Source organism: Puma concolor, chromosome B4, assembly GCF_028749965.1.
Source record: "Puma concolor isolate L17-30 chromosome B4, mPumCon1.1.hap2, whole genome shotgun sequence".
NCBI classification, from domain to species: domain Eukaryota; kingdom Metazoa; phylum Chordata; class Mammalia; order Carnivora; family Felidae; genus Puma; species Puma concolor.
Window position 1 is genome coordinate 62,841,636 of NC_141673.1, and position 269,822 is coordinate 63,111,457.

The 269,822-nt window shown below is 43.7% G+C and overlaps 7 protein-coding genes and 1 long non-coding RNA gene across 41 annotated transcripts; 3 read left to right on the forward strand and 5 right to left on the reverse strand.

Annotated features, from left to right (window-relative positions):
- Positions 1-27,961: 27,961 nt before the first annotated feature.
- On the forward strand, positions 27,962-119,400 carry LOC112867452 (cyclic AMP-dependent transcription factor ATF-7). 6 transcript variants are annotated; one of them, XM_086713227.1, is made up of 15 exons: positions 28,490-28,506; positions 29,651-29,738; positions 47,726-47,794; positions 87,120-87,216; positions 91,761-91,879; positions 94,995-95,132; positions 97,451-97,608; positions 98,645-98,744; positions 99,267-99,380; positions 99,993-100,145; positions 103,100-103,297; positions 104,554-104,662; positions 113,798-113,859; positions 118,934-119,055; positions 119,169-119,400. In XM_086713227.1, the coding sequence occupies exons 3-15, from the start codon at positions 47,747-47,749 to the stop codon at positions 119,284-119,286; spliced, it is 1,536 nt and encodes a 511-aa protein (XP_086569353.1). In that variant the 5' UTR covers positions 28,490-28,506; positions 29,651-29,738; positions 47,726-47,746; the 3' UTR covers positions 119,287-119,400. The 6 variants fall into 6 exon arrangements, with proteins under 6 accessions (XP_086569352.1, XP_086569356.1, XP_086569354.1 ...); XM_086713226.1 differs by lacking the exons at positions 28,490-28,506; positions 29,651-29,738 and adding an exon at positions 27,962-28,105; XM_086713228.1 differs by lacking the exons at positions 28,490-28,506; positions 29,651-29,738 and adding an exon at positions 28,192-28,436.
- A 264-nt stretch (positions 119,401-119,664) lies between these two features.
- On the reverse strand, positions 119,665-124,806 carry TARBP2 (TARBP2 subunit of RISC loading complex). Of its 4 annotated transcripts, none has more exons than XM_086713233.1 (9): positions 124,611-124,804; positions 123,887-124,056; positions 122,973-123,075; positions 122,298-122,393; positions 121,637-121,709; positions 121,307-121,424; positions 120,874-121,001; positions 120,259-120,460; positions 119,665-120,099 (listed from the first exon to the last, which is right to left on the reverse strand). In XM_086713233.1, the coding sequence occupies exons 1-9, from the start codon at positions 124,661-124,663 to the stop codon at positions 119,942-119,944; spliced, it is 1,101 nt and encodes a 366-aa protein (XP_086569359.1). In that variant the 5' UTR covers positions 124,664-124,804; the 3' UTR covers positions 119,665-119,941. The 4 variants fall into 4 exon arrangements, with proteins under 4 accessions (XP_086569359.1, XP_086569362.1, XP_086569360.1 ...); XM_086713236.1 differs by lacking the exon at positions 124,611-124,804 and adding an exon at positions 124,362-124,497; XM_086713234.1 differs by lacking the exon at positions 122,973-123,075 and having other exon boundaries at positions 122,298-122,376; positions 124,611-124,806.
- Positions 124,807-126,444: 1,638 nt separating this feature from the next.
- Positions 126,445-141,234, forward strand: MAP3K12 (mitogen-activated protein kinase kinase kinase 12). The gene is made up of 14 exons (XM_086713225.1): positions 126,445-126,628; positions 135,264-135,745; positions 136,068-136,251; positions 136,431-136,622; positions 136,896-137,054; positions 137,205-137,363; positions 138,040-138,148; positions 138,374-138,483; positions 138,618-138,734; positions 138,859-138,996; positions 139,190-139,811; positions 140,001-140,071; positions 140,163-140,436; positions 140,861-141,234. The coding sequence occupies exons 2-14, from the start codon at positions 135,301-135,303 to the stop codon at positions 140,957-140,959; spliced, it is 2,679 nt and encodes an 892-aa protein (XP_086569351.1). The 5' UTR covers positions 126,445-126,628; positions 135,264-135,300; the 3' UTR covers positions 140,960-141,234.
- Positions 141,235-142,353: 1,119 nt separating this feature from the next.
- PCBP2 (poly(rC) binding protein 2) lies at positions 142,354-161,300 on the reverse strand. Of its 24 annotated transcripts, none has more exons than XM_086713257.1 (14): positions 161,161-161,300; positions 160,580-160,603; positions 160,456-160,488; positions 159,966-160,082; positions 158,328-158,459; positions 157,190-157,318; positions 156,096-156,170; positions 154,156-154,248; positions 152,991-153,032; positions 151,660-151,732; positions 151,119-151,157; positions 150,120-150,172; positions 149,045-149,214; positions 142,354-142,785 (listed from the first exon to the last, which is right to left on the reverse strand). In XM_086713257.1, exons 1-14 carry the CDS (start codon positions 161,227-161,229, stop codon positions 142,749-142,751), a joined length of 1,086 nt encoding a protein of 361 aa, XP_086569383.1. In that variant the 5' UTR covers positions 161,230-161,300; the 3' UTR covers positions 142,354-142,748. The 24 variants fall into 24 exon arrangements, with proteins under 24 accessions (XP_086569383.1, XP_086569382.1, XP_086569381.1 ...); XM_086713256.1 differs by having other exon boundaries at positions 150,120-150,175; XM_086713255.1 differs by having other exon boundaries at positions 156,096-156,182.
- On the forward strand, positions 144,693-145,965 carry LOC147579143 (uncharacterized). Its single transcript, XR_015253605.1, has 2 exons — positions 144,693-145,381; positions 145,780-145,965. It is a non-coding gene; the product is annotated as an uncharacterized LOC147579143 (long non-coding RNA).
- On the reverse strand, positions 161,168-175,969 carry PRR13 (proline rich 13). Of its 2 annotated transcripts, none has more exons than XM_086713262.1 (4): positions 175,870-175,969; positions 175,237-175,275; positions 174,511-174,875; positions 161,168-161,302 (listed from the first exon to the last, which is right to left on the reverse strand). In XM_086713262.1, the coding sequence occupies exons 2-4, from the start codon at positions 175,253-175,255 to the stop codon at positions 161,210-161,212; spliced, it is 477 nt and encodes a 158-aa protein (XP_086569388.1). In that variant the 5' UTR covers positions 175,256-175,275; positions 175,870-175,969; the 3' UTR covers positions 161,168-161,209. The 2 variants fall into 2 exon arrangements, with proteins under 2 accessions (XP_086569388.1, XP_025786021.2); XM_025930236.2 differs by lacking the exon at positions 161,168-161,302 and adding an exon at positions 172,630-173,279 and having other exon boundaries at positions 175,870-175,968.
- An 11,580-nt stretch (positions 175,970-187,549) lies between these two features.
- On the reverse strand, positions 187,550-193,492 carry AMHR2 (anti-Mullerian hormone receptor type 2). 2 transcript variants are annotated; one of them, XM_025930603.2, is made up of 11 exons: positions 193,426-193,492; positions 192,942-193,124; positions 192,498-192,689; positions 192,154-192,231; positions 191,834-191,967; positions 191,489-191,719; positions 189,787-189,901; positions 189,470-189,642; positions 189,119-189,266; positions 188,811-188,947; positions 187,550-187,924 (listed from the first exon to the last, which is right to left on the reverse strand). In XM_025930603.2, the coding sequence occupies exons 1-11, from the start codon at positions 193,475-193,477 to the stop codon at positions 187,709-187,711; spliced, it is 1,659 nt and encodes a 552-aa protein (XP_025786388.2). In that variant the 5' UTR covers positions 193,478-193,492; the 3' UTR covers positions 187,550-187,708. The 2 variants fall into 2 exon arrangements, with proteins under 2 accessions (XP_025786388.2, XP_086569363.1); XM_086713237.1 differs by lacking the exon at positions 193,426-193,492 and having other exon boundaries at positions 192,942-193,325.
- A 7,678-nt stretch (positions 193,493-201,170) lies between these two features.
- On the reverse strand, positions 201,171-240,705 carry SP1 (Sp1 transcription factor). The gene is made up of 6 exons (XM_025930247.2): positions 240,590-240,705; positions 239,395-239,549; positions 237,562-239,077; positions 208,150-208,318; positions 205,365-205,564; positions 201,171-204,966 (listed from the first exon to the last, which is right to left on the reverse strand). The coding sequence occupies exons 1-6, from the start codon at positions 240,594-240,596 to the stop codon at positions 204,653-204,655; spliced, it is 2,361 nt and encodes a 786-aa protein (XP_025786032.2). The 5' UTR covers positions 240,597-240,705; the 3' UTR covers positions 201,171-204,652.
- Between the last annotated feature and the right edge of the window lie 29,117 nt (positions 240,706-269,822).

Sequence of the window (269,822 nt, forward strand, 5' to 3'; positions counted from 1 at the left end):
AAGGACCTCAGAATAATGACTCCCCCTAGCACTGATCACATCTGGTATTGGTTTCTAGTACCATTCTCCACTAAAAAGGACCATTGCTTCTTGGAGAAAGGGCTGACCCAAGGCCTGGGGAGGGAAAGTTCAAGACAAACCTGAGACATCTGATTGTGCCAAAAAAGTGTGGAATGACCCAATAATCACAGGGACGTTTTAGAAGGATGCAAGAGCAAGCTTGAAGGGGTTCCCACTTGTCAAATCTGGGGCAATTTGAATATCAACTAAATAATAACGGTAAAAGATTAGAATCCACTGAATAAAACAGGAATCTATGAGCCATTCTGATAGTAATTAATTAAGAAATAGGAAGAAGAAAAAGCTTTTCCCAGTAAAATGACTAATAAACATAGAAGGAATGATGGAATTAGAACGTGTCACTTAGTAACCATCATAATAACCACAAAACATCAATGACTACTAAACCCAGTGGGTGAAAACTGGACAAGGAATACGATACTTCTACAGTCTCAAAGTACTTTCCCACAAAATAAAAGTATAAAAAAAAGTATAAAAAAAAAGTATAAAAATAATTTTACAGTGGAGAAACCTGGCAGACATCACCACAACTAAGAGATTAATGTTACCATTAATGGGACAAATCAAAATAATGTATAGGCTGATGGGATGCAATTAGAACATCACTTCTGTTGTAATCCCTGACAAAAATGCATAACCTGAATCTAATCACAAGAAAATATCAGACATACCAAACTGAGGAATATTCTATAACATAGCCGGCCGGGGGGCGCCTGGGTGGCTCGGTCGGTTAAGCGTCCGACTTCGGCTCAGGTCATGATCTCATGGTCCGTGAGTTCGAGCCCTGTGTCGGGCTCTGTGCTGACCGCTCAGAACCTGGAGCCTGTTTCAGATTCTGTGTCTTCCTCTCTCTCTGCCCCTCCCCTGTTCATGCTCTGTCTCTCTCTGTCTCAAAAATAAATAAACGTTAAAAAAAAAATTAAAAAAAAAAATAGCCGGCCAGTAGTCTTTAAAAGCATCAAGGTCATGGGGCGCCTGAGTGACTCAGTCAGTTAAGCCTCTGACTTTGGCTCAGGTCACAATCTCACTGTTCTTGGGTTCGAGCCCCGCGTTGGGCTCTGTGCTGACAGCTCAGAGGCTGGAGCCTGCTTCGGATTCTGTGTCTCCTCTCTGCTGCTCCTGCGCTCTCGCTCTGTCTCTCTCTCTCAAAAAAAAAAAAAAAAAAAAATTAAATATTTACAAAAAATAAAAGCGTCAAGGTCATGAAAGTTAAGGGAAGACCAAGAAACTGTTCCATATTGAAGGAGAGTAAAGCAACATGACAACTAAATACAACATGTGACTGAGCTGGATCCTTTGGCTTTAGAGGATATTTTGGGGAAAATTGGCAAAACTTGAACAAAGTCTATGGATTATATGGTAGTAATGTATCAAATATTAATTTCCTGATTCTGATGGCTTTATTATGGTTATCTAGGAGAATTCCTACTTGGTAGGAATCATACTAAAGAAATAAAAAGCGTACATTTTAAAAAGGAAGAATCAAAACTGTCTTTTTTCATAGGTATCATGAATGTTTATACAGAAAATCCTATGGAATCTACAAGAAAACCACTAGAACTAATAAGGAAGTTTGACAAGGTTACTGGATAGAATATCAATATGCAAAAGCCATACACACACACACACACACACACACACACACACACACACGCAGGTATTGTCAGCCACTGGACTCTGAGTCTGCAAAAGACCATTCCACTGTTCTATCAAACCAGCTGCTTCAGGACCGTGGGAAATATGGTAAGACCGGTGAATTCAAAGACCATAAATAGACTCATTGTTGCACTTCTTTGGATGAGAAATGAGTTCCTTGATCAAATCAATGGTGTATGGACTACCATGACGGTAGATAAGGCATTCTGTAAGTCCATGGATGGTAATTTTGGCTAAAATATCTCCGGTAAGGAAAATCTATATCCAGAGTAAGTATCTATTCTGGTAAGAACAAAATGCTGCCCCTTCCACGAAAGAAGTGGTCCATTGTAACCAACCTGCCATCAGCAAGCAGATCGCCCCAGGGAATGGTGCCATATCGGACACTCAGCAATGGTTGTACCCAGATTGGCTTTGGTGAATGGAAGTCCATATTGCTGAGCCCATGCATAACTTCCATCTCTGCCACCATGTCCAGTTTGTTCATGAGCCCATTGGGTGATGACAGGAGTGGCTGGTGAAAGAGGCCGACTGGTATCCATAGAACGGATCATCCTATCCACTTGATTATTAAAATCTTTCTCTGCTGAGAGCACAAAGTACACAAATATTTTCACGTTTTTTGCCCATTCAGAGAGTCTATATACATACTTCTTCCCTAAATTTCCTTGTCATCAATTTTCCACTCATATCCCTTCCAAGTCCCTGACCATCCAGCCAAACCATTAACCACAGCCCATGAATTGGCATATCATCACATGTCTGGTTGTTTCTCCTTCCAAGCAAAGTAAACAATCAGGTGCAGAACAACCAGTTCTCCCTGGGATGATTTCCCATCAGGAATGTCCCAGAAAAAGGCTGCAGTACAGCAACTGTCTACTTCAGCACGGTACCTGCACATCATGCAGAACTATCTGTAAACCAGGCCTACGTCTCCTCTTTATCTCCTAATCATAGAGACCTGTGTGAGGCCATCAGTGCAGGCCAGGAGAGGATACCAGTGTGACAGGAGTGGGGACCACGGGCATCTGGGCCACCTCTTCATGTAACTTACTTATGCCTTCAGGACTTGCTCAGGCCTGATCACCTAGGTACCACTTCCATGTGATGATGGAGTGCTGCTGTGCATACCCAACCTTACGGCTTAGTGGGTGAAATAACACCCAGTTCATGATGGGTAGCTGAGGTTGCCTGGTAACTTGGTGGCTCGTGATTAGGAATTCAGTCTCTACTATGGCCAACTAGTAGGCCAAGAACAGTTTCTCGAAAGGAGAGTAGTATCTACAGAGGATGGCAGGGCTCTGCTCTAGAATCCAAAAGTCCTATGTTGCAATTCACTGACAGGGACCTACCTGCCAGAAGCTCCAAACAGCATCCCTGTCTGCCACTATCGCTTCAAGCACCAGTGGATCTGGTGGATCACGTGGCCCAAGTAGCAGAGCAACTCGCACGAGCCCTGTTGTGAGGCCTGCTGTTCTGGCACACTCAAAACTAGCAGCTTTTTGGGTCACTTGGTAAATAAGCTGTAGTAACACTCAAAGGAGGAATATGTTGCTTGGGAAGTTCAAAGCAGCCCACTGGGGGGCGCCAGCGTGGCTCAGTGGGGTCAGCGTCCGCGGGGTCTGTGAGCTCAAGCCTCAAGTCAGGCTCTGTGCTGACAGCGTGTCCCTCTGTCCTTCCCCCGCTTGCGCTGTCTCTCTCAAAAATAAATAATACACATTTTTAAAATAATAAATAAGTAAATAAGCAAAGCAGCCCACTGGGCATTGTGACTTTATCGTTTGTGGGAGGGGCCAGATGCAACAACTTATCGATAACTTCATCTTGGAAGGGGATAGCTCCACATGCCCCACACTCCTGGGCCCCTAGAACTTTCACTGAGCTAGAAGACCCCTGAATTATTGGATTTATGTTCCACCCTCCAGCATGCAACTATCTTACAAATCAGTCTGGAGCAGTTACCACTTCTTGTTCATGAGGTCTAATCCGCATCATGTTCTTGATGTAATGGACCAGTGCAATGTCTTGTGGAAAGGAATGACAATTAAAACTATCGTGAACTGGGGCGCCTGGGTGGGGCTCAGTTGGTTAAGCATCTGACTTTGGCTCAGGTCATGATCCCACTGTTCGTGAGTTCGAGCCCCACGTTGGGCTCTGGGCTGACAGCTCAGAGCCTGGAGCTGCATTGGATTCTGTGTCTCCCTCTCTCTCTGTCCCTCCCTGCTTGCACTCTGTCTCTCTGTCTCTCTCAAAAATAAATAAAAAATTAAAAAAAAAAAACTATTGTGAATTAAATTGTGATTATAGGGCTCAAGAGTTGATATACCCTTGAGGTAAGAGAGTGTATTGCTGACCTTGCCAATATAATGTTTATTTACTCATTTACTTTTTAAAAAAATGTTTATTTTTGAGAACGCACGTTCACACACACACACAAGCAGGGGAGGGGAGAGAGAAACGGAGACAGGATCCCAAGCCGGCTGTGCGCTGACAGCAGAGGGCCCCATGCAGGGCTTCAACTCACATGCTGTGAGATCATGACCTGAGCTGAAGTCAGACACTCAACCGACTGAGCCACCCAAGCACCCCTGACCATGCCAGTTTATATATTTTTTTTTTCAACGTTTATTTATTTTTGGGACAGAGAGAGACAGAGCATGAAGGGGGGAGGGGCAGAGAGAGAGGGAGACACAGAATCGGAAGCAGGCTCCAGGCTCTGAGCCATCAGCCCAGAGCCTGACGCGGGGCTCGATCTCATGGACCGCGAGATCGTGACCTGGCTGAAGTCGGACGCTTAACCAACTGTGCCACCCAGGCGCCCCATGACCTTGCCAGTTTAAAGCAAACAGCTTCTGGTGGGCCTTATTGACAGGGATGGAGAAAAGGGCATTTACCAGATTGATAGCTGCACACCAGGTAACCAGGGCATGTGTTAATTTCCTCAGGCAATGAAACCACATCTACAGCAGCTACAACTGGAGTCACCATCTGATTAAGCTTACAATAGTCCACTGTCATTCTCCAAGGACCACCTATCTCCTGCACAGACCAAATAGGCAAGTTGGATGGATTATGTGTTCTGCAACTGGGAAAATAACCACAGGATGGGTTCAGGGACCAGTGGACCCACTGTGAGGACCTGAGCTAAAATTCCCCAAGCCCCTACTCTGACTGGTGGGCCACAGTGACATTTTGGGTCTCCTAGAATTAGTGTCAGTTCAGAATCAGTGCCCAGTAGCCCCTGGAAATTCGGATTCTTTCTTTAACCCTAATGCAGTTACACTGGCGAAAGACTATAGGTTCCTTTGTGGAAGGCTTGGAGAAAGATTAGCAGTATAAATTTCAGTACCTGGGTCCTTCATCAAGGGGACCCAGCCTCCCCTTCATTAAAGCGGTTCTGAGTCTGTAAACTGGCTAAAGTGTGAGAATTGATTGAGGGGCCATGACTCTGTGATTCAGGTTAAACTCTTGTCCATCTGACCTAGAACTTTTTTCCTTATACCAATCAAGTAAGAAACTTAGTAGGCTTCTTATCTATTACACTTCTAGAAACACCATGACCAACTAGTCAATGCCACAGTTCTGTGAGCATCAGACTATTCTGATTGCCTCTACTATCTGTTATGGTAATCATGCCTACCTTGCCTTTGGTGGCTGACTGCTGCCATTTGGCCCTTGCCCCTCAGGATCCAATTACTCTCACTGCATTTAGGTGTCGCAATTCAGTGACTGCATTGCTCACTGTAAGGTCTGGTCTATAGAGAAGAATGATCACAGAGTTCTCCAAGGATTCTTGGGTTCCCCTCATGAAATTTTTTTTTTAAGTTGATTTGTATGTTTTGAGAGAGAGAGAGAGAGAGAGAGAGAGAGACAGAAAACACAGGAGGGGGAGAGAGAGAGAGGATCCCAACCAGTCTCCATGCTGTCAGTGTGGAGCCCAATGCAGGGCTCAAACTCAAAACCATGAGATTATGACCTGAGCTGAAATCAATAGTTGGCCGCTTAACCGACTGAGCCACCTAGGTGCCCCTAAATAAAAAAAAAAAAAAAAAAAAAAAAATTTAAGAGTTTTATTATAAGATTTATTATAACAAATTAGTTTATTGGGGTGCCTGGGTGGCTCAGTCAGTTAAGTGTCTGACTCTTGGTTTTGGCTCAGGTCATGATCTCACAGTTCGTGGGTTCAAGCCCCATGTCAAGCTGTGCACTGACAGAGAAGAGCCTGCTTGGGATTCTCTCTCTCGCTCTTTCTCCGCCCCTACCCTGCTCACATGGTCTCTATCTCTCTCAAAAATAAATAAATAAGCTTTAAAAAATGACGAATTACTTTATAACAAATAAATACATTTACCATTAATTCGCTTATGCAGTTATGGAGGCTGAGAAGTACCACAACTGGAGACCCAGGATAGCCAGTGGTTTCGTTTGTGTCTGAGTTCAAGAGCCTGAGAACAAAGAGAACCAGTGGTGTGAGTTCCAATCCAGATCTGAAGGCCTGAGAACCGGGACTGATGGTGTGAGTTCCAATGTAACTGGAAGAGACAATTCTATGTCCCAGCTGGAAAGTATTTGGACAGAGAGCAAATTCTCCCTCACCCCAAGCTTTGTTCTAGTCAGGCCTACAATGGATTGGATGAGGCCTACCCACATTGGGGAGGGCAATCCATTTTGTTCAATCCACTGATTCAAATGTGTTTTGGGGGGGCTTTTTCTCATGACCCTGAGATCAAGACCCGAGCTGAGATCAAGAGTCTGACACTTAAAAAAAAAAAAACAAAACAGAGTCTGAAGCTTAACCATCTGAGCCACCCAGGTACCCCCACTGATCTGATTCAAATGTTTTTTTTTTTAATTTTTTTTTTCAACGTTTATTTATTTTTGGGACAGAGAGAGACAGAGCATGAACGGGGGAGGGGCAGAGAGAGAGGGAGACACAGAATCGGAAACAGGCTCCAGGCTCCGAGCCATCAGCCCAGAGCCTGACGCGGGGCTCGAACTCACGGACCGCGAGATCGTGACCTGGCTGAAGTCGGACGCTTAACCGACTGCGCCACCCAGGCGCCCCTCAAATGTTAATCTTATCCAGAAACACTGAGAGACACATTGGGAATAATATTTAACCAAAAACAAACAAACAAACCACAATGAGAAGCCATCACACATGTATTAGAGGCAGTTGAACTCTCATAGCTTCATTGTGGGAATGCAAAATGATATATTCACTGGAAAACAGTTTGGCAGTTTCTTAAAAAAATTACACATTTGGGGTGCCTGGCTGGCTCAGTTGGTGGAGCATGTGACTTGATCCTGGGGTTGTGAGTTCAAGCCCCACGTTTGGCATAGAGATTACTTAAAAAAATACATACACACATACATACATACACACATTTAGCTATGATTGAGCAATTTTACTCCTAGGTATTTCCAAAGAAAATGAAAGCATATGTTCATAAAAGACTTATGCACAGACTGTGGTATATCCAAACAAAGGAATACCACCCAACAATGAAAAGGAATGAACTGCCAGAGTGCGTGGCTGACTTATTGAAGTGTGCGACTCTCGATTTTGGGGTCGTGTGTCCCAGCCCTACGTCGAGTGTGGAGCTTACTTACATTTAAAAAAAAAAAAAGGAGGGGCGCCTGGGTGGCGCAGTCGGTTAAGCGTCCGACTTCAGCCAGGTCACGATCTCGCGGTCCGTGAGTTCGAGCCCCGCGTCAGGCTCTGGGCTGATGGCTCGGAGCCTGGAGCCTGTTTCCGATTCTGTGTCTCCCTCTCTCTGCCCCTCCCCCGTTCATGCTCTGTCTCTCTCTGTCCCCAAATAAATAAAAAACGTTGAAAAAAAAATTAAAAAAAAAAAAAGGAATAAACTCTTGGTACATGCACCAGTATGGATGAATCTCAAAATAAGTATGCTGAGTGAAAGAAGACAAATTTTTAAAAGTATATACTATATCATTTCACTTATATAAAATTTTAGGAAATGAAAGATAATCCATAGTAAAAGAAATGTCAATAGTGTCTTGGGGACAGCTAGGGGAAGGGGATGGGTCGGAGGGACAGATAACAAAGGGATGGGAAGAAACCTTTGGGGGTGATGTGTGTATGTTTATTATCTTGATTGTGATGATGGCTTCGTGGATGTATACATATTTATTTTAAACTTATCAAATTGCATGGGCCACCTGACTGGCATAGTCGATAGAGCGTGTGACTCTTGGTCTCAGGGTTCTGAGTTCAAGCCTCATTTTGGGCACAGACCTTAGTTAAATAAAACAAAACAAAAACAAACTATCAAATTGTACATGTTAAACATGTGTAGTTTATCTTATGTCAATTATACTTCAATAGGACTGTAAAAAAAACTTCAATAAGAATGTGAACTGAGGGGCTCCTGGGTGGCTCAGTCGGTTAAATCTCTGACTTCGGCTCAGGTCATGATCTCGCGGTCCGTGAGTTCGAGCCCTGCATTGGGCTCTGTGCTGACAGCTCAGAGCCTAGAGCCTGCTTCGGATTCTGTGTCTCCGTCCTCTCTGCCCCTTCCCTGCTCTCGCTCTCTCTCTCTCTCTCAAAAATTAATAAATGTCAGGGGCGCCTGGGTGGCTCAGTCAGTTGGGCTTAGGTTCATGGTCTCACAGTCTCTGAGTTCAAGCCCTGCGTCAGACTCTGTGCTGACAGCTCAGAGTCTGGAGCCTGTTGCAGATTCTGTGTCTCCCTCTCTTTCTGCCCCTCCCCTGCTCACTCTGTCTCTCTGTCTCTCTTAAAAATAAACATTAAAATAAATAAAATAAATAAATAAAAATTAATAAATGTTTAAACATTTTTTAGAAATGTGAATTGATATAAAGTAAAAATATTAATAATAAAATATTTCAGTTACAGACACAGCTTTACCTACCGGTCCCTCCCCTCCTTCTTACACAGACATAACCTACATTCCTGAAAAGTTGCTGTGTATCATTCTGTGTGTCTTTATACTCGTCTAATATGTATAAACATCCATAAATTATATATACTATAAATTATACATAATATTTCTTAACATATTTTATAGTTACAAATGGCACCATATTGTATGTATTCTTTTCCAACTTGCTTTCTATTATGTTTTTGAGACTTACCCATGTTGATAAATGTAAACGTAAATGTAATTCATTCATTTTAACTGTTGTATGGTGGCCCATTTTTGCAAGGAGGAGCCGTTTCCAACTGTGTGGCAATGAACATTGTACACATGTCTCCTTGTATACAAGTGTAAATATATCTCCAGGGAAGACTCCTCCACGGGAAATTACTAGGGAATACAGCATATGTATCTTCAGTTTTATGAGGTGGTGTCAGATTGCTCCAAAGTAGTTGCTCCAAGCATTTGCAATAACTATAGCCTCGCCAGCAGTTTCTGCACGTATTAGTTTTCATTTGCCAAATGGTGTGAAATGGAATCTTATTATTTTAATTTCCATTTCCCTAATTACTAAAGAGATTGAGCATCTTTTCATATGCTTATTATTCATTTGGGTTTCTTCCTCTATGAATTCTCCTTATTATCCTTTGTCTAGCCCATTTTCTATTACATTGTTTGTGTTTTTCTTATTGGTTTCTGGGAGTTCTTTATATATTCCATATACTTATCCTTTATGTGGATTGCAGATATCTTCTAGTCTGTGACTTGTCTTTTCACTTTGTTTATGATATCTTTTGATATAGAGAATTTCAGTCTTCTCAGTCTTTCCTTTCATGGGTATGCTTTTTTAGGGTTGCTCAGGAATACTTCCCTATCATGTTGTCATAAGAACATTCTCCCACAATTATTTCTAAATTCTGGCTTTGTTACTAACTAGCTTTGTAATCTTGGGCAAGTTTCTTAATCTTTCTGGGCCTCAAAGTTCACATCTGTAAAATGGGAATGGTAATGTCTACCTCATAGAGTTGTTCTTAGCATTGCTCATCTGTATCGGGCAGGGACCCAAAGGAAATAAATGTTACTCTTAAATTAGAATGATAAGAGATGCGGGGCACCTGGGTGGCTCAGTCGGTTAAGCGTCCGACTTAAGCTCAGGTCACGATCTCTCGGTCCGTGAGTTCAAGCCCCGCGTCGGGCTCTGGGCTGATGGCTCAGAGCCTGGAGCCTGCTTCCGATTCTGTCTCTCTCTCTCTCTCTCTCTCTCTCTCTGCCCCTCCCCCGTTCATGCTCTGTCTCTCTCTGTCTCAAAAATAAATAAACGTTTAAAAAAAATAAAAAAAAAAGTGATAAGAGATGGGTTTATTCACAAAAGTACGGTTGGGTGCAGGGAAATCACAAGGAATAGTACAATATCCTGAGGGTAGTAACAACAAAGAAACTATCATAACACTGAGGCCAAAAGGGAGGAGGAAGGTAGGCAATGGTTATTGAAGGCAGACTCCATGTACAAAGGGTCACCTTAGGAGAGATAGTGATCTTAGATCCAGGGACAGGATAAACCTGAAGCAATTGGGCAGGGAGTAGCCTGGGGAATAAGCACTCTTGAGTTCACTGTTTTCTTTTCCAAACTCCTACTGGGGTTCTGCATTGGCCGAGGCCAGAGGGCAAAGAAGTCCACTGATGATGTTGATATGCACGCTGGAAAGAAGGGAAAGAGTGAATCTGGAGGAGCAAATGGAAGATATTTGGTAGTACATTCAACTGGAATTTATTGACTCCCCACATGATTCAGGTACAGTCCTAGGCACTGAAGGTACAACAATGAACACAGTGGACAAAGTCCCTGACTAATGGGAGGAGACAGATGATAAATATAAGTGAACACACTACGTCATGTAGTGATAAGTTTTAGGAAAACAATGGGGTGAGATGAGGATAGACTGATGTGGTATGAGGTATAGAGTGGTCAGGGGAGCATCTCTGAAGAAGTATCATTTGGACCGTGATTTGAAGAAAGTAAGGGAAGGAGCTATGTGTATATCTTGTAGGAAGATGCAAAGGTTTTGAAACAGGACCATGCTTGGCAGTCTGAGGAAAGGTCAAGAGGTGGTGGTGTTGGAAAATAATGAGAGGAGAGAGGTGGCTTACTTAGATCAGGGTGGTAGCAATGAAAGTGGAAATAAGAGGTGTGATCCTGAATATATTTTGAAGGTAGAGGATCTGTTATCTCTACAGTATTTGTTGATGTGGGGAGGTTTGAGAAAGACAGATACCAAGGATGGCTCTATAGGATTTGGTTGGAGGTGCTTGGCTGGCTCAGTCAGTACAGCATGAAACTCTTGATGTTGGGGTTGTAAGTTCAAGCCTCACGTTGGGCATAAAGATTACCTAAATAAATATATTTTTAAAAAATAGGCTAAGCAGGGGTGGCTGGGCAGTTCAGTCAGTGAAGTGTCCGACTCTTGGTTTCAGCTCAGGTCATGGTCTCATGGTTCATGAGTTCCAGCCCCGCATTAGGCTCCACGCTGACAGTGTGGAGCCTGCTTGGGATTCTCTCTCTCCCTCTCTCTCTGCCCCTCCCCTGCCTCTCCATGTCTGTCTTAAAATAAATAAATAAACATTAAAAAAAAAAAGAAAAAGAAAAATAGGCTAACCAAAAAATTTTAAAGGGAAATCTGGGGATTGTAATGTCCATAAGGGGTTTTGGAGTATGTTCTGATATATTCCTGGGGAGATTCCTGGGACCATGCACCCATTCATAAAGCTGTGTACATGGTCAGAAAAGACCTGAGAAGCTCTTAAACTCTCACCATTGACTAACATTGAGGCTCTGCACAATCAAGAAGTGAAGCTTCAGGCAAAGAACTGCCTGCCTGAGTGTTGAAGGCATGCCCCAATATGCATTAAGAGTCCCTTGGCAAAGATATATTGGATCTGGGCATTTAAAGAAATTTCTGACCAATAATTAGCTCACTACTAGGCTAATTGAGCAGATACTTCAGTGGACACACACACAAGAAACAAAGAAAACAGAATCTACAGAATTTTTTAAAGTTTATTTATTTATTTGGGGGATGGGGTGGAGAGGCAGAGAGAGAGGGAGATAGAGAGAATCCCAAGCAGGCTCCACATTGTTGGTGCAGTGCCTGATGCGAGGCTCGAACCCACAAACCACAAGATTATGACCTGAGCTGAAATCAAGAGTTGGACGCCTAACCAACTGAGCCACCCAGGCACCCCCAGAATCTACAGAATTATTTCAGAAAAACCACTAAACAAAAAAAAAGAAAAGCCACACACACACACACACACACACACACACACAATGACAACTAACAACAAACAGCATCAAAACAGACCTTGGAGAGGGGGGAGAATCTGATTTTCATTGTTGTCACATTAATATATTTATTTATTTTTTAAATGTTTATTTATTTTTGAGAGAGAGACAGAGCGTGAGCAGGGGAGGGGCAGAGAGAGAGGGAGACACAGAATCTGAAACAGGCTCCAGGCTCTGAGCTGTCAGCACATAGCCGGGTGCAGGGCTTGAACTCATGAACTGCAAGATCATGACCTGAGCCGAAGTCAGATGTTTAACCAACTGAGCCACCCAGGCGCCCCCCACATTAATATATTTTAACATCCGGTTTCAATAAAAAATGATGTGATATTCAAGGGAATAAGAAAATATGGATTATACACAAGAAAAAAAGTAGTCAGTAGAAACTGTCCCTGAGGGGCGCCTGGGTGGCTCAGTCGGTTAAGTGTCCGACTTCAGCTTGGGTCATGATCTCGTGGTCTGTGAGTTTGAACCCCACGTCAGGTTCTGTGCTGACAGCTCAGAGCCTGGAGCCTGCTTCAGATTCTGTGCCTCCCTCTCTCTCTGCCCCCTCCCCTACTCATGCTCTGTCTCTCTCTGTCTCTCAAAAATCAATAAATGTTGAAAGAAAGAAAGAAAGAAAGAAAGAAAGAAAGAAAGAAAAAGAAAGAAAGAAAGAAACTGTCCCTGAGAAAGGCCATAGACTTACTAGATGAAGACTTTTGATTAATCACATTTAAAATATACTCAGGAGCACCTGGCCCACTCAGTCAGTAGAACATGCCACTCTTGATCTTGGGATCATGATTTCAAGCCCCACCTTGGGTGTAGAGATTACTTTAAAAAATAGAAATTTAAGGGGTGCCTGGATGGGTCAGTCGTCAAGCATCTGACTTTGGCTCAGGTCATGATCTCATAGTTCATGAGCTTGAGCCCTGCTTCATGAGCCGAGGGTGAGCCCTGCTTCTCTCTCTCTTCCTCTGCACCTCGCTCACTTGTGCTCTCTCTCTCTTTCAAAAAAAAATAAATTAAATAAAATTATATATATAGGGGCGCCTGGGTGGCTCAGTCGGTTGAGCATCCGACTTTGGCTCAGGTCATGATCTCATGGCTTGGGGTTTCGAGCCCCATGTTGGGCTCTGTGCTGACAGCTCAGAGCCTGGAGCCTGCTTGGGATTCTGTGTCTCCTTCTTTCTCTGCCCCTAACCCACTCGCATTCTGTCTCTGTCTCTCTCAAAAATAAATAAACATTAAAAAAAGTAAAAAAAAAAAAAATATATATATATATATATATATATATATACATTAAAAGAACTAAAAGAAATCATGTATGAAGAACGAAATGAAAGAGAATGACTAATCAAACAGAATATCAATAAAAATATAGAAACTATTTTTAAAAGAATCAAATAGAAATTCTGATGTTGAAAAATATAATAACTAAAATGAAAAATTCATAGAAGGGCTCAACAGTAGATTTGAACAGACAAAAGAGAGAAATAGGGTATTTAAAGGCAGGCCAATTGAGGGGCGCCTGGGTGGCGCAGTCGGTTAAGCGTCCGACTTCAGCCAGGTCACGATCTCGCGGTCCGTGAGTTCGAGCCCCGCGTCAGGCTCTGGGCTGATGGCTCGGAGCCTGGAGCCTGTTTCCGAGTCTGTGTCTCCCTCTCTCTCTGACCCTCCCCCGTTCATGCTCTGTCTCTCTCTGTCCCAAAAATAAATAAACGTTGAAAAAAAATTTAGAAAAAAAAAAGGCAGGCCAATTGCAATTATCCAGTCTGAGGAACAAGAAAGAAGAATGAAGAAAAATGGACAGAGCCTCAGAGACCTGTAATACTCCATCAAGTATACATGGAAGGAGAGCAGAGGAAAAAAACACAGAAAGAATATTTGACAAAATAACAGCCAAAAGCTTCCCAAATTTCATGAAAAACATCAACTACACATCCAAGTTCAACAAACTCCACGTAGGAAAAATTCAAGCAGATTCATACCTACACACATCATAACCACACAATCAAAAAACAAATACAAAGAGTGAATCTTGTTTTTTTAATTTTTAAAACATTTTAATTTAACTTAATTTTTCATTCAGTTATAATTTACATATCAGCATATCCAACTGGATGAGTTTTGACAAATGCATACACTCCTATGTCTCTGCTACCATCAAATTTAAGTGTTTATTTTTGAGAGAGAGAGAGAGCACAAGCACACGAGGGCCAGAGAGAGAGGGGAACAGAGGATCTGAAGTGGGCTCCATGCTGACAGCAGATAGCCCAATGTGGGGCTTGAACTCATGAACCATGAGATCATGGCCTGAGCCAAAGTTAGAGGTTTAACCAACTGAGCCACTGAGGCACGCCAATTTTTTTTTTTTTTTAATTTTAGAGAGAGAGAGAGAAAAAGAAAGATCGAGTAGGGGAGAGAGGCAGAAGGAGAGAATCTTTAGCAGGCTCCCCTCTCAGCATGGAGCCTAATGTGGGGCTCAATCCCATGACCCTGGAATCAACCTGAGCTGAAATTAAGAGTCAGTCGCTCAAGCAACTGAACCACCCAGGCACCCCTAAAAAGTGAATCTTGAAAGCAGCAGGAGAGAAGTGATTCACCACGTACAGGGGATCCTCAATGTGATTTCACAACAGAAACACCAGAGACAGTAGGGTGACATATTCCAAGTACTGGAAGAAAAAGATTGTCAACCAAAACTTCTATATTCAGCAAGTCTATTCTTCAAAAATAAAGGAGGGTGCCTGGCTGACTCAGTTGGTAGAGCATGTAACTCTTGATCTCACAGTCATGAGTTTGAGTCATGTAGAGATTACTTAAATAAATAAAACTTTAAAAATGATAAAAGGATTAATTTATCAAGAAGATAGAGCAATTACAAACATAAATGTATCTAACAACAGAGCCCCCAAATACATGAAGCAACAATTGATGGAACTGAGAGATAAATAGACAGTTCAATTATAATATTTGAAGACTTCAGTACTACACTTTCTTTTTTCTAGAATTAAGGTGTTTTATTTCTTTGTATCAAGAGTACAGAAAATGCTTATTGTCATATTTCTATACAAGTGAGAATCTTTTCTATGCCTTGGTAAATTGTTAGCCTCCTTTCTAAATTTGTATTATCTTCCAACATTTTATCCTTTGCACTTTCTATGCCATGAACAATCTGAGAGTTCCTTCAATGTGAATTTTTTTGCCAGCATCACTTGCTGTGGGACATCTCATCCTTTTTGTCACTTTCCTCATTTATGGCAATAAGTTCACCTTCACTGTGTTCCTTTGCTTGCTTATCCTGAGTCTCTAGAATGGCACCCACCAGTGTCAATATTCCCTTGATCAGCTATATTTTTGAATTTCCAGTTGTATTCAATTTGAATTTCACTTCCTGCATTACCCTTTTCATGTCTTCCTTCTCTATCACATTTGTTGGCCAGTAACCTCCATTAATTATCCATTTTTATAGATGTCACATGGGCTATCCCTGGAAGACAAGAAGGCAATGCAACTACACCCTGTGCTGTTTGTGTGTAAACTGAATAACAGATGCACAGTGACCAATCACTGACAGACTTTGAAAGAAGTGACATGACTGCTACCCATCGTGATGCACATAGTTACAAAGTACTTTGTGTACTGATGAGCTAACAGTGAAGTTTGTACTTCATGCAAGTACTCACAGTTCATATACCATGGTAACTGAAATCGGAACCATGTTGTTGACAGGAAATACCCTACTTTCAGTAATTGATAGAACAACAGAAGATCAACAAAGATAGAGAAGATTTGAACAAAACTATAAACGAACTACACTCAACAAGTATCTATAGAACATCTCATCCAACAATCACAGAATACACATTCTTCTAAAGTGCACCTGAACCCTTTTCCGGAGTAGACCATACATTAGGCCATGAAATAAGTCTTTATAATTTTTAAAACATTGTAACTGTGCAAAGTATCATAGTAAAATAGTTCTTTGGGGGTGCCTGGCTGGCTCAGTCAGTAGAGCATGAAACTCTTGATCTTGGGGTTGTGAGTTCAAATCTCACATTGAGTATGGAGCCTACTTTAAAAAAAAAAAAAAAGGTTCTCAGGGCACCTGGGTGGCTCAGTCAGTTAAGCAAACGACTTCTGTGCAGGTCATGATCTAACCATTTGTTTTTTAAATTTTTTTTAATGTTTATTTATTTTTGAGACAGAGAGAGACAGAGCATGAACAGGGGAGGGTCAGAGAGAGAGGGAGACACAGAATCTGAAACAGGCTCTGGGCTCCGAGCTGTCAGCACAGAGCCCGATGCAGGGCTCGAACCCACGGACCGCGAGATCATGACCTGGGCTGAAGTTGGACGCTCAACCGACTGAGCCACCCAGGTGCCCCATGATCTAACCATTTGTGAGTTCACGCCCCACCTTGGGATCTGTGCAGACAGCCTGGAGGCTGCTTCAGATTTTATGTCTCCCTCTTTCTCTGCCCCTCCCCCCTTGCACTCTGTCTCTCTCTCTCTCTCTCAAAAATAAATAAACATTAAAAAATAAACAAAATAGAATAACATAACAAAATAAAATAAAATAAATAAGGTTCTCAAGAAGACTGGGTGACTCAGTCAGTTGAGTGTCCAACTCTTGAATTTTGGCTCGGGTCATGATCCCAGATTGTGGGATCAAACCCCATGTCAGGCTCTATGCTGAGTGTAGAGCCTGCTTAAGATTCTCTCTCTCTCTCTCTCTCTCTTTCTCTCTCTCTCTCTCTCTCTCTCTCTCACTGTCTCTCTCTCTCTCTCTCTCCCTCTGCCCCTCTCCTCCACTCTCTCTCTCTCTCCCTCTGCCCCTCTACTCCACTCTCTCTCTCTAAAACAAAATTTAAAAAAAAAGTTCTCTGATCACAGTGAAATGAAATTAGAAATGAATAACAGAAGGAAACGGGGAACTCACAAACATGTGGAAATTAAACAACTCAATCCTGTATAATCAATAGGTCAAAGAAAAAATTGCAAGTTAAATTAGGAAATACTTTGAGGGGCACCTAGTTGGTTCAGTCAGTAGAGCACGTGACTTGATCTTGAGGTTGTAAGTTCAAGCCCCATGTTGGGTGTAGGGCATACTTAAAAATAAAATCTGAAAAAAAAATACTTCGAGATGAATGAAAATGAAAACACAACCTATCAAATCTTATGGAATGTAGTGAAAGTAATACAGGAAATTTTATAGCTACAAGTGAGTGTAGTAAATAGAAAAAAAATCTCAAATCAATTACCTAAGCTAAAGAAAAAGAAGAGCAAAGGGGCATCTTGCTAGCTTAGTCGGTGGAGTGTACAACTCTTGATCTCAGGGTTGTGAGTTTGAGCCCCATGCTGGGTATAGAGATTTTTTTTTTTAATTTATTTTAAATGTTTGTAAAATTCATTTTGAGAGACAGAAAGAGATAGGAATGCAAACTGGTGCAGCCACTCTGGAAAACAGTATGGAGGTTCCCCAAAAAACTAAAAATAGAACTACCCTATGACCCAGCAATTGCACTACTAGGCATTTATCCACGGGATACAGGTGTGCTGTTTCAAAGGGACACATGCACCCCCATGTTTATAGCAGCACTATCACCAATAGCCAAAGTACAGAAAGAGCCCAAATGTCCATCGATGGATGAGTGGATAAAGAACATGTGGTATAGGGGCGCCTGGGTGGCGCAGTCGGTTAAGCGTCCGACTTCAGCCAGGTCACCATCTCGCGGTCCGTGAGTTCGAGCCCCGCATCAGGCTCTGGGCTGATGGCTCAGAGCCTGGAGCCTGTTTCCGATTCTGTGTCTCCCTCTCTCTCTGCTCCTCCCCCGTTCATGCTCTGTCTCTCTCTGTCCCAAAAATAAATAAACGTTGAAAAAAAAAATTAAAAAAAAAAAGAACATGTGGTATAGATATACAATGGAGTATTACTCGGCAATCAAAAAGAATGAAATCTTGCCATTTGCAACTATGTCGATGGAACTGGAGGGAATTATGCTAAGTGAAATTAGTTCGTCAGAGAAAGACGAAAATCATATGACTTCACTCATATGAGGACTTTAAGAGACAAAACAGATGAATGTAAGGGAAGGGAAACAAAAATAATATAAAAACAGGGAGGGGGACAAAACAGAAGACACTCCTAAATATGGGGAACAAACTGAGGGTTACTGGAGGGGTTGTGGGAGGGGGGATGGGATAAATGAGTAAGGGGCACTAAGGAATCTACTCCTGAAGTCATTGTTGCACTATATGCTAACTAATTTGGATGTAAACTTAAAAAAATTAAAAATAAAATTAAAAATAAATAAATAAAAATAAAATAAATAAAAAAAGAAAGAAAGAGAGAGAGAGAGAGAGACAGAACATGAGTCGGGGAGGGGCAGAGGGAGGGCGAGAGGATCCCAAGCAGGCTGGGTGCTATCAGCACAGAGCCTGAAGTGGGGCCCAGTCCCACAAACCATGAGATCATAACCAAAATCAAGAGTAGAACCCTTAATCAACTGAGCCACCCAGGTGCCCCTGGGTGTAGAAATTACTTTTTTAAAAAATCTTAAAAGGGGCACCTGGGTGGCTCAGTTGGTTAAGTGTCTGACTCTTGGTTTCAGCACAGGTCATGATCTTGTGGTTTTGTGAGTTCGAGCCCCACATCCAGCTCCACATCAGGAGTGTGTTTCTGTCGCACTACCTCTGTCTCAAAAGAAATAAGTAAGCTTTAAAAAAATTAAAAAATAAATAATCTCAAAAAAAAAAAAAAGAAAAGAAAAAGAGGACCAAGAAGGAGAAGGAAGGAAATAATAGAGATTAGAGAATGTAATAGAGAATATAGAAATAATAGGGAGGATCGGTGAGGCCAAAAGTTGGTTTCTTTTGAAATGATCAACAAAATTGACAAAACTTTAACAAGACTGACAAAAATAAAAAGAGAGAGGATTCAAAAAAAGAAAAGAAAAGATTCAACTTACTAAAAACGGGAATAAAAGAAAGTACATTACTTCAGCCTCACAGAAATAAAAAGGAGTATAAAGGAATATTATGAAGCATATGCCAAAAACTTAGCCTAAAAGAAATGGAAAAATTCCTAAAAAGATACAAACTACAGAAGCCAACTCAAGAAATACAAATAGACCTATAACCAGTAAAGAGATTGAACCAGTAATAACAAAACAAAACAAAACAAAACAAAACCCACAAAACTTCCCACAAAGAAAATCTTAGGATCATAGAAGAGGAAGCGACATTTCTCAATTCATTTTATGAGGCTAGTATTATCCTGATATCAAAACTAGATAAAGACACCACAAGAAAACAAAACTACAGATTAGTATCTCTTAAATACACAAAAATATTCAACAAAATGCTTGTAAACAAAATACAGCAACATGCAAAAAGGATTATACACCATGACCAGCTGGGATTTATTCCCCAAATGCAAGCTTGGTTTAATATATGAAAATCAATCAATGTAATACACCATGCTAATAGGATAAGGAGAAAAATTACACTAGTATCTCAATGGGTATATTTTCTAAATGCATTTAATACCCTTTCATGATAAAAACACAGCAATCTAAGAATAGAAACAAACATCTTTAATGTGATAAAGGGCATCTACAACAAACCTACTGTTAATATTTTCTTTTTAATTTAATTTAAATTCTATTTTATTTTAGAGAGAGAGTGTGCGAGCAGGGGAGAGGGGCAGAGGGAGAGAGAAAGAGAGAGAATCTTAAGCAGGCTCTATGCTCAGCACAGAGGCTGATGCAGGGCTCGATCCCACAATCCTGAGATCACGATCTGAGCCGAAATCAAGCATCAGATGCTTCACCAACTCAGCCAACCAGGTACCCACTACTGTTAATCTTCAATGAGATAAACGGCATCTACAACAAGCTTACAGTTATCAGCATACTTAATGGTGACAGACTAAAATCTTTCCCCCTAAAATCAGGAACAAGACAAGGATACTCACACTCACCACTTCCATTCAAATTTTATTGAAGGTTTTAGCTACAGGAATTAAGCAAAAAACAAGAAATAAAAAGCATCTAGATTGAAAATGAAGAAGTAAAAAAACTATCTCTATTTGCAAGCGATCCTCAGGAATCCACAAGAAATCTACTAAAGCTCATAAATAATGCAGCGAGATTGCAAGGTACAAGTTCAGTGTATAAAAACTAATTGTGGGGTGCCTGGCTCAGTCCACAAAGCATGTGACTCCTGATCTTGGGGTTGTGAGTTTGAACCATATGTTGGGTGTAGAGATTACTTTAAAAAATTTATTGTATTTTTATATAGTAGCAATAAACAATCTGAAAATGAAATTAAGGAAACAATTTCACTTACAATACCATCAAAAGGAAAAATACTTATGGATAAATTTAACAAAATAAGAGAAAGATTTGTACACTGAAAACTACAAAACATATTTCAAAGAAATTAAGAAGACCAAAATAGGGGCGCCTGGGTGGCTCAGTCGGTTGGGCGTCCGACTTCGTCTCAGGTCATAATCTCACGGTTCATGAGTTTGAGCCCCACGTCGGGCCCTGTGCTGACAGCTTGGAGCCTGGAGCCTGCTTTGGATTCTGTGTCTCCCTCTCTCTCTGCCCCTCCCCTGCTTGCACTCTGTCTCTCTCTCTCTCTCTCTCAAAAATAAAAATAAGTATTAAAAAAAAAAAAAAGAAGGCCAAAATAAATGGAAAGACATCCTATGTTCGTGAATTGGAAGACTTAACATTATTAAGATGGCAATACTCCCCAAATGGATACAGATTCAATACAATCTCCATCAAAAAAAATTTTTTTAATTAAATTTTTAAAAAGAATTTCAAGTTAGTTAACATACAGTGTAGTCTTAGCTTCAGGAGAACCCAGTGATTCATTTCTTACATATGACACCTAGTCCTCATCCCGAAAAGTGACCTCCTTAATGCCTGTCACCCATTTACCTCCCCCCCCACACACACACTCCCCTCCAGCAACCCTCAGTTTGTTCTGTGTATTTAAGTCTCTTGTGGTTTGCCTCCCTGTCTGTTTTTATCTTATTTCCCCCCTCCCCTATGTTCATCTGTTGAGTTTCTCAAATTCCACATATGAGTGAAAGCATGTGATATCTGTCTTTGTCTGACTTATTTCACTTAGCATAATATATACCCTCCAGTTCCATCCATGCTGTTGCAATTGGCAAGATTTCATTCTTTTTCATCACTGAGTAGTATTCCATTGTAAATATGTACCACATCTTGTAAATATATACCGTTTGGGCTCTTTCCATAATTTGGCTATTGTTGATAACACTACTATAAACATTAGGGTGCATGTGCCCCTTCGAATCAGCATTTTTGTATCCTTTGGATAAATTCCCAGTAGTACAATTGCTGGGTCATAGGATAGTTCTATTTTTAATTTTTTGAGGAACCTCCATACTGTTTTCCAGAGTGGCTGCATTAGTTTGCATTCCCACCAACAGTGCAAAAGAGTTCCCCTTTCTCCACATCCTCACCAACATCTGTTGTTTCCTGAGTTATTCATTTTAGCCATTCTGACCAGCATGAGGTGATATCTCATTGTGGTTTTGATTTGCATTTCCCTGATGATGAGTGATGTTGAACATCTTTTCATATGTCTGTTTGCCATCTGGATGTCTTCTTTGGAAAAGCGTCTATTCATGTCTCTTGCCCATTTCTTCATTAGGTTATTTGTTTTTTTTCCATCAAAATCTTAACTGGCTCTTTTGCAGAAACTGACAAACTGATTCTAAAATTCATATGGAAATGCAAGGAACCCAGAATATCCAAATCAATCTTGAAAAAGAAGAACCAAGTTGGAGGACTCACACTTCCCAATTTCCAAACTTACTATAAAACTAGAGTTATTGAGCTATTTTTATATGGCATAAAAATAGACCTAAGGAACAATAGAACAGAATTGAGACTCCAAAAATAAGCCCAAATATTTAAGGTCAACTGATTTTGATGAGTGCCAAGGTAATTCAATGAGGACAGAATAATCTTTTCAACAAATGGTATTGGGACAACTGAGTATCTATTTGCAAAAGAATGAAATTGGATCCCTACCTTATACCATATAGAAAGAGTTATCTTAAAATGGCTCAAAGATCTAAATACAGAAGCTAAAACTATAAAAATCTTAGAATAAAATACAAGCGTAAATCTCTGTGTTCTTAGATTACTGTTGTATACCAACAGTACAAACAAGCAAAAATAAATTGGACCTTACCAAAATTAAAAACTTTTGTGTTTCAGAGCAGCTGGCTGCCTCAGTCAGTAGAACGTTGGATTCTTGATCTTGGAGTCATGAGTTCAAGTCCCCATTGGGTGGAGAGATTACTTAAAAAAAAAAAAAAAATTAAAAAATTAAAGACTAAAACTTTTTTTTAAAATTTTTTTTTAACGTTCATTTATTTTTGAGACAGAGAGAGACAGAGCATGAACGGGGGAGGGTCAGAGAGAGGGAGACACAGAATCTGAAAGAGGCTCCAGGCTCTGAGCTGTCTGCACAGAGCCCGATGCGGGGCTCAAACTCACGGACCGCGAGATCATGACCTGAGCTGAAGTTGGCTGCTTAACCGACTGAGCCACCCAGGCGCCCCTAAAACTGTTTTTTAAAAAACTTGTGGGGTGCCTGAGTGGCTCAGTGGTTAAGCATCCAATTCTTGATTTCAACTCAGGTCATGATCTCACCATTTGTGAGTTGGAGCCTCTGCACTGACAGCATGGAGCCTGCTTGGGATTCTCTCTTTCCCTCTCCCTCCACCCCTCCCCAACTCGCACTCAAAATAAAAATAAATAAAACTTAAAAAAAAATTTCTGCTTCAAAATAAACACCATCACCATCAGAAAGTGAAGAGACAACTCATAGAATGGGAGGAAGTATTTGAAAATCATATATCTGATAAGAGTCTAGTATCTAGAATATATAAAGTGCTTGTATAACTTAATAATAGAAAGACAACGCAATTACAAAAGGGGCAAAGGATCTGAATAGACATTTCTCCAAAGAAGATATATAAGTGGCCAATAGGCACATGAAGTGACATTCAACATTGTAAGTCATTAGGGAAACGTAAATAAAAACTACAGTGAGATACTATTTCACACTCACTGGGATGGTGAGAATCAAGAAGATGGACAATATAATTGTTGGTGTGTAGATGCGGAGGGATTAGAACCTTCATACATTGTTGGTGGGAATGTAAAATGATGCAGCTGCTTTTGAAAAATCTGGCATTTCTCAAAAACTTAAATACTTACCACATGACTCAACAATTCCATTCCTCAGTATTTATCATGAGAATTGAAAACAATACTCGCCTAAAAGCTTGTATATGATGCTCAAAGCAAAATTATTTTACAATACCAAAAAAATGGGTACAACCCCAAAGTCCATCAACTGATGAATAAACAAGATTTGGTATATCCATTCAATGGGATGTTATTCTGCCATGAAACGAATGAAGTGTTGATGCACACTGACATGAATGAACCTCAAAAACATTATATTAAATGAAAGAAGCCAGACATGTTTTCAGATATTATAAAGATCAGATATTATATTATTCCATATACTTAAAATGTCCATAACAGGCAAATTCACAGACAGAAAGTAGGCTGATGGTTGCCAGCGGCTGGTGAGGGGGCAAATGGGGAGTGACTATTAGTGAGTATGGGCTTTCTTTTTTGAGGTGATGAAAATTTTCCAGAATTAGAAACTGATGATGGTTGCATAACTTTGTAAGTATACTAAAAATCACTAAGTTGTACACTTTAAAAGGTGAATTTTGTGGTATATGCATTACATTTCAATAAAAAAATACGACTGGGACAATCGCGGAATTTTACCAAGATAGAGAAAACTAGGGACACATGTGGGAGAGAAAAGCAGAATTTGTTTTGGACATGGCGAAGTTTGAAATAGCCATTAGATCGCACTCTATGTTAACTAATTAATATTTAAATCAATCAAACAAACAAATAAAAACAAACAAAAAAGAAATACCCATCGGAGGGGCCCCTGGGTGCCTCAGGAGCATCTGACTCTTGGTTTCAGCTCAGGTCATGATCTTACGGTTTGTGGGGTTGACCCATGTCTGGCTCCACACTGACAGCAGGGAGCTTGCTTGGGATTCTCTCTCTCCCTCTTTCTCTGCCCCTCCTCCCCTCCCACCCAAACCAAATAAATAAACTAGCGCACGCGCGCGCGCGCGCACACACACACACACACACACACACACACACACACACCCAAAACAAAAAAGAAATACCCATTAGATATCCAAGTGGATTTCTGAAGTATGTAATTGGAAATATTAGTCTTCAGTTCAGGGGAGAGATAGGAGTTGGAGATATAAACTTGGAGGAAAATGAATTAATACATGTAAAACACTTCAAATGGTTCCTGGAGGCTCAGTCTGTTAAATGTCTGACTTTGGCTCAGGTCATAATCTCATGGTTTGTGAGTTCGAGCCCTGCATCTGGTTCTGTGCTGACAGCTCAGAGCCTGAAGCCTGCTTCAGAATCTGTGTCTCCCTCTCTCTGCTGCTCTCCTGCTCACACTCTGTCTCTCTCTCTCTCAAAAATAAATAAACATTAAAAATTTAAAAAAAATTTTTTTTAATGTTTATTTTTGAGACAGAGAGAGACACAGAATGAGCAGGGAAGGGGCAGAGAGAGAGGGAGACACAGAATGTGAAGCAGGCTCCAGGCTCTGAGCTGTCAGCACAGAGCCTGACGTGGGGCTCGAACTCACGAACTGTGAGATCATGACCTGAGCTGAAGTCGGACGCTTAACCCACTGAGCCACCCAGGCACCCCAAAAATTTTTTTAAAAAATAAAATAAAATGGTTCCTGGAACACAGCAAGATCTATAAATGTTAGCTACTATATTTATTATTTTGTATGTATAGAGTAATAGTCAATTGTCCAAACACAATTTGTAGAATCCTTTACTCCCTTTTTTTTTTTTTTTAAGATTTTATTTTTAGGTAATCTCTACACCTGTTATGGGGCTCAAACTCACAATCCTGAGATCAAGAATCGCAGGCTCCACTGACTGAGCCAGCCAGGCACCCCTACCCTCTACATTTTTTTTTTTTTTTGAGAGAGAGAGAGAGAGAAAGAGAGAGAACTGGGGAGGGGCAGAGAGAGAGGGAGAAAGAGAATCCGAAGTAGGCTCCACACTGTCAGCACAGAGCCTGATGCAGAGCTCCATCTCAGAAACCATGAGATTATGACTTAACTGAAACCAAGAATCAGACGCTTAAACCACTGGGCCACCCAGGTGCCCCTTTACTCCCTGATTTTTAATGCCACTTCTGTTATATACAAATCTCCCATTTCACTGAGGATTTGTTTCTATTGTTGCATTCTTTTAACTAGGAATTGTTTCAGGGGAGAGTAGATTGGAAGCCAAGACTTTTCTCAACTTTTCTCAATTCACTTCACAAGAACATAAGTGGTTCTATGCTTCTGTTTCACCTTTGTTACCTAGGGAGAAATCACCTGGATTCTTTCTACTTTTTAGAGGGTGCTATGAGGATGGACGATATCCCAGGAAGGAAGTTCAGAAAGCCAACTAATATAACGCTGTAGAGGCAAGTTACCTGAGAGAAAATAGATTCCATTGGTAGTACTTTGTGTCAATTCTACTTAAAATTATGGTAACTTTTTAAAGTTGATTTTTGTTTGGTTGGTCTTTTCATTGTGGCAAAACGCCATGTAACATAAAATGTGCCATCTTGGGGGTCCCTGGCTGGCTCAGTTGGAAGAGCATGTGCCTCTTGATCTCAGGGTTGTGAGTTCCAGCCCCAAGCTGAGTGTAGAGATTACTTAAAAATAAAATCTTTGGTGGGGAGCCTGGGTGGCTCAGTCAGTTGAGTGTCCGACTTCAGCTCAGGTCACGATCTCGCGCTCCGTGAGTTCGAGCCCCGTGTAAGGCTCTGGGCTGATGGCTCAGAGCCTGGAGCCTGTTTCCGATTCTGTGTCTCCCTCTCTCTCTGCCCCTCCCCGTTCATGCTCTGTCTCTCTCTGTCTCAAAAATAAATAAACGTCAAAAAAAATTAAAAAAATAAATAAATAAAATCTTTGGGACAACTGGGTGGCTCATTTGGTTGAGTGTCAGTCTCTTGAATTCGGCTCAGGTCATGATCCCAACCTCAGGCTCTGTTCTGAGCACAGTGCCTGCTTGAGATTCTTTCCCCCTCTCTCTCTTTGTTCCTCCCTCCACTCCTCCCTACTCATGTGTGCTCTCTCTCTCTTTCTAAAAAATATATATATATATAATAAAAATCTTTAAAAAATAGTAATAATTGAAAGCTTATTTATTTATTTTGAGAGAGAGAGCATACACGGGAGGGACAGAGAGAAGTGGAGGGAGAGAATCCTAAGCAGGCTCTGCAATGTCAGTGCACAGCCTGATGCAGGACTCGATCTCAGGAACAGTGAAATCATGACCTGAGCTAAAATCAAGAGTTGGGACACTTAACCCACTGAGCCACCCAAGCACCCCTAATTTTTTTTTTTTAAAGTACCATCTTGGTTACCACATGAGAACAAATTTTAATATAGTCTTTCCATTTGATGCTTTACCTAAAATCGTCCCAAGGCTGTCTTCTCGTAATTCAACTGCTGGTGCAAACATGTTCCTTCTTCAAAGAGGCCTTCTCGACACCAGGACTAAAAGTTGCTTCCCCACCTCCCCACTTTCTGTCTCATTACCCTGAAAGCACTCTTCACTACTGAAATATTTGTGTTTATTGGGTTATTAACTGTCTCCCCTTCCCCACAAAGATATAACTTCTACCAGAGCCAGGACTTGGTCTGTCTGCTCGTCTCCCCATGCCTAGAACAGTGCCTTGCACATACTATGTCCTGTTAAGTATTTGTTGAAATACTTACTGAATAATAAATAGTGTTCTTTAATTCCCAGTGCTATATATTTAATCTCATTTGATCATTACAACTCTTTGAGTAAAATGGGATTACTAGCCCCAGAGTAAAGAGATTCAGAGAATCATCTCGCTGGAAGTCACAGGCTAACTAAATAACAGGGTTGGGACTGCTTAGGTAGGTGGCTTGTTTTTTCCAATACATTCACTCCAGTTCTAGGACTAAGGGCATTTCACACTACTTTCCAATTAAGGAAGTGATAACTCTGGAGGAGAGTAGAAACAACCTGCACATTTATTTGTAAGTCGCCAGTTCCCTTACCATCCCCACCCCTTATGCAGTCACACACATAGCAGAGTTATGGCCACACTGATATTATTCTAAGTGCAAAGAAGAAAATGCAATTACTCAACTGTTTGGCAACCTGAATCTCCTTGTGTATCCGCCTCAAGTCCCTCCCCGCCCCCTTTTTCTTTTAAAACAGCTTCATTTAGGTATAATCTTTCTTTTTTTTTTTTTTTCCACGTTTATTTATTTAGAGAGAGAGAGAGAGAGAATCCCAATCAGGCTCCGTCTCTCGGGTGGAGCTCATAGCCCAAATCAAGAGTCTGATGCTGAATCAACTGAGCCACCCAGGTACCCCAAAACTCTTGTTATTCAAGTGTGCTCCTTTAGCGGCCAAGGGAGGGGAAACCAAAGTGCGCTCCTTTTAAATAATCTCATTCCCTAGAATGTTTACTTGAATATACACTTTTGAGTTTATTTATTTAAGGGATTGCTATACCCCAGGTGGGGCTTGAACTCATGACCTTAAGATCAAGAATCGCATCCTCTTCTACCAGGCGCCCCTTCACGCTACCTTTTGGATCTCCACCACTACAGGCATCTGGAAGGATTCCCTTTCCCTTTCGTTTTACCCCTATATTCCACAGCCAAACACGTGTAACCTGTGTGTACCGAATTCGCTCAGCCTCTCTCCCCAGTCGAGCCCGACCCACCGAAAGCCCGGCCCCTTCTTTTTTCCGGAGCCCCGCCTTTCGGCCCCTTTCCAACTTAGGTCCTACAGATCTCGCCCTTCCTCCCCCAGCACCCCCCACATCTCGCGAGAGGTGAGAGCCCCTGGCCGGACGAGAAGAAAGTATCTGCTCCGCTGAGGGGGGAAAGAAGGAGCTGGAGACAGATTGTGGGACCGAACGCGGGCGGGCGGGAGGCGACGGAGCTACCAGCGGGTGAGTTCTTTTAACATTAACTAGTCCATGATCTGGCAGAGTCTCCCTTTCAACTCTGGCCAGTCCCAGTGTCCCAGGCCGGGGTCTCCCCTCCCAGTCTGTGTTGGACGGGGGCGCTGAGGCGGTGGCCGGGCCCAGTCTGAGGAAGTGGGTGGGGCATGGGCTAACGCCGGCCAATAAAAGAGAAGGAAGCTACGATTGGCGGCGATGAACACTAATGAGAGATCGTCCTTACCTTGCGGAGTGCCGCCCCTCTTCTCTCCCTCCTACCGCCTCCTTCCTTTGGGGGGGAAGGCGGGGCCAGAGGCCTGAAGTGTGGGGAGAACTTGGGGTAAGTAGCCCCGGGGGGCACAGGGCGTGGCAAGGAGAGGGGAGTTGAATCCTGAGGGAATGGAAGTCTGGTAGAGCCTAATGGGAGGATCAGGGGATGGAGTGGAACGGGAGGAAGGGGAAGGGTACTAAATTGGTTGAAGACCCAGGCTTATCAAAGAGTGGTGTTAGGAGCTTGGCATTGGAAGAGCCAGGAGTAATAGGCAGGAGGTAGGGAGAGTAGGTGAAAACATGGCACTGGGTTTGGTTGGAAAGATAGGTAGGAGTAAATCATTGGAAATGGGAGTCCTGGCATTTCGACAGCATTATGAAAAAGCATAGGGACAGGATTTCAGAGAGAAAGTCTGAATTTGGAGAAGATTCAGTGAATGAGTTTAGGAAGTTAATAGGGGTGGACTTAGTAGTCAAAAAGCATCGGTTTGGAGAAGGGTGTAGGAATTCAGAGCGGGTAAAGGAGGTGGTGTTTGGAAACGAGACAGCTGATAGATACGTTTTTAGCCTAGGTATCAGAAGCAGCCTAGGATATTGATTCGGGGCTTTTGGTGTATAGGGCACCTAGTCTGGTGACCAGCTTGCAAGAATGGTGGGATAGGGGTACAGGAGGAGAAAAATAGAACAATTTCATCACTTCTATTGTGATTTCCTTTCTCTCTCTCTTCCTTTTCCTACACTCCTATCTTCCTAAACTCAGGGATGGGGGCTTGGGACTTAAGCAGCCCAAGTTGGAGCCCCATTGGGAGTCATATGTTGCTCTGAATTGCTTGTTATGTTCTCTGACTGGGGTGTTTACTACCCAGGGCACCTCCTACCCAGATTGCCGCGTTGCTACTTTCCTAACTTTAAAAGTTTGTTTTCCACTTAATAGAGGAGTATTTTAGTATCTTCGAAGGTTGTGTCCTAGTAAGTGTAGGGTTGTGGGGGTCTGCAGAGCTTTCTGGGCAAGCTCGCTTGATTCTTATGTTTAAAAACTTTGCAGTAGTATAAGTAAAGTAATTCTTATAAAGACATCGGTCTTTACAGTTCTTGTAAGCACAGAAAAATATACTAAATTGAAGTTTGTTTTGTTAAACGTCGTATCCACTTATATTCTTGAAGAGTTGTTAAATGGATGGCTGTAGTTAGTTTTCATTAGCTTATATATTTTAAATGGTGTAAATAAGATGGACATGTATTTCAGGAAAGTGAAAAAAATTCAGTTTCTTCCTTTGTGTCTAGACTCAGAAGCTAAAGATATGTCATAATATCTTAGGGCAAGTGTTGAGGAAATCAAACACAATTTGTACTTAAACATGGAGGATGTAAGGTAAGTGGAGACTATTGCGAAATGTAACATGTCTGTAAGAAGCTAAAGAAAAGTTTGGCAGCTATACTAAGTAGTCTTACCAGTTCTTAATTCTGTACAGCAAAGGGACAAGCCTTTGCCCTTTGTTTGATAGTTGTGTATTTAATAATGGATTGAACCAATGCAGCCAATTAATTAATAACTTCTTTTCTATTGCATAGATTTGCCTTTTCCATCCTTCTCTTCTCCTTTTACTTTTGAGAAGCAAAATAATGTCTGAAATGCCGGTAAAGCTGTTACATAAAGAGAAGCTGGAGTGTGTTGCTTTGTATTAACCTTCGGTTTTCAGGGACCATTTGGAGCTTTTTCTCCTGGCCAGAAAGTTGCCCCTACAACACATTAAGACTAATTAATTACTGACACTTTGGCATTAATTACTGAATTGGGTTCCAGTATTTCACATTTACAGCAGTTCTGTTGGGCATTCAGACATTTTTGCGGTTTGCCTGACAGCAGCACAAAAAAATATACAGTGAAGAAGCAAAGTCCCTTGTTTTATTCTCCCATCCTAGAATTTGTGATGGCTTTAACTTGGGCACTATTAAATGCAAGATTCTTTTTTCCTTCATTAGTGTTAACACCTAGCAGAAAGCTAGAGAGTGCTAATATTCCTCATCTTTAAGCTTGTGGATCAAAGGTTACATCCTGTGAGAGTTTCAGTGTTGTAATTTTTAAGCATTTTGGTTTACCATTGCTTTTAAATGTTCACGGATACTGCTCTTGTACCTCCCTTCTCTTTCCTCTCCCACTTCCAAAATGAAAATTGTTTTTTTCAACCAACTCTTAAGCTATACTGCTTTGCCTCAAGTAAAGTCCCTGGCTCTGCCTGAACACAGCTGCTCTGAAGTTCTCACAAGTTACTGTTTTGTACATGTCAAGACGGAGTTTTTCCTAGGCTTCAGTAGGAGGGAGTCAGTGTTCAAGCAGCCTCATCCACGCCTGATAAGGAGGAGTCTTCTCCTTGCAAGGAAGTTTTAGGTGGAGCAAATAGCGTTGCCTTGTACATGCATAACAAAGACAGCTCTCTTCTTGAGACTAGTTGGCAGGCTGGCATATAATTGTCCCTTATCCCTTGATAAAGGTACTAAAGTTAAGATGCAGATGTTGTTTCTTTGAGAAAAACAAATGCAGCATTCATTAAGAAAGAAGAAGCATTAATTTCTTTTGTTGTTGGTTTCTCTGAAAATGGTATTATGATTTTAGAGTTCATGAAAAAGTCTTCCATCGGGGTACCTGGCTGGCTCAGTCGGTGTAGCTTGCAACTTTTGATCTTGGGGTCATGAGTTCGAGCCCCATGTTGGATGTAGAGAGAGAATACTAAAAAAAAATAAATAAACTTTAAAAAAGAGAAAAGGTCTTCCACCTATTTAGAAACATGTCAAGGAAAACAATTTTTAAGCATCTGGTTTTTGAATGTTGTCTTCCTGCAGCAGGCTTCTTTGGGGATCAATATATTCATGAAATATGAAAATACATTATATTTGGAATCCCTGGTAGTTGGGTCTTTTCACTTCCTAATGTTATAAGGAAGAGGTCCCCACTTCACAGATACCCTATCCCATTATTGGAGGTCTACTTTTAGAACATTCTTTACATTGTGCTGAAGCTCTGTAGTTCTGCCATTTGCAGCTACAATAAATAAACCTAATTATTTGTCAACATGGTAGCCCTTCAAATATTGGAGGACGGTTATGTCCCATGAAGAGAGGCTTCTCTTACTGGGGTAGATATCCCAAGTTATTTCAGCCATTCCTCAAATGACCATTTTTAATAAAGTTCACGTTCTTCATCAACTTGGTTTCCTGAATCTTTAGGGTTTCTTATCGAGAACTGAAATAATGACATCTCAGGTATAATCTGATCAATACATAGTACAAGGGAGAGTATGGCCTCTTTTCTGCTGCACTTGGTACCTCTGTTCTTAAAGTCTAAGATTGCATTAATTTGCGTAATTTTTTACATGTAATTGATGACCTTACATTTATCCTTGTTATTGTCGTCTTGTTAGTTTGTGTTTATTGTTTTAGCTTAATAATGTTATTTAGCCTCTTGGCCATTCCTCATGTCATATTCTCATATTTGTATCATTGATAGATAAATTTGATAAACAAGACATAAACATGACCCCTATGTGTTTGTTTTAGGTCACTGGTAAAAATAAGTAAGAGTGGAGTGATGCTCTGTAAATCAGCACTCCATTAATCAACCTTTTGGGTAAAACTCAATTGTGAATCCACCTACTGTTTTATGTTCTTAACCTACATTTCCTGTGAAATATGAAGAGGTATCTTGTTGAAATCTAAATATATTGTCTCTGACCTATCCCTGAGCTCCTAGGCTAGTGACCTGTTAAAAAATGAAATGAAGTTAGGGGCTCCTGGGCTCAATTAAGCGTCCGACTTCAGCTCAGGTCATGATCTCAGGGTTTAGTTCTTGATTTTGAGCCCCACATTGGGCTCTGTGCTGACAGCTCAGAGCCGGGAGCCTGCTTTGGATTCTATGTCTCCCTCTCTCTGCCCCCTCCCTGCTCACGTTCTCTCCCTCTCTCATCTCTCAAAAATAAACATTAAAAAAAAAGAAATGAAGTTAGACATTAGTTGCTACCTAGCTATGTTACGCTAGTGTTTATATATCACTACATTACTTGCCGGTTGTTCATAAGCCATCTATTTAATAATTCCCCTATTTTGGGGGCGCCTGGGTGGCTGAGTCGGTTGAACGTCCGACTTCGGCTTGGGTCATGATCTCACCATTCGTGGGTTCGAGCCCCACATCAGGCTCTGTGCTGGCAACTCAGAGCCTGGAGCCTTCTTCGAATTCTATGTCTCCCTCTCTCTCTTCCCCTCCCCTGCTCATGCTCTGTCTCTCTCTCTCAAAAATAAATAAACATTAAAAAAATAATAATTCCCCTATTTTTTAGCTGTAATTTTCCTCCCATTTCCAACATTGCTGGTCCTGCTTTATTTATTTTTTTTTTTTACTTTTTCTTTATTTTTTAAACAATTCTAGAATGATTAACAGTGTTTCTTCATAGTTGGATGTTTTTTGTCATCAGGTGAAATTCTGTTTTAGAAACTTTTAGGAAGGAAAAAAAAGAAACCTTTAAGAAGAAATGTCATTCCCTCAACATTTTATTCATTTATTCATTTATTTATTTTTAAGTATTTATTTTTGAGAGAGAAAAAGAAAGAGAGAGAAAATCCCAAGCAGGCTTCACACTCCGCGCTGAGTCCAACGTAGGGCTTGGTCCCAGGACTGTGAGATCATGACCTGAACCGAAATCAAGAGTCAGTTGGACGCTTAACCAACTGAGCCACCCAGGCACCCCATTCCCTCCACATTTTAAGTTACGTATTAAAAAATTAAACTTTTGCCCATGTAACAGTTATATTGTAGCTGCCCCATAATATTGATACCTCCAAATTAGACCTAAGTTTTCATTTTCTGTTTGGAATAAAAACCTATACCACCTGTAAGAAAACACACACACACACACACACACACACACACACACACAAAATTGACATTTATAATTACAGTTTATTGATGTGGTGGGCTAAGTTTGCCATGTTCTGTGCTGTAGGTAAAATTGTGCTAGCAATAAGCCAGAAATCAGAAGACATCTCTCTAGGGACTAAAGACGATGTTGGCAGCCAACAACTTTCCTGTGTGTTAATTTTAGACCTGATAGTTGAATTTATGTTTGAGCAGTTTTAGCTGATAAATGCATTTTTTAAAGCACCTTCCTCTTTTGGGGTTTTAATTTTTACTTTCACTTTTAGAAAATTGCAAATTGTGAATGGAAATGTCTGTGCAGAATAAAGTAGCATGCCATTAGGGACAGGATGCATCTTCTTTTGATAGCTTCTCATCCATCTGAGATTGTTTAGTTACGAATTCTCCTGGAAAGCAGAACGATGGACTTGACGACCCCTCAAGGTCCTTTCCAGTCCACACATTCATAAATAGAAACTCAGATCAAAGAACTTACTGTTGAAGAATCAGGAAGAAAAATAGAGTGTAAAGAAAATGAAATTGAAATGGTTCTACTGACCCAGTGGGAATGGCTAAACAAAAAGTAAGGAACATAAATGAGAAGAAATAACTCCTTTGAGCAAAAACACCAGAAAACAAAACAAAACAAAAAACAAAAGTCAACAACAACAAATATTTTGCATTGGGGTCATTTCATGTCTTTAAATATTTCATCATGATACTTTCTTTCCAAAATTTCCCTGGTGGATACTTTGTATTGAAAGAATTTTTTTTTTTTCTTTCCTTAAGTCATAGTATTTTGTTTCCTTTCCTTCTCTTGTTTATCCTTTTGTTTAGAAACTTTTTTTGGTGGGGGAAGGATTTGAATAATATACCCACTGCCTGTATACAATGAAGAAGATTCAGTTTAGTTTTGAAAGTAAATGTATACTGCTTGGCTTCCTTAGAGAGGAAGGATGAGTGTTATATTTCAGGAAAAATTTTATGAAAAGACCAGTTTGTTATGTAGTTTTTAAAGCTTTGTAAGCAGACACCTAGGAAAGATTCCCAACTAAGGCAACTGTGAGTTACTACATTAGTATTGTGAAGGGTATAAGAACACTTAGTAGGAGAACAAAACTCATTAGAGACTCACAACTTCACTTTGTTAGCTTTTTCTCATTTTTTGGTGATTTTAATTCTAAATGTTCTCATATATTTGAAACCCGAGCATGTATAGAATTTCTCTTCTGGGGGTACCTGGCTGGTTCAGTTGTAGAGCATGAGACTCTTGGTCTTGGGGTTATGAGTTCGAGCTCCACGTTGGAGGTAGAGTTTAGTTAATAAAAAAAGGTTTCCCTTTTCTATTCAGTACTGCATTTATCCTTAATAAATGTCAATTTATGAAGGTCTAACAAGAGCCATGATTTAGCTTAAAAAGTCACTTTTTGTGAGCTTGTGGCTTGGGCCTCTGTGGGACATTGTTTTGACATAGCCCCACCTTCTCACAAAATCCAACTTGTTTTGAGTAGAATTACCTATTAATATCTTCTTATCTGGTATAGTGCTTTTTGCTGACATAATGGACAAAGGAGATTTATATGCTAAATTGGTCATACTGTATTTGGGGCTTAAAATTTACAATGTGGTAGAAAAATTACATTTTTTTCACATTAAAAAATAGAGTGTAATCATTCTTTTTGAATAGGAATATGCCTGACTATATTATAAAAACAGGATGACTTATTGGATAGAACATATGACTGCTATAAATGATTTGTGTTGGCACCAAGTTTCTTGCCAGTAATGTTTGTTTAAGCTTTATCAAACTTGAGTGACACCATGTTGGTTTTATTTAACATGGTTTTTCTGGTGTTTCTGATACTAACTTGTCTCCTGTAGCACCATTTTCTTTATTGTTTTAAGTTTTGGGCAAGCAGTAGTTTGCTGATATTTTATACATCTGTGTTTGGGACTGTTGAAAGCCAATCAATGAGCATTAGAATACCCCAAACAGATCACTGTGTTGCCAGTCTGTGGACAGTCTTAGAAAATAGATACCGGCCCCCCCCCCCCCCCCCCACCCCGGACAGTTTCTAACCATTGCCATGATTGTCATCATGAGATAACTGTAGCAATTTCTTATCTAGGACCAACCTCATACTGGAGTTTAATGTTAAAGTCTATCAGGTTTGTTGTTGTTTGCAGTCTGTTTAAATTAAGTCCATAAAAAAAATAGTAAGTTCATGAAGATGTTAAATTTATCCTTAAAGATTAGTATTTTGGGGCGCCTGGGTGACTCAGTTAAGTGTTTGACTTTGGCTCAGGTCATGATGTTGTGGTTCCTGGGTTCCAGCCCTGCATCAGGCTCTGCACTGACAGCTCAGAGCCTGGAGCCTGCTTCAGATTCTGTGTCTCCTTCTCTCTCTGTCCCTACCCCACTTAAACTCTCTCTCTCTCTCTCTCTCTCTCCCAAAAATAAATAAACATTAAAAAAAAGTTAAAAGATTAGTGTTTTGGGGTTGACTGGTGTTGGTTTATTGTTTTAGTGATGATACTTTATCTGAAAATGAGTAGGAAAAAACACAAAACACAACATTAGATTTAAAAAAAAATTTTTTTTAATGTTTATTTATTTTTTGAGAGAGAGACAGAGTGTGAGTGGGGGAGGGGCAGAGAGAGAGAGAGAGAGGGAGACACAGAATCTGAAGCAGGCTCCAGGCTCCAAACTGTCAGCACAGAGCCTGACGCGGGGCTCAAACTCACAAGCTGTGAGATCATGACCTGAGCCGAAGTCAGATGCTTAACCAACTGAGCCACCCAGGCGCCCCCAACATTAGATTTTTGACAGCTTACCATTTTCCAGGAATTTTTCGACTCCTAAAATGCATATTGAAGCCAAACATAAATAGGTATAATGTTCTCTAGTTATTTCTAACTCTGCTTCCTGCTTAGCAGGTTGTTGCTTCTTTGTCTTTGCTTTATTAACTTTTCTGAGGATAGCTCAGAATAGTTCCTTGAATCCTCCAAAAGCCTAGAGAGACTTAAAAAAAAAAATTCTAGTCAAGTAGTTGCCTATATGAAGCTGCTTTCAGATAGGTTCCAAGCTTTGGCCATGTGTTGCCTAACTTATGATTCAGCCTAATTCTCACTCCCATCTGTTTTCAGTCATTTGCTACAAAACTATTTGGTCTATTTAAGCTGGCTCCTTTTTTTGAAACCTGTCCCTGCATGTCAGAGCTCGAAATCCAGAAATTAATTTTAACCTTCTCTTTGATCAGTCCAGGGTATTCTACTGTTTGTGTATTTCTTAAAGCAATGGATTTCAAACTGCTTTTGGTCTCAGTACCTATCCCTTTATACTCTACAATTGTTGGGGACTCCAAAGGGCTTTGGTTTGTCTTGGTTATATCTATTGATATTGAACATACTAGAAATTAAAATGGAGCAGTTGAAAAAATATTTATTTTATTTTATTTTTAAATGTGTTTTATTTGTTTATTTTTAGAGAGAGAGTGCATGAGAGAGTGGAGGGCGGGAGGGGCAGAGAGGAGGGAGAATCCCAAGCAGGCCCCATGCTCAGCACGGAGTCCTGTGCGAAGCTCCATCCCATTACCCTGGGACCATGACCTGATCCGAAATCAGGAGTTGGGCATTCAACCAACTGAGTCATCCAGGCACTGTGAAAAAATATTACTTTAAAATGATAGCATAAATAACTGTATTATAGTGTCAAAAAAAATTAGGGGAAGGGCTTCAGATCTCTTTAACATCTGGCTTAATAGAAAACAGCTGGATTCTGGGGCGCCTGGGTGGCTCGGTCGGTTAAGCGTCCGACTTTGGCTCAGGTCATGATCTCACGGTCCGTGAGTTCGAGCCCCGCGTCGGGCTCTGTGCTGATGGCTCAAAGCCTGGAGCCTGTTTCCGATTCTGTGTCTCCCTCTCTCTCTGCCCCTCCCCCGTTCATGCTCTGTCTCTCTCTGTCTCAAAAATAAATAAACATTAAAAAAAAAAAAAAAAAACAGCTGGATTCTTATACCTGCTTCTGCATCCAGTCTGTTACACTATGTTGTTTTGGTTGAAGTATATGAGGATAACCTGGGCTCACACTGATACTTGATAGGAAAAGGAAAGATTCTTTTCAGATAGTTGTAGATAGCCTTTCCTTGATACTATACCAGAATCCAAAATGTGGTAGTTTCTTAAAGGTTAGCTGTTGTGTAGAATCTAAAACCACATCTGTGAACTTTTAATACCTTATTACGGTAAAATGAATTAGCCTATCTTGCCCTTTAAACAGATGGTTTACCCATCTATGACTTGAACGGCCCTCTGAAAGGGTCTCAGGGATCTATGGGCATCCCTGCACCCCACTTTGAGAACTGCTGTCTGATAGTACCAAACTGGAAAAATACACGCGTTTACTATGTGGAAGAACTAAACTTTCCAACCACTTTAGTGCCTCTCAAATGCTGGGTTACTGACCATTTGCATTGGAATTACCCAGGGTGTTTTTTTAAGTGTAGATTCTTGGGTCCCAAAGCCAAGAGAATCCAGGAGGCATAGGAATCAGCATTTTTCAAGGTGCCCAGGTGAATATGCTAAAGATTGAGAACTATAGAGCTAGGTTAATTAATCTTATTTTAAGAAAACCTAATTTCTGGGGTGCCTGGCTGGCTCAAGCAGAAGAGCATAGGACTCTTGATCTTGGAGTTGTGAATCTGAGCCCCATGTTGGGTGTAGAAATTACTTAAAAAAAAAAAAAAAAAAGAAAACCTAATTTCTAAAATTTGTAGTCAAATAAAAAGGAATTGGTTGAATAGTCACATTATAAAAGTTCTTATTAATTAACACATATACTCTGACATTTCTTATAATTGGGATCTCCTAATTAAGCATGTACTTTAATTAATAATAGTTATTTATGAATATCAAGAGTTTGCAAACTAAGACCAGAGAGTAAATATGTTAGGCTCTGCAGGCGTGAGGTCTGTGTTGTAAGTACTCAACTCTGCCATTGTAGCACGAAAGTAGCCATAGACAACATGCAAAGGATAAGCTTGGTTGTTTGCCCTTCAAACTTTTTTTTATGGACACTAAAATTTGAACGTCATGTATCGTTTAATTATGATGATTATTTTAATGTTTATTTTTTTATTTTTTTCAAAAAATTTTTTTTAACGTTTATTTATTTTTGGGACAGAGAGAGACAGAGCATGAACGGGGGAGGGGCAGAGAGAGAGGGAGACACAGAATCGGAAACAGGCTCCAGGCTCTGAGCCATCAGCCCAGAGCCCGACGCGGGGCTCGAACTCACGGACCGCGAGATCGTGACCTGAGCTGAAGTCGGACGCCCAACTGACTGAGCCACCCAGGCACCCCTTTAATGTTTGTTTTTAAGAGAGAAAGAGAGACAGAGCACAAGCAGGGGAGGGGCAGAGAGAGGGAGACACACAACCTGAAGCAGGCTCCCAGGTTCTGAGCTGTCAGCACAGAGCCCAATGTGGGGCTCGAACCCACAAACCATGAGATCATGACCTAAGCCAAAGTCAAGCGTTTAACCAACTGAGCCACCCTGGTACCCCAAACTTCATATAATTTTTATGTGTTCTGAAATACTTTTTTTATGGTTTTTTTCAACCATTTAAAAATGTAAAAACCATTCTTAGCTTGTGGGCCATACAAAAACAGGTGGCAGGCTGGCTTTGGCCCACAGACTGAAGTTTGCCAATCCTTGACATATACTAGAACTGGATTGTAAATTGAAAAAATTTATAATAAAATATACTTAATGTTAAAACTATAACATTATTTAATTTCCCTAGACAAAAACAATGCTCCAAGAACTTATAATCCCTCAAATTCATATTTCTGGACATTCATTTATATAATAAACATGTAAGAAACACCTACTGTGTGTAAACTTTTGGAAAGACACAATTCAGTTGGAAGTAGTTATATAATATACAAGTTGTCATATAACTTTCAGGAGTCCTAAAAAGATGTGCTGTCAATTTTTATATCTTCTTTCAGGTGTGTGAGAATAGGTAACTAGGATTCAGGCCAACCTCAACCTCTCGACTCATCTTTTGCCCATTTTTTTTATAACTCTGTACCTCTGTTTTCCAGTCTGTTAGTTAGTTAGCAAAGTGCTTTACGCTTTGTGTTTTTACCCAGATATAAAACAGTAAGGCAAGTTAGTTTAAGATTGTAATGATGTATGTGCTTTCTATATTGTCCTTTTGGAGCAGTTAGTTTATGTACTAGTGAAATAATATATGCTAAACTGTTTTTATGCTAAATAACACAGTGGAAAACAAACTCAGAATTTATGAACAGAAATTTCAATTCCTAAATAATCTACTGCCTAGTAAAACTTGAGTCTTTGTTTTCTGAGGTTCACATAACATGTATTATAGTCTCACAGTTCATATGTTTATTGGCATTTTTTCCTTAAATCATTTTTCTAGATGTAATGCAAATCACAGTAGCACCGAGTATCCTATGGAGAATCAAATGTTGAGACTGCTGTGGTAGAGATCTTTGGTGTTTGTACTCTTTGCTTGGCGGCAGTTAAATTATCTTAGAGTCAGAAACTTAGTATCCAAAGTTATGTTCTTGGAGGAGAACTGTTTGTATATAATTTATTTCTTTTTAATATCATAAGGAAATGGAGTCCATAGAGCTCTGTTTGGGTGCCTGTCTAAACTTTTTAGCTTGTTTATAGCTGAGCTGAAAGGCATTCAGTACCTGCTAAGCTTGATTTCAGCTCTTTATTCTCTTTATGATGAATGGATGGGGCCATTTCTGAATGTTTAATGTAAGTAATACTAGTTGTTAGGGAGCATTCATAGGATTCTGAAAATGAGTCCTTGAAGGTAACAAAGGAGGAACTATCTTGAACTGCTTGATTACCCTGTGTATCGTTATGTTTAAATTTCCACTGTGTCTATTTCTATATGAGCTGTTAGTTTATAATTTTAGAAAGATTTTTTGGTAGTCCATTTTGAACTTGTTAATTTGTCAGTTGGTTCTGTTGCTTTGTAGTAGAGAACGAACAACCTTGTATGATTTGTAAGTATGCTGTTTAGTGCTTTGGAATAGTCTAGCAGATGTGGGCCTTTTTGAAACTCATTAGACATGTTTTGTTTTTTTTTCAGTCATGCAGATCAGCATTTTTTTTTTATTAGATTACATCATATTCTGTATTTTTATTAAAAGCAATCTGTGATCATTGTAGACTTTGGAAAATTCTGAAGGTACAAAGAAGAAAACAAAATCACCTGGAATACCATTACCCAGAGATAATCATTATTAACATTTGATGCTAATTCCCTTATCTTTTTTATGCTTATTATTATTATTATTTGCTTTTTTTTTTTTTTCAGTAGGCTCTACACCCAATGTAGGGCTTGAACTCATGACCCCAAGATTAAGAGTCTCAGAGTCACTTGTTCTATTGACTGAGCCAGCCAGGCATCGTCCCTATTTTGTTTTCTTTTTTTGTAGATTTGGAATTATGGTGCATATGCAATTTTATTTATTTTTATTAAAAAATTTTAAAAAAAATTAAATTAAAATGTTTATTTTATTTTTGAGAGAGAGAGAGGGAGCGAGCATAAGCGGGGCAGGGGTACAGAGGAGCAGAAGAAGGCTCCTTGCTGACAGCAGAGAGCCCGATGCAGCATGCCCTGAGCATGAGTCGGGCCCCCGACTGACTGAGCCACCCAGGTGCCCCACATATGCAATTTGATAGCCTGCTTTTTCCCCCCACAGAATGTATAGCATTTTCTCATGTCATTAGATAGCTTTCAGAAACGTTATTCTTAACAACTTAAATATAGTCTATTGTAAGGCAATATCTTAATTTATATTTATCCATTCTTCTTAAATGTTTAATTTCCGTTCCTTTTTTGTTGTTATAAATAGAACTATGATGAACATTTTAATACATAAGTGATCCATGTTTTGGGCTTTAACCTCAGAATAAAGTCCTGAAAGAATGATTTGTTCAAAGAATATAAAACATTTTAAGACACTTAATATAAATATTGCCAGATGGCTTTCCAGAACGATTGTTCAAGTATGTACTCCCAAAAGTCTTATATGAAGATGCCCTTTCTACTGCATTCTTTTATACTTGAAAATGTATCTTAACAGCTCTGGCCTAGGTTTTGTTTTCAAGGGCCAGTGAAGGGTTAATTTGACAAATAGCTTCCTTCTCCCAATTTCTTAAACCTCTAACCAAAAACTATGGAGCCTCCTCTATGTTATTTGGATGATAAGGAAAGCATAGAGTTAGTTCGTTGTACTAAGTCACATCAAGTACCTTAGGCACAAAGTAGCTGTAAAGTATATACTTAAAATATGTCGTTAGACTTTAGTCTTTATTTTTTTTTTTTTTTTTTTTTTTTTTTTAATTTTTTTTTTTCAACGTTTATTTATTTTTGGGACAGAGAGAGACAGAGCATGAACGGGGGAGGGGCAGAGAGAGAGGGAGACACAGAATCGGAAACAGGCTCCAGGCTCCGAGCCATCAGCCCAGAGCCCGACGCGGAGCTCGAACTCACGGACCGCGAGATCGTGACCTGGCTGAAGTCGGACGCTTAACCGACTGCGCCACCCAGGCGCCCCAGTCTTTATTTTTTTTTAATGTTTATTTAGAGAGAGAGTGCACACGCAAGTGGGAGAAGGGCAGAGAGAGAGGAAGAAACAGAATCCCACGAAGGCTCTGAGCTGTCAGCACAGAGCCCAACACGGGGCTCAGTCTCACAGACCATGAGATCATGACTTGAGCCGACCTGAGCTGAAATCAAGAGTTGGACGGTTAACCGACTGGGCCACCCAGGTGCCCCTTTTACCAAGAGTTTTAATCCCTCTTTTGTGTGCTCTTGTCTATACTCTGGAATTGGCTAGCAAAGGAACTTGACAAATGACCACAAAGAATAAGAGAAATAGCAAGGGATTTAATATATATACTGATCAATCTGACTAATTGAACTTGTAAATTAAGCCATCATTCTTACCACTTATGTGGCAGCTCTCATGCCAGTTGACAAAGATTCTTTGACCAAACTTTAGTCAGGTTCGAGAACCTTCTTGTAGGCCTACCTGTGTACTTTCTTGTAAGATCCAGTTTTAGCAAGAACCACCCCCCCCCCACCTTCGATATCTGATTACCCTCACATCTGATCAGGTTCTCCATCTTTCTCAATCCCCCAGGTTATATGTGATCATTCTGGCCCATCTTTAGCAAGAATTTGGGGGTGCCTAGGTGATTCAGTTGGTTAAGCATCCGACTTCGGCTCAGGTCATGATCTCACTGGTTCATGAGTTTGAGCCCCACATCGGGCTCTTTGCTGTCATCACAAAGCCCACTTCATATCCCCTGGCCCCCTCTCTTTCTGCCCCTCCCCCACTCTCTCAAAAATAAGTTAACATTAAAAAAAAATCTTATTAGGTCGGTTTAGCCAGAATCCCCCTTTGTCCTGATATTTCCTTTTAGTAATTTTCTATCCATTAACCCCTACTGTGGTCGTTGGCTGTAAATTTCCACTTGTCCATGATGTATTTAGAACAGAGCCCAGTTCTGCACTGAAGTCTCTTTCCCCCTATTACAATAGTTCTGAATAAAATCTGTTTTTTACTGCTTTAACTACTGTTCGGCTTTAGTTTTTCTTTGCCACAGATGAGTGAAAGATTCTTTTCTTTCTTCTTCTTCTTCTTTTTTTTTTTTTTTGCAAAGGATTATTGTCTTTTTCAAAAAAAATGTGTATTTATTTTTGAGAGACAGAGAGAGAGAGAGAGAGAGAGAGAGTGCAAACAGAGGAGGGGCAGAGAGAGGGGCATAGAGGATCCGAAGTGGGCTCTGTGCTGACAGCAGTCAGCCCAATGTGGGGTGTGAACACACCATCTGCGAGATCAGGACCAGGGCCAAAGTTGGGTGCTCAACTGACTGACCCACCCAGGTGCCTCTGTCTTTTTATGTCCACTTTGCCTGGCACTTAGTAGTTCCTAAGTAATACATTTTGGTTTTTTTTTTTTAATTTTTTTTTTAACGTTTTATTTATTTTTGAGACAGAGAGACAGAGCATGAACGGGGGAGGGGCAGAGAGAGAGGGAGACACAGAATCGGAAACAGGCTCCAGGCTCTGAGCCATCAGCCCAGAGCCCGACGCGGGGCTCGAACTCACGGACCGCGAGATCGTGACCTGGCTGAAGTCGGACGCTTAACCGACTGCGCCACCCAGGCGCCCCCCTAAGTAATACATTTTGAATGAATGAATGATAGCTAGTCTGAACCCTTTCTAGATTTTCATGAATCTTTAATATTAATGTTCTTTGATATTAATATGTTCTTCTCATTTTATATACTTAGTAGTATCTGCTTTTTGTTATTAGGAACCTAAGAACAGGGCCTTGGGTGTGTTCGTATATGGCTTTTATTCCTTACAAAAATTGGGCCATTTTATGAACAGCAATTGGTTACTAAAGAAATAATCATATTACACCTGGGTCCAGAGAACTGACTTCGTAGTCCTCGCTGACAGATTCCATCCTCATTCTATTAAAAAAGAAGAAAAAAGGATAGATATACCTGTGTGTGTGTGTGTGTGTGTGTGTGTACACATAGAGAATCAGTTTTCTTATTTGCACATTGACCATTTTAGGATATACTTCTGGTTCTGTCAAAACTATGTAACAGATTTTATGAAATTATCCCAGTTAATAAAAATCAGTGTCTGAACCTTGGATTTTCTTCACTTCTCTCCTAGCATTCAGATAACTTTCTGTCTTTTGAATAAATAGTAATTTTTATCATTTATGCATTCTGGTGAGTCTAGTACATGAGCCTTTTTCTCTGCAGACTTGACCTCTAGGATAGCCTTTTTCAGCATCTTTGTTTTCCTGTTCTACGATCTCCTCTGAAAGCATCTCACTTCCCCTTGGAAGTGTCTCTCAATATATGTATCCTTTGCCTTTCATTTGTTGGCTAGTTCTATAAAATGCTTGAGTTTCATCCTGAGGAATAGATCATGGAGAAGACCGCAGACTTGAGTGTCGTGCCCAGACATGTGATCTACTTGTCAAGTTGTACAGTTACAAATGGGCCGTGAGTTACATTCTAGTAAATGGCAGCATTATTATTCAAGACTTCACCTTTGTCTCAGTCTGTACTATAGAAATGTGTTGGTTTTGTTTTTGAGAAGGCATCAGTTTGACCTCTCTCATGTGTGAGATTTGTTTTAAGTATCAAATAGAAATAAGCAACACATTCTCTATATGTAGCAATTGATGCAGCAGATTGGGAATTAAAAAGATGTAAACGGGATTTTTTTTTTTTACTTTTTTTTTTAATGTTTATTTATTTTTGAGAGAGACAGAGACAGAATGCGAGTGGGTTGGGGCAGAGAGAGAGGGAGGCACAGAATCTGAAGCAGCCTCCAGGCTCTGAGCTGTCAGCACAGAGCTTGATGCGGGGCTCGAACTCACAAGCTGTGACATCATGACCTGAGCCAAAGTCGGACGCTCAACCGACTGAGCCACCCAGGCGCCCCGGGATTTATTTTTAATGTTTATTATTTTTGAGAGGGAGAGCACAAGTGGGGGAGGAGCAGAGAGAGAGGGGAGACACAGAATCCGAAACAGGCTCCAGGCTCTGAGCTGTCAGCACAGAGCTTTACATGGGGCTCAAACCCATGAACCATAAGATCATGACCTGAGCCAAAGTTGGATGCTCAACTGACTGAGCCACCCAGGTGCCCCTAGAATTTTAAGTGGGAGAACAGATCATTATTGTTGTTGCTAAATATTCTTTAAAGACAAATCACTTTGAAGTGAAAAAGCAAGAATGATGGAAATGAAAAAGAGCAAGAGACCAACGAATGATTTAAGAATAATTGTGGGTATTTAGGAAAGAGGGCCTTCTTCCTCCCATTGTGATCTTCCTTTTGGTGAAAATGGCAAAACAAAAGCTAGTAAAGTGGGAAGGAAGCAGGAAATCCCAGTTAGTGACTGTAAGATTTCAGTATTTAAAGAGCCATGAAAATGCTTGCTTCTGTTACATTTAATACTTTTCCCCCAACTTGGTTTTGCCTTTTGTTTTCTTTTAGAAAGTCATGATATTGCATTTCTATTCCTAGTAAGGATGCAGTTAAATAAAATTTGGAAGCCATATTTTGTGATGTGATTGTACAAAACCAAGAAAACCAAGTTAAGTTTTGAATTTTGTGGTTTGAGGGAAATTGTTCCAGAGTGTATTTAATCCCTCTCTGTGCCGGCGCTGCCCTAATCCTCAGCCAGCAAGCACCCTTTTCCTCTTCTAGGTAGAAGACAGAACATTTAGCCTCAAATAACAGAACCAAGGTAAAAGGAAGGAATCCTGCCTGGTTCCTTATGTTATGTCTGCTCTAGTCCTTGTAGTTTTAGTCCTGGTTGAAAAATCTGTTAGAGGACCTTGTTGAAATAAAATTCTCATTTTGTGATTATATCAGGAAAGCAGGTTTGGGGACTAGGAAGTGGAATTATCTCCAGCACAGCAGTTAGGAATTTTTCCAGAGACGAATTGCTTTCCAGAAATGTTCTGAATTTTCAGTCCTAGTGGCCTTGGTCTTTGTATTTATTTACTTTTATTTACTTGTATTTATTTTTTGCACTATGTCATAGTTCCAGAAAGTGCTAAAAAAACTCATCACGTATTTAAAACAAACAAACCAGAAAACCCCCTTGTCCTGGGGCTGTGTGAAAAAGAATAAAGCTCTCATTTTCCCAGTACCCAATCATCAGCTCGAGCTGGCTTCTCCTAGGAACAGAATTTATTGAAGCAATTTATCCTGGCTAAATGTGATATAAATCTGTGTACACCTATGTACATACAGGCTCCCTTCCATTACAGCAATGCTGCAGCATCAGTTTCCTTCATAGTTAGACCCTGTTCCTATCACCCTGAAAGATGACTAAGAAGCCCTTTCTATTTTATGGGGCACCCCACAATTTTGAACACTGATTAGTTGTGGAATTACTGATCAGACTACCAGAAATACTGGTTTCCAACCCCAGAGTGAGTCTTAAGAGAGTAGAAGAGATGTTACCTAGCTACCCTCTGAGTTTTAAACATGCTTTTCTGATTACCAAATTCAGTCCAGCATTTTAACATTTTATTTTAATGCAGACCTGAGTGAGGTTAACTCTGACCTTTTGATTTTGGTTACAGTTCTGAAGTTGTTTCTAGGCATATTCAAATTCTTCTTCTTCCTCTTTCATCTTCCCTTGTTAATATTCTTTTATACCCCTTTCTTTCTTGTAGAAGGATGTTCAAAAATGTCCTTTAGGAGTTTATTCTATGAAGACTATTTTTATGCCCTTCCCCCCACCCCTTCAAAACACTGTTTGTCTTTTAGGAATATTTTCCCTAGGATTTGCATTTCTCATCCTTATCTACCTCCACCTCTATTTTTATTCCTGGTTGGGAAATGAGAAATTTTCCCAACGCATTCATATTGGAATTATTGTTCTTTGACAAGGAATGTCTATCAACATTTCAAGAGTTTAGCCTCAATAATTAAAAAACAACAACAGTGTAAGCCCTGTTAAATTCTTCAGAGAAATAGAGAGGATGGATGGTGATGCCTTTTAGTGCCATTTCTTTTATCCCCTGCAGCAGCACACATCTGTTGGCTGCAACAGAGCAGCCCAAGAACTCTGGCTGAGAGCAGCACAAACAGCCGGAACATATTCACCCAGTAAACCCCCAAAGAGTCGACATTTGTTTTATTGCTGCTTTTAAAAACCTAGCCATAAATAGAATTAGAGGGGGAAGGGCACCGATATTTCTCCATTTGCCACAGACGATTGGTGGGGGGAGAAGGAGGCTCCCAGTGGGGAGAGAAGGTTTTTATTTTTATTTTTTTATTAATGAAAATCATTTCCCGTGTAGCCCAATAGGATGGGTGCTTTGTTTTCTTTGGCAATAATCTGGGATAAACGGCCCTTGCCAACAGTCTCGTAGTTTATACACCAGGGAGCCAGATTATAGCCCTGTAAAATGGAGCACCCCTCCTATAATCCCTTAATTAATTAAATGACAAATTTTGGTCTTCTCTAGTTCAGAAATATGGCTTCCGCATCGAATGTTCTGTGGATTTATTGACATAGGGAACTGCACTGGTTGTAATTCAGTAGACTAGAGGAGTGTGTTATATACTGTAGCAGAAAGAGGGAAAATCTAGCAAAAGGTCTGAAATTCCTTGACTATTGAGGTCTAAATTTTTCTAATTAAAAGTTTCAGTTGAGGCGCGGTAGATCATATGCCACCTGTCTAATGGGTCTCCCCAAAGTAGCCTGTGTTTATAGCTTTGATAGACAGCATTCTTGGAGCACCTGTTTCTAGGCTTGATATTTTTGAAGCACTTTTTTTTTTTTTTTAAACTCCAGCGTATTTAACATAACTTTTCCCCCTGCCTCCCCCTCCTCAGCTCCGCTCTGCTATATGAAATATGGGAGACGACAGACCGTTTGTGTGCAATGCCCCGGGCTGTGGACAGGTACGTTTACAATATACTTTATTGTGAATGTCTCGTTGTGAATCAAAGTGGCTGTTTTATCACTAAGGCAAAGAGTTTAAAGCCGGTATTTTACGTGATCACTGGAGGTAATCAGATCAGAGGATTTGCAGTGTGTAAATCCATGTTATGAGGAAGTGTAGGCACTCTACCGTAATGAAATCTGCCTTGCTCTCTTTCATATTGTTATTCTACTGGTGTTTGTTTCCCGACACACAGTGTTGGGGAATACATGTTGCTCTCTCCTCCTTTATAAAGCTATCCATCTAAATACAAAACAAGTTTAGAAATATCTTTTCCTCAACCTTCAATGGATATAAAAGTCTGCTTAACATTTAGAATAGGCAGCCGAGAATGTACCCGTTCACTGTGAACCACAATTTGCTGGAATCTGTTGGATTTTTTAAATAAGAAAAAAAAAAAGTTTCTTTGGACTGTTGATCCAGAAAATCATTGCTGGTAGCTAAGGCAGATATCTGTCTATGTAGGGAAGGCAAATCCAGTGTAGAACCTGAGATGTCGCAGCAAATATATAAACTACGAGATTTCTTAGCCATTTTCCCTCTCTTATGCCATGAAATGCCTTGTGCTGTTCGTCAGCTGCCATGTTATTATTTGCATATGTGTACATTTTGTGTCAGATATTTTTCATTATATGCTTTTTTAATAAAGTAATTTTGTTGAAGTTGCCTTTTTTTTTTCTTCTTCCCCATTTTGCACCTTCTTAACTCTTCTTCCTAGACCCTTCCCTACTGCCATGTTCCACAAAGGATGAAGAAAGGAATACAAAGAAAGTTTTATCTGCCTTCATGAATTGATTTTATGGAACCTGAAGGTTGAATTTCTGTTCAGTTAGGAATATGCCATGTGACTGCCCAGTGACACTTACTGGTGGTATGTGAGATTGCAGACTAGTTCTATTAAACATTGTAAATACTTAGACAAAAAGAGAGAGTTAAGTTCCAGAGATTCCTAGGAATTGGAATTTGAGAGGTGAATGAGATGGGGGTGGTGACAAGGAATGGGCAGAAGGATGATTCCACATTCCAGTAAATGCTGAAAATTTCAGAGAAGACTAAAAAAGCCATTATATTCTGAAGTATTCAGCATCATAGGGTATATTTCCTTCCTTATCAGAGTTTTCAACTTTATTGTTGGTTGGATGTTTTCCCCGTGTGATTTATGTTTTATTCTTTTACAATAGAAGCCACCTGAGAAATTAGGATAAATTTGTTTCCATTTTCAAACAGCTGTATTAGAATATATATCTGAACTTGATCCCTCCAGATTTTTGTGTGTGGATGTGTTGATAGCAGTAGTTACTGTGATTTCCATAATTGATACCTGGGATCCTTTTCACTTATCTCCCTTTAAAAATCTGCATTTTTGGTGAAAAGAGTTATTTTTCTCATACTTACATTTATTTTTCTTTGTTCATGGCTTAAGCTACTCAGTGCCCCTCTTATATGTTGTATGCTGAAAACCACCTAGACAAGGACTTAAAGAAATTAAAATGGAAAATCATCTCTTAAGCTCTCGGAGGAAGAAAGGTTTAAATAGGTTTCTTCAGACTGTCTATCAGAAAAGAGTAGTTTTCACTGAAATTTGTGAGATCCCAGATGGTTTTGTGTTTGTTTGTTTCTTTTTGTTTTGCATTTTTTGGACTAGAGGTGGTAAAAACAGTAGGACTTTTTACTTTGGTTCCTTTTGTATTGTTGGGTACTGTTTATCATAAGCCTTTTCCTTCCCCTATTCTTCCTCCCATTTCTGAACTGTCTGCTGGTATTTTGGTTGTTAGGACTCATTATAACCTCTAGTATAAGTCCCAAAGGCTTTTTTTTCCCTTTAGTGGATATGGTACTCAGGGAGATGAGTATCTTCTTTTGGATTCAAGGTACTTGTTTCATAGAAAAGCATAGAAAACTACGGCTTAAGTCTATGAAGGTAACTCCTTTGCATGTCAGAACTTTAGGTACAATTGTAGTTCTTTAGTTATATTTAGTCTTATTCCAAGTTTCTCCCAATATCTAAGTAAAATTTAACTCTAGGATCTCTGCAAGACTCACTTTACCTTGATTGCTTTCTATTATATGAAATAGTGGAAATCTGGCAGAGAAGATAAATTTGGGAAAGCAAACTACCCTTGGCCTGTCATCCAACTTCCTTATATCCCTTGAAAATGGTTTCATCCTGGAGCCCCTTTGAGGCCTTCAAGCTATGTATAATCCTCTGTCATTGATTCAAATTTTTTATTCCAGAAATGGTAGAATAACAATTTTTTTAAAAGGCTATGTAAATTCCAGGACTGGCGATAAGGATCATGATAATTTTTACAAGACATGGTTTGGAACTTACTGCCATAGAAGCCTCAAAAATCGGTGGCTCCGGTATACCACTTAGTGGAAGAAGGAATGAAAGCAAATTACAATTCAAGAGACTGATCCTTAAAAAACCAACCAACAGACGAAAACTATATGAATCTTGCATTATTTCAGTATCTGTTCTGTGCCCGGACTTTACCCAATGGGCCCTAAACTCAGAAATCATCTTACGCCTTAATATTAAGGGAAGGTGAAAGGAAAATTTACCTAAAATAGACTAGTGGATTATGCTCTCCACCATATAATCAAAACCACCGGGCTTTCAATGGATACGTAAACATGTTTTGGTTGCTAGGTCTTTAATGGCTGTTATTTTTGGATTCTGTTCATGATCCACTTCCCAACAGTAAGTCTGATGTGACACAGCTGAATTCTAAATATGCTGCATGTACTTTTTTTAAAAAAGATGGCTGCTGAAGGTTGTGTTCTCTGCATTCTTGTCTGAAAAGACAGATGAGAGGGTGTTTTGAGCCCTTTCATTTCTGTTCTCCTGTTGAGACCGTGTTTCTCTTGAGGCCTAATCACTCTCATGAAGAGGAACTTAGGGAAACCAATATTCTTGCTAATACCTCTCTATGGAATGTGGTAGCAGGAGTAGTTAATAGAGCTGCCTCCAGAGAATGGGTTAGTGTTGTTAAGGCAACAGTACCCCAGATACCCTGTGGCAAAGGGTTGGTTGAATTTGAGTGGTTTGGGTTTTTGAAATGTTTATAAGATAGCATCTAATTAAAACCATTCTGACCATAAAATGGCTTTGCTTCTGTTATTAAAATAATAAAAGTTTCGTTTGGTGCTGAATTTAGGTAGTCTTTTAAGTTTTTTTTTTCTTTTAATTTTTTTTAATGTTTATTCATTTTTGAGAGAGAGAGAGAGAGAGAGAGAGAGAGAGAGAAACAGTGTGAGTGGGGGAGGGGCAGAGAGAGAGGGAGACACAGAACTCAAACAGGCTCCAGGCTCTGAGCTGTCAGCACAGACAGAGCCCGACGTGGGGCTCTGCGTGGGGCTGGAACCCACAAACTGAGAGATCATGACCTGAGCTACTCAGGCGCCCCAGTCTTTTAAGTTTTTGATGCTTTGAGAGACATTTTTATTTAAAGATGGATTGTAAAGTTGTTTTATTTTATGTGCAAGCAGAAACAATTACAGTTGACCCTTGAACAGTGCAGGGGTTAGGAACACCCGTGGGGAGTTGAAAATCTGCATACAACTTTTGACCCCCCCAAAAACTTAACTACTAATAGCTTACTGTTGATCTAAAGCCTTACCGATAACATAAATGGTTGATTAACTCATATTTTGTATGTTATATGTACTGTATACTGTATTCTCACAATTGAGTAAGCAGAGAAAAGAAAATGTTATTAGGGAAATTGTAAGGAAGAAAAAATTTACAGTATTGTACTATGTTTATCAAATGGACCTGCCCAGTTCACACCCGTGTCATTCGAAGGTCAGCTGTACTATGTTTTTGACAGTAATCTTGGATTTGTAAATGCAGTTAGATAACTTATCTTTTAGACGTTTTTTGTCCAGTTTTTATTACTAGAAGTCAACAAATTCCATATTCCCATACCTCCCTCTCTGGAACATGACACTGTTTTGCAGTACAAATTACGCAGATTTCAGTAGTCCTTCTGGTTATCATAACAAAGCCTTTGAGCAGAAGCTGATCATATAAGCTTATTACTTAGAATGTCTATTTCCTTAAGAACAGGAACACATTTCCTCGGAGGAGATACTTCTAATGCACAGTATCATCCCATTATTAGCCACTGAGAAAGATTTCTGTCATAACCAACTCTGTATCAACTCTGTCCTTTTAAGGACAAATCTTTTGATTGTTTCTCTGTCCAGTGTGACCTGATCAGCTCTTGTTATTTTTTTTCCCCCTACGGATGTGTCCTACCAGATCTTTTCTTCTCCCAGAGGACATTTAGGTACAGGTTGAGGTTCTGTTCATATCTGAGACCTGAAATACATAACTAGCTCATAGACCTCCAGGGCCTGCTTTCCCTTTCTAAGGCCAAGAATAGCAATAGAGCCCTAGTTGTGGTGGGATTGAGGGCAGCTTCTTGTACCTCCTTATCTTGTCATATAATAGGAATAATGTTTATGGTGCTGTAGTCCTGGCTTCACTTGGCATTTAACCAACCTCCAGTGCTGTTTATTGCTTCGTATCCTCTGCCTCCATGAACATTATCCCTTAAATCTCTATTGCTTTGTAATATATGAGGCAACAAATAGCTTCTATGATTGGTTAAATGCCGGCATACTACAAAGGTATATGTTTTATTGCCTATGTAACACAAATCTATAGAGACTTTTTCTGTTATCCCAGCCCTCCCTTTAAATGGACCATACTGGTACTATGGGACTCTGGATTTTTAATTCTATCCTTTTGGCATGTTTCCCTATTACCTGGCACTGACACAAAAGAAAAGAAGGAAAATGGGTTGGTGCTGGTTACTAATTCTTTATGTTAGGGGAGCATCTTGAATTAGAGAATAACAAGGAAAGAAATGGCTGGTTAGGTAAACCCCATTTATGGTGGTACGTACCATATTTACATGCTTCGACAGGTGAGGGCAATTTCAGGCAGACAGATAAGCCTTTCTTCCTCACCCCCTGCCAAGAGTTTAAAAAAATTCAAATTTTTATTTAATAATTCATATTTCATTCAATAATTCATCCAGTTCCCATCTGGTAAGAGTGCCTGCATGCTGTCAGGCAGCTGAAAATACACTGCATTATACACAATTAGGCCAAATGCTAACCTTGTTTTTTGTAATAATATGTTGATTTTGCAATAACTTTCAGTCCACTCTGACTATGCTGCAGTTTTATGTAGCCTTGTGATGGAAGTAGACCACCATTTTGCATTGTGTAGACAAAATTGGGACTGAGGTTTTTAAAACTATAAATGTATTAAGAGCAAGGAATTCAACCTGTTTTTAACATCAGATCTGGCACTCTTGACGCTTGCCCTTAGAAACGTGTGGTTGATTATTTTAGGTTTTCGTATTACAGTTATTGTTACGTTACTAAGAACATGGTAGATTAAAAGCATCCCTGCTCCAGTTTGCCGAGGGGGTGGGGGGGGTGGGGGGGGGGGAGAGGCTGTATGAACCTAATTAGAGCTATACCCAGGAAATTAAGATGAAATTTTTCAGTTATTCACTCTTGTTTTCCTTGGGTATGACTTAATATTTGGAATGGGAGCCCAGAAGCTGTTCTCAGAGCATTCCTGGTGGAAAAAAAATAAAATCCAGTATCTTTGTATCTCCGTTCTTCCTAAATCAGGAGAGAGGCTGTTTGTTAGTCCCTTCTTTCACAAACTGCCTTCTGTCTCTGGGAGCCTGTCCTTCGTTAGTCCCTCTTTTGCCACCCCTGCAAAACCACATATAGCTAGGTTGTTAACTTGCAAGATATTGTCATCGTCGTGTAGAATTCATCATTCTTTTATCAAATACTCTTCCAGCTAATGCGGCAGATTGAAGAACAGCCAGAGTGTTCCCTCTTTCTGGTTAGTGTGTTTCTTTAATGCAGATTGACTTGCTCAGCAGTCGCATTTTGTCTGAAGCCCTTGTTAGGGCCTACTCTGTATGTGGATTCATAACACATCTGTGTGTACATCTACAGTGCTGTATAAATAATAATAAGTAATCACCAGATGGCCTATAACTGCTCCTCTGGACCCGCTGGGTCTCTTGAAGCTGTTAGTAAAGTCTTCTGGCGTTTTGCTGGGGAAAACTTGTCATAGATTTATTTCTAAAAAAATTCAAACTCACAACTGGGTGTTTAGGACTAGATATTGCTGTCTGTGTTGTAAATATTTAACAGGCTTTGTACAATGACAAGTAAAAGCGCCATTACTAACCACACACGGTGGCTGTGGAGCTCTTCTTCCCTCCCGGCCATTTAGAAAAAGGAAACGAAATGCCGATAAATTGTGCATTATGAACACGGTGCAAGAGATGCTGTCTGGAAGCTCTTTCATAGGAGAGGAAAGAGAACCTCAGTGTTCTGCTCAAAGGATGGAACCGGACAAACTTAAGCTTTTTAACCATATGCCAGTGACTTCTATTAAAACACAATGTCCTTTTTCAATGGGACTTGCAGTACAAGAAAAACCCCTTCATCTGGAGTTAGGGAAGAGCCAAGTCTTGATCTTAATTGAGTCTTTATAGCCAAATGATAAGCCCCTTTGAAAGGGTTACAGTTGCAAGTATTAGTAAACACTTAGCTAAATTTATATCTAAAAATGTAAGATACTTATTGTTTGCCAGTATTATTTATAAAGCAGAATGCCTTTATTTTTGTCCTTTTTTTCATTTGTTTTTGTCGAAAGGGTTATATATTTTGCTCTTGGGGAAAAAAGTCTTATTCTGATTTTCTGCTTATAAATTTCTGTGCTATATTTCGCAATTGCTATTACCCTTGCTCCAGTACCTATTTCAGGGTACTTGCTCAGAACAGCAATGCATATTTTAAATAAAAATAGAACTGATTGTCTCTAAATTTTAATGTTTTAAAATCTTTGTCATAAGATAAAAAAGGTTTCACACAGAAATTGCTTATCTTAACTCTCAAGCCTAGTTTTCTTTTGTCTGTTGAGGGTCGAATCTATTTAACTATAGAGGGACTGTCCTATAAATCATAGCACATGGCCGTTACTTTCAACTTAGGATACATAGAAAGCTTTTCTCTTTTAAAATCTCATCTTGAAGAAGTGACATACAAATTGTGAGGGAGGAATGCTGCTATTAATAGTTTATTGTGGATATATTTTGTTTCTTAAATCCCTCAGAAAATTTTCAGGCTAAGGATAAGATTTCACGGAGGTAAACATTGTGGAGAAAAGATGGAAGCTTTGCGGTTTATCTCTTTGTAACAGCACCTTTGTGTTTTTACTTTGAAATTTCTTTGTGCAGGGAAATATACCACCTAAGATTGTGCTTTGGTAAGAATCTGGCCTATTTGCAATTGTCATGTGAAAGTACAGAGAGAATGAGAATGAATTTTGAAATTAGCCCATTCCCAGTCTGGCACGCCATGTGCCCTGTGTGGCTGCTGATCCTGCCGGCAGATTGAAGAGCTGAACCAACTTCTGCTCTAAAGACTAAAATTGCCAGCCATCATTCCAGCTCTTAAATCTTGTTCACATCGATGATGTCAGATTTTGAGCAAACATAGTTCTGTCTTTAGATCCCAGGAGGAATCTGCAATTCCCTGGGTGTAAGGAAAGAGTTCTTCCTTTTTGCCTTTGAAAAACTTGAGTAGCTCTGCAGGGAAAGTCAGCAGAATAAATCTGCAGCCTGGCCGTGTCCTTTGAGTCATTGTAGAAAGCTGAGTGCTCTGCTCGGCATTCAGCAGATTGGCTGTCAGAGTTGCAGCTCCGCTTATCAAAGACATAGTCTCTCGAAGAGCCATTTATGTTATTCCGGAGAGAATCATCCTGTGGCAAAAGGAACGCCTCCTTTCTCCTCCCAGGGGTCATATCTTCTTTTGATACTGGGCAATTATCCCCTGATTTTCCTGAAAAAAGACCTCAATTTACCATAAAGATTGGCGCGAGCACAGGTTGCAGACTTGGTTACAATGACAGCTCTGATTTCTTAGCCACAGGGAGAGGCATCAGGGTGACACTTGTAAGTATGCCAGAGGCTTAATGCTGGTGATTTTTCTGCCGAGTATCTCAGTACCCCTTATAAACTTGGTTTCTCTTCTCTTTCTCTGAGGGAGAAAACATTTGTTTTAGTTTTTGCATACCAGTCACTAAAAGTGATGTGAGAGTTGTCTCTCTCTCTCTCCTTCACTCACTTCCTCAAGCCTCTTTCCTTGTCTTCAGTTATCATCCTGTTTATTTTGAGATCAAGCTCTGTAGTTTCATCAAGCTCCATAGTCTCATTTTTTACTTTTTGCCTTCTTCTTGTATAGCTTATCTTGGTTGTTACTAGTCATTGTACCTGGCAGGGATTATTAAGCAGTGCTTCCTCTAATTAAAAAAAAAAAAAAAAAAAAATAGACTTTATTCTTTCGATCAGTTTTACATTTACATTTACAAAAAATTGGGTGGAAAGTATTGGAGTTCTCCGCTACCATATCTTGTATTAGTGTGGTACATGTATTACAACTGATGAGCCAATGTTGATACATTAATATTAACTAAAGTCCATAGTCTACATTAGAGTTTAATCTTTGTGTTGTACATTCTGTGGGTTTTGACAAATGTATAATAATATGTACTCACCATTACAGTATCATACAGGATAGTTTAATTGGCCTAAAAAATCCCCTGTGTTCTATCTATTCATCCCTCCCCACTCACTCCTACCTCCAACCCTTGGTAACCGCTGATCTTTTTACTGTCTCCGTAGTTTTGCCTTTTCCAGAATGCCCTATAATTAGAATCATGCAGTCCTCTAATTCTTTAAAGTTGTGAACAGATAGGGGTGCCTGGCTGGCTCAGTCGGTGGAGTGTGTGACTCTTGATCTTGGGGTTATAAGTTCGAGACCCACATTGGGTGTAGAGATTACTTTTAAAAAAATCTTAAAAAAAATAGTTGTGGGTAGATAACCCTACAGTTAGGAATAGCTGGGGAAAGGAGGAGAGAAAATTAAACATTTGAGGTCACAGCTCCAAGGTCCCTCTAAAAGTCCCGAGAATCTCTCCAGGAAGATGAAAGTGGCAGCCTTTCTTCTCTACTGGGCGTTTCTCTGATGTTAAAAGATTTGGCTTGCCTAGTGACTGTTCTACTGGTTCTATGTGTTGGGAGCAAAAAAGGATAGGATGAACATTGAATGGGCTGTATGTATCTGGAGAGTCCCAGTGTTAGGTCTGAGCAAAGCAAGAGGAAGTAGAGCCCATGATCCCTTTTCCTTTGAGGTTGAGGACAATAAAGTCTCCTTTCCGTTGCTCCCATGGGCAGCCTTATATGTGACTAAAGAAAATCAGTGCAATTTAAAGGTAAATAAGAAAGACTCCCTGTCTAAAAGTAATCCTCTATACTTCTACATTAGTTAAAGATTCATAACGAATAAGTTATTAGAAAAGTAGATAGGGAGCTGTCATTGGCACTTTAGTATAAATCAGTTTAATCATAGATGTAGTACTGGCTACATAAATGAGGAGAAGGTTTTATTTGGATTAAGGGATAGTGGATGAGGACTGGCTTAGGTGGAATGGTTCTTGAGCAAAGGAGACATGGCAACTTTTGAGGATGTCAGAGATAAACAGATTTATTTCTTAGTTTTGTTTTGGGCTATCTCAGCTTCCTTCTACTGGAAGATAGTTGAGAAGTATAAATCTTAAGAAGGATACTAATGAACACTAGAAGCAACTTAATTAAATCTCTTTGGCTAGAAAGAGAGACATTTCCTCCTTTTCCTGTTCTGGAAAATTTATATTGATAAAATATGGGGGAAGGAGAGTGACCCGATTTCTCTAGTTCTAAGATTCAAGTTTCCTATCTACTTAGAATTCCAACTTCCTGGTATTGGGTAAGATCTCTTTTCATAAAAATAGTGACTCTACACCTTCTACGTTTGGCTCCACATGAGAATCTTCCAGCTTTGGCCTCAGTGCTAATTTAGTTATCCTGCTTGTTGAACTGAACTGACTCTGTGGTAAAGTGAACATTAGCCTAGGGAAGGCTCTATAATGTGATGTTGGGGATTAATATCTGAGTGCAGAGCAACAGATACATGTATACATGTACATACATACACAATTTAGAGGACATGTTGTGTCTGTATGATACGGAAAATTATATTCCACCCAAGGATCATATTGGGGGAATGGGAGAGGACAAAATACAAAGAAAATTATTTAACTTTATCAATGTAATAATAATAACAGCAATAGCAGTATACAATAGCTAACTGAGCTCTTATGTACTGTGCAAAAAGTGCTTTTATAGATATTATTTAACCCTAGAGATCCCCTGAAGGAGGATATAATATCCCTATTGTACAGATGAGAAAACTAAGGCTCAGAGAGACTGAATAACTCAGATGAGGTCACACGATATTTTGTGTGACCAGATAGATTCCAGACTGGCACTCTTTAACTACTAGGCTAAAGTGGCTTCTTATTATTCTCCTTGTACATGTAAATATACCCATCTAGCATAGGGGAAAAAAAGAGAGAGAGAGAGAGAGTGAATAAGCAGTAATTTTTTGGCAAATGGTCCCAGTGCAATCAGTTAAGTAAGTCCTGACAACAGGTTATTACTGATCTAGGCATTTGGCTGCTATGCCAGAGAGAGCTGGGTCTACAACTGTACAAAAAGATAAGAATTCTTACTCAGATGAAGAGACCTCTCTGCAGCCGCATGAGCCTTAATCTGTAATGGTTTTTTATTTTCCTGGGAATGCTGCTGAGATGTGATGAACTCTCTGTGAGGTAAACAACCACTGTTGTGTAGCAGGGACATGATTTTAAGATGAGAAAGAAAACAGATTCTTGACCAACCAGAAAGGTAGAACTAGAAAACTGGGACCTCAAAATCATAGTTTCGGCATCCTCCACTGATAGGCCCTAAAGAAGCATTGTGGTGTCGTCTTTGTGAATTCTCTGTTGGCTCACTTCCTGATTCATATTCCCTTCTTCTCAATCTTAGTTTTATGTCTGTAAAGCTCCCCAGTACACATGATGCTGTCTGGGTGTCTTGCTTTGTGTAGTGTCATGTAGTGGTGGGGCTTCGGTTATAGTGGCTGCCATACTGATTGGTGACAAGAGGAAATGTGACTAAGGTGGAACTAGGATATGGTTAGAAGTTTGTTAACGGTGCAGTGAGATGTGTATTCTGCTTGGTGATTGCCAGCTTGTTTATTCTCTGAAGTTTTTGGCATATAGCTGCATGGAGGGTCTTACCTGTTGAATAATAATAAAATTCTTCTCTACTCAGATCTTACATCCTCCTCTTTGATTTCATAGCACTTCCAGACATCTAGTCTTTGCATTTCCACTGTGGTGTATTAACGCAGGGGATATCTCATTTTTCAATGGAAGTGAAAATCTGTGGCTAAGTAGATGTATGGAAATATTTACATGAAATGATTTGTGATAAAAATGTGTGGAAGTACACATAAAGGACTGAAAGAGATTGGAGAGTCTCATGGTTGATATTTATAGTAAAAGAATTCTTTGTATGTTTTGTCTGAATGTCTTTTTATTTTACTGGAAAGTTGCTTAAAATATACATTTTCCTTCTTGATTCTGATAATGATTCATTGTATAACTGTGGACTGTGTGAAACTCTGTGTTCAACTGTAGAAAATATCTGACTGAAGTCTTGTCTTTTCTACCTCTGCCTAAGAAGTCAAATTCTTGGTTTCAGAGCTGAGAATGCCTTATTGGGCAAGTTACAGACTACTAAAGTGATCACTCTAGGGGTCAGAGATCTCATTTGTTTATTTTGCTGGATGCCTCTGACAGGCCAGTTAGTTGTATGCATGCACTTCTGTGTGTGTTTGTGTGTGTGTGTGTCTGTCTTGTCTGTGTCCCGCCTGGAGTTCCTATAAAACCATAATTGCAGAGAAAAGGTGATTCAAAGCAGCAACCTATCAGAGACTCTAAGCTTGACTCTAAGCTTGAACAGGTTATCAGACAGACAGTGGCAGCTTAATAGGATGGATGGATGAATTTTTTTTTTTAAAGGCCTGCATTTTAATACTGAGCCTCAGTTACTTTGTTTTTGTGTCTGTTCTCAAGATCACTGACTGGGAAAAAGACAAATAAATTCGTTTACCGGCATGAGTTACTTGAATCAAGTAAAAAAAGTTGTTGATGTAGTTGTAAAGATCTCGGTTGTGGTGTAGAAGGTGGAGTTTGCTCTCTAATACCAGAGTGAGCAGATAGTATTAGAGACATTTGTCACTTCAGCGAACATCATTTCTCTGTACACAGTGACAATCTGTGTGTATTAATTTTTTATACCGTATTATGTTCATGACTTCAGACATTTGCCATTTTGTTTCAGTTTGAGGTATTTCTTAGGACTAAGAAAGAGACTGTAGTCCACTTCGGCTGTATTGGGAGGGGACAGTAAAAGTAGTTACTCTAAACTTCTTAGGGGTCTGTGGGGCACCTGGGTGGCTCAGTCAGTTAAGCATCTGACTTTGCCTCAGGTCATGATCTCACAGTTCATGGGTTCAAGCCCCATGTCGGGGGCTGTGTGCTGACAGCTCAGAGCCTGGAGCCTGCTTTGGATTCTGTGTCTCCTGCTCTCTCTGCCCTTCCCCACTCATGCTGTGTGTGTGTGTGTGTGTGTGTGTGTCCCTCTCTCAAAAATAAATAAAAATCATTAAAAAATTTAAAAATAAGTAAATAAAAGTTTCAGGGGTCTAGGTGTCTAAATTTGTTTTATAAGGCACTATATTAGATTCAGTTTAGCTATTTAGCTATTCCCTCTTCAGCCTTTCCTTTTCTTTCCTTCTAATTTTTACCTAGATAATGCAAAAGTGGAGACTTTATTTGAGCATTCTTTCACTTTATATGCATTTGAAACCACAGCCAGACAGCCTCCTTATGGAGGCTTGTACTTTCAGTTCTGCACATGTGACCACTCAGAGGAGAAAGCGTAGTGTGCACATAATGCAGCAGCTCTTGGCAGAGCAGTGGTTAAAGGTTTGAACGTATTCCTTGTTGGCTCTTTTCTTAGTCCTAAGGGAGGCATTTTGCTCCTCCATAGACAGTAATCAGCTTGTCAGAGTCGAATGACTTTTTGTTTTTTCTTTATCTAGTAAAATGCAGTGGGCTAAGCCTTTCTGGGAAGCAATTTCTTCCTCCACCGCATGAACAGAAGGTCGTGGATGCTGTCTCTGAAACAAAGGGGAAGTGGTGATAGAAAAATCAGTGGCTAGGGCATAATTGGACTGGAGCTCTGTCAAAGAGACAACAGTTCTTGCTTGGAAGCTGGACTTTCTGCTATGCTGTGCTTTTCTGTTTTAACATTAGAATAATCAGCAATGAGTACTTCAGGCTTAATTTTTCAGGCTCTTTTCTGAGCCCTCTGAGAAGAAGCATGCTTCAAACTATTTTTCCTTCATCGTTTTCAACTTTTTTCAGGCTTTATTTTTATTTAATTAAAAAATGGGGTTTTTTTTTTGTTTTTGTTTTTTTGTCTGTTTTTTTTGTTTGTTTTTGAAAGAGAGAGTGTGTGCACATAGGAGGGGCAGAGAGAGAGAGGGAGAGAGAGAATCCCAAGCTGGCTCCACCCTGTCAGCTCAGAGCCCATTGTGGGGCTCAATCTCATGAACCATGAGATCATGACCTAAGCTAAAATCAAGAGTCAGACACTTAACTGACTGAGCCTCTCACGTACCCCTAAGGCTTTATTTTTTTAGAGCTGTTGTAGGTTCACAGCAAAATTGAGGGGAAGGTATAGAGATTCCCCATATATTCCCTGCCCCCACAGCATCCTCCAGCTGAGTGGTACATTTGCTACGACTGATGAACCTACCCTGACATATCATTATCATACAGAGTCCATGGTTTACTTCAGGATTCACTCTTGGTATTGTACCTTTGATAGGTTTGGACAAAGGTATAATGACATGTATCCATTATTCTGTTATCATAAAATATTTTCACTGCCCTAAAAATCCTCTGTGCTATTCTTCCCCTGTCCCCCAGCAACTACTGATCTTTTTACTATCTTTACCATTTTGCCTTTTTCAGCAAGACATTGGTTGGAATCATGCAGTAGGTACCCTTTTCAGATTGGCGTCTTTCACCTAATATGCATTAGTGATATGCACTTAAGGTTCCTCCATGTCTTTTCTTGGCTTGATACCCCATTCATTTTTGGTGCTGAATAATATTCTGTTGTCTGGACATACCACAGTTTATTTATCCATTCATCTACTGAAAGATATCGTGGTTGCTTGCAGGTTTTGGCAACTATGAGTAAAGCTGCTGTAAACATTCATGTGTAGGTTTCTGTGTGGTCATGAGTTTTCACCTGCTTTGGATAAATACCAAAGAGCATGATTAATAGATCATATGGTTAAGAGTATGTTTATTTTTGTAAGAAACAGCCAAACTGTCATCCAAAGTGGCTATACCATTTTGCATTCCTACCAGCAATGAATGAGAGAGTTCCTACTGTTTCACACCGTAATCAGCATTCAATGTTGTTAGTGATCTGGATTTTGGCCATTTGAATAGGTAGGTAGAGGTATGTCATTGTTGTTTTAATTCGTGTTTTCCTGATGACAAGTGATGTGAAACATCTTTTCATGTGCTTATTTGCCATCTGTATATCTTCTTTGGTGGACTGTCTGTCTTTGGCCCATTTTTTAATTGGGTTGTTTTTTTCATATTGAGTTTTCAGAAGGTTTTTTTTTGTATGTTTTGGATATATATTTTTCTTTATCAGATGTGTCTTTTGCAAATATTTTCTCCCATTCTGTAGCTTGCATTCTCATTCTCTTGATATTGGCTTTCACAGAGCAGAAGTTTTTAATTTTAACAAGTCCAGCTTATCAATTATTTCTTTCATGAATTGTATGCCTTTGGTATATCTAAAAAGTTTATTACCAAATCCAAGATTACCTAAATTTTCTATGTTATCTTGTAGGAGTTTTATAATTTTTTTAATGTCTATTTGTTTGTTTACTTACTTATGTTTATTTATTTTTGAGAGATAGAGAACAGGGGAAGGACAGAGAGAAGGGGAGACAGAGGATCTGAAACAGGCTCTGCACTAACAGCAGAGAGCCTGATACGTGGCTCGAACTCAAGATCTGTGAGATCATGACTTGAGCTGAAGTTGGACACTCAAGCAACTGAGCCACTTAGATGCACCAGGAGTTTTATAGTTTTGCTTTTTACATTTATGTCTGTGATGAAGACTGTAAGGTCTGTGTTTAGATTTTTTTTTTTTTTTTTTTTTTTTTTTTGGTATATGAACGTCCATTTGTCTCAGCACCATATGTTGAAAAGAGTATCTTTGCTCCATTGTATTGCCTTTGTTCCTTTGTTAAAGATCAGTTGACTGTATATTTCTATGGGTCTACTTCTGGGCTCTCTATCCTGTTTCGTTGGTCTTTTTGTCTGTTCTTTCACCAATACTACATTGTCTTGATTACCGTAGCTTTAGAGTATGTTTTGAAGTTGGGTAGTGTCAATCTGTCAACATTGTCCTCCTTCAATATTGTGTTGGCTAGTGTGGGTCTTTTGCCTCTCCACTTAAACTTTAGAATTAGTTTGTTGACATCCACAAAATAATTTGCTGACATTTTGATTGGAATTGCATTGAATCTATGGATCACATTGGGAAGAATTGACATCTTGACAATATTGAAAAAACAGTTGACTGTTGTATATTAACTTTGTATCCTGCAACTTTATTGTAACTACTTATTAATTTCAGGAATTTTTTGTTGTTGTTGTTGATTCTTTTGGATTTTCTACATAATGATTATGCCATCTACCAACAAAGACAGTTTTATTTCTTCCTTCCCAATCTGTATACCTTTTATTTCCTTTTCTTGTCTTATTGCATTAGCTAGGACTTCTGGGACAGTATTGAAAAGGAGTAGTGGGAGGAAACATCCTTGTCTTGTACCTAATCTTAGTGGGAAAGCTTCGAGTTTCTCAACATTAAGTATGATGTTCGCTGTAGGTTTTTTGTAGATGTTCTTTATCAAGTTGAGGAAGTTCTTCTATATTCTTAGTTTGCTGAGAGTTTTTATCATAGGTGTAGGATTTTGTCAAATGCTTTTTTTGCACCTATTGATATGATCATGTGATTTTTCTTTAGCCTGCCAATATGATGTATTACATTAATTATTTTTTGAATGTTGAACCATCCTTGCATACCTGGGATAAATCTCACTTGATTGTGATGTATAATTCTTTTTATACATTGTTGGATTTTACTTACTTTCTTGTTGAAGATATTTGCATCCATATTCATGAGAAACATTGGTCTGTGATTTCTTGTAATATCTTTGCCTGGTTTTGGTTTTAGGGTAATGCTGTCCTCATAGAATAAGTTAGGGAGTATTCCCTCTACCTATGTCCTCTGGAGGAGATTATAGAGAATTGGTATGATTTTTTTTTCCTTAAATGTTTGGTAGAATTCACCATTTAACCCATTTGGGCCTGGTGCTTTCTGTTTTGCAAAGTTTTAATTATTAGTTAAGTTTATTTAATAGATACAGACCTATTCAGTGTGTCTGTTTCTTCTTAATGTAAGTTTCGACAGATTGTGCCTTCTAAAAAACTGGTTCATTTCATCTAGGTTATCAGGTTTTGGGGCATAGGGTTGTACATAATATTCCTTTGCTAGCCTTTTACTGCCCATGGATAATGTTAGTAATTTGTTTTCTCTTTTTTTTTTTTTTTCTGAATTAGCATAGCTAGAGATTTATTGATTTTACTGATCTTGCAAAGAATGAGTGTTGGTTTTATTGGTTTCATTTATTGATTTCTTGTTTTTATTTTCATTGATTTCTGCTCTAATTTTTAATATTTATTTTCTCTGCTTTGGATTTAATTTGCTCTTCATTCTTTAGTTTTCTAAGTAGAAGCTTAGATTATTGATTTTGGATTGCTCTTATTTTTTAATATATCCATTCATGTTCTAAGTTTCCCTCTAAGTCCTGCTTTCATGTATTCCACAAATTTCAATAAGGTGTAGTTTTAATTCCATTTAGTTCAGAATATTTTAGAATTTCTCTAAAGATTTCTCTTCTCTAACCTGTGTGTTATTTAGGGGAGCCTCACTGGTTCAGTTGGAAGAGCATGCAACTCTTGATCTCCGGGTTCTGAGTTTGATCCCCGCATTGGGTATAGAGATTACTTACATAAATAAAACTAAAAACAAAAAAGAAAAAAAAAGAAATGTTATTTAATTCCAAATATTTGAGGACTTTTCATCTGTCTTTTTTGCTTTCCTTTTGATTTCTAGTTTAATTCCATTGTGGTCTAAGAGCAGAAATAGTACAGTTGCTGGGTTGTTGTTTTTTTTTCTTTTTCGTGTTTATTTATTTATTTTGAGAGAGCGCGGGAGCACAAGTTGGGGAGGGGCAGAGAGAGAGAATCCCAAGCAGGCTCCACACTGTCAGTGCAGAGCCCAATGTGGGGCTCAATCTCACAAACCATGAGATCAGGACCTGAGCCCAAATCAAGAGTTGGACGCTGAACCAGCTGAGCCACCCAGGTGCCCCAGTTCTTTTACATTTTTTAAGGTGTGTTGTATGACCCAGAACGTGGTCTGTCTTGGTGAATGTGCCTTCCATGTGAATTTGAGAAGAATGTGTAATCTGCTATTCTTGGATGAAGTTTTCTATAGATGTCATTTTAGTTCATTGATGGCTCTGTTGAATTCATCTGTGTCTTTACTGATTTTCTGCCTGCTGGATTTGTCCATTTCTGATAGAGCAGTGTTAAAGTCTCCAACTATAATAGTAGATTCACCTATTTCTCTTTCTCATCAGTTTTGGCCTCACATATTTTGACACTCTCTTGTTGGGCACATAGGTATTAAGGATTGCTCTGTCTTGAAGTATTGACACCTTTATTACTGTGTAAGGCCCCTCTTTATTCCTGATAATGTTCCTTGCTCTGAAGTTTTCTCTCTTTGTAATTAATGTTACAATGGTATATCTTTCTCCATCCCTTTGCTCTTTATGTGTCTTTATTTTATTTATTTATTTATTTATTTATTTATTTATTTATGTCTTTATGTTTAAAGTGAATTTCTTATAAACAACATGTAGTTGAGCCTTGTCTTTTGATTCACTTTGACACTCTACCAAAAACTACCATATTTGTTATGGTCATAGTTCAAGAGGCCAGAAGTCTGAAATCAAGCTATGAACAGAGTCACATTGCCTCTGGAGGCACTCAGAAGAATCCTTTCCTTGCCTCTTCCAGCTTTTGGTGGCTGCTGACATTTTTTGGCTTATGGCCACATCAATCTCTGCTTCTGTCTTCAAATTACCCTCTCCTCTTTGTGTCTCCCTTTGCCTTGCTCTTACAAGGATACTTGTGATAGCATTGAGGGCCCAGCTGCATCATCCAGGATAAGCTCTTCATATCAAAATCTTCAGTTCAGTCATCATCTAGGTTAACATTTGTGGGGACTAGCAATTAGGACACGGGCATATCTTTGGGAGCTGTTATGGGTTGAATTGTGTCCCCAAAAATTTACATGTTGAAGTCCTAACCCTAAGTTAGGACTCAGAATGTGTCCTTATCTCAGAATGTATCTCAGAATGTGACCTTATTTGGAAATAGGATTGTTGTAGATATGATTAGTAATATGAGATCATACTAGAGTAGGTTGGGCCCCTAATTCAGTATAACTGATGTCCTTATAAAAAGAGGAAACCGAACACAGATATGCACCCGGGGAAGACACCATGTAAAGATTAGAGTTATGTCACCGCCAACCAAGGGACACCAGAGATTGCTAGCAAACCACCAGAAACTAGGAGGTAAGCATGGAACAGATTCTCCCTCACATCTTCAGAAGGAACCAGCCCTGCTGACACCTTGATTTCAGACTTCTGACCTATGGAATTGTGAGACAATTAATTTTCTGTTGTTTCGGGTTAGCTTTAGCAAACTAATATATGAGCCATTATAAGCCTACCACACAGTGCTTTGAAATCTTTTGCTATAGTGACTTGTTACCAAGAAGTGAGGACTAGGAGTACCAGTCTTCATTCCTCCTTGACACCCATCAGTATGCTTAATGGCCTTTATTTATCCTTTCTTTCCTCTCTTCCCTTAACAGATGGGACTGTTGTAATGTTATAGGTTAATGTGAAGGTTAATAGGATCCCATTAGCACCTCCTGGTTTTGTCTACATTCTGATATAATAGGATGGGAGGTTCTATATAATTGGAACAATTTGTTATCATTTTAGCCCACAGTCAAAAATTGAATATGGATTTTCACAAATGTCTCTGGTGAGAGACTTGGTGCACACAGAGGATCTGTTGTAAGAATAAAATTAAGGCATTTCCCTTTGTGTATTTTGCCAGGTATTTCCAACCTTGAGTTAAGACTGGGGACAGGTTTCCAGAAACTAGCCCATGAATAATTTTCTCAGTTCAGTCAGACTCTAATTAGCTTTTGTGGCTTTAGTTTAATGAAAAATATATATATTTGAGGGGGGGTGTAGGAGAGGGGGAAATGGGTGATGAGCATTGAGGAGGGCGCTTGTTGGGATGAGCAGTGGGTGTTGTATGTAAGCGATGAACCACGGGAATCTACCCCTAAAACCAAGAGCACCCTGTACACCCTGTATGTTAGCCAATTTGACAATAAATTATATTTAAAAAAAAATTAAATACTTGAATACTTAAATACTGTTAGACACCATGCTAGATACTAGTGACAGAAAGATGTAAAAGACAAAGTATTCACTGTCTCATAGGGAAGTCAGACACGTAAAAATATAGTTACATTGTAATATGATAAATGTAATAAAACAAATACTTGCAAGTTCAGAGAGGGCTGGTAGACATCAGTGAAGGTTTCCTGGAGGAGATGATGTTTTAACAGTTTTGAAAGATGGGCAAAAATTTGCCAAAAAAAAAAAAAAAAATATATATATATATATATATATGTATGTATGTATATGTGTATATTTTTGCCAGACAGAGAAGGTAAAGAAGAATATTAGAGAAGAGTATTCCACACATAAGAGAAGAGCAGACACAAAAGAAGGAGACAGCATGGTACATTCAGAGAAACTGCAGGTAGCTTGGTGATGATGCAGCATGGATTGTGATAGCAGTGGGAGATGGGCTGGAAGGGTTGGCAGGGGCAGTTTCCCCAGCACTGATGTTGCTGCCATATTGGATCACTACGGATAGTCGAGAAGCGTGTGGCTAAGTGTTACTGTTAGGCAGCATAGGTTCCATTCTTTTCCCCTGCCTGCCTGTGTTCTTCTAATGCAGACCTCTGTTCAGTGGCCAGCATTCCAAAAAATACCTCTTATGGCTAAAAAACACATCCAAAATACAAGGAGTTTCCCGTTTGCTTGGTTTTATCTCAGGGCTTTCCAAGTCAGACACAAAGATAATCAGTCTGCTAAATGTATCAGTAAGAGGGTAAGAATTTCTGCATCAAATTAAGGTGGCAAGGCAGAATCAGTACATCTTACAAGCTTCTGGTTTATTCAAGGGACCTGCCAAACCATTTGAACCTTTGCCTATTTCTTTACTAGCCTGTAACCTCTACTGTAGTTGCTGAGGCTGTGGACAGTTAAGTTTTGATAGTTTGTTTAAAACAAAAACATAATGCTGCATTTGGGAGTTATTTTAGAGTGAGTGAGTGAGTGAGTGAGTGAGTGAAGTCTTATAAGCTTGTCCCAATCATTGAAACACTCAGTTTTGGAGTTTTGGAGACTGAGATATCTGTATCTTTCTATCTTTTTTCCTCTCTTCTCTTCCACCCTCGTCCTTTCCTCCCTCCCTTACCTTCTCCCTCTCTTTCTCTCTGTCTCTGTCTCTCTCCTCCAGGTTCAATTTTTTTTTTTTTTTTTTTTTTTTTTTTTTGGCTGAACTGTTATAGTAACGAATTGTATAAGTCCTTAAAGGGGCAGAATTTTAGCTATTGTGGCTCTGTAGTGTCATTCGTACATGCTCTACTCAGCTCATTGTAAGCATTCAGAATGTCCTGTATTATCAAGAAGTGTTTATTCTTTTTCCGTAATGAAATTTTCAGCAGCCCAAGAGAAAAACACAGTGTCGTAGATCAGACTAACTTTGATGGTTAGGACCCACACTGTTCACACTGTATCTTGTCTTTCCCACCCATATGTAAGATCCAGGCATGACAACACTTACTGTGTGGCAAAATAGAAGATAAAAGTGTTTGATGTCTTATTCAAGGGCTCTATACCTCATAATATCCTAGTAAGAATTTGGGAAGAGAGTGGAGATTGAAAAACATAAATGTGTAATGTCCAAAAGAACCTAATAGGAGTGTGTGATAATCGTTTTGACCCAAAAAGCTTCCCCTGTTTTGTTAAGAACTGAACTTTAATAGTACTCCAACTAAGGAGCTACATCTGGAAGGTAGAATACTGAAAGGTCTACCATTAGGCAAGAGCTGTGGAGAAAGCAGTCAGCCAGTCAGCCATGTAACGGACACAGGACCAAGCCCTGCTGAATTACTGCTGGGATTTCTCTGCTCCTAGGCACTGGTTCCTTAAAGTTTCTGAGCATTTAATCCATCTATGTAAGTAGCCACTATCTAAAGAAAGATAATGGATCTATTGTTGTTCATTCTTTTTTTTTTTTTTTTTTTTTTTTAGGAAGAGAGAGCACGTGATTGGGGGAGAGTGGTAGAGGGGGAGAGAATCTTAAGCAGGCTCCACGCCCCAGCACGGAGCCCAACACAGAGCCTAACACAGGGCTCAGTCCCACGACCCTGGGATCATGACCTGAGCTGAAATCAAGAGTCAGACTCAACCGATTGTGCCACCCAGCATCTCGTTCAGTCTTAAGTAGAATTCCCAAGAGTGCCCTGATGTTTAATACAGAGCCAGCCATTAAGTACTTGAGGGTAAAGAGCAGCCAGGAATAAGAGAAGATGTGGGTCAACCTAAAACTCCATATGTTATTGAAGAGGATCTTTAACTACCTCAGGTTTAAGAGCCTCATGACAAGGTGCTTCTCTCTTACCATTTTGTCCTTCCCTAAAGCCCAAACAGTATATTGCCAGTATTTGTAAGGAACCTTGTGGAAATAGGTGATGATGACATGAAGTAATCTATTTGGTATGCTATGTGAAAGTGAAATGGAATTCTACATTAAGGTACAACTGATAAATATTCATGAAGATGTAGAATGAGATACTGTCTTCCATATTCCATTTCCAAGTTCCTTAAATAGAAAATGAGGAAGAATCTATCCTAAAAATCATCATGTGTTTGTTAGCAATGTTTTAAGCTGCAACTATTTCCCATAGCTTAAAACTTTGTGAACACTTGTAACGCAAGAAGTCTAGAATTAGGACTATTTGAGCAGCTAAGCCTCCCTGCCCCACCATTTTTAGCATATACCTTTTAGTCTCAAGTTTGTTGCCTCACAGTCACAGGATGAGCAAAAAAAGAAAAGAAGCAGCCCCAGGAACTTTCCTCTTTTAGTTTCCTTTTTATAAGGAAACAACAGCTTTCCCAGAAGTGCAGTCTTCTATCTCAATCCCCTGTGGATTTCTGTGACCTAAACTGTGTGACCGCTTTAATCTTAGCTGTATGGGAGGCTGAGGAAGGGAGTGTCTGGCTTTTCAGCCTTTATAGTGGGAGGCAAGCAAGGGAGAAGGGTGTGGAATGGAGACTGGGTTAAAAAACCAATTGTGTCTTCCTCAAACCTATTACCTCTTCCCTGTCTCTCCTCCACTACGACGACAATCCAGTGTGCGAGGCAATAATTGACAACAGTCTCTTCAGGACCAGAGAGGCCTGATAAGCCATACAGATTTCCAGTTTTAAAGTCATTGGACCCAGAATTTAGTTTATGGCCTTACTGGAAAAAAGTCACAAGGGAATATTACACTAAAAAAGAGAGATTCTGAGAAGGTGGCAGAGTAGGAAGCACCAGAAATCTGTCTCCCCTCCTAGACAACAGTTGTACTGGCAGAATCTGTCTGATGTAACTATTTGAGAATTCTAGAGTCTATAAAAGGCTTGCAATTTACAGGGGGAAAGGATTGGAAGGTAAATTATGATTAATTTTAGTCAGTTTCAGCTCAGCACAGTAGTAGCTACTCTCCCCCACCCCCAGCCAGGAGTGAGGCAGCTGTGTATGTGTTTTTGGAGCAGCTTTGCCACAGCATATGGGAGCTAAGATGGCCAGAAAGGACCCTGTCCTCCAAATATCAGATCTGTGCTCTGATCAGATCACAGATCTGATCACAGAGGTGTGGACAGAGAGGTAGATAGCCATTTTTGTTGTACCTCACCTCATTGTTGCAAGCCCCTCCCCATCTGGCTGAAGTGATTTCAGGGAGTTTTAAAAGGTTGGCACCTCCCCCACTTTATTCTTCACTTTTCCCCTGTTTGGGAGCCAGACATTAAAGACTAGCACCCTGGGGTGCCTGGGTGGCTCAGTCGGTTAAGCGGCCGACTTCAGCTCAAGTCATGATCTCACGGTCCGTGAGTTCGAGCCCCGCGTCGGGCTCTGTGCTGACAGCTCAGAGCCTGGAGCCTGTTTCGGATTCTGTGTCTCCCTCTCTCTGACCCTCCCCCATTCATGCTCTGTCTCTGTCTCAAAAATAAATAAACGCTAAAAAAATAAATAAATAAAGACTAGCACCCTTAGAAAACAACTGCATATATAAGAAAATTAGAAAGTGACTGTGTGTGTGCAGGGAAAGGCTCAGAAAAGTTGTAAGAAGATACCAAGCTTATACCTCAGACTGATCCTCAGCACAGAAATACCCTACAACAACCAAAATCACAAAAATAATAACAAAAATCAACAAGACTTGAGGAAAGGGAAGAATCTGATTTCCAGAGTTACTACTTTATTAAATAGATTCAAATGCCCAGTGTTCGGGACACCTGGCTGGCTCAGTCAGAGCAGCATGCAGCTTTTGATCTCAGGGTTGTAAGTGTGAGCCCCATGTTGGGTAAGAGATTTAAGTAAGAGATTACTTAAAAGTAAAATCTTGGGGCGCCTGGGTGGCGCAGTCGGTTAAGCGTCCGACTTCAGCCAGGTCACGATCTCGCGGTCCGTGAGTTCGAGCCCCGCGTCGGGCTCTGGGCTGATGGCTCAGAGCCTGAAGCCTGTTTCCGATTCTGTGTCTCCCTCTCTCTCTGCCCCTCCCCCGTTCATGCTCTGTCTCTCTCTGTCCCAAAAATAAATAAACGTTGAAAAAAAATTTTTTTTAAAATAAAAAAAAAAAGTAAAATCTTAAAAAAATGCCGAGTGTTCAACAACAACAACAAAAAATCACAAGGCATACAAAGAAACAGCAAAATGTGGTGTATTCAAAGGAAAAAAAAGAACAGAAACTCCCTGAGAAAGACCTGATGGCAGATCCACTAGACAAAGACTTTAAAACAACTGTTTTAAAGATGTACAGAGAACTAAAGGAAGATGTGACAAAAGTTAAGAGTGTGTGAACCGTATGGAAATACCAATAAAGGTAGAGAAAACTTCAAAAGAAACCAAAAAGAAATTCTGAAACTGAAAAGTACAGTAACTGAAATGAAAAATTTACTAGAGGGATTTGAAGGTAGATATGAGCAGGCAGAAGAAAGAATCTACAAATTTGAATATAGGAGAATGGAAATTATCAAGTGTGAGGAACAGAAAGTAAGAAGATTGAAGAAAAGCAAACAGAGCCTAGAGGACCTGTGTGATAAACAAGTGGACCAGCATACACATTGTGGTAGTCCTGGAAGGAGAGAGAGAGACAGGAGCAGGAAGAATCTTTGAGGAAATCATGGCTGACACTTTCCAAATTTGATGAAAGACGTGACTTGTAAACATCCAAAAAGCTCAACAAACTGCAGGTAAGATGAACTTAAAGAGATCCAGACCAAGACACATTTTAAGCAAACTGTGAAAATACAAAGACAGAATCTTGAAAGCAGCAAAAAGGAAGTGAATCATCACATACCAAGGATCCTCAATTATCAGATTTCTGATCAGAAACCTTGGCGGTCAGAAGACAACAGGCTGATACATGCAGTGCTAAAAGAAAACCAGCTACCCATCAAAAATCCTGTATCCAACCAGACTGCCCTTCAGAAGTGAGGAGGGGTGTGCCTGGCAGGCTCTGCCAGTGGAGTGTATGACTCTTGATCTCAGGGTTGTGAGTTTGAGCCCCACATTGGGTATGGAGATTACTTAAAGATAAAATCTTTAAAAACAAAAAACAAAAGTGGGGGAGAAATTATGACATTCCCAGATAAACGAAAGCTGAGTGAGTTCATTTCATGACCACTAGACCTACTGTACAAGAAATTCTTAAGGGAGTCCTGCAAGATGAAATGAAAGGATTCTAGTCAGTAATCCAAATTACAAAAAAAATCATTTACAGGAGCATCAAAAAGAATAAAATACTTAGGAATTAACTTAACCAAGGAGGTGAAAGACTTGTACAATGAAAACTGCAAAACAGTGCTGAAGGAATTTAAAGAAGACATAAATAAATGGAAACACATCCCATGGATTGGAAGCCTTAATATTGTTAAAATGTCAGTATTACCCAAAGCAGTAAGATTCAATGCAATACCTATGAAAATCCAATGACATCTTTTATTAATAGAAAACCCATCCTAAAATTCATATGTAATCACAAGGGACCCTGAATAGCCCTCTCTCTCCTCTCTCTCCTCTCTCAGTAATAAATAAAAACACTTAAAAAATTTTTTTTTAAATTGTGCATTAAAAGACACTGTTGAGGGGCACCTGGGTGGCTCAGTCGGTTAAGTGTCCTACTCCTAATTTTGGCTTGGGTCATGATCTCATGGTTTGTGAGTTCAAACCCCACATCGGGCTCCACACTAATGGCACAGAAACTGCTTGGGATTCCCTCTTTCTCTGCCCCTTCCCCACTCATATTCATTCATTCTCATTCTCATTCTCTCTCTCTCTCTCTCTCTCTCTCTCTCTCTCTCTCTCTCTCTCTCTCTCAAAAATAAATCAACGTAAAAAACAATAATAATAATAAAAAAATAAAAGACACTATCAGGGGTGCCTGGCTGGCTCAGTTGGTAGAGCATGCGACTCTTAATCATGGAGTCATGAGTTTGAGCCTCATGTTGGGCATGGAGCATACTTAAAAAGAATTTTAGAAAATAAAAATTAAAAGAAAAAGACACTGTTGAAGGTAGGTTGGGGAAATGGGTTAAATAGGTGATGGGGATTAAGGAGGGCACTTGTGATGAGCACATGGTATTGTAGGGAAGTGTTGAATCACTATTGTACACCTGAAACTAATATTACGTTGTATGTTAACTAACTTGAATTTCAGTAAGAACTTTAAAAAATGCATAAATTACATACAAATAAAAAATAAATAAAATGTATCTTCAAAAAAGACACTGTCCACAGTGTAAAAATACAACCCACACAATAGGAGAAAATATTTGCAAATCATGTATCTGATAAGAGGTTAATATCCAGAATACATAGAGAATTTCTAAAACAAAACAATGACTTGATTGAATAATGGGCAAAGGACTTGAATAGACATTTTTCCTAAAAAGATATACAGATGGCTAATGAGCACATGAAAAGATGCTAAACATTACTAATCATTAGGAAAATGCAAACCAAAAGTACAGTGAAATACTACTTCACACCCATTAGGATGTCTACTTAAAACAAAAACAAAAACAAAAAAATAAGTGTTGATGAGGATGTGGAAAAATTGGAACCCTTATGCACTACTGATGGGAATATAAAATGGTATAGCCAGGGGTGCCCGGGTGGCTCAGTCAGTTAAGCGTCCGACTTTGGCTCAGGTCATGATCTCATGGCTCATGGGTTCGAACGCCACGTCAGGCTCTGTGCTGACAGCTCAGAGCCTGGAGCCTGCTTTGCATTCTGTGTCTCCCTCTCTCTCTGCCCCTCCCCTGCTTGTGTTCTGTCTCTCTCTGTCTCTCAAAAATAAACAAATGTAAAAAAAAAAAAAATTTTTTTTAAATGGTGTAGCCAATGTAGAAAACAGTATGGTGACTACTCAGAAAATTAAAAATAGAATTACCATATGATCCAGGAATTCTACTTCTGGGTATGTCCCCAAAAGAATTGAAAGCAGGGTCTTGAAGAGATATTTGTACACCCATATTTGTAGCAGCATTGTTCACAACAGCTAAAATGTGGAAGCAACCCAAGTACCCATCTTTGATTGATGAATAGATAAACAAAATGTGGTATATACATAAATGGGATATTATTCAACCTTAGAAAGGAAGGAAATTCTGCAGTATGCTACAACATGGATGAACCTGGAAGACATGCTAAGTGAAATAAGTCACAAAAGACAAATACTCCACTTATACAGTCAGAGTCATAAAGACAGAAAGTATCATGGTGGTTAACAGGGTGGGGGGAAGAGGCAATGGGAAGTTATTGTTGAGTAAGTTTAGAGTTTGGTTTTACAAGATGAAAAGAGTTCTAGGGATGGATGGTAGTGATGGTCACACAACAGTGTAAATGTAATATCATTGACTATACACTTACAAATGGTTATGATGGTAACTTTCATGTGTATTTTATAAATAAAAATTTAAAATTTTAAAAATTAAAAGAGACAAGAAAGAGATTTGTGCTTACTAGTTTACTGTGATACTAGGGAATCCCATGGAAAAAGAAGTTGAGAGGATTAGAACATTGGCTAAATCTATTGAAACCTGAAGTAAGATTATATTTCTCAACCACATTGAGCAACAAGCAGAATTTAAAAACAAAATACCTAACCTTTCCCAACTTAAACTGGTAAATTATATTTACTACCCTCTGTCCTACACTGTTCAGTCCCTGTTGGAGATGGCCTATATGACCTTGAGAGCTCAGTTTCTATTTTGCTGTGATATATTGGGTACCTGCAACTTACTTGACACAAAACATCACCTATGGGGTCATGGTATTTCACATTGTCATAAACGAAAGGAAGGAACAAGGAACCAAAATTAAAGTGAGTGATCAGGCTGAGTGTTTAAAAAATCTACTACTTACGGATGCCTGGGTGGGTTAGTCAGTTAAGTGTCTGACTCTTGGTTTTTTGTTTCGTTTTGTTTTTAACATTTATTTATTTTTGAGAGAGAGAGAGACAGAGCATGAACGGGGGAGGGGCAGAGAGAGAGGGAGACACAGAATCGGAAGCAGGCTCCAGGCTCTGAGCCATCAGCCCAGAGCCCTACGCGGGGCTCAAACTCACAGACCGCGAGATCGTGACCTGAGCTGAAGTCAGACACTCAACCGACTGAGCCACCCAGGCGCCCCAGACTCTTGGTTTCATCTCAAGTGGTAATCTCACAGTTCGTGGATTTCAGCCCCTCATCAGGCTCCATGCTGACAGCACGGAGCCTGCTTGGGATTCTCTTTCTCCCTCTCTCTCTCTCTCTGTCCTTCCCCTCCTTGCACACACACACACTCTCTCAAAATAAATAAATAACTTAAAAAAAAAAAAGAATTAAAAAAAAAAGACTTCTGCTACTTAGAGGAATAGTTGTATTATCATTAATCCAAATAATGTAGAATAAGCATTGATATTAATCCCAGATCTTAACAATGAAGATCCAGAAATTCAATGTCAATTGTGGTTTTAATATTCTTCCCCCTCCCAAGTGATTTGTTGACTAGATTGTAATATTCCTTTTCTTCTTGTCAGATACTCCACACTTTATAAAAGGAGAAATCCAGATTTCAACAGTGCTTGACTCCTGGGGGATACTGATATTGTTCCCTATAAAATTCAAGTAATTGGGATCCTAAAACAAACAGACAAAACTGCCTAAAAGGTTGTGGTTAAAATTACTACTAGTGGTTTGGGGAGTGAAGAAAGAAAAGGATGCTGTTTCTGAATTGACATTTTTTGCATAGAGCATTTTAGTTGGTAGTAAAATGAAGTTCAGCAATGGACTGTGTTACTTAAAGAAACTGAATTGACCCATAAGGCATGGTACCAGGGTCCTTTCATACAACAGCAGTATAATTCAAGCATGCTGAAATTACCATAGATGCCTTTCTGTAATGAAGGGAATTTGGTGTCTAACAAAATAGTGGAGAGGATACATGAATTTTTACTTATTTGAGCAGTGACGTATACTTTGGAAATGGAGATGGAAAGGCATCAGAACATTCTGAAAGTGTTTCCCTGTTAAAGTCTTAGGACCCAAAGGTAATAAAAGTTTTTGAACAATTATTCTCCTACCACTCAGGTCATGACCTCACGGTTCATGAGTTTGAGCCCCTTATCAGTCTCTGTGCTGACAGCTCAGGGCCTGGAGCCTGCTTCGGATTCTGTGTCTCCCTCTCTCTCTGCTCCTCCCCTGCGCACACTCTATCTCTCTCTCAAAAATAAACCAAGATTAAAAAAAAAATTTTTTTTAAATAAAAAAATAAAACTTGACCCAGCCACTCAAACAAATTTACTGAGCCCCTACTGTATGCTCACCACTGGGCCAAGCCCCGAGATGGGGCAGCTGGGAGGGTAAAGAATAAGTGTAGGATACATTTTTAACTCCTCAGTGGTTTACAGTGTACATTAAAAGGATAAAACTATGAGACCATATAGACCAAAATTCTAAATTATGTGGTACAAACTGTTGAAGTACCATACACATTTAGGAAAGATGGATTACTAAAGAATCATTAGAGAAGTTTTCAAAAAATTTCAAAAAAAATTTCAGCCGGGCCTAGGAAAAAATGGTAGGATTTGAATAAATGAATAAACAGAGGGCAGAGAGGAAGACATGGCTGAGAATAGGCAAATTGTATGGGGACATAAAACTAAAAACAAGTAGACTTTGCAGATCAGTAGAGAGAGTGACCTGGATAGAAAGCATCCGTGGAAGAGGGAAAAAATCAAGTCGTAAAAATTCAACAGGACCAGAAAACTAATGCTTTTTATGTTCCTGTAAAATCTCCTTTGAGAATGATTTCAACCCCCTTCTCAGAATCAAGAACTTCTTTTCAGTGATTTAATCCCCATTGTTGCCATTTTGACTTTTTCTTTTTGTCTTAATTTTTGCAGTTGTATTTGTTTCATATCCTAAGCTCCTCCCATTAGAAAATTTTGGTCCTGGGGCGCCTGGGTAGCTCAGATGGTTAGGTGTCCAACTTCGGCCCAGGTCATGATCTTGTGGTTCACAGGTTCAAGCCCTGCTTCCAGCTCTGTGCTAACAACTCGGAGCCTGGAGCCTGCTTCACATTCTGTCTCCGTCTCTCTCTGCCCCTTGCTGGCTTGTTCTTTCTCTCTCTCTCTCTCTCTCTCTCTCTCTCTCTCTCTCTCTCTCTCAAATAAAAATAAGCATTTAAAAAAAATATATTGGGGCGCCTGGGTGGCGCAGTCGGTTAAGCGTCCGACTTCAGCCAGGTCACGATCTCGCGGTCCGTGAGTTCGAGCCCCGCGTCAGGCTCTGGGCTGATGGCTCAGAGCCTGGAGCCTGTTTCCGATTCTGTGTCTCCCTCTCTCTCTGCCCCTCCCCCGTTCATGCTCTGTCTCTCTCTGTCCCAAAAATAAATAAACGTTGAAAAAAAAAAAATAAATAAATAAATAAATATTCTTGGTCCTGAATGGACCCAGCCTCTAGTTCCATTGGAAAGGTTGGGTATTTAAGATACCAACTCCTTTTGGATATAGGTGATGAAAATTTTGCCACCATTGTACACATGGACAAGAGTTTGTAAGTTGGGGATGCTTTGTAGCACTTTAGTGATATATGCTAATTGGCACTTATTCAGCAAATATTAAGTACCTACTGTGTGCAGATACTGTTCTAGGTGCTTGGGATGTTTCCACATACAAACAAATGAATAGGGTCCTTGCTCTTGAGCACTAGATGGCTTCATTGTGAAACTATCAAATAATGTCTCTGCTCTTAAAAACTCTTTTTATGGTGGACTAATTTAGTCAGTGGACAGAATCTTCTCTTTAAGATACTCAAATAGCCTTCTCCAAACAGAAAATTCCTCAATCTATTGGCAAAGGAATTTACCCTGGGTACAATTTGGTGTGTCGTCCCCCCCCCCCCCCCCCCCCGCCTTTAGTTTGTCCTCCTGCATTCCCCTGACAACATTTTCTCTTGGAGTATTTTGGGAAAAAGTTTCCTGTTCTTACTGTTCCTCTATAAATTACCTTGCTCACACATACTGCCTATGAGCTGCCACTGCTGTGGTTGTATTTATTTGTTAAACAATTCTGTTCTTTGAAATGATTCATTTAAGAGCCATGAAGCATTCAAAGCAGGATGTGTGACTCACTTAGTAAATAGCATCCTGAAGTAGAGAACAGGAGCCTAAGATTGACTAAGGTACAAATGAAAGTTATGTTGGCTTTGAGGTGTGTATATTTAGTCCTTTCCCTTCTTCTCCCATTCCCTGCTTTCCCAAACACAAACCAACTCTTGCGTTGGGAATAGAAGCGCTGCAGTGATGGTGAGAAGCATTATTAAGACTGTTGCAGGGGCGCCTGGGTGGCTCAGTTGGTTGAGCGTCCGACTTCAGCTCAGGTCATGATCTCGCAGTTCATGAGTTCGAGCCCCATGTCAGGCTCTGTGCTGACAGCTCGGAGCCTGGAGCCTGCTTCGCATTCTGTGTCTCCCTCTCTCTCTGCCCCTTCCCTGCTCATGTTCTGTCTCTCTCTGTCTCAAAAATGAATAAACGTTTAAAAAAAATTTTTTTTAAATAAAGACTGTTGGGGCGTCTGGGTGGCTCAGTCGGTTGAGAGTCCGATTTCGGCTCAGGTCATGATCTCACGGTCTGTGAGTTCGAGCCCCGCATCGGGCTCTGTGCTGACAGCCCAAAGCCTGGAGCCTGTTTCAGATTCTGTGTCTCCCTCTTTCTCTGACCCTCCCCCGTTCATGCTCTGTCTCTCCCTGTCTCAAAAATAAATAAACGTTAAAAAAAACATTTAAATAAAGACTTGCGGATCTCCTAGTGTCTCCTTTCAGAATATGTGATCAATTGAAGAGATTAAATAATGCTCATAAAAAGGTTGGTTATTCTTTCTACTCTGTGTAGCACTGATATCACTGTATTTTAGAGCTTGCCCCCCATAGTTATTAAGCTTTCTATGGCTTTTTCATGCTATTTTCTTTCATCAAAATATGTCCATGTGTAGATACTGTAAAAAAAGAAAGTTATTCTGTCCATGCAGCGCTGCCAAACCCAGAAACTTTGGAGAAGGAGATAGATTTGGTTTCAGCATAAATGAATTTCCAGACTATCACAAATATAAACTCAGTTCCTTGCATTGTTTCCTGATAGTTTAGCATTCAGGGCTCATATCCTAATAACTAAAGAGTTCTCATTTGTCTCCTTCCCCCAGTCTACTCTTCTAAAACAAGGAAAGGGACTTGTATTAATCATAGGTCAGGGCATAAGAGCATTTTTAAATGTGAGACAAATCTACATGGAAACTGGAGCTGTGGTGGCCAAAAACAACATTTCAGGAATGAATTTGGCTAGGGTTTGAGTGCATATTGCACAGAAATTTCATTGGTCACAATACTTTACCCAGGATTTAGCTTGAAACTATTACATTTCTAATGCCCGTATGCTTGTGCCTGGCTCAGAGTCAATAGGCAAAAATTTTGCTCTAGTTTAGCTTGAGCTCTCCTTCACCCTGAGCCTTCTCTTCAGTTCTGTTTAGTGCTGTTATTTCAGAAAGTTTCTGAGAGACTAGTTTTAACTAGATTAAGAAAAGCACTCTCTCTAAACACTGACTTGTTTAGAGTTATTCTGCAAAGAAAAACTAATTTATACTACAATACCTGTCTACCTGGAGAGTAAAATGTAGAGAACTAGCTTGAATACATGCTGTATGCCAGGTACTATATACGGTTTTATGTGATCATTTCATTTAAAAGCTTAAGAAAAGAGGGATATGAAGAAGACCTTCGGGGTGTCTGAAATGTTTCATGTCTTCATGTAGGTTGTAATCACAGTGGGCATTTATTCGTATAAAAATTCATTGAGCTATATGTACACTTAATATTTGTGGTTTTTTGTACATGATCTCTACCAATTAAAAAATTTTAAATCCTTTTTTTTAAATGTTTGTTTATTTTTGAGAGAGAGAGGGACAGAGCGTGAGTGGGGGAGGGGCAGAGAGAGAGGGACACACAGAATCCGAAAGAGGCTCCAGGCTGAGTTGTCAGCACAGAGCCCAGCAGGGGACTCGAACTCAACAAACTGTGAGATCTTGACCTGAACTGAAGTCGGACACTTATAACTGACTGAGCCACCCAGCCGTCCCTAAAAAACTTAAAATCTTAAGACTTCATTCATTGAAATGTATTTCTTTTTTTAATTTTTAAATGTTTATTTATTTTTGAGAGAGAGTGTGAGCGGGCGAGGGGCAGAGAGAGAGGGAGACACAAAATCTGAAACAGGCTCCAGGCTCCAAGCTGTCAGCACAGAGCCCAATGTGGGGCTTGAACTCTGGAACGGCAAGATCATGACTTAGACCAAAGTCAGACACTTAACCAACTGAGCCACCCAGGTGCCCCCATTGAGAGGTATTTCTGATTTACAGTACCCACCATCCATGTTTGTTCTTCAGGCCATTCCGTACTCTTTACTCTTTACTCTGTTCATTTGGTCAGTTTGCTGGTAGGTAGGATACCAGATTCTACTATCACAGAAGGATAGGAGAAGCTCAAACTTCTAGAAACAGAAAGCATTTTTTACCAAAGATTGCCTGTAGAAAATTGTTAATAAGAAACTATACTGTCCCTGCCCATTTCACAACTGATAACCAGTTTTCAGATCAATTTCCTCATACCCCTTACATTCTATTTTATGTTTCTTAACATTTCTTAAACTAAGAAAATCTCCATTGGGGAGTAAAAATCAAAAGTAGCCAAAATTGTTTTGATTTGCTTCTTCTGTATTACCTCTTTGTAACTAACAAAACAATGCGTGAGAGAGAATTCCATTTAATTTGTTCTTCTCCCAATTATAGTGCCTTCTGTCTCTGTCTTCCTAATTTCCCTATCCTAAGTATTTGCAGATCTGTAGTACATCAGCCATTTTATAAAATGAGGTTGGGAGTTTTCTGCCTGTGTTTTTTCCCTTCCAAGTTTTAGATCCAAAAACATGTGTTGGCAGTTTGGCAAGGGAAACTAAAAAACAGCCTTTTTTTTTCCCCCCTTGTTTCTTTCTCTCCTTCCCTGTTACCGTGTAGCAGAATTTCTTAACAAAGACACAGTTGATATTTTGGGTCAGATAATTCTTTGTTTTAGAGCCTTGGCTTGTGCATTTCAGCATATTTATCAGCATCCCATGGCTCTACCCTGTAGAGGCCAGTGGCATCCCTCTGGTTGTGATCAGCAGAAATGTCTCCACACATTGCTAAAATGTCCCTTGGGAGTCAGAGTTATCCCTGCTTGAGAACCACTGCCATATAGTATAAACTATATTTAGAGAAAATGGGTTCAGGGGGAAAGACTCAAGACTGGCACATGAGTAAAATTCCCATTGGATCTTTGAGGATATTATCTAGGTCAGAGCTGACCAAATGAAATATAATGCAAACCACATATGTAATTTAAAATTTTCTAGTAGCCACATTAAAAAGTAAAAGTAAATAAGTAAAATTAGTTTTAATAATACATTTAACCCAGTATATCCAAAATCTTATCATTTCAACATGTAATCAACATGAAATTAATGAGATATTTTACATTCTTTTTTTGTACTAAGTCATTGAAATTCATTGTGTGTTTTGACTTACAGTACATCTAGCCACATTTAAAGTGCTCAATAGCCTCATGCGGCTAATGGCTACCATATTGAATAGGGCAGAGCTAAATCATCTTGTTCTCTAGATAGGGTGCACATTACCACGTAATACTTCTCCTCACCTATTTATGCCAAGAAACTGCCCTGATTCATTTGCTTGAGCAAATTAGATGGTAAACCGTAAGTTACTATACAAATCCTCTCCCAAGGCATGTAAACTGCCTTTTTGATCCAGTATGACTTACATTCTTCAGTCTCCATTTTGAATGATAATCAGCCCTCTGCTGTCTTGAAGATGGTTGATATCTACATATTCCTTGAACATTATCATTATTTACCCTACAACCAGAGTGACTGTTCCCTCAGTGGTTCTTTGCCAAATCCTTAGTCATAGGTAAGACCAAAGAACAAAGGAAGACCCATTAAGGGTATTAACAAATGGGAGAGTTAGATTTTTAAATGGGCAATAATTCAAAAAGGAAATCCTTTTGGGAGCTCTTCTGCTTATTTTAATTCAATAGAATAATAAGGTCAAAATTTTTATCACTTAATGATTTTAGATATTTTGAGAAATTGCTTTCAGAGGGATGGGTTTGCTAAGCTTGCATTTCAAGACTGATCTAGGTAATTCTTAAGGATTAACTTTAATTTTTTTTTTTGAAGATTTTAATTTTATGTAATCTCTACACCCAGTGTGGGGCTCAAACCTATAACCCTGAGATCAAGAGTTGCACTATCCACCAACTAACTAAGCCAGCCAAGCACCCCCTTAAGGGTTAACTTTTATAAATGTAAGAGAATAAAAGGAACAATGAACATAATAGCCAAATTGACATTCACTTTGATAAAAAGCTTTAGCATACTTTTATCCTCCCATTCCTACTCTAGCCATATAAAAATTGTATTAAAGGGGCGCCTGCGTAACTCAGTCGGTTAAGCTTCTGACTCTTGATCTCGGCTCAGATCTTGATCTCAGGGTCATGAGTTCAAGCCCCATGTTGGGCTCCACGCTGGGGCATGAAGCCTACTTTAAAAAAAATTGTATTACAAATTACAGGGAGAGCCCAGGCCAGTGCCCTGCTTCCTAAAATTCAGCCCATTTGCCTCCTCCTCTGAAGTGCATTACCTGATTTAGTCAGGGACTTTTTTTTTTTTTTTAGAGATTCTAAATTGGGGGGTGTCATGATCCCCATTGACAATTTGGTGAAGGCTGTGAACCCCTTCTCAGAATATTGTTTTTTTTTTTTTAATTTTTTTTTCAACGTTTATTTATTTTTGGGACAGAGAGAGACAGAGCATGAACGGGGGAGGGTCAGAGAGAGAGGGAGACACAGAATCGGAAACAGGCTCCAGGCTCCAAGCCATCAGCCCAGAGCCTGATGCGGGGCTCGAACTCACGGACCGCGAGATCGTGACCTGGCTGAAGTCGGACGCTTAACCGACTGCGCCACCCAGGTGCCCCAGAATATTGTTTTTAAATTAGTAAAGTAAAATATATAGGATTATAAAGGAAACCAGTTATTTTGAAATAATAGTTCTCAAAATTATTCTTAAAATATTTAATAATGGAATACATTATTAGATAAGTTCCAGTGTGGGTCTCGTGACTACCATAGTTTCAAATAGTGATGAGTATAAAGGATATTTTGATATATGTGGTAAGAAAATATGTGTGATTTCTATTATGAGTTAGGAATGTTAAATTTCAGGGTTTAGTGAGAATAAAGATACAGCTTTTTTCCTATCAGGGTTCATAGTTATCAAACCTTCTGAGCTGCTGATGGGTGGGAAATCCCTTCAGCCATCTTCAGTTCTTTTCAGATCCCAGCTTTTGATTTGGAAAAAATAAATAGCTCAGTAGCTCAAGGGGGAACATGGTAGCATAGCATGGAAGGGGGAGGGGGCGTGCAACAGAGAAGAGCAAGGGCTAGAGGACAATAAGACAAGTCAGGACTGTGGAGCACAATTCTAACAGAAGGGGAGTTGCCTTTTAAAATACTAAGTGATCCTGACCAGCACAAAACCTGATTGAGTTTTAAAATCTTTTGGGGCGCCTGGGTGGCTCAGTCGGTTAAGCGTCCGACTTCAGCCCAGGTCACGATCTCGCGGTCCGTGAGTTCGAGCCCCGCGTCCGGCTCTGGGCTGATGGCTCAGAGCCTGGAGCCTGCTTTGGATTCTGTGTCTCCCTCTCTCTCTCTGCCTGTCTGCTCATGCTCTGTCTCTCTCTCTCTCTCTCTGTCAAAAATAAACATTAAAATTTTTTTTAAAAAAAAGGACTTTGCTTGAAAATCATTCTAGATTCTAGAACATTGTGCAAAAATTTTCAGGCTACGTCTATGAAATTTCCATGAAGAACTTATTATAAACATCTTTTTGAAAGATTGTTAGAACATTACCAATGTTATGAAATTCTATACCTTTGCCTAATCCACTACTCTTCCCTAAAATGATGGTTTTTGGGGTGCCTGAGTGGCTCAGTCGGTTAAGTGTCTGCCTCTTGGCTTTGGCTCAAATCACGATCTTATAGTTAATGGGTTCGAGCCCCGCATGCGGCTCTGCGCTAACAGTGTGAAGCCTCCTTGGGATTCTCTGTCTCTGTCTCTCTCTCTCTTTCTGTCCCTCCCCTACTCATGCTCTGTCTTCCCCCTCTCTCTCTGCCCCTCTCAGTCTCTCAAAATAAATAAATAAACATTTAAAAATAAATAAGTAAAATGATGGGTTTTGTTCATTGTAGACCAGGTCCTGCTCACTTCCTTTTACCCAATAGCTGGGAAACCCAGAACCTCAACGGTGACTTATTTAACCTACAAATATCATACCCCTGGTTAAAGACTATTCTCTCCTTTCTTCACCCCAACCTGACCATTTTTTTCCTTAGGGAAAAATCTGTTAAGGACACAATTGATGTCTAGGGTTAACCAACAACAGAGAAAACTAAGTTGTTGGCTAAATTCTCCCACGCTTTATTCACTTTTTTCCTGGATCCTTCTGAAACCACTCAGGCAGTCTTTTGAAGGTTTACATTTTGGTTCTTTATACTTTTAAGTGAAAATTCACTTTTCCCTTCAGGCCTGTAGGCCCAGCCTGGAAGGATTTTACTCCAGAAGCTAGCTTTAGTTGTGATAGGGCTCAGAGAAAATTTGGGGGAAGATACTTTCAGGTAAAATAAAGGAACTTAAATCGAAGTTCAGGGTCACTTTATTAACTGGATAGGACCTGGGATGGATGAAGCTAACTCCTATCTGGTTCGCAGTCAAGAAGCGCTGTGGAAAAAGAGCTAAAAGTGTTCGGTGGGAAGTGTGTATGTATCTAACAAGGAAAGTAAAAAGAGGGGACTAACCAGTCATTATTTTTAGAAACAAAAAGACAAATAGAACCATGTTTCAGAGCCTGGCTGGTGAGGGAGCTGTGGGAAACCACAGCATCCAAGCTGTTACTGTGTTGCAGGCATGTTTTAATGAAGGAACCGGGCCAGCCAGCCTCAAAGGGAATTTTGAGGGTATCATTCTTTTGAATTACTGCTGTTCATCTGTTCTCTTCACCTCCCCCGCTCTAAAGAAGGGGTGGAAGCATAAATTATTGTCCAGTAACCCTGTCTTGCATGTCATAAAATGAGGCAGACCTAGCCTCACCTTTTCATTGTCCTTTCACCCAAACCCCTAAATAAAGAAAGTCGCTATACCATCTCCTTTCTTTCCCCTTCCCTCGTCCTGCCGACAGGCTTCTCCCCACCCCAACAAAAAAATTTTTGCTTGCATCTTTATTCTGTCATTATATAGCCAGCAGCATTGCACTGGCCCCTTTATGGCTGACGGAGCCCAGGCGGGCTGCCCGACGAGGGGAGACAGCATTTGGCCGATGGGGCTGGTGTGTGCCATTACTGCTGGCCATTGGGCCCCTGTCCTCTACAGCCCCATCCTGGCTCATTAAAACCCTGAGCCAAATAGCTGGGCAGGCGCCTGCTGCAGCACTGTGGGGGCCAGGAAGTTAAATGGTTCTCCTAATCCTGCATAATTTATCTCCCTGTTAGCCCCCTCATAAATAGTCCAATTCAGCCCCACCATGGAGAGCTTCACTCTGAATTTCCTATTTTTGTGATGACCAACGAGTGTCCAGCTTTGCCCTTCTTCTCTCTTTATTATTATTATTTAAAATTATTTTCCCCTTGTTCGCTAAGAGCCTTGCCTAAATGTTTTTTTCATTTGGAGCCTCCTGCCTGGACCCCACTTCACCAGCAATCTGTCCACTTCTCGCGTTTTGGACCTGATATTACAGAGCAGTTGGTGCCGCGGTCTTCCTCTTCTCCTCTCCTCCCAGCTTTCTAGTGCCCCTTTTTCTCCTTCCCCGTATTCTCCTTTCGTCCAGCTCCTCTCCCTTTCCATCACTTCCAGTTCTTTCTCCTTTCCATTCCCTCTCCAGTCCCCCTGTCCAGGGACCATCCTTGTGCAGGATGTTTAGTAGGACATTGTAAAAGGGCACCGAAGCGCTTATTTTTTTTCACATCTCTGTTTCTGTTTCGTTTCAGAGATTTACAAACGAGGACCACCTGGCAGTTCATAAACACAAGCATGAGATGACATTGAAATTTGGCCCAGCCCGAACTGACTCAGTCATCATTGCAGGTATTTGCTGCCCCAGAAGCCACGTGCCTTGGTATCACCAGACAGTTAAGATTAATACCAGGGACCAGATGTACTGGGAGCTATACTCCCCTTTTCCCATTAAGAGCCCTGATGTGATCTGCATTTAATCAGGAAAAAGGAACACTAAAAGCTCCCAAGTTTCTATTGTGCCCTCCATTCTGTTTTTAATACAAGATTGGGTTCTGCGGTTTTTGAGGGTAGGTGTGTTGAGGTTTAGTCGTGGCTTTTTTCAGTCTATTCCCTCCTTGCCTTCTTTTTATTAAGACTTTGGAAGATTTACAGACAAAAGACGCCTTTGACATTTCTCCATACCCACAGCCAAGGGGTGAACAAAAGAAAGCAAGAAAGCCGACCTAGCCTGACTGCTTCTCTTCCACTGGGTGTCAGTTTCCCCCAAGCAGGCTGATTGTCAGTTCGTAAATTCAACTTGCCTCATGAACCCAGACGGTGTTGAGGGCACATTTCCAAAGCTCAGACAAGACATTTAGTCAATGGGACTCTTCTAAGCCAATTTGGGTGACCTGGAACCTCTCACTGATTGTTTTAGATACTGGCTTGCTTACATATGCCATTCTCAAGGGAGTATCCCTAGGAACTACTCTCAAATCATGGGCAGTTCTGTTGTGCCATTTTCAGCTAGACAGACATACAAACCAAAATGGGCCTTTTCTTTTGATACTATGAGGGGTTCTGGTTTAACCTGGGTTAAGCAAGTTTATTTCAGTATTTAACCAATAGGGGATTTTGTTGGTGGTTATTACATAAGTTAATAACTCAGATAAGGCACAATTTCTCTATTACTAGCCAAAATGCAACCTAAAATACAGTGAAAGAAAGAGAGAACCTCCTTCTCTATACTTCTATGTGTGAACAAAGGAACTTGCCATTACATATCTCCTATTCCTTATTAATTCAGCAAATATTTATTGAATAGCTACTTTGTCCACCAGCCACTTTGCTAGGAGCTTATAGATTGTAATTCCTGGAAAAGGACATGAGTGGGGACATTGTCATTGATGATCCTTAAGAAAGCCTGGAGGAAGGGGTGCCTGGGTGGCTCAGATGGTTGATCATCAGACTCTTGATTTTGGCTCAGGTCATGATCTCACAGTTCATGGGATCGAGCCACTCCTCGGGCTCTGTGCTGACAGTGTGGGGCCTGCTTGAGATTCTTTCTCTCCCTCTCTGTCTGCCCCTCCCACATACATGCAGGCACACAGTCTCTCAAAATAAACTTTAAAAAAATTAATAAATAAAAAAAGTGCCCTAATCTTCCTATTTTTTTTTAATGCTTATTTATTTATTTTTTTAAGTGTTTATTTTTGAGAGCTACAGAGACAGAAGGTGAACCATAGAGGGCAGAGAAAGAGGGAGACACAGAATCCGAAGCAAACTACAGGGTCTGAGCTGTTAGCACAGAGCCTGACGTGGGGCTCAAACCCACAAACTGTGAGATCATGACCTGAACTGAAGTCAGGTGCTTTACCAACTGAGCCACCCAGGTGCCCCAATGTTTATTTTTGATAGAGAGAGCGAGAGTAGGGGAGGGGCAGAGAGGGAGGGAGACACAGAATCCAAAGCAAGCTCCAGGCTCTGAGCTGTCATTACAGAGCCTGAGGATGGGTGGGCTCGAATCCAAGACCTAGGAGATCATCACCTGAGTAGAAGTCAGACGCTTAACCCCCTGAGCCACCCAGGCGCCCACCCCTCCTATTTTACTTTAAGGCTGTTTATATTTGGATTTTCAGGCTTTCTTTAACCTAGCCTGATGGTACCTACCTACCCACCTTTGGTTTTTGTTTGTTTTTAAAAAATGTGATTTGCTTTGCTTTGCTTTGCTTTGATTTTTTTAAACTAATGCTAATGGCCATCTGCCATTTCTGGTTTTTTTTTTTTTATGTTTATTTATTTATTTTGAGAGAGTGAGAGCAAATGGGGGAGAGGCAGAGAGAGGAGGAGAGAGACAATCCCAAGCACACTCCATACTGTTAGCACTGAGCCCGACACAGGGCTTAAACCCACAAACGGTGACATCATGACCTGAGCTGAAATCAAGTCAGACACTCAACTGACTGAGCCACCCAGGCGCCACTTAAAGATTTTATTTTTAAGTAATCTCTACACCCAGTGTGGAGCTCAAACTCACAATCTCAAAATCAACAGTTGCACACTCCACCAACTGAGCCAACCAGGCACCCATACCTACTCAACCTTGTATATAACTTATATACCTAACTTGATTATCTTTTTTTAATTATCATCTTATTTTAAGTAGGCTCCACACCCAGCATAGGGCTTGAACTCACAACCCTGAGATTAAGAGTCATGTGCTCTACCAACTGAGCCATCCAGGCTCCCCCTGACTTGATTATCTTTACCCTGGACGTACCTTTTCCTCCTCATCTATACCTGGTGCCCTTACCCTTCCTCTCTATGCCTTCACCTGGCTGACTCCTCTTACCCTCCACATCTTCTTTCTCTTGGTGAAAACCATTCTTTAAGGGCCAGCTCAAATCCTGCTTCTTGAAACCTCTTAACTATTCTGTCATTTATTTGTCATTCTTTAATTACTACAATAATTTTATTCTCTACTGCACGTGGCACCTAGTTTTTTATATACTATGATGCTATCTATGTATATTTATTTCCTCAACTAGAAAACATCCTCTTTGTTCTCTAGGGCAAGAGCCATGTCTTTTTTTTTTTTTTTTTTTTTAATTTTTTTTTCAACGTTTTTTATTTATTTTTGGGACAGAGAGAGACAGAGCATGAACGGGGGAGGGGCAGAGAGAGAGGGAGACACAGAATCGGAAACAGGCTCCAGGCTCCGAGCCATCAGCCCAGAGCCTGACGCGGGGCTCGAACTCACGGACCGCGAGATCGTGACCTGGCTGAAGTCGGACGCTTAACCGACTGCGCCACCCAGGCGCCCCAAGAGCCATGTCTTATATTTGGGCAGAACTCCTATACTCCTTTCCCTCTCCTCCCCCAAATTTACCCAAAAGTGTATGCATGTACCATCAAGACACATAGAAAGTATTCAGTAAACACTTGTTGATTTCTTTAGAGTCGTCAGAGCAGGCAAAGGGTTTTCTTATATGTTTTCAGGCTATTTGCTTGTTTGTTCAGGAATGGGAGAAGTTTGTATGAGTCTCAGGTCAGAGGACCAAAAGGCCCTCTTCTGCCATCACTGTGCCCTTAGCTGCCTCATCCTGTTTCACTTGAGTTGTGATTTTTTTGTGTGTGCCCTTACTGAAGTACTCTTGAACATAAAAGATGATATTACCTCCACTCACCCGGGGATGGAGGGAAAGTGGCTTCATCATTGGCCAACCAAAGCTGCCAGAGAACCTTTTAAAACTATTTTGGGAGGTAGTGGTAACTTTTCCAAACACTCTGATTCAGAAGAGGTTTTGTTTAAATTGAAAAAAAAAAAAATTATGCTCTTTCCATGGAAAATCCCAGTGGACTATTTCCAATCGATCATGCTAGGAGTGATTTTAATCCCTGGTCTCACACCTTAAAACGTCATTTAATCATTGTTCTATATCTATCATTCAGTTTAGTGGTTTGGGGTATAAAATGAATCCCCGAGGTGACTAGCATGTCAAAGAAAACCATCATAATAGAACTTTAGATTAGGGAACAGGATTCAGGTGACCTAAGAGAGAAAAATCAGAAAAGCAGAATGGGGAGAGAGAAGCACAAATCTAAAATTCAGGTTGCTTGAAAAGTTCCCATGGGTTACGGATCTCGCCTTCCTCTTCCCAAGGGCAGAGGCACTGTTGAAAGATTTGTGCAGCCCCTGAGAGGATATTTTGGCTGGCAAATCTAAATCCAAATATCCTGGTTTCCGGAATTTGCTCTGGGCTCAGGTCTCTTTGAAATGAGCTCTATTGTTTGCAGTTTCCTTTCCTAGCTCATGATCTTGCTGTCTTTGTTCAGCAGCCCCTAGATTTGCCCACAATACCTTCAGAAGGTAGCAGACCCTTAGCTCAGTGACCACTGAAAGACAAGACACCGTATCTTTCTTGGTGGCTTTAGCAAGCAAACTCTACCACCTGACCCTCAGTTTCTTCTCCTTCTCATCAGATTTTAACACGCATCTGCTTATACCTCCTCACTTCAGACATAGCAGGGAGTAACTTTAAAGAGAAGATGTCGCTTAACTGTCCTTGATTTTCAGATCTGGAGGTACCACAAACTCCACCTGGGTGGGTGGTTTGGTTTTGTTTTGGGGGTGAGGGAGGTGAAACTAGCCTCTGGGAGTAAGGGGGTTAAGTGGACAGTCACACAACAAAACATTGTTCTGTCTTCCCTCTGCTGGCCTTGAGGCGGCACAGCACAGACACCCCCTCTGGTGGCCTAGCACTGGCCTTCACCTGCTCAAGCTCCATAAAACAACACAGAGACTCTCTCCAAACAGGAGAATAAAAATGTGGTCCCTATATACTCTCAAGTTTTAATTTCAGGTCAAAACTAAAATGAAGTCTCCTGTTTTGTTTTGTTTTTCATGTCTACAGATCAAACTCCTACTCCGACTAGATTCCTGAAGAATTGTGAGGAGGTGGGGCTCTTCAATGAATTAGCTAGCTCCTTTGAACATGAATTCAAGAAAGCTGCAGATGAGGATGAAAAAAAGGCAAGAGGCGGGACATTTGCTGAAAAACTGGCAGTGTTCAGATGGAGGCTGTTTTCATTGTGTCCTGGGATAATTTGCTTAACCGGTTAAAGCACAAAATAATGGGCTTCCTTCTTTAGAACCAGATAGTACCCACTGATCCTAGTCAGCCTTCCACGACTTTAGGGGGCCCAGATGATGGGTCCTCACAAGTCTGTCTTTACCAGAAATTAGTCTTCTTTCCTGTTCAATGCAGCATCAGCCCAGTAATCTATTTTTAAAAAATTATTTCTCTTTTGAATATGTTGAAGATGTTAAAAGATTATAAATTACTCAGATCCTATGAGATGACATTTTTTGGGGTCAAATCTCTTGCTCTTCTTACCTGAACTGTTTTCAGTCAGCCAATCAACAAGCATTTATTGAATTTGGACACTTCTTTGTTTCAATGTATGTAGCTCTTACCTTCAGGTAGCTTTCTAGTAATATTCAAGACAATGAACTTAAAGAAGGATGTTATGTCACGTTAGGAACCTACAAAGAAACTGAGGAAGTTGTGCTTAGAAAAGAGAAGATCTAATGTGAACCAAATTGTAGTCTTTGAATATGTGAAGAGCTTTCATGCAAAAGAGGGGTTCAACTTCTCTGTGGCCCAGAGATAGGAATAGGACCAGCAGGTGGAAGCTATCACAAAGTATGTTCAACTATATGGAGGCCGCTTAGTATAGATACTGTAGAGAGGATTAGAATGTTGGAATCCCTTCGTATTCTGAGCTCTTTCCTTTTAAGAAGAAGAGAGCAGGTAAACCAAGAGAGCTGTGCATGACTTTTTTTTCACCCAGCTTAAATTGTATTTATAAGAATCATCACTGGAGGTTTTTCCAAGTTCCATAGCTTCCTATGAGCACTTTTTCCTGCTCTCTCTCTCAAACGGAAAGAAAGGAGGGAGATCCAATGGCATATATTTGTAGTTCTGCTTTCAAATGGCTAGACTAGCCGTAGTCTTCTCATCGTGATTTTTCTTCCGAAACTCCAGTCTGTCATCTCTCAGTTGCTTCGACCTATGTGGTATAATTTTATTTATGGCTTCCCTACTTCATCCACCCCTCCATCATTTTTCCTTCCCCCAAGACAAAGAAATCAAATTGTTTTTTCCAGGATATGAGGGATTTAAGATCAAACTCATTATAGGCAAATTCAAGAAAATTAACCTCCCTTTAAAAGCTTGAAGTTTTTTCCACTTCCATTTTAACTCAGTTGACACTTCTGAAAGACCATTCGTAGCTGGTCAGGCCTTTACTTGTTGGGCATCTCCATATTTCTTTCTGCCCATATGGGGGTGGTCCTTACCGCCCCCTTGATGAGAAGAATGGACTCAGTAAAAGACTGTGTCTGGGAATGTTGAATGAGTCTAAAACTTTACTGAACCACAGCTTTTCTAGGAGATGCCTCTAAGGGATTTTAAACCTGTGGCTGTGTTTACTCAGAGGCCTCTCCTTCCCTCCACCCTCTGACTTTTCAGGGATCCCAGAATTAGTTGAATTGGGCCTGACATCTTTGCAATGTAGAAAAAAATGAGGGCAAAAATGAAAGCATCTTTGCTATTGCTCACCCCCATCAGATTGGAGAGAAAGAACCATCACCACCTTCTCTAACGTAGTAGACACCAGATTATCTTCAGTGTGCTCAACTACCAAGAAAATTTCTAGGGATTAAGGTAGCAGGGGAAGAGTCAGAAACAAGCTCCTCTTTCACCGAGAAGCCTAAGTTATGGAAAGAATAGAACAAAGGATCTACTTTGTCATGAAACTGAACTGCAGTGCCAGCCCTCCTGTCGTGGTGCAGTGTTGGGCTGTCATCTCAGATGGTTTATGGGTCCTGCAAAGCCATTTACAGCTTCACAGTTCTGTGAAGTGATTCACCATGGCCAGAAAAGTACTCTCTTTCCTTTTTGGTTTTCTCTAGTCCTGCTTCTAGGACCAAGTTCTAATTTCTTTCACTGAGCAAATGACCAGTCTTTCCTTTCTTTTATTACCCCAAAATGCTTATCTTTCTAACTTCTAGCCTCTACTACCAGATTTTGGGATGAGATCACATCACCATCACTCATGGGAAATTCCCCAGAAAAGATCTTCCCTATCATGTTTGCAGTACTTAAAAAAAAATTTTTTTTTTAATGTTTATTTATTTTTGAGAGAGACAGAGTGCAAGCAGGGGAGGGGCAGAGAGAGAGGGAGACACAGAATCCAAAGCAGGCTCCACACTCTGAGCTGTCAGCACAGAGCCCGATGTGGGGCTCGAACTCGTGAGCAGTGAGATCATGACCTAAGCTGGAGTTCGATGCTTAACCGACTGGGCCACCCAGGCGCCCCTCATGTTTGCAGTACTTTAATAGCTATTTGTTTGCTTTTGATACTTGGATAATCTAGTCCTTGTGGTTGGCAGAAAAAGTGCTCACAGTTGTCCAGTGGCCAACAGAGCTGCTTGGAAATAGGCAAACACTCGATTCAGGAAATCATTTTACTTTTCCTGAAAAATAATATAACTATGGTATTTGCATGGATTTAAGTGTCAGCTTTCCCCCCGCCTTTCAGGGTCTTTATAAGCATTATAAGTTTGTTTGTTTGTTTGTTTGTTTGTTTTTACCTTTCAGAAACTATAAGTATTCACCCATTGTGAAACAGGTATTATTTCCATTTTACAGTTAGAAAAACAGGTTCTGAGAAGTTAAAATGATCTGCCCAGAGTTGTACATAAAACCTAGATTCCATATTTTCTTTGAGTTGCAGTTCAGTTCTTTGACCAAAAGCGAAACTTAGAAGTATATTTCCTCAGAGCACCTGGCCAGCTCAGTCCGTGGGACATGCAACTCTTGATCTCAGGGTCATGAGTTCAAGTCCCATGTTGGGTGTGGAGTCTACTTAAAAATAATAATAATAATAGGGGCACCTGGCCTCTCTCTGCCCCTCTCTCTCTGCCCCTCCCTCACTTGCACTCAGTCTCTCTCTCTCTCAAAAATAAATAAACAATAATAATAATAATAAAGTATATTTCTTCATTTTTTAACTGGAAAGATTTAGATTCAGCCTGAAGGGAATCATTGGGTTGAACTCTGCTCATTTCTCTCTTTTAACAGGCTGCTGCTGGGCCCCTTGACATGTCTTTGCCTTCCACACCAGACATCAAAATCAAAGAAGAAGAGCCAGTGGAGGTAGACTCGTCCCCAGCTGATAGCCCTGCTTCCAGTCCCTGTTCCCCGCCACTCAAGGAAAAGGTAAATTTGCTACCAAGAATTATCCCAAATGTTAGTTGGTGGGTAGATTAAGCTTTTATTCATTAGTTGTATAAATAATGGGTGATACAGGATTGATTATATTTACATAAATCTTCATTGTTTAGAAGATTTATATAAATGACACCTATCCTCGGACCAAGCAGTTCCACTTCTGAGTCTTTATGGAAGTGAAATTAGTGTGTATGTCCACTGTATAGCAGTCTTTAAGAATGCTCAGGGGGCTCCTGGGTGGCTCACCTGGTTAAGCGGCTGACTTCAGCTCAGCTAATGATCTCACAGTTCATGAGTTCGAGCCCCGCGTCGGGCTCTGTGCTGACAGCTCAGAGCCTGGAGCCTGCTTTGGATTCTATGTCTCCCTCTCTCTCTGTCCCTCCCCTGCTCATGCTCTGTCTCTGTCTCAAAAATAAATAAATAAACAAACATTAAAAAAGAATGTTCACAACAGTTGTACTATAATAATTAAAAAACAGAAGTGGTTCAAATGTCCATCAACAAGAGAATGAATAAATAAACAAATTGTGGTATATTTCTAAATACCACACGGCACTAAAAAAGAACAAACTCATGAACTAATGATATAAACAGCCATGCGGGTGAATCCCACAAATGTTATACTGAACAACAGCACCAAAATTCAGACACAGAAGTATACACATGACTCCATTTACATCAGGTTCAAGAAGAGGCAAAAACTATTTGATGATGATAGAACTCAAAATAATGTTTAGCTCTTGTGAGGGAAGGTTTGGATCGGGAAGGGACACGGGAGAACCATCTGGGGTGCTGGAAATGGACTCCGTCTTGATTTTACATATATAAAGTCACTTAGTTGTGTCCTTTAGATTAATACACTTTATATATGTTGTACTTCAGTTAAGAAGTAGAAAAGAAAAAGTGTAATTCATAAATTGGACATTAAATGATTTAGGAAAAAGTCTTCTTAGAAGGAAGTCTTCTAGTGGCACAAAGAGAAAATCTACTAGGATTCTGAGTATTATTTTTTTAAAGGGAACTTTTTATGAGGTAATATTTTTTATAAATTTATTGAAATAACACACATACAGAAAAGTGTGTAAATTGTAAGTATACAGCTCACTGAATTTTCACGAAGTTTACAGCCCGTGTAACCAGCACCTAGATACTCTCAAAACCTCAGAACCCACCCCCCCCCATGCCTCTTTCCAGTCTCCACTATTCTGCTAGTGGTTGTAATTTTAATGTCCAATGTGGTTAGAGCATCTGTATCTCATTTTACCTCCCTCCAAATTTGGTTTGATAACTTCTCCAAACTACTCCCTCCCTAAACATTACAACTCTCCCTCCTCCCTCCCCTTTTCATTAGCAACCAGGTCCTAGAAGTTGTCTGGAGACGCTTGAGGGCCAGTGTGGCCACTAGCAACTAAGACCCTAACCAGGTTAACAGTGGGAAGTAGTTTGTTTTATTACAACAAGACCATTATGCAAACTCCTGTGCCTCCCCCCCCCCTTTTTTTTTTAGTTTTATTTATTTAGTTTTAAGCAATCTCTACACCAAACGTGGAGCTCAAACTCACACCCTGAGATTAAGAGTCTCATGCTTTTCCGACTGAGCCATCCAGGCACTCCACCCCCATTCCGCCACCATAGCCCTTTTTTAAAGGGCTCTCTAGGAAATATTGGTTGCCTTATCGCCGGTCTTACACCCTGTCTGTTCTCATTAGAGATCAGAGGACTCTCAGGCATCAAATTTGGAATGAGAGTGGAGCACCTGGGGGGCTCAGTCACTTATGCATTGGGACTTCAGCTCAGGTCATGATCTCACAGTTTGTGAGTTTGAGCCCTGGCATTGGGCTCTCTGCTGTCAGCATGCAGCCCGCTTCGGATCCTCTGTCCCCTCTCTCTCTGCCCCTCCCCTGCTTGCGCTGTTTCTCTCAAAAATACATAAACAGTAAAAAAAAAAAAAAAAAAAAAAATTTTTTTGAAATGGAAATATAGAGACTGTGAGAAATTTTTACAGTCCCTGGAACTTATATGACACTCCAGTGCTTCTGCAAAGATTCCAGGTGATTTTCCAGCTGTCCTCTCATTCGCATAGCAATCATCTCTGAAAGGGAGATAGCCAAAAGGTCTTAACTCAGCATTCCTATTGCATGGGTGAGTGAGGTATGGGTCCATGATCATGATAGAGTCAGGGCATGATTTACATGAGCTGCCACAGTGCTCTTTCCAGTAGACTTGTTCCACATTTTACCAGCTACCTGTTTGCCTATAAGCAGCCCTTTATAGCATTTTGTGATCTGTTGGTCTCTTCTCCCCAGGAGGTGGCCCCAAAGCCTGTTGTGATCTCTACCCCCACACCTACCATCGTGCGCCCTGGCTCCCTGCCTCTCCATTTGGGCTATGATCCACTTCACCCAACCCTTCCCTCCCCAACTTCTGTCATCACACAGGCTCCACCATCCAACAGGCAACTGGGGTAAGTAAAGAGAGCAGGGAGAAACAGTGAAGCCTGAATCTTTTTGTACTTGATGAAAAACAGGACCGTTTTTGAATACTCAAGGAAAACAAGTCAGTGAGATTGTCTCTCAGAATAAAATTTCCCACCATAAACAGAAATCTTTACCTTGTTAGTACACAAGCAAGTATTTATTTGGAAATAATGCTTCCTTAATTTGGAGGTTTAAGACTTCTTTGATCTAAAAGAAGAATCTTTAAGAGTTTAGGAAGTTCATCAAAATGGTAGAGGCCACACAGGGAAGTATATTTTAATTCTTGGCCTCAATCTGCACAAGTTTGGGGGAGCATTACTGAATGACGGACTGAAACCCATTTAGTCATCTTTTTTGAGTCTGGTGTCCCCCTCAGTCCCAGTTAGGGTTCTTGGTCTTTGCTACCCCTAATTTTGTTTGTCTGTTTGTCTTCAATCCTGGCATGGTCTATATAGATTTCCTAATGAAATGACTTGAGCTCTTGTCCCTAGGTACCCAGGGGTTAAGAGGTTGCTGTCAGGATTTAGCCTCTTAAAGCTTATTCCCTGGACCTACTAGGAAAAATACAAAGTGACATCTTTTGGAGGCAGGGTAGAGCAATACGTACAAAAAAAAAAACAACAAGAGAAATTAAGTCATGTTTGGCTATCATATGACAGAATTCAGCTTTGCAAAATGATAGCTTTGGTCCAAGTCCTGCCTAAGGCAAGACAGAATTTATACATGCCGGTGGTGGGGATGTTTGTGTACTTGTTCTAAAATCTTTATAGGATTAGCTTCCCACCCATTTGAATTCAGTGGTGCTTGCTTAATTTGCAAAGTGTAAAGATCTTACCATTTCTCTCCATCTATAAGGTAAGTACTCCCTACTTTTTCCACCTTTCTGAGGGTGTCAGGATTTTATAACGTTGCCCTATAGCTTCCCTAACTAGAGAAGACTGGGAAATCTGCTGTAATTCTAGGAGGAAGATCCCTAGGCAAAAGGGTCTGTATTGTGAGCATTTTACTTCATGTCTCTTCTAGATCTCCCACTGGCTCCCTCCCTCTCGTCATGCATCTTGCTAATGGACAGACCATGCCTGTGCTGCCAGGGCCTCCGGTACAGATGCCTTCTGTCATATCGGTGAGCTCTATAGTTGGGGCAGCCAACCCTACCCACACACTAATCCCTCCCTTCCACCTGAATGCTCATAAACACACGTGAGCCCCAGGGAAACGTGGGCTCTGGTCTGTATTAGTTGAGCATGGCAGCCTGCCCAAACTCTTCACTAACCTCTGCCAATCCAGCACTGTGGAACACTAGACAAAGCCTCATCTGGACAATTGGCTCCTGGTCTAGGAATTGGTCTTGCCAGCCCGCTGATTGGTTGATTTTACTTGGCACTTGGCGCCTCCCAAATTGCCCACCACTTTCCTCAAGATACAGCCCCAGTTTTTCCTATAGAAATTGTCATAGCACTGAAGGATTAGATTGTAGTGCTCTATGGGGGAAGGTATTTCCCAGGCTGTCCCTGTATGCCCTGTGGGCAGGTTGCACAGAACAGGCCCTGACATGCCAATCTCAGAAGCACTTGATTTTGGGAAGCTGTTGCCCTACCACTAGTATTATGTTCCCTTCTGGTTTTTCTTCCTCCTCTTAATCCAGCTGGCCAGACCTGTGTCTATGGTGCCCAACATTCCTGGTATCCCTGGCCCACCAGTTAACAGCAGTGGTTCCATTTCTCCCTCTGGCCACCCTATGCCATCAGAAGCCAAAATGGTGAGTACATCCCAGCTTGGGGCAGTGTTGGCCCTTTCGAAAGAAGTGTTATCAGTGTAGGTTTTTCAAGTGAGCCAAGCAAAGAAACCTTATGGGGCTTGCAGAGCTAAAGATACCCTGTTGTGGGGTCTGGAGAAGAAAAGACCCTGATTCATGACTCCTATCTCCTCTCTTCCACCTTTACAGCCTGGTACATACACCATGGCAGTGAAAAGAGGCAGCACAGATTGTTTGGCGTGGAATGCTTGCTGTTTCAGTTCCAGGGTGACAGATGGAGGGTGGGTGAGTGGGCAGGAGAGCTGGCCAAGAGGTGAATAGCTGCGTAACCAGCACCTGGCCGGGTTCCAGGAGAGAGCTTTCATCTGGACTCTATTACTTCAACAACCCCCACCCTCCAACTGTGCCCAGGATGATAGCCAAGGAACAGAGTAGGCATTTTAGGGATCCAGGTGCACATTCTCCCTGTCATTTTCTTTTAATTCCTCTGTTAAGGGTAAATTGGCACGGAAATTTTAGCTATTTGTAAGGTCAGTATTAAAATTTAAGCCCACTCTCTTACCCGTGATAGAATCTTACCTTTGACTAACTATTTTTTATTATTGTCCCTCACAGAGACTAAAAGCCACCCTAACCCACCAAGTGTCCTCAATCAATGGTGGATGTGGAATGGTGGTAGGTACTGCCAGCACCATGGTGACAGCCCGTCCTGAGCAAAGCCAGATCCTCATCCAACACCCTGATGCCCCGTCCCCTGCCCAGCCACAGGTCAGTGGGTATTTGGATGGGGGAGCCTGCTGCACCACCATTACTCTTTATGTCATATCTGTTTGAATTTCAAGGAGCGGAAAAATTACAGAGGAGTGAGTTTTAGTTTTCTGGGCATCTTCCTGTACTTTGGTTCTTGTTAAGTTGGACAGCAAAGTGCGTTACCTCCTCTTGGGTTATACTTCTGTCAGGCACACTGGATAACACAACACTGTCACAGAGGAGGTCTCAGTTTTTGGTTTTTGTTTTTTGTTTGTTTTTTTTTTCTATAAACAGGTGAACAGTGTATCTTCAGAGCCCTCTAAAATGTGACAGAACCTCACTCAAACCACTTTGTGCACCAAAGGAGGCTCCCCTAGTCTCTTTCCCATTTATTAAGTCCTACAAAAACCAAACAAACCAAAAAACCAAACAAACAAACCCCACAACAACCAAAAACAAAACAAAAAAACTTCCCTGATTAGGTTTTATAGCAAAAATTGAGTAATAACAATTTATGAGTAAAATGTGATGTCAGAGGTGTCTGGTTGGCTCAGTTGGTAGAGTGTGTGACTCTTGATTCTCAAGCTTGTGAACTTGAGCTCCAAGTTGGGCATAGAGCATACTTTAAAAAATAATAAAAACATAAAATGTGATGTCACAGTACAAAGATGGCTCAGTAAACGAACAGTAAAACACCTTTTCCTTATCAATGTAATCCCTTTTTATCACAGAGAAATTAAAGTCTTAATAAGGCTAGAACAGTCCCATTTATATGCCCAGTTCTTTTCTCAAGGAAGCCTCAGTTTTAGTAAGTTTCTTCAAAAACTGAACAGGCCTTAGTTTTCATATTGTCTGTGCTGGACAGGTGACAACAACCTGAGATCGGTTTCTAGAATTACATCTTTGCCCAGCCCCTTTCTCCGATGTCCCCACCTGCTTCGTCAGTTACCACCACATGTCCTAACATTTAACGGCCATATGCCACCTTAAAGCTTGGCCAGCAACAAAAGCCTTCACTTGAGTTTTCTTGTTGGAAGCTAAGCTTGCCCACCATCCCGTAACCCCTTCCGATGCCAGTCTTTGGAGATGGTAAAGCAGCAGCCACCTTGCCCGAGTTGTGCTGCTTTCCCTCTTAAGAAAATGCCATGGGGACACCTGGGTGGCTCAGTCGGTTAAGCGTCTGACTTTGGCTTAGGTCATAATCTCACGGTCCATGGATTTGAGCCCCATGTCGGGCTCTGTGCGGACAGCTCAGAGCCTAGAGTCTGCTTCGGATTCTGTCTCCCTCTCTCTCTCTGTGCCTCCCCCACTCGCGTTCTCTCGCTCTCAAAAATAAACATTAAAACAAATTTTATTTAAAAAAAAAAATGTGATGAACTTCTTTTTAGTCACCACTGATTCCTTTCCTTCTCCTTCTTCCCTTCTTTCTCCTGGCACTCTTTCCCCTTCATTCCCTGCATGAGCTGCTGAGTTACTGTGAGAGAATAGGAGTCTGTCATTTCCTTTTCCCCATCCTCCTAGAGTGTCGGTCTTCACGTGTGCTCCACTGAGCTCAGGACAAAGAAGAAATTGAAAATCTCAAGAGAATTAGTGTAAACTTATCTTAGTACAGTGAGAAGTGATGACCCAAGGCCTGTAGCTCATTAAATTGAGTTGTAAATTTCTCCTCCATTTTTTTCTTTTGGGAGAAATAATATTAGTGTGAGTAAATAACATTATCTCTTGATTATCTATATTAATGGGGAACATGATTTAGTAAGGCCTGAAGTGGAGTATAACATTTTTGGGTTTTGGTTTTTTTTTTTTTTTTCTTTTTTTATAAGCTCATGCTTCTTCTCATGCAACTGATGTGAGTTCTGGCATTTGGGAACTACTAATATAGATATTCTCGGGGCGCCTGGGTGGCGCAGTCGGTTAAGCGTCCGACTTCAGCCAGGTCACGATCTCGCGGTCCGTGAGTTCGAGCCCCGCGTCGGGCTCTGGGCTGATGGCTCAGAGCCTGGAGCCTGTTTCCGATTCTGTGTCTCCCTCTCTCTCTGCCCCTCCCCCGTTCATGCTCTGTCTCTCTCTGTCCCAAAAATAAATAAACGTTGAAAAAAAAAAAATCTAATATAGATATTCTCTAATAGCAACAGATCCAGGAAGAATTTATTTTTGGCATTGTTTTACATTATATAGTTTCTTTTATGCAGATGGCTGACCTTTCTACATTTTAATTTTGGCTGCTATTATAAAGTTGGTCTATCTTCTCTGAACACATATCAGCTAATAGAAAAGGAAGATGATCCAAAAGTACTTTAGTGACAGAGGACATCAGCGTAAAGTTTAAAGACAAGAGGCAGTCCTGTATGACCAATCTGTAAAGGGATTAAAGAACAGTTTTTTGTTTAAAAGCAAACAGAACAAACAAGGTGGGGAGGGTGATTGCTGAGGATGATTAATAACTGATTATAAGTAAGAATACACTAATCCATTTCTCTGCATGATAACCAGTATCTCGCTGGTAGTAAAATCTTTTCTCCTTTTCTGAAAGGTATCGCATTCAGTCGTTTGTATATATTGCTTGTCCAAATCAGTGATTCTCAAACATTTTTATTGTACGGTCTCCCTAAAAGTTCCCCTGACACCCAGTCCCCATTATGATTTCCCTGCCTATAAGATTCCCTATTGTTAAGAAACAAAAAATGATGCTTGTTTCATCTTGGCTGTCTCAGAAATAATTAGTTTCCACCTGAGCTGTGGTTTGTCTAGGTATGGGGCTGAGAAGACTGGAAGGAAATGGGAGGCAGAGTGCGGAACTGCTGCAGAAGAGAAGCTCAGGGGCATGGCAGTGAGACTCAACGCTGATTGCAGAGACTAGTGCATCCCTTTACCAGATCTTTACCAGAGCTTACTAACTTCCTGACATCAGGTCTACTTTGAAAAGAGTTGACGTTCCCTTCAAGTAACTCCTCTTCCTTCCTGGGCACCAGGTCTCACCAGCCCAGCCCACTCCTAGCACCGGAGGGCGTCGGCGACGCACCGTGGATGAAGATCCTGATGAGCGGCGGCAGCGTTTTCTGGAACGCAACCGGGCTGCAGCCTCCCGCTGCCGTCAAAAACGGAAGCTCTGGGTGTCCTCCCTAGAGAAGAAGGCAGAGGAACTCACTTCTCAGAACATTCAGCTGAGTGTGAGTGGGTCCTGAATGATTATTGGGATTGATGAATCTGGGAAAGTGGGATTGAATCAGAAAAAAGTGAAACAGTATCATAAAAGATGATGATTCTTCAGATTAGGACAGATCCAGAAGATGTGCCAGGAAGTGCAGAAAGAAGCTGTTAACCGTCAAAATTAAAATACCTTCCCCAGGGACTAGAAAAGACATTTAACCATCTACTCCCAGACCTGCTGCTGGAGTCTGAATCAACCATAGACCCATTTGGATAAAGAGAATTGGATTAATTGCCCCAGGGTACTCTTTTAGGTCATCAGTAGAAACTGACTGGGGTTGTGGAACACCCAAAGGGAAATGTATTTGCCCCAGATAATGCAGCTTAATAAAAGAAAGAAAAAGCCACACAAGCACAAATAGAAAAATTATAATCCAGATATTTTCTTGAATATTACTATTTCTTCTTTTGATTACTTACTAATTAAAAGATTTCAATACAAAGGTAGTGTACGAATGTATTTATATATATATATGTGTGTGTATATATATATATATATATATATATATATATATATATATATAACATGTATATACACATGCACACACAAAGATACAGAACAAAACCAAAGTTCCTCTTCAGTATTATTTTTTCCTGTGGATAAGTATGGTGTGCCCATACCAGACATTTATGTATTTCTAAGTATTTTTTCATTTATATTTTTTGTGGGGTGGTCAGGGAGGGACTGTGTGTTTGTCTTAACTTAAATGGGATAATGGTATCTCCTGGAGAACTGGCCATGTCTACAGAGGATCTACTTCATTTTTTTAAATAGCTGTATAGTAGTGTATTCTATAGTGTGGTTATATTATAAAGTACGGATATTTATAGTATCTCTAATTTTTTTTGCCAGAACAGCAATGCTGGAGTAAACATTGCATGCTCTTGAGTAGGTAGTTCTGTTAAATAGATTCCTGGAAGTAGGCTTTCTTAGTCAAAGGACATATGCATTATTAATTTTGGTTTGATTATATCTATCCTAAATAGGAGTAATGTTTCTATTATAAATCCCTACTTTTCACTGTAAGCAGCTCCTACCGTCGAATTCATGACTGTACTGGCCCTGAGCTGTCTGAAGCCTTGCTGAATCAGGAGTCTCCCAGACTCAGGGGAGAAAATCCAGGCAGCATTCTGTCCTTACTGTGGGGACAGCTGCTGGGGGCTCAAGGGTAGAGGATGAATTTTCTTGATACCTTTATCTTCCCTCCCTCTTTAGAATGAAGTCACGTTACTACGCAATGAGGTGGCTCAGTTGAAACAGCTACTGTTAGCTCATAAAGACTGCCCAGTCACTGCACTACAGAAAAAGACCCAAGGCTATTTAGGTGAGTGACTCACAACCAAAGCAAGGTTGGTCAGTCAGTAAACTGCATGTGCTGCGTATCTGAACTGTTTATAATTTTGTAAACCCATTCTGAATGTTCTGGGGGATCCAGACTAATAAGTGAACAAACAGCCTTTCTGGAACAACCAGTCCTACAAAATAACTTTTTTCTGAACCATATAGAGTTATCATAGTTGGAGATAAAGGGTAGCACTATTGATTGGGTGCCTACTTTGTGTTGGGCACTCTGCCATCTGCCCAGTTCTCTTATGAAATGGATCTTGCCCCCATTTATACATTAGAAGACCGAACTCAGAATAGTCATGTACCTGAGGTTACACAGTTGGGGAAGTGGCAGAGGCAAGATTCACATCTAGCTCTTTCTTATGTCAAAGACACTATCTGGGCCTCAAGAGAATATAAACAGCAGATGATGCATTGGCATTTGTTAAGCATTGTGATATGGGGGTATATTTTATCTTCCTAATGATGGGCTGATGGTGGTTTGAGTTTGTAACCTATGTGCACACATAAAACAGTGCTAGAAAGAGACGGTCATAGCGTCGTGCTCAGGACAAGCACAGTCCTGAGGTTAAAATTACTGTGAATACTTTGCTCATGGACAGTGAAAGCAAATAAATCTCCTTTGCAAATTTAACAAATTCATAGAAATTTTGGCTGTCAACTTTTGATATGTTGAATTATTTTTCCACTGTCTTTATTATTTCAGAGATGTGTTCCCATAGAAAAAGAGTAACCACATCACTCATTTTAAGCGTCTCTATTTAAATTTTAATTTTAATATGTACTTCAGGATACACTCATTCATTAAGCAGATACTGATTGAGCCTCTTCTGTGCCAGGCACTGTTTTATATGCTGAGGATATAATAGGAAACCAAATATTAGATTAAAATCCCTACCCTTGAGGGGCTTATATTTTAGTAGGCGAGACAGACAACAAGCGAGATAAATAGGTACAATATATGGTATGTTAGGTAAGAGTAAATGCTTGGAAGAAAAAATACAACAGGAAGAGGAATATGAAATGTTGGCAGCAGGGTTGCAATTTTAGATGAGGTGGCTTTTGAATAAAGACACTTAAGGAAGTGAGGGAGGGGTTTCTGGGTGGCTCAGTCGGTTGAGCGTCCGACTTCGGCTGAGGTCATGATCTCGCAGTTGACGAGTTTGAGCCCCGCATCAGACTCTGTGCTGACAGCTCAGAGGCTGGAGCCTACTTTAGATTCTGTCTTCCTGTCTCTCTGCCCCTCCCCTACTCACACTCTCTCTCTCTCTCTCAAAAATAAATAAACATTTAAAAAATGTATATAAAAAAAAAGGAAGTGAGGGAGCTGGCTATGCATTTGTATAAGGGCAAAAAGTACTGCCAATAGGAGGGATCGCAGTTGCAAAGACCCAAAGTAGGAGCATCAGGAAGGCCAGTGTGGCTAGATTGGAGAGAGTGGGGGGTGGAGAGTAGTTGGAGATGAAGTAGGGGAGCTAATGGGAACAGTTCTGCATAGAGCCTCCTTGGTCGTAGTGAGGACCTCAGCCTTTACTCTCTGTTGGGGACCATCCGAGGGTTTTTAGAAGAGGCGTGACATGAACAGGATCACTCTGTTGGAGTGTGCAGGAGTGCACGGGCAGGAGCGGGCAGTCCATTTAGGAGGCTGTTGCAGTCCTATGAGCAAGAGATGACCGAGCCTTGGACCAGGACGGTGATAGCGAAAGTGGGGAGAAGAGGGTGAACTCAGGGTGTGTTCTGGAGTTAGAGCGACAGAGTTTGATAATGGGCCAGATGGAGTGGTGTATTTGTGAAAAGAATCAAAAATTGCACCAAAAGTTTTGGCCTGGGGAGCTGCCAGAATGGAGCTGCCATGAATTGGAAGTAGAGGGAAGTATAGAAAGAAATGGATTAGGAGCGTATCTGGAGCTCAGATTTGGACAAGCTGAGCTTAAGAAGCTGACTAGGCTTGGGGCGCCTGGGTGGCGCAGTCGGTTAAGCGTCCGACTTCAGCCAGGTCACGATCTCGCGGTCCGTGAGTTCGAGCCCCGCGTCGGGCTCTGGGCTGATGGCTCAGAGCCTGGAGCCTGTTTCCGATTCTGTGTCTCCCTCTCTCTCTGCCCCTCCCCCGTTCATGCTCTGTCTCTCTCTGTCCCAAAAATAAATAAACATTAAAAAAAAAAAAAAAAAAAGCTGACTAGGCTTGCGGATGGAGGTGTCAAGTGGAAGCTGGTTATGTGGTCCTGCAGTTCAGAGGAAAGGCTGAAGATATAACTTGGGGAGTCAGCAGCATGTAGTTAGCTTTTAAAGCCACAAAACCGGATGAAATGTTCCTGTTACCAAAAGAGCACAGACAGAGAGAGAAAAGTAGTTGCAGGACCGAGCCCTGGGGTACTTCCAACATTCAGAGGTCAGAGAAAGGAGAAGAAACCCACAGATGAAGCGGAATGAGCCACCAAGAAGGTGGGAGGAAAATGAGCTGAGTAGTGGGTGTGGTGTTCTGGAAACCATAGTAAGAAAATGGTTCAACAAGTTCATTGATCAACTATCTCAGATCCTCTTTGATGGGGTAAGGAAGGCAAGGACTGAGTATTCATCAGTATGAAATATATATATATACAGTAAGTTTTCTACTCAATCCTTGCAAGAACTTTTAAGAGGTAGTTGAGCCATTAAACTACTTATTTCCAGAGCTGTATTTAGTTCCTGCTGTGTGGTGTAGACACCGTGGTAGGTATTTAACAAAGGATAAATGACACACTGTCTCCGCCTCTGAGAAACTCAGAGTTATGAGGAGATAAACATGTCAACATGTGAATAAGGTAAGTGCAGCTAACCGAGTCACATGGCCCCTAGAGTGGGAGCTTCCTGAGGACAGGCCTCCTGGTTTATTCATTATATACCCCAGTGCTGGCACACAGGATGCTTGGTAAAAATGATGAATCGATGGAATAGATGAATGTGCGCTCTGAAAGCCCAAGCGATGAAATAGTTAATTTCATGAGTGCAACAAAGAAGCCTCCACAGAGGGGGTTATATTTGAATCCTGAAAGAAGACTCAGACAATGAAAAATAACAACCAACTCTTACTAGTTTGCCCATATTTATTGCATACATCTCTGTTTAAGCAGCCGTAGAGGTTATGTGACGTTTAGTAAAACTCGACTGAAGAACAACATGGAGTCACCTCTGTGTGCAGCTCAGCTCTGTGTTTATCGTCACTTTAGGTGACGTGGCATAGCTCATAATACGTGTTTGAAGTCATTAATGCCTAGCTAATTGATAGTCAGAAGGGTCCAACAGGCCTCTTTGTAGTTTGTTGTATTAACTGAACCTTGGCCCAGGACTGGTCATAACGTCATCTGAGTGCAGCTTGATATTTATCAGGCTCACCTGTGGTGCAACTGGTTACTAAAGGAACATAAAAAATAATGGAACAATTAAATTCTTGTGGGAATTAATCAGGATAGCTAAAACAAGCGATCTATTTTAAAGCACCTTTAAAGACATGGATAAAGGAAGAGTGTTCCAATAGGGGTAACCTAGAAGCCAGATGGTGTAATTAACATGTTGAGGTGTCTGCTTTACTAGGATAGGTAGATTAATGTGGGCCTAGTTCTTGCTGCCCATCTCACAACTTCCCATTTCCTAGCCCCTCCATGGCTTAGAAGCCAAGATTCTGGGAAGCTTCCTCCCGAAATGATGGGCTTCCTTTTCTTTTGGGCTCCTTTAGAACTGTGGCACAAGGTAGTCCTGCTTGTTTGTCCATGTTGTTTTCTAACCACTTGCTCTCTGCTCTTTGCCTTCCTCCCTGGCAGAAAGCCCCAAGGAAAGCTCAGAGCCCACGGGTTCTCCAGCCCCTGTGATTCAACACAGCTCAGCAACAGCCCCCAGCAATGGCCTCAGTGTTCGCTCTGCAGCTGAAGCTGTGGCCACCTCGGTTCTCACTCAGATGGCCAGCCAAAGGACAGAACTGAGCATGCCGATACAGTCGCATGTGATCATGACCCCACAGTCCCAGTCTGCGGGCAGATGATGCCTCCCCTGGTGGAGAGGTCCCTAGCCAGAGCTCGCCCACCCGAGAGCCAAGAGAGATGTCATCTTATCCCCTCCATCTGCCTTGGACGTGGCGGTATGAGGGAAAGATTGTGTGTTGTGAGTAACGGACAGATGTGGGGCTTTTCTCTTCAGCCACATGGTCGTGTACATTGACACCTGTACTAGGAGCCTCCCAGCCCCAGAGCCACATAGATCATCCCCTAAGGGGGCAGTTTCTGATGTACCTACAGCCAAAGGCCTTTCCAGATGGTCCGAACAATCACCCCAGCCTGTGCATGTGTACCTGTCTCTTAACACTAACCCTTGGCACTTCTAGGTTTTGGGTTTCTCAGTTGCCTCTCTTCCCATGAAGCCATGGCTTCCTGTTCCTTAGCAGCATGCCACCTCCTGCTAGGTAGAGGGAGGCTAGTGTTGATGGCAGGTCACCCACTGGCCCGCCTCAGCTACCCCATAGGCTCAGGACTTTGTCTCCCATTAGCTGCTTATTTTATCCCCTTTTCCCCTTCCTGAAGTCTAGTTAAAACATTCACTTATGGTGAATGTAGTTACCTTTGATACATGAATTAGCAGTATTTTCCAGCTCTTCCATAAACTTTAGTCCTTCTCCCTACCTGCCACCAAAAAAAAAAAAAAAAAACAACAAAAACAAAAAAACACTCAAAAACAAAAACAAAGCAAAAAGAAACAAACCCCAAGAATTCTAATCCTTTTTCAACAATTTCTAGAGCTATTTGGGTACCTCATTTTTTGTGTCTTGAGTTTTCCCGGTCTCCTGGTGGGGCCTTTTCCACCTCCCACTAAGCCTTGGCAAGATCATCTTGTGTGGCCTTATTAGCTCTTGCTTGTTAGTGAAAAGGGAAAGTGCCCCGAGTGTGACTAGCTGATTCCCTGCCTCCCCAGTCCACCCTCCTGCAGTTATCATTAGGGCAGGCAGGAACAGTATAGTTTAAAGTTCATTCTATCAGGTTATTACTAAATTGAGTCTTTATGTTTTACAAGAGTTTACTGGCCAAAGCACACATATTCCATTTGGTTGTCTGTCCGCTCCTGTATCTCCCTCTTTGTCCCTGTCTGTGTCCTGCCTCTGTCTCGCTTCTTCCGATGCAGCCTCCTGGAACTAGATGCCCCCTAGATGCAATGCATCCCCAAAGGCCCAGCCCCAGGACTCTGAGACATCAGAGCCAGGGTCCTGAGTGGGTTTTCTCGAGGGTCAGGTAACATGGGGAGAGGCAAGAGAGAGAAGGTGCAGTACTGATCTCAGCAGAACAGCCCTGCTTGGGGAAGGTCTGGCCTGCCCGGGGAAATTGGTGACTATTGCTCTCAGCCATTCTTACTTTGAGGCGTTAGGTTGCAGGGGGAGAAATTCATCCCTCTTGTCCCTCTTTCTTCCCCATTAAGACTTCTGATCTTCCTTTGGCTCTGAACTATGCAATTTCTACCAGGGCCACAGGAAGTGATCCAAAGCCAGAGGCCTGTGGATAGATAGGTCAGCTTTAATAGCCTGTCAGTATGAATCCCTTCCAATTGTCCCAGAGCCACCTTCTGCCATCTGCCCAAGCCAAGAATGCCCTTTTCTCCCTCTCTCCTACCTCCATCTTAAACATACGTGCAAAATAACTGCCAGCTTCCTTCCTTAGTTTGTTTCCCAGAATTGGCTGTCATGGGGGAATGAGGAAATCTAAGCTACGAGATTCCCGTCTTCCCAGAGTGCTGTACTGGTGAGCCAGTCAGGTGACTTGTTCTGCTGCGTTTGTTTTTCCTTTCCCCTCCTGCTTTTCAGAACCAGTGCTGAACACGACACACCTGGTAAAGAGAAGGAAGAGAAAACACAGTTTTCTCATCCTCTACCACCCGGGACCCAACAGGAACAGCCCCCGAGGTGACTCAGACTAGCAAATGGCCTGGCAGATGGTCGGGATACAAGTCCCCACCTCCAGGGACTGCACTTGCCTTCCACAGTTCACAGCCGTAACTTGTACTCAGGACTTTTCCTTTTGATGGCTGCTCCCTGGGACTTTCTTCTGCTTTAGTTGTGTTTCATTTTTTATCATCTTGATTTCCCACCAGCAGCCTTGCCCTAAAGCTTGACTGAGTTTATGGCTCCTAAGGAGCCTTCACAAGACCCTGGACTGTTTTTCTTCCCCCTTCATTCTAGTGTTTTTCAAGTTAAGAATCCGTTTGTCACTGCATACGTGCCCTGCTTCACTGTTTGGCTGTGGAGGAAGTTTGAGTCGTACCCGTCTGTCCCCATGTAGGACAGCTAGCTTATTTAGAGGGTCTCTTAGTCCCCATGTCTCCTTCCCTCGAGCCCTTACCTCATTGTCATTGGTGGGAAGTTCTTATTGGGGCCTAAATGAGGGGATTGCCAGAACCTTACTGGTGAAGCAGTAGGAAGGGACAGGACAGAACCCTCCAGATAGCTCTTTAGCTGGTCCTTGGCCTCACTGAGAAAGCAGGGCAGTTGGTTATCCTGAGACTCTCTCATAGTTAAGGGGAATGTCACTGATACTCACTTGTTATTGCTGCCAGCCGTGTGGCCACTCTCCCTTGGCCTTTGCTTTCCAGACTCATCTGGACCAGAACCAAGCGTCATGGAGGGCGTCACTTCTCCCTTCTTAATGACCGTGGCCTTTCTAGGGGCCCAAGGGAGGATACTTTGTGAGAGGAGCTGAGAGTGTGGATGCCTTGGGACTCTAAGCAAACACAAGATTCAGGCCTCCCACCTCATTCCGGAGACACAGCTGATAGATAACCAAGGCCATAGAGAAAGGTACCAGACCAGGTCTTCAGGTCTGCAGACTTTTGCCCTATTCCTTTAAAAGAAGGCTTGCTCAGAGTTGCAAAGCCTGAGAAAACTTCCCTCACTGCTAGAGAGGGAAAAAGTAGGCCCTCCTTTACTTGCTCTTCCCCTGTTGGTTGTACACCCCAAATCTGGCTTCCTTCAGCCTCCACTCCTCTCCATGGTCCTAAGCACTAGACCCTCTACTCTTGGTAGTGGTAAATAGGAGACGACCTAACCTCACTCACCTTGCTGCCTTCCCTACGCCTGTTCTGCCATTCTTAACTCTTTTCCTGATTCACTGCCCTCCAGCACTACCCATCCTGGTTGACGGGGTACTTAACCATAACCATGCCCTGTCTGCAGCCTGAACCACCAAGCAGACACCAAAATACTCCTCCTCTGGTTTCTAAGGCTCCCCTGCTCCACACTGAGAGGCTCCTTTAAAGGTGCTAGCCCTGCGACAGCCCCCTTCCCTTGAGAGTCCCCCCTTTCTTTCATGACTTCCTTGCCATCCCCAAATCATTATTTTTCATTAATATTGTACATTGTATACACAGGAAGGAAATGTATTCTTTTTTTTTTTTAATTTCATAACCAGTCCGTTTAGAATCCAGTCCTCCTAGTTATATCACATATGCCTTTGTTGATAATGCTCTTTCCGCTTTCTTTAGACTTTTGTTTGACAGGGGTGGAGGGGGGAATGGGACAGGTGAGGACCCAAGGCAGATTAGAGGATTCCCCATCCTGCTTCAGCCCCCCACAACTTTAATCATCCCCCTCACTGTATAAACCTGATTTCTCTCTGTGTTCGCATACATGCATGTACACACAGACATAAATCCCCACCCACTCACCTCAGAGTGGTGACCCAGCAGGAATGAGCGTTAAGTGGCTACTGGCCACTATTCCCACCCCATTACCAGTTCATCTGTCTCTCCTTGGGGTAAAGTCCTACCCCCAGAATGAGAAAAGGCTGGGGAGAATAAGGCAGGCTAAGGCAGCTGTGTCCTTTGTAGATGCAGGTTTGTATTGTAGCTGCTAGGGTTTATTTTATTTTTTTAATGGGGGGCTGGTAGCACAGAGCTATCATCAACATTAGCTACTGGTGGGTGATGTTTTAGCTGTAAGAAATGGCTATGAGCACTAGTTTCATTGACCTTCCCTTAGGGCGGTGGTTCTCAGGATGTGGTCCAGGCTCAGTAGCAGCAGCAGCACCAGTATCTGGGAGCTTGTTAGAAATGCACATTTGGGCCCCACCACAGACCTATTGAATGGGAAACTGAACTGGGCTGGGCTCTAACAAGCACTCCACGTGATTCTAACGCACACTAAAGTGTGAGAACCATTGCCTTAGGGGCAAGCTGGAAAATCCTTGTAGGGTGTCAGGGATATTTTAAGTACCATCCTCTGCCTTAGCACTAACACATTTTTCCACTTCCTCCAGTACCTCCCTCCACCCCCATTAAAACAACAACCACGTCATTCATCTCAAAATCTAGGTTTGAGTTCCTTCTACTTCTTCCTAAAACCTGTCCTGCCTTGGTCTGGACAGGAATTGTCGCATATTCCCTTGCAAACTGGTCACTCCACAGTCTTTGTTACGGGAAGGATGGGCTGGAGCTCTAGCTGTCCTGTAACACACACACACACACACACACACACACACACACACACACACACACACACCTTTCCAGCAGGGAGATGAGCCTCCAGCCCCAACAGTGGAGGCTGCAGCCTCCTGACATAGTGTCTGTTGAAAGAAAGTGGTGTGTATCTATGGTTATATCTCTGTTCATCTGTGTACCTTTGACATGTAGCAGCCCCTCTCCGTCCCGTCAAGGAGCTCGACTCTGGGTCTGGGTCTCCACAGTCCCCAGTGGCGGACTTTGACAGGTGGGAGGATGCAGTGCTACGGGCTGTTCTGTTACAAAACCGTCTTCTCCCTTTCCCTGCCACCCGACTCGGCATGATCCCTGTGAGCAGGCTCTCACGATCTCCCAGGACGGGGCTGAGACAGAGGCTTCACTCTGTTCTCCCTAACCGTGCCTTCTTCCATCCCCCGCCCCTTACCACCCAGCACTTCTCCCCCCAGCCATGCCTTCTCCTGCTCCCCCTTGCCCTGACATATATTGTGCCTTATTTATGCTGCAAATATAACATTAAACTATCAAAGAGAACCACTGTTATGTCTAATGCTTCGGTACTCTGATCTACAAGTCTCATTGGCCACTATTCTCTGGGAACTCCTTGGGCTTTCATGTCTGTGCTTTTCCTCACTCTCCCGTTTTTTAGGACAGAAGGAGCAGGGATTCTTATCCCTCCTTTTGATGCAGGGAAGACACAGCCTAGAGAAGGTAGGTGCTTTATATCAATTACATAAAGACAAAAGAAGGCGTAGAGACAGGGGCTCACATCTGTGCACTGCCACGGGCACAGGGCCTCCACATTATGGGAGCCTTCGCTGTAGAACTTGTGTGCTTTATGTGGATGGGGAATGGTCGGGTGTCTGAAGGCAAGTGGCCTCTTATCTTTCAGTGTTTTTCCCCACCTTCCTCCCAACAATAAAAAACAAAAGCAAGCCCTACTCTCAGAAAGTTTCCAGCATGACTAGGGGAGTGCACACACAAACACACACACAGGAGTTAAAGATGTGGGGAAGAGGTCGATCTGGAAGTGAGGGGTGGAGCTTATTTAAAAGCAGGTAAGAGTTCACAAGAAAAACAGATAATGGCCAGGAACTGGCAAGGGGCGGGGCAGTCACTAGTAATTGCTCATGTTTATGTATCCTTAGATAATTAGCACAAATGAGGAAGAGGGAGCCAGGCTACAGAACTTGACCAGGAGATAGCAGGTGCCTCTGAGGGCTTCCAGGTAGAAGAAAAGTGACTTACAAGCTGTTTATGGTTGGTGTTTGGTATAACTGATGCAAGTAGGAAGCCTGAGTCTCTGCAGGAGAGTGGGAAAGGCAGTGGTGGTCTTCACTGTGTTGTGCTCGGGAGCGCGTGGGTTTCCAGAGAAGGTGAGAAAATAAGTTGCTGAAATCCAAATACCAAAGCTGCCAAGATCGTGAGGCTTTGGAAGACCTGGGACTGAAGGGAGGGCACTTTCCCAAGTTGGGAGAATTAACCCATCCCAGCTGCAGGCGTATCTTGTTCTGTTGCACTTTGCAGAGGGTGGGGATTTTTTGTTTTGTTTTTTACAAATTGAAGGTACAGGATCCCAGTGGAGGAAGTACGTGCAGATGTGGGGGAGATAGTAGCAGAGAACTAGACTTAGAAGTGGAGCCTGAAGATGGGACTGCATTGGTGTAACCCCATGATCCAAGCTAAACAGAGGTGCTGCTGCTTACAGAGGAGCACAGAAAGTGGTTTCTTGAGACAGATTCTCCTGGTGAAGGCGCGGTCAAGACTAGGAATGACAAAGGATTTAGAATATTACAGGGCGGATCTCTGTAGCACAGCCTGTTAGCTCATCCGGCTGTTAACCCAAAGGTTGACGGTTTGAGCCTACCCAAGGATGTGATATTTGTGGTAGGATGTTACAGGGGTGTCTGGCTGGAGTACCGGTTGGTGGAGCAGGTGACTCTTGATCTCGGGATTATGAGTTCGAGCCCCATGTTGGGTGTAAAGATTACTTAAAATTAAAATCTTCAAAAAAAAAAGATTATGAGAATATTACGGAAACATAGTTGATAAAGCAGTGGTTGAATTTGAGAGGTTTGACTCTAATTTTTAAAATTCTGTGGGTAAAGTGCTATCAAAGAGCATCACACACTACTGAGAAATCATTCATGGAAGGAAGAGCTAATCGATGCCGCAAACTTCATTGTCTTATTTTAAGAAATTGCCATGCCACAGCCACCCGCACCCTTTAGCAGTCACCAACCTGATCAGTCAGCAGTGATCACCATCAAGGCCAGGTCCTCTACCAGCAAAAAGATTACAGCTTGCAGGGGGCCTAGCTGGCTCAGTAGGTGCAGCATTGGCTCTTGATCTCAGGGTCCCTGAGTCTCAGGACTCAGGGTCCTGAGTTCAAGCCCCACGTTGGGTGTAGAGCTTACTTAAGGAAAAAAAAAAAAATTACCATTCGCTAAAAAGCTCAGATGATTGTTAGCATTTTTTTAGCAATATCTTAACTTTGTTTTAAGTTTTACTTATTTATTTTAAGAGAGAATCCCAAGTAGGCTCCACGCTGTCAGCACAGAGCCGGCGACAGAGCTAGATCTCATGAACTCTGAGATCATGACCTGCGCCGAAATCAAGAGTCAGATGCTTGACCAACTGAGCCACACTGGTGCCCCAGGAATATTTTCAATTTAAGGTATGGACATGATTTTTTTAGACATTTGCACACTTAATAGACGATAGCATAGTGTAAACATAACTTTTACGGACACTGGGAAACAAAAATTCATTTGATTTGCCTCATTGCAATGCTTTATTGCAGTGGTCTGGATCTGAACCAGCAATATGTCTGTTCGTACCAAAGAAGATAGCTATCTCCATCCTGGACATAGGAAGTTAGCTAGACCTGACCTTTTCTGAATTGAGCCTCAGCTCAGATCCACTTGTAATTGATGATCAGAGACACTAGGAGAATCAGGGTAGCAAACACTTATTGGCTGCTCTGTGCTGGGTGTAACACTAGATGCATTGCATTCATTAAGTCATTTTCTGTTCACAACAACCCCTTGGTAATGCCTCATTTAAGATGAACTGAGGTTTAGGTTGACATTTGCTCAAGGCCCACGGTGACGTGCACGTGCTGGCATTACAATGGCTCTGTCTGACCCCAGAGCCACTCTGCAGTGGTTCACACACCCTCACAACACTGCCCCTCTGGACTTCTGTCAGGTAAGAACAGACAGAGGCCTTGATGTGGTATAGGATCCATTTCCCACAGAAAAACCACCTGCTCGTGGACTGGATACTCCTCCCTTCTAAGAAGCGGTGACATTCCAAGATGTGATGATGATGAGTGTCAGGTTCTGTGCTTGGGACCAACTGTGAGACCAAGCTTACAGAGGGAGGCCGCATTAATAGAAACCTAGTATCTCGAACATGCAGATCAAAACCTGCTCTATTCTACCTATCCAAAGTTATAGATTGGTTGCTAGATGGCTTGCTAAAAGAGGGAGGTCCCCTTAACAAAAAATAGAGTGGAAGAATCAAATACATGAAAGGCTTGCACACATGAAAGATGTGCAACAGTATGTGGCTTAGTGGGGCACACTGAGACCCCTGGTGGAGGCCACAGGAGACGGAAGCCAGCATGGCACATGGATAAGTCTGCCCCACCACTGTCTCAGGAGATGGAAAATTCACTGGGACTCTGCAAGGATCACCACTGCTAACGTTTCGAGGACACTTGCTCTGTGCCAGATCCTGTGCCAAATGGATTACAAAAAGTATCTCAAATAATGCTCACCCTGGAAAGTAGTTTCTTTTATTTCTTAAAAATTTTTAATTTTTTTTTCAATATTTATTTTGAGAGAGAGAAAGAGAAAGCACGAGCTGGGGAGGGGCAGAGAGAGAGGGAGACACAGAATCCAAAACAGGCTCCAGGCTCTGAGCTGTCAGCACAGAGCCCAATGTGGGGCTTGAACTCACAAACTGAGATCATGACCTGAGCCAAAGTCAGATGTTCAACCGACTGAGCCACCCAGGTGCCCCATTTTTTTTAATGTTTATTTATTTTTGAGAGAAAGAGTGTGAGTGGGGGAGGGGCAGAGAGAGAGAGGGAGACACAGACTCCGAAGCAGGCCCCAGGCTCCGAGCTGTCAGCACAAAGCCCGACGTGGGACTTGAACTCATGGACCATGAGATCATAACCTGAGCCAAAGTCAGACGCTTAACCAACTCAACCACCCAGGCACCCTTCAAAAGTAGTTCCTTTTAACGTTGCCATGTTTTTCGGTGAGGAGACTGTGGGTTTTGAGAGATGGCTTGCCCAAGACTGATCCACAGACTCTTTACTTCATGGCACCTCTCCAGCACAGGCTAGAGAGCCACACGGGGCGGGGACAGGGGAAGTTGAGGAAGGGATTCTAGGATCAGAAGGGAAACTCTATCAGATGACTTTGAAGGACCCCCTTCCTGAGAGCGACTGATTTTTTCCTAAGGCAGAATTCCTGTCACCTGCTCCAACAGGTCAGAGCCAGGCAGAGGCTGGGGTGACTAGTAGGAGGTGAACAGAGCCATATTCCAACCCCAGTTTCCTGCCCCTGCCTTTCTGTGACTCCTTAGAATCAGGCTTAGGAACCTCCATCTCCCCCTTTCCCCCCCCCCCCCCCCCCGCCCCCCAACCACCACCCTTCAAAGAGCAGAAAAAGGAAATGAGCAGACTTGACAGTGCGGAGCTGTGGCCACAGGGTGGCAGCAGTGCCTCACTGCAGAGGATGGCTCCAGAAGCCCAGGTGAGGTGGGTCCTAAGCAGCGCTCTCTAGTGTGAAGACAGGATCAGTCTACAGAGATTTGAAGCAATCCCCACTGTGTGGGCTCTGAAACCTTGTAGTCTCCTTCTGTATCCCACTTTTCTGTCCACAAGCAAATCTCAGAATAGTGATCCCATTTTCAACCCTCCCAAGAGCCATGTAGGCAAGGGTGTGAATGGTCTGGATGACCCCAGCTGCAGCCACAGTCACGGCAAGGATCAGGCTCCGTCATTCTGGCTAATTCTAACCCTGGCTCTTAGTTCCTCCCTCTGTCCCGGGACATAATGCCTAGCCCTTCTTTAGAAGACTTCCTCTATGCTTTTATTCTCTAAGGAAGGAAAGAGGAGGTGATCAATTGGCGCTCTCCAACCTATTGAGAAATCGGGGGTTCTTGAAGGCCCCCCAGGGCCTGGCTCTGACAACACATCTGCAATTAATGATGCTTCTTGAGCTCTGGAGACAGGATTTATGCATCTAATAAAGTCTCTAACTCCAGGCTTAGGGGTTGGGGGCCGGAGGCTGGGAGCAGGAAGTCCCGGGGGTGCCATGGGAGGGGGTCCCAGGCGGCTCCTAATGGAGCCGTGCGTTTCCATTGCCTGCTCTAGATCCCCCCTCAGGCTGCTGTGGGGTGGGGGCCGGAGCACAGCAGGTATAAGAGGCGGGTATAGCCGCAGGAGGGCAGATGGCAGGATGGATTCCAGGCGGGCAGCGGTGCTGCTGCTGGTGCTGCTGCTAACAGACTGGGGCTGTGCTGAAGGACCAGGGGGCCAAGACGAAGGACGGCAGATCTTCGTGGTAAGTTACCACCCCCTCTCCATGTCACCATTTTTCTGTCTCAGTGGGAGGCTTGAGCTCCAAGTTCAGATACTCGGGCTGCCAGTGTCTTCACTGGGTCCTCATATCTGAGGAAATGGCTCCTCAGCTTCCCTTTGCCTGGTGACCTAAACGTCCAAGGCCTTTGCCCATCTTCCTTCCCCGATGGCCCTGTACCACAGGAGGAAGACAGCAGGCCCCGCCCGCTGCAGGAGGCCCAGACCCCTGGGTCATTCCTGCACTCCCTGCTCCAGGCCATGCAGAGACCCGGCCGAAGCTCAGCCTTTCGGTTTCAGCCCCAGAGGTGAGTCTGAGAGGGACACTGGGCAAGGCAGGGGCCAGAGGGACAGGAAAGGGGCAGGGGACGATCTGGGAGGGGTTGAAAGGACCTACAGCTGAGGATGGATCTCTTCTAAGGTTTGGCAGAAACACCCGGGGCTCCTGGAGCAGCGAGCAGTTGGGTCCCCGAGCCGGGGAGGAGCTCAGCGCCCCGTTCTGGAGCCTGGCTGCCCCTCAGCGCTTTGGGAAGAAGTGACACATCATCCCTTGATATGTTTGCGTGCAAGGCTCACAACTGAAAGTGCCGCATCTCCCTTACCCCCCTCCCACTCCCCCCCCACCCCGCAAATAAAGCTGTCCAGCTTCTGAATCCATGTGTCTGCCTGTATGAGACTTCAAAGGGCTGGGGGAGAGCCCTGGGACCAGAACCACGGCCCCCTCCATCTCCACAAAACCCGAGCGCCGCAGGAGCACAGGCGGTGGGGCCCCCGGAGGTCACTGTACCTAGCTTCCTGCCACTAGAAAGGTAAGTGTGGGGACATGTGGGGAACCAGGTGGGGAGGCACAACAGGGGAGGCAATCTGGTGCTAACCTCCTTTGTCGTCAGTACCAGTCAGAGAAACCAGAGCAGACGTAAGAATCCAAGAGGCAGTGCGTTTATTCTGGGCTCTAGAGGAGAGCCCCCTGATTTCATTCCCACTCGTCACCACCAGTGACAGGAGGCCAGATCTTGAGCCAGCCAAGGCCCTGGGGTCCCTGGCTCCTGGTCCTGTGTCCTGAGCCTGCAGGCAGGCAGTCTGTGTCAGAGGTAGAGACGGCACCTCCAGGGGTACCAGAGCTGAGCAGACACATAGGCTGGGGGCAAGAAGGGCAGGGAGCAGGGGTGCACGTCCGTGAGTCCGGCTGGGGCTTTATTTGCTGCCTGCCATGATCTTGAGGTACTGCAGGGCACGGCAGGCAGCCTCACCGCGGGCTGCCTCCCTGGTCGCTGCAGAGCCGTGACACACGGTAGCCGGCTGTGTGGACAGCTCCACCAGGCACTGGCAGAGCCCACTCAGGCTCAGTTCCTCTGGAGAGCAAAAGAGAGGAGGGAGGCGTGGTTGGGTGGGAAGGCAGAGCCGGGAGGGGTACATCCACATCACCATCATGCCTTCCCCCACCCCCGTCGGCCCATCTGTACTTGCTCTGCTTCAGTCCCCACCATCCCCGGCCTCCCCACTAGCCATACCAATATCCAGATAGCTGACATGGAAGGCCTGCTCCTCAGAGAGCTCACTGAGGACACTGCAGCAGGCAGGGCCCAGAGCACCTAAGGCGCCCAGGGAGCAGCTGCGGAGGGACAGGATCTTCTCTCCCACTGAATTTCGCAGAGAATCCCAGGTGCAGCCGGGGCCCCGGTTCCGAAGTCCATCCAGGCGGGAGCCCACACCCTGACAAGATGGGGACAGTGAGAAAGATGCAACCACGAGCTGAGACCCAGGCACCGAACGTTCAATGCCAAGGAGGGAAAAGCCCACAGAATGAATGCTTCATCCAGCTTGCCTTCCCCGAGTTGGCCCCTCTAACTACTAGACTCTGGACCAGGGTTCCAGGCAGCCTTCCTCATGCCAGTAACAGCAGGCTGCAGGGCCCCTGCCCCGGGTCAGCTCCCCACAGCACTCACCAGGCAGGCCTGTAGCTGAGGCTGAGAGGGGGCCCAAGGAACTCTGGGTCTGGTAGGAAAATGGGGAGAAGCAGGCCTGGGACCTGAAGAGGCTCACTCCCGAGCGACAGGCCCATGTCCCCAGGGCCCTGCCTGGCATGGAGGATGGACCACAGTGCCTGGCCCGCACAAACCACTCACAATGGAGAAGTGATCGTCATCAGGCTCTGCCTCATTCCCATCCCGGGCATCCAGAGGCACCGTGTGCACTCGAAGCAGCATTTTGGCCGCCGCGTTACGCTTTGCCAGCTTTTTGGAAGTGCCACTGCCTGCGTGTGGGGAGAGGGTTGCTGGATTATGATCCCCAACAGACCCAGTGCTTTCCACCCAGCTCAAACTTGAAGGTTGAGGGTCCCCTCACGGGATGTCAGTTGGAAAGAGGAGCTCTGGGCCTGCCATGCACCTGAGAACCTGGTCAGCCAGAAGGGGGGCAAAGGGCAGAGTGCAAGGGAGAAGGAGGAAGGGAGCCGAGCCAGGGGCTCAGCCAGGACAGCGGGGCTTTGGCAGAGAGAGGCTAGGAGCTGCCTGCGGCCGGGGCTGGAGTAGCTGTAAGAACTCCCCTCCGCCCGGTTACCAATCTCAACGAAACGCTCCACTCGGCAGGTCATGGTAAACTCTTTGCGGTGGGCCGGCCCAGACTCTTGGGTCACCGTGTACTCAGGCAACCGCCAGCCTTTCTGCACCACCAGCTCCTTGGAAGGGAGAGACAAGGGTGTGCAAGGCTGAGTGAGAAAAGACTCGTCCTCTCCTTCCTCCCCTGGGAGCCTCAGGTTCCAGGTTAGAGGAGGAATAAAGGGTGTGGGAAAAGCCCTCAGAACAGGGGAAGAGCCCCACATGACCGTCCCTCATGGCCCCGGGTTCAAGGGAAGACAGGCATGCGTGGGAAATGAGGATGGGGGCACACCTGCAGAGCGCCAACAGGATTGCACTCGGACTGCTGAGGGGAGACGGGGGGCTGCACCTCCATGGGGGGGCTCCTGAAGGAAAAAGGGTCCAGGCCAAAGCTGCTGGGGCTGTCCCTTTTGCGGCTCCCCATGAGTCCTAAGCCCTGCTTCGGCGTCCCCATGACCATTTCCCTACACCCCACCCGGCAGGCAGCTGTCTGTCCAAACATCCAGCCTGCTTCCTCCCCCTCCCACCCAAGTGAGGTCTCTTCCAGGGCCCAGGCCCACTGAGATTTTTCTGGAACAAAAGATCATCACCTTGCCGGGACAGTGGGAGAGGGGCTGTATATCCAGTCCCTGGAAGCACCTGATGGGACGCACACACAGGACCATCATGTGACCAACTCAGAAGCAAATGGGGCCTGCAAGACCCTCAGACATGGCCAAATATCATCCACGTGGCTATTTAAAAATCATAAATTCCCTCCTGTCCCAAGAGCTTACCAGCTGGTACGAATTCTTCAAATGCTGGTCCCCAACTATTCCATCCTGTTTACTCTCAGACTTGCTCCTGCCTGACCAGCCTGAGTCCAAAGGCTGGGGGACCAAAAGCCAGGACCCCTTCCTTCCCACCCACCCCCCCCCCCCGCCCCCTTCAGGCAGTCAGGAAACACAAGATACCTGGTTGGAACAGCAGATGGAACAGGAGTCGCAGCCACTGCAGCAGTAAAAACTGGAATGTCCTCAGGCAGTGAAGAGTCTAGGGGAGAAAAAGAACTTCCCGAGGGGAAGGGGGCCTTTGATTCACACCCATGTGTTGGGCGGGGGGGCGGGGGGGAGGGTAGAGGGTGGGGACCCAGGTCCTCCTGACCTGCCCATCCCCTAAGAAAACTTCTTCCACTTCAGCCAAAGACTCAGGGAAGCTTAACCACCAGCGATCCTTTGCTGCCAAACACTGGATCAAAAAGACTGAGAGAAGGGGAAGGAGGGTCTCTTCCTACTCAAGAAACACGGAGGCTACAAACTCCAATGAATGTGTGGAGGAAGGAGGGACAACGTGCTAGACAGAGGAGGCGTGCTGGGGAGTGGCCCCTCTAGCCTCGGCCTCCGCCCCGCACCCTCCCGAGCCTGGGCCCAAACCACAGCCACAGCCCTTTGACATTCCCCCCCAAGGATCCTTCACAGCAGCAGGAGCCCTGGAAGCATCCAGCTCGTCCAGAGGACACTCTCAGGGAGAGGCCCAGGTTGAGGCGGCTAAGTGTCACCAGGCCAGCCCTACTGGGCAGAGGAGGTGGCCGCACAGGGGCCTGCGTTCCTGGCAGGGCCTCTAGGAAGCCTTGGCTGTTCCTCCCTCACCTGCTGTCCTCCAGGGCCGGCTCCAGCATGCTCCCCCCTTTGAGGTGTTTGAGGGCCACCTCAGCTGCCTTGTGCTTGGCTGCCTTCTTGCTGGGGCCCTGACCTGGGAGAGGGGCGTGGGCAATACTGGACGTCACTGGGAGGACAGAAGAAAAACCAGCATCCCACAGCCTCTCTCCTCACAACTGGAGGGAGTCAACCAAGCCCCACTCACCAGGTGCCCCTGCCCAAGACTGGAAGCGTTACACTAGCTGCTGGAAGGAAGGGCTTTTATCTTCCCAGGAGCTCCCCAAATAAAGTCATGCCGGACATAAACTGCTCCTGAGTTCACACACCTTGGGGTGCAGATTCTTTCCCTGCCTTACTTTCCCCTGGGAAGCACTTTCTTTTCTCTCAATACAGATAGACGACTGCAAAGGTAGAAAGAGGGTAGGCTCTAGAGTCAAGGCCTGGCTCTGCCACTTACGAGGCATGGGACCTTGCACGAGTCGTTGCATCTCTCCGGGTCTCACTTTCCTCATATTCAACATGAGGATACTACCATCTACGTCACTGGATTAGACTGGTTTAAGATTAACTGGGAATTTGGTCAAGCACCTGGAACAGAGACCAGTGCAGCCGACACATACTCCCCCAAATACTTCACTGAGACTTGGGTTTATCTCCCCCTTCTCCTCTAGGATGATGTCAATCTGCCAGAGCACTGTGGCTGTCCTGCTTGCTCCTCCAACTCTCCCAAGTCCTACCCACCTCCTCACAGACCCGTTTTCCCAATCCAGTCAGTGGCTTTTCCCCTGAAATCTCTCCTTCCCTCACTGGCCTCAGAGAAGACGACTGGGAAGAGACTCCAAGAAACAAAGCCAGTAGGGCCCTGTGAATGCACACCCCAGCCAGGCTGCCCAAGCCTTCCTCACCAGTGCAGCTGGTGTCGCCAACGGTGACCCGGAAGGTGAAATTAGGCTGGTGGGCTTGGCCCTCGGCTTTGAGAAGGTCGTACACGGGCGTCTTCCCTATTCTGGTCCCATACTCCTGCAGAAGGCTGATCGGGGTCTTGCCCGGGTTGGCTGCCAGCATTTGCTCTATACTGAGGGAGGCGGGAGGCACAGACCCTCATCACACCTCCAACTCTGCACCCACCTGGCCAAGCACTATCAAACCCAGGCACACCATGGGGGACATAGGGTCCAGGGGACCCCGGGCAGTACAGCAAACACTAGCTGGATTCAATGTGGAGTAGAGATGCAGGCTGGGAAAGCAGGGTCCACTGCCCCCAGAGCAAGCGGGGAATGCACTGTTCCTGTCTCGGTTAGGGAAGAGGATCCTGTACCCCAGTGCAGGTCGCAAGTGCATGTCCCCTGACACAGTGCAGGCCAGGGACCCGGTACCCACCAAATGCACTGAAGGTCGGGGGCATTAAAGCCCAGTGCCCCAAGTGCAGTCTGGGAACCGGGCCAACCCAAACTATTTAGAGCAGGAGGCAGTGGCCACTGCCGGGATGCATGCCGGGAACCACGGCCCACTACCCCAGTGCTTGCCGGGAACAACCCTCAGGCCAGGTGCATGCTGGGGCCGCGCCGCTAACTCCTCCGCACCGCGCCACGCTTTTCGCCCGGCAGGGATCGGTACGAGGCGGCTCACCTGGGCAGCCCGCAGCCCGTGGTAGTGCCGGAGCCCTGCTCCTCTTCACTCATTCCCACCTCCGTCCCCGCGGGCGCCACCGTGACTGCAGCCTCCACGCGCCCCAATACACAGCCGACGAGCTAGGGCCGGGGCCAAGCCCCGAGTCGCGGCCGGTCGGGCCCGCCGCGGGGCATGCTGGGACATGGAGTCCCCCGCCCACCTGACTCCATGAGTCTCCATCGGGAGGGGAGCTATCCGACCCACAACTCTCCGCGTGGTTTGTCCTGCCAGGCAGCACCGCCTTCTGGGAGGAGCAGAGCCCTCCACTATCGCTTCCCGAACTGAGGGTGGTTATGTGTGTGTGTGTGTGTGTGTGTGTTTTAGTAGCGTTCCGCCTTTTTTCCGCGTCTCCCCTCCCCGGGGCGGGCATGCGTACTAGTAGAGTGGAAGAGGCTAGAGGCGGGGTGGTGAGGGGTAACTCGAGCACCCGGTCCTTTGAATCCCGAGGAAACTACAAAACCCAGAAGCTCGCGCGCCATATTTGTCGCAGCTGGAGGGGCAGGGTCAGGCGTGCACGGAAAGCTTCGCGGTATAATTGGTTATTTCCGATTGCGCTGACTTGCTCCAGCAGATTGCGATTGGTTACGTTACCTAGAAGGGCGGGGACAAGGAAAGAGTCAGTTCCCCTTGGCCCCGCCTCTTTCCTGAAGAGAGGTTGTGATTGGTCCAGTGGCGAGGCGGCTGTCGGATCCTAGCTCTTTGCAGGCTCGGAGGATGGGCCTTCCTTACCTGGACGCGGGGAGGAAACTGTTCTTTGCCCCTCAAGCGGTGGAGCAGGCCAAGTCCATCTCAGGCAGTTCCCCCTCAGCGCGCGGCCTAAGCTCCTGGCCCTCGAGCCTTCGTCTCACAGCATCTGCTTCCTTTTCCTTCACCCCCCCTTTCCCTTAATTCTGGCCCGCAGCCTGTCTGGTTTCAGTTCTTTTCTAAAGCCTGTTTAGAGTGTCCCTAGTCAACCTTGTTGTAGCTGGCCAGGAGACCCCCTCTGGGTGCTGAGAATCAGGCTATGGTTGGGACAACAGGATTAGAAGGACACAGCATTCCTTCTGCTGTGGGTCTTGGGTCTCTCAGCTGAAGAGACAGCAAGAGAGGATTCTGGTCTTTTAAAACGAATCCACTAATCTAGGTGCAGAGCAGAACACATATTTTTGAGTTCCAGAGCTCCAGTCTCTCCTCCCCAAAGTCTCACGACCACGGAGTCAAAAGATGTAGGGGAAATCTTGTGACCTTGGAGAGAGATCACGAAAATGTCTGAGTCTAATGAGTGTTCTGAGAACGGGTCAGGTAGTGGAGGTCCAGAGGAATGTCGGAATGATAATGAGCAACACCGAAGGGGGACGGGGCACTGAGCTGAGTGGATTCCAATTGGGTAGAACTGGAGTGGTGACAATTAGGGGAAGGAAAGCTGGCAATAGCGCTATGACAAGGGAAGCAATGCTAGAGCTCTGAGCGGGTGTGGGTGGGGGGTCCCATGTTGAGGGGCTGCTGTCTAAGCGTGTAGGAGGGAGTTTATAAGGCTGGTCATAGAGGGCTCCTACGGAATCAGCGTAAGGCCCGAGGTGCGACTGCCACCAGACACCGCCTGCAGGGAGGTGAGGGGCCCAGAAGGGCCAGGGAAGAGCCTGGAGTGCGCCGGATGGCAGCAGCAGGCTCCTTTAAGAGGCCGGCGGCTCCAGCGCAGCATCCCCCGCTCAGGGCGTGTCCGTCCCGGGGGGCCAGGGGCGGGGGCCTTGGAAGGAGCGGGAGTTCGAGCAGAGTGGGGACGGGGCTAGGGGTCGGGGGGTGGGGGGAGAAAGCTGGGGCTGACACCCGTGCACCCGGACACCGCACAAGCATCGCCTGTGGCAGCGCCCCGGGTCCGGTCGAGGGCAGCGGGGGGAGGAGAGAAGGAGGAGGAGAAGGAGGAGGAGGCGGGAGCAGCATCCGGAGCCGAGCTGCAGCAGCGCCGCCTTTTGTGCTGCGGCCGCGGAGCCCCCGAGGTGAGAGCCTGGCCGAGTTGGGGGGGGTAGAGGGCAGGGATGGGTCCCTGTCCTGGGATCCGGGTGCAGAGGGAGGGTCGGGATGCAGATGTGGCGGGGTGGGGGAGGGTGGCGCGGGGATGCTGAGGCTGTGGGGCGGAGGAACTGGGGACCTGGACCCGACGTCTGTGGTGATGGGAAGGAGGGGAACGGAGCGGAGGGACGCCGCGGCCCAGCTTGGAGACGAAGGGCCTCTAGAGCTGGAAAGGACCGTATGGGGTGGGGGTGGGGGAGATGATTGGGGGACAGACTTAAAGGACAGCGGACAAGAGAATGTCCTCCTCTCCTCCCACTCATCCTCCAGAAGGGGAAGAGGGAAGGAGGAGGAAGACTTTGGGTCCCCTCAAGGAAGGAAAGGAAGGACGGGGGCCTGATGCGCCCACCGTCCACCTCCCCACCACCCCCACTCCCACACTCGGCCCACTGCACCTGAGGGTTATAGGCTGAGAGCACCTGTGCCTGGATGCCCAGGTGATGGTCCTCCTCCCCTTCCCTCTGATGCCCCTAATCGCCTCCAGCTGTGGCATTCACCCTCTCCATCCAGCTGTTGCTTCCTCCCCTCCCCCATTCATTTGTGGCTTTCTCCCTCTTTCTCACCTCCTGTGTCTCCCCTAACCCACTTCCCCAGCCCAGGCCTTTCAGGAACCTCCTCCCTTTCCCCCCAAACATTTCTCAAACTCCTGGGCTTAAAAATAAGCAAGAATCTGTTCCACACAGTTGTGACTCCTGATAACCATGGTGTTGGCTGAGGAGCGGGAAGAGAAGGGGTCAGAGGCTCTATAGCTAATGGACGGAAATCGGTGGGGTGCCCCTGAGCATAGAGGGAGGAGTCCCGCCTTTAGCGACTTTAACTCTGCACCTGCTCCCTCTTGGGAGGAGAGTGAGTGGGTGGCCCTCAACCAAGAGGCAGTGTGCTTGAGGTCTATGCCTCACCCAGAGTCCTCTTGGCCACAGCAGTGCCTCCCTCCAAATAACATTCCCTTCCAACTCGTGGGTTCGACTCCATGGCTCTGGGAGCTCTGATTTTCAACTTGAGGGTCATACCAAGGGAAGGCGAGCACAAGGGATTCAGGAAGGAAAGGGCTCAAGCGCTCCCTGGCCTTCCTGTCCAGACAGCAAAGTTCCCCAGAGCTTCATTCAGGGCCTGCTCTCTCCCATCTCACGCTTCAGGCTGGCCGAAATCACTTGCCCTCTCGAGCCTGCCACTCATCCGTTCTCACAGTGGGCACTGAAGTGATGCTGGGGAGACCAACAGCGTGATACCCCAACTCCAGCACCCATGAAAACACAACTAAATACCCATCCCCGGATCAAACCCCGTTATGGGCAGAGGAGGCAAGAAGTTTAAGTGAGGACTGGCTTGGACGTCCTGTGTGTCCTTACAGCTGAGGGTGACAGAAACCCTCTCAAAACCAGGTGCTGTTTCCCAGTCCTTCCCCTGGAAGTAATAATGTGGTCATCTGGCTTTGCCAGGAAGAGGACCCTAAGTCCTAGTACCCACCACCCCAGACTCACCCAGTGGCTTCTCACGTGTGGCCCTACCTCTCTCTTGCCTGGGCCCAGAAAGAGGAAGGGACTAGGGAGTCAACCCCTCCAGGAGCCCCTCCCTGGGCAGAAGGAGGATACTGTGGAGATGGGCCAGCAGGCCCCACGAGGGCCTCAGGAGGGGCTGGTCCCAGAGACTGGTCCGTCTGCTTCATGTGCTCCCAGAAGTACCAGGGTCATCTGTGTGTTGGGGGAAAGGTGACATGAGGAGGCAGGGACACTATCGTAGAGGCCACTCAGGATCATCCAGGATAGAAAGCCATTGGTCGTTGGTCCCGTCTTTCTTTGCTCTCCTTTTTTCCCTCGTGTTTGCCTACCTCTCTTTCCACCTGTACCCTCTCTGCTGCAGACGAGGAAAAGGGGAAGAAGGGAATCACATTTATAAAAAATCTGCTACTGCCTGTTAGGCACTTTCCGCATGGCTAATGTTTATGGGAGCTTCCTGTGTGTGAGGTACTGGGCTAGGAACTTTATTTGTATTCTCTTCCTAGCGTCAAAAACAAGACTAAGAGTTGGGTAGTGTTATCATCATCTCTATTTTAGGGATGAGGAAACCGGGGGCCCCTGGGTGGCTCAGTGGTTGAACGTCCGACTTCAGCTCAGGTCATGATCTCGGGGTTCGTGGGTTCGAGCCCCACGTCAGGATCTGCACTGGCAGCACGAAGCCTGCTTGGGATTGTCTGTCCCCTCCTCTCCCTGCCCTTCCCCTGCTCGCACTTTCTCTCTCAAAAATGAAAAAAACATTTATTAAAAGCAAAAAAAGTCATCTGTTCAAAGTCTGAAAAGCAGTTAGTGGCAAGAGCTTAGGTCTTGAACCCGGGCCTGCTGCCCCAGGCCTGTCTTCTTAGCCACCACGTTATATACTGTGGTACCACTGTGCCCTTTCAGAGAGAAGAAACAGGTTTGTTCAGAAGTCTCTTACTCCAGGTTGCCCACCTGGTCCGGAGCAGAGACAGGACCTCAACCAAGCCTCTCTGATTCTCAGGCCACCCACCCTCCCTGGATAGCACACTGTCCCAAGTTAGATGACAGGAATGGATGAGCACTCTGAATTTTTATTTCCTCATTTTCAATTCAAAATCAATTTTTTATTATTTTATTTTTTTAAGTTTATTTATTTGTTTTGAGAGAGAACAAATGAGCAGGGGAGGGGCAGAGAAAGGGAGAGACAGACTCCCAAGCAGGCTCCATGCTATCAGCCCAGAGCCCAATATGGGGCTCAAACTCCCCAACCATGAGATCACCACCCAAGCCGAGATCTAGAGTCGAACGCTTAACCGACTGAGCCACCCAGGTACCCCAATTTGTTATTATTTTAGAAATAATTCAAAGCTATTACTGAAATATTAGAAAAAATCGATAAGTCACAAGAGAAAAATAAAAACACCCACAATCCCCCCTACTTAGAAACTGTTACACTTTGGTATCTGTCCTTCCAGATCGATCAATCGATCAATCTTTCTTTCTTTATTATTTTTTTGTCTTCCACATCTTTTTAAATGTACACCCCCACTCAGGAGCTATTTGTTTGAATGTGCTGAACTTCTTCCAGGTCCACCTGAGGGCCTGAGTAGGAGGGACCCTGTGGCCCTTCATACCTTGCTCCTACCCCTCCCTCCCCTTCGCTTCTGACCTCAAAGGGTAGGGCTGAGGGGTGATCCTGGTCCACATTGGCCAGGGGTTGAGTATGGAGTGCAGGCCTCCTCCCTTAGCCGAGAGGGGATTGGAAAGGTAGGCTTTGCAGAGGAAGGACTGAGGATCTGGAGGGGCAGTGGCTGGGGACTCTAGCACACCACTGCCATTGTGACCTGCTTTCCCTGGAGCCTGAAGTCAAGATTTGTCCTGGGGAAGTAGAAGGTCAGAGACCAAGTCTCCCTTTTTCTGGTCAGACAGAAGAGATGGCCTCTCCAGAATCCACAAAGAGAGACCTGGTGGCCAGCCAACCAGGAAGACAAAGCCAGGAGCCAGGCACTGTGTTCAAGGCATTCCCCACATCATCTTAACCCATCCCCCCACCCCATAAGATAGGGTTGGGAGTCTTGGAGGGATTATGGTCTTTAACTGGTGGCAAAACTGAGGTTCTGGCTCTGATCTCTCCAAGTCCAAAGTTGGCTCCTTTTTCCTAAACGGCCCTGCCACCTCCCCCAGCCCTGTCACTGCCCAGCCTGCTGGAAGAAGAGGTGGTGGCAGCTAGGGGGTCTCAGGGCTTGACCTGTATATGGCCCCGGGTGGGGGGTGGGGAACGGCTGGATTTAGAGGTGATCCCCAGTGTACCCCAGGTTCTCAGGGGGAGACATTTCCCCCTCATGCAGGTATTGAGAAAGCTGTAGTTCTTTCCCTGTGTGAAGAACTTTGTATTCAAAATTTAGAAAAACAGCTGCTGCCAGTGGCCAGGAGGCAAGGTCAGGAGAGGTCGCAGTCCCTTACCCTGTCAGGAGCTCCAAAGCCCGCAGAGGTGGAACTAGCGTCCCAACATCTTGGGTCTCCTTTCCCTGCGAAGACCTGCCTTCCCACCCCCACTGGAGAGAGCCGGGGAGTCTTCCTTTTATTCTTGAGTGCACAACCAGGTTCAGGACAGGGGTGAGTGCTCAGTGTGAAAGCCCGCAATTTAGACAGATGGCCTTGCCTCTCCACCGAGCCCCCAAGACTGCCAGACATGCAGCTTGGCCTTAAGATTCTGCTGTTAGAACAGGACATTACAGGAAAGAACTCAAAGGGTTCCCTGGCCACAAGCCTCCAGCACCTCAGACGGGAGACTCCAGGAGGAAGAATAAACAGGGGGACCTCCCTGCCCCCATCCCCACCACAGGCTCCTGAGGGGGCACTCTGGGAATCACCAGCAAAGCAGAGGATCTGGTAGCTGAAACTGAATTAGGACCTCCCAGGGTGTCCGGAGAGCCTCTTCCCCTGGCGGATGTATAGTTTAGGGACCACTCTGTCCCCTCACCCAATCTGGAGTTCTGCACAGTAAGCACTTGGTAAATACGGTTGACAAAATGACAGAGATATCCACCCCCTCCTGTCACATCCCTGCCCTCCCCCCATGCTCTGCATAATTGATGGCTAGGGAGACAGCTCCCCTCCCCCAGGGTGACTGAATGTCTAGGCCAGGGGCTCCAAGCCCGCGATCTGCCCCCAAAGCCCTGGCGCCAAGGCCCAGCTGGGGGGGGGGGGGGGGGGACAGTGGGACACAGCTGGCAGGTTGGAGATAAAGGAAACCGTGAGGGGGTGTGTTGGGAGAGGAATCTCCAGTTGACTGCAGCTCCCTGGGGGCTGCGCTTCCCCTTACTCCCTCAGGTCAGTCTGGATGGGCCACATTAGTCAAAGAACAGGATGGGGGCTGGCCTCAGGAGCCTGGCTAGACTCCCTCCTTCTCCCTGGGTCCCATCTCGTACTTCGGGTACTCCCACCGCCCTAAAGACAAACAGGTGAAATGGCTTCTCTCTCCGTCTCCCCAGTTGCTAGTCCTGGATACCGGAGGGGCCTCTGGGGAAGCCTGGTGACCTGGAGGGAGGCTTGGCGGCAAGTGTCTGAGCACTGTCATCCTAGTGGCCAAACACCCTGCGAGGGCTGAAAACTTCCTTTTAAAACCTAGGTGTTGTGCCTAGTCAAGGCTCAGCTTCTAAATAGGAAAGAACTGGGAACGGCGCAGATGGTCTCCGCGTTTTCCAGTTCTTTCTCAGCTACTTTTCCTCAGCGTCCTCTCTGCTTTTCACATCCAGTTGTTCAGTCCATCCTTCCCAGATTTGATTCTGCCTGCGCTTCGCTCTGTTTCAGTCTCTGTGAATCTCTCAGCTCGTCCCTCCCTCCCTGGGTGTGCCTGTGGCCCTTTCTGTGTCCGTCTCCCTATCTCCCCATCTCCTGCTTTCTCTGTGGCACTGCACCCCCGATGCCAACCCAAGTCGGCTCTCCCTCCTCTCGGTGCCCCGGCTGAAGATGTGTCTGCATGACGGGTCAAGGGAGGTATGCGAAGGAGGGGAGCACGCAAGCGGCCGGCGGAGGGCACCGGGGTCCGTCCCCGCAGCCCTCCCGGTAATCGGCACATGGGCCTGCCCGGGTCAGGGGCGGGGCCCAAGCGCAGCCCCGCCCCCGCCGTCGCCGCTCACGTGACTCTGGGCTAATCTTGTCCTGGTGACTTCACACGCCGCCTCGGGCCCAGTCGTCATGGTTACGCCGCAGCGCCCAGCGCTTCCCCCAACCCGCTGTGTCCCCTCCCCTTCCCCGCCCGGACCCCCTCCTTCCGCCGCCGGCCCCCGCCTGGTCCCAGCCACGCGCCCCGCGCCACGTGATGGCCGGGAAGGAGGTCGGGAAGGGGGAGGGGGCGCCGGGGCCGTAACCCCTTCGTCCCCGCCTCGAAGGGCCCTCGTTGGGGCTTCCCGAGGGACCTGCCAGCGGCCCAATCCCTCCTGCCCTCCTCGCTGGGCACCTGCCCGGCGGGAGCGCTTGGGGGGCACAGGCGAAAGCCCTCGGGTCCTGCAGAGTAAATCCCTGGCTTGTGTTTGTCTTTGGCATTGCAGTGTGCATCTAACCCCTCCGAGGCGCCGATAGCTTGTAGCATATGTTGAGGATTGAGAGGCTGGGTCTGTGACTTCAGCTTTCTGAGCCTCAGTTTCCTGCAGAATATAAAGGGACCAATGGTAACGGCTCCTTCCCTGGATGGTGGCGAAGAGCCAGGGAGCTACTGAGTACGTGGTGTAGGGACGGTCTTGAAGACGACCGTCCTGCCAGCGCACCTGATGCCTGGCGAAGCCCTGGGATCCCGTGCGCGAAAGCTAGGGGCTCTCCAGGAGTCCAGGCTCTCAGAGGAGTCAGACACGCCCGAACACACCGTGCATCCAGGATAATAGGAGCCATGACGGGGGAAGCACGGGGGGGCTGTGCCAGACCCAGAAGGGACATGAACTCCGAGTGGCGGGGAGAGGGAGGAAGAAGACTTCGAGGATGGAGATTTGGAGAGATGGGGCTTGAGAAGAGAAGGCCTGGGGGTGGAGCTTGAGCCTCTTCCTGGCTAAGGCACCCTGGGCAGATTATCCAATACCTCTGTCACTAGGGGTGAGTTTCATTTTGAGGATTAAATGAGTTAATGCGCCTACTGACAGAGGCTAACATACATAGAAAGCCTTCCATAAGAGTTAGCCGTTATTATTAGATGTCCTGGCACAAAAGCCCGACGGTATCCTGGTATCAGGCACAGTTCTGTATGGCCCGGGTACCAACAGCAGTGGGAGAGGAGGCTGGGGAGGGACCAGAGCGTGGAGATGAGGCTAGGCTGCTGGACCAAGGGCAGTGAGGGTCACTAAAGGGTTTGAAACAAGAGGGGGTACTGGCCAATCTGTGTTTTAGAAAGATCCTTGAAAGGGCTGGTGGAAAATGAAGCAGGGGGAGCCAAGAAAGTATAGGAGACTACGAGTCAGTTGTTCTGGGCTAAGTGACGCAGCTAACGAGGCCTGAACTGAGACAGTAATGTAGGACTCAAGAGAATAGAATGGCACTGGGTCAGCTTTACAGATGGCCAGATTCAAGTAGGAACCACCTGAGGTGCTTGTTACATATGCGGGTTCTAGGCCCACCCCACACCCAATGAAAAAGTCCTTGAGAGGCCTGGAAACTTGTTACAAGAGCTGAGACCATCCGAGGTGCCAAACCTCTAGGTATATCTGTGTCATCATCCAGTGACCCCTTTTTACGTGTGGATGCCTGTCCCTCCTCGCCCGTTGTGATTCCGAGGCTCTGGTGCAAGGGTTCGGGGAGGACCCTATTCTGAGGAACAGTTAGAGGATCCCTGTCCTCAGGAATCCTCACATCTCATGGTTTGTTAGCTCACTGGAGGTGGAGGGAGACAAGACCAGGGCTCCAGCTGTCAAGCTCTGGGCAGGTTTGGGATAGGTTGAAGAATTTGCTGTGCCTGAGTGAGAGCTCGCTTACCCCTTTGTACCGTTGGAGAAATTGAGGCCCGGATCCAGTTTGCCCGAGGTCACACAGCCAGGAAGTGGCAAAGGCTAGAATTCAGATTTTTTTTTTTTTTTTTTTTTTGGTTTAATGGTTACTTTTTAAATAGCACCTGGTTACAAATTGGGACACATCTCCCCTGTCTGGAAAGCTGGTCCTTGGTTTGGGCAGCTGGGGATGGGAATGGAGAAAGACGAAAGGAGACGGGGCCTTCTGTAACCACCCCCCTGGGGGAGCAGCAGATCAGGTGGCAGTGCTAAGGGGGCTGAAGCAGTAGGCAACCTCGTTCTGACACCGCTTCTGTACCTGCTCTGGGTCCGCCTTTGCCCCCAGCTGTGTGTGTGGCCCCCCGTCGGGGACAGGAGAGCTGATTGGTTGCGGGCTTCACTTACTGGCGAGGCCCGGGTGTGTACCCGTGAGCCCTGGAGAGGGAGACCCAGATGGGAGCCCTGAGTGTGCCTTGGGATGACTCTCACCCGAGTTTAGTGTCCCTGCGAGGCCTCGGCTGTTTCACGTGTAAGTACACGAGCGGGAGCCCCGGGTGCAGCACCGGTATGTGGGAGGCCCAGGAACGTCATCGAAGAGTGCCTGAGCGTCACCCGCCTGTGCCTCAGTGCGAGGGAGATCCAAGTGTGTGCCTACTGTGTGTCTAAGGTTGAGACTCAAAACATGCATGCCTGAGAGACCTTTATGTGACCTGTGTGTGTGCATGGGAGCTTCAAGTGGAAGAAAAATGAGCTCCGGAGGGGACTTTCAGTAATCTTACAAGGCTAAGGGAATTAGTCTGTGACCAGAGTACTTGAGTTTCAGACCTATCTTACCAGTATGTACGTACCTGAGTGGGGCTGTTACCTGTGTCTGCTTGAAAATGATACTCAGGTATGTTACTAATAGATGCTTGAGAGCCAGCTTGTGGATCGGGTTCCTTAGAGGGGTCCCAGGTGAAACGTGGAGGGTACCCGAGGGCGAGGGAGGCTGAGTGTGGTTTCCAGGAGGGCTGTGGTGAGCCCAGATCCCCCACCCAGGCCTCCCTGCCTCTGGGGTGAGCGTTCCAAGCTGGCGCACCTCGGGCCCACCGTCCCTCCTTCCTTTGTTTCCATAGGGCCCACCGCCGGCCACCACACCGGGCCCCAGAGGCCATGGCCTGCCTCCACGAGACCCGCACACCCTCCCCTTCCTTTGGGGGTTTCGTGTCCACCCTAAGTGAGGCGTCCATGCGCAAGCTCGACCCAGACACTTCCGACTGCACCCCCGAGAAGGACCTGACGCCTACCCAGTGTGTACTTCGAGATGTGGTGCCGCTCAGCGGGCAGGGTGGGGGCGGACCCAGCCCCTCCCCAGGCGGAGAGCCACCCCCCGAGCCTTTTGCCAATAGTGTCCTGCAGCTTCACGAGCAGGATGCAGGGGGCCCAGGGGGAGCCACTGGGTCCCCTGAGAGTCGGGCGTCCAGAGTTCGAGCAGATGAGGTGCGGCTGCAGTGCCAGAGTGGCAGTGGCTTCCTGGAAGGGCTCTTCGGCTGCCTGCGCCCCGTCTGGACCATGATTGGCAAAGCCTACTCCACCGAGCACAAGCAGCAGCAGGAAGGTAGGCCACGTCTCCGCGGGGGCCCGTCTCACCGAGATCTGTGGGCCCTCGCCACCTCATCACCTGATGACCCTTTGCTTCCCTGAGCCCAGCCACGGCCCCTTATCCGTCCACCAGCCGCCGACTTCCCTGCCTCGTAGGATGCCCGTCTGTTCCCACAGCGGGCCCCCCAAACCTAGTCTTCTTGGTCTGCTTTGGCTGCTTTTCAGCCTCGGCCGCCCTGAGTCACTTCGGCCGGCCCAGCGCTTTCCCCCCGCCTGCCCATCACAAGGCCGAGTGTGGCTTTCTCTGAGCCTTGTGGCACTGTGCCTCCTGTTCACAGACCTTTGGGAGGTCCCCTTTGAGGAAATCCTGGATCTGCAGTGGGTGGGCTCAGGGGCCCAGGGCGCTGTCTTCCTGGGGCGCTTCCACGGGGAGGAGGTGGCTGTGAAGAAGGTACGGGACCTGAAGGAGACTGACATCAAGCACCTCCGAAAGCTGAAGCACCCCAACATCATCACCTTCAAGTAAGGGCCAGGGCAGGGGCCACTCTGCTGTGGGCAGGGACCTGCCTGGGCAGCAGGGATCAACTCCACCTTTTCCTAGAGACGATGCCCGAACAGGCTGGGTGGGAACGGGGGCTCCAAGTGTGAATCAGGGGAGTGCTGGGCTGGCTGAGGCCCTCACACCGCCGTTTGGCCCCCAGGGGCGTGTGCACCCAGGCTCCCTGCTACTGCATCCTCATGGAGTTCTGCGCCCAGGGCCAGCTGTACGAGGTACTGCGGGCCGGCCGCCCTGTCACCCCCTCATTGCTGGTTGACTGGTCCATGGGCATCGCCGGTGGCATGAACTACCTGCACCTGCACAAGATTATCCATAGAGACCTCAAGTCCCCCAAGTGAGTAAGCAAGCACGCACAGAGAAGCTGGTGCGCGTGGTCTCCTGCAGGTGACCCCACCTCTTAGCGTAGCCGTGTCCCAGCTTCCAGACCCTGTCCTAAGCTCATGTGGCCGTCTCAAAAACCCCTCTCAAATGACAGTCCTGTCTCGGGAGGGCCGTGGCAAGCCCCCTACCTCTGGGTGTCCCAAGGGACTTCACACAGGAAGTTAGCTGCTGCAGCTAGATGAGGTGCGGAGGGGCCTGGACCCCAGCTGACTACGATCTTTACCAGCATGCTAATCACGTACGACGATGTGGTGAAGATCTCCGATTTTGGCACTTCCAAGGAGCTGATTGACAAGAGCACCAAGATGTCCTTTGCAGGGACAGTAGCCTGGATGGCCCCTGAAGTAATCCGCAATGAGCCTGTGTCTGAGAAGGTCGACATCTGGTGAGGGCCAGGTTGAGGACTGCGACTGGCAGGTGGCCAGCCCCGGGGAAGGAGGGAGCTTCGGGGGCCTGAGGCAAGGAGAGGAGCCTGACAGCCAGGGCCTCTCAAGGGAGCCCCTCCCAAGGGATGTCCCCTCTTATCTATCCCCAGGTCCTTTGGTGTGGTGCTGTGGGAACTGCTGACTGGAGAGATCCCCTACAAAGACGTGGATTCCTCAGCCATCATCTGGGGCGTAGGAAGCAACAGTCTCCATCTGCCTGTGCCCTCCAGCTGCCCGGACGGCTTCAAAATCCTGCTTCGCCAGTGCTGGTAAGGGTGGCCTGGCAAAGCTGGGAACACAGGGTTGTTGCTGATGATTAGCCAGCACCTAGGACCCAGGCATCCCGGCCCAGAATCCTGAACACAGAAAAAGGGACAGACCTCCCTCATATGGCTTTCCAAGGCCCCTGGATTCAGGGCACGGGTCAAGGGGACTGCAGTTTCCAGCGGAGTGTTGCTGGACCGATCCAGAACCTGCGAGGGTACAGTAGATCGCGCAATGCAACACTGAGCTAGTGGCATCCTCGTCTGTAAAACAGGGACACCAGTGTCTGCCATCCAGAGCTGCTCTGGTGCGCCTGCGAAGGGCAGGCACGGCTGCCCAGCATGGGGGTTTGAGCCTCAAGTTGGCCGCCCTAGAACTCAGGAAGGAGGAGGGCCTTGGACTCCCGTTTGGGACCTAGACTCTGAAGGGAGGGTTGAAGATTTCTAATCTTTGGTTAACCATTTCCCACAGTAGGTTTCTTTTAATGGAACGAACTCAGAAAAAGGTGTTTTGGCAAACAAGTTGGAAAACAGGATTAGATAGGCTTCCTTACTGCGGGACTTTTGTCACAGAGTACATTCTAGGATTCTCCAGGACGTGCTTTGGAGAAGGATGCCCTAGTTCCTTTCTGGTCTTCCCTGAAATAATCCCTTTGTCTCCTCCAAACTCCATTCCCTCCAGGAACAGCAAGCCACGAAATCGTCCATCATTCCGTCAGATCCTGCTGCATCTGGACATAGCCTCAGCCGATGTCCTCTCCACACCCCAGGAGACTTACTTTAAGTCCCAGGTGTGCTATGGGTGGAAAAGGAATACCTCAACTCCTGCCCTGTGGGGAGGCGGGGAAGGGCCGACTGGATGGCAGGTTAGCTCTTTAAGAGGGCCGAGACCCCATCTTGACCAGTCCTACGCCTACTCCCCTCTTGCTCCTGGTCTGTAGCAGGGCAGCACCTGTATAGGCTTCCTACGGGTGTGAGGTCAGTCCCTCACCCCTCATTGTCTGTCCACCCCCTAGGCAGAGTGGCGCGAAGAGGTGAAGCTGCACTTTGAAAAAATTAAGTCAGAAGGGACCTGTCTGCACCGCCTAGAAGAGGAGCTGGTGATGCGGAGGCGGGAGGAGCTCAGGTGTGTGCCTGTGTCTGGGAAGGGGACACCTTCTGTCTGGACAGCAGGGACCGTGGACCAGTTCCCAGAGACTGGGACAGATTACGGCACCAGGTGACGCTAGGTCACCCAGGAGACCCTTCTGCCTGTTTCAGACACGCCTTGGACATCAGGGAGCACTATGAAAGGAAGTTGGAGAGAGCCAACAACCTGTACATGGAACTTAATGCACTCATGCTGCAGCTGGAGCTCAAGGAGCGGGAGCTGCTCAGGTAACCACGTGCTCCCCGTGCATCAGATCTCCAGTCCTCGTGGAGCAGTGTGTGACGCAGTGAACCTCTTGAGCCTGGGTCCCCCTTTCTGACCACATGCCCAACTGAGGTGTCTGGTCTTTAGGAGGGAACAAGCTTTAGAGAGGAGGTGCCCAGGTCTGCTGAAGTCACACCCTTCCCGAGGCCTCCTGCATGGGAACACGATGGAGAAGCTCATCAAGAAGAGGAATGTCCCACAGAAACTGTCACCCCACAGTAAAAGGTGGGACCAGAGTTCACAAGTGCCAAGGTTTAAGAATGGTAAGGGGAATGCCGGAGGCATGGGTAGAAGTCAAGGAGGCCAGGAAGATCGATCTATAGGTGGGGAGATGTGCTTCATACTACCCAGGTTAGGGAGGGCTTTCAGTGGGTCAATTTGTGAATCTCAGACTTGTACTTTTTCCCTCTTCCCCCAGGCCAGATATCCTCAAGACTGAATCTTTGCTACCTAAACTTGATGCTGCCCTGAGTGGGGTGGGGCTTCCTGGATGTCCTAAGGGCCCTCCCTCGCCAGGACGGACTCGCCGTGGGAAGACTCGTCACCGCAAGGCCAGCGCCAAGGGCAGCTGCGGAGACCTGCCTGGGCTTCGTGCAGCTTTGCCGCCCCATGAACCTGGGGGACCAGGAAGCCCAGGGGGGCTAGGAGGGGGACCCTCAGCCTGGGAGGCCTGCCCTCCAGCCCTCCGTGGGCTCCACCATGACCTCCTGCTACGAAAGATGTCGTCATCGTCCCCGGATCTGCTGTCAGCAGCACTGGGAGCCCGGGGCCGAGGGGCCACGGGGGGAGCAGGGGATCCTGGCTCACCACCTCCAGCCCGGGGAGACACCCCGCCGAGTGAGGGCTCAGCACCTGGCTCCACCAGCCCAGATTCACCTGGGGGAGCCAAAGGGGAGCCACCTCCACCAGTAGGGCCTGGTGACGTAGGGCTGCTGGGAACTGGAAGGGAAGGGACAGCGGGACGGGGAGGAAGCCGGGCTGGGTCCCAACACTTGACCCCAGCTGCACTGCTGTACAGGGCTGCTGTCACCCGAAGCCAGGTAAAGTATGGGGTGGTTCCTAAGCTCTTTCCCTTTCCTTGTTCTCCCTGGGACCCCCAGTCCGCAACTCATTTCCCATATTAAGTTTTCATCTTAAACCATTCCCTACTTAACCCTTATGACTACGTTCCTTCCTCGAGTCCTTGCTGACCTCGTCTTTTGACCACAGTCCCCTCATCTCTCCTGTAGAAACGTGGCATCTCATCAGAGGAAGAGGAAGGAGAAGTGGACAGTGAGGTAGAGCTGACATCGAACCAGAGGTGAGTGACACAGTACAGGAGGCAGTGACACGGTCTTGCTTCTTGGGCTGCAAGGCATGCTAACTGTAGCCCCTGCCTCCCCAACATACAGGTGGCCTCAGGGTCTGAACATGCGCCAGTCACTATCCACCTTCAGCTCAGAGAATCCATCTGATGGGGAGGAGGGCACAGCCAGTGAGCCTTCCCCCAGTGGCACACCTGAAGTCGGCAGTACCAACACGGATGAGCGGCCGGATGAGCGGTCTGATGACATGTGTTCCCAGGGCTCAGAAATCCCACTGGACCCACCTGCTTCAGAGGTGGTTCCTGGCCCCGAACCCAGCTCCTCATCCATCCCACACCAGGACCTACCCAGAGGGGAGCAGGTAAGTCACAGAAACAGCTAGGTATTAAGGGGCAGATGCTTAGTCATTTGGGATCTACTGGGTAAACAGGAGCAGAGGCCAGAAAGCTAGGTATTTAGCCTCCAAGTCACTCAGCAGCTGAGCCCAGTTCCCTCCCTATCAAAGAGCAAACATCCACATGGTAGAATTTGAGAGGCCCTAGGATAGAGCACATAGTATGGTTAGTAGGTTAGCAGCGTTGCTTGTATGTATAAATTGCAGCCAAGAGCAATCCTGAAACCAGGAGTCTGGTGCCTTGGTAATGGCCTGAGCAAAGATCTGAAGCAGTGAAGTCTGAACTGCTGGCTGTTACAGAAACCTCAGTGAAGGATCTTGAAGGAATCTATTTTCTTTGTAATGCCAAGAGATGCTGAGCCTCACTTCACTGCATTTCTACTCTTCACAGGGCCCTCCCAATTCTGAGGACTCAGACTGTGACAGCACTGAACTGGACAACTCCAACAGTGGTGAAACCTTGCAGCCTCCAGCCTCCCTCCCTCCATGAAAGCCACTCTTATTCCTGTACATAGAGAAATATTTATATAAATAATATATAAGCGCCACATAATCAACAGAGAAAGATGGGGCTGTCCCAGCCTTAAGTCAGGCTCAAGGGAGTCTGACCCCTGACCAATTCACCTGAAACTCTAGGGATACTGGCAGCTGTGGAAGTGAAGGACAAGCACTACCCTAGAGCTGTGGGTGTGGGCAAACTGGCCCCTTCCTGCTTCACCCCATTATGTTCAGCAAGCGGTAAGGCAATAGAAAAGCCAGACTTGCCTCTTATGTTCCTCTATACTCTTTCCCCCCTGACCCTGGGGAGGAAAGGGAGCCACTTAGACTGCACTTCTCCTCCCCCCCCCCCCCCCCCCCCCCCCCCCCCCCCGTTTACTCTGTTTACACATTTTGCACTTGGGAGGAGGGAGGCTAAGGCTGGGTCCTCCCCTCGGAGGTTTCTCAGGTGGCAATGTAACTAATTTCTTTGTCCCTCCATTTCTCTGCCCAAGCCCTGGCTTAGGGCCTAGGGGGAGTTTAGGAGATTGTGAAAGCATGTGATGGCTCAGGCTGAAGAAATGGGATGTTGTTTTAAGTCCCTGCTTTTATCCTGGTGCCTGATTGGGGTGGGGACTGTCATATTGTAACCCCTGTGAAAAATCTTAAAATATAACCACTCCATGCAGGCCCAGCTGTTGAGGTTTTTTTGATGAATGTATGGGGTAGTACACATGGTCAAGGAGGAGCCTTAGGCTCCATACATTATCTGAGACTCTGGACAAGTTACAAATTATTCCCTCCTTTTATGTGGTTTTTTTTTGTTTTTTTTACTAAATGAACATCACTTAAAGTTCCAACCTTCTAAAATTATCTGCAAAAATGGGAACAGGTACATCTTTCTAAAGGACTTTAGTAAAAGGACAGAAAATGTTACAACACCCATTTTTATGAAGAGAACTGTAAATGAATAGTTATTCAAAACAGGAAAACTGGTCTTTTAGCTTGGCCGACAGGACAGACATGCCCAGCAACCTGAATCCCAGTCAGACATGCATCCAACTGCTTCCGAAGTATGCATGTGCATCCTTCCTTCCCCACCCCACCGCCCATCCAGTGGAAGTGCTTGCCTACTCTCTGCAGACAAGTCCTAGGAAAATTTAACCCCCAAACTTTCGGACAAAGGGCACACAACCAGCTTGCAACAGCTATTAGGTCACTTTGCAATGAAGGCTCAAGGAACACTGGATCAAGGGCCACAAAAAAAAAAGATGGAGTGGTAAAACAGAAGAAAACATCTTAACTGGAATAAAGCCTTCTATTCAAAACCCAAGCAGGGTCCTTGTCCTTTGAGGCCTAAGAGGTGCAAAGAGAACGGCAAGACAACAGGAATAAAACCCACATGAATCACTGTGGCATCCAGTTTCTATTCACAAAGAAAAAGCTCCAGTCCATCTTTTAATTTTTTTGAAAAATTCCTGACATTACAGAACTAAACTGAAATGTATTAATATTCCACTCTTACATTTCCATGACAAACAGAAAAAAAAATTCATGAGCCAAAAAAAGGGGGGAGGGGAGAAGCTTATAAAACTAAATATGGATCTCAGCATTAACAGCTGAACAGAGAAAGGAATTAAAACGCTTTAATTAAAAAATCACGAGTGGATGATAAAGTGTGTAGAAACTGAAAATTTACAAACTATTTAAAACCTGGAATCGCTGACTGTTCAGAAACTACACAGATGGATCATGGGTGGTGGTGAACAGCAGAAAGGGATTATGGATGAATCTGCATTGTTCTAGCTGCTCCCCATGCCACCCGTCTCCGAGGAAAGCCTGTAACACAAAAAATAAACAACTCAAATTAGTTTTCTGAATGCCCAGCTGCACCTCACCTCCAAGAACTGTTAGCCTAGTTGGTGAGATGTGAAGGAGTACATAGTGTTTCAGTATCAAGGGAGACGTTTAAAGATTTGTTGGATTGGTACTTGGTACCAGGATCCTGTAACCCCTGCAATCCAAGCTTCCTGAGCCAAATTACCTCAGAACAGAAGGAAACAGACTCTGTTACCAACTGTGGGTGTTCTTCTAATGATGCTCTTTGGAATATTTGTGGGAGATGTTAAATGCTTTCCAAAAATATGCCACACACTAAAACCTCCTCTTACAGGGTCACAATACACAGAAGCAACTTTTCTTTCTTTACTGAGCTTATTTTAGCTCCTCCCAAGCTACTGATAGAAAGCAGCTTAGGAAACACTGATCTGAAAGTAGCTTCATGAGGCTAACGTTGAAACATCAAAAAAGGCTTCAGTCCTGGGGTTTTTTTTTTTTTTAGCACTGTGAAGGTTATTCCTATTAAGAAAATCCTAAACGCTAGGAGATGTTAAAAGAACAGCAAGTATAGTTTAAGTATGGGTCAAGAATTATACCCAACCCATAGTTTTCAGGACTTAAAGCAGAAGCCAACATGTTTCAACAACTCCCTAGTTCATTCTAGAAGCTCCGAAAACCTGTTGTTTCCTTAAGCTAAACTCTCCATCCAAACATACCCAGCTACGATGCCTTCTGTCTCAAAAATATCATTTGAGGTCCTGGAACCCAATTTTGGGCTCTGATGGAAAAGTAAGCATTTAGTCTGCTTCACTGATTACTGCACAGTCAGCAAGTCTTAGCTCCCACTTTGAACAGAACTATATGTGTAACAGTTTCAATTCCTAAATTTAGTTCATAAAAATCTTTAACTGTCATAACCTATTTGTGGTATCTAGTCAAAAGAAAATGAATGGTATTTTGTCATCTCCATCCCTTCCACAACAATGTAAAGCCAAAGGCTGGTCCGAAGGGGGGACGGGCGGGACGAGGACACCCAAGATCCAGGAAATAGGTCAACTACAAACTGTATTTAATTTTATATCTGAAATTGTATTTCTACCTCAGCATAAAGGGGAATAGTTCTTTAAGGGGGCTGATTCTTGCCAACATCAAAATAGGAGGACCTAGGGCAACATAAACTGTAAGCCCTGAACAAAAGAGTTTAGTGAGGAGTGAAGTTTTAGGAAAGGAGCTGCTGGAAACAGTTTAGATCTAGGACCCAAAGAAATCAAGTTCATGCAAGAAGGTGATGACACTCTAGCACCAAAAAGAACTCAAAGAACTATCCAGAATTTATACACACCCTAAGCATTGATTGAGGCAGGAGGTATAGAAGGGGCAAGAAGGGAAAAACCCAACCATAATCACACTAAGGACACTATGATAGAAGGACCACATGGGGGAGCCGAAAAGTTTTTAAAAATTGAACATCAAGTACCTTTGGTGGTGGCAGTCGACACCTTAAACCTCTGCTTCCTTCCCCACAATCCTCCTTTAGGGAATACTCATTAGGTAAAGAGGCCTTCTAATCAAGAACTAGATAAAATAAAAACCAGGTCTCTTGGGGGGGGGGGGGATGGTACCAGCAAAATTAAGTCGTAACTACAGAAAGAGCTTATGAAGGAAAAGCTGGACCATATGATAAAGGAGCAGCCAGCAACTAACAAGAAAAACTACCTGGACAGGTTTGCTCCTCTAGTCGTTCATGCAGACTTAGGGACAAGTTACTAATTCATAGGGCCAACCTAGGATTGAGGGACCACAACAGCATGAGATAATACATTGCAACACTTACAAGCAATTAGTTTTTTTTTTTAACACTGTAAACCAAATGGGATGTGTGTGTGCGTGCTGGGGGGGGGGGGGGGGCGGCGGATGGCAGGAATTTCTACACTAGTTCTCTAATGCCTTGCGAAGAACCATATACATTCAGGTTGAATTGAAGACTATCAGAGGCCTTCTGCCATCACACCTACAGCATTTCTGGTCTTTTGTGGAGACAGAACTGTGGTCCTTGGGATAAGGAAAATAAGGCTTCAGGGAGATTAAAAGTACACTTGAGGGAAAGTAAAGTTGTTACTGCCAACTAGTCACTCATGTGATCTGTGAACTTAAATTCTCCAAGGCTTTTTTTTTTTTAATCTGATAAGGGAATGGATTGGTGAGTTATAGCTGACCTTAAAGGTTCCAAATTTAGAATTCTCAATTCATGACAGGGCTGGTGGGAGACAGAAGGGTGGGCAGGGAATAGAAGGAAGCGTAAAGGGACTTAATCAGGGTTGGTTTAGGAGGACTGGAGAATCCTGTCAAATTCTGGATGATGTTACAGTTGCTTGTTCAAGATCTACCCAGTGTCAGAGGAAGAGGGGTTAATTCTCATTCAGAGGAACGCAGACAAAAGCCAGCAAACTTTATTGGACTTTTCCCAACTTGCCTCCTCATTCTAGGTAAAGAAGTAACTTCTTTATATGTATGTTCTGTAAAAGATCCTCAAAGTAACCACTAACCAGAGGAAACAAGCCTGGGATGGACACCCTTGTTACCTGCTATTGGCAAGGTAAGGGATTTCAGAAGTCAGAGAAACTGTTCTCACTAAAGAATCTTAATGGCAATTATGGAAGACCTTCAGGATTTAATCTGCTGCAGGCCCATCTCCTTTTGTGGGGAATGACAAAGGACGACAACTAAATTAACCAGGGATACAAACAAGCCCGAGTCAGTTTTATACAATCCCTAAATTGAGTAGCCACAGGTCACAAGCTCCCCACCCCTTTACCCTTCACAGCACACAATCAACTAAAGTTCTTACTGTGGCAACTTTATTACAGCTAGAAACACAAATCTGGCCAAGAAGGCCTGCTGATAACCATTAAATAATTAAAAAAAAAAAAAAGTTAACGGAGAAGCTTTTATTCATTAACACAGAGCCTAACACATTGTTATATTGCAATGCAGAATAAAGCTACAAAAAAGTAACAGAATGAAAAAGAAGAGCAAGAACTGTGGCTCCAGATAAAGAATTCAACAAGTCAGACTCTGAAACAGGCACTCCGATGAAATGGCCTAAACCTAGCCCCAGGTTACCATTGCCCCCACCCCCACCCTGTTATTCCCAAAATAGTAAAAAGGAAACGGTCACAAGCTCACAATTGTTTGGTTCTCACCAATGTTAACAAAGAAAAACAAAATAAACCAAGGAATACTTGAGGGGGTGCCTCAAGATATTCAATCAGTAGGGGGAGAATCTCTGTTTCTCGCCTTTCAGTTTGTTAGTTACACATGGCACGGCAGAGGTGGTGGTGGTGGTAGCTGAAGCCCCGGTACCCTTAGCAGCAGACACAACATTTAGAGCCAGGAGAGGGATGGGTTTCATGCCAAGCAGACTGGAGACACAAGGGGCGGTCGGAAGAGGGTTGGGGAGGCTGGAGGGTGCGTCGGAGGTCCCCGCTGTGGCGAGCGAGGGGGTGGTGGTGGAGGAGGAAGAAGAAGAAGAAGGGGTGGAGGGTTGAGAGAGGTTGATGCTGAGGTGATCAGGGATCGTGACGGAGGCTGCCTGGGAGGAGGGTTTAGCGTTTTCTAAACTGTAACAGAGGAAAAAAAGGAACAAAAAAAAAAGGGTGGGTGGAAGGGAAGACCACAAAAGGGAAAAAGTACAGGACAAAAACTGCTTGTTACCAGTTAAGTGCCTCTGGTTGCACATTAGGAAGACCTAACACCAACTTGTGATAAGCTACCTTTCTTTAAGTCTGTGTCCCACCCTCTAAAAATGTATACTTTGCCAAATTCCATTCCACGATGCTATTTAAAACTGCTATGGTGAAAGAAAAGCTGACAGACTGAGAAAAGAAATCACACAGAGCACACTTCCGTGTATCTGACACATGAATCCAACTCAGGAGTCAAAGGATTTCAAAGTAGAAAATGAAACAATACTTGTATCAATCTCCAAAGAACAAATGTCTCTCACCCACCAATCACTTGTGAAGCTGTGGAATATTATACAGAATTAGAAAATTTTCCCCCTAGCACTGAAGTTTGCTTCCATCTCCACAGCAAACTAACCAATATATCACGATGGGAAAGGACAAGAAACCAAAGTAGGTCACTAATTTCAAAACTTTAAAGAATGTAGCATTTTCAAAGAAAGATGCTGAGAACAGAAGTATAGATAAGAACTAGGAAAGCTTCATTTCTGGTAGGAGGAGGGGGTGAGAAAAAAAGCCTTTTGTTTTTGACTGATCATACTTCTAATAGAGACCTTACAGAACTGGAACATACTCCTGCACTGCTGAAAACCTCATTTAAAAATATAAAAATACGCCTCTATTCTTAAAATAAACTCTAAATAATAGTAATGACCTGGCAGCTCCCAAATGCCTGCATGTTTCTAAAGCAGAACTGCAGTATTTGCTGAGAACTATCTGGACAACCTGCCCCACAAGTTTAACTCTTTAAGGGCAGGGACCCTCCTCTTAAGATTCCATTTTGTTTACCGAAGTCCAGAGACCCTTACAATCCATAAAGCAGGGGATAAAGAAAGGACTCAGACTGACAGAATAAGAGCAGAAACACTCAGACTCCATTACTGAAAGCAGAGAAATCTTTCTTGCCTGGTAGTAAAACTAGTTTGCTTTTTGTATTCAAACTGGGCCAAGATGGGGAAGTGCAGAGTAAGCTTTGTGCATGTACAGTCTTGGCTTTGGTGTTAAATGAAGCTTTAAAAAGTTGTAACACAAATTCAGTTTGGACAGTTTCATTAAATAGGATGACTCTAAATAACCAGCCATTCAATAAAATAAGGATGATCCTGAAAAGAGTGACTGAATCAGGAAACTCTGGTGAAGTTCTGGTTCCTTCCAATGTAGACACTGACCCAGGTACAGGAGTCAAACAAACCGCTTCCATTTAAGCACTACCTGACAATATTCAGAGCAAGCCTATCCAAGCAGAAGAAAGCCATCTCCAGCTTCCAAGAACATGATTCTCGCCACTTAACTCCTCCCCATACCCCAATTAGAAACAAGACAACAAACCTTTCCAAACAGCCTATGCAGAAAGTTTACCACCATTTCACACTAAAATGTTAAGAATTTGATGTGCCTGGTAGCAGAAGAAAGCAGATCTAGACACAAAAAAGTCTTTTTCTACACAAATACTAGTAAGTACCTCAAGACATTAAAAGGCTTCAGGCAAAAGTCAAAACCACTGGGGAATTGATAAATTCTTAACCAGGAGATAAAAGACAATGGAATAAATACAAAGTCAGTGACTATAAATGTAATATGGACTTCATTTGTATGAATTCCTTTCCCCTGAACTCTTAACACCTTTTATGCGCAACAAAGACTGAACAGTTTTAACAGAGGTAAATGACAACTAGACAAAAATCTACAGAAAAAGGATGGCTAAGCCCCTTGGGCAATGGCTAACTGGCTTAGAATGTTAGTAAGCAATTAAAAACATGACTTAAGCACTTGTGCTGAGAAAGCAAGAAATATAAATGCCTTGTAGAATGCCCACTGGAATGGTCCTGCTACAACTATCTTGTGTGGTAACATCAGCTCGGTCTGGTAAAGAAAAATGAAACCTCAGAAGTCATTAAGGTATGAGATGGTGGGAAAAAAAAAAAAGAGAGAAAAGAAAGAAAGAAAACATACTAGACATTTCTGAAATATTCCCAAACCTAAGCCTCCCCTTTCCCACAAGCTGTGAACAATGGAACACATTTGCAATTTGAGAAAAATGGATGTTTTCAGAGTAAGTGGTAATGGTTGCTTCCCAGAAACTACCTTGCTGTCACACATTTTTCTTGTATCAATCAGGGCGTTTTGGAGACTAAACCCAATCAATGAAAGAAATACTGGTCTATGATACGTACAGCAAAAGACCTACATTTGGTTTTAAGTCACTATGGGTGCTCTAGTCAGAGCACTATTCTGCTAGTGAAGTCATACTCTTTCCACTCCTAAAAACAGCAAGTCAAATGCAAGCCTTCTGTCCCCCTCCCCCATACAATTTTATTACAATCTGGTTACTTTCTCTGCTACACTAAAAATGGATTAAAGTAGGGCTAGACTTAAACTTTATTGCCATCTCCACCCATCCCCACTCCCATCCCCCAAACACTCCCACATTTAGTAATACATTGTAGCTTTCCCCCAAACACACATTACTTGTGTTGCCACCAACAAGACAAAAAAGGCAGGGAGGGAACCCTTACCTGACATTGATTAGATATTGAGCCAGGCTAATGCTGGCAGCAGATCCAGTGATGGTAACCTGCCTATCAGTAGATCCTTCCACTGGGTTCGCAATTTTGATCTGCGCCCCAGACATCTGACGGATCTCATTGATTTTGGCGCCTTGGCGCCCGATTATGCAGCCAATCAACTTAAGGAAAAAAAACAAGGCACACCAAATTAAGAATTGCATGGCTAGGTCCAAGAATTCCATCCTACCCCTCCCAGCCTTTTATAGCTCCAGTCCACGATAATGAGAACAGAAACTACTATCTGCATTCTACACACTCTACTCACTCCTGATTTAAAAACTTGAGTTATAGACTGCATCTCAACTTGTGCCCTATTGTTTTGTCTGACCACTAACAGGTCAGAGCCAACTCTCAGCTGACTGACTCCTTAGCAGCATCAGCTTATTTCCTCAGGGTACTAACTAGACAAAATAAAACAGGCAACATCGTAACAAACCAGTTTATCATGGCAAGGGACAATAAAGGTCTCTAGTTTTTGGCAACAAAGATGCCAAATTCATCCTGCTATGATTACCATTTTAATACACCGGTAAGAATTCTGGCTAATTTCGAATGCTTTTCCTTCAGAAAAAAGTAAAAACTTGGGTCTCCATTCATACTGTCTGATACTGTACACTAATAACATGATACTGAACACATTTAATGTAGATAGTGAGACTGAGAAACTAGGTTATTATTTTATTATTCTCACAATTTAAACAGCCACATGTGGTTAGTGACTATTATGCTGGACAACACAGAACATTCAACTGCTGCTTTAAGTATAAGGCTTCAGATTATACAAGAAGCCAAGGCCAATGGGGTATTCCATCTGAAACAAAAAGGTTCTTTCTGCCTCATGAAACCTCAACACAATAGTGTTATCAATTTTCTCCATCAGTTTTTATTCAGATTCTACATACTTTAAAATTTTTAATTTGGGATCTTTTTAAAAAAACCCATTTTCTTCCCTAGGTCTTGTAAGTGGCATGACACTGCATCAACACTCTTTTTTATCCCATGAAACCCTATTAACTATACTTACATCGTTTGGAATGGTGAGTTCATGAGAAGTAGTCTGAGCAGATGCATCCAAACCTGCTAAAAGACAGAAGAGAGCAAGGAAGTTCAATGCAAAGCATACAAACCCCCCACTGATTTGCACATTAACCTAACAGAAGGAAACAAACTGGAAACCCAGCATTGGCTGTTGGGATTCATCACTAACTTGGAAGCCTCCAAAGAGGAAAGAGGGGGAAAGGGTACAGAAATAATGCTGGAAAGGTTCCTCTGTACACTCAGAAGAGCTGATTTCATGCCATTTCCTGCAAAGCCCAGCCTATTAGCATATAAGGGGATGGAAGCAAGGGACAAGGGAATGTAGTATACTCAAAAAGGACCAAAATCTAACCAAGTCCTTCTGCACTGCTCCCCTTTTCTGCTTAGGATTTCCTGCTGCTGTTGTGTTCCAATTTTATCTCACCTGATGCTCACTAGCACCAGTGCCAATATCATGCCTGTTACTGGGTACCATGGACTTTTGGCACACATGCAGAGTTGCTTTAAATATACCTGTATCAGATTAACACCTCCCCCAATCCTAACCTACACTTGAAGGTCAGAGAGAATGAAATGGCAGCCAGGTGAGGAAAGTTTATTTCTCCAGATTTATTCCCTGTCTTTTGCTCAATTGCTCAGTAATTTGTTCTGGTTTTTATTTTGTTTTCCAAAGAAAAAGAAAAAAATCCCATTAGCAAACACTCATACCCATCAATAACACTGACATCTGGACCCAACCAGGTCAGCTGGCTAACTCTCAAAGCTAGTCTTGCTCTCAGCTGTGGCTGCTAAACTCAACATTTTTAGAAGGGGGTTGGCCAGATCCATCAAGGGACCCTCAGGGGCACCAGGCCCACCCCTTTGCTCTCTCAGCTCCTTTCTGCCATGTGCATGTTGCTGGTATGTCATGGGCAGTGAAACAAGACTCCCACCAGTTTATTAATATAACAGTAGAATACTACAGATTTTTTTTTTTAATCATTACCCCAATAGCCTTTCACCTCTGGAGAGCTGGATTCAATGCCTGTTAAGATACAAGTGAAAATGAGTTTGGTGGTCTCATCCTAACCCTATCGGACAAGTTATTCCTTATACAGAAAAAAAAAACCCCAAAAACAAAACAAAACAAAAACAACTACACAATTTGGCACAAATGGATTCTCTACCCAGATCTGTGAATAGCTGGTGGAGAGAAAGGGGGTGCCAATCAGATCAAAGGGGCAGCAGTGAGGATGGGTTAGAAGAAATATCAGCCTACCCTTTGCCTGACAAGCATCCCCAGACCTCACCCCAAACCTTCCAGGGCCTTTTTTTATTTTATTTTTTATTAGAATAACTCACCCCAAATGAAAACCAAGTTAACAAACACATTACCTCTTTCAGTTTAGCGATAGAAGACAGGCAAGTTTAAACCAGCAGGATGCTGGGTAACGAAGTATGTTTTAAACAGATGTCAAACTGAGACCTTGGGGCTGGCCTCTGTCTTGCACTACACCTTACAGAAATAAACACTGAGGTATCCATACCACTGAATCCGGTGTTGCCATGCGTCATGGGAAAATGAGACTGTTGCATTGCCAACTGGTGCAGCTTGGTCAACTGCAGGGAGGAAACAGGAGAGGTTGGCATTAGAAGAGTAAGAGAGCCAGGGCTCACGCACATTCAAATTTGAAAATGCAGAGCTCCTGATCCCCAAAGTTGACTCTACTACTCAAACTACAACATAGGATGGGGCTTATACCACAATCCTGGGGATGGGGCAAAATATGAAGGTAAGGGTTAGAAATAGAAAGGGCACAGTAAAGAGAATGAATGCATTTTGGGTGTGTGAAAGAAAAGCAGCAGCACCTGCCCAACAACCATCCCCTTGTGGGCTACTTAATGAAGGTGTTTGCAGCCATTGCAACAGTTGCCCCAGGGACAAGCACAGACAGGCTAGGTAAACAAACTGTGCAGTGGTGCTAGGGAAACACACCATGCAGGGTTCTGTCATTATCAGGAGGGGGGAAGGAGATGAGGGGGCAGGGAGACTGCAAGGAGGAGAAAGATTAAAATGAAACCAAACTGGACTCAGCACCCCCTCACCAAAAGATTTCTACAGCTTTTCTTCTTCACCTATATATACACTACCCTGGCAGTTCTACAACAATCCCTCCTCAAGGCTACTTTCTCTCTTGGGCCAAACACTAACCAAGAACCAAACCCAAGTTCCCAAGTCTAATGCTCAGCACCTGAAAGAGTTAGTAATGATAGAGAAAAGTGCAGAAAGAAAATGCCCTTAAAGGAAATCTGAATACCAGCACTTTTAAGTAGGAGTTTTTAGTGGCAAGAAAGGTTTTATGGAGTTGAATTCCCAAATATTCAGCTTCTTATTCTTCCCTGTGTAAATAAGCCCCTTTTCCACCCCTCCAGATGCTTTTTAAATGGTCACCTCAAATTGAGGCGTACAGTACGCAAGGGCAAACCCAACCTCCCACTCCTCCCCCACAGAAAGGACTCCATGAAGAGATGCAGTCAGTCCACTGTCAATTTAGACTGTGCCCTGGAATAACAAATGATAATACACCACAGAACATTTCTTTTTTAGACACAGTAATCTGGAAAACAGGATAAAATAGAATCTAATAATTTGCTGGATTATAATTTCCAGTGATTATATTATCAGAAGGCAAACAAGGTGCTACTATGCCCTGATTACAGATTATTTAAGGGCCAAAAGATGGGGTTCACCTTGTGAGGAAAACAATACTCCATATGCTTAAGACCCAACTCACTTCTGCCTATGTGGAAGAAAGAGTGAGACAATTTTGGATGGGAAAGGGAACTTTTCAAAACAAGAAGTGAAAACAAAACTTACATCTGGCTGTGGAATGGCATACTGTCCTTGAATGGTATAGGCCTACAAAAGGAGGAAAACAGTTCCTATTAAATAAAACCAATCAGGGACAGCCACCCAGAGGGAGAGGGGGAGACAGATTTCAACTAGCCAGGAAGCCAGAGTTGAACTAAAGATGGGGGAGGCCACAGATTGAGGCAGTAGATGGTATCTCACAAATACAGTCAGATCTGAGTTGGCTTTCTTTGAAACCTAAATATGATGACTTATTCCAGGAGGCCTATGAAGGGAGCCAAGTTCCCTGCAATCAAAGGCAAAATACACATTTGTTTCTTAATGAAAAGGTGGGAAGTGGATTAAGGAATGCCTCGATTGACCAAGCCCCCTTTCTCCCTCTGTACAAGACAGCCTAGGAGGAAAATGGTCTCTTCCCTCAACCACCCCAACCCTTATGCCAATCATGGTGACATGAATGTTTGTAACTGCATAAACCTATACAGCATGTTCTATAACACTTCCCTTTCCCTATCTAATTTTTTTCTACATCTGCCTAAAGACCTTAAGTGCACTAGAAGCTAGTTTAATCCCTAACACTAGGGAGCTGATCACAGGAACACAAATAAATAAAATAAATCACTGTGTTCTAAATCCTGCACCTTCTCCCACCTCCCACTCCATAAAAGGCACTTGCAGCTCCCACTACACCCTCCTCCCCCCACACCATAACCTCCGAAAAGGGAGCTGGGTCTTCAGGGCAATGGGGTGGGGGACAAGGAGGAACAGGAAGGGAGGGGAAGGAGTGGCTGGTTAACAGGATGTGAAGCTTTTCACATCACAGTGGCCAGTACCCCCAAAAGTGCACCCAGGTGGGGGGTGGGAAGGTGAAAATGGGATAGGAAGAGTGGGAGATGGGGAAGAAGGGTTGAACAACAAAAAAAGGAAAAAAAAAAAAGGAAAAAAAAAAAGGAAAAAAAAGGAAAAAAAAAGAAAAAAAAGAGTTGGTGTTACCATCTGGTGGGCTACGCGGCCTGTGTGAAATGAGGTGGGGGGGGTCAGTCCAGGTCCCCGTGGACAGGTGGTGTCCACAGCACAAAAATCACCAGCGCCACTGGCCCCCCGCGTGTTGGCAGTCTCGGCTGAGGCGGAAGGATTGAGTGAGCCTTGGAGACTGAACATCCCCTCTCACCTCTAGAGGTGGTCCCTCCAGGTCAGGGTTGAGGCACATGGACGGGGTGGTGTGGGGAAAGCTCGCACTGTCGCTGCCTGTGCTGTACCTGTCCTGTGGATAAATAGAGGATTTCAGTCTCCAGGGCTGTCAATCCGGCACCTTGTCACCAGCATGAAATTCACACAAAAAAAGTTGTTTAATTTTTTCTTTTCCTTTAAAAAGGAGCTCACGACACAATTTGAAACGAGCTGCAATCAGTGAATTTAAAAAAAAAAAGTTACCTTGTGGCAGGTATCACACTGCACAATTGGGCTATTTTCAGTAAGAATGAAGGGGTGGGGCAACAGAGCTGATGCCAGCTACTGGTCACTGTGGGATTAAGTTGAACCCCTATAGAGCCCACTTTTGTCACAAAGGAACAAAAGATACAGGTCCATCTGTGGACGTTGCATAAATGGGTCCATTTAAAAAGGCCCGTGGGAATAATAAGGGCCACTCATGAAAGAAGCTGCAAGCCTTTAGAGGGTGGTCAACTGAATAAAGGGTGGGGGAGGGTGGGGGGAAGCAAAGAGGTAAGAAGGGGGAGGTGGAAAGAGGAGGAAAGGAAAGGGAAATGAAGAATTATAGAGAGAATTGCTGCTATGCAGCATGGGACTCTTTACAATCCCAAATGGGAGTGGAAGAATCCAGAAGAGCAGGAACATGGGAGTTCCTGGGGAGAAGGGAAAACTCCTAAGGCTAAGCCTCCTTGCTATACTATACTGACTCTGGGCCTTTGTTTATCCTGCCTGACTATCCAGACTATCGGAACCCTCTGACCAATCCAGTTTCTATAAAGCAAGGTACTAAACTGTCTCAAGGTAATACTGTGACATGATTAATTTCTTGTGAAAGCTCCCAGAAGCACATGACAAACTAAGTCCCCAAATTCTTGTTCAGTTTTATGCCAACTCAAAATAGAATGTGAATGGGATGGACTTCGTTTAGGCTTCCCCCAATTCAAACACAAGATGGAACTAATTAAGTGTGCTTGTAACAGGCCAGCCCCTCATTGGGAAAAGGCATTTTGAACAATGTACTTGCTTGCTTAGGCAGCCACCAAATTGAAGGTCACTATTTCAACCTGAACCCCAACATTTAAAAAACTGACCTACCTACTCCTCAAATACTAACAACAAAGCATAAAACTACCATGGGTCTAACCCGTGCTCGTCATAAAAATCTAACTTCAGAATAAACCATATGCCAAAGATCAAGAGTTTAGGTGGGTGAAGTAGAAAGAGGCCAAGGGGGTGCTTTGGTGTTCTTACTCTAACACCAAAGGTCATAGCACCACAGCCCAACATGCTCTCCCCCTTCTATTCTTGCACACTGAACCCTTACCCCGGGCTGGTTTCAGTTATGCCATGTGGGTTCAAACCAGCTTATGAGGTTAAGAGTCTGGGGGGAACAACACACTGGAGTTTGGGAGTGAAGGGGTAGGAGTAGGGGAGGTGAGGTGGGGGGGGAGGGGAAGTTTGTAGGACACTCAAGTTTAGGAACCCCCCAATTTTGAGACCACCATCCAGAATCTCCTTCAGAGGTCCAATTCTTTGCTACTTTTATTCAGACCTCTAACGAACACCCCACACATTAAAAAGCATGGATGGGGTGGGGGGGAAGGGAGAGAAGTAGTGACACCAAGGCAATTTAACCCTTTCTTCTAACCCAACCCACCTTAAATTACCAAGTAAATTACCTCTTCCGAGTGCCTACAAAACTCCCATTGCCTGCTAAAAATTAAGAGCTTGGCATTCAGAGCTTTCTCCAGTACAAAAAATAAAACTAAAAGCAGGTCAAACTATGGCCAGAGTATAGGTTTCAGCAAGCATGCAGAGTGGCCTGGTGTGCTGCTGGCAAAGTTTACATTTCAAATATAATCCTTGTTCATTGTAGCCCACCAATAAGAATTTTCTTACCTGACCACCTGCAAAGATGACTGGAGAACTGGACGGCTTGGGCCGGTACGGGATGGTCACGCCCTTCGGGGGGGACTGGGAGAGAGTCAGAGGGGAAAAAAACAAAAAGAGATAAGGTTTCAAAGCTGCTTCAGCTGTGTGGCTTAAGCTCACACAGGTCAGTTATATTAAAAACTGTATTAATTTCCATCCCCTCACCTACCAACGTTGTCTCTGGCTAGATCTAATCTCAAATCATCTGCAGTTATTTGCCTTTAAAGCAGTAAGATGGGTCCGTGGACTACACAGCTCACACTAATTCTCATCAAGGCAGATTCCCCTGTAATAATTTACGCATTATTTCCATGTTTTCAAATAAAACTAATGAACATGACAAACCTCTATGTGTATATATGAAGTTGGTAATTTAGGATCTTACATTTTGGCCTAAACAGGAAATGAAATAAAGTACACAAATATTATGCCTGTAGAAATATACACGGTAAGTAGTTCAAAGGCTCAATCAACATTTTCCTAAATTCTACTTGAAAATTCTTTTCTCACGAATATAGGAACATCTCAATGGCAGTTCTAAATGTTTTATTTTCCCTTAATTTTGCTATTCTTGTTTTAACTGGATAGCATATACTACCAGGACCCTCACAAGTTATTCATAAACACCATCACAGGTAAGTTTTTTTTCATATAGAAATATTTTGAATATAATCCTGTCTTAAAACATGGAAATTAATTTGAAGAATACGTCAAAGTTGCACATAGCCAAAATACTGTAATCCAAAAGGCAACTTAACTCAGTTTCTCTGGAACCCAGTTACATATTTTGTCCACTCAGACCAAGTAGTGAATCTTCCCCTACCAACCCTGCTAGAATTGCTGTAAACCAAAAGATCACGGCTGCTTAACAGTTTCTATTTTTGCTCAGACTGTAAGAAAAGTGGGGGGGGAGGGGGGGGATATGAACTCACGGAACCTCTTCCCCACCCCCACTGGAGGCTTCTAACAGCTTCACCTAATTCTAGTCTTACTAAATATAGATCAGTCTGTCTCCCTAGAATCACCCTCCCCCCATTCTCAGCATGAGCCTGAGGGCTTACCTCCAACATGACCACGCAGATCTGTTTCACACACTCAATGATGGATTGCGGAATGCCAGCAATAGTGATGGCCCGCTCAGTTGAGTTGGGGAGCATATCCCCTGCCACCTGGACCTGAGCCCCTGTACTCTTTGGGGTAGAAAGAAAATTTTTAAAAATCAGAGAAAAACGATTCATGCTCTTCCAATTCCCCAAGCAGTAATTCTGCAGCAGCGATACTTATCCCATTTCCTATTTTACCCTTTTTATCCTCCCTTCCCACTCTTCCCTTATTCCAGATAGGACTGTTTAATCACAGTTATAAATAAATTAGCCTCTGGAAGTCAGTAACAGCCTAAATTTAAGCTGCTCTCAAGAAAAAGGTCCTACTAGATAGTTTTCTTTCAGCTAATGACAGCTTCGTAAGCCATCAAAGTCCCCACAAATATCACCCACTTTTCATTCTTTTATTAAACAAATATTTATATAACGCCCCTTCTATGCACCAGGCACCATTCCAGGTTGCTTGGAATACATCAAACAAAACCAAAATCCCTGCTCTTCTGGCATGCACAATATGATCCCAAAAACTCCTTTAGAAGCCATTCAAATTTCATTCCAATATCCAATTTAGTAACTCCCAGATACTATTAAAAGCTTCCATAATTCAATGTAAATTCCAGCCTAAAAGGGAGCAGGATTACAACTACATCCTAATATACTTTCCTGTTTTCCCCTTGCTATTTAGGTGTTTGGCCAAGGAAAATATTTGCTATCATTCCATATCAAACTCTAATCTCTTCAGACACACAAAAAAAGCATATAGTCTCATGGAAAAGTTGCCAAATGAAAAATGGAAACAGATCATATGCAACAGAAATTCTGGTTAACCTTCTGTCTTACTGTTAAGACATACGAATTGTAAAAACAAAACCAAAAAACAAAAACAAAAACCATCCTACACATTATTTATATACACGTGTCAACTGTGTAATACTTTTCTTCCCAATACACAATTAAATCATAATCGTCTAGGACTACTACTCTGATAACAACCTTCATTGCAAACGTTAACTTTTCCAAACCATACTAAGAGCTATTAACAGAGAAAGCCACATTTAGAATAATTAACATTTTCAAGACGACAAAAGTCACCAACCTCTCGTATTTCCTTGATCTTGCAACCACCTTTCCCAATGAGAGAGCCACACTGACTAGCAGGGACCACCAGCCTCAGGGTTACTGGGGGTCTACTGGCAGCTGTGCTATTGGTCATAGAGCTGCTGATGTCCTTCAAAAAGAAATGAGAACACAAGAATCTAAGTTTAAGCAGATCCCTGGGACCCACAACTGCTGTAAAAGAACCGTTTAACCTTTTAAGGGACGTTTCAGTCATGATCTACCATCAACGAAAGTTCAAATATTACCCCCTCCACCCCCAAAACAACTATTTCCTTAAAGATAAAAATACCTATAAACTTCCTCTGATTATCCCTAAATACAGTTTGTTTCATGGAGGAAGAAAAGTGACTGTTTGTTTTGGAAATCAGAATTGACTGTAAAGGGAAACAATATCAAAGTCAAAATTAAAACATTCAGATGAAACAATGCAACCCCAAATTCAAATAACCAATTCTGTTCTCTTAGAAAAATTAGAAAGATTAAGCAAGTGTTTCTATTTGTTTTAATTTCTTGGTAAAATCACTATTATACAAACAATGAAACTGAGGCCAAGTACTCGTCCCAATCACATCTAAAAAGCTGTAGATTTGAAATTAAAAGACTGTATTGGCTCCAAAGCCCACTGTCTTTCCCATAATATGCTACTTCCAAAAAGTCATGGTTTTAACCTAGTTAAATTTAGCCCTCTGAAGATTAAGTGGTTTAAACATCACTTCTCAGCCTAATCTCTATGTAGTAGCTAGACCTGAAAAGTGCTTAAACATAAGCCCCTGAAGTCAAGGACATGTAAAAGTACGAATAAATTTTCTGAATGTTTTTTAAGCTTCAAGCTCTGGATTAGCAGGGCCTTGCAGGTCAAAAGATAACATTTCTGATCTTGGCCAGGATAAAATTTCAGGCACCATTAAGTATCCAACCACCAACCAAGCAGCAGCCAATAGCTCTCCTCTGCCTGTGGTGTCAAATGCATGATTAGCAGCATTACTGAAGAGGGGGAGGAGGCTGAAGACCTAGGGCAATGGTTGTAGAGTATCTGAAGGTTGAGGGATCTTGGTGAACAAAAGAAACAAAAACAAAACTTCCTTCTGCCAAAAAACTTCTGGCATTGATAATTTTCTTCTGAAAACCTATAAAACATATTCTCTTCCTCCAAGTATAGCTCTGACACAAAGTTATCAGACTGAATTTCTTAAAAATCCCAACTGCACCCAAGGTTGAAAGATATGTTATTCATGGCATGTATTAGTGTTCATCAGGGCACCTAACAAAAGCACATTTATTTAAGTTCATTCAACTATAAATTAGAGGACGTGAAGTTTACCAATGCAATACCATCATACCTTCAAAACTGGTCAAAAAATAAAAATAAAAAATGGGTTTTCACACTTTTTTTTTTTTACATTGAGTCCTCAGAAATAGTCAAGCTAGTCCTTTTAATGATTCAAGTGACTTACGGTTAAATTTTGGGAACACTGAAGAGGAGGTTTGTAAAGGACCCATTTACAGATTTATGATCCAGTCTGGCCTTCAATTTAGAAAGCTCTTAGAAAAATCACTAAGCTATCTAGAAGCACTTTAAAATGAAGATTCAGGGGGGGAATGAGTGAAAACGAACCTCTTCCAGTTTGTCAATGATCATAGCAAAGGCTTTGAAGATGGCATTAGTGGGTCCAGCCAAAGTGATAATTCTCTCAGGACAATTCCCTTCTGAGATGTTGATACGTGCACCACTCTGGATTAAAAACACAAAGCCAAGAGGTTAACAGACAAAAAGGTCTGAGCATATACAGATTACACAGCCCCTCCCAAATAAGATGACCAAGGAAGCTACCTATATGCATGATCTTAACACAAGCCAATTTCGGATTTCAAACATTGCTCATGTTTGCCCTCAACACTATAGAAGCTGCCTTAAAGCTTGAATGAATTGAGGCTTTCTGGAACTACATTTCCCAGCATATTATGTGATTACAAATAACCAGGCCAGAAAAACACCAGATAGGAGTATTGATTCCTTCTAATTGCTCATTAAATAAAAATTTTGCCTTTAAGGGCTTTTAACAACCCTTAAACTAGCCCCCCCATCCCAGCCCCCTATAACTCACCTCCTCACGCATCTTCTTAACTGATTCTCCTTTCTGTAAAAGGAAAAGTCAAGAATGAGCTCCAACTGCTGTTTCAACCAAGACTAACTAAATAGTAATTAGAGTTGAAGTGACACAGTCTTACCTTTCCGATGATACTGCCAACTTCCTGCAATGGAGAAAACTAGCGTCAAATAAGAGGAAACTCAGTGTTCATATTAAAAAGGAATTTTTAACTGTCCAAAACAATGGAAAAACTCAGATTTATTAGAAAGAGGAGTAGGGAGGCTTACTCTCTTCTTTGCTCAAAACATAACTGAAGGTACCGAAGAATACTGAAGGAATAATGATTCAGAAATAATCAAATGCTATTCTGTGTTTAACATAACTTATTTTTTGAAGTACCAAATCTGTATAGTTTCCCAAAATTGTCTTGGCAGAGGTTACCTATTTATCACAAGCTACACCAACCTCGATGAGGAAAATCTTATTATCCAGGTATGAGAGTCTTTGGCTCCATCCTCTAGTTAAGCCTTTCCTGCTCAGTGGAGCTTCCTACTAAAGTCTGTCCATTTTCCCACTACACTCTCATCTACTCTGATAGAGAAGACTGCTAAAGCCAGATGCCCCACAGTGCTAATCTGATGAGCTCCAAGATGCATGCCCTCTCTTCCTGGCCTCTCCCCGAGCAGTTACTATGACCCAATTTCCCAAGCTGGTGCATACCTTTCCATGCATAAGTAGCCGGATGGTGAGAGTGACATTTAATCCACCTTCAATCACACCGGTGTCCATGTCGAGCAGTGTTCTGGGGAGCTGGACTTTGAGTGGTCAAGTCTTTGGTCACTGGTGGGGGTGAAGCCAAAAACTGAAATGCAAACATGACCAAAATCAGAGGGGGAAAACAATAGGAGAAATAGTTCCCAGAGTCACTTTCACTGTTACAAATGTTTTTTGACTCTTTTCCTTATATGACAGCCTATCCATTGGGAAGCTTGTATACACCCAGCACAACTGCACTAATGACAACCATTTATAGCTCAGGTTCTGATAGAGTATGCAAAGAGACTCTCCAGTCTGCTGTCCTTAATGGTAAGGTTTCCGCTGACTCTGAGGAGGAGGAAGATTCCTTCAATCCGCAATGGTTGCAAAGGAACTGCTGAACGTGTACCAGTTGTCCTTCAACAGAATAAGATTCGACAGGATACAGAAACACCTGGAAATCATGAGGGCAGACCTCAAACTAATCAACTACAGACAGACAGATGACCTTTTGCTTCCCTGTTAAGTAGCACGCTCAGGTTGAGAGCAAGGGACACATTAAGTTTTCTTACTTGCAGCAATTTCTAGATAAAAAAAAAAATTTAGAGGTAGCTCACATTACAATTTCAAATGTTGATAGATGACACCAAATAATTTTAATAAGATTTAAATCAACAACCTCACTGAAAATGGCACTATCTGAAAAGCCTTCTATGAAGGCTGGGATTCCATATTCCCCTTTGGGAAAAGGCTCAATACATTAAGTACATCCTGAGTCCTTTCTCCCATCCCCTCTCCTGACCCAACTTGATAATCACTCATATTTGAAAATCTGCCTTGCTTCTGCGTATTAATCTTTGTTACCACTCCACCTTTATTCAAATCTATTAAATCTTAAATTTTCTTCCAAAGAAAACAATGAAAATAAAACTACTGCTAAATATTTATTGTATAGTTGTCTTAAGCAACAGCAGGAATAAACCTTTCCTACAGAGAAAGCTCTTTCCCCACCCATCATCTGAAACAATATTCCTAACATTTCTGTCTTGGAATAACTAACCAAACGTAGAAAGGGAATTTGTTTGTGAATATACCTTTTCCTATGATACTTCCTTAGGACCTAATAGCATTAGCTTTAAAAAGGTTCTCCAAAGTTGATAAATTTCACCAGTGACATTTTTAGTAACCATCCTTTCAAAAGTCAACATCAATGATCTCTCCTTCAGCTAAGTTTCCCCCTTCACAAACCAGCCACTGTTTTAGCTTTGTTCCAACACAAAGCCCATCCCCTAAACACTTAAAATGTTTAAGTTGCTGCCAGATCATTCTGTATATGGCGAACTGCCTTGTGGTTACCTCCAAAATATGATTATTAAAAAGACAGACTTTGCATCCCCAAGGCACCTCATTGCCCCATTGTCAAAATAGAATTGTTGGCAAAATCCCAGAATTCAACACTTTTCACTCAGGGAAAAACAAGAGTGCTGGGGGGGGGGGGGGGGGGCGAGGGAGACCGTTACGTCTTTAAGAATGACTTTTTAATAAGCTATGGCTAAAAAAAAAAAAAAAAAAACTGGCAGTTTAACTCTTTATCCCCACTCAAATGTAACTGGAATCACTTTCAAATACCACAGTAACACAAGTTCAAAAGAGCAGGAACACTGAAAAACCTATTAGAAAGCCATTTCTTGATTAAGGCACAGACGTGCATTTCTAACTCCAAACATCCAAGAATCCCTGTCATTTCTCTCCCGCCTAGGTTAATATAAATGTACCCAATCCCAGAAATCCAGCTGTTAATCCTGCAGTCCATTACCCCTTCTCCTATAAATAGCTCGGCCTGGGTCTATACCGGCAGGCATTTTGTAATTTCAAAATTCGTTACCCCGAGAAAACGTCCTGAATAACTCGGTAACTGGGAGCCTGTTTACCCTTTCTTTAACTCCGCAGCCCCCCTCCCCTCGGTCATCCAAGCATTTTCCAATTAAAAAATGCCCCCCCCATCCCTCCACTAGAAAAGAGAGAAGGGAAAAAAAATAAACGGTTCGGTCGGGGGGGGGCGCTGCGATCCAGGGGGAGGGGCCGGGCTAGTAGCGCCTCCTCGTGTGGCTGCGCCAGCGCCTGACCCCCGCGGGGAGCCGCGCTCACCCGCCCGGCCAGCAAGCCGGCCATCGCCTCCCCCAACCCCCTTCAACCAACAAATCCACCGCCGCCCCCCCTACCGCGCGCGCGCCCTCCTTGACTCCTGCGCAGCCGCCACCGGGAAAAGGCGGGGGGAGGGGGGTAGGCCTTGCGCGAGGCCTACTAGGCCGCGTCTGAGCCAGGGCCTCGCGTGAATGGCCGGCCAGGCAGACTGAGGGGGTAGGCGCTCACGCGGTACTACGCGAGGCCGGGGCTCGTGACGAGGACCGGAGCCCGCAGAGAAAGATGGCAAGAGTGGAAAGAAAGCTATAGCCGGGGGCGGAGGGAGAATTTTGAAGCTTACCTGCAGGCGCGAGGCGACTGAGGGGAAAAGGGGAGCGGGCGGGAAGGGGAAGGGCGGGAGGCCGGGGGCGGAACAATAGGGGCGGGCGGGAAGGCGAGGGGGGCCCCGCGGGCGGGCGGAGGAGGAAGGGGGGGGTGGAGGAGGAGGAGGAGGAAGGGGGAAAGAGACCCCGGGGCGGGTGGAGGGCGGCGGAGGGCGGGCGGGCGGGCGGAGGGCGGGCGGGCGGGAGAGGGCGCAGGCTGCGGCTGCTCCGGCTGCTGCCTCTGCTGGTCTGGGAGGGGGACGGGGCGGAGCGGCCCGCTTTCAACCCCGCGCACCCTCCGACCCCGGAAGCGCTAACCGCCCCGGGGGCCGGCGAGGCGACTGCGTCGTCCAAACCTTCCCCACGCAATGCGGACGGCCTCCCTACAGCCTAGAGCGGCTCCGTGGACAGCGTCGGCACCAACGAGACAATACCTTGTAGCCGATGGCTAAGTCTATGATAGAGCGGCAGCGTAAGAACAGGGAGGAAGTTAGTGGCCCCTAGCGGAAAGATTGGAAATCCCAGGCGTGCGTACGGAGAGAGTTGGCAGTCGCCATGGATAAAGGGAGACAAGAGGGAAAAGGGATGGGTGAAGAGAATGAGAAGAGACGGGAAAAACCCAGTAGTCTATGGTGATACTTAAATAAAAGAAAGATTAAAAAAAACTAATTTGCCACATTGAAGGCAACTTTTACACTAGTTCCTTACTCTGAAAATTAGTAACTAAAAGCAAAGCATTAAGCATTTACTCTCTCTTAGGAAGAATGTAATTCATCCGTTAAGGGAAAACTCTTTTAAGAGTTCCATTTAATAAATGTAGAAAGAATGAAAGAGTTAGAAAATCACCATTCATTCTGCAACCCAAAATGAAATAATTCATTCAGGCCAGTCTCATCAAACATCAAAACTTTAAGTGAAAAGCTGTTAGGGGAGCAGGATATTATGGGGCCAAATATCACCACACACATAATTGACAAATCGCACGGGGGGGGGGGGGGGGGGGGGAGGGGAAGTAATCTAAAACGGAGGTATCTGATAATCACCATCTTATTCAAGTGATCAAACTTTGTATCACTAATCGCAGGATACCCGTTGACATTATGTGGTCCTTGATGAGATACAATAAATACATAGCATTATCTATTAAATATTCTTGTCAAAAGCGCTTAATCTAATCAACCTTTACCACTAATTTGCAACATACAGAAAATGTATGAGGAATAAAGGAGTAAGTTATATACCTCACACTGCAAAAAGATAATCAGCAAATTCAGAATGTTGGACAGTTTGCAAGACAACTACCTCAGGTTCTTTAATAAGGCAATGTAATAGAAAAGAAGGAGGAAGAGGTGAAAGAAAAGAAATTTAAAAGGAAATAACAAATGTAAGGTATGGATCAGATCTTGTTTGTTTGCTTGTTTTTAAATAGCTACATAAGACATTTTGGGGACAACTGAGGAAATTCAAACAAACTGAATATTAGCTAATATTAGGAAGTATTTTTAATCTTCTTGAGTGTGATCATGGAATTGTGGTTATGTAGGAGAAATGCTGTTTAGAAGGTGCATGATGAAGTATTTATTGAGCATGGGTCATGATGTATGCAACAGACTTTCAAATTGAAGCAAATATGGGAAAATGTTACCAATTGTTTAGTATGAGTGGTAGGTTTATGGATAATCACTGTACTGTTTGTAAACTTTTAAGAGATAATTTTTATAATAAAAATTGGAAACAATATGACATGGAATGGAACAAGATTGGCAAAATGTTGATAATTACTGAGGCTAGGTGATGGGAATATAGGAGTTCATTAAACTGCTTTCTCTGTGTATGTCTGTAAATTTCCATGTTAAAACTTTCTATGAAAAACAAAACAAAACAGAGAAGAGCTCTGGCAGGGAATAAGACAAAATAAGAAAAGGAAATAAGAGAGAGCAAACCTCGTTCAAGTCCTTTAGATGTCAGTTCTGGCCTTAATATTAGTAAGTTTATTTTATTGGGCAACCCCAATTCAATGGAGTCATCTGAAGAAGAACAGCCTTCCAAAGTGGAAAATACAGCTTGGGTATTCCAGTGCCTTGGGGGCGGGGGACATTAGAAACAATGTGAGATAGAAATAAAAAGAAGTGGGGAGCCTGGGTGGCACAACTGGTTAAGCGTCAGGTCATGATCTCACAGTTTGTGAGTTCGAGCTCTATGTCGGGCTCACTGCTGTAGGCACAGAGTCAGCTTCAGATCCTCTATTCCCCTCTGTCTCTGTCCCTCCCCTGCTCTCGCTCAGGCTCTCTCTCTCAAAAATAAATAAGACATTTGGGGCGCCTGGGTGGCGCAGTCGGTTAAGCGTCCGACTTCAGCCAGGTCACGATCTCGCGCTCCGTGAGTTCGAGCCCCGCGTCGGGCTCTGGGCTGATGGCTCAGAGCCTGGAGCCTGTTTCCGATTCTGTGTCTCCCTCTATCTCTGCCCCTCCCCCGCTCATGCTCTGTCTCTCTCTGTCCCCAAAATAAATAAACGTTGAAAAAAAAATTAAAAAAAATAAATAAATAAAACATTTAAAGAAAGGAAATAAAAAGAAGTCTGTACTTGCAAAGGCAAGGGGCAGACCAAATACTGAGAGGAAAGGAAAACAAGAAAATGTTAGGACATAACATTTCAAAAAAAAATTTTTTTTAAGTTTTATTCATTTAAGTAATCTCTACATCCAGTGTGGGGCTTAAACTCACAATCCCAAGATCAAGAGTCACATGCTATTCCAACTGAGCCAGCCAGGTTCCCAGGACAGTAACATTTCAAATCAAACTAAGGAACAGGCTTACTGAGAGGCCCAGGCAGAAGGTCAGATTAACCTCAAGATTTTGCATTAGGGTCATTTATATTCCAGGGACCCTGTGAGCTGGGGTGAAAGTGAGTGGCTATTCAAGCAGTCATCTCTGATGTGGAAGGCAAAACAAAGATCAAATACAAGTTGATAAAATAACATCATCCTTAGTATGGCTTCTCCTAGGACTGGGCAACAGTTGCAGTCAGCTTTGAAAGAGAAAGATGAGATGCATTTAATGGCAATACCTAATAATTTTACAAATCAATAATTTTCTCTCAGAAAGGGAAAGAAGAGAGTGAGTTTGCCTTGAGCTACAAAACGACCTGATATAGGCAGATGATTCCAAAAAGACAGCAAATTAAAGACTCATCCCATGACTGGCAATCCCCCAAAGCTAAAGTGACAATTTTTTTACTATTTTTTTTAATGTTTATTTTTTGAGACAGAGAGACAGAGACAGAGCGTGAGCAGGGGAGGGGCAGAGATAGAAGGAGACACAGAATCCGAAGCAGGCTCCAGGCTCTTAGTTGTCAGCACAGAGCCCAACAAGGGGCACGAACTCATGAACCGTGAGATCATGACCTGAGCTGGAGTCAGACACTTAACCGAATGAGCCGCCCAGGCGCCCCTAAAGTGTCAATGTGTATTTTATTTTTTTAAAGAGATTTTTAAAATGATTTTTTAAAAATATTTATCTTTGAGAGAAAGAGCATGAGTGGGGAAGGGGCAGAGAGCAAAGGAGACAGAGGATTCGAAGTGGGCTCTGCACTGAGAGCAGAGAGCCTCATGCGGAGCTCAAACCCATGAACCATGAGATCATGACCTGAGCCAAAGTAGAATGCTTAACCAACTGAGCCACCCAGGTGGCCCTCAATTTGTATTTTAGATCTCATGGGTTTCCTATCCTTTCCCATTGTCAATTGTGTGGAAACCTTGCTATACTTTGTTTATAGTAGGAAGGGAATGGCAGAATCCCAGATTCCCCTGGTGGACACAAGGTGGTGAAGTCATAAGATAAACACATTTGAGAACCACCATCTTTAGTGCTTTATATCATTGCACAAAACATGGCGCAAACCCAATGCTCTCAGGGGACAGGCAAGTTATGTAATTGGGAGAAAGAAGGCAACAGGAAGTTGCAATGAGAAGACTGGAGTGCACAGGATCCACCTATAAGGAATGACCACTACTCGAGGCCAGATTTTCTGCCTTCAGGAATGAGGACCCACTGTTGCTAGACTTTCTAGCTTGAAATCTAAATCTTTATTGAAAATGTCTGGGGACACCTGGGTGGTTCAGTCTGTAGAATATCCAACTCTTGATCTCAGAGTTGTGAGATCAAGCCCTACGTTGGGCATGGAGCCTACTTGGGGGGTGGGGGAGAGTCTGATATTTAGCACGGAATGGGCTCTCCACAAAAAGAAAAAGAAAAAGAGACAGACAGACAGACGGATGGACAGACTCATAGCCAGATATAGCCATGGGCATCTGACTTTTCAACCTCAGTTGTTTTTGCTTTTTGTTTTGTTTTGTTTTAGTTTATTTTGAGAGAGAGAGAGTGCAGGAGGAGCAGAGAGAAAGGGAGAGAAAGAGAATCCCAAGCAGGCTCAGCACAGTCAGTGTGAGCCCGACGTGGGACTCAAACTCTACGAACCTTGAGATCATGAGCTGAGCTGAAATCAAGAGTCGGACACTCAACTGACTGAGCCACCCAGGCATCTCTCAACCTCGGTTTAAGATAAATGTACCAAAATGTTCACTGTAGCAGTTAAGTGTATAGCAAGACTGGAAGCAATATAAAATCCCAACAATAAAAGATTGGATAAATTGGTGTTAAAAACAAGGTTGTATTCACTAGCACACTTCCACACATGCATGCACATATACACAGATGGAATCAACTCCGAGACAGACGGTTAAATGAGAAAAAGTTAGGTCCAAAAGAGGGCATAGAGTATGCTCCCATATAAAGTGGGGAGGAGGAAAATAGGAATGATGTAATAAAAGGGGGGCACTTGACTGTACACAGAATAGCTCTGGAAGTTTACAGAAGTATCTGGTAGTTGTGATTGGCTCTTTCTCTGAGAAGAAAGGAGAATCTTTTCACTCAATTTCCTATTAAAAATGTTACAATCTGGGGGCACCTGGGTGGGTCAGTTGGTTAAGTATCCAACTTCAGCTCAGGTCACTGTTTGTGGGTTTGTGAGTTTAAGCCCTGTATTTGGCTCTGTGCTCTCTGTGCTCTCAGCGTGGAGCCTGCTTTAGACACTCCGTGCCCCTCTCTCTCTTTGCCCTCCCTGCTCACACACTCTCTCTCAAAAACAAATAAACATTTTTCCAAAAATGTTACAATCTGGGGGCCCTGGCTGGCTCAGTTGGTGGGGCATGCAACTTTTGATCTCTGGGTCATGAGTTCCGGTCCCAGGCTGGGCATAGAAGTTACTTTAAAAAAATAAATCAATTTTAAAAGATAAAACAAAAAAGTTACAATCTTTTTCTCAAGTACATGTATTGCTTTCAGCTTTTAAAAAGTTAGTAATGAGGCACCTGGGTGGCTCAGTCGGTTGAGCGTCCGACTTCAGCTCAGGTCACAATCTCGCGGTCCGTGAGTTCGAGCCCCGCATCAGGCTCTGGGCTGATGGCTCGGAGCCTGGAGCCTGTTTCCGATTCTGTGTCTCCCTCTCTCTCTGCCCCTCCCCCATTCATGCTCTATCGCTCTCTGTCTCAAAAATAAATAAATGTTAAAAAATTTTTTTTTTTTTTAAATAAAGTTAGTAAATTTGGGGGGCACCTCAGTGGCTCAGTCAGTTAAGCATCCAACTCCTGATTTCGGCTTAGGTCGTAATATCACAGTTCATTCGGATTGAGCCCCACATGAGGCTCTGAGCTGAGAGAGCCTGCTTGGGATTCTGTCTCTCTCTCCCTCTCTCTCTGCCCCTCCCATGCTCTCTCTCTCTCTCTCAAAACAAACTTTTTAAAAAAGTTTTTTAAAAAGTTGATAAATTTTTGAGAAATAACAAAACAATAGTAAGGCACTGTGCGTATGGCTTAGAAATGCCAGGATGGGGAGATGTGCTCTCTATGGTTAAGAGTGGGGAGAAAGGGGGGCACCTGGGTGACTCAGTCGGTTGAGCGTCCGACTTCAGCTCGGGTCACGATCTCGCGGTCCGTGAGTTCGAGCCCCGCGTCGGGCTCTGGGCTGATGGCTCAGAGCCTGGAGCCTGCTTCCGATTCTGTGTCTCCCTCTCTCTCTGCCCCTCCCCTGTTCATGCTCTATCTCTGTCTCAAAAATAAATAAATGTTAAAAAAAAAATTAAAAAAAAAAAAGAGTGGGGAGAAAGGGGGCACCTGAACGGTTCCATCGGTTAAGCCTCCAACTTCGGCTCAGGTCATGATCTCTTGGTTCATGGATTTGAGCACCGCATTGGGCTTCAGATCCTGTCTCCCTCTCTCTCTGTCCTTTCCCCACTAGCATTCCCTCCCTCTCTCTCTCTCAAAAATAAACATTAGGGGCACCTGGGTGGCTCAGCTGGTTAAGTGTCTGATTTCAGCTAAGGTCATGATCTCCTGATTTGTGAGTTCAAGCCCTAGGTGGGGCTCTGTGATGACAGCTCAGGTTCTGGAACCTGCTTGGGATTCTGTGTCTCCCTCTCTCTCTGCCCCTCCCCTACTTGCACTCTGTCTCTCAAAAATGAATAAACGTTAAAAAAATTTTTTTAATAAAATAAATAAACATTAAAAAATAGTGGGGTGAGGGGCGCCTGGGTGGCGCAGTCGGTTAAGCATCCGACTTCAGCCAGGTCACGATCTCGCAGTCCGTGAGTTCGAGCCCCGCATCAGGCTCTGGGCTGATGGCTCAGACCTGGAGCCTGTTTCCGATTCTGTGTCTCCCTCTCTCTCTGCCCCTCCCCCGTTCATGCTCTGTCTCTCTCTGTCCCAAAAATAAATAAACGTTGAAAAAAAAATTTTTTTTTTAAATTAAAAAAAAAAAATAGTGGGGTGTTGGGGCGCCTGTGTGGCTCCGTTGGTTAAGTGTCTGACTTCGGCTCAGGTCATGATCTCATGGTTCGTGGGTTCGGACCCGCATTGGGCTCTGTGCTGAACTCTTGCTCAGAGCCTGGAACCTGCTTCAGATTCTGTGTCTCCTTCTCTCTCTGCCCCTCCTCCACTTGTGCTCTGTCTCACTCTGTCTTTCAAAAATAAATAAATGTAAAAAAAAAAAAAAAAAACCAGTAACAGTGGGGTGCCTGGTGGCTCACTCTGTTAAGCGTGCAACTTCAGCTCAGGTCATGATCTCATGGTTCATAGGTTCAGGTCCCATCGGGCTCTGTGCTGACAGCTCAGAGCTTGGAGCCTGCTTTCGATTCTGTGTCTCTCTGCCCCTCCTCCGTTCATGCTCTTTCTCAAAATAAATAAACATTAAAAAAAACAGAGAGAGAAAGAGTGGGAGAGAAAAGGAGTCAGTGAGTTTCCTAATTTCACGATTTCTTTTTGTGTTTTCCCCTTCTAGCCACTGCTGTGTTTCTCCTTATTTCTAGTTTGTCAACATCTGTTTCTCTTCACCCCACAATCCCCCTGTGTCCATATCTCCCTTCTCCTCAAAAAAGAAGAGCTGATGAATACTGAAAACTTGATTTCAGCTCAGGTCATGATCCTAGGATCATGGGATCGAGCCCCGAGTCAGGCTCCACGCTGAGGCTTAGGATCCTCTCTCTCCTTCTCTCTCTGCCCCTCTCCTGTGCATGCACATGCTCTCTCCCTCTAAATGAGGGGCTCTCTGCCCCTCATTTCCTGCATGGTGACTCAGGCTCAAGAACTAAACTTTCATTCTACCCCCATTTTTTTTTTTAATGTTTATTTACTTTGACAGAGAGAAGGCAGAGAGCAAGCATGGAGAAGAGGCAGAGAGAGAGGGAGAAAGAGAATCCCAAGCAGGCTCTGTGCTGTGAGCACAGAGCCCACCTCAGAGCTCAGTCCCACAACCATGAGATAATGACCTGAGCCCAAATTAAGGGTTGGACACTCAGCTGATCGAGCCACCCAGGCATCCCTCATCCTACCCCTTTTTACAACTCTGTGCCTCTGTAAAACTGTTTCTTCTGCTTGGAATCCATTGGGTTAAGAGCACAGACTCAGGAGCCAGACTGCCTGAGTTTGAATCCTGACAGAACCACTTCCTGCGTCAGTTTTCTTTACTTACAAAATGGGAACAATGGTACCTACCTCATAGAGTTGCTGCGAAGATTCTAGAAGTTATAAACATAAGGCACACAATAAATGCTCAGTGTTAGCTGGTACTTTTTACCAACTGGGCAACTCCTACTTTTTCTGAGGCCCAGCCTGGATCTAGTTCATTTTCCCAGTGGCACTGTCACTCCTTCCTTTGTTCTCTCACTGCTTGGTCCATGTCTCTATTGTGGTCCTTTTTACTGTATTATAATAACCTATTTACGTGTCCATCTGTTCCATTAGATCTTGCGAATCATGAAAGGCAGGAACTGTAGCTTCAGCACCCAAAACACAGTATTTCCTCAATAAACAATTTTCCAGGAAACCAATCTAGTCCCACCGGGAGACCTGTGATTCCCAAACATGCTATGGAATTCTGTGACTCTGTACCTAAGCACACATGCCTTTCCCAACCCCTCTCCCCACTCCACTTGGAAAATCCACTCTTTCATTTTTTTTTGACTCATCCTTTCCATGCTCCAGGCCCAAGAGGCAGTTGAAATGTCACTTTTCCTGACAGGGAAAAGGGCCCCATCCTTGAGGGTCTTACTCAATAGATTTGGGGCAAAACTCTAAATCATTCTGATAGCTGATGGGCAGCCAGGGTTAAGAACCTCTGTAGCAGATATGAAAACTTAAGCTAAAGACCTATTTCTGTTCGTTGAAGGGAAGACAGTAAAGATTCATACCAGTAGACTGAACCAATTCTGAAGGTTCTTCTCACTTAAGAAACATAGAGACAGTATGGCGTCTTCTTCACTGATGCTCTAGTTCCTGGATATAAAACTGATACACTTTGGAGGGTCTAAGGAAGGGCAGAAAAAGTGGTAGAATGTGCTGGGCCCAACCAAGGTAATGGCACGGGTGAACAGAGACAAGGAAAAACAGCTTTATTTGCACTGAGAGTTGGAGAATAAGAAGGACCTGAGCCAGCCTACCAAGCTAAGGAGTGAGATTAGGCTCCAAATGGACTCCACCTCCCAGCAGCCTTCCAGTTAGTACGATCAATAAAGGCCTGATGGGAAATGTATTTGCCACTAAATTACCAAAGTGTGCCAGCCACCTTACAAAAACAGTACAGTTTCTTTTTTGCTGTAATTAAATTTCCACAACACCTCCCAACTACAAGTATTACAAAACCACATTTTACAGATCTTAAACTTGTCTTCAGCACTTAGCTCAAAGGTCTCATCATCCTCAAAAAATAGTCCTGCTAAACTCATCAGCTAAAAGTTCTATCCCAGTAGTGAGAAGAAGGTCTTTGCTAGCCCATGGGAATTCTTTTCCCATTTTCCCTAGCCAGTTAGGGCTGAACAGAAGAGGAAGGCTCAGATTGTAGGGGCTGGGGGGGGGGGGGGGGGAGGGGAAGGTGAGCGAGGAAGGGGACAAGAGCTAATTTTCCCCAGTAACAAGATGGCATCTGAAGCTTGATGGGAGAGCAGAACTGGAGAGGCTTGAGGGAAGGGTCCAGGCCCTGTATTCAGTCAGAGTCACTGCTGGAAGAGGAGGAGGAGGAGGAGGAATGCTGTAATGGGAAAGGGGAAAGGAGACAGCATCAGATCCAATGACCATTGATCACTCCATGGGACATTCTTTGGTGCTCTACCCCTCCACCCAGCACCCCCTTGCTTCCTAAGAAGGTCAGCAGTTTTGAAACAGACTGTCTCTTAAACAGCAAAAGCAAACATTTCTTTCAGCAGTGAACATATAATAATGGATTAAACCTTCCTAAATCATTGCACAGAACTTAATATTGCATTTGGAGCATATTTCCAACTTTCTTTACCTGACTCAATGCCTTGGCAAGGAATAAATACAGGCACTAGCATAGCATAGTGCTAAGAGACAGCTGCTACTTTACAAATGCTTACTGATTGGTCACATGGAAAGTTCTTGTAGCTATGATTCTAAGACAAGTGAGTAGAAACAGCAGCTGTGTGCCCAACTATCTTTTCTTTTTCCTAAGCCCCAAATGGGAGAAAGTGAGGAAGGTGGGAGAGAAGGTGGAGAGAGTACTAGTCAAGATTCTTTACATGTGTACTCCCATCAACTGTCATCAAAAACACTTTTGAGTCTCTCTGGGGTAATTTTTCCCCCCAGTTCAATCTCATCTTTCCTTGTCCTCAAGCTTCCACCAAAGACCTAGATCCAGGAGGTAGTGCCCAAAGCCCCAAGGCAAATAAATAAACACTAGGCAGAAAAAGGTAAACTAAGGCCTCCTCAAGATCCAGGTTGGTTTTGTCCTTCCAGAGTTGTCCTGAGAGCTATTTGCTGCTTAACACTCTTCTAGAAGGAAGATACTTCACCTTGGGGCTGTGCACGAAATTTTTATCTGAGGCTGAGAGTCACTGAGAGTCCTGCTGGGTGGTAGGACAAAAAGGCCCATGTAATTAGCACAACACCTTGTGAACACTGAAGGTGGGTGTATCTAAGTTGCTAAAAGCATCTGGGGTGGGGTGGGGTGGGGGGGGAGCAAAAGTTCTGGGACAGAGAAAGACAGACAGGAAGGGCTTTAGATTCCAATATCTATGTCTAAGGCTCAACCTAGCCCTCCCTGATAGAAGGTCCAATTAGCCTAATATTCCAAGATTATCAGATTCTTACCAGTGGGAATCCTTTACAAAGAAGAACCATCTACCAGAGCCGCATAATGGCTGCTTCACGTCCTCGGACTGCAAATCCCCCTTACCCATTCCTGCCAGCCTAGTCCCTCTGAGGGGGCACCCCTTCCTAGCCAGACTCCAGAGGGCACTGACCTTGCCATGTTTGTGGTGTTTGTGCATCTTTTTATGAGCTTTCTTCATTTTCTTCCGCATCTTCTTGTCCATCACCATTCCTGGTGCTACCATGCCAGGTGCCAAGGGATTCACAGGAGGCATGCCAGGAGCAGGTGGTGGGTAGGGAGGTGGGTAGGGACCTAGGGGTTGGCATCCTGGATACCCTGGTTGTGGCACAGGATGAGGGGGCCCACCTGGGGGAAAAGCTGGATTCCCCTGGGGAGCTTCTGGAGGAGTTGGAAAGGGGCCTGGAGGATAGGCAGGATTTACAGGCGGTGGGTGGGCAGGATTGGAACCTCCAGGGTACCCAAGGTTAGGAGGATATGGATTTGGCCCTGGTGGTCCTGGTGGAAGAAGCAAAGAATAAATTAAGATCAGAATTGCTCAGACCCTCTGGCAACAAATGCCTACAAAAGAAGGTGAGAAACACCGTTTCTCACTCAATACTTAGAGGGAAAAGCAAAGGTGAGGAAGGAGAACAGGGCGTAGGGGAGACAAAGCTGCGCAGGAGACAAAGGTTAAGGACTGACAGGACTGGGGGGAAAGGGAGACCGTGAACTCTAAGGAAAGACCATTGGTCAGCTATGGTTTAAGGACTGCTTTTGCGGTGGAGAGAGGCGGAGGAAAAACTGACACAAAAACTTCCTGTTGTGGGTTTCATATGAAAAGGGGTGGGGGTGAGAGAAGAGATCCCCAAACACCTACCGGCATTGGGATTCCACATGTTCAGGTGTTTCCTCCAGCCTGAGGAGAAAGAAATGAAGGCAAAAAGCTGACGGCGCAGAGGTGGGAAAGGGATTTTGAGCCTGAGGCCAAACCCAACGCGTCTAGCCCTACAGTAGACTCAGAACTACCAGGACCTCTACATAAATGCTTTTTTCCCACCCGTTCCTTCTCCTACCTATTCTTTTCCCTAGTTTCCTAACTACAGGAATTTAGCTTCCAGGACCCCTCCACCTTCTACCACCTCTGACTGCAGCTGGAGGTCTCTAACTCCTCAGGAGAAGGGCAGAGTCCGCGAATCTCACCGTCGTCATCCCTCACCACCCTTTCCGTGGTGACTTTAACCACCCACAGCCTATGGAAGGACCTTAATTTTACAGGCGCCAGCTCGGAGGGGGAGGGACTCAGGACCACCCCACCAGTCCTCACCCCCAGGCTAAGAAAAGGACCCGCCTCCCGGCGAAAGGGCAGGAGGCTCAGCAAAATCCTCTGCCGCTTACAAATGTAGACACACCCCCTTCCACATTAACAAGAGTAAATGGAGGTCCTGGCTCCTAGCTGCGGAGGGACCCCTGACCCAGAGACGGGAAAGGAGGAACCCAGATGCCCGGTCACCTTTACGCCACCGCCTGGGCTTGACTCATCTCGGCTCTCACTTCCTGGTCACCCCCAACCCCAGGCTTCAGCACCCGCCTCTGCTACCGCCTAATTGGTAATTTCATGATCTTTTAGCGTTAGTGATTGGAGAACACACGCATCAATCACTCTAGCCCTAACTAGGCTAGAGGACAACCGTTGCAATAGGGGCGGAACCGGGCTGCCCGGCGGAGGAGGGTGTAGAGGAGCGGGCCGGCCGGAAATCCCTGGGGGCGGGGCCAAGAAAGACCGGGGAGGCGGAGGAGCGAGTTTCTGGGCAAAGTCCCTCCAGAGGCTTTGAAGAAACTCAGCCCATGCCCTCTGAGCTCCCAGTCCAAAGGGTGCGACACCTTGTAAGGTGAATAATACACCATGGTAAGTACTGTAACACGAATATAGAGCATGTAATAAAGGGCGGGGAGCTGCTGAGGCTCAGCCCCAAGCCTTAATTTCGCCACCTTCCTCCTAGCTGCCGTGGGAAGTAAAGAAACGTGCTTGGGCGAAATACAGAGATTACCTAATCCCTCCTTGGAGTCCCTATTTTAGGTGCATAGCTCTGCTACCTGTCGAGTTGGATAAAACAGATAAAACAAGTCATCTTCCCCACCCTACCCCCCACCCTCGCCCGTAAGTAAGCTCAATGCCAAATGTGGGGCTTGAACTCACGACCTTGAGATCAAGAGTGGCATGCTCTTGGGGGCGCCTAGCTGGCTCAGTGGAAAGAACATGCGACTCTTGATCTCTGGGTCCTGAGTTTGAGCCCCAAGTAGGCTGTAGAGATTACTCAAATAAAGGAATAACTTAAAAAAGGGGGGGGGGGGGGCATGTTCTATGCACTGAGCCAGCTAGGAGCCCCTGAAGAGGTCATCCTTGATGGCTCTCTTCTTCACCTTTCCCTCATCCCCTTCCAACACCACGAAGTGTTCATTTTGTCTCTCAAATAAATCTGAGTGCCTTCCACTTCTCTCCATCGTTCCTGCTCCCAACCTACCATCATCTCTGGACTGGATTGCTGCCATGGACTTTTTTTTTTTCCTTTTTTTTTTTTTTTATCACAACAAACAAGCTTGTTTTAAATAAACATAGAAAACCATACACTCCAAACTTAAAAATACTCATTCTTGGGGCAGCTGGGTGGTTCAGTTGGTTAAGCGTTGGACTCTTGATTTCTGCTCAGGTCATGATCTTAAGGTCGTGGGATCTAGCCTCACATCCAGCTCTGCACTGACTGTGCTGACCCTGTCTGGGATTCTCTCCCTCTCTCTGCCCCCTCCTCCCCCCAAATAAATAAATAAACAATTAAAACAATTTTTTTTAACATTTATTTATTATTGAGAGATAGACACAGAGCGTGAGCAATGGAGGGGTAGAGAGGGGGAGACACAGAATCTGAAATAGGCTCCAGGCTCTGAGCTGTCAGCACAGAGCCTAACACGGGGCTGGAACTCACAAACTGTGAGATCATGACCTGAGCCAAAGTCGGACACCCAACCAACTGCACCACCCAGGCGCCCCAATAAACAATTTTTAAAAATACTCATTCTTCCTAAGCGTACTTAGACTATTCATAAAAATTGGTCTCAACTAATATAATTCAAATTTCAAAGAATTTTAGAATACATACCATATTCTCTAATCACAATGTAAAATGTAAATACAAACATATATCTGGAAACTTAAGAAAACAAACAAAAAGGCTTCCAAATAACTTTGGGTCAAAGAATGAACCATGATGGAAATTAAATACTTTGAACTAAATCATAATGGAAATATTACATCCCAGATTTGTGAGATAGAAGAAATATGAAGAAAATAAATTTTATATTGAATTCATCATCTTGAATTAAGGATTTTGATAGATTTTGAAATATTTCTTTTTTTTAATTTTTTTTAACGTTTATTTATTTTTGGGACAGAGAGAGACAGAGCGTGAACGGGGGAGGGGCAGAGAGAGAGGGAGACACAGAATTGGAAGCAGGCTCCAGGCTCTGAGCCATCAGCCCAGAGCCCGAAGCGAGGCTGGAACTCACGGACCGCGAGATCGTGACCTGAGCTAAAGTCGGACACTTAACCGACTGAGCCACCCAGGCGCCCCTGAAATATTTCTTAATGTTTTTAATTTATTTTTGAGAGAGAGCATGAGCGGGGAAGGGGCAGAGAGAGGGGAACAGAGGATCCAAAGTGGGCTCCATGCTGACAACAGGGAGCCTGATGTGGGGCTCGAACTCATAAATTATGACATAATGACCTGAGCCACAGTCAGACACTCAACTGACTGAGCCACCCAGGTGCTCCAATACTTTTTATTTTTAAATAATTTTTAGATTCACAAGAGGTTGCAAAAAAACTAGAATTCCCATGTACCTACCCTTCCCCAATGATAATATCTTACATAACCATGGCGCATTTTGATACAACTTCCTAATCAGCTTTGTGCTAAATATTTGAGATGAACTGGAATATTTTCTATTTTTCCTTAAGCTCTAGGACAATTTATATCTGTATTATTTATTTCTTGGAAGATTCAGTTTGAAAGACATTATTGTTGTTTCTATATGGCCATAATGCCTTTTAGAAGTTAAATATTTCATGGGGTTCCTGGGGGGCTCAGTTGGCTAAGCATCGACTTCAGCTCAGGTCATGATCTCATGATCTCATGGTTCATGACTTCAAGCCCCGCCCTGAGCTCTCTGCTGTCAGTGCAAAGCTTGTTTTGGATCCTCTGTCCCCCTCTCTCCTCCCCTCTCCTGCTTTTGCTCTTTCTCTCTCAAAAATAAATTTAAAATTTTTTTAAAAGAAGTATTATTCATAATAGCCCCAAAATGGAAACAAATCCAATCAATGTCCATCAACAGATGAATAAAGTGTAGTATGTGTGTACAATGGTATATTATTCAGCCTTAAAAGGAAGGAAATTCTAACACATGCTAAAACATGGATAAACTTGAAGATATTATGCTAAGTGAAGTAAGCCAGGCATAAAAGGAGAAATACTGTATGATTCCATTTATATGAGGTACCTACAGTCATCAAATTCATAGAAATAAATTGTCAGGGACTGGAGAATGGAAAGTTATTATTTAGTGGGCACAGAGGTTCAGTTTGGAAAGGTGAAAAAGTGCTAGAGAAGAATAGTGGTCATAGTTGCACAACAAAGTAAATGTACTTAATGTCACTGAACTGTACCCTTAAAAATAGTGAAAAGGGGGGGCGCCTGGGTGGCGCAGTCGGTTAAGCGTCCGACTTCAGCCAGGTCACGATCTCGCGGTCCGTGAGTTCGAGCCCCGCGTCAGGCTCTGGGCTGATGGCTCAGAGCCTGGAGCCTGTTTCCGATTCTGTGTCTCCCTCTCTCTCTGCCCCTGCCCCGTTCATGCTCTGTCTCTCTCTGTCCCAAAAATAAATAAACGTTAAAAAAAAAAAATTTAAAAAAAAATAGTGAAAAGGGTAAAAAAAAAAAAAAAACCAAGCTCATTCTGGATACTGTGTGAGGAAAGAACAAGATAGGGAGAGGTGGTTAAAATGGAATCAGGGAAGCGCCTAGGTGATTCAGTTGGTTGGGCATCTGACTTTGGCTCAGGTCATGATCTCACCTTCTGTGTGCTCAAGCCCCATGTCAGGCTCTGGGCTGACAGCTCAGAGCCTGGAGCCTGCTTCAGGTTCTGTGTCTCCCTATCTCTCTGTCCCTCCCCCACTCATGCTCTGTCTCTCTCTTAAAAAAAAAAAAAAAAAAAAAAAAAATATATATATATATATATATATATATATATATATATATATATTTCTTAAAAAAAAAAGTAATAATAAAATAAAGTGGAAACAGGGAGCCCAGTTAGGAGGTTACTGTTGTCGTGTAGAGGAAGAATGGTGGTGGCTTGGATGGAAATTGTGAAGAATGGTCAGACTCTGGGTATTTTTTAAGGTAGAGCTTAGCAGATTTGGACTGGATGTGAAGTGTGAAAAAAAATAGAAAAATCAAGGATGAACCCAAGGACACTGAGCAACTGAAAAATAGTGGTGCCATTTACTGAAATGAAGAAGAGGAGCAGATATGAGTACAATTTTGTTGGACAAGTTAAGTTTAGGATGCCTACAAGATATCCAAGTGGAGATGTTGAGAAACCAGTAGGATTTGCAATCTGGAACTCAGGGAGAGGTTTGGTCTGAAGAGAAAAAAAATGAGAGTTATCCAGGTATGAAAAGCCAAGGAGCTAGATGAGGGCAAGTGTGGCCAGAGCAGAAAAGAGGGTCTAGCATTTGGCCTTCAGCATGACAATGTTTAGAAATTGGGAAGAGGAGCAAGCAAAAGATACAGAATGAGTGGTGAATGAGGAAGGGAAAAATCAGAAGAGAGTATGAATGAAGCACTTAAGGAGAAAGCTATCAAATGTGTCAAATGTTGCTGATAAATTATGTAGGGCACCATCTGAGAATTGCCCATTGGATTTGAAAGGATGGTGAACTTTTTTTTAACACTTTATTTTATGTTATTTTATTTTATTTTATTAGAGAGAGAGAGAGAGAGAGAGAGAGAGAGAGAGAGAGAAGCCCAAGGAGGCTCCACGCTCAGTGCAGAGCCCAACACAGGGTTTGATCCCATGACCGTGAGATCATGACCTGAACCGAAATCAAGAGTCAGACGTTCAACCAACTGAGCCACCCAGGCGCCCCAAGGATAATGAACTTTTTAAGAGTAGTTTTAATGACATGGTAGAGATGAAATTTTGCCTGAAACAAATTGAGGACAAAATGAGAAATGAGGAAGTAGGACAGCAAATAAAAGCAATTCTTCCAAGGAGTGTTGGTAAATAAGGAAGCAGAGAAGTGGAGCAGTAATCAGAAGAGGGTGGGAAGTCCAGGAAGGGCTTTTTTTTTGGGGGGGGGAGGGGGAAGCACAAATGGGAGAGGGGCAGAGAGAGGGGGTCAGAGGATCTGAGGCAGGATCCACGCTGACAGGCTGACAGCAGTAACCCTGATGTGGGGCTTGAACCGACAAACTGTGAGATCATGACAAGAGCCAAAGTTGGATGCTCAACTGACTGAGCCACCCGGGAGCCCCTAGGACGGGTTTTTTAAGATGGGAGAGCTTAAAGCATGTTTGTAAACTGATGGGAATAATCCAGTAGGGAGGAAAAATGACATTGCTGGAGAAAGAAGAGATCATTGAAAGAACAAAGTGACCAGAAAGAGTAAGGTTTCAGTCCATGGATGGAGGGACTGACCTTAGATAGGTCAGTTCACAGGGTACAGTTCAGTGGTTGAGAAAATGAGTTCTGGAGCCAGACTACTTACTTTGTGACTCTGGACAAGGCACTTAAAAAGAAACTTCCAGGAGCATCTGGGTGGTTCAGTTGGTTAAGCGTCCAACTCTTTTTTTTTTTTTTTTAATTAAAGTTTATTTATTTATTTTGAGAGAGAGGGAGGGAGGGAGGGAGGGAGGGGCAGAGAGAGGGAGACAGAAACCCAAGCAGGCTCCACACTGTCAGCAAAGAGACAGGGGCTCAGGCCCGGGAACTGTAAGATCATGATCTGAGCCGAAATCAAGAGTCGGACACTTAACCAACTGAGTCACCCAGGTGCCCTCCCCCCAACACCCGTCCAATTCTGAATGTAACTCAGGTCATGATCTCAAGTTTCATGAGATCAAGTTCCGTGTCAGGCTCTGCATTGACAGTGTGGAGCCTGCTTGGAATTCTCTCTCTCTCCCTCCTCTCTGCCCCTTCCCCACTCTCTCTCTCTGAAAATAAATAAATAAATAAAAATTGGGCATCCACTTTCGAATGTCCCTTCTTTGTAAAGAGAGTTTCCTACTATTCTTCCTTTCTAATCTTATATTCTAATAAACTTTGCCTGCTGCTCAAAAAAAAAAAAAAAAAAAAGAAAAGAAACCTCCAGGCCTCAGTTTTCCCGTCTATAAGACAAAGGATCATAATAATACTTAATTTATAGTGAGGTTTAGTAGTTTAAAAAAATTTTTTTTAAACATTTATTCAGTTTTGAGAGACAGAAAGAGACAGAGCTCTTTCTGGAGAGCTGGGAGGGGCAGAGAGAGAGGGAGACACAGAATCCAAAGCAGGCTTCAGGTTCTGAGCTGTCAGCACAGAGCCCAATGCATATAGAGAAGTTTAGATGACTTAATACACATGAAAGATTTAGAACACCACTGGACATACAGTAAGCCCTATATATGTATTGGCTGTTATTATTGTAATAGGAGGGAAATCAGAGTCTACAGGTCCAAATGCAAATGCATTGGTAGATGGAATGGTGGGAAGATGTAAACATTCTTTGCTGATTGCTGTCCTTTTCTTTCTTTTCTTTCTTTCTTTCTTTTTTTTTTTTTTTTGTTTCTTCACTGAAGTAAAAAGCAAGCTTGTCAGTTGACAGGGAGGTAGGAGGAAAAGGTTAGAAATAGTCATCTCGGAAAGTGGGCAAATGAATTGACTAGGGAACTGTAATAGGGTTGCTGGGCAGCTTGAAGGGCCCACTTGAGGTCTGTGAGCCAAGTATGTAAAGTGAGACCATTCAGCACAGGTGGTGGTTTCCTGCCGTAAAACTCCAATGCTAAGGTACAGCTGTGGAATAGAACTGGATTTAACTTGGACTAGGGTTTGCCTAGAAAATACAAGTAAGGGGAAAGGGAAAAGAGGGCAAGGCAGTTAAGTGTGCTTGCATGGTAGTGATTATGATGATAGATGATGGAAAATAAGCTGAAGAAGGAAGGAAAGACACAAGGACGTGATGGACAGTGACAAAGTGGCAGGCCAATGGATTGTATGTCTCAGTGGAGGCTCTCTAGAGTGAGCTGAATAGGTAGAAGGTGGTATCCAGAAAGTGGAATGCTTGAAACAGTTCTTGGTGGAGGAAAATCTCCTTGGAAGGAAAAGGTCAAAGAAGAAAGGATTAAATAGATTTATCTGCTAGTGATGTATAGAATGTATATAGAATGATGATAAAAGTAGTGATGTATAGAATGTATATAGAATGATGATAAAAGTAGTGATAAAAAGAGACTTTGAGCCAGTTGCTGAAATGTTCAACAAATACAGAGGAGTGACCAGGAGGTATGTAAATGATCACAACAGGTGAAGTAGCAAGTGGTGTGGTCTGATGGCATGTATTTCACTTTTTTAAATCATTTTTTAATGTTTATTTTTTATATTAGAGAGAGAGACACAGAGCATGAGCAGCGGAGGGTCAGAGAGACAGAGACAGAATCTGAAGCAGGCTCCAGGCTCTGAGCTGTGAGCTGACAGCACAGAGCCTGGGACAGGTCTCAAACTCATGAGCAGTGACATCATGACCTGAGCTGAAGTTGGGTGCTTAACCAACTGAGCCACCCAGCTGCCCCTGATGGCATGTATTTCAGAGATGCTTGGGTTTTTGGAGGAGAAAGATGGAGAAATGATCTGGAGGCAACCACAGACAGAAAGGAAATATCTACCGTCCTCCAGAGTATGCAAAAGGAAAAAAGCTACCACTCTGGGAAAAAGCAAGGTTCATTTTCATGGGTGGGAGAAAGTGAAAAGGACATTCAGAGAAGAGGTTGAAGATATAGAAGATTTTGTAGATATTTCCCTAGACCCGAGGTAGGCACTATAGAAATGCCAAGCAGCATGAGACACCTTTCACTTGCTTTCTAAGAACTTCAGGTAGGCCTATGGCAGGTAGACGAAGGCATAAAACTTTATCCCAGAACCCAATATGTGTTACTCTATAGGCTCTTTATCTTTTTCCTACTAGGTCTGTTGGTCAAAAAGCATTTATTGAAAAGAAATTTAGCACATCAAAAGTGAACGACACCCTCCTTGCACAGATGAGGAAAAACAAGCTCAGAAAGCAGAAATGGTTTAGTGCAGGCTTCAGCCTTGTTAGTAACAAATTCAGGTCAGGAATTCGGGACTCTATCCAGTCCCCCAGGCCGTATGCAGAGTCCTGAACTGAGTGCTATAAAGGAACCGGAAGGAGTATAAACTATGTTCCTCCACACCCTCTATGCTCTCAGTTACAGTCTAGGTGAGAATGTGATGCTCACATATGAAATAATTTCAGCAAACAACATAACAATAGGCACAAAATATGCTACAAGTTGTGTTCCTAAGTACCAAAGGGAGACAATGTAAAGTCACATGTAGCTTTTCAAGGAATGTTTCCTGATGATAATTTGTTTACGTGCTTTCAATAAATTCTATAAGTAATTCATGAGAATTAAAGAAAATTTGGAAAACAGAAAAGCAGAAAGAAAAAGAAAATTGTTTTTGAGGTCCCATTACCCAAACAGAATCGCTACTATTTTTTTTTTAATTTTTTTTAACGTTTATTTATTTTTGAGACAGAGAGAGACAGAGCATGAGCGGGGGAGGGGCAGAGAGAGAGGGAGACACAGAATCGGAAACAGGCTCCAGGCTCTGAGCCATCAGCCCAGAGCCCGACGCGGGGCTCGAACTCACGGACCGCGATATCGTGACCTGAGCTGAAGTCGGACGCTTAACCGACTGAGCCACCCAGGCGCCCCCAGAATTGCTACTATTAATACTTTGGCATATTTCCTTTTTTTCTGGCATGAACTTTTTAAGTAAACACTTAATTTTAATAGAACATGCAAATAGTTCAAAATCCAAGAGGTAAAAAAAAAAAAAAGTTGGATAGTGACGAATCCGTCTTCTTCTCACCGACCACTGCCCCTGTCTTCAGCCACATAGCTTCCTTCCCATGAGCCCATCTCTGTTCAGAGATTTATGTTTTCAACTCTCTAAAAAGTGTACTTATAAAGTATGGAGTTTAGTTAATAATCACGTAATCACGAGGCTATATTGGATCATTAAGGTAACAAATATACCATACTAATGTAAGATGTTAATAATAGGGGGAACTGGGTGTGAGGAATACAATTATTCCCCCAAAATTGCATCTCCATGACATAATACGCATCTCTGTGAGCATGGGGTCACTAATCAGCAGTATCGTACGAGGTAAACACTGGGTTTGACGAAGTAATCTTCACAAGTGGGACTCTAATATTTTATCACAGAAGTAGGGAATCATAGGATTGTAAATGACTTAGAGAATAATGCACTCCCCTTGCTGAGAAAATTAAACAAATAAACATTTCTAAGAGTTCACAGTTAGGAGAGCCAAGATTATCATCTTAAGTTTTCTGGGTTTTATGTTAGTGATCCCTTCAATACAACATATTACAACACACCTACTCAAAAATACCGCAAGTGTGCATTGTCATGCTTACAACAACCCTGCCATTGTTCTTTGTATTTGTGGCCGCTCTGAGTTTTGGAGATGGTCATACTTTTGTTTAATAAGCTTTCTTTTGCGGGGAGCAGTTTTAGATTTACAGAACGATTGAGAAGGCAATCAGAGTTTTCATATCCCTCACCCCAGCCCCCTATTATTAACACCTTATATTATTATGGTATGTTTGTTACCTTAATGTAATGATCCAGTACAGATTCATGATTACTAACTAAACTCCATACTTTATCCAGATTTATTTAGTTCTCACCTGGTGTCCTTTTCCTATTCTGGAATCTTACCCAGGATATCACATTTTATTTAGTCGTCATGTCTCCCTAGGCTCCTCTTCGTTGTGACAGTTTCTTAGGCTTTCTTTTGTTTGTTTGTTTGTTTTGTTTGTTTGTTTTTGGTTCTAGTTTTCATTTAAGATTTTTAAAAGTTTATTTATTTATTTTGAGAGAGAGGGAGAGAGAGAGAACGAGAAGTGTAGAGAGAGGGGGAGATAATCCAAAGCAGGCTCTGTACTCTCAGCACAGAGCCTGACAGGGGGCTTGATTCCATGAATCTCGAGATCACAACCTGAGCCAAAACCAAGTCAGTCAAGCCTGCTTAAGATTCTCTCTCTGTCTCCTTCTGCTCCTCTCCCTTGTTTGTTCTCTCTAAAAAAAAAAAAAAAAAAAAAAAATTTAAAGAGTATGTGACTCTTCATCTCAGGATCGTAAGTTTGAGCCCCACATTGGGTGTAGAGATTACTAAAAAAAGAGAGGGAGAGATGGAGAGAGAAACGGGGTGCTCTTGAGAGCCAGGGAAGAGGGTAGGGCAGCCCAGCTGGTGAGGGGGAAGCAGGATCTTGGATTTTGATGTGTTTGGTTTCAGGTGGTGGCTGCCTGTTCACATGATGATGTCTTGCAGAGAATTAGAGTTCTGAAGGAAAGTGAAGTCTCAGGGCTTGAGAGTGGACAGGCTCTGCACAGGCTAAATCCTGGAACTCTAGAACAACCAAGCTAGAAAGGGACGAGAGATCATCTCAATGTTCAGTCACAACTGTTCCCATTTATAGAGTGTCCACTGAGGTCAGGTGCTGCACAGGACCTGTCACCTCTTCTTTTTTACCCTGAATCAACTCTGCAATCAGGGTGGGCATTTTTATCCATACCTTACACATGATAAAACAGATTCTAGGGTTAAGTAACTTGCTCAAAGACATAGGGCTCAGTCACTGAGCAGGAATCAATCCTGTTGTAGTGAAGTCAGAGCTGTCCCAATCGTCTACTGGAGTTAGACCAGAAGGCCTCCAACCCCCTGATTTGGCAAGTGAGAAACTTGAGGCCTAGAAAGAGAAAATAACTTGCCCAAGTGCACTCAGGTAGTTAGAAACTAAACTAGGGGGGCTCCTGGCTGGCTTAGTTGAAGGAGCATGCAACTCTTGATCTTGAGGTCGTGAGTTCCAGCCCCACACTGAGTATAGAGCTTACTTAAATAAAGTTTAAAAAAAAAAAAAAAAAAAAAGAAGATCAGGTCATGATCTCATGGTTCATGCGTTTGAGCCCCGCATCAGGCTCTGTGCTGGCAGCTCAGAGCCTGGAGCCTGCTTCGGATTCTGTGTCTCCCTCTCTCTCTCTGTCCCTCCCCTGCTCGCACTCTCTCTCTCTCTCTCTCTCTCTCTCAGGAAATGAATAAACATTAAAAAAAATTAAAAAAATAAAAAAAATGAACTAGTGCTATAAACCAGGCACCCATTGTAACATGTCCCTGAAGGGCACCCTGTGTGAATGGGGTCTGGGGTGGGAAAGAAAAGCCACTAGAAATCACACACACACACACACACACACACACACACACACACACACACACGCGCGCGCAAGAAATGAAGGAAGAACTTCTCAGCAGAGCTCACAAGGCCTTGCCTACAATCTCCACATAACTTCCCCCCTCTCTCTCCACAACACACCCTGCGCTTTTGCTCCCCAGGTTCCTTGTGGTTTCTTACTGCACCACATGACACGACACCTACTGCCCTCACCACTCCTGGAAAACCACTCATTTAAAACCCAAGCTTCCTGTGCCCTGTGAGGTCTTCCCACTCAAGCCTCAGGAGAGGACACCCCCAGGACCCTGTGCAGGCCCCACAAAGTGAGCTGTGCCTCTCTGAGCACCTTCAGAGCAGCGATTTGATTTCATCACATCCACCCCTTTTTCCCCAGTGCTCTGCCATGTGATCCCACCAAATAAAGGCTTGGGGAAGAGAAAGAAAAGACAACAGACAGGAGGAGCCCCAGGATCACATGAAGGAAGGCCCCAGGACATGGAGATAATGCTGACTTCGTCTCCTTCCTGTGCACACCCACCCCTAGTCACTCGTCGGGACTGCAGTGTACTAGATGGCCACAGAAGGATCCAAGCATTCGACAAGTAGGAAAGGCAGTGGTGAGGCAGAGCAGACAGGCATCTGATCACCATATTTATGTTTGCATGTACATAGGTTATACATAAACTGCATATTTACAGGTGAGAGATGGTACAGGAGGACTCCTGGCACCAGGGCCTTGCTGAATGCTGAAGCAGCAGACATTCAGTGGAGGCCTAGGGAATGGCAGTGGGGAGGAGGTAAGAGGCAGTCTTCTGGGCAGAGAGGTGGGCAGTCGTGGGTGCAGCTCTCTGGGAAGGGGCAGGCCTCCTGAGGACGGGCCAGGGCAGCCAGGCGCTGTTGTACACACTCAGCTGTCAGCCGTGCTTCTGGGTCTGCATCCCAACAGTCCTCTAGCAGCTCTCTCAGGCCACCAGGGTCCTGGCAAGAAGGACCAGTAGGCAAGTTTAATCCCGGGATCCTGTGTGGCCCCCTGACCAGCCCCAGAGTTGAAAGGTGCCCACCGCTACCCTGTTCTCAACACTCCTCTTCTGACCCTCCCTGGAGCCTCCCTCCCCCGGCCCCAAATGAGACCCAGCCCTCAGCATCTTGCTTCCTATGAGACAGGTTCTTTGGGTGCCTTCCAGAGGGATCACCTTTTCCTCTGAGAAGCTAATTCAGGTTAATGACTTAACACACTGATGGGAAATTACTCTCCTTCCTTTCAGGCAACCAGGGTCTTAGGCAAACACTGCTTAACCCAACAGATACTTGTGCAGTGGAAATTTCAGACCAGGTAGCAGGGAAAGGGGCTTCCTGTTAGGAAACTATTTATACAGACCCTGCAATTTCACCATTTGGCCACTATTTTAACCCTTTATACCCAGGGCTGGCTTTTATTGGGTCATGGTAGAAACCCAGATGTGTAGGACTGGGCGAGGAATTTTTGGATGGAGTGTTGGGCTCCTGGGTGCCAGGAGTGGAGCCATTTTGGGAGCAGAGCTCAGGGCAGAAGCAAGGCCAAGGTAGGCTTCCTGGAGGAGGGGACTGGGACACAGGGCTTACGGATGGTGGAGACAAGAGAGACAGACCAAGCAAGTCTGAGCAAGAGGAAGGTGCCTGTCTCAGGAATGGCTGTGTGAGACTTATGGTAGAAGAGGATGAGCTGAGGTACAGGGCAAGTTTGCTCAGCTCCAGCTGAACATGAGCCAGGAGTGGTGGCAGATGAGAGGAGACAGGAGCAGATGGGCTGGTCCTGGTAGTCAAGTCCTTGAAGCCCAGACCCACACCCTCCAGGTCCCCAGCCCACCAGCAGGTGGCCTCTTACTGTGGTGAAGCAGTGCCAGGTGGATGGGATGTAGGGGCGCCTTCTCTCCTCCACGGCCAAGGTCCACAGCTCACAGGTGGTAGGGGTGCTGCCCAGTTCTGCCTCATAGGCCAGTTGGAAGGGTGGTGGTCTGCTGTCTGGGGAAAGGCACAGGGGGCTAGGTATCAGCTAGCCCTAGGGTGTCTCCTTGTGGAAAGGCCGAGAGGGAGAAGGGCAGAGCTTCCTGCGTCAGGAGGCAAGTGGATCTAGAATGGGCAAGTGAGACATGGAGAGGAGGGGAGAGGGGGCACTGTCACACTCATCCTTACCAGGCCACAAATCTGGGCAGCGGCTCAAGATCTCCCATAGGAGCAGAGCCAGAGAGTAAACATCGGCTTGCCGGAGGGCCGTGCCCCAGTCTTGTAGGTCCAGAGTCTTGTCCAAGAGCTCTGGTGCCATGTACCTCTGGGTGCCAGCCTAGAGGGAAAGGCATGGAGGGCCAAGAATCATCTCACTGGCAAGCCTCGCTGCAACACTGGTACGCGCGACATCCCCCCAACTAGACTCAGCAATGTCCCAAACTCTACAGGTACTGACGCATTGCTGCCACAGCAAAGGCCACATCTTCATCAGGAACACTGCCATCATCTCTGGGCCTCACCCTTATCCAGAGTACTCACCTCCATGATGGCAGCTGGGCCTCGGGGTTGAGTTGGGGCCCAGGTGGGAGGCTGGGTGAGGCCAGGGAGCACCAAGGCAAGGCCCAGGTCTCCAATGGCACACGACCCATCCTCCCGAATGAGCACATTCTGGCTGCTCAGATCTCGGTGGGCGATACCTGGTTTGTATTGGCCTGTGGTAGAAGCCAAGGTTGAAGGGGTATGGATCTTCTTCCTTTCTCTTGACCCTAGTTCTTCCCATCTCTAGCTAAGGGAGAATCAGAAACATAGCAGTGTGGCTCCTGATTCCCATGGCTTCCTACTCCCAGCTCACCCACCATCCTGCCAGCGCTCCTCATGGAGAAATGCCAGGCCCCGCGCCAGGGACAGCGCCATCCGCATGGAACTTCCCCAGTCACTGGTGTGCTGGGTCAAGTAGTGGCACAGGGAGCCCTAGGGAGAAGCAGAGAGAAGAGGAAGACACATGATAAGCTGGAGGTGGCTGATCTACCCCAGGGAGCAGAGATCAATTGACAGACATCCCCCTGCCTCCCCCAGCAGACTGACACACTGATCCATCCAGGCTGAGACAAGAGGCGGTGGAGGAGTGAGAATGTGCATCAGTCAGATTGACTGGAAAAACAGTAACCCTACTTCAAATGTCTGAGCTCTTACGATGTGCCAGCCCTCCCGTAACCTCACAACAACCCTAGGAGGCGTGTGCTCCTGTGATTCATGTTTCACCAATGAGGAGCTTGAAAGAGAGCTAGGTAAACTTGCTGGAAGTCACCTGGTGAGAGACGACCAGAGCTTGAACCCAAGCGGTCTCACTCTAGGGTCGCTCACTAGTAACCACCTTCTACTGCCTGGGGACTTGAGACAAAAACACAAACAGAAGAGGCAAGGCAAACTAGGTACTGGTACCTTTTGTGAACCTCCTGGCCTGAAGTGTCAGGCCTGTATAGGATAGCCAGCCGATGGAGACAGCTGTTGGGCAGAAGAGCAGCAGGTGGGGGGCAGGTGGAAATTGGGAGGCAAAGGAGTCACAGCATCCCTCATTCAACAAACATTACCAAGTGCCATCAGTGTGCCAGGGAAGTCAAACAAACAAACAATACCAAGAAAGCAGAGATTTTTGAGCTGGGCATTAAGGCACAAAGAGGGGACTTCCCAGAATTCAAGATGTCAGAGATCGAGGACTGCAGGTGCTAATAAAGTCCCAAGTCCTTAGCAGGCCCACAGGGCCAGGCCGGGTCTGATCCTTGCCTGCCTCTTCCTCTTCCTCTTTCCCGTCCGTGACCCTCCCCTCGAGTCACATCTCTTATTCTTCTCTCACAGTACCCCCTCTCTCAGCACGTAACGCGCTTGACAAAACTCAGTTTTGTGTTTACCTGACCCACTCTGTCTCCCCCACTACTCTCTAAAATCTACAAAGGCAGGGGCACCTGGGTGGCTCAGTCAGTTAAGCCCCTGACTCTTGATTTCAGCTCAGGCCATGGTCTCATGGTTCATGAGTTCGAGCCCCACATTGGTTCCGGCCTGATGGTACCAGAGGCTGCTTGGGATTCTCACTCCCTCTCTTTCTGTTCCTCCCCTGCTCATGCTCTCTCTTTCTCTCAATATAAATAAATACACATTTAAACAGCTTAAAACATAATAAAATAAAATAAAGTCTACAAAGGCAGGGACTAAGATGTCTTTCTTAGCACAGGAGGTGTGACATATAGTTCATACATATTTGTTGAATGAATATATAAAGGAGTTTGGAGGGCCGTGCCTTGAGATATTTCTTTAACAATGGTTTTCTTTAAGGATGGGAATATGATCGTTTTGAAATCTCCTCTTCTTTGTATTTTATGAGTTAAAAACATTAGCAAGTATTGCTTGTGTAATAAAAAAACAAGAAAAAACCAAAAAACCATTTTTAATGTGGAGAAGAAGTCTGAAGAAGAATAAGCATGAGCAGGGCCCCGCTGCCATCCAGCCATGCACCCACATACACACACATGCAAACACATAGAGATGTCCGTCGGTCCTCACCTTTGGGTGCAGCTCCAGTACCAGCAGGGGCCCACAGGGCAAGGGCCCAGGGCCCCCTCTGCTGGCGGTGATAAAGCGGACAATGTGGTCGTGCTGTAGGCTTGGCAGTTCATATAGTGCTCTCTCAGCTTGGAACTGGGCCACGGCCCTCAGGGAGAAGGCCTTGATGGCTACCAGCTTGCCTTGCAGCTGCCCAGCCCACACCACTGTGTGACCTCCTTCCCAGATTACCTGGTGGGGACACGATGCCGGGGGTGGGTCTCAGCTAGCGTCAGGGCCAGGCTTCCTCCCCAGACCACCTTCTGGGGGTGACTAGAGGACCCTCCCCCACCCCTCCCCGAGCACCTGGGAGAAACACAGCTCGGGCAGCTCAGGCAGCTCGGGCAGCTCAGCACTCCAGTCCCTGCCTGAGCCTGGCTCTGGCTCTGGCTCTGGCTCTGGGCCACCTTGGACTCTGCAGGCCTTTCGCCGTAGCAGGGCTGGGGCAGAAAAAAGCCCTTGTGTCAGGGTGCACGGTCATGGAGACTGGGAAGGGGGTTTTGTGGGAGGTAATGGGCTCAGGGTGTAGAGATCTCAGAACCATGGGGTCAGGGGAACATGGAGAGGGGTCAGAGCTTTGGGGCAGTGACTTGGGGTCACAAGGGAGGAATGGGGTAGATTAGTACCCAAGATGATGCTGCCCAGCAGCAGCAGGAGGAGGAGGAATAGCCCCAGCAGCACCAGCACCATCCAGATGGACTCGCCTGGACATTAAGGCAAGAATGCAGCCTAGATGAGCCCTGTCCCAAATCTGCTCTGTTCCTCTCACCCTCCTCAGAGAACTTGCTTCTGGATCCACCCCCACCTTGGTCACAAGCCCCTTATCTCCCAGTCACCAGGGCAACCAACTTCTCAAGGCCAGGAGAAGGAAAACTTAGGATGGGGGTAGGGTGAGAACTGGCCCTGGTTCTACCTCTCATCCTAACCTGGGCCCCAGCCCCCACCAGGCCGCAGCACCCTGAGGGGCTACCTGGGACAGCTTGGGGACCCTGGGAGCCAGGAGTCCCAGGGCTCCCTGGAGGAGGCAGATGGCTGTAATTGGCATTGCAGAAGTCAGTGCCACAGGAGCAGGTGAAGAGAGTGGACCTGGGGCCAGGGTGGGCTCGGGGGCTCAGCTCACAGTGGGAGGCCTCACAGTCTGGCTCATCACTGTCTCGGCATCCTGATGGGGTGGAATTACAAGAGGGGAGAAAGGGAGAAAGAGAGAGAGAGAGAGGGCGAGCGAGCATAATGGAGTCTAGGAACAGAGAGGGTAACCCCGTCCTCTATCAAAGACATCCCCTCCATCTCATATGGGCTTTTCTTTCCCTCCACACATTCCATTTCTCCTTCTCTCCCACTGCTATAACCCCCCACCCCAGGATGTACCTGTCTCCCACCATAGCTATCACCTGCTATATACTTTGCCATTCACCTTGCATCTCCACCTGTGCCTGGTGTTGGGTCAGGTTCCAGATCCCAAAACAGCAGCGGCTGTAGAGGCAGCGGATAACCCTGGGGGGCCCTGGTCCTGCATCTAGCAGCTTCCCCAGTGTCTTTGTGCTTCCCCGCACTCCAGGGGCCTCAAAGAACACACAGGTCCGCCTGCTTGGGGGTGCTGTGGCCCAGGGTGGGGAGAGGGGAGGGTTCAAGATGGGAGTGAACGCAGGGGCAAAAGCAGCAGCCAAAAGAAGGGACAGAACATGTTTCATATCCCAGGGCCAGCATGGTAAAGCCACAGGAGGAAACAGGGTCAGCAGAGGCCTGGAACCTGACCCCACCATAGGGAGACATGGCTGTACCTTTTGCCCTCACTCACCCACCCCACTGATTCTTCCAAAGGGATGGCTGCTGCTTCAAGTCCCGCTTTCCCTCAATGGGCGAGTGGAAAGGCCCTGCCCCACCCTGTAGACACTTACCTTGCACAGCTATGGGGAGGAGTACCCAAAGGCCCAGAGTCCCCAGCATCATGCTGGAGGAGGCAAGCAGCATGGAGAGGGGAGCATGAACCAGCACAGCTGCCCCCAGCAAGAGCCTCGTTCAGATACAGGACGCTGTGGGTCTTCTGATCCCTCAGTCCCCAACTCCGCCCCCCTCCCTCTTTCCAGTTGCTGCGGGGGAGATGGCTGCTGTGGGGGAGAGGATGGGTGTAGGGAAAAGCAGGGAGAGGGAGGAGCAGAGAAGCAATCACATATCCTCTTCTCTGCAGCCGCCTCCTCTTTTCTCTGCAAAGTGGGAGGAGGGGGTCTTGGAGGCCCAGCTGTGAACCCTGTGATGCCTGACTTCAGACCTCTGCCCTTTGCTGACCCTGGAAGAAAGTGCTGGATCCTGTCAGTCCTTCTTAGGCTGGAAACCAGAGTGAGGTCAACTGAGCCATTTGGCTGTGCCCAAGATCTCTCTAACCCTTATTTTCAGGGCTCGGATCTGTAGCTCTCTGGGCAGAGGCAGGCTTCACAGTCCATACTAAAGTTGACCTCAGTTTCCAAACTCAAGAATCAGAAAGCAGTTATATAAAACTTCTCAGAGTTTAAAAAAGTCACATTGAAAAATGGGAATAATGGTAAATTTTATGTTACCAAAAATTTTAAAATCATATGGAGTCATACACTGAACAAAATCACTATTATTGAGAAGGTAACAAACTTTTATTGAGCACCTATGTGCTATGGCACAGCTAGGGCTATGCATTTTACAATCATCTCATTTTCCCATTGAGCTATTTATTATTATTTTCACTTTACAGGTAAGAAAGCTAAGCTTAGGTAACTTGCCCAAGGTCACTCTGTTAGGAAACAGAGCTAGGACCTGAACCTAGGTAAGTCTGATTCCAAAGCCCAGGCTCTGTTCTTTACATTATGTCATGAGGCCTGAAAACAAAAAATTCAGCAGTAAAAAATATTTCCATTTGATACAGTGTTTGAATATTTGAATTTGGATGGCTGAGAATGTACACCATTCATTACCTGCCAGCAGGCACTAACTAGACAAGGAGGGTCCAGTTCAAACTATCGCCACCAGAGGTCAGCAGACATAGGAGAAACTCAGGATGCTTCCTGGGGGCAAAAAGGGCCAGCCTCCTCTGAGGACTAGTATCACATCTCCTGTATCTACTAAACTGCAGAGACTGTAAAACGTGAAGGGAGAGCACAGGGTATACAGTGGGAACGTCAGCATGAAGATGGAAGAAGTCTATGGTTTGTGGTGCAATAGGAGACAGGAGTCCAGCTCCACCAGACTCTTCCCCAGAGTAAGACATTACAGTAGTAGGTAATCATTTCCACATCTGTGAGCAGTTGGCTCCCATGAGAATTAGAGTCAGAGGGGACCGGTTCCCTGTTTTCCTAGCCTCTGTCCCCCTGGTGGCTGCCTAGAAACCCTTTCTGGCAATGGTCTGGCTTAGACCAGGAATGAGGCTGTAACTTTTTTTTTTTTTTTAATATATTTATTAATGTTTTATTTATTTTTGAGAGTGACAGAGTGACAGAGAGAGAGAGAGAGAGAGAGAGAGAGAGAGAGAGAGAGAGAATGAGAACAAGCAGGGGAGTAGCAGAGAGAGAGGCAGAGGATCCAAAGCGGGCCCTGCACTGACAGCAGAGAGCCCAATGCGGGGCTCAAACTCACGAACCGTGAGATCATGACCTGAGCTGAAGTCGGACACCTTACCCGACTGAGCCACCCAGGTGCCCCAACTCTTTGATTCTGGAGCCTTTCTCCTGGGGACCCTGCATGAAGGAAGGAAAGAGTAAAAGCTCCAGTAGTTGTGAAAGAGCAACTGGAGGAATGACGAGGGCCAGAGGCAGATAGACAGCTGCCCATCCCTCCCTCCGACCTTCTGGGAGTCTGCAGGGCCCTGCCAGTGAGATGGAATGTTGTACTTAGTTACAGCGATCTTCCCTCACCAGCTCCCAGATCAGATAAGTCTGGAGGTGGGAGTGGGGAGGTGGGCAAGCAGGAGTTGAAGATCAAATAACTTCTTGTGTCTGGAGTGTCTCAGGAGACTACCTCCTCCAGAGGGGAACAAGGCAAGGATCAGGCAGGAAGGCAGTCTCCTCACCCAAAGCCTTGGATAACCACTCCTTTTCAAAGACAGAAACATTCCAGCCAGGTTTATGAGGTGAGGTGGTGATAGAAGGGGTAAGAATCTGAGAGCTGAGGGATTAGGAAGGTCCTGAGAAAGAACCTCAGTATAGAAATAAAGTCTCCCTGGATTCCACATACACAAAGATCTTCATCAGGATCCCGATTCAAGTCTGCAGTGGCCCACTAAGTTACCTGTGACCCCCATGTCTACAGGGCTAAAGTGAGTTGTTTATTCACTTAACTCAGAAATATCTATTCTGTTGTTTTGTTTTTTTAATTGAAGTAATCCCTACATCCAAGGTGGGGCTCAAACTCACGACCCTGACATCAAGAGTCTTGTGCTCTTCCAACTGAACCAGCCAGGCGCCCTTAGGTCTCAGTCTTAAAAAGGAATTTCACTAGGTGCTGGGTCTACAAAGAGATGTGTGATTCCTGCCCTCCAGGATCTCAGAGTCTAGAAAGGCAAGAAGATACATCAACAAGCAACCAGAAAATTACGTGTCAGACTAGGGGTATGGGCAAGGAGCTATATAAGGAGAAAGATCAAATAAGTTAATTCTGTCTAGGGCAGACAAGGGAAGAAAAGTACCTAGAGGGTGTGTGTTGGGGGCAGGGAGAGTAAGCAGGAGAAAGGGGTATGAGATATGAAGAAGAAAAGCACCCTAGATTGGAAAGGTTTTCAAGTTTCTATCAAGGAGACTAGACTTCTCCTAAAAGCAAAAAATTTTAGGGAGGGATTTGGTGGCAGTGCGGAAGATGGATGATTGGCTCGGGGAGACTAGAAGCAGGGAAATCAGTTATGAGACCTGAGCACTAGCCAAGGTGAGTACTAGAACAGTGGAAATAAAAAGAGATAAAGTTGAGATACACTATATTGGTAATATTGACAGGATTGGTAATCAAATGAATGTTGGTATTTGAAAGAGAATTGAAAGATGATTCTGAGGTTTCAAGTATAAATGATCAAGGGGTAGTAACACTGTTAAGTGGGATGGGGAATATAAAGGATTATTTCCCCGTCTTACATGTTCATTTTGAGTTATCTGTGGGACATCCAGATGAAAATGTCCTGTAAGCAGTCTGCCAGGTTGAGAGAAAAGGTTGGGCTTAAAATTTGGGATAGCTGAAGAGTGGATGGATACAACTTGTTTAAGGGGGTGAAAGGCAAGAGTAAGGGAAAGGACACACGACAGGGACACCAACATTTAAGGGACAGAAGTAGCTATGAAGGAGACAAAGAGTCAGAAAGGCTGAAGGAGAACGAGGAGTTATTAGCCCCACACTCCAAGGGACCAGAGCTCTGAGATGCACATGGTTGCTTCTTAGTAAGATCTAAGAGGCAAAGGACTGAAAGACCACTGGAGCTGGCAACCAGATCGCTGACGTTTCTAAGAAACAATTTCGTAAATGATAGGTGCTGAACAAAGTGGCCTGAGGGGTGAATAAAAGAGAAGAACTAAGTGTAAACTACTTGCACTAACTGTGGCAATCAAAAGAGACTAGATCTGAAGTTCGCAAGTGGAAGCAGAAGGACAGAGGGACAGATAACATGCTTACAGGGTGACAAAAGGGAACCCAGGAGAGACTGAAGATGAAAGGGGAAAATATCATCAAAACAAGTGAGGTTGAGTGCACAAATGGCAGTGCTGGCCTTGCAAAGGCAAACTGTTTCACTCCCAAGAAAAGATAAGGAGGTAAACTAGTATCAGTGACTATATAAATGTAGGGAAAGGGAAGTAAAGAAATTCATCATCTCCATGTAATAGGAAGTAAATCATCTGCTAAAAAAATGGGGTCAGGATTGGGAAACCTGCAATTAATGGTGTCTCTCTTTCACCTGACTATGAAGTACTTGATGGCGGGACCTGTCATTTTTTATCCTCAAACTAGGTTAGTACCCAGGACACAGTAAGGGCCCAATACATGTTTACTGAATGCACCGATGACACAAATATTAAAGGCCCATTTAGAGCTACAAAACCAAAACAAGAGCCCAAAACCAAAAAATCTTCCCCCGCACCATTAAAGTCAAATGTTAAAATGTCGTATCGCTAGTGGCTACATAAGGAAATCCAATGGCTGAGTTTAGCCATGGCTGAGTGACTGACAAAGCAAAGGTAGTCAAATGAACACAATTGACTGAGAATGCTGGTAGCCACAGTATAAACAAGTGACCAAGGTTTCTTGGATAGGTAGGAAGGGAAGTGAAGCCATAGGCTGTTGGGAAGTGGAAAGACTGTCAGAATAACTTCAATTTCAGTTTCAGATGGGGCCATAATCTAGATTCGATCATGTTAGACACAGACTGGTATTAATTGCTGTAAAATACGTTGGGGCTACATCTTAGTTTCTAAATACCATTCTCCAATAAAGAACTAAGGGTCCTTGGAGAAATGGCTGATCCTAAGGCTAGGACAGGGAAAATACAAGATAAACATGAAGCATCTTGTACTTCAGAAAGTTCTTTAAAAAGTGCTCAATTCTGTGTCTCCCTCTCTCTCTGACCCTCCCCCGTTCATGCTCTCTCTCTGTCCCAAAAATAAATAAACGTTGAAAAAAATTAAAAAAAAAAAAAAAAAAAAAGGGGCGCCTAGGTGGCGCAGTCGGTTAAGCGTCCGACTTCAGCCAGGTCACGATCTCGCGGTCCGTGAGTTCGAGCCCCGCGTCAGGCTCTGGGCTGATGGCTCAGAGCCTGGAGCCTGTTTCTGATTCTGTGTCTCCCTCTCTCTCTGCCCCTCCCCCGTTCATGCTCTGTCTCTCTCTGTCCCAAAAATAAATAAACGTTGAAAAAAATTAAAAAAAAAAAAAAAAAGTGCTCAAAAAAGTAAAAGGATGTAGATGTATCAAAGAGACACAGGAGCCAACCTGAAAGAGCTCCCAATGGTCAAAGCTGGGACAGTTTGAGCAATGAAAATAATATAGTACCGAATTACAGACCAGGTCTAAAATAAATATACATTGAGTACATACCAATATAAATTAATAGTGAGGGGAGAAAAGACCGTTTTCTCACAGAATCCCAAATACTCTACATACTATTTCCACTAGGAAGGGAAACTTAATTCCTACCAACTCCATTAAGGGTGGGCTAGATTTAGTGACTTGCTTCCCAAGAATAGGGAAAGAAAAACAGTGGAGAAATCTGACAAACATTATCTTAACCAAATGATGAAGACTATCATCAGTAGGGTCATGTGGCTATGACCCTTGATAGGATGTGATGAGGACATTTCACATCATTTCACCTGTGTGGTGTTTCTTCCAAAAACCTATAAGCTCAATCTAATAATGACAAAACATCAGAAAAATTCAGATTGGGGGATATTCTACAAGACACTTGGCCAATACTCCCAGACTGTCAAGATCATGAAAAATAAGAAAAGACTAAGAAATTGTCACAGACCAGAGGAGACTTGGGAAGAGTATCAGCTAAAGGCAATGTAGCATCCCAGAATGGATTCTGGAACAGGAGGACATCAATGAGAAAATGTGAAACCCATAGAGCCTAGGGGTTAGCTAACAGAATGTACCAGTGTCAGTTTCTGAGATTTGACAACACAGAATATTTACAATAGAAAAAAACTGGGTAAGGAGTACAGGGAATCTCTCTGCACTATCTTTGCAACTTTCCTTTAAATTTAAACGTATTCCAAAATAAAAAGCTTATACACACCAAAAAAAAAAAAAAAAAGAGGTTGGGCCTGCCCCGTTTCTCTTGGTCCTCCACATTTCTATGTACTCATGGTACATTGATATGGTCATGAAATTGTTTGCCTGGGAGTTAAGTGTAGGGCAATTGTATTAACATGTATGACGGCACAATGGTGTACCTGGAAACCTTTGTTGGGTTCAGTATATGAAATTACAACCATATTTCTCCCCATTCCCACCCTGTCAACACACCAGAGACGTGGCTTTTTATTAAAAAAACGTTTTTTTAATTGGTTTACAAAGGAGCTACAGACTACATTGAAACTAATCTTTGTACAAAAAAGGCAAAAAAAAAAAAAAAAAAAAAAAAGCCCCAAAACACCCAGAGACAAAAGGTAGGGGGAGAGACAAGAAAGGAAGATACAAAAGAGCAGGAAGAAACTGAAAGACAAGAGATTAGCATCATACATACATAAGATCAGGGGGGAAAAAAAGAGCAAGAAAGATGAGAGCGCATTTAGAAGTATTTCCCCACACAGCCCTGGTGATAATCAGATTGGAATCAACAACAAACACAGCATGAGAATATTAAGAGATTTAAAAAGGCAACAGTGGTATGGAGACTGGTTATCGCCAGTGTTGAGAAAGAGAAACCTGTTGTAGGCACCGGAGACTGGAGCACTGCCCCTCCCTCCCAGAGGATGACAGACCCGGGAAGAGGAAGCAGGCCCTGGGGCAGCTGCCATTGGTGTGTGTAGAGATGGTCTCCTCAGGTCAATCTCAGCATATTATCCCCATCTTCCCCCCAGAGTCTTTGTACCCTAGACTCCAGGTGAGGGTACAGGATGTCATTGGGAGGAAAAGGTGAAGGCCTGCCCTAGTCCACACCGTTCAAGAGCAGTTGCTGGGAGAGTGGAGGGCAGCGTAGATAAAGCCCATTCCCCTGTGGAGAAGGCACAGTGTAATTCCTGAAGGTGAGACAGAGGAAAACACACACCCCAGGAGAGGTATCAACAGAGTCCTCACCACCTGCAGTCGCAGCTTAACCCCATTTGTTATGTTTTTTGATACTGAAGGGAGTTGAGGGACAGATCACCACACCTCTTCTCACTTAGCAGGGACAAAGAAGACTGGGGATGTCTGACAATAAGGAAAGAGGAAAATAGGACAATGTACTCATTTCTCTCAAATGAACATGGTAGAGGAAATCTTTCTGGGTTTGGGGACGTCAAACTGGAGAAGACATAAGGGAGGGATGAAGCCAGGGACCCCCTTTTTTTCCCCTTGCCTAGCCTTCAATCTAAGGCAAGTGAGCCAAACTGGAAAGGGAGTAGGAATTTAAGCTTAAGGCTGTTCAATGTCCTCCCGGGGGCTGGTGTTTAGGGAAGGCAGACAAAGAAAAGAAACAGGTCAACCTCAAAGCTGGTCTGCTCATCCTCCTAGAAAAGGTCTGTACCCCAGGAGGAGAGCCAAGAGAGGCACCAGAGAGAACACATGCTCCCAAACAAAAGTAATAACCTGCCCACATTTTATCAGCAGTTTTCAAAAGCAATGTTTTCCGAGGTTGGAGAAATGCCATATCCTCCTCCCTTTCCCCAAAACTACTGCTGCCACCTTTTATCCTTGCATATTAAGTTACTGGCTCTCTTCTAAGGGAGATGAAACTCGGAGATTTCACATTTCTCTTCCCAACCCTAAGAGGCTACCCAGCTTTGAATAGGGGGAAGGAGAGCTATGCTAAGGGCCCCTCACTTGAGGCAGCTAGACCATCCTCATTTCCTTGGTACTGGGATCTCCAAAACTTGTTTGGTCTGATCCCAAGGTCCAAAAGGCATCAGGGTACTTACAATTGAATGAAACTCTAAGCGAGTAGCACCAGGGCTCCCCCGAAGTGTAACAGGGGCCTGATTAATACCCCCAGAAGAACCCCTCAAAAAGTATATAAATTTATTGCGTCCTAGCAAAGATCTGCAGCTTCCAGTATTCACACAGTGTGAAGATATTAACAATACAAAATATATTCTGAAAGTCAAACATCTGCAGTTCATAGTGCTTTCTCAGATTTGTTAAAAAAATACAATGCTTAGTTTCCTATATAGGATATACAAAAGCAAAAAATATATATATATATATATGTGTATATAGTAGAAATAAATCAATCAGCCATAGTAATTTACAGCTTTTGTCTCTAACCCTCCCCCAATCATAATCTTTACCCCACACTTCAGTCTATATTTTCTGGGATCAAGGGTTCTGTGTTCTATTTATTCTGAATCAGGCTGAGAAATATCCATTAAATTGCATTCTGCATAGCACCCACAAACAGGGTGCTAGCTGGGAGGTCCCTGAAGGAAGATGGTGTGGGTTGTTACTGCTATGGGTTAAAAGTGAGACAATCAAATGACACACAGATGAATGTGTATGGGCAACCTGAAAGGACAAGGGAATGAGTGCTTTAATATTACCAGTCCTCTGGGCATCTCCTGCCTCACAGGCTTGGTCATTTAACATTTTTAAATAAAAAAGCAACTCATGAAAGGTATTTGAGAATATACCTGTCAGTTACATTGATTTCTGCTGGCCAAAAAGTTCAGGGAAAGGATTTTCAGCAGTAAGCTCCCGTCTTAAGGAATGTAGGCTCCTCACTCCCTGTGGAAAAGACTGAGCAGCTCCCTGCTACTGGGAGACAAGAGCAGAAGCTGCTTCAGTTTGGGGGCCAAACAAGATACTGGATCTGGAGCCTCCAAAAGGGTATGTGGAAAGAACTATGAATTCACTTACAAGGTTAATGAAGGGGACTGAAGGTAAACCAGCATTCCATCCCAGAGAAAATCATCACCAAATAACCTTCTAAACGCTTATAAGTCCTCAGCATCATTAAGCTAGTTTATAGCAAATAATTTCATACTGGGGAAGATTCCATTCTTTGAAATGCTCTAGCAAAATACTGCACGCTCCAGTGAGTTATACTGCCCTTTTCCTCCAAAAGATGCCTATATACATGATTACAGATATAAAATAATAGGTTGAGTTCTGCCTTTCAGTGGGAATAAAGGGTGTTTGATAAGTGGCGGGGCATGGATGACTTTTACTTCAGTATTAACAGAATTTGATCTGGGGAAAGTTTCTCGCAATAGTTCCTGAGTGTATTAAGTCTGGAGAGGAAGGACCAAATGGAGTGAACTACTGTTCAGGATATTAACAGTTATTGTATTTCAGGTTAAACAACGACACAAGCTTACCCAGATACTAATTTGGATAGATTTTATATAAAATATATAGAATCATAGCATCATCTATTTGTAGTCAAGGTAAAAAGATTTATGAAAGAAACTAGGACTCTGCTATAGATCTGGATGTTGGTTTCCTTTCAAACACAAAAATAGTTTCTTTTTAAAAAGTGCAGTAGAATATCCCCCATTCATAATTGTAGCTAATTTAGCATAAGCAAAGAAATGACCTCAGGAACATACCCAGGTTTTAAGACAGATTTCTAGGTAATGGGCCTGAAAGGCATTTTGAGCTGAATTTGATTTATTTTCCAACAATTTCAAATATAATTTCTCATCTGTGTGTAGATATATACAGGCACAAAACACACTCACACACAGTCATACACAAACACTTCATTTTCTATCAGATCAGGGCAATTTTTTATTGCAGGTCTCTTTTAGTATAGGCTAACAGAAAACCTATCCCCAATCTAACAGATTACACACATACACACAGCCATTTCCACACTTCCTCACAGTGAAAAGCTCTCTGACAGATACCAGAAGGTCAAGAGAGACAATGTTTTAATGGCTGGGCCTTGAGGACAACTCTGGTTGCATTTAAGTCTCAGTGCCAAATGCACTAAGAGTTCCCTGCCGCTATAATTTTTGGATCAGTCTCTTCAAGAATCAGGCCATGGAGAAAGCAGGATGGTGTCTCCCAATCTCTCCTATAAACCACAGTGGTAAGACAAGATTTCTTTTTGTTCTGGGCTGTTGTTCCCATGATCGTGTGCTTCCTTTTCCCTTAGGAACCACCCAAGGAAGAATTAAGAGAAAAGATCAAAGAACCACTGCCTTGCCACGGGTACAGACTCTGGAGCTCTGCAGAATGGAAACCTGGAACAGATTTATTGGCTGATGCTCCTTAATAACATGAGAAAGAAACTACCAGGGATGTTCAAAAGAGGAAGTGCATTTCCTTTCAGAATGTGACCTCAGAAACCCATACCAAAGCTTAGACCTACTTTGGAAGACAGCTGTACAAAAGTCCAAATACTCCACTAATTCCTGAACTGGACTACTCTGAGTCACTTCCACTTTTGAGCACATCATTTTCCTATTGAAAGCCCCTACATATTATTTGACCACTTTTGACAGTTTATACAAATTGATCCCAGATTATAACCTTTAAAGGGTCTCTTGTACAATTCCACAGAAAGACTTCTGACTCTTGATGCTTACAGCAGCTGATGAGAAGAGGTGCCTTTGACTCTCCAGCGCCAAGAGGGTGCCTGCGTCAGTAGTAGTTTTGAACACTCTCTCCACAGCTACCTCAAGCATCAGCCTGGGCTTCAAGGCTCTCCATTCTGCTGCTGGGACCAAGAACCTTAAAAGGTTGACAGAAGTGCCTCATCCAGGGATCATTACCAAAATATGAAGCAATCAGGTGAGAGAAAGGGAGACAGAAAGGTTGAGTCAAGAAAGGAGTGCAAGAAGCTGATCCCAAATAAAAAGACAAAATTAAGAAAGGAAAAACATTATGTATGTGTATATAAACTAAAAGCAGAGCATATGAATGCTTAATCTGGTGGGAAGCCAAGACAACATCTCTAGAAAAGCTTGATGTGTCACAACAAGGCTCAGCCATAGGGAAATAAGGCAATATAAAAAATGACCAAGGTATTTTGGTCACAGAATGGTCTCCTTCCTCCTCCCAGCCAACCCCTGCAAATGCATCTCTATATATCTTTTATATATATATATATATGTATATATATATAATATAGAATCTGGTTTTTTTTTTTTGTTAAAAAGTATTTCAATGATCATATATATTTATCAAGGCATGATGGCTTTAGGAAAGGGGGGGATCCATCATGGGGGAGCTGAGAAGGGAAAGGCAGGAAGGGGAGGCTGGGGTAAGAAGTATAAGAAACTGTTTGGGGTCAAACAAATGCCCATCAAAGGGTGGCACCAACAGAATTTTCACTAATGTTTCCCACTTCAAGGAGGTACTGATGATATAGGTGGGTGCCAGGACCCCATCTCTTCTCTTGTATCCCTCCCCCAAATTCTTCCCACCACCATGCATTTTAATGCCTCATGGCTCTCTCTCCCACATGTCTCTTGGACCCATGCTACCTTGCATCCCAGGGTTGATGGGTATGGCCCATATGTCTCTGGCCCTGGGTGCCTGATCTCAGAAGCCATTGCCACTGATATTAATGGACTGCAGATCCGCCACCTGCATGACGTTGATGCCACTGTTGGCAAGACGGGCAATACCCTCTGGACAGATGGCCTCCATGGCTACCATATTGGTGGTAATAAGGGCTGAAGGGGTGGCAGTGCCACTGCCTTCTGAACCTGCCCCACTGTCCAGGGGCAAAGTGCCCACACTCAGGGATACACCTGGGCCTCCTTTCTTATTCTGGTGGGTCTTGATATGCTTTGACAGGTGGTCACTCCTCATGAAGCGCTTGGGACACTCAGGGCAGGCAAATTTCTTCTCACCTTGGTAAAAGAAAAGAAGATAAGAAACAGACATCTTAGGAAATAGGATTACCTTGTCCAATTCATGGCTTTCAAACTATATTAGAATATTAGGCAATCTTAAGAAGGTGATAAAAACAATAAAAATCTGTTAAGTATCTTTTTGAGGAAGGGGAAGAAAAACAGGTAAAGGTCAAGCAGTACTCAGAAAGGAAGGAACATAGCAAAAAATAAGGCAGAAAATCCCACTGAAAACCTAACTTCTTCCTTCTTAAACGTTTTCCAGATTAACTCTAATTCCATTTATGATCCACACATTCACTTTCAAACTAAGCTGTTCAGAAATTTTAGTTATTTCATAGCTATATTTTGTGTCTTTCTATTCTGATCTATTACTATTTCTCTGGGCTCCTACTCACCTGTGTGTGTGCGTTTGTGTCTCTGTAGCTCATCTGAACGTGTAAAGCGCTTCCCACAGTATGACCAAGTACACATGAATGGCCTCTCGCCTGTATGCCAGCGCAAGTGTGCCCGTAGGTGTGAGGTCTTGCCATATACTTTCCCACAGCCTTGGATGTGGCAAATGTGCTGTTTCTTTTTGCCAGGATCCCCAGAGCCCCTGAAAATGAGAACACAACTATTCATCATGCATTCCAGAGAGAAAAATTAAAGAATCCCAGTGTCAACAGGTTATTACCTGACGCCCTCAAAAACTAACCCAAATTTTTATTTTAAAAAAAGGCTTCTTGGGGCGCCTGGGTTAAGTGCCCAGTCGGTTAAGTGTCTGATGATTCTTGGTTTCGACTCAGGTCATACTCTCATGGTTTTGTGAGTTCGAGTCCCAAGTCATGATTTCATGCTTTGTGGGATTTAGCCCTGTGCACTGTCAGGACAGAGCCTCCTTGGGATTCTCTCCCTCTCTCTGCCCCTCCCCTACTTATGCACGCTCTCTCAAAATAAAAAAAAACTTAAAAAGAAAAAAGGAAAAAAAAGGCTTCTCTTTAGTATCAAAGGAAAAACCTTTGGTTGATTCTGAGTCTTAATACTCAAAATTCAAGTTTTAAGTTTCCTTTCTACTGGATATTTACTCTTCCCTGTTTTTTATTCCTTAATCAGTTTTGATGTTTGATGTTTGTGGGTGACTTGGAAAGTCTGTAAGGCATTTTCCTGTATTTTTCAGGAAGTTTAAGTCTCAATACAAGCATTTTCCATGGGAACTACTGTGAACATGGTGATATTTTTGGCTGGGAACTTACGTAAGGAGCAAAGCACCTAGTGGAAAACTTTAAAGAAAATATAATAGTTTACAACTATAAACTTATCTCCTAAAATAAAGCTCAAGAGCCAAATGGTAAATATTAAAAGCTGGAAAGCTAGAGCACTATCAGGGACTTCAGTGGGAGAGAAAGATGGGCTGTATAAAAGTTAAAACAGGGAAAAAAAATCCTAACTAATTCAAGGTATATTTTAAAAAATGCATAACATATATACATATATATATACACATACACATATATATACATGTATGCATATATATATGTATATACATACACACATACATACATATACACACACCCACACACCCAATATGAAGCAGTTCCTAAGCTTCTCTCAGCAATCAGTTCTGAAATGTTTTTGCCAAACCAATTTGTTCCATGTGTGATCCATTAGTGGGCATTGGGGAGATTTCCAGGAGGGACTTTTCTTGGGTTTTAACAGCACATATTAGCAGAGGGGAAAAAACCATAACGGAAATGAAATCACATGTAGGTAGAAATCAGAGAACTTACTTCAAAAATTTAAATCCACTTTAAGCTTTGTTAGAAGGAAACTACTGTACTCAGTGCTTATTTTTTTCTTCTAAAGATTTTATTATTTTTAAGAAATCTCTACACCCAATGTGGGGCTTGAACTTAGAATCCCAAGATCAAGAGTCACACACTGCACTGACTGAGCCATCCAGGCACCCTCAGTGTGCTTTTGATGCAGGTTTTTCCTGTGACATATGGTTAACCTACAAAGAACTCAAATTATTTTTGGTTTTGGTGCTTTTCTCATTTTTGTATTTATTTATTATTTTAAATGTTTGAGAGAGAAAGAGAGAGCGCGCGAGCTTGCACCACACAGGGGAGGAGCAGGGCGGGGGATGGAGGATCTGAAGCAGGCTCCGTGCTGATAGCAGACAGCCCCATGAGGGGCTCGAATCCACAACCCATGAGATCACGACCTGAGCCAAAGTTGGACACCTAACCAACTGAGCCACTCAAGATGCCCATTTTTGTATTTATTTTTGAGACCTAAGCTTAACAGATTTTTAAGGTGTTAAGATTTTTTAAGGCATTAAAAAATCTATACGACTTTCTATTTTCTTTCAAAAGCAATGAATTGTAGAAAAAGAATAGAACTTGGTACTCTCCAGAAATAATACTGAATAAAATAGAATATTCTACTAATGAGAAAAATTTGTCAGAACTTTGCTCTGCAGGACATATTAGGTTCCATGATGGAAGAATTTTCTTTTCTTTTTAAAAAAAAAATTTTTTTTAATGTTTTTATTTATTCTTGAGAGAGAGAGACAGAGTGTGAGCGTGGAGGGGCAGAGAGAGGGAGACAGTGAATCTGAAGCAGGCACCAGGCTCTGAGCTGTCAGCACAGAACCTGATGCAGGACTCGAACTCACAAGCTGTGAGATCATGACCTGAGCCGAGGTCAGAAGCTTAACCAACTGAACCATCCAGGAGCCCCTGGAAGAATTTTCTAACTGGAGTAGTATTTTTTGTCTGTTTTGAAGGAAAAGAAGACTCAGAAAACCCTTATGACTCTCACATAGCCACTATAAAAAAATCATTACAGTAGGTATGTTTCTTTTTCTTTGCAAGACTATTTTACAAGCAACTTTGTTAAAACCATCTCAAAACAGACATATGGTAACAATCATCAGACCAGTTGGCTGCATCTGATTACCTTATCTCTGGAGAAAGCAGGCACCTATTAAGGCCCCAGGTCTTAGAGTAGATGAAAGGCTCAGAGCTGGAACTAAAATCCTATAATATAACCCAATCAAATGTATTGTACTCTCTCTCTCTGGTCCCTCTGCAACACTGCCAAGTCTTAAATGTTAAAAAATTAACCCTCCTCTGCTTACCTCCAAATCCATTCATTTTTCTCCTTTATACCCTTAAGACACTGGCTGGGTCAACTTACCTTCCTTCACTATCTTTACAATAGGGGCAGGTGCAGGCTTCACGCCGGGTCCTCCGACCAGCCTGGGGTTGGGGATCTGGGCTGTTTTCTCCTTCTTCTCCACCTGCTGTGTCATCATGTATTCCATCACCACCAGCTCCGTGGAGGCCAAGCTGAGCTCCATGATCACCTGAAATTAAGAGAGCAAAAGGGTTAAGGTGAAGTAAGGGAGGTCATCAAGTTGCAGTTATTTCAGTGACACTTTACATTTACAGCACCATTTCTTCAAAGCTTTGAAGCCACATTTACTAATATTGCCATCCATTCTTGAAATCTCAAAAACCATCATTGAAAATACAAAGAGCTAGCAAATATATAAAAACATGATCAATGTCATTTAATTTTTTAAAAATATTTTAAGTAATCTCTATACCCAATGTGGGGCTCGAACTTACAACTCTGAGATAAAGAGCTGCATGCTCTAGGGGTGCCTGGGTGGCTCAGTTGGTTAAATGTCCAACTTTGGCTCAGGTCATGATCTCACAGTTCGCGGGTTCAATCCCCGCATCAGGCTCTGTGCTGAACACTTGCTTAGAGCCTGGAGTCTGCTTCAGATTCTGTGTCTCCTTCTCTCTTTGCCCCTCCTCTGCTCACACTCTGTCTCACTCTGTCTCTCAAAAATAAATAAGTGTAAAGAAAAAAAAAAAAAGAAAAAAGAGTTGCATGCTCCATCAACTGAGCCAGCCAGGTACCCCATTCTCATTTAATTTTTAAAATGCAATTCTATGTATAGTGGACTTTTGTAATTTTTCACCTATCAGATCACAAAAAGTTAAAACTCTAATAATGCACAGAATTAGCAAGGATATGGGGAAACAGGCATTTTTATACATAGGTGATGATAAATCAGTACATTTTGAAGGCCAATTTGGCAATTTTTGTTAATATTTATTTTGAGAGAGAGTGCGAGTGGGGGACAGGAGCAGACGGAGAGAAAGAATCTTTCAGGGATTCTGAGCCAAAATCAAGAGTGGGTGACTCAACCGACTGAGCCACTCAGGCACCCTCGAGCATGTGACTCTTGATCTCAAGGTGATTATTTCAAGCCCCATGTTGGGCACTGAGTTTATTTTAAAAAATAAAATGACGTTAAAAAAAATTTTAAATATACATCTTCAAAGTAATTCCACTTTGAATCAACAATGTCCTATGGATATACTCCTGAGTATACAAAAATATGTGATGATTTTTTTTTTCAACGTTTTTATTTATTTTTGGGACAGAGAGAGACAGAGCATGAACGGGGGAGGGGCAGAGAGAGAGGGAGACACAGAATCAGAAACAGGCTCCAGGCTCCGAGCCATCAGCCCAGAGCCTGACGTGGGGCTCGAACTCACGGACCGTGAGATCGTGACCTGGCTGAAGCCGGACGCTTAACCGACTGCACCACCCAGGCGCCCCTGTGATGATTTTTTTAAGAAAGTTTATTTGAGAGCGAGACAGAGAGAGAGAGAGCGCGCACGCGCACTTGAGAATGAATCCCAAACAGCCTCCACGCTGTCAGCACAGAGCCTGACATGGGGCTCAAACTCACGAACTGAAAGATGACCTGAACTGAAATCGAGTCAGACACCTAACTGAGCCACTCAGGCGCAGCGACGATACTGTTTTCTATAGCTTTGTAACAACAAAAAACTAGAAACATGAGGTCATGATCTCATGGTTCAAGTCCCATGTGGGGCTCTGCACTGGCAGTGTAGAGCTTGCTTGGGATTCTCAGTCTCTCTCTCTCTGCTCCCCTGCTTGCATGTGTGTCTGCGAATGTGTGCTCTCTCTCTCTCTCTCTCTCTCTGTCTCTAAGTAAATAAACATTTAAAAAAAAGAAACAACATTACAAATCTCAGTGCTTGGTTTTACTTCTGCACCTAACCTCCACTCTTTTCAGCTCATCAACATAATTTTGTTACAATGCCTAATAATAAGCTCTCCTGGTGCTTTCCTTCTCATTGCACCGCTTCTAAGCATCAACCTATGGCATTAAAATAAACTGTAGTGTTCTGAGATGTTCATGATTTTGGCAGAGCTTAACAGGAAGGACTGGAGTACAAGGTTAAGAACAGGTTTTGGAGTAGGACAGATGTAGATATGTGACCGTTCTTTAGTTATCAGTTTCTCCCTCAGTAAAACTGGGATGAAACATTATCAATCTCATAAAGTTGTGAAAAATAATACATGTAAGGTGTTTAGCACAGTATCTGTCACATAACAAACATTTAACACACTGTAGCTAATATTATTAGGAAAATATCTTGTGGGAAAACAACTGTGAGAAATCATGGAATAAGATATGTACCACTATTTTATTTAATCAATTTGCCTTAAAAACTATATATGAAACTGAGAAACTCCCTGTGATGGGGACGGATAATTTCTCCTCTTGAAATAAGCCCAAAAAGCTCAGCAGGTAAGACAGAATGCTAGTTAATATCACCAGTAGTTACCTACCAAAAATTACCTTCAGAAGAGATATTTATGAACCTGTAAATTCAGCTATCTACAATGGGTCTTTAGAAACAAAATAAGCAAAACCATGATCCATACAAGCAAGTCATCTTTGATCTACTTTCCAAATTAATCTAACTCCATTAAAATCAGAGAAGCAATTCATTAAATCCCAAAGTTCTCCACTGTCACAATCAAGTAGAAAGAAGCAAACTTTTCTCCATTTTACTGAGACATAAGCCTAACATCCAGGACATGGCATGATTCAGTAAAAAGGGAAACAAAGAAATACTTAGATACTAGGACTCTGTAAAACCGTATCTCTAAGCCTCTATCAAATTCTTACAAAATGGACAGTCAAGGAGCGCCTGGGTGGCTCAGTCGGTTAAGCGTCCGGCTTAGGCTCAGGTCGTGATCTCGCGGTGAGTTCGAGCCCAGCGTCAGGCTCTGTGCTGACAGCTCAGAGCCTGGAGCCTGCTTCGGATTCTGTCTCCCTCTCTCTCTGCCCCTCCCCCGCTCATGCTCTGTCTCTCAAAAATAAATAAACATTTAAAAAAAATTTTAAAAACAAAATGGACAAAGCTAATATCCTCCTTGACCCCTGCTATGACTGCAAAGGATTTTTTTTAATATGAAACTGGAAATGGGGTTAAATGTGTTTCATTTAACTTTAAAAAGGGATGAAATACTAACAAAGCATCAGCATCAGACCAGAGTCTGTTTCCAGCCTCTTTTAATAACAGTTTTAGAAAAAGAACAGTTTTATCTTAGAATGTGGCATCAGTTAAGCAATGAAATAAATTAAAGATTTTCCTTTCCATGATGAAAATAACAAGTAAACCAAAGGCACAGTTTAATGACAGTCTTGCCCAACCCAGGGTTGCCTCTAGCATCAGTTATTGTAATAGCTGTGGCAGTTAACACACTTTTTCAGTTTCTTCAAAGGGAAGAAGGGTGCTGAAGTCATGAACTTTTAAGAAGACCACCATGACAAGTCAAATAACTTATTCTTCTCTGATAAAAGACCCGGGCAATACTAAAATAAGAAACTCCTCAATAATTGTCAAAAGGGTAGTTCCCACACCCTTCTCTATTCACCTGGTCTCTGGAATTATTTGGAGAACACGGTCTTCTTTAATTCAGTAAGTATTAACACAGTATGACTGATTTTCAAAACTATACCTATATTAAGCATACAATGAGTTTTCTGAACGTTTCATTTTACACAATAGATTTAATCTAAAGAATCAAATCTCAGTCCAGGAAGTGTTTGTGTGTTCAGCCACATTCAAGCACAATATAGGTAACACATCATCTAAGCGGTAGGAACATCCAGAATATAGCTCTAAATCAAGAAATAAAAGCATCTTTAGTAACAGAAATAGTAATTCATAATACATTGTACTTTATTTTTCTTTTTTTTTTTTTTTAATTTTTTTTTCAACGTTTATTTATTTTTTGGGGGACAGAGAGAGACAGAGCATGAACGGGGGAGGGGCAGAGAGAGAGGGAGACACAGAATCGGAAACAGGCTCCAGGCTCTGAGCCATCAGCCCAGAGCCTGACGCGGGGCTCGAACTCACAGACCGCGAGATCGTGACCTGGCTGAAGTCGGACGCTTAACCGACTGCGCCACCCAGGTGCCCCTATTTTTCAAAATAATAATTTTATTAATCTGGTTTCCCAGTCCAAGCAAATCAGAAAAAGGAAGAGAAGGACTGTACTTTTTAATGACACAAAAGCTGGCAATTGGGAGTGATAAAATGTAAAAATTTTACATTTTTACAAAACATTTACAAAAAAATTCATATAGATGGCCTCCAAATTCATCTCTACACTGACTACTTGGTTATGCTTGAGATACAATTTAACATAAGAGACAAAATTAATGCTTGATTCTGTCAATTACTAGTTTGCATAACAATTAGCAGATTTCCTAGAATCCTTGCAAAGTGACAAGATGACTTTTTTCCTTTTTTTTTTTTTTTAATTTTTTTTAACGTTTATTTATTTTGAGACAGAGAGAGACAGAGCATGAACAGGGGAGGGGCATAGAGAGAGGGAGACACAGAATCGGAAACAGGCTCCGGGCTCCGAGCTGTCAGCACAGAGCCCGACGCGGGGCTCGAACTCACGGACCGTGAGATCATGACCTGAGCCGAAGTCGGACACTTAACTGACTGAGCCACCCAGACGCCCCTTCCTTTTCTTAAAAATTCAAGTTTATTGGGGTGCCTGGCTGGCTCAGTCAAAAGAGCACGTTACTCTTGAGCTCAGGGTCATGAGTTCGAACCTCACGTTGGGGGAGAGATTACTTAATAAACTTTAAAATAAATCAAGTTTACAACTCTGAGCACAAGATCCTGAGATCAAGAGTCAGATGCTCTACTGACTGAGCCAGCCAGGCACCCCTAATGTGAATTTATACTTTCTCTCATAACTTCTACCTTAAATTCTTTTAACTCATGTTTTAAAATGTTTATTGAGAGGGGCGCCTGGGTGGCGCAGTCAGTTAAGCGCCCGACTTCAGCCAGGTCACGATCTCGCGGTCCGTGAGTTCGAGCCCCGCGTCGGGCTCTGGGCTGATGGCTCAGAGCCTGGAGCCTGTTTCCGATTCTGTGTCTCCCTCTCTCTCTGCCCCTCCCCCGTTCATGCTCTGTCTCTCTCTGTCCCAAAAATAAATAAACGTTGAAAAAAAAAATTTAAAAAAAAAAATAAATAAATAAAATGTTTATTGAGAGAGCACGCGCGCGCATGAGAGGGGGATGTGCAGAGAGAGAAGGGAACAGAGGATCTGAAGCAGGTTCCTCACTGAGCACAGACTCTCATGTGGGGCTCAAACTCACAAACTGCAAGATCATGACCTGAGCCGAAGTCAGAGGCTTAACTGACTGAGCCACCCAAGGTACCCTACAGTTCATTATAGATAATAAGGTTTCACTATAGAGTTTTTGGTTTTGCTATCTTAGTTTCTGTAGCTATTATAATTTTTGTTTTGGAACTATTTTGCACTTACAGAGACACTATAAAGATAATTCAGAAAGTTCTTACACATTCTTCAATAAGCTTCCCTTAATAATCTTATATAACCAAGGTACATTTGTCAAAACTAATTAAGTGATACAATACTAGTAAATAACAACAGGCTTTATCTGGATTTCATCAGTTTTTCCACTAATGTCTTTACTCTCTTCCAGAATCCCATCCAGGATACTACACTGCATTGAGTTGCCAGGTCTCCTTAGGCTCCTCAGATCTATGTGTCTCTGCCTTTCATGACCTTGACAGTTTTTAAGAATATTGGTTGGTATTTTGTAGAATATCTCACAATTTGAATTTTTTTGGGGGGGTTTTCTCATTAGACTAGACTTATGTGTTTTGCAGAAGAATATCGTATCAGGGCAATACATTCTCATCACACCACCTTAGGAGATATGCAAGCTCAACATACTGTTTTTAGAAGGGAGATTCAGGAAAATTTAAAAAAAGGGGGGGGGAGGAAGAAGGAAAAAGACAACTACCACTATTTTCCCACAATTTTCAGTATGTCATATTTTGAAAGTTTTGAAATAAAGATTCAGTCTTTTAAAGTAATTACTTAGGGGGCATCTTGCTGGCTCAGTTGGGAGAGCACGCGACTCAATCTCAGGAGTTATGAGTTCCAGTTGCACATTCAGCATAGAGATTATTTTTAAAAATAAATAGGGGCACCTGGGTGGCTCAGTTGGTTGAGCATCTGATTTGACTTCAGCTCAGGTCATGATAAGCCTGGAGCCTGCTTCGGATTCTATATCTCCCTCTCTCTCTGCACCTCCCCAGCCTACACTCTCTCTTTCTCTCTCAAAAAATAAACATTAAAAAATTTTTAAATAAGTACAGGGGTGCCTTGGGGGCTCGGCTGGTTAAGTGTCCAACTCTTGATTTCGGCTCAGGTCATGATCTTATGGTTTGTGAGACTGAGCCTTGCATTGGGCTCTGCATTATCAGCGTGGAACCTGCTTGGGATTCTCTCTTCCCTACTCTCTGCCACTCCCCCGCTTGCATGCTCTCTTTCTCTCAAAATAAATAAACACACTTACAAAAAATTAAATACATACATACATACATAAAGTAATTATTTAAGTGGATTCTCTAAGTGGATTCTCTATTTGTGGTTGTTTCAGTGGTATGTGTATGCATGTGCATTAGGCCATGGGGCTCAAAAGTAGATACTACCACATGTTTCCAGTTTTCATTCACTCCTTTTTCCTACCCAAAAGCCACCTGATTTTTTTTTTCAAGTTAACACTGTGCCAGGTTAAAAATATTCCCCTTCTCAGATACCCCTGCAGATGAGAAGTAGTCAAGTGACAAGGTCTTGGCCAATTAGGTGTAAAACAAAATTGCTGGGTAAGGCTTCCAGCTCTTTTTTTTTTTTTTTTTAAGTTTATCCATGTATTTTGAGAGAGAGAGCGTGCGTACAAGAGGGGCAGAGAAAGAGGGAGAGAGAGAATCCCAAGCAGGCTCCACGTTATCAGAGCAGAGTCTGACATAGGGCTTGATCTCAACCATGAACCATGAGATCATGACCTCAGCTGAAATCAAGAGTTGGATACTTAAATGACTGAGCCATCCACGCCATCCCAGGAAAACTCTTTAAATGGGAACAACTAAGCTTGTTTCCTCCTTTATCAAGCTTCACTTTTTCCTCCTTTATCCTGTCTGGAAAGAAGTGACAATGCCCAAAGCTAGTGCAGCTGCCTTACAAGCATGGCAACTGTCTCACATTCAGGCAAAAGTAAACATGACCAGGGTTCCCTGAGTTGCCGCAAGAACTTTGGACTCACTACCTTCAGACTTCATGTTACATAAAAATAACCCCCTACCTAGTTAAGTCATAATAGGTTTCCTGGTATATCCAGCTAAATATACGTTCCCTAACTATTAAAAAAAAAAGAAAAAAAGAAATTATGTATGTATATAATATATATAATAATATATATGTTTTTTTTCTCTTTTTTTTAAGTAAGTCATAACTCTGCTGGGCCCATTAATTTTTCTTGACTATATGGTCTACACCTCAGTATGTCCTACAAGTATTTTGTGTCACTATTTTTTGTGTCAAATTGGTAAGAGCCTTTTTTTTTTTTGTCCAGCTCCCAGAACTATAAGTGGGTACACATCTAACAAAAAACTCTAATTAATTTATATTAAATTAGACCACACAAGAATAGAGAACAGACACCAGAAACTTACTTCCTCCTGAGACAGAACATAAGCCCTTGCTAATTCATTAGTAACTTGTGCTCGATACAAATCCATATACCTTGCTTCTAAACTCATTTTTTCCATGGGCACCTGGATGACTTAGTGAGTTAAACATCAAACTCTTGATTTCGGCTCAAGTCATGATCCCAGAATCAAGGGATCAAGCTTGGGCTCTGCACTGAGCATGGAGCTTGTTTGGGATTCTCTCACTCTTTCCCCCTGCCCCTCTCCCCAGCTCACATACCCCCTCTCAAAAAGGAAAAAAAAAAGTTTGAAATTCATTTTTTCCACATTAATTCTTTCCTGATTATAGAATTACTACAGCATATTATTCTCATTCTCTCTCTCTCTCTCTCTCTCTCTCTCTCTCTCTCACACACACACACACACACACACTTTACAGACTTTACTATATATAAACTTCCTTTAGGGCTTATCCCTATAGTACCCTATGCCATGTGGACTCCCTAAGAGTAGACTATAGAAATGTTTATCAATTATTTACTGTCTATTGTTCCAAGTACTATACTAAGCTCTGGGGATTCAAACAAATAGTTCTCGCTGTGAAGAGCTTGTAGTTCTCTAGAGAAGAGAGAAACTGATAATTTCAAAATAGTAACATAAATGTTATAGTAAAAGCCATTCCAAGGATGTTCTGGTATTGAAAAGGGTAAATTCCCCATTCTGGAACTTCAGAGAAGGCTTACTTCCCAGAGGAGCTGATATTTGGGCCAAACTCTAAAGAATGCATAGGAGTTAGCCAGGTGAAAAATGTTGGCAAGGGAGGGGTTCCCGAGTAGAGTGAAGGAATGAAGAGGAGTGGAATATGGTGTAGAATGATGGCTGAGTAAAGGGAGAAGATGGATATGGAGAGATAAACTTCAAAATAGATGACATCATCAGATCCAAGACAGATATTCAAATGACTGAGTTTTAAAAAAAATTTTTTTTCAACATTTATTTATTTATTTTTGGGACAGAGAGACACAGAGCACGAACGGGGGAGGGGCAGAGAGAGAGGGAGACACAGAATCGGAAACAGGCTCCAGGCTCTGAGCCATCAGCCCAGAGCCCGACGCGGGGCCCGAACTCACAGACCGCGAGATCGTGACCTGGCTGAAGTCGGACGCTTAACCGACTGCGCCACCCAGGCGCCCCTCAAATGACTGAGTTTTTGAAGTTATGGTAGAGAGAGCATGGAGAGGTAAACACTTTCATACAACTCCCAGCAGCATGAGTGCACAAAAGGATTTAGCAGGGAATCAGCATGGTGTGTGTACATAGGGCATTATGGCCCAGTGTACATCAAGTTTTTAAAATCTGACTAATCTTTATTTTTTTTTTAATGTTTATTTATTTCTGAGAGAGACAGAGTGGGAGCGGGGGAGGGGCAGAGAGAGGGGAGACACAGAATCTGACGCAAGCTCCAGGCTCTGAACTGTCAGGAGAGAGCCTGATGCAGGGCATGAACCCACAAACCGTGAGATCATGACCTGAACTGAAGTCGGACACTTAACCAGCTGAGCTACCCAGGTGCCCCGTTACCTTTTTTTAATGTTTATTTATTTTTGAGAGAGAGAGCACGTGCCCCTGACTTATTTTTTAACCCAGTAAGTATAAGTCTAGGAATAAGGACACATGCCAGATACTGTATTAAGCTCTGGAGATAGATATAATCCTGGCCATTATAAAGCTTCTATCTTATTGGGAAGATATAAAATAAAATCAACTATAATATCTGCCCTATAATTTATAAAATAAAGTACTAATAAAATGCTCTATCATAAGAATTGGGAGGGGGAGTATTAGAAGAAAAAAAAGTGAAATATTATGGGCTATCCCATTAGATAATGGTGGAAGATAATAAATGTCTAAAGTAGGGCTGTGGTTCCAATGAAGAGAAAGGCACAGATAATATTTAGGAGTGGGGTGCCTTGGGTGGCTCAGTCAGTTGAGCGTCTGACTTCGGCTTAGGTCATGATCTCCCGATCTGTGGGTTTGAGCCCCGCGTCCAGCTCTGTGTTGACAGCTTGGAGCCTGGAGCCTGCTTCGGGTTCTGTGTCTCCCTCTCTCTCTGCCCCTCTCCCACTCATGCTGCATCTCTCCCTCTCTCAAAAATAAACATTAAGGGGCCCCTGGGTGGCTCAGTCGGTTAAGCATCCGACTTCGGCTCAGGTCATGATCTCACAGTTCGTGAGTTCGAGCCCTGCGTCGGGCTCTGTGCTGACAGCTCAGAGCCTGGGGCCTGCTTCACATTCTGTGTCTCCCTCTCTCTCTGCCCCTTCCCTGCTCATGCTGTGTCTCTGTCTCAAAAATAAATTAACATTAAAAAAAATTTTTTTTTAAATAAATAAATAAACATTAAGATGGGATGCCTGGATGGCTCAGTTGGTTGAGCGTCCGACCTTGGCCTAGATCATGATCTCGCTGTTTCAGAGTTCGAGCCCCATGTCAGGCTCTGTGCTGACAGCTCAGAGCCTGGAGCCTGTTTCAGATTCTGTATCTCCCTCTCTCTCTGCCACTCCCCGACTCATGCTCTGTCTCTCTCTCTCAAAAATAAACATGAAAAAAATAAATAAACATAAAAAAAATTTTTTTTAATAAATATTTAGGAGTAAAAACAGTCAGGATTTAACGACTCAATACAGGGAACTTCAAAGTTTCTGGGAGATAAATGAAACAGCAAGACTGCACGGGATATGAACAAAAGAGAGGCAATAAATACAGTAGTGTCCCCTTATCTGCAGATTCTCTTTCTGCAGTTTCAGTTACCCACAGTCAATCACAGTTGGAGGCCGATGATCCTCCTGACATTATTGTGAAAAGGTCAACTACAGCCTAATGCTATGTCACAATGCCTACATCATTCACTTCATCTTATCACGTAGATATTTTGTCATCTTACAGCATCACAGAAAAGGTGAGTAAAGTACAATAATATATATTCTTTACAATAAGATATTTTGAGAGAGAAACCACATTCACATAACTTTTATTATATATTATTGTAACTGCTATTTTATTATTAGTTGTTAACCACTTATAGTGCCTAATTTATAAACTAAACTTTACCATAAATATGCACATATAGGAAAAAACATAGAATATATAAGATTCAGTACTATCCACAGTTTCATACATCAACTAGAGGATGATAGTATCCCCAGCAGATAAGGTAAGGCTGTTGTATTTTTAAGAACTTTCAAACACACAAAGGAACTCATTAAAACTGGGGCACCTGAGCGGCTCTCAGTTAAGTATCCAACTTCAGTTCAGGTCATGATCTCACAGTTCATGAGTTTGAGCTCTGCATCGGGCTCTCTGCTATCAACACAGAGCCTGCTTCAGATCTTCTGTCCCCCTCTCGCTCTGTGCCCCTCCCCAACTCACACACACACTCAAAAATAAACATTAAAAGTAAATATTTAAAAAAATTTGAGGGGCATCTGGATGGCTAAGTTGGTTAAGCATCTAACTTCACCTCAGGTCATGATCTCACAATTCATGAGTTCGAGCCCCACTGACAGCAGAGAGCCCACTTCAGGTCTCCCTCCCTCTCTCTGCCCCTCCCCCACTTGCATGCATGTGCGCGCACTACGGCACATGTACGCTCTCTATGCGCGCACTACGGCACATGTACGCTCTCTCTCAAAAATAATAAAAGCACACTAAAAAAAATTTGGAATCTAATCCAGTAGCTCCACTCCTAAGTATGTAACAAAAAGAAATAAAAACATTATGTCCATACAAAAACTTGCACACAAATGTTCATTAACAGCATTATTCATAATGTCAAAAAGCAAAAACAACCCAACTGTGTCAATTTGATGAATGGATAAACAAAATGTGTTATATCCACACAATGAAATACCACTTGGCAATAAAAAACAATGAAATACTGATACATACTACAACATAGATGAACCTTGCAAACGTTATGCTAACGAGAGAAGTCAGTCCCAAAAGACTACATATTACATATTGCATGATTCCATTTATTGAAATGTCCAGAACTGGCAAATCCATAGAGCCTGCAAGTAGTGGTTGACTTGGACTGGGAATGACAAGTGAGAACAGAGAAGGACAGCTAATGAACCACATGGTATTTCTTTTTAGGGTGATGAAAATGTTCTCAAATAGATTCTGGTGGTAGTTGCACAATTGGGTGAATATACTAAAATCTACTGAAATGTACACTAAAAATTTTTTTTAATTAAAAAAAAATTTTTTTAATAAAAAAAATTTAAATGTTTATTTTTGAGAGGGAGACATAGCATGAGTGGGAGAGGGGCAAAGACAGGGAGACACAGAATCTGGCGCAGGCTCCAAGCTCTGACAGGGCTAGAACTCACTAACCGTCAGATCATGACCTGAGCCAAAGTTGGACGTGTAACCAACTGAGCCACCCAGGTGCCCCCTGAACTGTACATTTTAAATGGGTGAATTATATAGTATAGGAGTTATAGCTCAGTTAAGATGCTTTAAAGAAGAGTCACCTAGGTGGCTCAGTTGGTTAAGTGTCCGACTGTGGATTTCGGCTCTGGTCATGATCTCTCAGGTTCGTGAGTTCAAGCACCATGTCGGACTCTGCGCTGGCAGTGCGGAACCCGCTTGAGATTTTCTCTCTCTCCTTCTCTCTCTGCCCCTCCCCTGCTCATGCTCTCTCTCAAAATAAGTAAATAAAAAAAATTAAATACATTCAAATTTAAATAAAGTAGAAGAAAACACACTAAAATTGGTGACTGTGATGGGGAGTAGTTATTAGTTTTTTCTCCTTTCAATTTCTCTTATTTTCTGTAATATAATTATATAACTTTTATCATTAAAAACACCTACACAGCAAAAAACTAAATTAAAAAAAAATCAGCCTGTGCATCTCACCCTTTTATTATTAACCGTGATTTATAGATTTAACAACTGATTCTTCACATCTCAGTAAATGGGTAGTTTTCTTGAAGTATGGAGCAATCTGCACAATGATGTCAAAGGTTCTTACCAGTAGGTGTCACTATAACTAAATGATGGAGGAGTTTTTAAAGTCCACCCTCCCAGCAAAGAGGCTTAGGGGGGCAAAAAAAGGGAAAAGCAATCCACAAATTTTAACTGGGATCACTTGAGAAAGTATAATTCAGAGGTCTCTCCATCAAAACTAGATTTTTTTTTCCAGCTTTGGGGTTATGTTTCTTTCTTTGTTTTAATTTTTAACATTTATTTATTTTTGAGACAGACAGAGCGGTGAGTGCGGAGGGGCAGAGTGAGAAGGAGACAACATAATCTGAAGCAGGCTCCAGGTCCTGAGCTGTCAGTGCAGGGCCTGATGCAGGGGTCGAACTCTTGAACGGTAAGATCATGACCTGACCCGAGGTCGGAAGCTTAACCCACTGAGCCACCCAGGCGCCCCAGTAATGCTTCTTTACTAAACACTGTAGTTTTATGTTACCCAACATGAATTCAAAGTACAGATATCCCTATTTTTTGTGTCCAAAAAATAAAGATCTCAAAATTTGATTATTAGTAACAGACTGAAATTCTCCTACTAAATTCCAAGACTTTCACCTACTTCCCACCTTTAACAACATCATTCCACAATGAAAACTGTTTTTCAAGAAAGAGAAAATAAATAAGAATTGTCATATCTTTCCCCCCAACTCTCAGCACAGTGATAGTTTCCTGGAGAAGGGGTCTCACTTTAACATCCCTCCCAAACTAGCTGTAATTACTATTATTATTCAAACTGGTATGATTTATTTAAATCATTTAATTTAATGATATAATAATTTGTAATTTATTTAAACACACACACACACAGAGGAAAGCTGTGGGAGAAGGATATAAAGATTAAGAGAATATAGTCATTTGGTTCAGTTTATTAAGAGCAAGAAAGTGATGAACAGGAGAATAATAAAATTAATTTTGGACTTAATTCATGCTTCCACTTTCCTGATTAAAGGAAAGATGAGGCAGTTCTTTCTGCCCACAGGTCCTATCCCCATGCTTAATAAAACCACTTTTTCTGCACCAAAAATATAAAATAAAGGAGAGATAAGCATATCTTCTCCTCTCTTGTTGGTTTTTAAATCAGGTTCTTTTTTTTTTTTTTAAAGTTTTTATTTTGAGACACACACACACACACACACACACACACACACACACACACAGAGGAGGGGCAGAAAGAGAGAGGGAGTGAGAGAATCCCAAGCAGGCTCCACACAGCACAGAGCCCAATACAGGGCTCCATCCTGCAAACTATGAGATCATGACCTAAGCTGAACTCAAGAGTCAGATGCATGGGGGCGCCTGGCTGGCTCAGCTGGTTAAGTGTCCAACTTCAGTTCAGGTCATGATCTCATAGTTTGTGGGTTCGAGCCCCATGTCAAGCTCTGTGTTGACAGCCTAGAGCCTGTTTCAGATTCTGTGTCTCCCTCTCTCTCTGCCCTTCCCCTGCTCAATGCACTGCCTGTCTCTCAAAAATGAATAAACATTAAAAACAAGTTGGAAAAAAAAAAAAGTCAGATGCTTAACCGACTGAGCCACCCAGGTGCCCTATATCAAGATTATTTTGACTGACAGTTGGACTGTTCATATCCATTAACTGATATTTTTAAATTACCGGGAGGCTCTGATGATTAAAATTAACAAGGACATTAAATACACTATTAATGCACTATAATGGTGCAGTTGGACAAACCTAGGTCTGAATCCTGGTTTCACCACTTACCAGCAGAGTAACCTCTCTGAGCCTTACTTTCCTCATCAGCAAAAAAGATATAATTATACTGGACTAATAAAATTAATGTAAAGCAGGGGCACCTGGATGGCTTTGTTGGTTAAGTGTCCAACTTCGGCTCAGGTCACGATCTCGCAGTATGTGAGTTCGAGCCCCGCGTCGGGCTCTGTGCTGACTGCTCAGAGACTGGAGCCTGCTTCAGATTCTGTGTCTCCCTCTCTCTGCCCCTCCCCTGCTCCCACTCTCTCTCTGTCTCAAAAATAAACATTAAAAAAATTTAATATAAAGCATACTTAGCATCGTTCCTGACACATAGGAGGCACTCAATAAATCACTGTATATTAAGAAAATAAAAGGGTTGAATGTGACTTTTAATGTTTTTTTCCTCCCATCTATATGTGCACCCCTACTACTCACGGTATGTTATTTTGAACTTAACTAGAAGAGTTATAATATCAAATTCAATCATCGGTGTTTTTTTTTTTCCTTGGGGGGGAAAAAAAGCTACAGGTTGGTTCTTCTCTAAAGGTTTTCAGTAAAGAAGAATCTACTGTGACTAATGTATTCTTCTCACATTCCTCCCCACAAAATAAGATTTATATTAATTAAAGTTTTTCTCTTGAAAAAAACTCAATCATCAGTATCTCTAAAACAGCACCAATAAAAGAATATTGTAAAACAAACAAAAAATAAAATGTACATTAATATTTTGCTTCTAACCACTGGATGTACCATTAAAAAAGGAAAATCATATCAAAGTCTTCAAATTATATTTGATTCCCATTAAAAGTAGTTTGGTGTTGATTAGTAATGCAGAAATAACCATTCTGAATACACAGTGTTGTCTTGAAAGGAGAAACAGTACAGATTAAACTTCATGTTTTCAGAAAACTTTCTGGATAAAATATAGTAATGAGATGCTATGTGATAATAAAACCATGAAAGCATGTTGAAGTAGAAATATACATAGGGAAGATAAGTTCTTTAAACTCAGGTATCCTAGAGACTCTCCCCTAAACAAGACCAGATTAATTTTGCTTGTAGGGCCTGAAGAAAAATGAATAGTAATAGTCATCTATCATGTTTTGTGATAAGATTTTTTAAATATAGTACTAATAAGAGTAACGGAAACCAAAAAAGGATATGGAAACATCCAAAATCCTACCATCCCATCAAATCATTATCACTTTTCCATCTTTTCCCAATACTATTCATAGGCACAATACACTTTACCTATTTGTGATAACAGTTACATTATACATAAAAGTCTGAAATAAAGAAGTAACTCTTCAGATCCACACCATTCTGAGTTCCCTGCAGTGACCAAATACGTACCTACATGCTAGGTACCTCTTAATGATAGAGCTCTTAAAGTTTATGCATGAGTAATGCCTGCAATACAATTATATAATCTGATTTACTATAGTTAATATTTCAACCGCTCCCTAAGCATAAACTCTACAGTCACTTTTTAATATGAGAACCAGACTTCATCTTGTCTTAATTTACCTAGATTACTAGATAAGTGCTAAAAGCAAATATTCTCATTTATACCTAGTGTTGCAAAAACACACTGCTGCTTTAAACTGCCAATGACAGTATCACAAAAGAATGTGAGATAGAAATGCTACTCCATGAAAATATACAGGTGCTCATCTATGCATCTGTGTACTCCTTCTCTTATACTGGTTTCCTTCAACTTTTGCTTGATATGGCAATGGATAATTCAGACATATTTAATATATTTTAGGTTTTCTGTTCCTTTAATACTACGTAATGAATGAATCACCGATAAACTCCTAACGACTTACTCTAAGTACATTATGATTCAAAATGACAAAGCTGTATGCTCTATTATATTCTATATTTAAAACACACGAAAATTTGAAACTACCTGAATATTTGACAAAAGAGAAATAAATTGTGGCAAATGACTTGATAGAATATGACACAGTAATTAAAAACCACCCCTTTAGAAAGAGATATAAAACAAGGATCCTTACTATTACAACTATTACTTAACAAGAATGAAGTATAAATACTAGGGGCGCCTGGGTGGCGCAGTCGGTTAAGCGTCCGACTGCAGCCAGGTCACGATCTCGCGGTCCGTGAGTTCGAGCCCCGCGTCGGGCTCTGGGCTGATGGCTCAGAGCCTGGAGCCTGTTTCCAATTCTGTGTCTCCCTCTCTCTCTGCCCCTCCCCCGTTCATGCTCTGTCTCTCTCTGTCCCAAAAATAAATAAACGTTGAAAAAAAAAATTAAAAGAAGTATAAATACTAGAAAGGAGTAGGTAAAATTATTTGTGGGTCACAGGAGTATACCTAGAAATCCAAAGAAAATCACTAAAACTATTGAAAGCAGTAAGATTACAGTAAGCCATATGAAATCAATGCCCATAAGTCAATAGCTTTCCTATTTACGAATAAGAATCCGTAAGAAATAAAATGGAAGAGGGGTGACTGGATGCCTCAGTCGGTAGAGCATGCGACTCTTGATTTCATGGTTGTGATTATGAGCCTCGTATTGGGTGTAGAGATTACTTAAAAATAAAATCTTAAAGCTCTTCCCGTAAGCAGCCTGAGGGGATCTCTGAAAATGGTCCGCTATTCACTTAGCCCAGAGAACCCAACAAAATCATGCAAATCAAGAGGTTCAAATCTTCACGCTCGCTTAAAGAATACTGGTGAAACTACTCAGGCCATTAAGGACATGCATATCTGAAAAGGACCAAGCATCTGAAAGATGTCACTTTGCGGAAGCAATGTGTGCCATTCTGTCGCTACAATGGTGGAGTTGGTAGGTGTGCCCAAGGCCAAACAGTGGGGCTGGACACAATGTTGGTGGCCCAGAAAGAGTGCTGAATTTTTACTGCACATGCTTAAAAATGCAGAGAGTAATGCTGACCTTAAGGGTTTAGATGTAGATTTCCCTGGTCATTGAGCACATCCAGGTGAACAAAGTCCCCAAGATGCAGCACAGAACTTAACAGGGGTCAGGGTCAGATTAATCCATACATGAGCTCTCCCTGGCACATGGAGATGATCTTTACTGAAAAAGAGCAGATTGTTCCTAAACCAGAAGAGGAAGTTGCACAGAAGTAAAAAATATCCCAGAAGAAACTGAAAAAAAAAAAAAAAATTTACGGCCTGGAAGTAAATTCTGCATAAAATAAATGCATATAAAAGTAAAAACCAGAAGGGGTGCCTGGGTGGTTCAGTGGGTTAAGCATCCAACTCTTGATTCCAGCTCAGATCACAATCTCACAGTTCATGAGTTCGAGCCCCAAGTAGGGTTCTGCACTAACAGCATAGAGCCTGCTTGGTATTCTCTCTTCTCTCTCTCTCTGCCCCATCCCCCAACCCAAAATAAACAAACACTTAAAAAAAAGTAAAAATGGAAAACAAATCTTAAAAATTAATTAATTAAAAAAAGGAAGAAAAGGTCCTATTCATAAGAGCAGCAAAAACTATATAAAATGCTAAGCTTAACCAGCAAGAAATGTGTAGGACAAATAAGAAAATAATGAAAACATAATGAATCAATCAAAATAAAAATTCCCATCACTTCTCGGCTTTTTGGCTAAAATCAAATGTAAAATAAAAATCCCAGAAGGATTTATTTGGGGAACCTGACAAAATGTGTCAAATTCACCTGGAAGAATAAGTGACCAATCAGGAAAAATTTTTAAGTAGTAATGAGGGAAAATATTAAAGCTTTTATAAGATTTATTAAAACAAAGTACTAGGGGGGCGCCTGGGTGGCGCAGTCGGTTAAGCGTCCGACTTCAGCTCAGGTCACGATCTCGCGCTCCGTGAGTTCGAGCCCCGCGTCAGGCTCTGGGCTGATGGCTCAGAGCCTGGAGCCTGTTTCCGATTCTGTGTCTCCCTCTCTCTCTGCCCCTCCCCCGTTCATGCTCTGTCTCTCTCTGTCCCAAAAATAAATAAACGTTGAAAAAAAAAATTTTTTTTAAAAAAAACAAAGTACTAGGAAAAAAAATAAAAACAGGCAACTCAGAAAAGAAAAAAATGCAAATAATAAATAAAATATATTTAATTCCCTAATACTCAAATAATGTTAATTAAAGCAAGAATCTTTTTCCCCTTCTTATTGGCAAAGACTGATAATAATGGGAATATAAATTGTTAGCTTTAGAAAATCAGTTTAACTGTAAATATCAAAATATTAAATCTATAAAACCTTTGACCCACTGATGCTTAGAATTTTTTTTAAGTAAGCTCCACAGCCAACGTGGGGTTTGAGCTCACAACCCCGGGAGCAAGATCCACATGCTCTACCGACTGAGCCAGCCAAGTGCCCCTCTTAGAATTTTTTTTTAAATTGAGGTGAAATTCACATAGCATACCATTAACCATTAGCATACAATTAACCATTTTAAAGTGTATGATTCAGTGGCATTTAGTGCATTTACAATGCTGTGCAACCACTACCTCTCTATACTTCCAAAACTTTCAGCACCCCAGAAAAATACCCATACCTATTAAGTAATCATTCTCCATTTTCCCCTCACCCCATACCTTGGCAACCAGTGTCTACAGATTTTCCTATTCTAGATAGTTCATATAAACAGAATGTTAAAATATGTGACCTCTTCTCTCTGGCTTATTTCTTTTATTTAACAGAATGTTTTGGGGCACCTGGGTGGCTCAGTCAGTTAAGCGTCTGACTTTGGCTCAGGTCATGATCTATCTCACGGTTCATGAAGTCAAGCTCCACATCAGGCTCTATGCTGACAGCCTGGAGCATGCTTGGGATTCTTTGTTTCCCTCTCTCTACCCCTCCTCCGGCATGTGCTCTGTCTCTTTCTCTCTCAAAAGTAAATAATAAACATTATTAAAAAAAAAACACCCACAACAGAATGTTTTCCAGGCTCACTCACATTGCATTTATCAATACCTCATTCCTTTTAATGGCTGAATAATATTCCATCACATGGATAGATCACATTTTGTTTATCCACTGGACATTTAGATTGTCTCCATCTTTCCATAACCATGAATAATGCTGCCATAAACACTTGTATACAAGTTTCTGTGGGGCCATATGTTTTCTCTTAGAAATATACCTAGGGGGATGCCTGGGTAGCTCAGTCATTAAGCATCTGACTTTGGCTCAGGTCATCATCTCACAGTTTGTGAGCACAAGCCCCACTTTGGGTAAAATATGGTCAAGCCCTGCTTCGGGTGAGCCCTGCTTCTCTCTCTCTCTATCACTCTCTCTGTCCCTTGGATTTTCTCTCCCACTCTCTTTGCTTCCCACTCACCAGTGCCCTTTCTCTCAGAAAGGAAAGGAAAGGAAAGGGGAGGGGAGGGGAGGGGAGGGGAGGGGAGGGGAGGGGAGGGGAGAAAAGAATGTAATTAGGAGGGGCACACCTGGGTGGCTCAGTGGGTTGAATGTCTGACTCCTGATTTTGGCTCAGGTCATGATCTCACTGTTCATGGGTTCCAACCCAAGTCGGGCTAGCAAAGCAGTACATGACCTACTTGGGATTCTCTCTCTCCCTCTCTCTCTGCCCCTCCTGTGCACGTGTTCTCTCTCTCTCAAACATATAAACTTTAAAACTGAATAGTCCATGGAGTATAAAATTTTTTTACACAATTTTCCATCCCTATGTTTTTTACTTTTTAAATTTGAGAGAGAGAGGGGCGCCTGGGTGGCGCAGTCGGTTAAGCGTCCGACTTCAGCCAGGTCACGATCTCGCACTCCGTGAGTTCGAGCCCTGCGTCGGGCTCTGGGCTGATGGCTCAGAGCCTGGAGCCTGTTTCAGATTCTGTGTCTCCCTCTCTCTCTGCCCCTCCCCCGTTCATGCTCTGTCTCTCTCTGTCCCCAAAATAAATAAACGTTGAAAAAAAAAAAAATCTTTAAAAAATTTGAGAGAGAGAGAGAGAGAGAGAGAGAGAGAATAAGCGGGGGAGGGGCAGAGAGACAGAGGGAGAATCCCAAGCAGGCACCATGCTGTCAGCACAGAGACCAACTCAGAGCTCGATCCCATGAACTGGAAATCATGATCAGAGCAGGAATCAAGAGTTGGCCATGCCCCACATCCGGCTCTCTATCAACATGAAGCTCACTTCAGATTCCCTGTCCCTCTCTCTCTGCCCCTCCTCCTCCCTCCCTCCCTCTCTTCTCTCTCTCTCAAAAATAAACATCCATGGGGGGGGGGGGGCTGGGTAGCTCAGTTGAGCATCTGACTTCAGCTCAGGTTGTCATCTCATGGTTCCATTCGTGAGTTCAACTCCACATTGGACTCACTGCAGTCAGCACAGAGCCTGCTTCAGATCTTCCATCCCCCTCTCTGCCCCTCCCCCACTCACACTCTCTCAAAAATAAACAAGTTAAAAAATAAACAAACATTACAGAGAAAAAAAAAGAGACAGCTGCTTGATCGACTGAGCCACCCATGTTTTCAACATGCGCCTATTTAAGTTGAAATGTTTATTTCTTAAATTTTTATGGTAAGACACACCTTGGTAATATAATATATATAATATTTTTCAATACCTCCATTTTAGTTACTGAAATAACATTTTAAGAATTAAACAAAGGGGCGCCTGGGTGGCTCAATTGGTTAAGTGTCCGACTTCAGCTCAGGTCATGATCTCCCAGTCCGTGAGTTTGAGCCCCGCGTCGGGTTCTGTGCTGACAGCTCAGAGCCTGGAGCCTGTTTCGGATTCTGTGTCTCCCTCCCTCTCTGACCCTCCCCTGTTCACGCTCTGTCTCTCTCTGTTCAAAAATAAATAAATGTTAAGGAAAAAAAAAAAAAAAAGAATCAAACCAATTGGAAGCGCCTGGGTGGCTCAGTCGGTTGAGGGTCCAACTTCAGCTCAGGTCATGATCTTGCAGTCTGTGAGTTCAAGCCCCGCGTCAGGCTCTGTGCTGACAGCTCAGAGCCTGGAGCCTGCTTCAGATTTTGTGTCTCCCCCTCTCTCTGCCCCTCCCCTGCTCACACTCTGTCTCTGTCTCAAAAATAAATAAAACATTAAAAAAAATAAACCAATTAGTTGTCAGAACGTTTTCAGAAGTAAATCAAAGAACCACGAGTAATTTAAGTCTGGATGCATCTGAGTTTGCTTCATATTGCAGGTAAAAGTAATACAATTTGATGATATGTTAGAGCTTTTATTAAGACAGCTCCCACCAGGCATTTGACTAAAAGATTAATTACCATTACACCAAGATGTCTGGCCAAGCTGGTTTCCTACGTAAGTATATAAGCTAGAGATGAGAATATCCAATTGTCTGGGACAACAGTTTTCTGTGGCTGGGGGGTGGGGGAATCATAGAATTATTTCCATAAAGGGAAATGTTTGCCAGCAACAAGCCATCTTTACTTTTTGTGGCATTTTATGCGAAAGTAATTAAAATAAGGAGTTAAGCAATTACCAGTTACCTAAGAATGATTTATCATTAAAAGCATGCTCACATTGTATATCATGACAATTTTTCTTATACAATCCAAACCAGCAATAATTCCTGTCTCAAATCTCAGCCCTTGAGTTCCATTTTAAGCATCTTACTTTACAAACATCCGAGATTTAAGTAACCTAAAAGCAGCTGGATAATAACTATTATGTATATATTAATGATCTTGCTCCATTAGGTTAGGAAATTTGGAAATAATCTTATGAGAAAAGTACTCAGAAAAGTTAAAAATGTAGTTCTGACTATAAACATAGCACAAAAATGTGAGGGGTTTTTTTTCTTTTTTTTTTTTAAAGTTTCTTTATAGAGGGGCGCCTGGGTGGCTCAGTCAGTTGAGCACCCGACTTCAGCTCAGGTCATGATCTCACGGCTCATGAGTTCGAGCCCCACATCAGGCTCTGTGCCGACAGCTCAGAGCGTGGAACCTGCTTCAGATTCTGTGTCTCCCCTCTCTCAGCTCCTCCCCTACTCACACTCTTTCTCTCAAAAATAAACAAACATTAAAACAATTTTTTTAGGGGCGCCTGGGTGGCGCAGTCGGTTAAGCGGCCGACTTCAGCCAGGTCACGATCTCGCGGTCCGTGAGTTTGAGCCCCGCGTCAGGCTCTGGGCTGATGGCTCAGAGCCTGGAGCCTGTTTCCGATTCTGTGTCTCCCTCTCTCTCTGCCCCTCCCCTGTTCTAAGATGAATAAATACTATAAATAAATAAATACACACATACATACATACATACATACATATATACATACATACATACCTGACAATATATAACACAGTAAAAGAAAACTATAAATCCAAAATAGTGTGGCCCTATGGTTTCATATATTTTCTGCAACTGTCAGTATTCGTTGTGTGAAAACTTGTCCCCTCTGGAGTGCACTAAGAGTAGATAACTATAGCACAACAATAATTGGAGCTCCATGAAAGCCAAGGACCATCATTTGTTTCAGTGAATTCTGAGAGCCTAGCACATTTGACACACAGTAAATATTCAATAAATTTTGCTAAATTTGTCTATGAATAAAGCATGAATCCATTTTCACTGCTACACTTTTTGTATCTAACTCTTAAGTCTGCTGGGGGCAATTATATTACTAAGTATACTGGTGTTCAGTAAATGCTTATGTAAGTTAACCTAACCATGAGTATTACTGAATTTCTTAACAGCCTTTAATGCTAAACAAGGAAGCCATTCAAAACATGATAATACCAACAAGATAATCTGTTAAGAGAATGCCAAACCAAAGAAATTTCTTGATAATATGGAAAATTTCCAAATACAGTTTTCAGAGTTAAGAGCTTTTTACCTTCTTTAAAACAAAATAAACATGAGTGCAAGGAATTGACAAAGAATTCTAGGCATAGTACTTTTTAGATACCACCAGTGACCATAAGAGATATTATACATTGTCTATGTAAGGCCTGGACAAAATTGGGGCCTATATAGTCTCTCGAAGAGTTGTTAAACTATATCCCCAACAAGTATGTCAGGATAGTTTTTTTTTTTTTTTTTTTTAAATCAGAAATGTGGTGGGTAGAGAAGGCAGGCACTGAAAGGGAATTTCCTGATAACATGGAAAACAATAGATGACGAACAATAAGGAGATAAAGTTTGCTATGAAAGTGTCTCAAGCATATCAGGAAAAAAAATAAGAAAGGTAACAGGGAAAACACATCGCATCTCTTTAACTGTAAAAAGGAAAAAGGGGGTGGGGATAATACCATTCTACACACATATCTCTATATGATATAGCTGACCTTCATGTTTTCAAAGTAACGAGATGTCTTTGATTTTTCTTTTGCCATCTTGCTCCTTCTTTCTTAATGTTTTGATCACATCACTAATTATTTATATTTTGCTTAATTAAATTCAAATTAATCTGATTACAACAAATCATGATTCATAACAAAAAGTTTATGAAGAAGTTGTTGTTGGGGTGCCTAGGTGGCTCAGGTCATTAAGCGTCAGACTCTTGGTTTTGGCTTAGCTCATGATCTCACCGGATGGTGAGATTGAACCCTTCCCCCAATCCAGCTCTCTGCTGTCGGCACTGAGCCCACTTTGGATCCTCTGTCCCCTTCTTTCTGCCCCTCCATCCCTCTCTTTTCTCTTCTCTCTCCCTCTCAAAAATAAACATTTAAAAAATAAAAACCTTAAAACAAAAAAATACTAGTGTAGTATAGTGGAAAAAGATACTGATCTGAATTCAAAAGATCTGTTACAGTGACCTCTGGCAAGTCGTTGAAACTACTCCACATTCTGTCAAAATGGGGGTACTGGAAGGGGTGAGGGTTTTCAGCTCTAACAGTCTTCAGTTTAGTTGCTACTACCATTGATAGTCTGGCTTAATTGTATTGTTTGCAAAGAGCTGTAATTTTTAATCTATCAAAAAAGGTCAAATTCAACGAAGAACATACTGAATAATATGAAAAGATCCACCTTAATAGCATTTAACCTTTTTTAGATTATTTGCAGCAAACATTTGCTTTCCTATAAAGATAGTATTTTTTACATTTTCAGAGATGTATAGATTTCTAATTTAGTTCTCTCATCATTTAACGGTCAAGTCTCTATCTTCACATAGGGATTTTATATTTTAACTCCTTCAAAATTGTTAAGTCATTATTTATTTTGTACATAGACATGGAGGTAGGACGATTTACAGTAAATTAGAAAGGCACATCCAAAGTTGTCAAACAAGTAATACTGCCCAGTTTCCATAGCTATTCAGAGTTTTAAAAACACTGAAGCAAAAGTACAATTCAACTTCCAGCTCAAATTTGCAACCAACTCTAAAAAATAAAAAATAAAAAAATAAATCTTTCTACAGAAACTTTTTCAGGGTCTTCTAAGGGAAACAATTCTTAAAACCTAGCATGGTATTAATAATATAATCATAATGAGGGCATATACACTTTAAAATAATGGTTAGGCACACAAGCCCGAATAATAATGCTAAATGTTAGAGAAAGGAATAGCACTATTATGACACACCTTCTGTAGGAAATATGAAGAACAATAAACATCAAAGTAGAAAAGTTCAACTAATATTATCCATTAATGGTTAGACATCTGATAAATAACTTACAAAGCATTATGTAATAGAGCTTTTCCACAGATGTTCATTTTACATCTTAAAACATTTTCAAGGAGAGAAAACAATTAGAAGCAAGGAATGAGGAAAACTAAATTATTAGTGGCAACATTTAAATGCTACTTTACAAAGTGGAACAGTTAAAAGGAAAGGGAGATATGAGAACAGAATAGATATTAAACTTTTCTGAAACACTAGGCACCCTTGTGCTCTTGTTATTTAATTAAGAACTAAAATGGCCACATTACACAATGCAACGTGATTTAACAATGACGTCATTTACAGAAAGCCACTGGAATGAATAAATAGGAGCAACTGACAAGGTCTGAGGACTGTCTTCTCATTCTTTTCAAATCAATGAAGGCACCTAGATTTTAAAGGAGACCTTTTCTACTTAAATTGAAATCACTTAAAAACACTAATATCACCTTCAGAAACAAATATAACATTAGATAAAAAAGGCAAACGATGCAGAAACATGTGATGTTATATTTGATAAAGTATATTATTTTAAAAACGAAAATTATCTCATTTAATCTTTTGCCCTAGAATAATTCTAAACACATTCAAATCAGCTAAACCCATTTACATTGTTCAGGTACCCTAGTCTAAAATGCAACTTTTTAACAAATTAGGTCTCAGCAATCTGACCGCAAGTTTAGCGACACTGTTGGCAAACTAACTCTGGTATCACATTTAACTTAACTTCTAAGAGAAGACATTTTCCTGACCCCGATAAAACCAAGCAGATGTGAAATTTTTATTTTTAGTGCCTGAAATTTGCCTGAGTGAATTATAGCCATCAAGGAAATATGTTCTATTCTCCTGCCAAAGACCAGCCCTGAACTCTTTATTAGGCAGAACTCCCACGAAGTCATACAAACTGTCTTTCAAAGCTGCACCCCCACCCCCCAACCTGGTAGAAGAGTTTTCAGGACATAGCAGTGTCTGAGAAAAAACCTGAAGCTTTAAACTGGAAAAAAAAACAAGATCTGTGAGAGTGTAACTACAAAATGAGAGGAAAGGGTGTTGATTTAAAAGACAACAAAACAAGCTGCAGATAACTTAAAACAAAACAAAACAACAACAACAAAAACCCCTCGGAGCCCATAGATCATTTCACTGTCTAGAAATTAAACTTAGTTTACTGGGTGGTCCCTTCCTCACTACCACCCACCAGGGGCTGAGCCATAAAAAACACAGGATATTGAGATGGCTGGCTTACTTTGGTTCTAAGTTTGTGCTTTTGCCTGTGTATTCAGCAAACAAAAATAAACAGTGAAAGTCAACAGGGGAGCTTAAATGATTTCTAAAAGATGATTTTTAAAAATAATAAAAGTAAACAAAGTGAACACCAAGGAGGCTGCAGGCTTCTACAACCATGTAATAAAGTCTCATTTTGTAGAATGCTATGTATTTATCCACCAAGCTATACCTCACAACAGGACTTCACATTCAATGCTCTTTCTACTACATTATACTGGCAAGAGATTGAGCTTTTCCAGTAAAATCACTATATACCAGTAAGGGGGTAAAATGAGCCATTTTTAGCAGCCAGGCAACTGCTGAACAGCATTAAGGCTTCTAGGAAACGATTTTATTAGCTTTCATTAAGGATAAAGTTAGATCGGGGCGCCTGGGTGGCGCAGTCGGTTAAGCGTCCGACTTCAGCCAGGTCACGATCTCGCGGTCCCCGAGTTCGAGCCCCGCGTCAGGCTCTGGGCTGATGGCTCAGAGCCTGGAGCCTGTTTCCAATTCTGTGTCTCCCTCTCTCTCTGCCCCTCCCCCATTCATGCTCTGTCTCTCTCTGTCCCACAAATAAATAAACGTTGAAAAAAAAAAAAAAAAATTAAAAAAAAAAAAAAAAAAAAAAAGGATAAAGTTAGATCAACTGAAGGGGAAAAAAATGTTGCAGAAGACTAACCAGAAAGAAGGAAACTTTTCTCTTCAGAAACCACTATTAATGAAGCAACCAATCCCAACTCTCACAAAATGGCCTTTCAGAGGCTCATTCTTTCATTAGTGAATGTCAAGCTGCTGCTACTTTACAGAAAGGCATGCATTTTCTTGAGCTCAGAGACCATCAATAATAGCTAGGTAGCCCTATCCTATGACATATTAAATGGCAGGCTTCCCCAGAGCATGATTTAGCAATGAGAGTACCTCATAACTGTTCTCCAGAGCCTAAGTTATAAACCTTTTAAAAATTGCAAGGATCCAAATTATTACTAACTGGAACAATCTCGCAGTTTTGCCTTCCTTTGACAAAGAGCAAAACTGCTGGATACAACAACCTAAGAGCAAAGAGAAAACAAACATGCTAGTAAAGGTTATCCAGCAAAGTGTCTAATTTTCCAGGCTGCTGAATTTCGTTTTCATTAACTTTTTCCCATTTCTACTATCATAATTTTTAGCCTATAAAACACTTGGCCAACTCTAGAACATTAAATTTCAAAGAAGCAAAGACAGCTTTTCTAAAACATTTTTAACGATCTAAAGATTTCTCATGTCCTAAGTTAAAACTAACAGGGAATGCCTTAGACTAGAACTAACCACAAGCCCTAGCTCTGGCTGTAGTCTGGCCACTTAACTGCTTCTTCATACCTCAATATCCTCTTCTAGAAAATAAGGCAGTTGTACTAGATGATTTCTTAGGCCCCTTCCAGCTCTAACTTTCTATTCCAAGATCTCCAATTTATTAAGAAAATTGTTATCTTAAGGCTCAAAATGTCATCATTCTAAACATGACCTCAAGAATGTAAAAAAGTCAGGGAACTTGAACAGATCCCCCCCCATCACCATTTTCCAAAATTGCAGGAGACAGGAAATATGGTTGTCTATTTATTATCCTTTTTTTTTTTTACATTCATTTATTTTTGAGACAGAGAGAGACAGAGCATGAACGGGGGGAGGGCCAGAGAGAGAGGGAGACACAGAATCTGAAGCAGGCTCCAGGCTCTGAGCTGTCAGCACAGAGCCCAACGCGGGGCTCGAACTCACGGACCGTGAGATCGTGACCTGAGCGAAGTCGGACGCTCAACCGACTGAGCCACCCAGGTGCCCCTTATTATCCTCTTTAATGTAAAAACCAGTATAAATGAAATGAGAACTTGGGGCACCTGGCTGATCAGTCAGAAAAGCATTCAACTCTTGGTCTCAGAGTCATGAGTTCAAGCCCCACGTGGGGTGTAGAGATTACGTAAAACTTTTTAAAAAAATGAACTGAGAATTCTAAACAATTCATAAACCCACATGTATTCCAACAGAACTAGAAGTTTGGTGACATTAAACTATTTCCCATCATAATTTTTATATATCATGGCAGAATATAAAAATCTATAGAATCATCTTCTTGTACTTTATTAAAGATTAGCTCTATTGCCACAGAATTTAAAATGACAAAATTCTAAACAGACTTTCACTTTTTTAAATGGACACGTTTCAAATTTCAAATTAACCAACAGTGAAACACTGTTCAAAATGAATAATTGAATATTGTGGTCAACTGATTCAACATACATTCCAATACATACCTCTTCCCGAAGGACTCTTTTTCCCTTCAATGCTCTCCTTATTCCTAACTCCTCTCAACTCCACCTCCCCACTCCATTCCAGGCCATGCTCCCTTTCTCTACCCTCCCTTCTCAACCATACATTACTTTCAAAGCAGTCTAGGAAGTGGTTTTCTCATCTAGGAAGTACCAGAACCACCCAGCAAGCTTACTGAAAATATACATTAGTGTAAGGGGAGGCAGACGGATTCCACTTTTAAGGTAACCAGAAGTTTAAAAAATTAAACTTTAATTAACCGGCTTGCTCAGAAAATAGGATACTCTAGCTAACTAAAAATTAACCATGAAATTTATTTCATTAAAAATTCTTCCGGAATCCACTACGTCACTTTTCCCTCACTTAAGACTTACAGCTCATAAGAAATATCTGATTATTTAGTAACTGTCATACAAAGAGGTCAAGTTTATAATCAATTCTTATCTTACAAAGGGGTGGGCTTGTACGCCAAATAAAGCCCTTGAGGTAAGAATGGTTTTACGGTTTTAAAAAGTTGCAAAAAAAAAAAAACAAAACAAAAAGAATACTACGTCTCACAAGCCCTAAAATATTTACTATCTGGCCCTTTACATAAAAAGTTGCCGACCCTTGTTCTGTAGCACCAAAGGCACTGGAAGTACAGTGACCCCAGGGACGCTGCCCAGAAGTGCTCCTTTCTCATGAGATTAACTGAAAAAAAGTTTCCGTTAAGTCAGTTCCAAATGACTTAAACAGAATCATTGCCATTTCTCTAATCAACTTGCCCTCAAGAAACTGTTACCCACGAAAGTGTCTATTTCCTTCCTTAGACCCAACGGTTGCAGTTAAGATGCTATTTAGCTCTGGAAATTAATATAAAAGATTGGAGGCTTACCTGGGGCATTTGCTATAGCCAAGGGCAGGCTTGGAAGCTGGTGCACCTGGATTCCTGAAGCACCCAATGCACTGAGGTTAATGGTCTGGAGGCCAGGCATGGAGGAGAGCTGAGCAGCATTCACAGTGACTGTGCCGGTAGGGATGGAGGCAGCTGAGGCAATGGGTGTAAGGGTGGTATTGCTGCTGCTGGTCTGCCCCAAGGAAACGCCCTGCATTGGGGCCAAGGTGATTGTCTGGGCTTGTGGGTTCTGAACTTGGAGATTCTGCAGCTGAAGAGTCTGCCAACTGACCTGTCCATTGGGCCCCACTGTTGGTGTCCGGATGATGATGGGGCCAGAGTTTGGAACAGCCTGAAGCTGGAGATTCTGGAGGGTTTCCTGGGAGATAGCTTGAGTTGTAAAGGTCTGCCCTGACAATGGTGCTGCTTGGAGGGCCTGGAGAGCCTGTCCCCCTTGAACAAGCTGAGGCTGGATAAGAATTTGCTGCTGTTGCTGTGTCTGCTGGTTCTGCTCTCCCTCTTTTTGTTGACTTGCTTGCAGAGAGCCTCCAGATGTCTGGTTCTGTTGGATGTTTAGAGCATCAGACCCCTGTAGCCCACTGACCCTCTGGGGTGTCTGCCCTTGAGAGTTGGTCCCTGCTGATCCGCTGGTGGTAAAGTTCATAATTCCCATGTTGCTGGTGGTAGTAGTTGTTGAGTAGCTATTGGCATTGGTGAAAAAGGAGCTGGAACTGGCTTGTGATGATACCAAACTGGCAGAACTGATGGCAGTCCCTGAGGTGGCAGGCTGTGAACCACTCTCTTGGGACCCAGAGCTGCTGATAGTGACTGCCTGAGAGCTAGGAGTCAAGGTAGCTGCAGAAACGCTGTTGACAGGTAGCAAGGTGATATTCCCATTTAGGGCCACTGGTACATTGGTCACATACTGAGTCTGTCCTGAGAGTACATTATTAGCCAGGCCTTGAAGGGGGACAGCCTGCTGGAGTAGATTTGGCATAGCAGCAATGATGTTGCCTCCACTTCCTCGATTTGTGATGATCTGTTGGTTTGCACCTGGTATGATCTGTATTTGACCAGAACCATCCTGCTGCACTTGGGCCCCAGTGGCAGCGAATTGCAGCTGTTGCCCATCAACGGTCTGGAACTGTGGGATTACTTGATACTGAATATTAGGCATCACTCCAGGTAATCCTGTCAGGACTTGCTGGTTCTGTAAGTTGGACGTGGCAGCCACAACATACTGCCCACCAGAGACTGTGCGATTCTTGGAAGACTCACTGCCATTGCTGCCATTGGTACTGCTGCCACTCTGTTCCTTTGAGGTAGGGGTAGCCCCAGAGGAGGAAGAGATGATCTGCCAGCCATTGGCACCCTGTGAGAGTTGTGTGGCTGTGAGGTCAAGCTCACCTGTGCCCCCTGACTGGCTTGGGCCCTGGGAGTTGTTGCTGTTTTCATTGGGTGACTCAATTCTGCTGCAAGTTGCTGCCAGCAGAGCCAAAGGGGATGGCTGGGATTCCTGGCCAGAAAAGAAAGGAAAGGAAAGGATAGGAAAGGAAAGGAGTTAGTTCACTGACACCCAGCTGCCAGCCCAGGGGGCAGTATAAAACAAATAAACAGCCAAAAGGTGCAAAGAATGGGGAAAAATAACAGAAACAAAAAGTTGCCCCATCTACACTGTTGAAATTCTCATCTGAGGGGATCTCCCAATCATCTGTGTCCCTAGCTACAAAATGGTTCAGCCCCTTCCTAAAAATGTTTCTGTGAAACAGTAATCATCCAGGAAAACTTACATTCTCTTAACATGTCCCTCAGTCTGTCCTGATTATCACTTACCTGCCCTCCTCCTCCTCCACTGCTGCTACTGCCTGTGCTGCTGCTTCGAGCCTGAGAAAAGGCACCACCACCATTACCATTGCCCCCATTATTTCCACCAACTCCTTTTTCAATCTTCACCACAGCTGTCATTTCATCCATGGAGTGATCTTGGTCTAAAAATCAGAGACAAACAACTTAAAGTTGGAGAAAGAAAAAAGGTAAAATGATATGATAAAACAGAAACATCAGTACGGTTTAAAGCACTAACGTAAAAAACAAAAAAAAAGTGGCTTGGAAAAGGGACAGCTGTAGGACATAAAGAACATAAACTAGGCTGGGTAATGCTAAAACTGGGCCTCAATTCCCCCTTGCACAAAATTAAACTCCTAAAACATTGAAAATGTGCTTTGGGTATAGGAAATATGAGGAGCAGTGGACATGCTCAAAGAGTTCAAAATATAAAAAAGTATCCCGGGGGGAAAAAAAGGAGAAGGATAGATAGGTAAGGCAAAAAACAACATGTGGGTGGATGGAAATCTTGCTAAAATTAGGGTCAAAGGATATGAAGAAAGAAAATTCAAGTGTAAAAAGCAACAATAGAAGAGGGGCAAGGTAAAAAGAACAAAAAGTGTGAGTGAGGAAACATTTGTGAATACTGCTAAAGGGGCTAAAGGGGTCCAGGGGTTAAGAATCTGGAGCTTTCGGGGAAGACAGAGGGCGGGCCCTAGAGGGAAAGGGCGGTTTCGGGGTGAGGGGCGTGGAAAGGGCGGGACGGTGGGGGGGAGGGGAAATCTACGGGGGGGAGGGGAGGGCCTTGGGGCAGGCGGCGACCAGAGGGCGGACCAGGGAGGCGGTTGGCCCGGGCGGGGCCTGCACTGTTCGGGCCGCCCCCGCGGCTCCAGCCCCCGGCGGGAGGAGCCTCAGGCGGGCCGCCGAATAGTGGGGGGTAAGGCCCGTCCCCCGTGGCCGGGGCGGGCAGGGGGCGGGCGAGGCCACGCTGCCCCCTCCCCCGGGGCGGGCGGCCCATCCCCCTCTTTCTCGCAGGCCCCGCCACTGCCCCTTCTCCCTCCCTTCCCTCCGCCCCGGGCGGGACCAAGGCCGCCGCCGCCGCCTCCCGCCCGCCCCCCCTCACGGCGGGGACCGCCCGGTCGGCCCTCGCGCGCGCCCCCTCACTCCCCTCCCACCCCTAAGCGTGGAGTGGACTCATCCTTACCGCTCATGGTGGCAGCTGAGGGACGAGCTCAAGGGGGTCCTGTCCGGGGGGGTTGGGGGGGGCCAGGAAAAACGCGGACGCTGACGAGGCAAGCGAACCCGGACCGGACAGGGAGGGGGGGGGTAAGGAGGAGGGAGCAGCGCGCCACAAGCCCGGCCTCGGCCCCGCCCCTTCACTGCTGCCCCGCCCAATGAGGGAGGGAGAAAGGAGGGACATGAAGAAGAAGGACGGGCAGGCTATCCAATGGCAAGATTCGCTTGCTCTCTGAGGCGTGTAAGACAAAGTTGCGTGCCGGGTGTCCGCCCAAGGAGGCCGCCCTCTCAGTTTTAAAAGCCAATGAAAGACGCAGGAAGTGAGGGTGGGCGGGAGCTGGTGATGATAGGCTTGGAAAGAAACCAGTCAGCCGCCAGGCGGGCTCTCTGAGCGGTAGGGATAGGAAGAGCTTTGATTGGAATGACAGAATAACGGCCAACCAGAACTCTGGACATGCCTGGGCAAAGTCCCTGGTGGGAGGTGGTAAGAAGTAGGCAGAAATGGGATAGGATGAAGCTGATCAAAACCAATCAGAAATCAGGCGGGCAGCCAGGAAAGTTCTGATTGGATTAACACTGAAAAAAAGACAAGATAGGACTCAAATTGACGCGAACGGAAAGCCAATTAAACGCCGAATGAACTCTGAGGGCGGGATTCTGGAGTGGGCAGAGAAGCGTTAGCGTCTCCCTCAGTCACTCAGTCCAATGAGGCGGCGAAGGAAACCAGGCACCGCCTCCAAGTTGGCCAATGGGCGTTACGGGAACCTCCCGACGTGGGGGAGGGAGCAGGGCTGTGCCAAGAGGAGTCCGTCGCCATTTTGGCCCTCCTCAGGGGACTTCTTCGCAGTGATTAGGTGGCACGCTTCAGTGGAGCCCTTCTGCTCCACAAGTGTCAGGGCCACGACATTCGGTGCTCGGTTTTGCCTGGCCACCAGGGCTCGTTTGAGTCTTCGCTTAACCGCTCTTAAAAGTGCCTCTCAAGTCTACTCCTTCCCGGGGTGGGCGGATGCCTCTGAATGTGGGTGTAAGCCCTGTGGGTGCGGGCGCGACGAAATCTGGCGACGCGCTCCCAGTTAATACTGAACTGACCATTCGCGAGGGCTTTGAGACTCCCAACTAACGCCATTTTATTAAGTTCTCCCAGCCAAAGTTGCTAACTGCTTGATTGCTGTGGGGTTAACCTTCCAGGAGCTGGTCTGAGGCGAAGCGCATTGGAGAACCACCTAGAGCGAATGCCCTGCAAACCACTTCCTTTTTCTCCCCTTCATTGCAAATACCATCCAAGCATAAAGAGCTCCTGCTTTCTCAACCACAAAGTTAAAGGAGATTTTTTTCCCGAGGCACCTGAGTTTCTGGCCTTCCATCCCACCCCTCCTTTTTCCTGGTTTCGGTGGAGGCGGCCTGGGTGATTTGTCATTGCCACGAGGTCATTCTCTGTAGCACTTACGTGTTGTCACTTCGTTATCTACAATCCAGCGCTTCGCGATACGTTGTCATGTTTTAAGGTCTGGATCTCCCTAAAACAGGCCTCTGCTGCTTTGGATAGGGCCTGAATAAGGTGAAGCGGTTGTTGGGGCGTGTTAGGGGCCTAAGGTCAGTTAGGCTTTCCCATTCCTCCTGTCCTTCTCACAAGGAAGATGATAGTAGTAGGATGTTACGTATTTTATAAGAAAGTTGGGCTGGGAAATAACTGGCCCAAGGTCACGAAGCTAGTAAGTTGTAGCGCCAGGTTCCAACCCGGAACAATCCCACAAAGACTTTTTTTTAATTTTTTTTTTTTTTTTTTAATGTTTGTTATTTGAGAAAGAGACAGGGAGCAAGCAGGGGAGGGGCAGAGAGAGAGGGAGACACAGAATCTGAAGCAGGCTCCAGGTTCTGAGCTGCCAGCACACAGCCCGACGCGGGGCTCGAACCCACAGATGGCAAGATCATGACCTGAACCGAAGTTGGATGCTTAACCCACTGAGCCACCCAGGCGCCCCCCCCCCCCCAAAAAGTCTACTGTAGATTTTAAAACAAATAAAGCATGCCTGCTCTAACCACTTACATATGTATATATGAGTATATACACAGTTTTTCAAAAACACTTTTGTATTCTCCTCTAGCTCCTGAAAAAAATTCCTGCCCTAATTTCCATGACAGCTCAGATGGCATTATCCTCTTGCATACCTTTATATAAAACATCACATTACATTACAATTAATAGCATACCTCTAGATCAAAATTCTCAAAATATAATATCAGACAGACTCTATCCAAATCCTTTGGGCTGCTTTGTTTAAAAAGGTGGATTTGGGGATGCCTGGGTGGCTCAGTCGGGGGTCGGGGGAACATGGGACTCTTGATTTTGGCTCAAGTCACAGTCTCCGTGTCAGGCTCCTCGCTGAGCATGAAGCCTACTTGGGATTTTCTCTCTCCCTCTCTCTCTCTCTCCTTCTCTTTCTCTGTGCCCTTCCCTTGCACACACAGTCATGCGCGAGCTCTCTTTTGTTCTCTCAAACTTTTTTTTTTTAATATTAAGAGATTCCTAGTCTCCATCTCAGACTGATCAAATCAGATTCTTTGGAATGGGCTTGAGAATATGTATTTTTAAAGTTCTTTAAAAGTGATTCTTTTAAACTAAAAACTAGTTCTTTCAAGTGATTAGTCCCTAAGCCAGAGTTTAAGAAACACTAAGGGATAAAACTGGAAGAGAAGAAACTTCCAGAAGGGAAGAAACTTCCTGGAGGTTAGAAACTGCATTAGTCATCTTTGTAAACCAAGCTCTGGAGATTCTAACAGCTGTTTAGTGTATTCATCGAAAGACCACACCTAAACTTGCTGAAGGGGTGGGGGGAGGAACTAACATTAGAGAGCAGTCTTCAGAACATTTCATGTATATACTGTATGTATTCTCTGACTTAATCCTTTCAATTAATTTAAATTGCCATCCCCTTTTGCAAATGAGAAAACTGAGGCTCCAGTACTTAAGTTAAATTATGATGGTTATTTAGTTCCAAAGATTTTGTTTTTTCCCCATGATTCAAATCTGGTCTATGCCTGAAATGGGAACTAGAGTTTGATTCTGAGGTACTGAGAGAAAGGTCTAGATTTAGACTCAGACATTCAAGGGCCTTCATCCTTTTCACTCTTTTTGCTTCTTCAGGACCAGACAGAATTCCCAATCTGGCTAGTGAGAGATGTCTTACACATATGCTCGTTTACTGATGAGAGAAAAAATGGGGGGCACCTGGGTGGCTCAGTCAGTTGCACATAGGACTTTTGGTTTCAGCTCAGGTCATGATCGCAGGGTCCTGGGACTGAGCCCCATGTTGGGCTCTGCACTGAGCATGGAGCCTGCTTAAGATTCTCTCTCTCCCCCTCTGCCCCTCTCCCCTGCTTGGTCTCTAAAATTAAAAATTTTTAAAAAGAGAACAAAGGGGTATGATCCATCTCCAATTCATCTCTGAAAACCTGAACAAAATTTATTTAAACAGAACTAAAATAATTTCTATTTTTTCCAAAACTAAAATACATTTTTTTCAAATGAATAACTTATTTCAAGGTTTCTCAAATCCCATGCATGCCAATGTCAGTCTACATAACCATTTGTGAAATCATTCCAATAACTCCTAATGACTGTGTTTGAAAAGCAACACGGATGGGTCATTTGAGAGATGCTTTACTTCAAAATCAATCACAATAGTACATGTACTAAGTGGTAACACTCCAGGGTGGCAGTCAAGACTCTTAGTGGTCTGCCTGCCCTTATTCAGGCTCATCCTCCATTACTGTCCACTGCAGTCTTACCTTTCATTTTGTTCTTTGTTGCACTCTTCCCGCAAAGCATTCTTTCTTGGGTTTTCAATGTCCAGAAACACAATTTACTCAGCTTGCCCTCCTGGGCTACCAAACTTTTTCTCTTCTCTTCAATAAGAATGACTTCTATGAAGTCTTTCCTACTTCCCCCAGGTATTGCATACTCTGTCCACTATGCTCTTTTTACATACCTCCATTAGAGGTATCTAAATATCCAATCTCTTCCAACTAGATATCTATCCAACTAGATAAAGCATCCTGACTGAGGGCCTGGATGATGCCTTTTCACTTTGTTTTGTCTGTTTTTCTGTTTTGTTTTAAATGTTTATTTATTTTGGGAGAGCATGTGTGCGTGCGTGCAAGCACAAGAACGGGGAGGGGCAAAGAGAGAGAGAGAGAGAGAAAGAAAACACCAAGCAAGCTCCACGCTGTCAGCAGAGCCTGATGCAGGGCTCAATCTCACCAACCTGAGCCAAAATTAAGAGTCTGGATGCTTAACTGACTGAGCCACCCAGGCACCCGTTTTGTTTGTTTTACTATTGAATTTTTTTCCTCTAGGTTTGCTTTTATTTAATTGATTTGTTTGTTTTTAAATTAACTTATTTGGGGGGAGAGAGGCAAAGGGAGAGGGAGCCATTCTTAAGCAGGCTCCACCCCAACATGGAGGCCATATACCTTTTCACTTTGTATCCTCAGGGCCTAGCATAGAATTGATACCCAGGAAAAAAACACTTAAGTGAAAGAAGCCTAGTCCCCAAAATCCTGAATAGGTCTCCAGATAATACAATACCAAGGACTGACCTTCCACATTTAGTTGTTTGCCTTTTATAAACTAAATCATTCTTCCTGATTTTGAAGTCACTCTAGTTTTCATCAATTTCCCACTCCAAGTGCCTGGCTGGCTCAGTCAGTGGAGTGTAGGACTCTTAATCTCCAGGTCATGAGTTCGAGCCCCACGTTGGGTGTAGAGATTACTAAAAAAACTAAACAAATTTAAAAAAGAATTCCTACTTAGCAAAACTGGGAACATTTTACAAATTAAAATACGCAGATATTTCAAAACCTTCCTTTTACACCATCATTGTAAGCTTCCCTCTCAAGTCGTAAGTCAGCTTACGACTACAGCTATTAAGTACAAAACAGACTCAATTTTTTTTTTACCTGTTGTGCCTACTCTAGGATAAAGGAGCTTAGGAAAGAAAAAGTAAGAGAGAGTCCCTGATAAGATAATAAAGTATCAACAGTCTTCTGAGCAAGAAAGCTTCTCTCTGAGCAAGAAAACAAGCCTAGAGTTTTCACATCATGCTATCTAAGGTCATCTGAAGTGCAATGGTGACTAGAGAAGCTTGGTGGATCATCACACACATCCCTCAGTCTTTTCTTTTTTTTTTTTAATTTTTTTTTCAACGTTTATTTATTTTTGGGACAGAGAGAGACAGAGCATGAACAGGGGAGGGGCAGAGAGAGAGGGAGACACAGAATCGGAAACAGGCTCCAGGCTCTGAGCCATCAGCCCAGAGCCTGACGCGGGGCTCGAACTCACGGACCGCGAGATCGTGACCTGGCTGAAGTCGGACGCTTAACCGACTGCGCCACCCAGGCGCCCCTCCCTCAGTCTTTTCAAGGCCCTGGAAAGGCAAAAAACAAAAACAAAAACAAACAAACAAACAAAAAACACCTAAGAAAAGAACTATAACAAGTGTGATTTCTTTGGGATGCCCAGAACCTGTTGATAAGAAATCCATAAATTTATTATTATCATTATTTAAAAGGATTCATTCTGTGCCTTTGCTATGTCTATTTCCTTGTCTGAGAAGCATTGTGGTTCATCCCTGCCTAGTCTGTAGCTTGTACTAGGAAGGCCTCCGTTCAGTCTGGCAACCTGTCAGTGGCTCTGGTGGTCTTGAAAGCCCTAGAGGAGGAAGAAAGGCTTGGAGGGAATGAGAGTTGGGAGGCATGGTCAAGAAAAGAATTTAGTTATTGTTGGAGCTAAGCTCTGGCCCAAACTTCTTGAGTATTCTCTTTTCTGAAGAGGGCTGCAAGATGACAGGCCTGACTTTAAACCCAGCTGATGGTCACTGGAGCTTGAAGACAGTTTGGCAAATAAAAGCAGAGGTGGTTTGAGGTGGTGGGGAAGACGAGGAGGAATGGCTGAGACTAAATTCTACAATCCATCTGCATTCTAGAAAGCTAGAGAAGGCAGGCTCAGGTACCAGGAAGGCTCAGAGAGGAGCTTAAACCCCAAATTGAGCAAACAGAGAGCTTTTCTGAACATATAAATCTGACCCCTACGGACTCCTTGGACTTAAAACAAACACATAATCAAAACACTTCCCTCTCCTAAAATGTCCAAACCCTTCAGGCTCCTCAGGGATCCTCAGCTCACCAGACCTGGAAGGGTGCCAGTGCTTAATGCCAATTCATCCACCAGTCACCCCCACCCCCACCCAGACCTCTGCACCCCAAGGGTAGCTGGGGTCCTGCCTGGCAGTTAGTTCAGCACTAAAAGAGAATTAAAGGAAAAAGTACTCTTTCAGCAAAAATGAAGCAGTTTCCTCTCCTGGGACAAATCGTCCTGAGTCCCCTCCAGAGTCCAGATTCGAAAGTCACACCACCCCCGGCTTTCCATTCCCAGAAAGGAAAATGGCCCCGACAGGCGCAAGAGGACTGGAAAAAAAGACCTGCCCTACCCGGGCACCCAGGACAGAAGCTGGAGGAAGGAAGAGGAGGAGAAGGCAGGGGGGCTGGCCCGGTTTCCCCCTCCCACAGAACTGGGGCCACCCTGAGGGCGGGCGGAGGGCCGGGCTGGGGGAGGAGGGAGGCGGATTCATAAACAAACTCGCCTAGGCCACGAGGTGCCCAGAGGAATGGGGTGGGGTTTGCCGGCCTCTCGGGCCCAGCCTGGAGCTGGATGTCTGGTGTGGGCCGGGCTGGGCCTCTCCACCCCCAGTTTCCGGAGAGGGGTGGACCCTCTGGCTCTCCCCAACCGCAAACCCCTCCTTCCTGCTTTGCCCTCCCTCCCTTGGGCCCAGAAGCCAGCTGAAGTTCGCAGAGACCTGACACCTCACTTCTCTCTTCTTCCGGAAGTTTGCACTGTCCCCAGGGCGAGTGGGTGGCTCCTGGAGGGGGGGGTGAGAGGAAGGCCCTAGAACACCCTGTTCATTCCTTCCTGAGGTGGCTGGAGGATGGTGGAGAGGGAAAGGTGGGAGAGGGCAGGAGCTTCACAGACTTTTGCCTCTAAGAGGGGTTTTCCCACCACTGTCCTGATGCTGATGCCCAGCTTAGAGGTAACCTTTACCAACGCCTGCCTTCTTTCTGCTCTCCCCTCCCCCACCACTGCAGGTGCTCAGACTTGCCCGGACAAAGGTCCCTGGGAGTCTCTCAGGAAGAACTTACTCAGTCACTCACAAGACTAGTGACTAACACCTATAGATAGTATATCTCCTTCTTAATGATTAGGAAATACATTCAGGATTTCAGAAGTGGGCCCAACTAAGGTCTCAAGGCAGAGTGAAACTCCCAGACACCAATTCTACTTCTCTGGCATTTTCCCAAAGTGTGGTGCACCTACTACTGATGGAATGTGAACTTTTCTGTATGTGTTCTTGGAATGAACTTGACAAAGAAATTGAATTATGTATCAAACCTATCATTTCACAAGTGTTATTGTTATGATAAAGAAAAAATTGGGGCGCCTGGGTGGCTCAGTCGGTTAAGTGTCCGACTTCGGCTCAGGTCATTATCTCACAGTCCCTGAGTTCGAGCCCAGAGTTGGGCTCTGTGCTGACAGCTCAGAGCCTGGAGCCTACTTCCCATTCTGTGTCTCCCTCTCTCTCTGCTCCTCCCCTGCTCATGCTCTGTCTCTCTCTGTCTCAAAAATAAATAAAAACATTAAAAAAAAAATTTTTTTAAGAAAAAAATAAAAATTAATGGTATACTATGGAACAAGGGAACCTGATAATGTCAAAAAATATGGAGATGGAGTATAAGTGATTGAAGTCTGGGGAAATAAACTGTACATCCTGGTTTCAATCTAGTATGCAGCTGTTTCTAAGGAAGAATGGAAATTCTTCGGTGAGGGGCTAGTTTAGAGGATGCACAAGGCTCCTTCCAGCACTGACATTCTAAAGTTTAAAAGCAATTAAAGAGTATCATAAATCAGGATCTGGAAGCCAGGGAAAAAGAAAAACTGAGCTAGTAGAGTCAGGAATTTTCTCTGAGCCACACCATCACCAGGCTCACCACGGAAGGGCTCAATGCTAAAAAGGAAGGCTTCTTGCTCTTCACAGAGGAGAATGCAGGACACTGAACAGGTCCTAGATTGGTTCCACCCCCAATCCTGGGGAATTTTGCCTGGTTAGTCTCCTAACCTTTTTGTGCCTCCTCCCTGACCTCCACCCACTCTGTGATGGTACATACCAGCAGCCACAGAGGTTGGGGTTCAGACAGAGCTCAGCTCCCGGGTCCATAGGGGATTGACTGCCTAGATCTCCTTAGGCTTTGCCTCCTCCCAGCTTCAAAAACACGAGTCAGGCCGCCAGCCATGCACATGCACCGCATCACCTATCAGTATTCTTTCCAATATTGAACCTAAACCTAAAGAAGTGTTTACATCTAATCTGTGGTTTGCAGAAAATAGGAAGGCTGGGGGAACAAAGTAAGTGGAAACAGAAAGAAACAAATCAGAAAAATCCCAAAGGTAAGACATTCTACAGGGCATTGACTGTTTATTCAACAAGTCAATGGCCTGGAAAAAAGAGGAAGAAGGGCTGTTCTTGCTAAAAAAAAAGAGAGTTAAGGGGCAAAACAGTCACATGCAACATGATCCTGTTTTGAACAAATGACTTGTAAAAAGACGTCCTGGGGACAGTTGGGAAAAATTGAATAAGGACTGGGTATTACATATTAAGGAATGATTGTTAATTTGGTGGACATGATAATAGTATTGGGATTATATAAGGACATTTTTATTAGCAATGCATATTGAAATATTTAAGGGTTTTTTTTAATATTTAAAGATTTAATGTCCTGTCTGTACATTATTTATTTATTTATTTATTTATTTATTTATTTTATTTTTATTTTTTTTTTTATGGGGCACCTGGGTGGCTCAGTCAGTTAAGCATCCAACTTTGGCTCAGGTCATGATCTCATAGTTTGTGAGTTCGAGCCCTGCATCAGGCTCTGTGCTGACAGCTCAGAGCCTGAAGCCTGCTTCCAATTCTGTGTCTCCCCTCTCTCTGCCCCTCCCATGCTCATGCTCTGTCTTTCTCTGTCTCTTAATAATAAATAAACGTTAAAAAAAAAGTAAATTAATAAATTTTTTTTTTTATTTAAATAAACTCTATTCCCAACATGGGGCTCAAACTTAATGACCCTGAGATTAAGAGTCACATGCTTTACCAGCTGAGCCACCCGGGTACCCCTCATGTCTGTAAATTATCTTAATACTTTTAAAAAAGAATAACTGAGGGGCACCCAGGTGGCTCAGTTGCTTAAACTTCCCACTTTTGATTTTGGCCCAGGTCATGATCTCTTGGTTCGTGGGATCGAGCCCCACTAGCACGGAGCCTCCCTGGGATTCCCTCTCTCCCTCTCTCTCTGCTCCTCCCCTGGTCGCTTACTTGCTCACTCACTCTCTTGAAATAAATAAATAAACTTGGAAAAGAAAAGAAAAAGAATAATTGGTGGCAGGTAAGGGAGGAAGCAGTTTTGGGATAGGAAAGCAAAAGAAAAAAGTAATAAAGGAATAACTGAATATTTGTCTAAATATGGCAAATATTGATAATTGTTAAGTCCAGATGATATTTACATCAAATTCATTTTCTCCTCTATTCTGATTTAAGTGATTTTTTTAAGGGGTTCCTGGATAGCACAGTGGGTTGAACATGATCTTGAGCTTTGTGAGTTTAAGCCCCACATTTGGCTCATCGCTGTTACCGCAGAGCCCACTTCAGATCCTCTGTCTTCTCTCTCTTCCCCTCCTCCAGTTGCTCTCTCTCAAAAATAAAACACACACACACACACACACACACACACACACAAAACAAAAACAAAAACAAAAACAAAAAAAAAAGGGCAAACATTAAAAATATACATAAAATAGGGGCACCTGAGTAGCTCAGTCGGTTGAGTGTACCAGCTTTGGCTCAGGTCATGATCTCACTGCCCATAAGCTCGAGCCCCACATCGGGCTCTGTGCTGACAGCTCAGAGCCTGGAGCCTGCTTCAGATTCTGTGTCTCCCTCTCCCTCCCTCTCTGCCCCTCCCCCACTCATGGTCTGTCTGTCTCTCTCTCTCTCAAAAATGAGTAAAACGTATGTATAAATAAATAAATAAATAATTTTTTAAATAATAAAATGGTTAACATTTTTAAATTAAATACTCATAATAACTAAAATACCCATTAGCTTCTTTCTCCTTTGCATCCCCAGTATCAGGCCCGTGGCCTCCTTTCTGTTGGAGTACACATCTTCTCCCCCGTTCTCTCCTCGTTTCCCCTTGCCACATCAGCTTCGGGCCCAGTGCCAAAGACATGCCACCTCTTGCCACACAGCTCAAGATTTGGTGGTTTAGAGGACAGAAGTAGAAGTCTGAGGCTTCGTTTATAGCACCTTTTTAGAATCAGTTTCCGGGTGGTGATAGCAGAACTGGGGGGAGACACTTCCCCCCCCCCCCACCTGAAGCCATACATTTCTCAGCCAGCCAGAAAAGAACTCAGGGAAAAATTGGGCAATCTCCCCTGGGGCAGGCTTCTGACCAAGGCTCAGGAGTGAGACAGTAGGCTGGGGAACTTCCTGCCTCCAAATCTGTGTGATTTTTTTTTTTTTTTTTATCTTCCACCATTCCCATCTCCTCCCATCCATCCCAGACCAAAGCCAATCTGTCCCTTGTCCCCTTTCATTCAGTGTTGAATATGCTCCATGTGATAGAGCGGTTAGACTTTTCAGATGAGATGAACAGGGTCCTCCCTCAAGGAACTCACGGAGGCCCGACTCACACACAGCTAATTATAATATCCTGCCTTAGTGCAATGAAGGAAATGCATACACGAGTGATCCCTTTTTAAAGGGCCTGATGCCCAGTTTTCTTCTCTCAAACTTCTGTCTTCAGACTCCTGCCATTCTCCACACAGCAATAATCAGCCACAAGCCCCACCAGTCCTACTCCACAAATACCTGTCAGATTTATCCCCACCTCTCTCTTCATATCCCTAGTCACTGCCTTCTTAGGCATCCCCATCACTACCTACTTGATGATGCTACCATAAAGAATAGATTGACCCTCCTCAAACTAGGCTCCACTGCCCCCTTGGCGTCTTATCTTACCCAAGAGAGATCTCATCATCTGATGCAAAGTGGGATCACATCTTTCCAGGCCCTACCTTTCATCTAGAGATGTAAATAAAGCTCCAGCCATGCCCATTCAACTATTTACCCTTCACAAAATAGACCAAGTGATTTCCTCTGTGACATTCCTCTGATGCATACACAAGTATGTGCCTGGACTGCCCTTCCCCCATAGTAGTTCAAGAACTCATCTTTCAAGTCTTAGATCAAGCTTCATCTCTGCAATCCTTTCCAGAAATATCCCATCTGTCCCTAGAATTGGCTATACTTCTCCACGTGCCCCCATGGCGACCTCTGCTGTTCTTCCCCTTTGCAGGTTCCACACTTTATTGCATTTAATTGTCTGTACATTTATAAACATTGTGGAGTAAAGTGAACCTGGGTTGTGGAGCCACAGGTCAAAGTTCACATCCAGGCTTAATAACTGTGCAACATGAGGCAAGTTACTTAACCTGTTTGAGCTTTAGTTGCCTAATCTATAAAGTGAGGATAGTATTACTTGTCTGGAAGGGTTGTAGAGAAATAAATGAAAAAGTGGCAAGTCATTTTTGCTTTCATTGTGAGGTTGTGTTGTTTGTTTTTGTTTTGTTTTGTTTTTTAATCTGTTAATCTGTTTCATTTTGTGTGTGTGTGAAAAAGAAATCTTTTTTTTTAGAGGCACCTGGGTGACTCAGATGGTTAAGCATCCAACTTCAGCTCAGGTCATGATCTCACAGTTTGTGGGTTCAAGCCCCACATCGGGTTCGGTGCTGACAGCTCAGAGCCTGGAGCCTGCTTCGGATTCTGTTTATTCCTCTCTCTGCCACACCCCCTCTTGCTCTTTGTCTCTCAAAAAAATGAATACATGTAAAAAAAAAAAAAAAGAATAAAAAAATCTTTTTTTAAGTTTGTATTTATTTTTAAAGATTTTATTTTGGGGCACCTGGGTGGCTCAGTCGGTTAAGCGGCCGACTTCACCTCAGGTCATGATCTCGTGCTCCGTGAGTTCGAGCCCCACGTCGGGCTCTGTGCTGACAGCTCAGAGCCTGGAGCCTGTTTCAGATTCTGTGTCTCCCTCTCTCTGACCCTCCCCTGTTCATGCTCTGTCTCTCTCTGTCTCAAAAATAAATAAATGTTAAAAAAAAAATTAAAAAAAAAGATTTTATTTTATTTATTTATTTATTTAGAGAGAAAGCGTTCATGAGCAGAGAAGGGGCAGAGGAAAGAGAAAGAATCTTAAGCAGGCTGTAAGCCCAGCGTGGAGCCCTACTCAGGGCTTGATCCTATGATCCTGGGATCATGACCTGAGCTGAAATCAGGAATCCAATGCTCAACCGACTGAGCCAGCCCAGCGCCCCTTAAAGGTTTTATTTTTTAAATAATCTCTACATCCAATGTGGGGCTCAAACTCACACCCCCGAAATCAAGAGTCACATGCTCCACCAACTGAGCCAACCAGGTGTCCCAACTAATTAAAATTTATTTATGTACATACTTTTAAATTTAATTTTCAAAATGTTTTTATTTTATTTTTCAGAGACAGAGCACGAGTTGGAGAGGGGCAGAGAGAGAGACACACACACACACACACAGAATCCAAAGCAGGCTTCAGACTCTGAGCTGTGGGCACAAAACCCGATGTGGTGCTCGAACCCACAGTGAGATCATGACCTGAGCCAAAGTCTGACACCCAACAGACTGAGCCACCCAGGGGCCCCTTCATATTTTTAAAGTTTATTTTAAGAGAGGGCAGCACGAGTGGGGGAGGGGCAGAGAGAGAACCGGGAAAGAGACAATCCCAGGGAGATTCTGCATTGTCAGCATGGAGCCCTACTCAGGCAGGGGAGGGACAGAGAGACAGGGAGACAGGAAGACAGAATCCCAAACAGGCTCTGTGCTGTTAGCACAGACTCCTGACCTGGAGCCGTGAGATCATGACCTGAGCCAAAATCAAGACTCAGATGCTTAACTGACTGAGCCACCCAGGGACCCCACAACTAATTGGAATTTAAAAACTTGGGGTGCCTGGCTGACTTAGTGGAGCCTGTGACTCTTGATCTCAGGGTTGTGAGTTCAAGCCCCACACTGGGTGTAGAGATTTCTTAAAAATAAAATCTTAAGGGGCGCCTGGGTGGCTCAGTCGGTTAAGCGTCCGACTTCAGCTCAGGTCACGATATCGCGGTCCGTGAGTTTGAGCCCCGCGTCGGGCTCTGGGCTGATGGCTCAGAGCCTGGAGCCTGTTTCGGATTCTGTGTCTCCCTCTCTCTCTGCCCCTCCACCGTTCATGCTCTGTCTCTCTTTGTCTCAAAAATAAATAAAACGTTAAAAAAAAATTTTTTTTAAATAAAAAAATAAAATACAATCTTAAAAAAAAACTAAAAATAGTTAGCATACAGTATAATATTAGTTTCTGGTGTACAATATAGTGATTCAACATTTCCGTGAAACACCTGGTGCTCATCACAAGGGCACTCCTTGATCCCCATCACCTATTTCCCCCATCCCCCCACCCACGGTAATCTGTTTGGTGTTTGTTTTTATTACTCTGGTAACACACCAAAAGAGAAGTATCTCTTTGTATAAGATTCAAACAGCCAGGGGCACCTGGGTGGCTCAGACAGTTCAGCAGCCAACTCTTGATTTCAGCTCAGGTCATGATCCCAGGGTTGTGGGATGGAGCCCTACTTTGGGCTCTGTGCTAAGTGTGGAAACTGCTTAAGCTCCTTTCTCTCCCTCTGCCCCTCTTGTCCAGCTCTGTGCGTGTTCTCTAAGAAAAAAAAAAAAAAAAAAAGATTCAAACAGCCAGTAGTTTTGGAAAGTACATGCACACTTCCCTTTATTAACCTATCTTGCACACAACTTTCTCTCTTTTCCCACCTTCACCAGTTAATAGTTGGTTTGTAGCCTTTCTATGCATATGTTAATTATATGCATTTACACATATTTATATACATCCAACAGGCATTTATTCAATGCCTACTATGTGCCAGGTACTGTTTTGGTATGGTAATGAAGACACACACGACAGTGAACAAAATAGAAAAGTCCTGCACTCTTTTGAGTGTAGTTGCTATGTTCACACATACCTTTGTTGTTGGTTTTTTGTGTGTGCCAATAGGTAGGTATAGGTATTATTTGATAGCTTGCTTTTTTTCTACTTAACAAAATCTGTTAAAGATCTTTTCATGTTAACTTACTTCATTCTTTCTTAATGTTTCAAACTCTCCCACAGCGAATATCTTCATTTGGGCTCACGGGTGGCCATTAGGACAGAGTGGGGAGCTGTGTATAACAGAGTGGTTAAGGGCACAGATTCTGGAGACAGACTGTAGTTGTGAATCCTGACTCTGTCACTTACTAGCTGTGTGACCCTTGGGCAAGTCACTTAACTATCTGCCTCACTTATCTGCTCTGTCAAATGCAGAAATAAGAGTATTTACTCCATAGAATAGTTGAGGTATGGTCAGAATCCTGGCACATAGTAAACGCTCAATATATAGTATCTGTATAGAGTCCCAGAAGTAGAATGGCTGAGTAAAGATTACTCACATTTAAAATTTTGATACACAGGGGCGCCTGGGTGGCGCAGTCGGTTAAGCGTCCGACTTCAGCCAGGTCACGATCTCGCGGTCCGTGAGTTCGAGCCCCGCGTCAGGCTCTGGGCTGATGGCTCGGAGCCTGGAGGCTGTTTCCGATTCTGTGTCTCCCTCTCTCTCTGCCCCTCCCCCGTTCATGCTCTGTCTCTCTCTGTCCCCAAAATAAATAAACGTTGAAAAAAAATTAAAAAAATAAAATAAAATAAAATTTTGATACACTGCCAAATTATCTTCCCCAAGCACTCCCAGTTACACTCATACCCACTGTGAAAGTGGTCATTTCCCTAAATTCAAAATCGTTGGCAATCTGGCAATTCCATACTTGACGTTTGTTTTTTCCTGATTTACCAAAATTTATAAGGACAAATGTCTTTTCTGTTTTTGTCCACTTGTATTTTGTTCTCTGTGAATTGTCCTTTCATTTCCTTTGTCCATTTTTCTACTGAAATGTTTGACTTAAAGAAGTTCTTTATGTGTATTAGATATTAATTCTTTGTTAAAATCCACTTGCAATGAGGGGCGCCTGGCTGGCTCAGTCAGTAAAGCACGTGACTCTTGATCTCTGGGTTGTAACTTCAAGCCACACGTTGGGTGTAGAGATGGCTTAAAAAAAATAAAATCTTAAAAAAAAAAAATCCATTTGCAAGGATAGGGATGGAGCCAGAGAGCATAATGCTAAGTGAAACAAGTCAGAGAAAGACAAATGCTCTATGATTTCACTCAAATGTGGAATTTAAGAAGCAAAATAAGTGAGTCAAAGGGAGAAAAAAGAGAGGGGGACAAATCAAGAAACAGACTCTTAATTATAGAGAACAAACTGATGGTTACCAGAAGGGAGCGAGGTGGGGGGATGGGTGAAATGAATGATGGGGATTAAGGAGGGCACGTCCTGATAAGCACCAGGTGATGTGTGGAAGGTGATGTGTGTGTGTGTGTGTGTGTGTGTGTGTGTGTGTGTGTGTGTGGGCGCGCGCGCGCGCACACTATATTGCACACCTGAACCTAATATAACGCTGTATGTTAACTAACTGGAATTAAAAACTTAAAAAGCCCCGCAAAATTTGTTAAAATATGTCAAATATTTTCTCCCTAGCAATTGTCTTTTTTTTTTTTTTTTTTGAGATAAAATCAACTTCAGGGAGGTATAATTTTTACACAATAAAATGCACCCATTTTAAATGTATATTTTGATCAGTTTAGACAAATATATATATACCCGTGTAACCATCACAACAATCAAGATATAGAACATTGCCCTAAAAGGTTCCCCGTGCCCCATTGTTCCAATCCCTGCCAGCCTTCAGCCCACACACAACCACTGATGTGCCTTCTGATTAGATTTCGTTCTATTTTTTTTAAGTTTTATTTAAGTAATCTCTACACATGGGACTTGAACTCACAACCCTGAGATCAAGAGTCACACCTGCCAGCGAGTAAGCCAGCAGGCATTCCTCATCCACTCACCTTTTGATGGATGTTTGAGGTGTTTCCAATATTTTGATTTTATGAAAAAAGCTGCTATGAATCCCATATATGTCTCTGCGTTTTTATTTCTCTTGGGGTAAATCCCTAGGATTGGAGTGGCTGGGTCTCATGGTAAATGTATGTTTAACTTTATATGAAACTGTCAAATTGTTTTCCAAAGTTGCTATACTATTTTACATTTTTAAATATACGTAAATACTTGGGGTGCCTGGGTGGCTCGGTTGGTTAAGCGTCCAACTCTTGGTTTTGGCTCAGGTCATGATCTTGCGGTTCGGATTCAAGCCCTGCATGGGGCTCTGAGCTGACAGTGCAGGGCCTGTTTGGGATTTTCTCTCTCCCTCTGCACTCCCCCCTCTCAAAATAAGTAAATAAACATTTAAAAAATTTAAATATACATAAATACTAGATACTCATCCTTTAAAAAATACTGGAAATATTTCCTCCTTGTCAGTTGCCTTTTTAAAAAAATTTTTTCTTAATGTTAATTTATTTTTGAGAGAGAGAGGCAGAGCGTGAGCAGGGGAGGGCAAAGAGACACAGAACCTGAAGTAGGCTCCAGGCTCTGATCTGTCTACACAGAGACTGATGTGGGGCTCAAACTGTGAGATCATGACCTGAGCCTAAGTTAGACGTTTAACCCACCGAGCCACCCAGGCGCCCGTCTCCTTGTCAGTTGCCTTTTAATTTCGATGTTGTTATCTATGCAATAAAACTTATTTTTTATGGATCAAATCCATTTCTCTTCTTTGCATATTGAGGTGGGTCTCATTTATTTTCGTATCTCCAGTACCTGGACCTGTACTGGGCACAAAATAGCCCCAATAAGTGTGTATTGAATGACTCAACAACAGTGAGGAATTCTGCTATCCCTAGAAATTTGTAAATAGGGTCATATTCTGATCATTTGGCTAACACAAACAGGTCACAGGTGATAAATTTAACCATCAGTAAAAGACCCCAAAGTATTATCTGCAAAGGAGAGGCTGATGAGATTTGGAAACACCCAAATCCAATCTGTGCTCCACAGAGCACCTACTTGATCCTTCTTAAAAACTCTCATCTGTTTGTATTACACTCCCCCACTTAAATCTTTTCAAGGCTTTCCAGTACCCTGGGGACAAGGTGCTCCAACCTTAAGTTGGCCTGCAAGGCTCTGAGTCATCTGGTCTTCAAGTCTGGCTATGGTCTCCTCCTCCCTGTCTGTACATGTTCTTCCAATGTGCCACGATCTTCCACCCCCACCTAACTTCCATGCATCTTTCTGGACTCAGTTTAACAATCATCTCCTTGGGGAACCCTTCCTCCCCCAACTCCTAAAAGAGCCTTAGGTCTCATATAACCCTGTAGTTACTTCAACTTTTGTTTCCCCCAAAGATTATAAGTTCCTCAGGAAAGAAGGCTACTACAGCGAGAGAGGGAGCATCCCAAGCAGGCTGCACCCTGTCAACACTGAGCCCGATGTGGGGCTCAAACCCATGAAGCCATGAGATCAAGACCTAAGCCAAAACCAAGAGTCAGACGTTTAACCAACTGAGCCACCCAGGCACCCCAATAATTAAACTTAAAAAAAAAATAAAAATAAAACAAGGTATTTCCATGTTCTTATAGATATATCTAGTTCGTTATTTCTGTTGCATAGTAGTCCCTTGATGATGGAGAATTAACTTCCTTATACCACAAAGCTGTCATAAATATCCTCATACATGTTCTCCTACAGTTCTATGCAGTATTTTCTTTCTTTTATTTAAAAAAATTTTAAAGTTTTTATTTATTTATTTTGAGAAGAGGGTGTGTGTGAGCAGGGTAGAGGCAGAGAGAATGAGGGAGAGAGAGAATCCCAAAGCAGGCTCTGTGCTCTTAGCACAGAGCCTGACGCAGGGCTGGATCCTGCAAACCATGAGATCATGACCTGAGCCAAGATCAAGAGTCAGACACTAAACCAACTGAGTGACCCAGGTGCCCCATGATAGTGATCATTCCAAAATAAAAATCTGGCCATTTCACCCCCCTGTTCCACACCCTTCAATAATTCTCATTTCCTTAGGAAAAAGCACTAACTTTTTTTTTGATGTTTATTTATTGTTTAAAAATTTTTTTAATGTTTATTTATCTCAGAGAGAGTGCGCATGAGAGAGTGCAAGCGGGGGAGGGGCAGAGAGCAAGAGGGAGACACAGGATCTGAAGCAGGTTCCAGGCTCTGAGCTGTCAGAGCCTGATGTGGGGCCTGAACTCACAAACTACAAGATCATGACCTGAGCTGAAGTCGGACGCTTAACTGCCTGAGCCATCCAGGTGCCCCAAATGTTTATTTATTTTTGAGAGAGAGAGAGAGAGAGAGAGAGAGAGAGCACAAGAGCAGGGGAGAGGCAGATAGAGAAGGATACACAGAATCCAAAGCAGACTCCAGGCTCCAAGCTGTCAGCACAGAGCCTGAGGCCAGGCTTGAACTCCTGAACCGTGAGATCTTGACCTGAGCTGAAGTCAGATACTTAACCGACTGAGCCACCCAGCTGCCAGGAAAGCACAGACTTCTTAGCATGAAAAAGGAATCAAGTCATTTTACATCTCTGTATGTTTCTTTCCTTCCTAAAATGACCTACCAATACTGCCTAATCCATAAGACACTTGTTTTTGTTTTGTTTTTTAAATTATCAGTGCAGATTTTTTTTAAAGTTTATTTATTTTTGAGAGAGAGAGAGCACGCACCCATGAGAGCACAAGTTGGGGAGGGGCAGAAAGAAAGAAGGAGAGAGAGAATCCCCAGTGGGCTCCACACTGTCAGCTCAAAATACAGGGCTCAAATCCAGGAACTTCGAGATCACAGCCGAGCCAAAGTCAGATGCTTAACCGACCAAGTCACCCAGGCGCCCCCATAAGGCACTTGTAAAGTCCAAATCAGTTGATGTAGGGGAAGTGCCACTGTAGCCTGTAAAAAACTATAGAAATGTTGGTTTTATTAATAGATTGTCTTTTAATATGTTTCTTCCCCTTAGAGGTAGGCTTCATGTTTATTTTAGCCGGACTTGAGTGATGTAAAAATGTGGGTGGTAGGGAGTGGGTGGTTCACTCATTGGATTCTCCTGGCAGCACCCAGGCCTGGTGTTAATACAGTGAGGGAAGAGGGACTGTGAGAAGGCTGGAGGCAAGGGGATCAGGCTAGTGAGGCTTAGGGCAGGGGTTTGGGGTCGCTGCCCCTTCTTCTTCCCAGTTTCTGTAGGCATCTGAGTATGAAGATCAGCCTTTTATATTTTTCATTTATCTTTGTTATGTCTTATAACCTTCGAGAAAGGCTCATCGTAGATGCTTACTAAATGTATGTTGATTGGTGGAGAGAATGCGGACTATGCCAGGCTCAAATGTGGGAAGGTAGCCTTGTCCTTGTCCCTGTTGCTGGTGAACCAGGGGGTGCGCCTCCATGCTCCCCAGAGTTGTCTGTCTACTCCTCACTGTCCACCTCCCCACCACCTTAATGGCTTCTCTCCCCACACCCCTGTCCTATGTATCTTCCATCCATCCTTCAATTTTCTACAACAGTGGAACCCTCCTCTAGGAAGTCTCCTCAAGTCTGAACTGGGTGCTGCTCCCCTAGCATTCAGCACTCATAACAGCTACACAGCAGGCAGTGAATTTTCTTTATTTTACTTAATAAAATATTAAGTATCTTGTTGGTTTTCTGTGAGGGTCATTTACTCCCATTGACAGATAAGGAGACTGAGGCTCACGGAGTTTGCACAAATTGCAAGTGGCGGGGATTGAATTCACACTCTAGTCTGTCTGACTTCAAAGATACTGCACTTACCCACTACTCAAACTGCCTCCCGGTATCATAGGAACATAGCTATTTACCTGGTTCTCTTCTACTAGATTGCACAACTAGATTCTTGTTAAATGCTGTATTGGACACTTCTAGCATATACCTGGAACACAAAAGATGCTCAGGAAATATCTGTGAAAGGAGGGCAGGCAGGTAGGTGGGGCAGGAAATAGACCCTTGCTTGCTGAATTCTGGCTTAGGAGACAGGACACCTTCGGACCTTTGGCAAGTGCCTTGTCCTCTCTGAGCCAAGATCGGGGCAGAATCCGTACCATAGGCCTCTGAGACTTCTTCCCACCCGAGCCCTTGCCTCAGTGTTGATAGCTCTGCCACTGCCCCCAGCAAAAATGTGCCAACTTCTTTCCCCTAACCAGACCCCGGTGGGAGAGGGATAGGTGGAGTCACTGAGCAGCTCACTCCTGCCACCTGGTGGTACGGAGGGGCCTTGCTCAATCTTCCTTGCAGATCCAAGGAAGGTCTTGTCTGAAAAAGTCTGGAAGCTTTTGCACACTGCTCTTCAGTCCAGGAGTTTTGCTTTCTCTGGAATCCCTTCCCATTCACAGCACACATCAACATTCCTGCTATTCCAATGCACTGAACTGAGCTGGATGAAGTTAAGACCCCTAAAGATCGTAAATTCTGGAAACATTGTGTTGTACACTTCCACCATAAGGGCTTCAAGACAGAAGCGACACTAAAAGTAAAAAATAAGTACAAGTAAGGTGCCACAAAATTCTGATTTCTCTTACGATGACTACTGGAATGCCTTTATTTTTTTAAATATAAAATACAAAGTATTTATCTCAACATTTCTGTTTGTTTTAGTGCCCCTGCTTTGCTGTCCTACGCACTAAGCACTAACGTAATGCTGGGTAGCACACCATGGACCCTGTTTTGGGTGACAGAATCTTCCTAATGTAAGTCTGTGAGCTACCTGAGGGCAAGGGGTGTTGTCTTTTATAAGATTTTGCCTTTCGGGGTGCCAGGCTGTTTCAGCACCTTACTTAAAAAAAAATTACAAAAACTAATAAAAATAAATGGAATTGACCACTGAATTGATTAATAGGCTTTAATACTGGAGGGACACCTGGCTGTCTTAGTCAGTGGAGCATGTGATTCTTGATCTTGGGGGTTGTGAGTTCAAGCCCCACATTGGATACAGAGATTGCTTAAAAATAAAATCTTGGGGCACCTGGGTGGCGCAGTCGGTTAAGCGTCCGACTTCAGCCAGGTCACGATCTCGCGGTCCGTGAGTTCGAGCCCCGCATCAGGCTCTGGGCTGATGGCTCAGAGCCTGGAGCCTGTTTCCGATTCTGTGTCTCCCTCTCTCTCTGCTCCTCCCCCGTTCATGCTCTGTCTCTCTCTGTCCTAAAAAAATAAATAAACATTGAAAAAAAAATTTAAAAAATAAAATCTTTAAGGGACGTCTGGGTGGCTCAGTCAGCTAAGCATCCAACTTCATGATCTCACGGTTCATGAGTTCGAGCCCCACATTGGGCTCTCTGCTGTCAGTGCAGAGCTGCTTGGGATCCTCTATCTCCTTCTCTCTCTGCTCCTCCCCCCCACTCACACATGATCTCTCTCAAAACTAAACAAATATTTTTTTAAAAAGATTAAAAAATAATAATTTAAAAATTAAAAAAAAAAAGATTTCAGGGCACCTGGGTGGCTCAGTCAGTTAAGTGGCAGGCTCTTGATTTCAGCTCAGGTCATGATCTCCTGGATCATGAGATCAAGCCCCACATTGGGCTGTGCTCTGACAGCTTGGAGCCTGCTTGGGATTCTCTCTCTCCTCTCTCTCTAACCATCTCCCCACTCGCTCTCTCTCTCTCTCTCTCTCTCTCAAAATAAATAAATAAACATTAAAAAGATAAATAAATTAAAAAATTAAAAACAAAGATAAAAAAAGGACTTTTACACTGGAACTATGGCAAGAAGTCATAGGCTAGATGGAGGAAGATGATGGTTGCACTAAATAAAGGACTTCCATGTATTTATAGAAGGAAATTATCAAGTAAGTGAGTAAAGATGGCTTGAGTCATTCCCTTACCAGGTGAAAGCTTGAGAAAGAGGAGGCTATGCCTTCTGACTAGGCCACAAGACCAAGGAAAGAACACAATGACTTTTGGTCAGGATGATTAGTTGTGGTTCTTATGATTATTATCATATTTCCTTATCCCTCTATGGTGATCTTGTATCCTAGAATTTCCAGAACTCCACAATTTCAAATATTTCTAGGGGCACCTGGGTGGCTCAGTCGGTAGAGCATGAGACTCTTGATCTCTAGGTCATGAGTTTGATGGGGCACCTGGGTGGCTCAGTTAGTTAAGTATCTGGCTTGGACTCAGGTCATGATCTCACAGTTCATGGGTTCGAGCCCTCATTGGACACTGTGGGGACAGCTTACAGCCTGGAGCCTACTTCAGATTCGGAGTCTCTCTTTCTCTCTGCCCCTCCCCCACTCACACTTCACACTCTGTCTGGGTCTCTCTCTCTCAAATATAAAATAAATATTGAAAAAAAAGTATAGGGGTCATTATGAGTTTGAGCCCCACGTTGGGCATGGAGCCTACTTAAAAATAAGTAAGTAAATAAAAATACAAATAACCAAATATTTCTCCCAAACCAGTAAGATGTTCCAGAAAAGAGCCAACTACTCCACCCTCAGCTTTTCCAGTGCTCTGTCCCGTATTGTATCCATGCTGAAATCTGTACCCTTCCCAGCAAAAGACAAATATGCCAGATGTAAGAATTAGATCCCTGAAGAAAAAAAAAGAAAAAGAAAAGAAAAGAATTAGGCCACCATACTGGAAAGGCAGTGGGCAGAAGAGGATAAGGCCAAAGAATGGGCTGAGCAGGGGGGTGCCTGGGTGGCTTAGTCTGTCCAACTTTGGCTCAGGTCATGATCTCACAGTTTGAGAATTCAAACCCCGCATCGGGCTCTGTGCTGACAGCTCAGAGGCTGGAGCCTGTCTTGGATTCTGTGTCTCCCTCTCTCTCTGCCCCTCCCCTGCTCACACTCTGTCTCTCTCTCCTTCAAAAATAGATAATCATTAAACAAACAAACAAAAAAAGAATGGGTTGAGCAGGAGGCACAATACCCACACTCTTCTTTTCAATCACCCTTCTAAGAGATAAGGGATCTGGGGGAGCAGTGGAGGGTGGGCGGTCACCAGTGAGACCACAGGTCCCAGGTTCCCAGAGCTCCGTGGAGCTGCATATTCTCGCCTCCTCTTTGTCCTTTGACTGCCATGAATGAGCCCACGGACACCATATGCTTTTTCTCTAGGAATCTAGAAGCAACTAGAAAGTGCTCTGAGGCTAGCACCAAGGGGGAGCATCACAAATTTTCTCTACCCTGGTCCCCAGGATCCTGGAGAAAGGGGTCAGGCCTAGGAACCATCCAGAAGTCGAATGGAATGGTAGGTGTTGTCTGGCAGGGCACAGGCTGCCTTAGGTGTGTCTGTCTGTCCCCTTACCCTCTATTAGCTAAAGTCTCCCTGCTGTCCTACCTCCTCCGGTATTCTGGGATTCCTAAGTTCTCCTTAGCTGGCAAGGAAAATCCAGTGCCCAAGGAGACTTTAGAGGGGTAAGGGACTATATGTATATACATAGAGAGAGAGGTCACCTAGGTGTTTGTTGAATGTATTTATGTGACTTTGTGTGTCCTCTAACACCTGGCCCCTGTGGTTCATGAAGTGTCACCATGAATGCCCATGGCTATGTGACTGTCGCATGTGGTGTGTGCCTTTGTGTGTCAGGGCAGGGGCTCCCTGTGGTGCGCATGTGTTGGGAGGGGATGATAGTGAGAGCCTGCCTCCCTCTCCTCCTCCCCCACCCCTGCTCCCATCTGGCCTTGATCAGCCGGTCCCTGGGGAGAGAGTCGCGGTTTCGGATGCAGGAAAATGTTCCAGGAAGCGGCCACTGTGCGGGCCCTGCTCCGGCTCCCCCAGCGGAAATTGTTCCAGCGGGAGGGGGAAGGGAGTGTCGAGATAGGATTAAGGGAGGGGGGTGGCTCTTGGCTCCCCTTTCCATGGGATAAAGCAGGATAAGTTGATGGGAAGCTCAGGTCACCCAGGAACCTGGAGGCTGCTACCTAAATCATTTCATGCAGGAAAATTGAGAGCCAACAAAAGAAGATTCCTTTTCTTATCTGGTTCTCTTTCCGGTGAAGTTTGAGGACTGGGATCTGGGTGGCCCTTGTGTTCCTTTTCTGGCCCTGCTAGCATGTATCCAAGCTGGGGATCAGGACACCTGGGTCTTGTCAGAAAGTAGTGTAGCTGGGGGGGGGGGCGGGGGGGGGGGTGGCATAGGATTCAGTCCCCTCTTCTCCCCTCTGAGGGGGCTTTGAAGCTTGGATCCAGGACTGGGAGGGCTGCCTAATTGGGATAATGGAGGTTAATGGGGCGCCTGGAGGGGGTGGCCACGCTCCTAGATCAAAGAGCCCAGCTCTTCCCAACCACCACAGCTGGAGGTCACAGCTGGAGGGGGAGGGGCAGGGGCTTCGGGCCAGCCAGCAGGGGGTGCTCTGGCCCCTGGATGCTTGTCCTCTCGAGTGGGACCCCTTCTTCGCTGGGAACTACTTTTGCCTAGAGAGTGCTTATGGGGAGAGGGGGATAAGGAACGGGGAGCCCCGAGATTCAGACTCCTCTTTGCGGGGATATGGGGGTGAGGAGACCGGCACTAGAGGCTGGCAGCCTAGGGTCGACGGCGCGTTAGTACCGTCGGAACCTCAGGCACTTAGGGTCCAGAGGAGGACGCCTGGGATCCAGGTCTCGAGACAGCCTGGGCTGGGGAGGCAGGACTCCCATGCTGGGTTCAGGCCGCAGAGAAAGCATTGGGCGGGGCCGCTGGGGGCGCTGGCTGGGGCGGAGGGGACAGGGGCACTCGGAGCGCCGCCGCCGCCGCCTACCCCCCTCCCCCCGGTTGGCGCTCCCTCTCGGGCTCTAATCGGCGCGGCGGCCGCAGCGGGCAGAGTCAGCGCCGCCAGTCTCCGGGACGCGACTCCCAGCAATTGTGGTTGGGACCGCAGATATGCAGCTGCCTCCTGCCCGGGCGCCCGGCCCGGCCGACCCCGCCCGCGCCCCGCCCCCCGACCGGCCCGCCCCTCTGCCTCCGGCCGCGCGGGGACACTGAGGCACGCCTGGCCGGTGACGGCCGGGTTTAGACTTGAGAGCCCTCTCCCCACGTCCCCAGACCTCACGATCCGTCCGTCTGGTGGGGGAGGGGGGGACACCTATCCCCGAAGCAGCTGGAACTGGGGCTGAGACCCCCCGCCCCCAGTCCCGCCTTCGCTGGACCGCTCGCCGGGCCTCAAACCTCCACGCCCAAAGGGTCGAGCAGTGCTTTGAGATCCAAAGGGGGGCGCCCGATTGAGGGTGTGTAGAAAGGAGGTGGTAGTGGTGATGGCTGAGTCCCAAGGAATCGCATTAACCCGGGCCCCGGAAAAAGGAAGGATGGAGAAGGGTGGCCTAGGCTGACTGTGAATTTAGAGAGTTCCTTCGTAGGGGGAGGGTCGGGTCGGTGGGGAGAGGCAGGAATGGGTGTCAAACGGGAAAGGAAATAGTTAAGGAGGGATTAGGGCATTGTGTTGGGGACGGGGCGGGGGGGGGGGGGGGGGGGAGGGGAGTCCTCCTGCGAGACTGGAAGCCAGGTCCTCTGACACAGCATGGTGCCTTCCTTCTGTTGACCAGATCCAGTGGCTGTCAAGGGCCGTTCTCAGAACTGAATAGGTAAAATGCCTGCGTGTCCTGTGTGCGTATGCACACACACACACACACACACACACACACACACACTTCAAGGGAAGTCCCTCTTGACTGCTCCCCCCACCTCCCTTCTCACATCCGGTCAGGCACTAAGTCCTGCCTGCACCGCCTCCTCCACACCACCCTTCCCTTCACTTCTAGGCATCCCCTCTGCTGCTACAGGCCACATCTCACCTCTTACCTGGACTGCTGCCACACTCTGGTCCCCATGTCTCTTAATTTTGCCCTCCTTCAAACTCTGACAATACTCATAAGCACCATTTATGCAACAACTACTAAGTGCCAGACACTGTGGTAAGAGTTCCACATGTATTATTCCTAATCCTTATAACAACCCTGGGAGGTTGCTGTATTATGTTTCCCCATTCTGAAGTAGAAGAATCTAAGGCATCAAAGGTTATATCGCCTGGCCAAGCTTACACCATAGTAAATGGCTGACTTACCCAGAACTTCCTGGCTCTAAGCCCCTATTCCAATCTACTCTCTGCTGCGGGGACTATCTTTTTAATATATGAATATTCCCGTATGTTGCCCTTAGGACCAGGTTCAGAGCCCTTGCGCAGTTGGTTAGAACTTCTACATCAGCCTCTACTCTGTGCTCAATCACACTCAACGTTGAGCATTTCGAAAGTGTTGAGGCGCCTGGGTGGCTCATGGGTTAACCTGCGACTTTAGATCAGGTCATGATCTCATGGTTTGTGGGTTCGGGTGGCATTGGGCTCTGTGCTGAGGGCTCAGAGCCTGGAGCCTGCTTCAGATGGTGTCTCCCTCTCTCTCTGCCCCTCCCCCACTTGCACTCTGTCTCTCTCTCTCTCTCAAAAATAAATAAACATTAAAAAAAACCCAAACTGTTGTTAATCTCTCACACCTCTGGACCTTTGCATACACTCTCCCCCTTGCCTGTGAATGCTCTTCCTCTCTTCACCTGGCTAACTACTCTTCATTTTCTTTTTTTTTTTTTTTAAATTTTTTTCAACGTTTATTTATTTTTGTGACAGAGAGAGACAGAGCATGAACGGGGGAGGGGCAGAGAGAGAGGGAGACACAGAATCGGAAACAGGCTCCAGGCTCTGAGCCATCAGCCCAGAGCCTGACGCGGGGCTCGAACTCCCGGACCGCGAGATCGTGACCTGGCTGAAGTCGGACGCTCAACCGACTGCGCCACCCAGGCGCCCCTTCATTTTCTTTACCTAGTCATTGCTTCTTTCAGGAAGCCTTCCTTGATTCCCCAAACATAGGATTAGCTTCACTCTTGTCTTCAGTAACATCTAGTAATTTCCCTCTCCAGATACTTCCTACTCTTTATGTTAGTTGCTGGTTTGTGAGGCAAAGGGCTAGGACTGTTCAGGTTGCACGCCTGAGTCTAGGTCGCTGTGCTAGGTGCTCATTGAGCATTTACTGCATGAAAGAATATTCCCCCGGTCCAGCCTACATCTCAAAAACAAAAACTGTGCTTCCAAGAAGTGGAGCAGATCAGAGATAGTGAGGGAAATGTGTGTCTAGGGTTTTGAAGAACCATTCCCTTGGGTTGTTCACTCCTAAGGATAGAAGATGGGATCAGGGCCCCATCATTCCAAGTTATCTTGTTTAAAGACACTAATACAGGGGAGCCTGGGTGGCTCAGTCGGTTGAGCATCCAACTTCAGGTCAGGTCATGATCAGGTCAGGTTCATGAGTTCGAGCCCCGCATTGGGCTCTGTGCTGACAGCTCAGAGCCTGGAGCCTGCTTGGGATTCTGTCTCCCTCTCTCTCTGCCCCTCCCTGACTCACACCCTGTCTCTCAAAAATGAATAAATGTTAAAAAAATTTTTTTAAATAATAAAAACATTAATATATTTCATATATCAGACTCCAGGGCATATATTTTTACAAAGAGGCACTTCCTGGGCATGAATAGAGTCTTAATCCAGTGCTGACCTATGCGAGACACCCACGGCAGGTTCCCTTATTCCAGGATCAGGCCTCAGTCTTTTCCTCCATTTTCCTTTTGTCCCCTGCCATCCTTGCTCCTTCCCTTTTCATAGCACTTCTCTTTATTTAAAAAAAAATTTTTGTTTTATTTATTTAATCTCTACACCCAACATGGGGCTTGAACTCATGACCCTGAGATCAAGAGTTGCATGCTCTTCCAACTGAGCCAGACAGGTGCCCCAGGACTTCTCTTTCTGATTCTGAGCAGCCTCTCCTGGAATTACTATATTATCTCAGGACTCCAATGTCTACTAAAGAAGCCAAGGCTCAGAGCAGAGGGGAGCAAGGGCCAGCACCAGGAGTCCTGCCTTGCAGCCCTGATGCCGGAAGAAGGAATGGGGAGACCCAGCAGAGAGTGAGGGAGTTGGGCTATACATATAACATGTAAGTGTGGATACCTATGGGCTGGTGAGGGGAGCCCATTTCCAAGCTCTCCTATACAGAGGTTTCTGGCTTCTTAAAAGCTTCCCTTTTGCCCTGTGTTCTCAGCTTTGCCTCCCAGAATTGGATCCTTTTACCCAAGGGCCCTGAGCCTAGGCTCAGAATTCTCCATCAAAGCACAGGTACGTGCTCACATCCAGAAGTCCTGAGTGGATTGTCCCTCAACCCAAGGAGCAAGTTTTCCTGGTCACCAGCTCCATTGTTTTTGGAGGACCCTACCAGATTAGCAGCTGTCCCTCGGGGACTTTTATCTCTAGCCCCACCATCTCTGTTTTCCCCTGTTTCTCTCTCCGTTCATCTTCCTGTTTTCCTGTCTCTAGGTGCCTTTTTCTTTCCCATCCCCTCTGTGTTCTCTGTCGCTGGTGTCTCTCCTGGAGACAAGGGCTGGGCCTGGGTGCATGGGGGTGGGGGTAGCGGCCAGACCAGGGGCCCGGGACATGAGCGCAACTTTCCAAGCTTCTCTTCCAGGCCCCTGTGGTTGGGGAGCTCCACAGAGGGAGAGATGAGTCAGCGGGCCCGCAGAGCAGGGGGGGGGGTCTAGGTGGGGGTGGGGATGCCGGGGTTCCCCAGGGCCAGGGAGTTCGCTGGGGCATCTCCGTCTCTCATCTCTGGAGGATATGGGGAGTCAAGGAGCTCTGGTTCCCCAAAAGGTTCACTAGAGGTGGCTACACTAGTAGGAGCTGCAGGCAGCAGTTTATAGGACTGGCAGCGCCCTCCTCATCACCCTTATTCTCAGATTCCTCCGGGAAGAGGGGTTCCTAAATCCCCCCAAGGAGACTTCAGGGACCTTTAGAGCTGTACAGCTGTGGTGATGGGCCTGTGTGTATGTGTATGATGCCTGCCATATATGTAAATGTGTGTACTGATGGGAGTGGGTGGGAGTCCCCAGTTGGGAAGGTGCTCTAGGTGACTGTGAGTCTGTCCCTATGTATGTATGCTGGTGTGCGCATTCTCGTGATTGGGGGTTAAGGTAGGTGTCTTGTACAAACATCATCTATAT

What these genes read in the sequence shown, in the direction of transcription:
- SP1 (XM_025930247.2), bottom strand. An exon ending in GTGGAGGAGGAGGAGGGCAG is followed by an intron (nt 239,078 to 239,394) that starts GTAAGTGATAAT and finishes TTTTCTGGCCAG; the next exon opens with GAATCCCAGCCATCCCCTTT. An exon ending in TGTAAAGATAGTGAAGGAAG is followed by an intron (nt 205,565 to 208,149) that starts GTAAGTTGACCC and finishes TCTCATTTTCAG; the next exon opens with GGGCTCTGGGGATCCTGGCA.
- MAP3K12 (XM_086713225.1), top strand. Translation starts at nt 135,301, where the DNA reads ATGGCCTGCCTCCACGAGACCCGCACACCCTCCCCTTCCTTTGGGGGT. An exon ending in CGGAGGCGGGAGGAGCTCAG is followed by an intron (nt 138,484 to 138,617) that starts GTGTGTGCCTGT and finishes TGCCTGTTTCAG; the next exon opens with ACACGCCTTGGACATCAGGG. An exon ending in GAGCTGACATCGAACCAGAG is followed by an intron (nt 140,072 to 140,162) that starts GTGAGTGACACA and finishes CCCAACATACAG; the next exon opens with GTGGCCTCAGGGTCTGAACA.
- LOC112867452 (XM_086713226.1), top strand. Translation starts at nt 47,747, where the DNA reads ATGGGAGACGACAGACCGTTTGTGTGCAATGCCCCGGGCTGTGGACAG. An exon ending in CCCCGCCACTCAAGGAAAAG is followed by an intron (nt 95,133 to 97,450) that starts GTAAATTTGCTA and finishes TCTTCTCCCCAG; the next exon opens with GAGGTGGCCCCAAAGCCTGT. An exon ending in TTTCGGTTTCAGCCCCAGAG is followed by an intron (nt 119,056 to 119,168) that starts GTGAGTCTGAGA and finishes ATCTCTTCTAAG; the next exon opens with GTTTGGCAGAAACACCCGGG.
- TARBP2 (XM_086713233.1), bottom strand. Translation starts at nt 124,663, where the DNA reads ATGAGTGAAGAGGAGCAGGGCTCCGGCACTACCACGGGCTGCGGGCTG. An exon ending in TGGCGACACCAGCTGCACTG is followed by an intron (nt 123,076 to 123,886) that starts GTGAGGAAGGCT and finishes CCCCTCTCCCAG; the next exon opens with GTCAGGGCCCCAGCAAGAAG. An exon ending in GGAGCGTTTCGTTGAGATTG is followed by an intron (nt 121,002 to 121,306) that starts GTAACCGGGCGG and finishes CCCCACACGCAG; the next exon opens with GCAGTGGCACTTCCAAAAAG.
- PRR13 (XM_086713262.1), bottom strand. An exon ending in AACACCACAAACATGGCAAG is followed by an intron (nt 161,303 to 174,510) that starts GTCAGTGCCCTC and finishes TTTGCATTTCAG; the next exon opens with TTTTTGGCTTCACCCCCACC.
- AMHR2 (XM_086713237.1), bottom strand. Translation starts at nt 193,290, where the DNA reads ATGGTGGGGTCAGGTTCCAGGCCTCTGCTGACCCTGTTTCCTCCTGTG. An exon ending in GGCACAGGTGGAGATGCAAG is followed by an intron (nt 192,690 to 192,941) that starts GTGAATGGCAAA and finishes CCACCCCATCAG; the next exon opens with GATGCCGAGACAGTGATGAG. An exon ending in CCTGGCACTGCTTCACCACA is followed by an intron (nt 187,925 to 188,810) that starts GTAAGAGGCCAC and finishes CCTTCTTGCCAG; the next exon opens with GACCCTGGTGGCCTGAGAGA.
- PCBP2 (XM_086713239.1), bottom strand. Translation starts at nt 161,229, where the DNA reads ATGGACACCGGTGTGATTGAAGGTGGATTAAATGTCACTCTCACCATC. An exon ending in TCTGCGTGGTCATGTTGGAG is followed by an intron (nt 156,183 to 157,189) that starts GTAAGCCCTCAG and finishes TTTTCCCCTCTG; the next exon opens with ACTCTCTCCCAGTCCCCCCC. An exon ending in TCATCTTTGCAGGTGGTCAG is followed by an intron (nt 154,249 to 156,095) that starts GTAAGAAAATTC and finishes ATTTATCCACAG; the next exon opens with GACAGGTACAGCACAGGCAG.